Source organism: Anabas testudineus, chromosome 4 (genome assembly GCF_900324465.2).
Source record: "Anabas testudineus chromosome 4, fAnaTes1.2, whole genome shotgun sequence".
NCBI classification, from domain to species: domain Eukaryota; kingdom Metazoa; phylum Chordata; class Actinopteri; order Anabantiformes; family Anabantidae; genus Anabas; species Anabas testudineus.
Genome location: NC_046613.1, coordinates 11,025,664 through 11,306,180, shown reverse-complemented (window position 1 = coordinate 11,306,180; position 280,517 = coordinate 11,025,664). Strand labels below are relative to the sequence as shown.

Here is a 280,517-nt window from a genome sequence, read left to right as displayed (position 1 = left end):
TGTTCCTGCTTAACTTTTATTCATGTGTGCTTTAATATTCATTTTCTTTTCTTTGTAGTCTTATAAGTCTGATATTATAAAATGTTGAATGTATCTTATTTCAAGCACGTGTAATGTAACCTCCCTGTGGTACTGTAACACAGGATCTGATTTTAGTTTGCCCGTCTCCCAGCTTCAGCCAGCAGATGGCAGATCGACATCACCTATTGTACAAAGTCCCCACTTTGTTTTTACTTGTAACTTCTATTTACAGTATGTCATTCATTGATATGTGTTATATACAACATTTGCATGTTTCAATAAACAAAATATTAAACTACAGTAACTTGTAATTTGTAATTCTTTGTTACTAACTTTTGTGTTTAGCCCAAATGATCTGTCCTGTGGAAACAAAGCAGCCTTGATACACATTAGTTTTCAAATGTTATTTATTTCATTTATCTTCAAAAAGCAAGAAAATATAATATTTCTTCCAGAAATAATAAATATACAATATTTCTTTATGAACAAAATGCACAATTTACAAAAGTGGAAACCAAACGCTCCAACTGCTACACAGTTTTGTGTCACTGTATACATTTAACTCATTTATAACAGAGTTATGACCATTATTAGTATGTTCTTTTCTCATAATTATTGTCAGTCTTATTTTTTTATACAATATTACAGCTTTCATTAGGTCGACGACTCTACCACACAAACTCTCAGAAATAAAGGTCTTCTTTGTGCTACGTGTTTGTTATTCTATCGTAATACTTTCATGAGGTTTGAAGACTTGACTGTTTACAGTTCAAGACAATCCAGTCAGTGTTTGTGTCATGGCTGAGAGCTTATTCCACACATTTTCAGACTTGACACCCATTTTGAAGTTTTCCTTGGCTTTCGGCAGGCTAGTGCTGAGCCATCCATGTGGTCAGGGCCGACAGCAGGACTGTCCTGCCTCAGGACGTCATGTCCAGACATAAACATTCCTCCACCTCTTCTCTGCACGGGTTGATGTTCAGTCCTTGCTTATCAGGTACATTCCACTGCTCTGATATGGACGCAGTAGTGTCTGAGTGTTTGTGAGATAACGGTTGTCTTGTGGTCAGCAAGTGAAGAGGATGTGTGATAATAGCCAGGTTAAAAGACAAGACAGTGTGAGAGTGCTGTGGACCAAGGCTGGCTGAGCTGAGCTTGGGTTAGGTAGAGTGGAGGAGGGTGCGCTGGGGTGGTGCTCCGTGGCGTACGTCTCCATCCGTCTGTGCTGCTCTTGATGGGTCAGCGGAGGCTCCACCGTCACATAGCCGTTGATTATCCTTATATTAGGTGGTGGGGTAGTCCTGGAGAAAGTAGGGCATAAGAAATTAGACATTAGCTGATTGGAGATCAGTTCGCTAACTGTGTTAATTAATATACTTTAACTTTCTTAATGTAACAACCACGTAAAAAGGCAAATGATAAGCCTTCTTCAACACAACCCAAAGATTCTCAGTGGGGTTAAGGTCATGTGAAAATGATGTGTCATGCTCCCAGATGCACTCTTTCACAATTTGACCCAGATGAATCCTGGTATTGTCATCATGAAATATGCCAAGAAATCAATTGATGGAATAACCTGGTCATTCAGTATATTCAGGTAGTCAGCTGACCTCATTCTTTGGACACATAACGTTACTGAACCTAGACCTGACAAACTGCAGCAACCCCAGATCATAGCACTGCCCCCACAGGCTTGTACAGTAGGCATTAGCATGATGGGTGCATCACTTCACCTGCCTCTCTTCTTACCCTGATGTGTCCATCACGGGACTCATCAGACCCCATGACCTTCTTCCACTGGACAGTTCTTAACCCAGTTTTAGTAGTTTCATCAATCTCCTTAGATGTTTTCTTTGCTTAATGACAATAATTAGAACCTTTTGAAACAGATTAAAATTTTTTCCACGACTGCAGGATGTGTCTTCCGACGTGACTGTTTAAGAGATGAGAAGCTACTCACTGCATTAGTTACAGTTAAATAACTTGTTCCATGCAGTAATGATCCAATCCAAATCTTACCTATTTGCTTAGTTAAATCAAGGTCATTACTTTTTTCGATAGTAGCGCTTTAAAATATACTTATGACCTTATAACGTGAATGATATATGTCTTTCATTTCTTCTGACATACACAGATTTATATTAAATATTTGTGAAGTAAAGTTTTCTTTATCTAATCTAATTGAAGCATCACTCCAGCTACTGAAAAAAATGTAACAATACTATAAGTTACTTTATGGAGCTGAAAATCCCTACAGTCAAATAGCCATAAAGGATATCTCACCCATCCCCGATGCGAACCCACAGGTCACTGAAGAGGCGCGGTCTCCCTTGGCCGTGGTGAGCTTTGCGAGGCCTTTTGTGTCGTCCAAATTCCTCCAGCTGGCTCAGGCTGTCAGGGAGCAGCATGTGAGGTAGCTCCTCCTCTCCAAGGCCGGGGATGTTCTGTGGGTCCTCCAGCTCCAGCTCCATCTCCATCTCCATCTCCATCTCTGTTGGACTGGTGGGCCAGCTGGTGGGAGAGGCTGTGCTAGAGTCAGGGCTCTCCTCGCTGGATCCCGCTGCAGATTCTTTAGCTGGTTTACTGCTGGAAAAGGAAAAGAAGAATGTAAAAGACATGGAGTCATTTTATACTAATTCATATAAATCTAAGGCAAACTGAAGCCTTCCACCTGAAAAGCATTTTTGTGTATATTAGGGCTGTTTCACTTCTCTAAGATTTCAAACTTGCTGTCGGTAGATTCGGTTTCTGACCACTCTGTTGCTTTCCACTTACTTCACCTTCAATCAAGGACACGAATACCACAAAGGATTTCTTGCACTATAAATGCTGTACTGAGTGGCAGAAATACACAGCAAGCAACATTAGAGGAAGTTGTAACTCTTGAGGCCATACTGTTGCTACAAGCGGACCACCCAGAATCACTCGCCTCTCCTTGAAATCTTTTGCCACACTTCTGTTACTTTCACCCATTACTCATACTTTCTTTTACTGTCAGTGTGGCTCACATATGAGTTTGTGTAGAGCACTTGAAACGAACCTACTGTTCAGTTAAGGAAGTTACACTGAAACAAGCAGCGGAGAGTAAAAATGCCGGATTCGCTATGCTGATGTCAAACTCTCGTATCTTGTTACCCAGCGTGATATGATGGATTATGGAGTGGATCTTAATCGTGATTTCCACTGCTCACGCATAACTCATTCTTCCTCTCTGTTCATCATAAATCTGATGGTCTGCACGTCTGCTTTTACAGGCTTCAAAACTCCCTCGTCCAGGTCTTGATGGCTCGGTCAGAGTGATGATGGTTTCTGGCCTGCCGTCAAGCTACTGTGGAGCCAAACCCAGCTCAAGTCTGCTCCGTCTGTCAGTCATATAATCACTCTTTCAAAACCTTTGCCAGTTACGTCGAAACACTCCAGGTCTTACGCTTGCAGCTTTCCTAAACACCTTTCATACAGCCTTGTGGTGATTTTCCTCACCTGTCATGTCACCTTGTATCAGGGAGCTCAAAGTGTCTGTGCGCACGGTTAAGTGTGTAGTAGTGTGGTTGTATATGAGTGCAGCTACTAGGAGTGTTTTCTGACCACAGTAAGTCAGTCCACTTGTCAGCTTTTAAACCAGAACCACTGGCTGAAGACCACAGCTCTGCAAACATGGTGGAGGGAGATAGGGAAGCTACGTTTACAGCTGCAATGTGCAGTTGGAATTTTCTTAAGGTCTTGGCTGGATGAGCATGTTTTTCACTTTTTTATTAAGAGAGTCCTCTTTTTGTGCCCTGTTTTTCCATTTTCACTCTACTGTTTTATGGGCTTGCGAATCAGCCCCCTAGGTGAGAGAAGAGCTGCTCTGTGCCAATGGATGGGGGGGTTGCACATACACAAACCTTAGTGAAGACGTGTTTCAGGATATAAGCCAAGCCTCTGTGTGAGGTGTGCAAATTCGAGTGTGTGCAACTGTGCTGCCCCTTCTCTTTGGCAGTGTGCATCACTTTGCTTACCATGCATATACATGTGAGCGTGTTTGTGTTGACTGTGGTACCAGTGGCTGGTGAGAACATGCAGAACTACAACTGGCAGATCGCCTTTTGCAGGCGAGGGAGGAGAGGGAGGGAGGAGAGGAGAAAGGTGAGGGAGTTTATGAGGAATCAAAGGATTGCTGCATAGCTGAGCTATATTTGTTACAGAGCACAATTTAATAAATCTAAAGAGGTTAAATGCTTCAACCCTAGAGAGAACAAGATGGATGTGAACAGGTTGTGTAAGGACAATATATTCTCTCTTTCTTTGTCTGATGTATGTCCACATGTATCTGCATGCCTGCCAAAAAAACTGAGTACACAAATATTCTCTTTCAGGCCATATTACCATAACATCATCAGAATGATGTTAGTACATAATCACACTGTTCTTGTATTTTTCCGTTCATTATCTTGTCAGGTTTGCACACTCTCATGGTTCAACCTGTGACTGATTACCTGCTCACAACCTGAATCCTCCAAAACTCATAATTTACACACGCTGGAATTATTTAGGTTCCAACACATTAAAATATGTTTCATCATTAATGGCTCTGGCAGTTTCCATGATGTCAAACAATCACATTTCTGAAGAGTTACCATGCAATCATCTACTTTTGCTGTTTTCCAATAACACATTTTTTGTTTGTCTAGTTGTAACCACAGTACTTGAATCAAATGATATGGTTTCGTCTTCTGTATCTGTACACTCTCGTTCTTACTCACTCTGTGACTGGTTCTTGGTGATCAGAGGGCATGTGGACGATCTCGTAGCCTTCCTGTCTGAGGATGTCCAGCACGCTGTGGTTCCCCAGGAAGTGACCTAACAGAAGCGACAATTTAATAGAAAAAAGAGAGAGTTGAGTCATTGTCCAGCTTATTTTTGGTCGTTCTGTTTAGTTACTATCTGCAATATGTTTCATTAACATAACTGAATTCTAAAGACCAGAGGTTTAGTGGTGGGTTAAACTGAGATACCTCAACAGCATTGGATTAAAAATTTCTCAACAGCTGTTGGACGGATTGCCCTGACATGTGATGTACACAAAGGCACTCTGTCTGACTGTTCAAATCAAAGTTCACTCCTCTTCTCTACTGGACCCACTTGGTGCTCTGTAATGAGCCCGTATTGTCGGCACTCAATCTCCTCCCTCCCCTCTCTCTCTTTCTTTCACCTTGTGTATGATTCCTTTAGTCTGACATCAAACATGCAGGCTCCAGCCCCACGCTGATGAAAGCTTTTTTAAATTTCTCCCATCAGCCGATAATCCCGCGCGTCACTCAACCCAGCAATAAGCTGGTTTGTAGCCTGACATCACCCTTGCTACACACAGACACACACACACACACACACACAGCATAACAAAAGAATTCGCATTTGGCCTCACACACATACACAAACCTGCACATGCAAAAATCCGCACACACATAGGAATTCAAACACTCACACACTTCAGCTCTCTTCTGCGGCTTATTAAGAACACGATGACAATATTCAAGCTTCTTGCTCACTTTTTGTCAGTGCCCTCTGCAACCACTCAGCTCCTCACCCCCTGCCAATTTTATCATTATATGTTCCTGATCATTCCAGAAAGTCAAAGAAAGAGGCACGCGGTGTTACACTTTCTTGGCAGCCGAGTTCAAAGGCAGCGCTGGGAGATGCTGCAGAGTGAGGGGAGGCTTCTAACAACACAATGTCGGCGAGATCAGATGGGATTACACAGTGGGGAGAGTGTGAGTTTTTGTCTGGGCGAAAGAATGTATTTGTGTGTGTGTGTGTTCTTGTTTTGTTATATTTATGCAGACAAAATATCCTAACAAGGACAGAAGTGAGGATGTGCTTCTCATCTTTATTTCTTTTCAGGGTCAGAGAAGTTTCCAAGACATTCATGGTGCCAAGATGATGAACTCTACTGATGGGCATGACCTTTTCTCTAGGATTCCCTAAAGATCGAGAAAATTATAAATGAATAACACGGGGATCAAATTGTTGGTGGACGTTACACCCAGAGGTGGCCAGTCATGTTTTTTTTTGTGCCTGGCATCATCATTTGGATGAATTGGCATGTAAACACACATTCTTGTGAATGGCTTTTATCACTTTTCATTTAGACAATCATCAGTTTAAGTTGGTTTAGTTTATAACCTAATACCTACAAATATAATTATAATACCATTAAACTGAGACTAAGAACACAGTTAAGGGCGCAAATCCACTCTTCAGCTCCTGCAATCCGATGTCAGAATGGTGTGAGGTGAGGGGGTTTCTGATGCTATCCAACTGTTTGACCTGCAGTTTGGAAACACTATAAATCCTGCTTAACTTTACCTGCTTAACATCCGAATGTCAGCACTGTCATTGTGAGCATGTTAGCATCTGACCTCAGCATGTCATTCAAAGCACTGCTGTATGTAAGTAAAACCTTACAGAGCTGCTGGTATGACTGCTATTTATTCCACTTCAGATGCCTCCATATTTGGCAAAAGTAGCCGTTTTGCGATGCCATGCTTGGAGAGAAAAGATAGACTCTACTGTTATGCAGCAAGTAGTAGCCTATAAAAAGGTTAAAGATTGTTATATTTGATTAAATTACTGCCAAACTGTATAATCAAAAAAGAAACTACAAAAATACCTGCAGAATTCTTCCCCTCTCTCTTTCATCCCTTTCCCGTAACACCACACTGGAGTTAAAGTCACCTCATTCAGTGGCTGCATGCTGACAGATTCAACCGCCCTCATGTCTGTGTCAAGCAGCTATTTCATTAATTTCACCAGGCCGGGGGCAGAGAAGAACGCCTCCTGTGTGTTCTGTGGGTGTGAGGTCAAGCTGTCTGTTTGATGAACTGACCGATTCGCTCTGCTCTGCTGTCATGCATTACACACACACACACACACACACACGCACAGAGCCATTCTCGTGTGTGTGTACGTGATTGTTTATTGCAGATGATCGCATGGTTTTCATTTCTGAGACACACCTGCTGTAAATCTGCCATTCGTAAAACATTAAATCTGAGTGTTCCTTTCAGCACAAACTCCATTTGTTGTTTACAGGTCCCTGCACCCACTCCTTAAACAACCTACTGTACACACAAACAGTCCAGCAAGACAAACACTATTGTCTGCAACACAGAGCTAAAGAAAAGACACGAATACGCCTCACATAAACATACACTTGTGCACACGTGTACGCTCACACACATAAACACGCTGTCATCCTCAGCCACCCCTCAAATTATGGTAATTTCCAAGTTTAAACTTGAATTGAGGGACTGCGCAGTTCTCATGAGTTGGCACAATTTGTCAAACAAACAAAAATGTTTCTCAGAGTTCCTTAAAATCTGGTGTTTTGGAAAAAGTTTATCCGCTAGCTTTTCATCTGAAAACATTTGCATGCGTATTGTTTGTTTCTGTGTATTTTTGTGGTTCATCCTTGTGTGTGGGTGAGTGACTTAGCACTGTAGCTTTTTCCATACAGATGGTTGCGTGTGTGTGTGTGTGTGTGTGTGTGTGGGAAGCCGGGTTAGCCTGTTTGTTTGTGGCGTATCCAGACAGTAAACAATGTGGTGCTTCTGAAGCAGAGAGCAGGCCCAACAAACAGCTCCATTAGCAATGAAGTAATGAGAGATCAGCTGACTGCTCATTGCTCCCCTGCTGCTATCTGTAAAATTCATACTTAGTTATTTATAGCAGCAATCTGTGACCTTTCATACAACAATCAATGTCTCTTTAGAGACTGTTGTAAGATATAGCTTTTATAGTTTTTAGGAACCAATTACATTTTTTCTCAAAACATATTTGGGAAAACTAATTTGCAGTATATAAATGTATTTCTTGGAAACAGTGTACTTGATGGGACAATAATGGAACAGTAGTTTAGCGGGACATTCGTCAACAGTGCAGTCAGAGTTCAAGTGCTAAATATAATATGTAGTATGGAATTGCTTCAGTCTTCATCATCATAGTTTTTAATCTGCTAAATGATCGGGGACTCAGACTGAGGCCGTGGCAGAAACAACGTAGCATGTGGTCTTGTGGCTTTAAACTATTCACAACCACTTTTACACATCACCCAACAATCCCCTCTTCGTGCCAGTCTGTTGTCAACACTTTATTGAAGCAGATATGACTTAAATATATAGTTTCCTAAAGAAAAATGTTAACTAGTGTTTCAGTTTTAAGTAGAACCAGCCCTAACTTTTTGCAGTGTGCTACCTTACAGGGTGTTTCCCCTCCTGCGACTCCAGAGAGCAGAGTTAATGACCCGGCTAGTCCTTTGTTTAATAACCTTTCCATCCTGATTTCCACTTCCAGTAGCAACTTAATGTACTCCACTTCTCCCTCTTTCTGTCTGTGTTTACTCCAGCCAGCTCTTGTCTCAGGCCTATCTCTTTATCTGTCTGCTTTTCCAGACTCAATCATGTCTTCATAAAGCATTGCTGGTCGTCTGGGTGTCACTGCGGTTCTGTCTTCCATCCGCTATTTGTTTGCCTTTCTGTCTATTGCAGTAGTGTGTGTTGCAAAAAGAGGTGTTACAGAAAGTCTTTCTGGTTGCCACCCAAGCTCCACTCCCGCCATGTCAGCACCTCTTTTCCCACACCCACCATTGGCCGCACTCCTTGACCTGTCTGCTTCTTCTATTCATCCCGGCCCAATTATTCCCTTTCTACATCCTTCTGAGCAATCATGAAAATGCAAAGGCACGTGGTGGTAATGCTGAAAGGAGAGAAAAATGAGCTGCGAGCAGTTAGGCACAGACGATTGATCCAAGAATGAAAAAATCACACAGGAAGAGAATTATGATATTTTTCAGTTTTTTGTGAAAACAAATGTGTTTGCAATTACACTGTTTAAACAATGCATCAACTGATATGTTGTAGTTGTTAAAAAATCCCACAGGGCTTGCAAGTAGACCACCTCATATGAAAATTGCACAAACAGAGCACAAACAGTAACAAAGGAGGACAGACTGCAAGAGGGTGGACAGAATAAATAGGCAATTTAGCGGTAGATTGAGTGAATAAAAGGAGGGAGAAAGAAAATGGATATGGAGCGTGGACTGAGGACATGACCGGAGGTGGAGGAGAGCGAGGAAAGATGGAGAGCCTGATCAGAAGGCGAGGTTTACATTGACGTACACTCTCCATCCAGCCAGAAAGCATGCTGGGAACTGTTGCTACATGATGGTCCAAACAAACACAAGCTGTTGCCTCCTAGCCATTTGAACAAGAGATGAAAGAGTGATGGGACGATGGGGGAAAACAAGAATGAGGATAGAAACGAAGTAGAGGAAGAATAAAAATCCACCCCGCTACTTTACACCCGACAAGGGCGGGTTCCTCTTTAGATTTGTTTGAAGATGTGTTCCAGTGTTGGTGTGTACGCTGACTTAGACCGTGGGGAAAATTCCTCTCATGTCCATGTTGTTTTTGAATCTACTGTATGTGAAGCGGTAGTAGCGGTGTAGATGTCAAAAGAGTGACAAATTAAAGGAAAAACTAGCACGCAAGGTGTTAAACCGCTATTAGCCATTAGGCTTTGCTGAATTACAATGATGGATGAACACATTTCTTCCAAAAAATTTTCCCTCATATTGTGTTTTGACATATAAGTAAAGCTTCAACCTACGTCATGTTGTTTGCTTTCAACAGCAAACGCTCCCACATATGTATATGCTTGCCTTCCCTCTCTCTAACTCATCCTCCATAGCCCTTCCAGTCTTTCTCCGAAACAACAAATGAGTAATGCAACAAAGATTTTAATAAGCCCAGCATCCCCGCACCTTGCTGTGCATTTCCATTTAGAGTTTTACAGTACTGGGATCCCCCTATAAATCACATAGCAGCCCTTGGATTAACAGAGCGGAGCCAGAGAAACAACTACCCATGGTGCTTCAGAAATAGTTGAACCGCTGCCTTGAAAACAGAGCAGCACTTTCACTTAATGTGTAAATCTAAAATGGCAGCATGGTAAATCGAACCTCTCAGCCTGACTCTTGGTTTATTGAAAGGAAATTATGGCAATGTGGAGTCTCCTCCACTCCTCACCCCTCCCATACCTCTGACTCATTCCTCATCTCCATAATGACTTCACTTCCCATGTATGTGCTGAGACATCCATCCATCTCCCCACACCACACTGACGTGTTATGAGTGACAGCTGTTGACGCTTTATGCACGTCAAAGCTCTGGTTGACGTTCTAGTCAAATACAGACATCACAATTGTTAAGGGTATCTGATCCAAGGCAGACTGCTGCAAGGGCTGGGCCTGACAGAAAGACTGGATGGAGGACTCAGTGGTTCAGTAGCATTAAAGTGATTCCCCACATTTAAATATTTAGGCTGTGTGAGCTCTCCTGTTGGTCAGAAAGAGGTAAAGAAACTAAAGGAAATTGGAAAAAGTAGTGGTGGAGTGAGTGTTACAGAGACATTCTGCCCGCTAGGCATGAGCTCTGAGATGAGTGAAGCCTTTACGTGAGTGTGTCCATATCAGAGCTGGTATTGACTAATGTTTCACAGCAGCTGTTTACCAGGATATAGAAGCCAACTGGTTTTCATTCGTAAAATTGAATCAGGATATGATTTACACCAACCTTGATAATGCGTCTTTGAATCTCTGAACAAGCTAATGAGCAGTTCAGAGATTTAATGAGAGTGATCCGATCCAATCCAACCACTGCCGCGGTGTTAGCAGAGCTGTAACTAAAGCAAACTTACAAAGTTACATTTCTTAACAATCATAAGAAGACATAACCTTACTTGGGTACAGCAATAGAGCTAATTGTGTTGCTACAGTAGTTGAAAGGTGTGTGTGTGTCTCAACTTCAAACTTGAACATATGGGGCTGATTATAATTATTACTATTATTTATATTTCCACAAATAGTGTGAATTAGGGTTGGGTGTTCTTACAGTACCCTGGAGTATTTAAAAATAGGAAGGGTATCCCTTTAATTAGTGTCAGGGAAAAAAATCTGCTGCCCACAAGTGCCAGTATTTTTGCCAAGCTGTAGCCTAAATACGAAGATGATGCAGCATGAGTTGATGTGCAAATGCACTTTTCTCGACCCCTGATACCGAGGAAGATTTGAAAGACATGACGTGTGAGATAAAGACACAGTAAAGAATGATGGCCCTTTTTTCTTCATAGCCTCTATAGTCCATGCTTTCTACACATCTCCATCCAGGATCTGAAAACCCTGAAATCAACATGTTGTTTATTCTTTTTTTCAGTGCAAATTTCACTGTTCATGAAAACTACAAGCGGCCGGTCGCTGTCCATGTTTGTCTGACACAGGAACACCCGAGAAAACATATCCCGTGAGCCATGTGCATGGGCGCTTCTATAGCCTTGACGCCAGCAGGTAGCCAGGCTAAATAAAGGACCTGACCTTTGCCCTTTTCTATAGTCGATATAGTGCATGTAGGTCATTGTTTTGAAATTATTGCTACGTTGTGAACAGTTATGTCATTCATGTTGTTAGATTATGCTTTATTAAGTGTTGTATGTATTTTTTTATGTTTTTTTTTTTTATCTGTCCCATGGGGATCACCACCATGGATAAAGGCCCTCACGTTGATTTGGCACAGATTTCTTATCCTGGACGTCCGTCCGTATACAACTGTTGCAAGAGCTTGGGATCAGCGCTAGCGCGTGCAACCTCAGTTGCTGGAGTCTTTTTTTGGACATCTTGTGGGTTCAGTGTCTTGTACAGGGAAACTTTGACATATGACCAGGAGGAATCAGGTCTCAAACCGCCTACCCCAGAGTCGATTCCCTCCATTCAGGCTATATTCTAACACATTAAAAGACATGTATCTTTTAATATGTTAGCCCTTATTCCATAAAGACCTTTTTACCTTTGAACATCCAGTTGAGTGCCTGAAATTAGATTTTTATGCCACATTATATTTTTTCCTTTATGGTTTGGATTAGGACTATTTGCTGTTTTTACAATGGTTCATTGCAGTAATAATGCAAAGATGCAAACCTAATCACAGTGCAATAACAACATATTGTGTGCCAGTGTGAATAACTGTATCCCTTTCATTTTAAATGTTTGGCCCCAGTAGTATGTTAGGCATTTTTCAAAAATAGTAATGTGGGCCTTGCTCAAACCCCTGTGGAGAATTAGCACCTTGCCTTTGAGTATAACTTCTTCCTGACTAAGTAGTGGGAAGTTGTCTGTCTGAAATGTTTTCCATTTTGTGTCAACTAAGGTCTGGTTTTTCTGTCACTGATGTTTATTACAGATAAGGGGTAAATACAAAGTTAACATTTTATTCTTCATCTAGAGCTGTTAGCATCTTTAGCTGTTGATCAAAAATGACAGATTTAATATGTAGTCTTCCAGACTGCCTGTTTGACTGGTTTTAAGACTTTAACTAAATATTTGAAAAGCATTATTCCAGATCTGTGTTGGATGCAGTAGATTATTTTTATTTTATTTTATTTATTTAGAGCAAATTACTTTTAGCTTTGATACAGTATAATACTTGGAGACAAGAACAACAGATCAGGGTGTAAGTGAAAATCATATTGATGTGAGTTCAGCCCCGCTGTTGAAAGACATTTTAAAACTTTTACTAATTTTTTCTTTATGTCAACCCTCAAGCCAAAGCCTCATCTCCTGTTGTTTTTATAATGTGGCCTAATGAAGGCCTTCTATACTTTATGGCCTTCTTTTGAAATGCAATGTATGTTGAAATAATTAGCAAATATTTTTATCTATCTATATTTTTATTGTTTATATATTTCAGAAATTATTGCTGCTAAAAATAATTTAAAGTAAAGACATTTACCAAAAGTGAGTAATCTTCATACAGATGGCATTGTGAACTTTTATTCTTTATAATAGTAATAAGTACATTTTATTTATATTAAGTGAGTTTTTTCAGTGATGAGGAATAAAGCAGTCCTGCATTGGAACAAAGCACTAGATGCTATCCAGTGACACACACGCTGCACCACCCTGCAGCAAACAGCACTGGGCTTTTCGCCAAACCACACTCCTGTTAAAAATACATTTAAATGTGTACTAAGCCCTAACTGTCAGTAGGAAAGCACTAATATCTCTCTATTTCTGCCTGTCTTCACTGCCAAGCAGAAGATGACAGAGGACAGAGGACTGTCTGAAATACAGTGATATCTCCATCTCTTCATAAAATTAATACATGAAGTAGAAAAGAAAGAGACAGACAGCAGTGAGGGATGTCAGCAGTTTGATAAAGGGTGAGGCAGCAGCATGGTAAAGACAGAGACACAGCAGCTAAAGGCAGACAGACTTGCAAACGATACAGAGAGAAAGGTAGAAAGAAGTGCTAGACTGGAGTGGAGACGAGCGAGAGACAGACAGACAAGGAAAAAGGCTGAGGAAAGCACTAAGAGAGGAAGAGCCACAGAGACACAGTGACATGCACGCCAGGCAGGCTCTCTCCCTCAGTCATCACTTCAACACCACAACACCACAAGCAACTGCAAAACACATGGTCCCGCTCTGGCTGCACAATGAGCTATTATAGGCCTGCGCTGCACAACATACACACAAAAATCCACTTTCAGCACACTGATCCAAAGAGGCTCAAACGTCAAAACAAACAACACTACATGTGTATTTTTTGACAGTAACTACTTCATTTGGTGATAAATATCTCTGCAGATCATATGACTTTGTGTTAGCAAACATCCACAAACACACTCGCAAGCGTGTTCGTGTGTGAAGTGGTGTCTGGGGCCGTGGCAGTGTCAGGAAATTCCATGGGATGTTTTCAATAAGGACGGGCAGTGGCAGCCAGAGAACTGGCAAATGAAAACCTGCTGAAGCACACCACAGAGCTCCAACAACACACTCCCTGCCCTCGCAGCCCTTCTCCACTCCACGGCACAAATGACAAACTGTGCATGAAAAAAAATTTGTTTTTTTGTTTTTGTGGGATTCTAAGAGAGCGTGATGCAGAGAGTATATTTTGCTGTGCGGGTAATGGAAAAAAAAAAAAACCAAAAACATATTAGAGCTTGTATCTGTTTACAATAGCAACAGAACAAGTGTCCAATGTGTGTACAACATGTCTGCCAGCATGCTTTTCCCTTTACTGCTATCATCTGGAGTTGCTGTGTCACTCTGTCCAAGGGGAAACTGTGATGCGTTCACTTGGCCTCAAGAAGAACGCTACGTCATGCCGTAGCGGGTGCCTGTGATTGGTTCCTATTACATAATACTGATAGTAATAGTGAACAGCAGCGACCACAATGATACACAGGAACAGGAGGAGAGACTGCGAGGAGACAGAGGGAAAGTCACACAGCAGCCACAAAAAAGAAAATAGTTGTTTTTCCTCTGTTTCAGATGTTATGCTAAGATAACCTACCAGCAAGTGGGTAAGCCTTTACATTTAGCGGACGGGGTGAGTTTTAAATGAGCGACTACATCCACAACAGTAACACTGTAGACAGTGGTCAGCGTTGAGAAAAATGTAATCCTGGCCATGCTGGACACGAACACTATGAGAACACACAGTGCATCACTGCTTGCTGCATATGATGATGATGATGAATGATTTTTAAAAACAAATTCTTATGAAGTTTCCTCCTTGAATCTGTACATTAACCTTGCTGTAATATAAACTCACTAAAGATACATTTAACTTCTCAAACTATACTAATATCTGATTGAAATAAGTGAGACGGAGACTCACGCTGACTGAGTTGCTGCTGTGGATCCTCTACAGTACATCATAAAACGTTTGCCCAGCAGCAGGCCTCCGGTGAGAGGGTAATTCTGCTCAGTCAGTCTTTTATACTGCATGGTGTAATTCAATTACGTCTGCTGGAGCTCTTTTACCTGCACAATTTGTATTAATAACCTGTTGGTGAAAGTAAAGAAAATAAAAGGTCTGTTTGATAGACGTAGTCTGCAACAACGTGCGTGTGCATGCACATGTGTGCAGCATGCAGAAAAAAAGGGCAGAGAAAAAGAGAACGCATACATTTTGTACATAAAAGCTCTTATGCTGCAGGGGGATGTTGGTGTACAGTGACAGGAAAGGGGGAAGAGGCTGGGATGTAAGGTGCTGAACGGGGCAGAGATGAATTTCCTGCCTGAACCATTTTATACACACGTCGTATAGTTTAATTACCCTGTGAAAAAAACGTATGGATTGGACCACAACATCAGTGGCTCTTAAGTGCTGGCCCAGCTCTATTCCAGCAGTTCTGTTTTCCTTCCGCGCTCTGGACACGGTTCAGGCTGTGGTTCTGTTGTATGGCAGAAATGCAACCTGATAAACACAAAAACAGCTACTTGACCCTCACACGGTGAGATTAAAAAAATGAGAATTATAAAAACAGATGGACCTGTCAGATAAACAGCAGCTGTATCCCGCGTTATAAAGATTTTCAATCCACAAGAGTAAGCAATATACAACAAGGCCTTTTGCCTGCAGTCACACACGTCATGCTAATGTGAGATCTGACTGTAAAGATTGGATTTTGTGTGATCGCATTATTGTACTCCCACATTTGGCCTGAGCATGGCTGTAATATATCTCCCCAGGCTGTATTTATTTTAGAATACTGTATGTCTGGATAATCATAATCCCAACGTTCACACCTCCTGTTGTCTTTATGTCTCTTCATTAATCAAAATACGCTTTGTGGTTAGATTGTAATCTGACTATAAGCAGAGCGTCTGTCTACTTCCAGAGCTACTCCAAAAAAACAAAAAACAAATCATGATTCACAAGACAGTTAGACTCACAGTCAGATTTCAAGGAGACTAGTCTGTCACTTAATATGTCCTGGCATCTTCAGATGATAAAATTTCATAGCTTGTTATGGCCAGTGGGAAACTGGGACCAGGAGGGAAAGTTAGAGGACTATAAAGACACGAGTCAGCATCCTAAAGGCGGAAACAAGAGATGAGGAAGAAGGAGAAGAGAAGGATTTTATTATTATTTATAAGGCCAAAAGTTTTCGAGTCAATCTGCATCAAGACATGTTTGCTGTTTATTAAACAGACACAAAAACCTGCATTTATTTTCACTATGTTTGTGTAATGTCTTCCACTGCAGTAGTTTTATGGTCACTGCATTATTTCTGGAATGCCCTTAAATATGAACAAAATATTATTAATATTAAATCTACCGTATGTTTCTTGTTTAGCACTCGTGTTTTTCATTTCCTTTTTACCTTTGAAGTTCACCTTTCATGAACCTAGCAGACTAGTTGCACAATTAGCTGCAAGTGTCTGTAAATAGCCCACTAATTACACCCAGATTTGTAAGTGCAAAATTGAAAGCGTGCCACAAAATATTTTACCTGCAATTTTAACGTGCATAAGTGTTACTGTCATAGATCGATCTGCTCTGCTTTCCTGATGCTTTTACTGAGACGTCTGTGTTTACTGTGTGAGTGATTTTCTGTCCTGTTTATTCACATCATAAAGCGTGCACACATAGCTGCAAAAATACAGTATATATGTTTCCATATGAGTCCAAGTGAATGCATGTGTGTGAATTTGTGTACCCAGCAGGCTCTAGCTGTACTGGTTCTTATCACTTCACACTAGCTGTCAGTTCACTCGCACACAATGCTGCAGCCTTTACGTGACCCGACACGCAAGGCCAGGTAGGACACACAGGGGAAGCTTACGCAGAGCTGCCCTACTGAAGGGCAAATATTTAACAGGGGCCACCCTGGAAAACTTGAGGCCGCATTAGAGCGTCCGGCATGTGGAGGACAGAATCCCTGTTGAGTTTCCCAAAAGACAAAAAATCACACAATATAATCAGCAGAGAGATTTGAATACTGTTGCATATCATCTTTTCACAATCTCTTCCAATGCTTCAGCGGACTGCAGGTAGTCTTGCTTAATGTAAGCTAACTCAGACACACAGCGACATATTTAGATTTCTTGGCTATATAGTATATATATATATATATATACTGTATATATGCCACCTTATAAAACAAAAAAACATAACACAATATAACAATAATGCAGCCCCAAGCTCTGTCTTAAAAATAACGCTGTGTTTTCAAAAAGCTAAAACATTCTCTCCGAGCTGTCTGTTGTACTATCTCAGAAAATATCAAATCCACCCTTGTGCTTGTATTAAACAAAACAGCATTGCTAAAAACTTGTAATAGGAAACAGAGCTGTTGTTTCACTTTTTCACTAGTCTCCACTCCAACTCCTCAATACTTTTTTTTTTTTTTTTTTTTTTAGCCTAAGGACTTGGACCGGGTCTGCTGGCTTTCTGAGATTCACATGATTTTCATTGTTTCATAAACAGAGTGTGTAACAAGAGAAGGATGTATCATCAGCGCATTACTGCACAAATTTGTTCCTCCATCACATTCAAAAGACGTATGCCAGCTTACAGCGCTCGGTCCGTGCACATAGTTTGACAGTGCAGCGGCGGCCTTGTCTAAACATCACCAAGTGCAGTGGGACTAAAGACGGCTCAGAGGAAGGAACCATGCCGCAGCAATCACACACTATGGCACACTCACTTACACGCGCACTCACATTCGCTCGCCCTAGAGGCGGAACCACCCATTTTCAGATGCACAAACACAGACCCCAGTCGTACATTAAACCGAAGACTCCCACCCACCACCTGTTTTTGTGGGCAAACACAGTAACAAGCATGTGCATGTTGATACACACACACACACACACACACACACACACACACACACACACACGTGCACGCTTCCCTCAGGACACGCTACACCATTCAGGAAACATTAGCAGCATTAGCCAGGAATGCTAATTGAAACAAACAGCTCATGGTTTCTTCATCTGAGGAGGGAGCTGGGTGTAATTGAGACTCCTGTGCATGTGTGTGTCTGCATGTGTGTGTATACACTTGCAATTTTATGCCAGGGATCTGGGAACCATTGTGCACTATTATTGTCCTGCTTTTTCTCCGGTTTTACTTTCAAACACAAAAAAAGAGAGCGACTTGTTCACCATAAACACACATCAGCGCTGACAGAAACACAGTTTCAGGCCAAAGCAAACCTGTTCTCTGTTCCACTTTGGAATTACATGCAAACACACACTCTCAGATTCAATCAGAATGTGTCTGGACAGACTTCATTTAACGCAAAATAGAGGTTCAGGTTAGAGAGTAAACTTAGACGTAGAGTCCTAGAACCACCATCCTGTGGTGATAAAAGGAACCTAAACTACACATTCTATTTGAGACTCCCTTACCTGCACCAAAAGCAAAGAAGTATGTCTGATTGGGATTTCTCTGCAGCAGGGCAGATACACGGCGAGCCATTCGCTCATTGCGTTTATAGATGAGCTCCTGGCGGAAGTAGCTGTCAATCTGTTGGGCCGTCATGCGGTCATGAGCTGGCAGGGAGCTGTTGATGAAGTGAGGAAGCTGAGAGAGGAGAAAAAAGAGACAGAAAATTGGAACTTGAAAACCTTTCATGTAAAAAAACGAATAAAAATCAATGCACAATAATTAGGTTCATGAATCATTCAACGCATCAAACAGAAAAAGAAGGAGGGTGTTAAATAAACCGAGATGGAAGGGAAGAAGAGGACTGAATGGAGGCGCCTGTGACAAACTGCCAAAATGTGCGAGCCTATAAGAGTGTGAGACCTGGCAGCCGCAAGTGTTTGTGATGTGACAGCTTGACAGAAAATGACCGCTGCATGGCTCGGTTCGACAGGTTGGTTTCAAACGAGAAGGCATCAGTGAATAGTGGAGAGTGACGGAAGACAGACAAGTGTCAACCTTGTTGCGTTGCACACAGAGGTACCGAGCTGTTGTATACGTGAAGGAAAAGTGCATCTGTGCATCTGCAGTATATACGGTATAATTGTTGTGTGATTTATTAAGAGCCAGACGGAGCGCAGTGACAGACCATGCTGGCCTAGTTCCACTCTTGGCTGCATCGGCGGATTCAACAGGCCGTTAATCTGCGAAGATGAGCAAAGGTCGCAGTGGCGTAACACGGCTTTGGCATCATAGTCGTAGTATCCAAGTCAGAAACACGCATAAACACACACTTTCCTGTCCTTTTTTTTTTTCTTTGTGTTTTCTTTCACATCCTGTATCATTATACCTGAACTGGAGTTCCTCCTTAAAATATGTGCAATAAAATATGAATTATTGTGAATCCCAATACACCAGAGAACGTCTGTTTGAACTGTTCCCCTTTCTCCTGATGCTTTGCCACGCCGTTTACTGACAGTAATAAAGATGTCTTTTCTTAACTTCTTAACTATTTGTACTATTTGGGGGCTGAAGTTTTTCTTCAAGTGTTGTAAGTGCAGTTTTTGAGTTGATTTTGTTTTTACCCCACTACTGACAGGGTCTGAATATGGACAGTGTCAGTCATCTATAATAGCTCAAGATCCAGAGATTACTATAGAATTTGGATTGAATGTTGATAATGATATTGATGGAAATGTTAGAGAAGCTTTTGTGATTTCATGTTACAAAATGAGTCTGACTTCACCTAAAATATGCAGGAATTGTGTTTAGATATGACAAGAACACACACGTGCAAACATACAGTCTCTTTCTAAAGCTGAGTTACAAGTTGACACAGCAGTAGAACGAATGTAAATGGAGCATAAATCCGTTTGTCAGCGCGTGGTGTCTGAAAACTCAATACTTGGTGGGATTTATTGTACCACATGTGAACAAGGTGCTGCTCAACAGCATCCAACCAAAATCTGTGCATGACACATTTTCTTTCACTACCTCGACTGTTCTTCCTGCAGTCTGCTTCATATAATAGTTGAAAGGTGCTAATTCACATCTACAAGAGGATATTTATTTTCATTTCTCACATGTATTGAAGGGGAACTCCGTCAATTGAACACATCAAGATCTGTTAACAAGCCTTGAAACTTGAAATCTAGGAGTGAACCTGACTAAAATGTTAACTTAACACACCTCTCCTTATTGCTGCTTAAGACTAGCAGTTAGCAGTCTCAAAGCTGTGAGAGCTCAAACTGCATTGTGAATAATGTCGGTACGGTGTTGACACAAAGTGGAAGAATGTATTGATTATAAAAGGTCTCTGGCCCGAATACATTGATTTTCATAGTTTTCTTTAAACCGCCCAGTAAAAAGCTAAATGAGCAGAGACTCTTTTCAGACAAATTCACATTTAAAGATGATTTAGTGTGTAGAAATAGGACATTTGGCAGAGAATAAATACACTGCCATTATAGAATAGATCACTGCTGTCTTGTTGTCTACTTTGTCTGGCTGCCACAAAATCTGCAGCTTTGCTTGTGTGTGGGACATTGTGGACATGAGGATGTGCTTCCTTTCGTTTGCAAAGATAAAACCATGTGCACGCACATTCCTTTTGAATTTCACAATCATTCTAATTTTAACTTCTCTTAATTGCAAACCAAATGTAATAAAACTTAAGTATGTTATTTCAATCACCATAAATCCTGCAATGTTGTAACTACAATTCAAACATAATATGCTTCCAGAGAATCATTATTTTCCTTATAACAGGATGTTACCTGCCACAATTATTATTTACTCATAAGATCTGATCAAATCTAAATCCTGTTAGAGAGCAGGGGGAAAAAAACAAAGCCACAGTCACGCAGCTGCCTGTAGCCTGAAGCATTGCATTGCCTCTTTGCCTTTTTTCAGGGTGAATGACCCCGGTTCATCCAGATTGACAGGAGTTCATACTTTATGAGTAAAATGAAGCAGAGTTGGATGAATATGGGGGGAAAGGTCAAAGAGAGAAAGGTGGAGGAGGAGTGTTTCATCATTTCACTCATGAGTGAGGATAGCGTGAGTGTTTCATGATGGGAGAAAAAAGTGTTCGGTCAGGCAAGGGTCAAGGTGGGAGTGTAGTAGTAAATGCAGATAAGTTATCACGGGAAGGTGCATTAGCTGCTCTCTATCCCAACCTACACAGGAAATGTGGGGTGACAGCGAGATATTTTCTCCCTTCCTCACAACTGGTACGGCTCCGGTATTCTCTTATTCAGTCTGTCCGTCCTGCCAACAATTTACTCCCTTCTATTTTTTCCTTTTCTCTCTAATTTGTCTGTTTGAAGTTCTTGCTTTTCTCTTTTATTTTCCTATATTTTCTGTTCTTTTCCATTTGCTTTTCTTTTCCTCTCCTTCCTTTTGATTTCTTTACCTTTCTCTTAGCATCAAACCATAGAAGCATCAAAGTTTCACCACAAGATGAGTCAATTCGTGGGAAAGCATCGGGATAATACAATGTTTAGGTTTAACTTCACTTAGATTAAATTATGGCTTTCACAACTCAAGTGTGAAGGACATCTCAGGATCTATTACAAAATATGTGCCAAAAAATTTCCTTTGAACATTTTTCCCCTTTTATCCTTATTTGTTTTTGTGATTTCAAATCTGTCTTTACTTTTTTTTTTTCTACTATTTCTACTCTGTCTCTAATGCTGATTTCATGTGATTAATGGATTTGGGACAAGTAGAGTATTGAAAAGCATGAAACTATCCTATGCCGTTCTGCTCTCCTGTGTTCTGGGGCCCATCATTGACCTTTTACTAATGTGATGGATATTGACCTGGGAGAGCTTCAGGGGCGTTGGAGGCCCCTGGTTTTGGTCCCATCTATCAAAAACCACCTGCTCTTTTACTTTTCAGTAGAAGTCCTCTGCCTTTCTCACTCTCTCTCACACACACACAGACAGACCTGGTAGTGTGACTGATTGCTCTAACATGTGTTGGGGAATGTTAATACATGTTATTATGACACGAGGAGCAGAGCAGAAGTGGTATGATTTAAAGCACTCGTGCAGGAGACAACTGTGGACACGAGCACAGGTGAAACTATGGCTAACAAGCTCTTTGAAGCTCCCAAGAGGAAAAGGTATGGAGAAACACAGACAATGAGAAACAAAGAGGGAGAAAAAAAAAAGATGCTTCATGTGTCAACACATTGTCTTAATAGTACATCGTGCATGCTTTCTTTTCATTTGTGAACCTCAAGCATAAATGATGTGGAATCTCTGGAGGGTGGAGGTTACATGGTGAGTTAGATTTAATGGGACTTAATGATCAGCGTGGGAGGTTGACACAGCGTAATTGACTTATGAAGAGGGTTTTCCAGTAAATCGTGAGGCTGGAGATGAAGAGACAATTACTGTATGTGGGATCTGTGCCACATACAGTCTGTACAGTATGTGTGTGCACTATATGTTGAGTGATGTTGTGACAGCTAGCTCTCAGTGTTGGGTGCGAAGGCTGATGAAGAGGCCATCACTGAAGGAGCAGAGGCTATGTTAGGAAGTATGAGGAGGTCAGATGGCGTCATTACTGCTGAGTCTACAGCTATTAAAGGGTCAGACTATCAAGTAACTTGGTGGTGGCAGGGGGGTGGAGTGAGGGTGTATATCACCTATAAACAAAGCATCATTTACCATGATTTGCCATACAAACAGTTGCACAGTGACAGTTCATGTGATTGTCTGTAATTATGACATAAACCTGGCTGGTGTTTTTGGGTCTTATGCCAGCGGGTATCATATAGTGTGATTCTAGCGTAGTAGTATTTCAAAACTAAATCTGAGTACTTCTGCATATGTGAACAAATGTATGAAGCTTTTTGCGGCTTAGTGTGATAAATAGATTAATGTGATGTCACTTCACTTTGCTTTGGTTGGGTCTGACAGACACACATTTGAGAATTTAGAAATTCTGTGGATGTGGCGTTGGAAAGTGAGCCCACGAGAGCTCAGTGGCCTGCTCCTCGAGATGAGGAGTTCATTTAAGGAAAGATTATATCTGCTGACAGTAAACGCTTCTGTGTGGAGTGTGTGTGAATTTGTCAACCAGCTGCTGTGAAGGCCTGTGACATCATCAGCCTCATTGAGTAATCAGCTACACCTGGTATTTATTAGTTTTGGTTTCTTTGTCACCTTTTGTCTCCCCCTGAAGCTGCTTTGGAATTAAAGCCGAAAGCTACAAACTGCCACAAGGCCTGTGTCCTTATTTTTATTTGTTATTATCTGTAATATAAAAAGATTATGTTTGTTTCATTTTAGCATGAATCCTTCAAGGTTCATCTTAGGTCAGGTGATTTAAAATCTCAAGGAGGAGACCAACCTGTGAAGTGTCATGGTTGAAGATGATGGAGCTCAGGTCACCACAGTTGTAGTGTGTAATGAGGTCCTCGGTGGTGTAGGAGCCCTGTAGACTGCCAGCTCGAACACCCTCGTGCTGCAGCAGTGTCTGGTTCAGGGCAAACAGCACCTGCAGGAAGAGTGAGAGACAGAAAGGAGGACAGAAAGCGTGTTGTTAGTTTCTGCATGCACAAACTCTCTACTCTGTGCTTGAGATAAATTTGCCATGAAGGGGGGAAATTGCACAAACAGGTCCAGTGTTCCTTTTTTTAAAACCATGTGACTTTAATGATGCTGTTATGCTGGCTTCCTCTGCGTTCTGCATTGTCTTTTCTTTCAGAATATTTTGATATACTTTACATACAGACTGACTGCAGGTAAAAACAGATGACAAAAGACATGGCAAGCAACGCCGACTTTAGGGGAAGAAGAGAACATGAGAAGAAAGAGTGAGCCAAAGAGTAAGAGAGAAAGAGGCCATTTAAAAATAACCTTTCTTTCTCTTTCACCAGGGCCAGGGTGCCATAAATTTACAGTGCCCATTAAAATCAAAAGTAAACCCTCTTTAGAGAGAATTTATGGCGTGCAGCCCCCAGCCAGTCCAACAGCTCCACAGCTGTCCTAGACACCAGGGATTAACCTCCCTGCTCCCGCCCTCTACAATCTCACGCCACCTCTGACTGGCCTGGCAACCGAGACTGAGCTGTCCATCAGTGGTAAGCTCTCTTACAGAAACCAGAGGTATGTCGGAAGGACAAAATGTTATTTTCGTCTTTCTCTTCGTGGAACAAAAGCAGATTTCACACAGTTCTACTTTGCAATCAGTAAGACAGTTTCAGCTGACTGATTAGAACAATCATATCTTCAAACCACACCAGACTGATCCATGCCTAAGATCCTAATTACCACGAAACCTGACTAGAGCTTTGGAAAATACTACAGGGAGAACGTCAGCATCCAGGCCCAGTTGATTTGTAGAGCAGCTTAAGGCCGATACAGCTGCGCAACTGATTGAGGCCGATGTCAAAAGTCTGGGTCGTAATTCATATAATTAAGTTATGTTTTCACAATCATAAATGCCAATATCGTGCATATTGAATGTTTAACCTCCAGGTAACCTTTATGCTAGGGTAAACGCAACCAAGCTCTAAACTCAACCTTGTGACTCTCTCTCTCCTTCTCTGTGAGGTCATTGTGTTTGCTCACCAGTGTGGTTTTTTTTTTTCATAATGCAAAGAGACAACAGATGAGCTAACTCAGTATATCATTTTTTCATTATCCAATTTTATTTGTAATTTACTTTTCTCTTCCCCGACCCTTTCTCGACTTTCAGTCCAGGGGTCAACATCCTTCTCTCATGTCTCTGCCAACACTGGATCCTTTGCCCTTCCTCCCAGTTTACAACCAAGGACTGAGGCTTACTAAATGTATTCATTTTGACATATTTCATCCAGTATATGTTTTATGCCCACAGGGAATAAATGTTGTTGAAACCTGTGACAGTTACAATAAAAAAAAAATAAAAAAAAGACCTTTATGTTTTTTTCAAATCATCAGTTCCAGACTTCACATACTCAGAGGCCTCCCAACTGGCTTACCAATGACACTGTGCCTCACTTCAATTTTTATTTCCATCTTATGTGAGATTCTATTATATTGCTCTAAACTTCAGGTAATCTTAAGGTGTGATGTGAGCTGGTGTAAGTGTTGTTGATGCCTGAGCTACAATAGCTAAATTAACCTGCAGAGATGCTGATTCTGTGCCAATACGTTGCCACTGCTGCAAATCTCCCATGTCTTAATGTTTTTTCCAAGAGAAACAGCTGATTAGGCTCGACGCAGAGTCAGGGGTCAGAGCTGGCAGGGCAAACACACCTGCCGGGCTTTTTGTAATGCAGCCAACTTTAGTAGTTTCCCTTTACATGGCCAGCTGCACAAGACACAACATGCAGGAGGGTGAGTGTATTACAGGAAGGGTGTGTGTGTGTGTGTGTGTGTGTGGTTGGTTGGGTTGTTAAGGGAGCTGTTATTCAAATATTGTCAATCTCCTGGGAAAGGAACATCTCTGTAGCTGTAACCATGGTGCCTGAGTTTGTGCTGGACTGAATGAGAGAGCACGTCAATCACTGCAGGAGAGGCACAGGCAGAGAAAGTGGGGGGGAGAGGAAAAATGCAAATATTCTGCTGTGTGTGCATGTGCACTTGCGTGCAAAAGTGTGAATATGTGTGTGTGTGTGCGTGCACGTGTTGACTGACAGAGTGGGTGTTCTCATGCTGAAGTGGTCCACTCACCCTGACAGATTGGCTCTTTTACAGCCTTTTGAAAGTAACTAACACCGACTCTGATCACCACATAGTTTACTACTGCAGGTCTCTCTTTTCTCCCTTTTTTCTCCACTTTCATCTAATACGTGCGTGAGAAACTCCCATTGTAATTAAATACAAGCTTTATAGGAACAAAGCTGGAAAGAGCCGAGCGCACGGATGGTCTTGGAACCTGCGATCGGAGTGCAGCACTCCAAAAATTCATTAGTGAGCACTGGAACAAAAACAGAAAGACGGGGTCAGGCAGGAGTAGGAGCAACACAAAAAAACATCTAATAGATCTTTTATGTTTGGGAGTGAAAATGTCATTTATCAACATGCCCGTACATTTGGAGCAATTGACCCTGAAGTGCATTAATTCCTGGCTAGCAACAGTCTTAGCTTGTTTGAAGGTTTTACGGGTCTGAATCATGTAATGAATAGGTGTCGATGACAAGGTGCTGGAACTGAGAGAGCTCACACTTATGGACTACATCACTGCCCTATTATACCTTCTTAAATCAGAATCCGAGAACGTGAGTGATGGATAGAGCTAAAGGTCTGAGGGCTGCGATACAACAGAAGGAAGTGTCAAACTGTGGAGGCCAAACACCAAACTCTGGCACAGGAGAGAAAATATAATACCCATAATTACTGTTTACTTGGCAGTTAGGAGTCAGTAAAATAAATCAAATAGCGCACATCGTCAACAACAGCAGTTAATGCACAGATCAAGAAAAACAAAACACTGTCACATGTCCATTTTTTCTGCTCCAGTCTTTCCTTTCTCTCTCCAAGCCATCCGTTTAATTTCTTCACCCCAGTATTCACTTCTTGTCTTTCAGCTGTGGTGAAATAATGAGACACATTCCGCTTTTTCCTGCGAAACGAACAGAGAAAAGGCGAAAGAACAAAGGAAAGGAGCAGTAATGGCATGTGGAAGACAGAAAACAGAACAAAAGCCAGGGCGAGTTGAAAGTGTGAAAGAATGGTATAAGACAAATAAAGCCTTGTTCTCTGAGAGAGGAGCATGTGTTGTACAGATGGAGGGGGATTCTTCTCCATTTGCGTGGTGGAGAGTTTGGGTGAGGTGGTGTATACAGTGCATGGGTAAGGCCTGGCACAGGAAATGACTGGGTATAACCAGCAGGTGAATGAGACGCTGGTAGTGCCTGCCAACACCCGGCAGGAGAACTGAAAAGTTTTGTTCTTTCACACATTTTTCTCTTTTTCCTGCTCCACTGTATTTCCCTCACTTTGTCTATCCATGGATTTTCCTATATTTCGCCTATGCCCATTTTGTCCCTGTCAAACAGTTCTTCTTTATTTTAATTTCTTTAATTCATTAATTACATTTCGTAGCACCTCTAAATACAGTCAATCCGTTTAGCATTACAATTCAGCTCTTTCTCCCTGCCCTTATCTCTGGTTATTTAATCATGCCCTGATAACGAAAACAGTCCAAACTGTTTCAGGGCGGTGTTCCCCTCGGCCGCTCTCGTCTCACTAAGAGCTGCTTGTGTTTCATCACCTTAAAAAGAGAGGAGCTAGACCCCTGACCCAGGACATGCACTGCTGGGTTCCTCTGGGCCGAGCCCTCCATCCCCTGTGTGCTCCAGCAACAGACAGCAAGAGGGGATTGGGTTCACAGCACCCTGGGGTGACTGAAGGGAAGGATGTAGGGTAGTTGAAATAACATCCACAGTAGCCCGAAGAATAGGAGAAGCGAGCGATACCCCAACAGAGCAACCCCAAAAAAGGTGGATACCTTTTGGAGTGTACTTTCTCCTTCACGGCCACAGCAGAGAGCCATAAAAGAATTCATTAAGACACACTTACATCTATTCTCTTTTAACCTGTACTACCTCACTATGACTTCATGCTTCAACGTCCATATAGCAGTAGTGAGGGTGCTTTAAAAGGCTGCTATTGTCTGGGCTTTTCAGTCCACGCTATCCCTACAAAGGACATTGAATACATGAGGGTGGAAGGACGGTGTCACATAAGACCACATCAAAGTTGTCTGGACAGTCTCACATGATATCTTCACTGCTGCCTCACACAGTTTTATCAACAAAGTCGGGGCCAGGGGAATCCTGTACCCTGCTTTAAAGACGGTACTCAAGTATAAAAATGCATCAGATTTGAACTCCAATGCCATAATACTTTTACAGCCCTTTCGTTCTATTGGCTTATTTGATTGCATGAGCTACAACCAGAGCTATAGTTTCTCCCAAACCTTTATCCCTGTTTATACCCATGATACCCAAACACTTGCATGAACACTCCAAAACACCCATAAGCACACACACAGTAATAATTATACACATCACATTCCTCTTTGAGCAATACGTTGTACAAGCCACATATTACTAGAAAATGAAAGAGAAGACATTGCTGATCTTTTCCACTTCAGACAGTGCCAGCGTTTCTCCTTTGTTTCTGCTTTTCTTTCTCTTCCTACCTCCTCTCTTTCTTCTCTCGCAATGCCTGGTCTACCTTCTGTCTCAGTTTAGGAAATCCAGGGATTACCAGAGGGACAATCCCAGTGGCAGAGGCCTGCTGCTCTCAGCTTCCACAGAAAGCCTCCTACTCTTCCCTCCCCCCTTCCTTCCGCCCCATCTTATTTCCTCTGTGAGTCAGGGGGTGAAGGTCTTATGATGGGCGATATCCCTCTCCCTGTCTTATCTTTTTCTTATCTTTCCTTCCTCTGACTTCATTCTTTTCTCAATTCTCTCCACTTTCACTAAACGTCCTCCTTTCTTTCTTTCTATACCTTCAATAAAACCAGATCTATGAGACACACACACACACACTATATACACTCCATCCACCCCCGGAGCCTCCTGTCTGTCCGCTTAATAAGCGTCTCCAGCGAATCGGGGGGTGATGGCCCAGCCTTCCCTACACTTGTCCACAAATAAACCCCACTGTTTGACTTGGCAGTGGTGTCGCTGCACCAGTCATCCCAGCTTTCCTGCCTCCTCAGAAAACAGGGCAAATAATAAAGTATCACTTGATCTGGAGTGAAAAGGCACACAGCTGGTCCCTCGCCGTGAATGCCCACAAGCAGAGGGTGTGGAGTGTGAAAGAGTGGTGGAAAATTATAGAGGGAAATTGTGCTAATTTCTGTTTTCTTTCAACATCAAACGCCCAAAGCTGTTTAACAGGAATACCACAGCTGAACATTACAGCACTAACGTAGGAACATGGCTGCACTGATGTGCATTTAAGTAACCTGGTTTAAAAAGATATATGCAGTGTTAAGCAATTTATTTTGACTTATATGAATCACTTTTCTCTCTGGTGATTAGTACAATGATTACTGAAGTGCATGTACTGTGACAGGAGACAGCGAAATGCTTAATTGGAAATGGTAAATGAAATTAAAGCTACACTCTTCAATATTTCTGAACATATATATTTTTAAGTGACACGTTTCTTTATTAACAACAGGTGACATAATTATGCATAATGCAAAATGTGTTGCTTGTTGTGACGAACCCACAGATGATTATTCACCTCACATCTTCAGAGCATATGGTATCTTGTAGCTCAGCATTTTAGTTTTTTGTTTAGTCCCACAACTTCCATGTTTTGGTTCACTCTTGTCTTGCCACTCTATCTACTGCAGTACTCTACCTGCTCAGCACCACACAACTGACCCTTAGCAACTACCTTATAATGATTTTAGAAGGTGATAATATGTAAATGCTTAGCGACAGCCTCATTTACTGCATCAAAGTGGCCAAAAAAACAATTAAAGCAACTCTGATGTGAATCAGAGTGTGATACTCTCGTAGTGCATAGATAGTTGGTCTTAAAAAGAAAGTCAACATGACTGCAGATTTTATAATGTGTTAAAAATACAATGTTTACTTCAGCTGTTAAAGTCTATAAAATGATCTCTGAAGAAAAACATGATGTGTGTGTTTATGAGGTGCTGGAGGAATATGTGTTGACAGCAGCGCTTAAAATCTATCGAAGCAACCATGGGAATGAAAATCGCTCGAAGTAAATGAATTGGTCACACATCCAGAGTTCAAATAAGATAATACCTTACTAATATCTCCCATAGATCAGATCACACTAACTTTATCTCTAAAAAAACACATAGTCCACCACCAACATCATGATCTCTACTAATCCTAACACATTTCACAGGCTGTATTTTTTCCAAAGGAAAAACTCCCATTGAATTCCACTGGATTTATCCAACTCCCATTATGATGTGTGATGCTATCTAAACCAGATGAGCTGGGTCTTCTTCGCAGCAAAGCATGAGCATGAGCATGAGAAGGGAGCAGTCAGAAACAGCCATGTATGCTTAAAACATGCCTCCCGAGCCCCAAACCGACCACTCTGTTATCTCCCTCACTCTGCTTAGGTTGGACCAGCATCTTTAGTCATATTAATTCCCAAAGAACGATTTGTCCTTTGCAAAGTCTACATCTGAGGTCCAACTGAAACATGAGAGCAGCACATAGTCTCCTTCAAGAACATCAATTGTGTAATGGAGGAAAACTCGATGTAGAATGAGAAACAGTAAGTGTCTAAACAGTTAGTAAGGGCTGATCCAGTTGACTGAACTCATTCCTTTGAAAGAGAGGAATCCTTACAGAGGTTTCTGTGTGTGCGTGCAAGTCAAGCATGCAGGGCCCCCTCAATCATTGCACATCATTCTGATGACATTCAAATGATGTCATGCCAAGTTGGGTCAAACTGATTTTTCCTTAAATAAATCACTATTTCACTTATTCGTGTACCACAGAAGGCATCCAAAACTGAATTGTTCTTGTTGCACTGTTTGACAATCCCTTCTTTGAGTGTAATGCAGCAGACCATAGCTATAAAAAGCATGAAAAAAACATATTTTCATTTCAAAGAGATATGATTGAGAAGGTTGCATGTATAAGTTCAAGTTTGGATACTGTGCAGGTGCATTACAGTGTGCCAGCAGATGAGTAGAGGGTACAAGGAGAACGAGGTGAGATGGTGAGGTGGAAAAGAAAGGACAGATGGAAAGAGAACAGAGCCTGAAAAGAGAAGAAGGCGAGAGAGAGAGAAACAAGTGGAAGAGGCACAACAGGAGGTATCATGTAAAAATACTGCATGGGAGAGTCCAAAAGGCCAGATGTTTACAGTTAACCACATGAGATAGAGAGTAAAGGAGAGGGAGCAGACCTATCACCCCTCACCTCCTCCTCCTCTTTCCCTGGATTACAGGTCTGGGGCCCAGCTGGCCAGCTCTGTACTCCACCTTTTCCCTTCTTCGTTTTCCCAAAGTTTTTGTCCCCATCGCTCCAAAAACAACCCATGCCCCTTCATCTTCCATCACTTCTCAAACCTTCAATCATCAGCCTTCCTCCCTTTCCCCACCCAGGTTATGAGCGCTCAGTGACAAATCTCTAGATTACACAGTTCAGCAACATCCCTTCATCTCTCTCCCACTCGCTCCACGTGTTCTCATTCTCTTTTCTCTCCATCCACCGGTGTCACTGATCTCTGTTTGTTTAGCTTTCATGTCCTTCTTCCTTCCTGTGCTCCACTTAGTACATGCCCGCTCTCTCTGCATGAGCATGCACTGGTAACCTAATGCTTGTGTGCATATGCGCACGCATGTCATTCTGTGTTGTTTGTCTTTCCATATATGTCTGTCTTCACTGCATAGTTTGTTGCACGAGGCTCTGGCTGTGTAATATACTGGAGCAGCAGTAGGACGAGTTAGTGGTCCAAACATCCTCTCATCTCTTCCCATCAGTCACGGCTCTATTAGACCCGATGCTGAAGCTAATGTGCCATAATCCTGCAGAAGCACACTATTTCACGGCGAATCAGCTGGAGAAATGTTCAATTTCATGCGAGCATATTCAGCCTTCAGAAGCACAGACAGCGACAGAGCAAGATTGGAACGTAAACCTTACACAGACAAAAGAGACACAGACTGAATAAGCTGTGTGCGTGTGTGTGTGTGTGTGCATGAGGATTTTTATCACACTCTGATGGTCGAACTGCTCTGTAATTTCAAGACACTCTGTCTGCACATCCATGACAAAGTAAAGAGTCCAAATTAACTCCCCAAAAAGGACAAGCTTAGTTGAAGCAAGGCGCACACAAATGTGCACAATCTTCCTTACCAATCCCAACCAAGGTTTACAAAGACTTAACAGTTGTGGGACCACCAGAGAGAAACTCACAGACAAAAGTAAACAGTGGTGGATATGATCTTTAGCCTCTGACAAGAGGGGGAATGTAATAGCCACTAGCAAAGGTACATTCAATTAACAACAGCTAGGTTTTTCTTCACTAGCCAGGGTTTAAACTTCACATTACAGTAAATGAACACTTCTGATTTCTGAGATGGTCAAACAACAACTCACAAATACATTTATCTGCAGAAACAGTTCAAGCACGTTAAGGTACTGCATTTACAAACATAATACCAGACATGCTGTGTGGCTTTCCTCTGTGAAATTCAGCTTGTGAGTTTAAAACATCAATTGACTTCTGACCTTTTGTGCAGAGGCACATTTTCCTTTCACTGCAAAGGGAATATTAATAAACGGGACTTCCTGTGATGATAAAATGTGTAATAATAAAGACTTCGAGGGGAAAGTTAGATTTATATGGGATGTCAGCCAACAGGCTTCCAGAGTACTACTTTTAATTACTGGGGTTGAGACATTTTGGCATCAGTATATTACAATTGATTAACAAAACCTGTTCATACAGACACTTAAAGCAGACATCAGGCCTGAACTGAAATTGAATTGAGAAGGAATTAATCATGTTTACGAGCGACCCATAAATGAGTCTGGCTGTATCATTAGAGTGACAAATCAATGTCAGAGGAAAGACTTGGACAAACCGTGTATTTGTGTAAGCGCGTAAGTGCGCTTGCTTGTGTTTGTCAGAGAAAATAGAGATGGAGGAAAACAGTATTTATGTGTCTGTGTGTGAGGAACAGGGAGGGCAGAGAAAGAGGCAGCAAAGCCAACGTAGAGACATAACAAAACAGACAAACAAAAAGACAAGGAAACTCACAGACGCACTAAGTGGGAGGTGATGAACTGGAAGGGAGCCCAGTGATAGGATATGGGAAATAACTCCTCCGTGCTGCCGGTGGTTTGGAGGTGGGAGGCAGAGTCTTGACGGCATGTGGTCAGGGGGGGTTACAGTAACGTTGGCCATAGATTAGTAGCTCTTCCTGTAGCTGGCCTTGACTAGAAGCAGTGCTGGCTGTCACATCAGAGACGGGACATTTAACCGCCCTCATAAGAGTCTCATTATTTCATAAATCTGCAGTTTAGGCACCCGGCTCTGTTGATTTGAACCCAGTCCAGGGCTTCGAGAATGTTTTTACAATCCCTTCTTAATTTATTTACAACCTTGATTCCTCTGTATATGCATGTGTGTGTGTGTGTGTGTGTGTTTGTGTGTGTGTGTGTGTGTGTGTGTGTGTGTGTGTCTGTGTGCACCATCCAGCAGGAGCCAGCGTGATAATTCTAGCACAGCTCCAAGAGGGAATTAAATTTCACTATGTCTGGTGTGCACATGAATTTATAGCTCCATGAATCTATGACAGATATTTCTACTTCTCTGTCACATTCTTGGTTGTTCTTGATTCTGTGTATTATCATTGTTGTCAAGAGTCTGATACTGTAATTACATGTTTTTGAGACTGGACACCCACAACTGAGCCACAGTTTGCTAAATGGCACAATAAAACGTGCTCAAATGCATGCACATGCTTAAACACAAGTGTGTACATATATTAAACTACCACTAGATATAATAAATGCATGTATATGTGTGTGCATTAATATTTAGCATTAGTTCCAGCAGAAAAAAAGGTAGAAATGCACTTTATAAGTGCAATTCATTCATCATTTACCATCTGCAATAGCTCTTCTGTGAGGAACAACACCTTTTTTCAAGATACAGTCGACTGTTAATACATATATATCTAAAAATAAAAACATACTTTTATCAGTACAAATCAATTTTAGCTTGCTTACTTTCTTTCTTGCAAAGGAACAAATATAAATACTTCCATATTCATCCAGCCTCCAACCACCCAGAGCTCTCCGCCTTGTAGCCTCCCAGGGAAAGTGCTTGGTATGAAGAAATCCAATATGATTAAGACTATGATTGCTGCCTCTAATAGTTTTAGCACCCATACCCACTATTAAGAAAAACACTGGGTTTGGACCACAGCTCAGCACAGGCTTCTGACAGAGGGAATTAGCCTGTGGGAAAAACCCATAATTCACAGTTTGAGAGAGAAACAAACTGTGTTAGTACAGAAGGTCGAATTGCATCATACGTACATGTATGTTGGTGCACGCTGTAGATGTTTTTTCTGTGTCTTGCATGAGACTGTGTGTGTGTTTGCACAAGCTCAAGGGCAGACTTGGTCAGCCATGCTGAGGGTTTGTGGTCACCGCGACCGACAGATCACAGGATTGTGGTTTTAAATGGCCCACAAATCATCAAACAGGCCACAGTGATGGAGAGGAATGCTGAAGCAGACAGGAGGAGTACTGGATAAACAAGATTACAGCTGCTGCAGTTTGTCTTCGCAGGAAGGCAAAGAATAAAAACCTTAGAAGGTGTAGCAGAGGTAGCAGTGATTAGTTGTTGTATGTGCAGGAATTTCGGCACAGCTCACCAATTTTGGATCAGCAATAGCCTTTAGTATAACTTCTGTTTTGGATTACCTTCTCTTCTCTGGAGAACGAGATTGAAATGTGTTGTTACATTACTATATAATAATATGAAAGGTGTATTTGTAAGATGTTTTGTTTGTGGAGCAGTTTATATTCCAATAGAGGACAATAAGAAAAATTCCCAGCAAATGTCACGATAAGCGCCTTGTTATTGGTTAACTGCAGAGGTCTAATAGAGAGGCAAACATTTACTGTTAAACTGCAGCAGTTAGTCTGCATGTGGCCAGGTGAAGTTCCAGCACTCAGCTGGGAAACTGAAGCTGGTCTCATGTTGCAGGAAAACACTGATTGAGAGCTGAAAGTGTAGTGGCAGGAGACCTTTAGTAGGTGCACAGATGCAGAACAGTTGTTTTGATAGACCCGAGTAGATCTACAACGAATTTCATACACACTCCTTTGTGACACTGGCCTGACCCTTGTGTTATCTCTCTCCTGATCGCTGACTGGGAAGGCAGCTCATACAGGTTCCCCTGTATGAAGCCACAGACACCCACACAAACGAATTCTCACAGTTTAACACACACAAATACGCATATTCGCACACGCCCCAGCTTCATGGGCCGAATCTCACGGCAGAGGAAACAGTTCCCATTCAAAGCTGCTGTGAGTTTCCAGGCCAGTTTATTTCTTTTTTATTGTAAGAGATTATATGTGCTCTCTGTTCTGAGTTATAAAAGAGACCAGTGCTTCACTAAAAATATGTTTTTTCTACGCATGTGTGAAAAACAGAACTGCTTCACTATTTATATGTTTATTGCTGGTGCTATTGTCTAAACATACAAGAGGCTTTTTTTCTCCAAAGCAAAATGTCTCAGTTTCCATCTCGCCACACTCCCTGCTGGGCCAAAGCCTATCTTAATTAACACTAGGATTTTACTAGATCACTGTTGGTTTAGTACCAGCTACGCATCAGCTCTGACAGTAATTAAGTGCTGAAGTTAAGGCTGAAACTCCCGTCGTAGCTAAAATGAGAAGGTTATGTGTCATAAACAGAATGTTTTCAACTCTAAGGTCACTGAAAACAATATCTGTCAAAGTTAATTGAGCAGAAAGAGAGCCACATCAAGCCATGCCACAGTCTGTGTGTGTGCGTGTGTGTGTGTGTGTGTGCATGTCTGTGTCTTTGAGTGTTTATGTGTTCTCCTGCATGCATGAGTGTGTGCCAGTGACCCAGTCGTCAAAATGTGGTTATGGGTGAGTAGCTGTGGTTTCAATGGCTCCAAACACCACACTTACATCGAGGGGCTCGCTGACAGATGCCTTACGCAGTTCAGGATTACAGCAGAACAATGCAAAAGGATGACTGTACCCTGCAGCTCCCACAAATAAACACCCTGTCCGACACAAGCATTGTTGTGAAAATACCAAGTAGGAAGTAACACACAATTACACACACAATAGTATAAACATGCATATGCATACAAACATATGACAGACCAAAGAGATTTCTCAAAAATCCACACACACACACACACACACATTGATGTTTGCAGTTACCTTTTGAACAGCAGGAAGCAGCTCAGGAATGTTTACTCCACCACAACAAAGCTTTCTCTCCTTTTTTCCCTCTTCTTCTCTTCAGGTCCACCCCATTTTCTCTCCCTTGCTGACCCTCTGCTCCCTCTGTCCGAGCCCCCACCCCCCACCTGGTTCATTTCAGGCGAGGCCTGCTGTGGACATGGCAACACTCCAAAAACCACAGAGACCCTTCCCTCAACCTCCATCTATGGGGGGGGGGGTTGAGTCCCTGAATGACTAGAGAGGAGAAGATGAGAGAGGGAGGACAGGAGGGGGCAGGTCCTGAGGAAAGACTAAATAATGTAAACGTATGAAAAATAAGTTTAACTTTAAAGTTTCTTGACCTCAGCACCAATCACAGATGTGAGTCACATTAGGCTGGATGCTAAGTTGCCTTCATTGACTATAAAATAAGTCTGGAAATCTAAACTTTTATTATTGTGGTGTTGGCTCGCCTTGTTAAAGCAATAAGAGCCAAATAAAAAAAGCTCCAATGAGGCCAAATCATATACACAGGTGCATTTGGGAAAAGTAAACTAAGGCCTACAAATGCGCTCAATAAATCAAGTGAAGACATGACAAGAAGCAAAGAACGTTATACTGGAAAGCAGGTTCCCATCGCCTGTCTCTCATGCTGTGAGGGTTCGACAACTAATACCCTTGTTTGAGGTTTAAATAAGATCTTTTCTGCTTTTGGTTGAATATTTAAAAGGCAAACGAGTCCCAGCTAATGCTTCATGTCAGTTTTGACTTTTTCAGTGTTTAACCGAGATCATGCTGTTTCCCCGATCAGAACTCATGTCTGGCCTTGGTTTGGAGTCAGTTTTTGATTTTATTATCTTTGACTTGTCCTGGTCTCTGGGGTTTTTTGACTTGGACATGAGTCATCTGAGCCCACTGCCTCGACTTTTACATTTCTGGTATCAACCAATTCCAGCTGCTTTTTCTGTCTCTGTTTCTCGCTCTGCCAATGTACTGAGCTCCAAACTCTCCGTCAGCACAAACACCCCTTCACCCCCACCACCCTGGAATTTTTTGCTGCCCACCAAAAATGTTTATTTATTTATCTATATTTATGTAAGTAGTTAATAGTGTCTATAACCCAGGAAAGACAAAGGTTGAGATGTTGGGTCGGATTAATATAATAAACAACCCATGTGAAATTTGCGTGCAAGTACAGAATGTAGATCTTAGAACATGACCTTCCTGTCATTGTTTGTAGATACAACCATGAATACAAACCCTCAGTGGAAAGATATCAAACTTTCATGGTTAGCTTGTAACATTGTGCAAGAATATTTTATTTCTAATATGATTATATTTTTTGTTCTCAAACTAAATGGGCATGGTTTTTCTTTCCTTCTTATGTTTAGTTAGTTTTAACTCAGAGCTGCTTGGACTTTTGGAAGAAGTCCAAGTTTGAGTCTAAAAATAGTCTAGAAATAGTCATAAACGTAATGAAGAAATTAAATAGACTGACAGTGAGCCCTCTTCATGAATCTATGTTCACTGTATTCTGCAATAATTTGCAGAAATGTCAAGTTAGCAGCAAGTGAGGAAAGGTTGAGAGGAGAAAAGAGAAGTAGAGAGGAGTTGAGATGTAACGCTCTGCTATCTGGCTCTAGTGTTGTGTTGAGGGTGTGATGGCTCATGTCGGTTAACACTCATGCTGTTGCCAAAATGGTGGAATGGGTGTCGGTGTGTGTGTGTGTGTGTGTGTGTGTGTGTGTGTGTGTGACTGTCAGACTGTCTGTAATAATGCAGACAGACACACACACACACGCAGAAATGGAGCAGAGTGCTGGGATGGGTGACAGAGACACATGTTTATCATTGAGGGGATTGGTCGGATTCCTTTCATCTGAAAATGACTGTTCCCTCGCTCCCAGTCTGACCCCTTGGCTGCCTTTATCTCCCTCTCTCTGCACGTTCTCTCTCTCTCTCTCTTTCTCTCTCTCCCTTTCTCTGCCTTTCCCTTTTTCCTTGTCGCTTTCTCTCTCTTCTGTTAAGCGCATTTTTGTCTCTGCTGCTAAATGACCCTGTGACTTTGCATGTATTTTATTCTTCATGTCCTTCTCTCCTTCGTGTCTTTCTCTTACTCCCCATCTGCTTTTCATCTGATCCTAGATAGAAAAGCAATGAACGCTGGTGGTGGTTATGACCATGATGGAATTAGGTGGGGAGACACAGTTTTCCAATTGGATTCCTGTGATATATTATTGCTGACTGACTGATGCATGTGAACAGTGTGTCTTTATGATTGCGTGTGTTTGTGTGCAATTTAACTCTCATTTTTGAGAGTGTTTATGTGGGTGCATTCCTGCATGCGTGTAAAAAAGGCGAGTTATTAAGCTTCACCAGGGATGTTTGCCTTCTCATAATAAATGCACACAGATATTTGGCACGCTCTGACACCAGCCCCCAGCCCAGCAGTTCTCAGTACGATGAGCTGTCAGTCTCTGTTAGGCTTGGCATTCTCGTTAGCACGCGGTTTGGATCCCCTTTCAGAGGCACTGAACTCGGGACCTTTTCCCCTTAGCACTTCCAGAGCGATAGAAGCCAACACAGGGAGGAAAGCAGCACATAAGAAGGAAAGAATACAGACAGGAACTGAGAGCTAGTGGCCTCTCATTATATTAATCACTTATTGAAATATCTTCCGTGTTCCATGAGATTTACAACTCACAGTGCGTTCATAAACATTTTCAAAGCCCACCGTTGTGCCGCCTCGAATAATTGTGTCTTCATCTAAACCACTGCAAGATCACCCGTGGGCATATCAAAGGCCAGCTGTGGGAGAAGGAAATCAAGCTTAGCAAAGCACATTTACCTTATGAATAATGTTACCTTAAGTTTCAATTACATTCCTTCCAAATGAGCCCCTGAAGAACCCATGGCTGATTAAAAGGAATTTATTTGTGTTTCTCTGGGAGAGAACGTGGACTAGAATTGCCTTTTACAAGAGCCAGATCAGCAGGTTCTCCAGGGTGGGCATTGCCGCCACAGAAAAGCTGAACCCAAACCAGACATCCTTCAGAATTATTTCATCCACAATCACTGGTGCACTGACGCCTGCGACCGATCCAAAACAAGCACCCTTTAAGACAGAAAAGCAAGAAAATTGTTTCAGTGGAGGGGAACGTCCTCCATTTCAACAGGCATGCCCGAAGATTTCTCCAAACCTTGGCGCTCTCCCAACCAAATGCTCCAGTCTCCACTGTGTGCGCCATCCCAGGTTAGCCCAAGTGAAGACGGATGGAATTCCTGGAACATCTTGTAGACTTAAACCAGACTTCACATTTCAGGAATCTTTTATTTCTTCACAGAACCTGCTGATGGTTTTGACAAATAATCCATCTGACCCACATTTGGTGCCACAAGCTCAACGCTTCAGGGGCCTTAGGGGTTCAGTGATTCAGGGTTTGATCTCACTCTGTTTCGGCAGTGGACCACTTTAGATTTGAAAGAAAATGAACGAGTATTGAAACTCATACTCTACACTTAATATAAATTTAATTAAGGCTACAGATCTATGCAAAACTCCTCAAGTGAAAGAAGAAGGGTAAACTGGGCTTCTTGATGTATCTGAAGTCAGTAGGTGGTTGAGAGAAGCTACAAGAGTCTTTTCCCAAACAAGGCAACTTCACTTGAGATTCTGTAAGATGTTTTTTCTCTCCTTCCAAAGACTTCCTCAGTTCACAGGAGATATGAAACATCTCAAGCCCAGTTGCCACCAAATGACCCTTTTAAGAGGAGCCTGACCTGGATGACTGAGAATCTCCACAGATACAGGAGCCTTTGTTTTGCTCTCTCTCTCACAAAATGTGAAATCAAATTGAAGGCGCTTTTTAATTTCTCCCCTTTGTTTTCTTTCTCCTCTTTCACCACCTCCTGTTATATTTTTTTCTGTCTCTTTCCTCTCCTCATCATTCTCATCTTCTCTTCCTGTGGCTTCCAGGGATTCTTTCAGCTTTTGTTTGAGTCAGGGGCGGTTTTGTGTAAACAACAGCCGGGTTGAGGTAAGATACTGAAGTCTGTGTGGTTTATATGACTTGACCAGTTTCTTACATCAGCATTCCTCCTCTGATAAACATAATAAACATGGATTCTGGCTCAGTGTGTTTTGTTTTATACATGTTGACCAATGTAGTTTATAGTTCTTCATAACAAAAGCTGATTTTATGACACAAAGGCCAATGAAATGATTTACAAAACCCTTTGATGTTCAGTCAAGGAATAAGTACTAATTTACTGAAACTGTTTGGTCTCACAAGCCTGCTTTCTTCAACAGCTTCATTATACCCACTACTTTAGCTTTAACTTGCTATTACTGTACACCAGTCAGTGTGTCAAGATACAAATGATGTACTAATGCACACATGTTGGGCCTTGGTCCTCAGCTGTTCCAATTACTTTTGTTTCCAATATATAGACAAATTCTCAAGAAAAGGATCAAAAAGTAAAACTATACACCTTGTTAGGCTTCAAAAAGAGTTATAGTGCAGGACAGCATTACTTTGTGAAGCCACTGTAATAAAAAGTGCTGGATTCATCAACAAAGACAAGTCAAAGTTAAGACAGCCGGAGTCTTTGGTGCTACAATAGGATACAAATGTGTCAGGATTGTTATTGATAGTTTGATTTTGCACTCTACTTGGATTGGACAGCATTTTTCAACAGCATATAAATCTGATTTTGCGGGGTGTTTAATCAGCAGCCAGCTGGACATTCATTCATAGATAGTAATGTTATAACTGCAATTACCCCTGTGATTTCCACATAATTGAGACGTCATCTGTGTCAGTCTCAGGCAAAATAACAAAAGCTCAAGAAAAATACTGAGATGCGACCAAGATAAATGAATTTGGAGTCAGAGTAAAGACCGCAACTTTAGCGAATGTGATCGCTAACCCAGGCTGCATTTGAGCCTGTCGTGATGGCAACAGTGTTGCGGCAGTGGTCACCTGGGACCTCGTGTCCAAACTCGTTGTCACTCTCATCCTTTCTCCATCCCTCCCATCATTCAGCATATCCCTTCATCCATCACCCCATCCCATTAAATAACCCAGCTGTTAGCAGGCATTAAAAAGCCATTCACACTGCTCTCAAGTGCTTGGGTTGGCCGTCACCAGAGCTGACTGCAGAGGCTTTGAGGGGTCTGGCCTCTCTCTCTTTTCATCTCTCTCTGTCTCTCCTCGGTGTCTCTCATGCACTCCCCCATTCGGCATTTTGGCAAGCTGATAAAGTAGACTCGTGTTTCCATTTCAGTCCTTGCTAGCTTGCTGTGAGCTTTTCACAAAGATCTAGCTTTTAACTGTCAACAATGGCACGCACGCCTGCACCGGCCGTCTGTCAGGCTTCTGTCGACTGCCTGAAGTGTTGACACTATTACCTGAGAGAATCAACAGCAGAGAAATCTATCAAAAACATGGGATTTGTTCATGCCGATCTAGGATGTGGCTTGGCTCACACTGCTCCTGGTCCATATTTTTCATATTAACAGAATCTGTAAAGTTACAGCGTGACGTAAGATGCTTAAGGCCACATCCGTTAGACACTAGTGTCAAAGAAACAACTATGTGGACCGACAGCACACAGGTAAAACGTAAGAATACAAAACCAGTGGAGAAGTGCCCTGTTAAAAAAGTATTTGCAAAGCATTCTTAATTTGGTACCACATGTAAGAATAAGAAATAAAAACCTTTTTAAATGTAACGTCTTTCTATCAGAGATACTGTGAACCCAGGCTTTTAAAGCCATTTCTAATAACTCATATGACAACAACATGGCAAATGTTCACGAGTCTACCAAAGCTTTCAGTAGAGGGCCTTTCTAAATATTTTACACAACCTAAAAACTCCAAAACTATTCATATTACTGTAATTAGGTTTATTACTGAACTCTAATATTTCAGTAAACAACAAAACATAAAAAACAACATAAAAAACAACAAAAACACATTTGAAAAAGATCATTTTTAACAGGAAAAGACTTGGAAATATAGAGCATAGAGTATTTCAGGGAAAAATATGGTTATCTTCCACATTGGGTGGCATACAGTATTATGGGATGCTATTCCTCCCCGAAGGCAGGTGGTCTGGCACTGAGCTGACAAAACATCAGAAACCAATAACTGTGTCTACTTACACACTGGCTTTTTTCAAGCCAAGTTAAACTGACATGTCTGAATGGGATCCTACAGTAGGTTCAGAGATTTCTCTCTTCCACTTATTCTTCCTGACACTCTCTGATTGTCTGTCTCCTCAGCTCAGCTCCAGGAATGTTCACTTGTGCAGAACATGTCAACATTAGCTGTGAAATGTGCTCTACCGTGGGACAGTTTCTTTACTGTATTTAACAGCTGACAGGACCATTAACATCTTGAGAAATAGACACATTCACTTGCTTGAAAGGTTTTATGTCACTCTCATATCTCTCATACAGTACCACTCTCGTATCTGTGTATGAAGCCACCATGAACAGTGCCTGTCTACCAGCTACCTCTTACACTCTAAACCAATATGTGGTGTTTTACGTTACATATTGTCAGCAAAAATTATGTTTTAACCCATTTTGCACTGTGGGTGATAGATATAAAGTAGATATTTAGTTCTGTTTAACGTACTTGTGTTTCAATTATCTAATGCAATTAGTTGCTGGCTGTACAGTAGCTTCAAGAGCGGTATTGGTCTTCTCATCTGTGGACTTCCGACTTCATCCGAATGTTCACAAAAACCGACAGAAAGAAACACAACTGAGTGTAAATGTAAACTCTGATGTTTCAAAATGAACACCCACATCGAGAGAGGATGACATCACGGACACAAAGGTGAACTGGTTTGTGGTGCGTGTCTGCTAAAACTTCACTGAGAGGTTTAATAAATACCAGGCTGATCGCACAATGAACTGCAGTGTGTAGTGGGTGCCGTGGTGCAGTAGCTATAGCCAGACTTCATGGGAGAAATGAAAGATTTGTTTCCTGTGTCACAAGCCACACTGAACCTCCAGAATATATGAACAGGGTAGAAACATAATTGAATTGAGTGAATGCAAATGAAGCATCGAAAATCTGCGTTTGGATGAATGTGTAAATATTCAAACTGCACGTGTCACCGCGTGTAAAGACATAGGCAGACATTCACATGCCCACACAGCAACAAATTTGTCTGCGACAAAGTCAACTGCCCCACCTGTTCACCATTAATATAGGTTTTACTCCATCAAACCATTTCCCACACAATCCCACATCTGTGATCCGCACAACACACACATTCACCTCTGCAGGCCCTCAGGCTGACATGTTTCCCTGCTAATCTGTTTGTACAACTCTGGTGTGACCACAGGCCAATTACATATCGTCACATGATGTACACCCGCAAGAGAGAGAACCAAGAAGAAAAACGAGACAAGAGCCACCCACTAAGAGCCCTTCTTTCTCAACCTCTCTCCCTCTCACCCCCTTTTTCTTTTTCTCCCCCATCCTCGCTTTCCCCTCGACTCTCTCTTATTATACCGTCTCCAGTTCTCCCACTCAGTTTGTGGCTGTAATTAAAGCTGCCATTCATTTAAGCTCTCCCTAAACAACAGCACCCCTCGGAGACCACGGTCCCTCCACGGCTTTTTAAGTAAATTTGATTCCTCATTTCATTTACGTTCCATAAACTCTGCCATATGTTTGATATTATATTTAAACTGTTTCAGTAGATGCCAAGAGAGTGTATGCTTTGGTAAGGTAGAAGGACTCTGTTGGAGAAAACGGCACCGATGAATGACAGGTGAAATTGACCATGATGTGAGTGAACAGGGGAGCAAAAAACCCCTAACCCTAACCCACAGAAGAGAAACTTCACGGCAGCATCCTTTTTTTTGTTGTCTTTTTTATTTTGGCACAGACAAAACTGTCGAGTGGAGAAAGTGAAAGGTTTCCTGTGTTATTGTTCCTTTTGCTCTCTCCAGTACCAAATTGAACACTTTTATTTTCCTCTCCTCTGTTTCCTCGTTCTCCTGAGTGGCATACGGGCTCGTCTGCTCGTTCTCCCCACTCCCTGCTTGTCCCTCTTCCTTCCACAGCTCTTAAGTTATAATCCTGCCTTTTTTCTTTTGTTTTTCATTTTGGTCCCTTCTCTCGTGGTAAGGATTGACCAGGTCATAGATCAGCAGCAAGGCAGCCAATTGTATCTGGCATTGTATTTATCCCTTTTGCATGCCAGCAGGAAAGGAATGTTCATATAGGACGATTAAAAGAGTACCAAAGTTTAGTAAAATATATGGAAATTACACTTTATTACTGCTCTGACTGAGGGAACGTATCAAATAGTGCATAAAACACAGAATCTCCATTTATCCATGGATAATAAATGAAGCATAAACTGCTCTTCTTTTTAAAACCATATTTGCAAAGATTAATTGACTCGTAACTGAAAAATTCATCTTCGCCACCATTACCGGGGATGCTGGGGACAGGGGTCGTTCAAAGGGCAAGGATGAGGCCTCAGAAAAAGTTCTGGGAACTATTTGAACAGAGAAACACACGCCTGACTGCACAAATGCCTGAAATCCCCTGAGCTGCTGAAGGCACATCAGAGTAAAGGAAATTTATTGACCAGGGGCTGTAGGATTTTGAATGAAGGCTCCAGTAGCATGAGGCCTGTTTCCAGTCCAGGTGGTCAGCTGCTGGTTTGCGATCAGTTTTTTAAATGCAGGCCCAACTTTTTTCAGTTTTAATCTTAGCGAACCTGCAATGGCGTTTGAAAAGCAGCCAAATGCATGTGAATGCATCACCATACTGTGTGTCCAAGAAATATATCCCTCTGTTATGCGTCACAGGGAGGAACTGGGCTGGAGTACAGAGGAGAGTGACTGTGAATAGGTCTGTAATGGGAAGATGAAAGTTTGTACAGATGGTAACACTTCAGCTCAGTTTGACCCGTGAGATTCTTTATTTGTACTTTTGCTTATCTCTGGAGTAATCGATCCCTGTAAATCTGTTTACACTAGTACCAGGAAAACTGTCTTGTTAATAGCACTGGAGTCGGTCTCTTGCCTCCCTGTCTATCTTGTCTGTCTGAGCGTCTGCATGCAATGCCTCCCATTTGCCTCTTTAAGCTGTACTTTTAGATGGGGAGCTGTGTAAAGGCTATTGTCTTGAATGCATGCAGGGAGATAGGACATATGATAGGATCTGCGTTCTCCATAATAAAGTTTAAGAGTGGAGCCTTGCTTCAAGAACTACAACTGACAGATTTTACATTAGTCACAGTGCAGGTAGCCCAGTCTTGCACACATTCATCATTTCACAAGCAGAGGCAGAAATAGAGACTAAAACGCAGGGAGGATATGTGACCATGGCTTGCTTTACACCTTGGCCTCAGTTTGACCAGTGGGGTTACTCAAACATCATAAGGCATACAGTGATTTTGAGCTTGTTTAATTTGGTCAGATTAGGCCAATGATTGAAGGATTTATATTGCTGGTATACTGTTCATGAAAGTACAGAGTTGCAGACAATGGCAAATTCTGTCAATACTCCCCTTGTCAGCTCTTTCATTTGATGAGTGTCCAACTAAATTGAACCTATCTTGACTTTCTCAAGTAGTGCCACTCAGTGTGATTGTGAAAAACCTTCCACCACTCTCATATCAAAGTGTTATTATGGAGAACAGATTCAACTATGAATATACACAGATATGTGAATGTGCCACATGCTGCATTGGCCTGAACATGACCGACATGATCCTAACAAGTCTGACCAGATAAATAAACATAAAAACTAGGACTAAAACTTTAATATTCAAGATGTTTGGCTGTGAGTGATTTACTTGAAGGGTGATGTAGTTAGAAGAGAAAAGTAAGAGGTGCAGGGGTAGGTTGTAAACACGGCAGAGAAAATGTACGGGCCACATTAAAAGCAGGTCTAATAAGTGGGCTCTGATAATGCTAACTAATCCGTTACAAGCTCGGCTTACACAACACACATGTGCTGTGCATGCAGTTGTTCTCTCCTGGCACCTATTTGCGACTGTTGGCCAGCGATGTGCGAGAGGTGTGATAGTATGTGTGGCTGATGTCACAGGCAGGCCTGGCCGCTGAGTTCATCTCGGACCACCGAGTATCCATTGTGGAAAATTGCATGTCATGGTCTACTGGCAACCTTTTTTTTTCCCTGTTCACCCACACTGATATGCAATATTTTCTGCTCACTTGACTGCTTCTGCACTCTCACTGTCTGTGTGTGTGTGTGTGTTTGTGTGTGTGTTTTACAGTATGTCTGGCTGCTGTGCATCTACATTAAGTTCCTTAGTGATTTTAAAAACAATTGGTGTGACTAGACATCTGTGCTTATTGCATTATTCTATTTTGTCCCATTTAAATCTAATTGTCTGTATCTGTTTATGGACAAAGCCTCCTGCTACTGCTCTCCTGGGGTTGAGCAGCTCAGGATCACACACTCATAAAGCACCAAAGCAGAACATGTTTGGAAGCAGACTAAAGCTGCCAATGCTTGTCAGACTCCCACATCTCTCTGAAACCAGCAATTCAACATTCACACTCAATTCACACTGTGGTTACAGAGTAGTGCAGAGTTGAGAACGGAACAGGGGTCTCAACTTTTGTTGCTTTTGTGTGAGCAACCAATTGTCTTCGAGGGGAGTTCGTGTTGCCGTTATTCACATATTTAAACAATATCACCCCCCCCACCCCCTGTCTCAAGGAAAGCAGCTTTTCACTGTACTGAATGTGCCCATTCAGAACAATTACGTACTTCCAATGAAGCTGAAGAACACATTGGATGTACTGCTTCTTTTTGAACATAAGCAGACCTTAAGAATTATTCATAGTACTCCTAATAGTATTGCCTCAAAGGAGCAAATGTTTAAATTCAAGTAACTGACTTGGGGAGTTGGATTGCTTAACAAAATACTGGACTTCGACACAGGAGTCTCTCATCCAATTCCAATTACCCAGTCAAAACCGATTTCTTTTCATTGTCTAAACTTAAGCGTGTTGATTTTGTTTCTAGACCTAACCAAACTTTGACTCTAGCGACACATCAGAAAAGTCTACACTTCTGCGTTGGTGATTTATGATATTGATTTTGAAAGACACTGACAAAGGAGGTTTCTCTGCCAATATGGCAATTAGACCAAAAAAACCTGTATATGTATCTTTCTGGAGGGCAGTTAAGTATGACAGATTTGGTCATTTAAATCCCATCTCAAAGTCTTTTGGGAAGAATGTAATTATAAATGATGGCATCTACTGTAGAGAGAATCACAAGCTTCAGTGGAACACGCATCACATCACAGATACACACAGTACAATGACACGTGGAGACATAGGTTAAAAAACAACAACGTCCCAATAGACAACAACATTCCTGAGAGGCCAAGTGGGTCTCTGAGGAAATCAGTCTGTCACATTCCTGTCTGTGATCAATCAGCCTCTGGCCCAGACAACCTGAGCTTAACCTCAGCTTTCCTGGAAACTACCTAACCATCCAATAGAAAACTATCTCCAGCGCCATACAATTTACTGTGGTGTCTCTTGTTGTGATGAGCAAATATATAATATACTGTAGATATATAATATGTGTGTGTGTGTGTGTGTGTGTGTGTGTCTTTGAGACCCCCTGCCTGCAGAAAAACACACTCAACCACCATTCAATTTACTGCAATTTCCACTGTTAGGATGACAGAATAATTATACAGAAACAGAGGATAGTATGTGTGTGTGTGTGTGTGTGTGTGTGTGTGTGTGTGTGTGTGTGTGTGTGTGTGTGCCTACCACCTCTGGTCCTCCTCATTTGAAAAAGAGTGCAGAGTGAAGATGGATCCACAGTGAGACATGTGTGACATTTAAGCCGTAAAGGAACGCTTCTTTTCTCCACCAAAGGGAGAACGTGGGCGAGGGGAAGGATTTGGCACATTGAGCGCTAAAGTATGGAGGAGCACTTTGACCTGCAGCACTTTACTCACTACCTCAGCGGCGCTCAGCTCAGCGACAATGTGGTGGAGTCATTACCTCAGGTCTCTCAGGTACTTCAAGAGAGAGGGATATGACCTCTGTCTTTGTGAAGACAATGCTGTGAGTTTATAGAGGAGCACTGTGGGGAGCCAGTTAAAAATTAAATGTCATACTGTTTTTATTAAGTTTACAGAAGTTCTGCTGTACACAGAAAAAAAATAACCCTCATAGGATGAATTATGACTCTGTGAACTTTTTCCTTTTACCTTCATTTTTTTCTTGTAAAATGTGAATATAGCAGCAGCATATAATTTATTTTTTCAGTTGCCAGTTGTACATTGCCCCTGTTTTCTCAGCGTCCATATCCAGCCTCTCTGCCTCCCTCCAGCTCACCGTCAGCCTGCAGTGTTCTGGCCAGCACATAATTGTCTAAGTGCTTCTGGATGGCAGTGGGCTATTTGGTCATTAAGAGGCTTATTAAGTCATTAGTGCAACAGTGGGACTGCCGTCTGCCTGCCGACAGGGCCAGATGATCGGCTCGATACATGTTGCCTCACAGTTTTCCACATATTTGCGCAGATAATTATAGCTTAGATGTGAAACAACCTCAGATGTCAGACGCTTAAACGGGGGGATATGCGTCGTCAGCACACTCTGAAGGTAATCTCCCCCTCCCCGTCGCCCCCTCGTCCACCTCTTTTTCCACTAGGTGTATGTGCACTTTTACGTGTAAGTGTGCAGATGAGCAGTAGGTTCGCGAGGAGACAATCAGAGAGAGAGAGAGACAGACAGTGAGAAGAAGTGAGCAGAGACCCAAGAGGTCAGAGAAAAGAGGAGCGTATACTCCAGACACAGAATCGTATTTTCCATCAGTCAGCTTGTGTCCAACACATCCCTTCATATTCAAACTCACACACCCATCACGGAATGTAAATATTTGGATATGGGTAAGGTTGGATGTTATTTAATTCCTCCCTTTAAAGATGTCCTGTTTAGGTGAACATGGTCCAACAAACACAAGGCAAAGTATTTTGCATGATTTGATATGATGTATGAGAATCTTATTTTCATTTCATTTCACTTAGAAACTCTTGCCCAGCCTTTGGAGACATTCACTACTTTGGACCCTCACCATTAAATTCACCGCTTGCCTAAATGCTCATCAAATAACTGCCGTGCACAGCCAGGAACCTCTGGAGCTCTACAGAGAAAGCAATTCCTCCTATATGTGCTGCATTTTACTTTTACTCTTCTTAAATCATTTTCATGTCCCTGATTTGTATCCTGGGGCCATAAACTTTATGATGTCCAATCTGAATTGGAAAAGCAAACACAAATATAAATCAAATTGAATATCATATAAAGTAATACCAACTTATGGGAAATACAGACTGTGTGGGTCGAAACGCAGTTAAAGGGAAAGTCTCTGGCCCAGACAGACAAAATGTTCTTTTTATTACCGCTGTGGGTTAAAACCTGTGTTGTTACCTTACACCCCAACTTTTTATCATATATTCTCTGTATTATCTGTTCTCAGACAAAATATAATGTCAGCACATTGCAGAAATACTTTTACTTCAGGCATGAGCTGACCACACTGTCACCACAGCATGTGAGGACGCCTCAACCTGACATCTTCTGGAGCTGGAGGACAGCGTGAGATCTGCCCTGATTGCAATAGACAGGTCAGGCTGTCGACGAAGCTGTAAACAGAACTCTTTCTTACTGAGGGCAGAGAACCCTCCTGCTGAGAGGAAACTGGATTGTGTCACCCGCCACGCTGCTATCCTTTAAAAACCTTTACCCGGGCCCACAAGCAGCCGTCTCTCTCTCACACAAGTGGAAAGCACAAAACAGCCCAAGCTGATGGAAAATCAGCCTGGTCCTCTATCTGATTGGGGGCAGCCTCCCCGTTCAGGGGTGCCCAGACTGACCCCAGCAGACTGCCAGTCTCCTCACCAGTCTGCTGCTCCGTGACTCCACCACCACCTCGCAACATGAACCTTGACCCCTTCACAGGAGACAGGCGCCACTAACATGATGTAATATCTCTCCAACACGGGCTTCAGTGCGACCCAGTGAAAATAAATATGGATGTTTATTTGGTGAGTGTGAGAGAAGCCAACAATCTAAAGCTGCTCTCCAGTTTCCCAAAAGTAGCTTTGCACAAAAGCCGTTCTCAGTCCACATCTTAACTCCAATAATATACACTACGATGGAAATAAGCGTTTACAGTTCGGTGCTGTGCACCACTAGATTGCTGCTTTTCCTACATCTTATATATCTTGGTATGTCATGAGGAGAATGTATTGATCTGCCCTTGAGGGAAAAGGAAGCATGTGATACTGACTCCTTGAGCTGTAGTTGTGCAGCTTGCACTCTCGGATTTCGTTAGCAGTCCCAACTTAGTGCTCAAAGCATTCAGAAAGACAGGCTGTTAACCTATACTGAACCGTGCACCATGACCCACCTTTGTTTCCACATTCTCAAAACTCCCTCTCACAGAGACGTGCACACCTCTCTGTGTGATCTAAAGACGCTACAGAGAGGTCTGAAGAAAACAGATCACATATCACAACGGTCCAAAGAAGATTCTGGCACACCCAACTGTCCCTTCTTGGTGATCACTACAATAATAAGTAAAACACCTCCACCTCCTCCCGTCCAAGTGGTAATGATTTATCTGCTTCACCTCTTTTAAAAAGAGCATTACAGGCCCTGTAGCAACGCCTAACGTGAAGCTGGACAACCTCTGCTCTTAAAGGCTGCACGTTTTTTGGACCGGATGCCAAAGACACATCCACAGCTGATGTATCACCAACATTTCGGTTGCTAAGAACAAAGGTACAGGACACCGTAAGCAGATACTTTTATTGGAAACAAATAATAAGGGAGCCGGCAGAGTTTGGAACGTTTCCCAACTCAGATCTCCCATAAAGAATTAGTCATGTTTCAGATTAGTGTTAGCAGAAGGACTATGCACATCACTCTCCCTGTGTTTTCAGTCCCACAGCTGCCTTTGCACTTTTTTTAATTCCCTGGTTAGTTTCTATCTCTGGCTTTCTCTCTCCAGTGTCTCACTTCTGTTTCTTCTGCTTCCCACCCACGTATTTTCACTTTGACTCTATCCATTCTTCTCTGACCTCATCACTGTTACAGTCAAGCATAGACAGATCCAATCAACCGTGCTCCTCAGCTTAAATCACAAATTATTATAATTGAGAATAATGGTTTCCATGTCAGCTTCAGTTCAGCTCGGAAACGTTCTCATACATATTTGGAAATGAGGGGGTTGGAAGCTCAGAAGCCCAATGGCAGAAGAACCCTTATCTGAATTTGTGAACGCCATGACAACCTTTGCGTTTCATTGAAGAATGAAAAGAAACATAAACACTGATTTACAAAGTTGGACACTTACTGTTATTATACTCAGACAAGCATTTGGTCAGTTTGAAGTACCGAGGCTACTTCAAATCTTGAAAAGAGACGAGAATACCTGAGAATAGTAAGAAAAGGGCACGTCCGCAGAATTTTACAGACTTCCAAAACGTCATTAGCACATCCTCTTTATTACTGAGAGGCAAAGTGTGCCTGCCAAGCTTATTTCTAGGACCAGTAAAGCTCTCAGGCATGTGCAGGGCATGCAATGTGACTTTGACAGCGTAGTTAGGAGGTGCTGTTGAAAGAAGAGAGGCTGGGAGCCCACTACCTCTCAAATTAGACCCACAGCCCTCCGACCTGACCTGTCACTTTGAGACTTAGGTCTTCACAGATTTTGCTGCACTGTACTGCCAATATGAATACACACACACATACACACACACACACACACACACACACACACAAACACTGAGATGTTTTTTCCTCCTTAATTTTGATCTAAGGTTGTACTAGAATAGAGCATCCTCCACTTGCTGTTGTAATTCTCATTTTTTCTGGGACCTCCCACAGTTTGATTAATTGTCTTCAGCTTCCAAATTAGGTGGCCCCCAAATGGCTAATTCTTTAAGTAGACACATATTCCTACTATTTCTTTGCCATCACATACAGTAAGAAATTAAAGCTGGATATACCCCCATGTTTTGCTTACCAAGCAATTAGGTTATTTCATTCATGTGTCCGTCTCAGATTACAGTGCAAGCCCAGCGACACCACGTAGAGCGAGACAGACAGTCTGCATTAATGAAAGAGAGAGCTCTTCTCACCTTCGCTAATCTGTTCAACATGTACTGTACATTTCTCAACCTGGCGTCCTCTCTGCGGATTCAGCTGTTGCTGTGGAAGGGGCGTCTGCTGAGTGAAGTGGTGGGACATCCATAACCATAAATCTGTCTCCAGCGGTTTTAATCACTTTTTCCTCCTTATATTGTCTTCTCACGAATCTCTCTCTCTCTTTCAGTGAAGGTGCAATGCCTAAAAGCTGTGCATGTAAACCTGAGGCTTACCAATAATTATAAAGGGCAATTTATTTGTCTTTAGAGATAAAGTACTTTACTAGAAGGATACAGGATACACAGTCTGACTCATGCCCCCTTTAGCACCTCATTTGTCCAAGAAGGGTCCTAGAAGGGGCTTTCTCCAGATCCAGTTATTCCAGCTGTGTATACACAGGGAATCAAAACCAAAAGGAAAAAATCAACAAGTGTTTATTCCTTCTCTTACCTGTGAAAAGTTGAGGCCATTCAGGGGGTGACATTGCTCTTCCACCCGCTCCACTGCCCCTGTTGTCTTTCCCATCCTTTCAGCCTCTTGAGCTAAGAACAGATCCAGTACTGGGGTCCCTCTGGACCGGACATCCCACTCCGTCAGCGAGTTGACCATCAGCATCACCCACACAGGCCTCTTCCGCTCCCAGTTCCCCGCAATGGCGTTGAACATGTAGTCTGCATACAGGCCACGCCCACGCTGATCAGCAGTCATCCAGTAAGGCATCATGTGTTTGACATAGTCTAGGTGGCGTTTGAGGCGCCGGTACAAGTCTCGAGGTAGCAGCGTCTGCAGGTTCTCTCCATGGGGCAGCAGCTGGCAGCTGGTCAGTTTGGAGATGGTCAGAGGGTCGGTCAAGTCCAGCTCAAAGAAAACATTGTGGCTGTTGTGAAATGCCTGCTTGGAGCTGTTGGGGATGAAGTCCCAGACTCGTGTGTAGGGTACGTGGATGGTACCAAATAAGTAAGAAGGAGGATGAGGAGGTGCTCGCTTTATTCTCCAGAGAAAGGAGTTCATGTCACTTTGCTGTGGAAGAAGAACAGGAAAGAAAATAAAGATTTTGAGAACAAAAAGAAACAAAAAAGACCAGAACAATCAGCCTGGAAAGTCAAGCTGAGGTCAACAAGTTAAAGATTGAAATACCACGTTGAGATGACGACAGGAGAAGTATCTGATGTGAGGGCTTGCTGCTGTGGTGCAAGCAGGGAGTTTATAGAGGGGCCTTCTAGGCTGTAAACAGACCCCCGTGTATTGTTGAGGTGCATGCCTCTGTTGCCAAAGCATCTTTCGGCCTGGGAAACATTTTGAAGGCTGCAGCGCAAATATACTGCACTGGAGCTCATAAAAGCAAAAGCTGAAAGAAACCTGCTCTCTGTTCTGACCCCGCTGTGATACTTTTGTTTGTGAAATTTTTTACACCAGGCAGAGGCATGTGGTGCTGACAGCCTTAAATACAGCACTGTGTTATCCCCTCTGCTTTCTAATGCAGGGAGTGTTTGTCTGTTGGGCTTATCTTAATGCAAAGCAATGTCACAATGGAAATAATAAAATCCCAGCAATCCTAAATGAACATAACATTGTATTGCATTTAAAGTATGTTTCTTGTTAAGTGCTTTGCAAATGTGCTGTGCATGTGCAAGGACTTTGATGCTGGCATTATTCAAATATGAAAAACGAATTAGTTTTTATAAACAATATCAAACTTTGGCTCTGGAGGCACAGAGCAATCAGACATTTGAGGGATGAAACCCATTACTGTAAAATAAAGTTATTCTTAGAAAATGTTTACTTCTAAAGTTTAATCAAGATTTCCTTCAGCTGTGTTCCAGTTGCATGCTGCCAGTGCTGCTTTTGTCGTATAAAACTTTTCAGATATCTGCCAAAGTGAGTGAAGTCGTCTTGTGGGATGGTATGTTATGATCATAATTAACTGCAGTGAACATACTGTAATTTTTGGCACCATCCACCTGCAGGCAAAAAATGATAAGTGCTATGTTAAAGTTTGGAGCAGCGTTTTAAACACAGTTTCTAATTCCATTTTCACATTGGCCAAATCCAGCCGCCACTCCAGACTAACAGGAAAAGCATTAGTGTATTAATTGTGCATCATATTTTTTGGAGACGCGGAAACTTAAAAAAGAGCGTAATTGCGTCGTTAGGGCGCTTTATGAAGACCTAGACACTTTTCTGAGACATGGAAAGTGTGTTTGTCTCGGTCCTGAGGAGAGAAAGAGAGAGTCGAGATCCCCTCTGCTGAAGCTGCGCGGACCTTCCTGGAGAGTGGGGAGCCTTGACGCACGGGCCTCCCGTTTTTTTTTTTTTTTTATTGGGGCAATTACTCTTAACAGAAAACAGAGACCAGTGCACGCACTACAAATCACATGAAGCGAAGGAGCACGAAGCTTTTAGTGATCTATGACAACAGAGATAGTATCCTTATATAGGACGTGATGCACCAAACCCACTTTTTCATGACTTCAAAAACTTCTTTTGAGAAGACTCATAGCCTGCACAGTCCTGGACAAAATGGCCAAGTGTCACATTTCAGACTTTCCTGTTGTTGAGGTTATATTTTGAAGGGAAGCGTGTTGTCGTGATTTTAATCAGGCCTTATGTTTATTTCTTCATGTGCATCCACAGTGGGAGGCAGCCGCGCAGACAGACACGTTATCATGGAGCTGGAGTATGAGTGGCTGCTCTGCACTTCCCCATGAGTTCAAGCCACATCCATAATTTTACCAACATGCTCGATAAGTGTTTTTAATAGAGCGAGTGTTGCGCTGAGACCCGATCACTCCTGAAAGGTCAGTGAAACTTTTCCGAATGAAGTCAAGTCACCCAGTGGGTGTTCCCCACTTGAGTTTGTCACATAAACAGTCATAATGTTGGCGAGCGGTAACAATTGTTGGCAGAATCTTACACTTTCACGTCTTTTCATGGAAGCTATAGCTGCAGATTTACAGAGGCAGTTTGGAAATATACCTGAACTCCACATGCGTAAAAGTATTAAATATACATCAATGACCCTGTACGAGACTGAAATGAATAGAGAAAACATATTATTATTATTATTATTATTATTATTATTATTATTATTATTGTTGTTGTTGTTGTTATTATCACAGTTATTTATATACTGTTTATTTTTATTTATTTATTTATCCATTTATTTATCTTATTGCACAAAAGTGCACGTTCTTCTCCTAGATGATCAGGTTTAGATGCATTGCATAGTTTAGCTGTTAAGTCTCCAACTTTTCAAAGTACGGATGATGTTGACAAGTGCTGACTGTGTCTTGTTCGGAATATCCTGTCAACTAAAGTGTTGTCTTGTGTGGAAAAAATGGGATGCCCTTAATAAAAGTGTCCGTAAACCACTCACCGACTTTGGTGCGTCGCACTGCCTCGGTCTGTCCAGTCGCTCTGCGCCCCAGGGTGCCACAGTATGCAGAAGAGCGCTCAGGAAGACCCAGCTGAGTCTCGGCAGACAGACCATCGTGTCGAGGTGACAAGACACTTGTGACAGTCCGCTCCCAGAGCACTCTTTAACACTCCCCCCCCCCCACCCCCCCCTGTCCTTTTCTCGTTTTCTTTGAAACAGATGACAACGTTACCGGCTGCGTCTGGGCAAATCACATGTGCCGCACGACCGGAGGACCATTCCGTCTCTTCGCCATTCCCGACGCTCTTCACCTACGAGTTTGCCGGTTCCAGAAACTTTTTCCTGTCCCCTCTCGCCCGCAGTCTTGAAGTAAGAGCTGAAAACTCTTTGGATGGTTTTCCGCGGTGCGCTCTGAAACTTTGGAGCGTCTTGACTGGGAGAGAGGGAGGTGGGACGAGTCGAGTGCCCCTCTATCCCAGCCCAAAACATATAAGATGCACACTCCACGCATACACCTCCTCGCCTGTTTTAAGAGGAGGGAGCGCAGGTTCAGAGAGGGACGACAGGTTTGCGGGAGTCAAGCTGAGTGCCGAGTGGTGAACGGATGCTGAAGTCTTATACTCTCCTGTGGTGGGTTTGTCCTGTTCAACATGGTTTCCACGAGGCCTGTGGTGGATTATTCTCACATGCACATTAGTACATTTATGATGCTTTCTACTTTTGATCTCTCCTGATATTTTATTTCTATTAGACTAGTTTTATTTACCCTCTTTATTCATGTAAACTCTATGTATCACGTTCGTTTCCCTTATCTTCTTCTACCCTGGGGCTTTTCGTGGTGATATATTATTTCTTACTCTTCTTGCTTGATGTGGAAAGTCTAAACAATCTTTCCTCAGAGGTCCACTTCTCTGCTTTTCTTGGGCTTCTTGTATGAAACCCACCTCTGTGATTTAGAAAGTCCAGTATGAATGGATCTGATTATTTTAAGGTAGTAATGCAGAGTGAGGAGGGCAGGTGGAACAGCAGTGCTGTCAGCTCGGCGTTTTGTTTAGTTTGCTTTTCAACATAGTCATTCCAAGGATTTAAATGAACAATATTTCAAATGCCATGTGCTTCCTCTTCGGTGGGATTACATTTGTCCCTGTACGTCTCTGTTTGACAACCCTGCAGCAGTACTTTTGTACGAGGGTTCTGTCAAAGACCTTATATGCATGATTAATGGTCACAAATAAACTGGTGCAAGTAAAGACAACTGTGAGAAGTGTTTTATTTATTTTCAGTCCACTGCTCTTCTTAGGACGTGTTAGTCACGATGTGGAGCAGACGGATCTGAAATAATTGCTCATCATGAGAGAAAGAAAGTGGCGCCTCTCTGCGCGGGCCATAATGTCAACGCTCGACTACTCTGCTGTGACCTCCGTTATTGTCCAAGTGGCAGACAGTGTGACAGAGTCAAGTAGTGGGAAATTTATCATGGAGACCCCTCAAACAAGTGGCACTGCAGCCCCCCCCACCACCCCCACCCCTCCCCTTGAAGGCCAATGGCAGACAGACCTTGGACAAGCAACCCTTTGTCCTCGGCCATGTTCTCCCCTCCTCTCCATTCCTCTTCTCACCACTCCCTGCTCACTTCTGTTACTGGGCAGCTCTGTTAGCGGCAGACTGTCCCAGTACACTCATTGTATTTTCCATTTAGATGTGGTAGATTGGGGCGCTGAGCGTCTTTGATCAGCTTTTCTTTTAACACAGTTCCACATTTTGTAAAACTGACACTTCTGCTCTTTGACCTTTGACTCTGACTGTTTTTACTGGGCGCCCTGCATCAAAATTTGAGAGTCTGAAAAACTGTAAAGTTCCTCTGTTTGGTTCACAATGGCCTATTTAAACGCAGCCTCAGCTTTTTAGTTTCATGAAGCTGGCACAAAAATAAATAACACAGTGAACCGTGTTGCTTTAATCTAATCTCTTTAACCTGCTCTTCTGTTTCTCCCCTTTGTGGCTCTCGCTCAGACACAGGTGAGGGATTTTACTCAGAAGTTTCATCTGCTCTAATACGGCCACCTGTTGACTCAGGTACCTGCTTTAACCACACCTTTCAGAGGGTTTGTCTTTGAAGGAGGTTTTCACATTCTTGGCCGGTTAGGAGAGGGCTTACGAGCGGCTGGCTGCAGGAGATTCCTGGATGGGGGCCAGCGCTTACAGCATCGCGCACATATAGCTGAGGACCAAAGAAGTTAATGTTCTGTTAGCAGACGGCAGAAACGCTCACTTACTGACTGCACATCTGGGAAGGCGTTAGAGAGTTAGAGGGATACGGGAGAAAGGGAGGGGCTGGGGGGGTGAGAGAAAGAGGTATTTTTAAAATGTGAAAGTATATCTGCATCTGCATCCTGTCAATATTGATGGTTTTTGTTTTCTTGAACGTGTTTATAGCACACAGCATGTGCCCTGGATGGCAACATAGACACTAAGAGCACAGGGAGGGAGAGAGTGGGAAAAGAGAGACTGAAGAGATCTTGTTAATGTCTGTGGCACTGCGGCGCTAAGGATCCTGTGTCTGCTTGTCCTTGTGGCTCCTTGCCTGCTTGTCTGTCTGATGTTGTGCAGAAGGCCTGCCACAAAACCCCAACATTAACTCACAGGCAGAGGCCTCCGCATGATTATTGTCTATTGGTATGTAATGATATAGGTACTGCTTCTATTACAACTACTGCCACTGCTACTGCACCACATGAAAAGGAATCATTTCTATACCTCCACTGACTCCCCTGACTCTACAGGGAAGCTGTGGCTGGGTACAAGGAATATGTGCATTTGTTTATCATGTACACAGGGCCCCCTACTGGTGTGATGGAGAACTGAGATCGCAACCACGGTGGACAAAGGTATAAGGACGAAGAGGGAGCTGGTTGACTCAGGGGGCAGAAATGTTGCTTCAAAGAAAATGTGAGTAAGATGGATAAGAAGGAGTGGTTCATACCTTCAGGCGGCCATACTTCAGAGACTGACTGCAAAGACCCCGCTGAACGCTCTCTCTCTTTCTCTGTCTGTCGTCTACGCTATCAACTGGACTACACACACACACACACACATACATACACTCTCTCTCTCACTATCTCCAACCATCTCTAGCACAGGCCCCAATATCCTCTGCCTCGCTTTGAAGATGTTCAGGAATAATATTGACTGAGTCTCTGCTGAAATGTTATTGAGGTTTTCCTTTCCGGACATCCTGGGAAAAAAAAAGAGGGGGTAACGGGAAAGGATAGGAAGTGGTGGAAAGAGAAGGAGAATCATGTCAGGGGTTGGAAAATGTCAGACTAAGAATGTCAGAAGGGGGTCTAAAACCTAGTGGCATATGGCAGGTTCAGATAAGCAGATATGAGTTAAATTGAGCAAACATGTTTGGTTTGTGTCTGTTAAGTTGTTTTTTCTCCACAGTCTCTGCAGCGATGTCCCCTGTGGCGTGTCTGCATCCACTGCATGTGTCAACACATGCAGTGGATGCAGATGAGGATCTGTCTATCTTCATCATCCAGAATGAGCGAAAGCAGGAGGGGGAAAGATGAGAACGAGAGATAAAGAAACAGGGGTCGCAGTCAGGGTTGGTTTTTCTGGAAGCAGCTTTTGCATTGAGTTTTTCTTCTGGCATTGTTTTGCGGTGAAGTAAGGAAAGAGGAACTTGAATCTGAGGGATTACTATTTACAGTAAGTGATGAAAGTATTTCAATTTGGTCAGATCAGAGGTACTTCATCATATTAGAATGGAAAATTTTAGCCATATATTTGAACCACATCCATAGCAGCAGCTGCAAGACTTTATTTACAACAAATCAAGCCGCAGAGAGTCTTGTTGTTGAGGCTTTGTCATTTGAATTCAATGAGAATTCAAGATGTCATCATTAGGTTCTTGCTGTGACATAGCTTTTTCGCCTTGTGGAGGCCTTTTTAACATACATAATGTTGACATTCTCCTTTAATAACCTGTGGATCACTTCTCTTTTAGGTAAGAAAGAAATCTCACAAACAATTTCAAAATGACTCCTGTCCTCGGACGTCAGTCAAGCAACAAATTTGATAGTAGATGTTTATTTTTGTACAATTTGCACTAACACACACCTACTTACTGACTGTGTTCACGGGCAGCTACATCTCAGGAGCCCATAATGTTTTTACATCAAAGGCTTGGCTGGTCACCCCATGATGCATTGTGCTTTCTCCCACTAATTATTGGTATTGTGCGTTATTGTATTATCCATGTGGCGAACCCCCCCCCCTGCAATCTTCTCTCCCATTCTACCCTATTTACCACTGAAGTGAAGGAGTGAAAAGGCTCCTCCTGCTGTTAAGCAGATCTAGCTCTGGGTATTTGAATGGTAAAAGAATAAGATAAGGAGGAATAATGCTTTTTCCCCTTTTGTCATTTCAACAACCATTGTGGCTCTGCTGCAAATCTCTGTGCTGCACAATAGATGTAATTATATCATAATATTATTGAAATACAAGATGTATATAGCTAATGTAGAATACTGCTGGAGTTCATTGTCAGTGTCTTGTTTGTGGTTTGTCTAAGCAGGGGTTCAACGAGTCGGCCGATGCCAAATAAGGCCTTTTGCATTGACTGGGGAACACAGTATAAACAGCTTGTGTTACAATACAGTTAAATCAAAGCTACTGGTCTGCACTGGTGTGCATGAACCACACATGAATCCCAAACCCAAGAATCAGATGAGCTCTTCTATATGTCGACAAAAATCACTACTTGGACTTGACCCTCTTTTGAAGACGGTCATGTGCTCTAATGAGGTTCTTTGAAGATTATCGTATTGTCCAAGGGGATTTTATGCCACATGTTTAGTAAATGTGTGGCATGAAAGCGTGCCTCTGTAAAAAGATATGCTTAAAGATCAACAGAGATGGAGGGGCAGCACTTTAACCACTGTCTGGTCTCACTGTTTTCCAGCACGGTGCTTCTCCTCGCTTCTGTAATTCGAGTTTGCCGGAGCAAAGCCTGATCTTGTGTCTGAGTCGGTGCAGCCTCTGTTGGCTTGGATGTAGAGAGTTCAGTTTGATGGCAGTGAAACTCTAACTACGTCCATCCTGCATTTATCTGAGGTTTACTTGGTGTATGTCTAGTACATGTGTCTGAGGTCATATTGTATCCCAGCTGCAGTTGTTTTTGAGGGATGTAGGTTAAGTCTAAGACAGTGAAGTCAGGTGTCCAACATACTGCACATTAAAAACTTCTATTTAAAATGATTCACTACACAAGATGTGTACTGTGCCTGGATTTAAATCAGTAGCTATTTGCAGACAGAACACTTCAAATGCATGACCCTAATATTGGTTTACTTTGGGTGGATTCCAGTGAAGGCCTGTGGTTAAAACCTACAGAAATAGGCACAGGAGGGCAAACATCTTGACTCATATGCCCCGTCCAAGAGAACCATACGATGCCTTCATAGATAAAAGCACTATGATGTCTGTGATTAATAAAACTGGACTTCACCAGTGAGGTCAGAAACGGTGTAAGGTCGTGGGAGAGAGGAGCTGAATTATGTGAAAACTCCCTTTTTTTTCCAGTATGCACGTTATGTTATTTTGGTAACACAATATGATATTTCTTGCTTCCTCTCCATCAACTCCTCTTTTCTGAGTCTGTGTCTTTTTTTTTTTTTCGCCACATCTCTGTTGGGTCTCGGCTCTGTTTATTTTCAAGATCAATGCGCGGCTCCGTAACACTTGGCCGGTCTGCTCCAGCAAACCCAAAGACTTGAGTTCATGTGTCAGCCTGGATCTACATTCATCTAAATATGTGAACTGAAAGGAGGAGGGAGAGATGCAGAGCAGGGAGAATAGGAAAAATTAAAAAAAGAAGCACACATGGAAAAAGTGGTGATAGAAAGCAATTGACATGAAGAGTCGCAGGCGTGTCAGAGAGGGAGATGATTAGGTCTGATTGATGACTCTAAATTGATGCAACACAGACATAATTTATTGCTTTAAAGATTTTTCAAGTGTCTAAAATAAATGGTTTTTAAACAGAGGGCAGAGGATGAGACGGCAGGAGCTTTCAAGATCTACCTCCATAATAATAACTTTGCTGTGGAGTCCGATAAACACAGAGTCACAGACATTTGTACATGCACATATACAGTGATCCTAGTACACACACACGTACGCACACGTACACACACACCAGACGTCTTTCTGCTCTCCGGTCATCATTCCTGCAGCTACTCTTCACTCACACATTGAGCTGTTCTCATGCTTGACAGGGAGCAGAGGAGCTGTCAACAGGCCCAGAGCCTGTCAAGAAGCAGGCTGTGCTACCTTGCTGCACACACACACACACACACACACACATATATATATATATATATACTGATATAAACACAGATCCATACATGCACCCACAGTTCAAACACGTCAAACTGTGTGGCTACTATGACAAAATGCACACAAACACACACGCCTTGCAGGTCAAGGTACACGCATTAAACAGTGCAGGTTGTATGATTGAAGAGTAATACACACATACACAAAGAGCAGAATCAGCATGACCCTGATGACTGAATACACAAACATACACAGACATATACACAGAATCAAACACACAAACTCTCCACTGAGGGGAGGTCTAAAGAGGTTACTTTCTGCTTCTTCAGCTCAACACAAGTCAAGGTTTTAAACTGTAATCTACTGTAAGAGAAAAGAAAATACACCAACCTCGTCTATCCTTTCATTTCTACATTTATTTATAGTTTTGTCTGGAGCTCTGTTTGAGCTGACAAGGGACATCTGTGTCTTTGGCGACTGTGTGTATTGACACCACTTACTAGTGAAGTTAATCAAGCAGATTATAGTTAAACATGGTCTTTAACTGTTTTCTGCACTATCATTCATTTATCATTTATGCATCAAATACCTTTTAGCACACAATGCTTTTTGTAGCGAGCTAATTACAGACTATAGCTCAGTTCCTTTTGGCTTTAATGCAACTCCAGTCTCCACCTGGCTTCACAGGAGATGAATTGCAGCCTGAATCTGACGCTGATGCTCATGTCCAGGTTAGGTCATCTCACACCCTAAACCTAATGCTTCCCAATGGAAACCAATAACACCAAACATATTAAAGTTAAAGTGGGAGTTATAAAAACTGTATAAGCATATACATATACATTTGTCTGCAATTTAATCATATCTGACATGCATATGGAACTGCTGTGTCTCGAGAGTTTTGAAGAAAATCTTCAGGTTGGCACAAAACAGTGCTCATCAACTGTGGCACCTCTGACTTATCTGAAAATGTGTAGTAGCACAATCTCTTTAAAAGACAAAAATATGTAAAAATGTATTATGCTGACATAATTGAAACAGTCCTTGAGTACTCTTGTGCTTTGTATATCAGTTATATTTATATAATTTAAAGTGGTACTTCTAATTGTAGCTAGGTAACTAGACAAATTTCCTGCACAGTGTTACTTTTTGCAGAATACAAAAAAAGGCATATATTAAGTGTTATAGTTACATTGATTGATAGACAATACTGTGCAATTGTGAGGTAATTGTAATTGTAATGTACTTAAAGCCATATTAGAATTTGTGTACTGCACGTGTTTGGTGTAAACTTCTGTATAATTGTGAGGTAACTGTCTTGATTAGTGTGTAATTAGTGCAGTGTTAGAATATTAGTAGTTTGTGAGAAGTTGTGATTGATATTGTGATGTATGTATATGCTAATAAAATGTTGTGCATCTTGTCATGGGCCTTCAGTTTTTTGGTTTCACAGCATTACATACTTTTGTAATCATTGGGTGACTTCTGCAGGACTCAGTTTGAAATATAAATATTTAGCTACCATATACTTTGAATAAAATTTATTATCATACGCCAACATAGGTTACTAATTATTACAGTTAAATTTTTAACTCTTATTTGGTTGCTAATTATTGGGTAAATACTAGTAAAAGTGATTGTTTAAATAAATTAGTTAAAATACTAATAATGCTACACACATTCCTAGGTAATTACATTAAAATGTAAACATTTTTTCATACTAAACATTTGTAATTTAACTTCAATTTTGGACAAATTACCTGATAATTATATTAAAATTTCAAGCTAGTTTTACACTAAATGCAGTTAATTATTTAGTAATTAGAGTGGCATTAAAGGAAAAGAAAAAAGTCATTAGGGTTTAACTTCTGGGAACCCTGAATGTCTGCACAGTTGTTTGTGCGAACCTGTCCAGCAGATAGTAAGACTGTGAGCTGGTGGTGGCAGCAGTGGATAAAACCGCACCATGAATGTTTGCCATCTTGACAGAAATAAATTTTAAAAACTCCCACAATTCTAAAGGCATTTTTGGACAAATTCCAACCATTGGAAAAATCCTCGACTTTTCTTTAGTTAAAAATGCAGTATATGAACTGGGAAAGCCTCCACTTAGATCTCCCTCCTGTGAACTGAAGGACCAGTTATGTGTCCTGTGAATACTGTGACCTTCTAAGAATCGAGTTTCCATTTTTATTGAATAGACTAACAAACATAATTCAGTGGGAGCAATAAAAACAACAACATACTGCAATAATTAAAACACTGCAGCATCATCGTACGGTCTATGAAAATACAAGAGAACAAGCTGTTTTCACTCAGCTGTTTTCCATCCTTCACCTGCTGACAGTCATGTACTCCACAAACATGAGTTCAGCAGTGACCCCGCTGACCACTTTGGCTACACAGGGTCTGATGAGAGCAGCCATGGTCTTACAGCCGAGGGTTAAAACACGAGTTACACTCCGGGGAGTTGAGACCTCTGCAGCCGACTCAGCGAGACAGTCGGTTGATTTATGAGCCGGAGCTGAGCCCTGCGCAGTCTACTGGGTCGAGGCACTTCACCGTGATTGAAAGCCACATCCGAGCCAATGTACCGGCCACTCACTCACCACACTGCACATGCCCAGAGATGACTGTGTTGTGTTTTGATATCGGAGGGTCTCAAATGAAGTTGACAGAGTAGCATTTACAAAGTAATTTGAGCACACAGGATACAGAGTCTACTGTTCTTGTGAAGTTCCTCGTACTTCTCTTTTTGCCTCCACTCCCTTTATTTGCTACCATTTTATCTTTTCCTCCATTTGTCCATACACTATTCACATGCAACTCGATATAGTGAGTTCTTTTCTTTTTACAGATGAGGAAGGACCAGGAAAGACATCTTACACATACCTTTCTTATACAGTTTTTGAAACAAGTGTGAGCTCTTGAAAAGCAAGAAGAATGATGTTTTCTGAAATCGTGTTTGCACCTTTTTTGACATCTAATTTGATTTCATGGCAAACTATCACATGTACTGCTGTTTAGCTGCCAATCTTGGATAGATACACAGCTCATGATCATACAGTATGTGACTGTGGTGAAGGGCAGATCATAACTGGAGTCAGTCAGGAAGCATCTTGTCTTGCCACATGCAGTGATAACATCTCAGAAAAGGGTAAATGGGCCATGGCATGTTGCGGTTTTGCAGACAGAAGGGAGATATAACAATAGTTTGGTGATGCAGGCTTCAGAAAACCACTTCTACTGCAAACAGACCAAACCAAAACAAAATATTTTGCAACACCAGTGACCAAAATGAGCCTCCTGTTGTTTAGTCAGTGGTTAGATCATGACTGCGCCGAACAGATATTGCAACTACAGTAAAATTACATATACCATTTTGTGGCAATATGTTTGAGTCAGTTTCAAAGCTCTGTATGGTATTTCCCATTAGAGCAATAATTACTCACAGTTTCCTGAATAATACCTGATCAGATGAGAGTGTTTGCAGTGTGGGAGTAAATAATGCTTAAAGTTAAAAGCTGTTTACACAGCGTTGATTAATTTGGATTAACAGCCATAAGAAAGCCATTCATGGAGGAAAAATATACTCATTATCATTAATCACTCTGCAGTCTGAAATTATATTATTTTTCCTTTTTGTTTTGTTTTTGTGTCAGCCCTGTAAAGAAACTAATAACATAATGAAGGTAATTAAACATAAATTAGAGGACCAGTTGGCCCATTACTGCATTTTCTGCATACTTACATTTTTTTCAGGATCATTACATTCATCCTGCTGTATCTTAACTTCTACAAGCGCTTCTCTTTCTCTCACCGATTGTTCGGTTGAATAAATTATAATGATGTGCACACTCCATGTGTTGTAGCAAATGTTAAACATAAAAGCCCATCCTGGGGCTGGAAAGAGTTTCTCTTCTGAAATGTGCTTCTCATTTCGTGCTATTATCATTTCACTGGTCATGTCCACATGCAACTTTTGTTTTGAAGACCGTGGATTCGGAGAGTAAATGAGCCACAGAGTCAGTAATTTGAGCCCTAATCCCGCCATAAGCCCTGACGGAGACTCAACTCTTTAATGGAAACATTTCCGAAGCCAGACATCACTCAGGGAAAGAAAGTGAAGAAGATGTTGATAAAAATGACTGAATAATCCTAGAGTTCCTGTTTGTCTTGGCTTTGGTGGTTGCTATGTAACCATGGTGTGTGTGAGAGAGAAAGAGACATGAAGAAATAGATGGTGAGAGTTTCTGGTGTCAGGTACTATGCTCCAAAATTTGATATTAACAATTACAGGGTGCCTTTCTTTGAATACTTAGCTCTTTCAGAGTTATAGTGTCTTCTTATGTACTGTGGTGTCGTAGACTGCGTTTTTATTTTTTAGTTATAGTTATAAGATTACTCAAAACAACTGAACAAATGAACTGTATAACATTTAGAAATATATCTTTATAATAGAAGAATGTATTTATTCTAAAAGAAAATCTTAAAAACATTACTCTTATAATACTCTTAATTTGTAAAACAATTATTAAATTGCAACATCATGTTAAAATAATTACAATGTAAAAATAAAATATATAATTAAGCATATTTATTTGGTTTTAAATAATACATCCTTGTTTTTACCAATGCCTTACAACTAAAGGAATTACTCAAAATTATTTTATCTGATTTTCAGATTAAATGCAACCAAGTTTGTCTATTGAAAGTTAACCTATTTTCTAAGGGCTTAGATTTTAAAATAAAATTTTACGTTTGAAGAATTTGATGTCTTTTACATTGCAGTGTATCTTTATATAAAATGTGCCGCTGCTTTAGATGAATGGAACAGGAGTGGCTGTAGTTGCAGGATAATAAAAATGAAGAAGTAATCTTTGTGATGCAAGCAACTTGGAGGTTTTGAATTACTGCACACTAAATCATTTTCATGCAAAGAAGTAACTCCAGCTCCATCATCACATAGCTGTAGATCAGCCCTGGGCTCAGACAAAGGCTTATGATTGCATCTTAATGGGTTTAGTGGGAACAGGGTGTCATAGAAAGTACTAGGGAATTAGTGATTAGAAAAATGTCTCCTCCGATCCAAAGGTTTGAGGCGAGCCACTAATGCATCCTTCAGCAGGGTAAACCTGACTCCTCTCAGTCCATTTTAAATGGATGTTCTGTCAAATACAGGTGCTGGAAAATGGATAACCGCTAATGAAATTACCGTAAAACCAAATTAGAGTTGCCAGGGTAAATTTGTATTTGTTGTGTGTGTGTGTGTTTCTCCATTAAGTCCATTTAGATGCAATGTATTGGAATGCAATGTGTGTGTGTGTGTGTGTGTGTGTGTGTGTGTGTGTGTGTGTGTGTGTGTGTGTGTGTGTGTGTGTGTGTGTGTGTGTGTGTGTGTGTGTGTGTCTGCTGTGTGTGTGTGTGTTTAGTACTGTATTTCCTCACAAAAAGTTTCCCAGTGATTCCAGCAGGCCTGTTTGGAGGTTTAATTCCAGGCCAGCCTTGTGGGCTCTCCCTGCAGTGGCTGTGATTTATCAACCAGCCAACCCCGGTCTGCTACTTGCGGGGCTCCTCAGCCCTCAGCAAACCTCCACAAGTTTGTCTAAACCCAGGAGACCATTCAGCGCTTAGGAAACAGGGCTGTATTGTGGTTAACCATCACTCTTTAAAATAAATCTTATAATGATCCGCACTGCGGCTGCACCAGAGGCAGTGGATTCGGATTGGAGCCATATCCCCACTGTCTGACCTTTGGTCTAAGCTTCAGACTCATAACCTAGCCTAGGTCAAGTGCTGCTGCCCCAGCTGTCAACCATCTACTGTACAAAGACTGGTGGAAAACAACAGTGATGCAAATTTGAACAACCTCAACACCCACTGCAGTGTCATATTCCCATCCATAGCCCAATGGGAACCATTTTGAAAACCTGAATTAAACCTCAGATTTATAAAACTAACGATTACAAAAACGGTTAATTTTCTCATAGAGTGCTATTAAGCTCAAGAAAAGTTTTGTAAAAGTTATCACAGACTTTACCGCTCCGGCATACTACTGTACACACACGGACACCCTGAAGAGACATAATGAAACCATCTGTCTTCTTGACACTAAAGGCTAGCATACGGAAGGAGCTCTCTGTCTTATAAGTCTTCCTCATAAGCCCAGCCAGTTTGGTCTGTGCTGTTATTAGGATCCAGACAAACTGCACCATGCTCGCTTTCTCCATGTTTTTCAGTATTGAGCATGGAGGTCCAATAAAGACTTGGCAGGGCATGTAAGGGAGATGAGACAAAGTCACGCAGCAGAGGAACAGGAGATGAAGGGTTTTGAAGTTGTCTTGAGAACCTCCCGTAGCATCCCCCTTGGGACGTGACTCCATTTAACCCATAAAACTGGAGACCTCCAGTTGACTTGGTGAAGGATCAGTGAGCACACAAAGAAAGCAGTGATGCTCGCACAGATATGCTTTGTGTCAACCAGACACAAGAAGAGCATAGTAGTTTTGGCACGACATTTATATGTGTGTGTGTGCGTATGAGAGAGAGAGAGAGACATGGAAAGAGAGAGACCAAACTCATAAATAGCATTTTTAGGCTTATGTGTGTGCATGTGTTTTCCATCTGTGTGTGTGTGTGTGTCTGTGTGTGTGATCATGTTGACCAAACCATCAGATAGTGTTTGAATTCATTGGTGTGCATGTGTATGTATTTGTACATGTGCAGGAAAGTAGATGCTACTTGTATGCATGTGTTTTTGCCTTTGTGTGTGTGTGTGTCCATGTGTAGACCTAACCCAAGATAGCATGAATAAAAAAGTCCACAAATAGAATTTACAAGTTTGCTGGGTTTGTGCGTGCATGTGCGCGTGCACGTTCACACGGCCGCCAATGTGCAAGTGAGTGTTAGATAGCACGGAGCACTCAGTGTTCAGCCAAGCACAACAAGAAGTTCCTTTTAGACAGAAGAGTCAGTCATGAATCAGGTGTGATACCTGCACCCCGCATCAGCAGCGCGCCAAAACAAACACACCCGAAGTGGAGCAGCGTTCCAGCTCAACTTCTCTCTGCGTGGAAGTAATTACTGAGGTGTTGAGGTTGTCACTTTTTCTTTGCTGGTAAAAACACATTCATTTGAACTCCCATATAGAAACATTTTTATTGCATACAGCCTCTGCAGGCTTAACCAGCCCATCTTTGTCAAGCTCTTGAAATTTGCATGAGCTTGTTTGGGCATTAACGATGGACACGCCGAGTCGTCCCAGCTCAGATGACCTTCTTAACATAATGTTTTGATTTTCTGCTTCGTGTTGCAGCACACTTTGGCGCAGCCTAGGGGGCGTGACACTTTTCTAAAAGTAATAACTAACTAAAACATTCAGCAAACACGTTTGAATTAAAATTTTCCACATATTTTCCAGTGTACACTGGGACTCTAACAGCTGTTAAAGTGAGCCATGATAACAAACCTACCGTGGAACTAAAGACATGTAATCACAACACAAACAAAGATGGTTACTGGAAATAATTAGCTCTCATTCCAGGTTCACATCATTAGGCTGTAATCATGAACAACTGAGCTGGGAAAAATATTCACATCAGATTTGTTGTAATTTTGTTGGGGATATTGGGAATTACTGACAGCAACAATATTTCTAACTTGGTGAAAAGAAGTGTCAGAGGATTAATGGGAAAATGGTAGCAAAGCCAACAGCGCTTTTGGCTACTATGGCGATTACATCTTAATAAAATCAAATATTATCACTAATATAGTCATGTAGAAAAAAGCAGACAAAAAAATCTGCTTTGCTGTAAAAGATTTTCAGAGACTTTGTCTAGACCTTCCCAAAAACACACAGTACACAGTCATGTTTTTCCACAACTCTGCCCAGGACTAGCTATATTTGTGTGTCAGTATGTTGTATTTCTTCAGTTGGGATTGATAATTTATAGAAAATAGAAGACAACGGTGTTTATAGTTTGTTTGTTTTTTTCACAACATAAACAGACTTGTTTTCATCTGTACACAGCTTTTCACTTCTTTCACAACCTACCCTAGTAGGTAGGGGTTCCCCGTGAAAATGAGTCCAAGTCTACTGCACTTCAGTAGCATTGTAGCTGTAATGGCCGTGCTATATTGTGATGCGAGAGGAGAGAGTCGGTTACACCTGTCAGCAGTAAAATAACATAACTTACTGTTTCAGACACTGGTGTAGAGGAGGTACTGCATTAGGGTTGATTTGAATTGCAAATTGTGCAAAACTATTTCAGTAGAGTCCCCATATTAAATATAAACCCCAAATTATCCATTATGTGACTTCTAATTGAGGCTATTTAAATTGTTACTATAAGGTGAGCAGTGTATGAACATATTCAAATCAAAGAAGCTCCTGTGTAGATACAGTATTACCCATTCTGTTGACATGTTGGTTTGTCTGAGGGAATATTTGTGTAATAACAGCCTAAAGAGTATTTTAAGATGACAGTGTCTGCAGAAACACTGCAGTGTTAAATTACCTGACAGGAATTTCCAAGCTTTACACTGATTCATATACACCAAGACTGCATCTACATTAGGCCGGCTACATTGGTAAACACATATTTTTCTCTCCATTTTGTCTCTCTCCGTCCAGATTGAAGTGGCGTTTTTCTTCCATTAGAACAGAGCTTTTCCAAAACAGCCTCCAGACTGTGTAAAATCTGAGAACACCAGCTTGGCGTTGAAATGTGTAAGGTGAAAATGCGACTGCTGAAGAAATGTTGTTATATAGTTGGCCAAGCAGAGCCAGTAGTGCAGTGTTTCACTCCAAAAAGGTGTCTGTCTGCTGTTTGTCTGCACAGACTAAAGTCCAATTTGCTTTATCTCAACAATAATCTCAGCTTGTTCCATAATTCAAAAGTTAGGTAACTGCAAGCTGAAATGCATAGTGTCGCACGTCAGAACGTAGCCTCACTTAACCCACTAGGCAAACTAAATATTGTTCATATTTAGATATGAATGTTTGATGAACGTAGTATTATTTTCATAGTAATATAAGGGCATTCATCTACATCCGTAGTAGATGCAGTGACCTGTTCACTTCATCGGCCTGTACATTGACATGCCTGATGATGTTACAGTAATCTGATCCATGCATGTTTTATTGTACCTACTGGAGCTGTGATTTCACAGCTCCAGTAGGTCAGGCCTGATTTGCAACTGGAGTTGCCTCCAGCTGGTGTTTCCATGGGCGTGTGTCTGTGTGTTCCCAAGCAAACGTACTGATTAATGAGCCGATCTGGACACGGGACCTATCTGCCAGTTATGGGTTGAACACTGATGTGAAGTGCTGCATTTACAAATTAGAGCAGGGCCAGCCTGGTGTGACCCACGCCGGGGCTGAAGGGTTCTGAACAGGCCGACCCACCGTCTCCATCAGGGGTGGCCTAGCAGACACAGCCATTTTACAGGAGAGAGGGTAAGTGTTGGGTTTCAGTGTCATGCAGCGGTAACTCTTGCAACTACTCTCCTCAACCCATGCCCTCCTCACCTTGCCTCCCACAGCACCAGTATCCAATATGTCCCGATATACTCCCCACTACCTATCCCTCCCCCGTAGAGCTCTAGCTGCCATCTCATGCCCCAGTGCGCGCCCAGTCCATTCGTACTCTGTTTCACTGCAGTAAATGTCACCAGAGTTACACTGTCTCTACTTTCCACAAACAGCTCTTTATTCGCCAGCCTTTTAAAAAGACCTCTGCTCACATTTCATGTTTTCTCATTTTTACTATGTGTCAGAGAACCCCTTTCCTCCTTATTCACTTAGTCATACGATAACACCCATATTTTTTTCTATAAATACCAGAACGCCTGTCCCTGCATCGCAGCTCTGGTGTTGTCTGTATTTCAGTAAAACTACTCAGCGGCCCAGTGTTCACATGTGCGCCTGAGGTTTTTCACAAATCTAAATTTACGCTAACCCCTAGTTTACATCTCTTTGAAGCCATTTGTCGGAAAGAGCATTAAACAACTGTTTCCACTTGTAAGACTATTTTGGCAACTAGGTCCATTCATAATAGTATGCAGTTGTGACAGAAAGAGAAAATGTTAATGCCAGATTGAATCTATCGCCCCCGTTGGTATGTGACACATCAGACGTAAAATGATGTTGTACAATGGTTCCAGCTAGAAAGTTAACTACTGATGTATCTTATAAAACAAAATGCAAATATATCATGTGTGTTAAAACTTATCTAACATTTAAAATTGCAGTATGTGACTCCGGTAGAAATCTGGGCGCAAGGCCCTGAGATCGTTAAACACTTACGAGTTTGGATGTTGACTGAACATAATACATTCACACTTCTTCCGTGATGCAAGGTCCATATTCTGCAGAGGCCATGAGAGGCCTGGTCCGACTGGCTGTGATGACAGCATGATTAATGCCTACCTCCGTTCCCACTCACAGGCTAACTTTACACAGCAGGTTTAAGTAGCTTGCGGAAAAGCTGAAGAAAGCTGCTTGAATGTCCAACAGAAAGAAGCCCGTATTCATCTGAAGATATAGGTAGATAGATCTATGATACTGTTATCTGATACAGGTTATCTATGGCATTCAGTGCCTTACAAAAGTTACCTTGCATTAAACAATGACATTTATTTTTATGATGTACTCTCTATCCCTCAGTTCTGTCTCATTTTCTTTTTACTTCAGTTCAACATGTCCTCTACTTCTGAGTTTCTGTCATGTAGTTGTTCTTATTTTTAAATATTATAAAATAATTTGCAGAGATTTGAAACTGTTGCAATTGCATTTTGTACTAATAAAAATGAAAACATCTTCTTTTAGTAAATGTAGTATAGTTTTATTGTTCAAAACTGGCAAAAACGGAAAGATGTCAGATTTGCATTTCTGTCCTGACTCAGTTACAGTATCTCAGCTTAACATATCGTCCACACTTTTATCACTGGAAGTGAACAAATGCTTGTAAGAAAACCACAAAACAGTTTCAAACATGCACATTACATCTCTAAAAATAAATGTATCCTAAAGCATCTTGTGGTTGATTCATCCCTCAACAGTCAACGTTTGTTCTGAAACCACCTCTGTTCATCTCGCTACCTTCATTAATCTTCAATTGGGAGAAATAAAGGAGCCTGCATTGGAGAATGAAGCAGTTGTCTGAATCAAGTGCACAGCAGAGGCCAAATGGTCAGTCGGAGTAAGAGGAAACTCTGGTTGGCACAATAATTCCATGCCAGTCACTGCCAATACAAGCTATCAGGCCGCATAGACAAGCCCCTTGACAAACTGCTCTATTCTGCCAGAGAGTGTCTCTGCACTGCCAAGACTTATGGCAAACTGAGGTTAGCTTAATGGAAACCACAGATTAAAACTGCACCTCTGTGTTTTTCTTTCTCCATTTTTAAACTTTATGTGATCATGATGTATCTAAAATTTAGACCAAGTGTCAGCAACACATCCAAAATTCACATTTACAAAAAAAAGTTTCTTCTGTGCTTTTGTATCATGGGGAAAGTATTTTCCTTGTGTTTTACAACCACTGCATAAATTATCTTACAGTATTATCTATTACTAATTTCTGTCACACTTCTACATACTTGTAGTCATATTTATAATTTATCACATTAGTTTCCAGAATCACTTAAAATTTCAGGTACTTCAGTCACCATGAAGTACTGAAAACGTTTATGCTCATCCACCAAAGCAAAAACAGTCCCATAATGTAAGAATGATCTACTGCCAGATTTAAATGAGTTATTTATTCTATGAGGAAATTATACCTCAGCCTTCACAACGACGGAGCCTGTGATTTGTTTCTGCTACCGTGTGCTGCGTGTTTCACACAAAGATTTTATTAAAGCAAGTCGAGCAGTAGGGCTTCCCTTTCTGCTCCTTGAAGATGCCCTGGCTGAGCTGCCGCAGACAAAAGGCGCACACAAAGTGCTCGGGGTGAAACTTGCGATCGAGAGCAGAGATGCAGCGGCCTGTGATGGGCTTGCCACAGCCTCCACAAAGGGTGCCCTGGCGGGAGTGGAAGTCCAGCGAGCAGAGGGGTCGACCGTCCAGCTCCATGAAACAGCCGTCAGTGAAGGGCTTCAGACAATCCTAGAAAAAATAAGTGATGTGAAAAAAAAGTCACAGAGTAAGAGTAGAGATACCATAAAGTATATCATAGTGACAGCTCTGTGAAGTCACTGACACGAACCTTCAATATGTTATGAATGGAAACCAAGTAAAGCCTCACAGCCGTGTTTCTTCACAATCTAATAATAACTGCTAGAAGGTAAACTAAACGGCTCCATGCTGCGTATGGTACTGAAGATGATTACATGCATTTTTCTTGGCAGACATTTTGACTTGTCATAACAGTAAAAGCACAGGTGCAACATTTAACATTAATAACGGATCTGCTCCATTTGTGCGCTGCAGTAAACCATGATAGTGAGCCAACGTGCACAGCGTCACAGCCTGAATGGAATAATCCACTCATTACATTATAACACCTGGATCTAACAAGTCAAAATGTCAACTGTGAGAAATTCCTTTTTTGTTTGGTGTTTGTGATTCAACAATTTCTATTCTGAGTGAAAACGTTCCCTCATAATAATAGTAAAGAGGTGATTTTTGATGAGAACACTACTGCCCTCTAGAAAAATCTCAGCAACACCTCAACTTGTTTTGGGTTTGTAGGAAGCTGACCACTGTCTTATCAACCAGCGTGGTTACGTTAGTCATCACATTTTATCAGTTTAGGTGTGAAAATGTTTCTTCTGGCTGAAGCACAGCTCAGTAGAGTTAGCCAAAAAGATCAAAGGTTTTAAATAATATAACTGCCTCATTTATTTTTTAACAGAAAGCTGATTAAAATGTCCACTTCATCCTCTTTATGAAGGGTTTCTGAAGTTGGACCTTGTTGTAGTTAGGTTTAGTAATAACTGTTTTAGGTCGATGTATGATACCAATGCTGCTAATAGTGTTTTTGAGTGGTAGGTATTTCATGTTCATGTTTATGACACTGTACTGCCGTTAAGTACAAGAATAAACTTTTTAGGGACCATAAAATATCAAGGTTGAAGGTGCCAACATATGTCAAAATATCTCTACTGAAAGCATTTTATGTTTAACGATTACTCAGGGCTGAGTAAAGCAGATGTAGAGCTGCACGCTGAACCAGTTTTGAACAGATGCTGCATACAGAAGTAGGTCTGAAGAGAATGGGAAAGATATCCACACTGAGGAATATGGTTTCCTTGATTTATTTGCATCATTTCAACCACATCGCATTCGTCAGGCATACGGTTTTCATCAGCCTTGTGGTCAGAATGTTGCAAATAAAGCAAATGTGTGGGTATCTTTCTCATTTATTCCTGGGTTTGCATGTGAGCCAGAGCCGTGTGTGTGGTCTGAGGTAAGAGGCTCACTGCACAGACGAAGCACTCTGGATGCCAGGTGCCATTGGCTGCAGTCAGGTAGTTCTCCCTCACTGACTCCCCACAGCCTGAGCACTTGGGAGCAAAGAGGTGGTAGAAGTCCTTGCAACAATATGGCTTCCCATCCTTCTCTAGAAAACCTGCGCAGGCATAAGATACAATGATAATGCATTACGTTAGAAACTGTTTTCTAAAGTTCTGTTTTCTAGTAAACATAAATGAACTCACAAACTAACCTTCAGGTCCAAACAGACCTCCACAGTGTGTACAGAAGAAGTGCTCAGGGTGCCAGGTCTGGTCTAGGGCTGTCACGATGTTCTGAAAACCAGCCAGATACAGCAGAGACAGAATACGTAAGATTTGTTCATTTTTACATGTTCAGACGTCAGGACAGACAAAAATGAGTATTATCGACCACATGGAATGAATCATGGGAAAAGCTGCATTAGTTTTTTGATGAATGACACTGATCTGCAGCATACTGTAAGCTAAGTCAGCAGAACCCCAATATTTGTGTTTTATTTTTTTGAGCTGACATTGGGAATATATCTGGAGAAAATAGCTGCATAGTACAGTACGCCATCATCCATCTTTGACCGATTACAGTGTTAACAAACTGATGTAAAATATGACAGAACAAATTAGAGAATGAGTCAGAATATAAAAGTTTGGCTGAATTTAAATAAATGTGGCATTTAGGTATTTAGCATCGCTATATATTGGCTTTGCTTGTCACCAACAAAACAAGGAACCTTTTACTTAGGATACAAAATTTCCACCTCATTCATTTCTGCCTTTTGCATGTTTTTGTAATCTGTAATCAGTCTGTCCATGTACACCTATTAATTAACTACCATACTTCTACCATAATGAACTGGTCCCTTCTCACCTGATTAATGGGGCCCTTGCAATAGGCACAGCGTGGGGAGAAGAGCTGATGGTAGTCTTTGTCACAGTACGGTCGTCCATCTCTCTCAAAGAAGCCTCTGGTGCCCAGCTCTATCTTACACACTGCACACACAAAGTGTTCAGGGTGCCACACTTCACCCAGCGCTGTGATCATCTTGAGAAAAAAAGAATACCTTTCTGTTTCATCCCATTGAAACTGCCACAATATGACACCAGGAGGTCAAGTTCTCTTAAAAATACCTGCATTTCTAGAATACATCAATTGTAGTATGTATATGATTTACTGTACCTTTCCCACAATGCATTTGTTGCAGGAAGCACAGTGGCCCTTGGCTATTGTGCGTACACCGATTTTCTCCAAGTCAGAGCTCAGCCCTTTGAGCAGGTTATTTATGTTATCCGTGTCATTGTCTGTGGCCGATGCCGTTGCACCTGAACCTGCAGTGCTGCTCCCCTTGTCCTGCTGTTGTTCACTGCCTGTTTTCTTTTTCACCGACTGTTTTTGTGTAAGTGGTGGTGGGTCTGTTGAAGAAGCTAAATCCTAAGTGAAGTAAGAACAAATAAGCACAAATGTTTATTTGTTTATAGCATTCCTATACTGAAACTCTTTAACTTGATGCTGGGCTGTGGTGATATTAGTATAGTGCTGCCCTCTGTTGTTCAATCTGATTAACTTCACTTATGTTTGGGAGGTTTCTTTGCAGAACGTTCACTGTTCACTCCACCCAGTGAATTTCCCATCAGTATATCCTGGTAATTGTTAAACACAGAAATCACACTTGACTGAGAGTTTCAGTTATTTTCGCACATAGACCTGCAGACACTGTATTAACCTCTTGTCCCAGACCCAGCAGATCCTCCAAGATGGATTCCAGCTCCTTAGTTGGTGAGTCAGGTTCCAGAGAAGCTGCCACAGGAGCAGGCAGATCGCTAAAACCCAGAAAGAGGAACTATAAATTAGAGCATAATATTTCAATTTCTAAACTCAATCTCCAATAATATTAACTATGATGACTGAATTTATAAACATTTATGGTAAATCTAGAACATTGTACTGTAAGATTTTACTCAAAAGGCTGCCTTAAAAGTTTATGTCATTAGTTCATTAAACAAGTTAGGTAGCTGTTCAGACCTAAAAATCCAGTTTTATATGAACAATTTGTTTTACAAACATCGGCCTTGTTTTGTTAAAGTTTTGTTAAATTGCACAACTTACTATGAAAATAGTAGTAGTTTCAAATTGACTAAAACAACCAGAATACTCTAGTTAACCTGACACACTGGCTTCTGCTTGAGTCAAAATGTAATAAAATTAGTACATATCAATAATGTTAAGCTGCACCAAGGGAGTTTAGCAATTTACTGGGGTAGGGACTGAATTAAATATCAACCTCTATCATTGTTCACATACTTTATATTGGTGTGAAAATAAACAACTGCGATTTAATGTGTGTATTAAAGACACATAGCAAGTTTCCACAATGCCTATTTTCTTTAGAACTATATTTAAGGAGCATTAACTTGACAAATGCATGCTGGGAAGTCTATTAATATGCTAATTTGTTTTGTATTTTATCAACTTAATTTAACAAGTTGAGTGAATTAAAAGAAATTAATTAATTTCTAATTTGAAAATATAAAACTTAGTTATTTAGGTCCAAACAGGTCCTTAATTATGTTTAATCATAATGCAATCTGGATTAAATTCATTATTATACTCAAAATTCTACAAACAATACCCCATAACGACAACGTGAAAGATTTTTGTATTCACAGTCTTTGCCATGACTCTCAAAATTGAGCTCTGCTGCATTTGTTTCCACTGATCATCCAAGTGTTTCTACAACTTGTTTGAAATCCACCTGTGGGAAATTCAGTTGCATGGGCATAATTTGGAAAGACATACACCTGAATGATTAAGGTCCAAAAAATATCTGCAGCAAAACTCTTCCTAGAATGGGCCGCCCAGCCAAACTGAGCAATAGAGAGAGAAGGACCTTGACCAAGAACCCAATGGTCACTCTGGAAGAGCTCCAGCATTTTTGAACTCCCATGGAGAGATGAGAACCTTCCAGAAGAACAACCATATCTTCAGCACAGACAGAAACTAAGACAGCACAAAACAGCCCACGTGGAGTTTGCCAAAATGCACTTGAAAGACCATTAAAAACCCAAAGTCTTGGCCTGAATGCTAAGCCTCATGTCTAGATTAAACCAGGCGCTGCTCAGCAAAAAGACTCAAGGCTGTAAATGGTACTATAAGTGATTTTACAAGGTATTTAGCAAAGGCTGTGAATACTTGTACGTGTTTTGTTTTTTTATTGTAATAAATTTGCAAAGATTTCATTTTGGAAAGAGGCTGTAACAAAAAATTTTGAAAAGTTAAGCACTATAAATTCTTTCTGGATGCACTGCAAATGTAAAAGAGACCGTTACAGTCATTAAGATCTTAGTTAGCATTTAGATAGTTTAAATGTCAGATAACATAGATTTTCAAATACTATTTTTTAATCTCATGCAATTTCGTAGTTCCTCTGCACATTTCACACAACGATAACGTGAATCAGGGGTCAAAAAGTGGTATAAGCATGCGCTTCACCTGTAGATATTTGAGCTGCCTGTTCCATTTCTTTTCTTGGCAAGTCCAGCACAAGCTGTACCTGGTACCTGCTGACACACAACCAAAATGTATTGGAGTCCTGATCCAAGAACTAGAACTATAAGTTAGAGTGATCACCCAAATTTTTAAAAGAAAACTCTGCTATGAACTATGAAAACTATACAAATTCTAACTTATCAGCTGGTTGGTTAAGAAGTGAAATATCAAGTTGGCTACAAAAAACATAATGTAAATGTTTCAGTTTTTCTTCACCTCTCCATCAACTGTATCACTGCTCACGCTGGTCGTCTTTGAACTCGCTGAACTCACAGCCAGCTCCTCTAACAGCAAATCTGTGGCAGGGTAAAGGCCATAAATCTTAAAACCGCACATAATATAAACACAAATATACAAACATATAATAAAGTATTCATAAAACCACTAAAACTCATTGATCGTCCTTGCTTGGCGTTTGCTGTTAAACCAGAGGATATGTGTTTTTGTGCATAGCGATATGTTTCCTGTGTACTAAAATACACAACACCTTGGTGATCAAGGTTTGGGGTTGCTTAATGCAACTCAGCTTCCTCAGGAAGTGATGGTTTAACGCATTGCAGAAGTGAAACTTCTAGCATTGTTGCAAGATCTTTTTAACAAAAAATACACAAGTTTATGTCCTTTGTAAAATATAAAACACACACTTAGCAGAACAGTAACATATTTGTAAGAGTTAAATACATCATGACGATATTCATGGCAGTTAAGAAGAGAAGGAACAATTCTGCTTTCAGCGCCATTGACTGACTGACTGATTACTGTATTTCCAAGTCACTTCACTGTAAAATAACATTAAAACAAATTGTGCTACGTTTTCAATGACTTAAATCAACCTGCATCCAGTAAATACTGTACTTAAACTGTTTAATATGAAAGCATCAAAGAACACATAAAGTTATAACCAAGAACCAAACAATAACCCAAAATCTGTTTTTTATTTCACTTCTATTTCTTAAGTCAGTTTTAAATGTTAACACGCTTCTCTAAGGACAGTGTATGAATAACACTGTCTGTCTAATGGATTTATGTAAAATCTGACAGAAAGTTGTCTTACCGAGCTCATCCATTTTGGTTCCTGCTCTCAGTACAAAGCCTACTTGAGGGTGTGTTTTTGCTGCTGGTTAGTTGCTAAGGTAACCAGCCTAATTTCTCATCTGATCAAAACCGTCACTTCCTCTGACAAAGGTCTTGTAGAGTTTGTTACAGAAGAAAATGACTGCTAAAACATATTTTAAATGAGATGGTGCTGTTACGTGCAATAGAGGAAAGCATTACTGAGATACAGAGATAACATCTTAACTGCAGCTGTGTTCAGTTGTTACTATATATTCATATGAACATAGTTATGATAATGCACTTACTGTAAAATTGACCTCTTGAGATGGTATGCACTGTAATACAAGATATCTGCATATAAAAAAGAGATGTGGTCTACAATATAGTCTGGTATACTACACAAAAGGGGCGGTTCTAGACCCTTTTTCTATTTTTTCTCTCATTTCAGACAATTAAAAAAAAAGATCAGTTTTTTTTTTCTGCTATTCTGCGTATACTGCCTATCATGAATGTGGGTGTTCAGTTTGACAGATAGGTAAACAGCAGGCTGTTTGTTTGTATCCCAAATGAAAAAAAAATGAAAACACTCAGTTACATAGTTACTCAACAAACTAAAACATACTGAAGAAAAGATATATAGATTAATCATATCAGAATTGACAGCACATTTAAATATCTACAATACTATGACACATTTCCCATCCTATTCAAATGAGAATGAAATACTAGAAAAACTAGCCTATTAGCTTGATGCTAATACATAATGGAATTCCCCATTAACACATTAACGGAGATTCAAGATTCAAGATTCAAGATTCTAAAAACTTTATTAATCCCAGAGGGAAATTGTTTTGCCTCATCACAACCAGGAGAGATCCACACCAACATAAATACACATAACCAATAACATCAACACAGAAAAACTCAATATATGTACAGAATATGAACAATATACTATAATAGATGAATAGAAATGGGTCAAAATGTATTTCCGTGGGGAAATGACAGCAATTATAAGACACAACTATCACTTCCCCCACCCCTCTGTAAGGGGTGGGGGAAGTGATAACGTGCCTAAAATAATAACACAAAAGAAATTCAGATCTTTCATGTCTTTATTGAGAACAACCATAAAAACTTCACAGTGCGAGTAGAAGAGTGTGTGAATGTCTGGAATAATTGTCAAGAAGTGGGCGACCAGTCAAAATGACCCCAAGAGCACAACAAACACTTATTAGTGAGGTAAAGAAACAGCCCTGAGTGACAGCCAGAGGTTTGAAAGGAATCATTGGAACTGGCTAACTTCTGTGTTTTTGACTCTACAGTAGGTACAACACTGAACAAGCAGGGTGTCTATGACAGGACACCACACCAAGATACATTGCTGCACGCCTGATGTTTGCCAAAAAGCATATTGATATTCCACAGCAGTATTGGCAAAATGTTTTGTGGACTGATGAAACTATATTGAACTACTTGGAAAGAATCACTACAGTTGGCATAAAAAGGGCACAGCATGTGATCATAAAAACATCCCAATCATCAAGTATGGTGGAAGAACATCATGATATGGGCCTGTTTTGCTGCAGGAAGATGTGAGAATGTCTGTATGTCAGCTGAAACTAGAAGTTGGGTGCAGGTCTGATCCACAGCTAATCATTGTTGTATAGGGGCTAATAAATTTACATCTTGTGGTCAATTTGTGTCTTGTGACTGCTTTTTGTAGCACTATAGTCTTTGTTGTGGTTTCGTGTCTCTGTGAGATTGTTCTGCGTCTCTAAACATCTACATTAGGTAGGTAGTAAGCTAACAGGTATTATGAAGCAGATGCTACAATGCTTCTTAGTTTTGTCACATTGCTCATCGCTCTGATTTCTATTTCTAACATTAGCACACGACTTTCGACGCTTTACATAAGACCTACTCTGTCAGTGTCTATTTTCGCTCCAGCCACCACATGGCAGTCACCTCCGCGTACATACCTGCGTTATCTCGCACCACTTTCGCTGCAACCATTAGGTCTCACGACAGGGGTCCGCATGGTTCTGAATGGCTTTATGATGTGAAATTTAGCCTTTCAATGTAAAACCTTCCGATTAGGTGACTAATTAAAACTACAGCAATTTTCCTTAAACCTTTATTAGATGATTCTCAGTGGCTAACATCTATTTCATAAAGTACTCTGCCCCTTGCTTCTTGGTTTCGTCTTTAACCGGAACTGCCTGTGTTTACAGCGTCGCTTTCGTTCCACGTTAGCATCGTTTATTTGACAAGCGGCGAAAAGGAACGATCGCATGTTTATTTATTAACAGTTAAATTATTTTGTAATAAAAGGTTGTAGATTAGAACCAGCTGCGATAAAAAATGGCTGTTTGGAGTCGGAAGGGGCAACCGAGAACCGTAGCAATGATAAAGTGGCTAACGTAGCGCCGTAGTTAGCCAGTTAGGCAACACTAGCTAACTTCTCACCCAGCTGCGGTACAAGTCCAGTCAAACAGGTACAAGATGTCTACTTCACCCTCAAACGAACTCTGGTGTCTGCATAATTCACGACCGACAACCGCACATCACGTTTTGGCTTGCGTGTTTCAAATGTCCCTCACATTACCCTCCAGGTCTAGGAGCAAGCGCGGCCATGGGTGCGGAGAGCAGCGCGGTGCGGGGCTGCATCTTGGAGGAGCCGCTCCTCACCCTACCCTCCGGACTCACCATGTACTCGGCTGTGCTCCAGGATGCAAAGCCGGCTTCTGTGTTTGTCCACAAGCGGGGCAACGAAGACAAAGTCAACAAAGCTGCAAAGGTAGTTAAACTGAAGCCTCGTCCAAATGGCATGTGCTGCCTTACAGAGGCGATAATAAAGATGTAGTAGTAGTTGCTGTTTGGTCCACAGTTTAGATAGTTTATATATGAAATATATATACATGATTCAGTTGTTAGTTAGATGCTTGATAATTGGATTGCAGCATAGCCTGTGTTCTCTGCTCTTTTACCAGTTTGCACTACTAAAGAAAAAGTTTTCCCCTGATCTTAGTGTTGCTTATTAGTGGTTTAATACTTTACATTTAGCCATTTGGAAGACGCTTTTATCCAAAACAACTTACAAATGGGGTACAAGGTACAAAGGCAGGCAGACAACCCCTACTTTGAACCCCAGTCTCCCACATGGAGGGCTGCAATCTTATCTCTACCCTATCCAGCTCTCGGATTGCCTCATCTAACGCTGCTCACGAATCCTCCATCATCTGCATGGCATTCACTGTTTACAGTAAATAAATGCATTCATTTCCTGCAGCATCTGAAGACCTTGAGGCACCCATGTCTGCTGCGCTTCCTGTCCTGCTCGGTGCAGGACGGCGGCATCCACCTGGTGACAGAGCGCGTGCAGCCTCTGGAGCTACTGCTGGACAGTCTCTCTCCAGAGGAAATATGTGCAGGCATCTATGATCTCCTTCAGGCACTTGTCTTTCTGCACGAGAGGGTGAGGAAAAACCAAAAAAAGAAGAGTGCTAGATTTCCCTAATGTGATAAAAAGAAATTGGCCTGAATACGTCACTGTGAAAAAGTAACTACTGAGATGCTGTTTCATGTTGTTTTGGTGTCGGTGAAACAGGCGTGTATAAATTCGTACTTTTCTCTTCAACCAGGGCAAATCAAGCCACAACAACGTCTGTATTTCATCTGTATTTGTCAGTGAAGATGGTCATTGGAAACTGGGAGGGATGGAGACTGTGTGCAAGTTCTCTGAAGCAACCCCCGAGGTAAGAGGAGGAATAAAAGAAACACATTCCCAAGAAGCTCTGTGCGTAATTTTCTACTTTCCAAAAAGCATCAGGCATCTACAGCACTCCAGACATTTAAAGACCCACTTAGCGAGATATCAGTTTTGTATTTTGATTAGTTTTTTGTTGTTGTTGTTGTCTTCAACTCCTCAGTTTTTAACAAGCATTAAGAACGTGAGAGAGGCCAGCTGTGTTCCTCCAGAAGAGCAGGTAACGAGATCAAAGAATATGAATGAAAAATGCATGAAGTTCTTGTTGTTGTTGTTGTTGTTGTTGTTGTTGTTGTTGTTTTCCTTTCACACATTCTTCTTAATCATGGTGTTTACAGGTTGATGGTTTTAAAATGCTTCCAGATAAACACGCTCACTCTCGTGACTGCTACTCGTTTGGGATGATGGTGGAGACACTTATCCCTCTGCTGAATGGCTATGGTGAGTAGAAGTGACTTTCTGACCTCAACCGTCATCGTGCATCTTCTCACTTGCACGTATCTTGAAGTTGGCAACTGGACTTCCTTCTTGTTAGGTCGAAATGTTTCACAACTCATTCAAGTAGCTTCTTCAGTCTTTGCATGCACGCGTTAACCCATCTCTTTGCTCTGTTGTTTCCAGTGTCACAGAAGTTGTCTGACAGTCTGAAAAAGACCCTGCAGGCAAGTCTGCTGAACTCTGACCCTTTGTGTCGACCTCCGCTCAGTACTTTGCTGACTCATGAATTTTTCAGGTTTGTGTGGTCATGTTTGTTTTTATCATAGTTACTGAAAATGATTAGTTTTAAAACACATCATGTTTTTCTGTGACTAGGAATGACTTCCTGGAAGTGATGAACTTTTTGAAGAGTCTGACCCTGAAGACAGAAGAAGAGAAGAATGAATTCTTTAAGTACGATATATAAAAATAGATCTTTTTGTTTTATAATTGCTCACATAGAAGAGATTTTGATATTGTTTTTGTGCAGTGGTTATATTGTTGGTAGATAATAACCACAATTGGAAAGTGGAAGCTTCCAGTGCAAGGATTTCTTTTAATACTATTTGTCTGTAGGTTTCTTCTAGACAGAGTGCAGAGTCTCCCTGAAGAGCTGATAGCTGCGCGTCTGGTCTCCAAACTTCTCAACTCACTAGTTTTTGCCGAACCCATGGCTGTCAAGAGCTTTCTGCCTCATCTTCTAAGACCAAAGAAGGGTAAGATAGCATTTGCTATTTACGTAGCTGTTCAATGTAAACGTTGTTGGTCACGCTGATCTTCTTTATTTTATCTGTCAGCAGATACCAGTGGTGGTAGTAGCAGCGAGGAATGCCTTCTTCCTGTGTCCCTTTACCGTAAACATGTCATTCCTCAGCTTCTCAAACTCTTCAAGGTCAATGAGGAACATGTTCGGATCGTGCTCCTGGCTCACATTCACATCTATGCTGAGTTCTTCTCCCATGACGAACTCAAAAACCAGATCCTACCTCAGGTGAAGTATCAACATTGTAGTTTTTAATGTTGTTATCGCTGGTAAACAGTGGTCTAAGTTTATCTCTCTGACATGAATGAAGGAGCTAGAACCAGGAGGAGATTAGCTTAATGTAGTATAAAGACTGGAAGCAGGGTTGAACTGCAAGCAAAGCTTAATACAGGTTCAAACTGTTTCAGTATCTAAACCAAGAGCATGTGTTATGTATCAATCTCTCAAGTATGTATAGGTCTCTCTTAGTAATGCAGAATATGTGCTTTTTTTCTTTGCTGCAGATTTTGTTAGGGATGAGAGACACCAATGATTCTCTGGTTGCCATGACCCTGCAGAGTCTGGCAGTCTTGGTGCCCTTGCTTGGGGCTCAAGTCGTGGTTGGAGGAGAAAGAACCAAGGTGTTTAAACGCACTACACCCAACTTCACCAAGTCTACAGAGGTCACCCCTGAAAGTAAGCAATTTAAAGGACAAGGCCTGTCATTTCTATACTTCAACAATTCCCATACAGAGACTAAAAAACAACTATGAATTGTTTTTACTCAGTCTCCAACTTGGTTACTATTAAAAAACAATTACAGACATTCATTGGGTGATATGTTTTTTCACTATGACAAATTTGACCAAGTAATAAAATATAGGTTTCTGTACGGACAGAAAAAATGTTTCTGAACAGCACCTTTTACAGCCTTTGAAGTGAGCAAAGCAGTCATCTGTGTCTATGAATGTCTTCACTTTATTTAAGTTTAGGTGTTTAGATCAGTAAAGTTTAAAAATAACTGTACATAAAGACAAAAACTGTTAAATAGTGAAATTATCCAGTAGCCACTAATGGGATGATCAGACTAAGCTGAAGGGACGAGGAAGTGCAGGTCAGGAGGATCATAATACTGTCAGAATATGTTTCTAATAATAGACATGTTTACATGTGTGCCATCCAAGTAATGACCTTAAAAAAGCGGGTTCCCAGGAAAATGAGGCAACTAGAAAATCTAGGTTTCAGAAAATTAAATCTTTTGACTATATGGTAATGTTGCTGGTGAGTTTTTAAATAAATGAAAAACTGGATCAAACAGAGAGGATGTTCATTGACATGATCTGCATGCTTTGAAAAGCTATTTATGGATAAGTGACGAGTGGAGGATTAAAAAAAAAAAAAGCTGTCAAAGTCAACTCTAAACTTATTTGTCACCTATGTGTTTTTCAGGTTCACCTGTACATATAGTTGGAGGATCCCATCCTCAGTTGGCCCAGCCATGCAAAGTCTTTAATTTATTGCCCAGACAAGTGGGGACTAAATCCCTGGTCCTGAGTAATATGGATAATTTAGCAGGTACTAGAGAGACTCCAAGAAGTTACCCACTGGCAACCAAATCAGGTCTGACACTCCCTTCGTACTGTAAACATTAATTCAGAGTTTGATGTTATTGTGTCTGAATCTAAGTTTGTCTTTTTTATTGTGTGTTTCAGATGTCAGTAGACAGATGTCTCTACCTTTGAATGGCCTTCCTGAGGACAGTGAGATGCAGCCCTTGTCTTACAGCCCGGATCAGCCAGACAGACTAGAAGGCCCAGTGGATGACTGGCCTGACTGGAGTGACACTGAAGAAAGGGAGATCAGAGATGGACAGTCAGTCCAGATCCACATTCAGGCCTCAGAGAGAGCAGATTCGGTCAGCACGAGCCTGCCACTTTCACATGGGAACATGGAAGAGGAGCCATGGGATGACTTTGAGGACACTGAACCTACCTCAGATCTCTCCCCTACAGCACCTTTATCAGACCATGTAATACTCACACCACCCAGAGGGGGAGCTTCTACTGCACCTGTAAAACATAGTCCTGAAGTGCTGAGACTGGGAGCTTCCAAGCCCCTCAAGTTGACCTCCACAATGCGACAATCCACACAGAGCAAGACTACTTCATCATGGGACAGTGCCTGGGCTCAGGTGGAAGAGGACTCTGAGAAACTACATAATCCATTAAAGCCCAAACCTACAGTGCCACAAAAGAATGGCGGGATAGGAGGCCTGGGGGAGGAGTTCACCATTAAGGTGAAGAAAAAAGTAGAGCAAGACCCAGAGCTGGATTTATTTGCTGACATGGTGCCGGACATCAAGCTGTCCTCCCCAGCTCTGCTGCCACTGGAAGAGAACGGTGCAGATGCAACCAAACTGTCCACAGGGTCATTAGAAAACACTACATCTCTGCAGGCTGACTCGTCCATCGATACCTTCACACTTACTGCCAAGTTTGCAGCTGCCAGCCCGACGGAGGTGAGTGTGTTTTGGCTGTTGTGAAGTCGATATTTTAAAAATGATGTCTAAGTGGAAAGAGGTCAAATGAAATAAAGTGAATACTTTCTTCAGCAATGTTTACATAAAAATAAGGAATACTAGAGTCAGCACATCAAAATAGAAAATCAATGGTTCCCAAATTTCTTCATTCTTCAAGTTTTGAGGAGCTTGATAAAAGTGCAGTTTTTAGAGGTTAAATGTTGTCTATAGTTTTTTACAAGTGTAAATATAAGGTCAGATAAATAATACAGTGTTTGTTTAGCAGGGTTTAAGTTTTTTCCCAATTATTAACCTTAGAACGTCTCCAGGGGAAGCCCTGGGTTACATTTCCATTGCTTTAACAAAAAGTGGCTGAAGACAGTTTTAGTAGACTGGTTGACCGAGCTTTCTTTCCTGTTAATAACTGCACAGTCATCCAGAAAAAAGTTTTTAAGAAGAAATTAATTAAATTTTTCTTTATCTCTCAAAGATGGAAACAGACGGCTGGGGAGATGGAGATGACCTGAACTGGGAGGATGAGAATAACTGGTGATGGTGAATCATCTTTTTCCCCTGGAGCAAAACATTTGACCACTGAAAAACTGAAAACCTTAACGTGCTCCACGTTAAGTGGAATTTCCCTTTTCCTATTTAACAATAAGATGCAGTTAGAATAATAAGAAATGGGCTGAGACCTTTTATAGTCTTCGTTTCCAGAGATTTATTGTCAGTATGTTTAAGGTTCCTCTTGAACTGGAAGGGTTGGATGCTCTTCAAGTTTCATGTTGCTGGACTTTGGCGTAAACGGAGCCATTCTTATTTGTTTGCCAACAGACACTAGTCACCTTTAGACAAATGATGATCTTAATCAGAGGTGACCGTCATGCTTTCATCTGCTTAACTATTTTTTATTTTTTAAATTGTGCCAACTTCACTACTGGGATGAAGATCAAGATCCAGTTTTTGGTGAGGCATCTTGTCCAAAATGCATCAGGTTTGATTTACAGCAGGCTTGCACTTTGAATGAATGTGAAATAGAAATTACATAATTTATTAGTAGCTTTTTGGTTGCTGGTGAAATAAAGATTTTACTGTATTAAATATCGTTACATATTGACTGTATGTTCTTGGACTTGGCCTCTGAGTCAATGCAGGTGTCTAATATGGGAACTTCTAACCCAATTTGTTGCTAAAATAAATCAACATTGTATGAAAACAAGTTTAATAAACAGTTACACAAATTATGACACTTTTTAAAAAAAAAACTATTTTTTTGTAGCAGCAAAGGGCATAGAGACATCCACAGACTCAGACTTATTAAACAGTTTCTTCTTCTTCTTCTGTACAGAAGATAGATAATCTGCAGCTGGAAAAGGAATTGAGAGCTGCTAGGTCATGTGACTGGCTGTACTGATGCGGGTTATGAGGGTCTGTAGCTTCTGTAGTCTGGATTCTAACCACTGTGGAGGTGGTGCAGTAGTGTTGGCTTCACCCTCAGTCAGAGCCTGAAGGGCTTTTAAAGCACACTCAGCCGTCTGGATGTAGCGGCTGTACTCCTCCTCTGTACTGGCCTCCTGCCGAGCTCTCTTTGGGCATGGCTGAGAGGGAGGAATAATTACAGAGGGAAAAACATCATGTTATAAATTAACAGACAAGGCGAATGTCTTGCTTGTCCAAATTAAAGTGGACTTGCTAGATGTAGGACATTTTACATTCAACTAATAACCCGATGAAGAACTGATACTTATTTTAAAATGTGTTCACTACCTTCTAGTTCTCAAATGGTCAAACCTACTCATACTGACCAGCTGCAACTCAGGGTGACGTGGACAGTTTACATATGAAGCAAACGTGTGTGACTATGCAGCCTGCAAATAAAGTTGATTTAAAATAAAGTTACTAACCTCTGTGTCAGAAACAGCTTCAGCAGCTGGTTTGTTATTAACATTCTCTTTGTTTTCCAACTTCTCGTTGTGCTGCTCAATCACTGAAGTCTCCATCTTGAGCGTCTGTAGTCGCGACTGCACATCTTCCTGTGCTTTCACAGTCTACAACAAAACACAATCCCGTCCTACATCTATTTTATTTTACATAAATCACGACACTATGGTTTCATCCCTTACCTTACTAAGATAATTCACCACTTTGGTCTTGGTTTCTTCTACACACAAACTCTGGGAAATGACTTCCTCGTGGTTTGTAATCTTAAATACCAAGAGGACAAATAAATGCTGTGGCACAAACAGTACACAGTATTACATATGAAAACCTATTAGGGGCTTCAGTGGAGTTCTTGCGATACCTCTGCAAAAAGAGAAAAGGCCTCCAGTGCGTGCTGATGTAGAAGCCAAGATCTGTCCGCCAATAGGACTCCAAACAGGCTACTCAACCTCGGCAGAATTTGACTCTGAAGGAACAAAAAGGAAATCATTGATTATATATCACAATATATTGACATATTGTCCAAATAGAGCAAATTCATAATTAACATCTCTTATCCACAGCTTCACTTGATGATTAATACATTTTTCACATCAGTTATTGCTTTAGTCTACCTCAAAAACAACGAAAAAACACACATTTCAAGGTGGAAGAACCCAAAGTGGCTTTTTTATTTGCTTAACAGCTTATTATCTTTCAAAAATCAGCTTCTTGAGCCATGATTTGTTTTTACCAATAGAACTGCAGTAATTTTAATAGTAACAGCCACATACAAGTTTTCTTTCAGCAACAATTAGTACAAAGCACAGAGAGCTAAAAGGTAAGATACTTGTTTCCTGTAATCTTATTTCATTACCTGGCTGTCAGGAGGGAAAAAAATCTTCCCCAGGGAGGAGAGGAACTCCAGAGCAGCTAGAAGCAGCTGATCTGGACACTTCTGAGACACCAAGGCATCCACACACTCCAGAGCCTGAAACATGCACGCACACACACACAGAGTAGTCAACAGGCCTATTGTCCATGTGTTTCATGTGAACTGCGACAGCACAACTGCCTACCTGAGAAATGACTTGGGGTTCGAAGTTTTTCACTAATATGGCTGACATAGACAGCAGTAGCTGCAGAGTACACTGTAGCACGGGCTGCGTCTGCACCTGGAGGGACAGGCTAATGTAATAACAGTCATGCATTTGCATTACACCTTTATGTAAATATATGTATTTATATCTCACTTGGTCCGGACTCATTCGTAACCAGAGCTGTGTGACTATCCTCGTTGCCGACAACACACACTGTTCTTCAGGAGAGGACTGACCTCGGACCACCACTAGGAGGGACAGCAGCACCACATTCTGAAAACAAGAGGGACTTTTAGAATGTGTTAAAATTTTCCACATTGCTTCCTTTCATTGTTTTCCCTGTCAGTTTGATTTGATTATTCTGCCAACAGGTTTTTCCAGCTATTTGTAAGCATTAGGTGAAAGGACAGTTCCTTTATGTGTCTTGTATAAATAAAAATCAGGTTGAGCTAGTTTAAAAACAGCAAAACTAACACAGTATGGAATAAAGTTCATCCTGCACAATAACCTTTGTGGTCTTAATCATCACTACATCATCATCATCATCATCATCATCCACTAAACACTGTGTTATGCTGACAAATCACAAAAGTTAAGCAAAAGTGCATAGTGGATAAAAACAGGAGGATTCTGTATAATAGGTTCATGGATATCCTGCTAAGAAATAACAGTATAACAGCAAAATGTAATTGTTTTAAAATAGCTGCTGATATATTATCATATCATCTCAAATGCGGAAATTCTATCTTTCACCAAGCTGTCACAGACTAACAAAGAAGGGAGGTCAATAATAGCAACCGTATCTGTGCTTCTTTTGTGAATCATCGGAACAAGGTTTTCCAACTCTTGACACCACTTGCTGTGGTCATTTGTTATCTAGCCACTTTAGTGTACAAGGACATGAACTGCACCACAACGTTGCCCTTGATGTTTGTACTGAATCTTTCTGTTCACATCTTCCATGTTGTAGTAACTACAGTTCCCTAGTTTCTTTCAGGAGTAATGTGGAGGATGGACACACACTAAGGCCATTTACCAATGCCTCCACATATGCATTTAAAGATTTTGGAATTGCGTCATCATGGCACATAAAGAAATCTAATTCTTCCTCACCACTTTGTTCACTTGCCCAAGTTTCCAGCCGCCTTTCTGCCACTCGGTCAAAGCTTCCTGAGTAAGACTAATGATGTCAGCCTCAACACGGCGACGGGCGTCGTGTGAAAGAGCTCTGAGAAGAACATGACGCCACACTGAAAGGTTTTCCACATCAGATGGTGGATAATGCGTCACCAGCTCCATCTGGAAGAATTAAACCAAACACAAATAGTAAAGCTGAGTAAATGTCAGAGGAAAAAGTCACAAATCTACTGTATAAAAGAGATTGAATAAAATAAAATAAGAAAAAAAAAAATCACACATTAAGGAGGATCATGGACCACTGTGTTAGACAGCTTTTAACTGCCATCATTAAAACATCAAATAAGGAAAGATATGGTATGGTTCATCACACCAGTAACAGTTCCTGAGACGTACACCAAGGAGCTTTTCTGGTGGCCCAGAAGCGTCTACACTACTATACAAATGTGAGGTCTGAGGCCAGAACAGGAGAATTTGAACCTAATTCATTTTGGAACTGAATAACTGAAGAAAACATCACAATCTTCTTAGATTTTGCAACCAACCTTTTTGACAACAGACAGGACACTGAATATTTTTTTTAAATATACTAACTTTTGTTTCAGTACTATAACTACTATAACTAACAGAATAAATGCAATATATATTATACAAGTCCAGAAAACTTTCATTACGTTACCCTGTTGTGTCCATGTTTTACTTTATTCAGGCTTTTATGTTTACATATATTTACTAACCTGTCAAGGGTGATAGTAACTGTTTTATACTTAAATACTGTTCTTGATGGACTTCAAATAAAAAAAGCTAAACAATTTAATGTGTATTAATGCTCAAGTACAATAACTTAAGTGCCCGTATGATAATTCTTATAGCTCCTATTTTCATTCAGAAATTTCTAGCAAAGTTACAAACCTGGTGATTGGGTGTCATAAGGAAAACCATGCGTTTGAGCAGCAGGCCAAGGTGGAATGACTGGTAACACTCAGTAGGGCAGGTTTTCACCTAAAGGAGAATACAGATACACACAAACAGGAAGGTGAGGGACAGCGTGCATGTCAGCAGGAAGTCTCAGGAGAGAAATATGAGCTACAGGTCGGACCCAGCTCAATATGAGGACATTATATGACATAACAGGTTATGAAAACATGTCTCAATCCCCAAGAAATGAATGGGGTTTTAGAGTTATTTGAGAAAGTGCTCAGGACGATGTCATGGGCATGCTACCACAGTGACTGGATGTTTAATGCCAATGAATGAATAAAATGTAGCTTGTTTTGACCTTTCAAATTACAATAAAGCATGACCACATAAAATATTCCTGCAAATGTATATTTTCTTGGTTTCTACCTACCAGCCGAGCAATGAGGAGGACATGATGTAGACAAAGTTCTGCAGTCCCATACCTGAACACAGAGCAGGCAAAACCAGTAACAGATTTATTATAGTTCAGAAGGATCATGTTTAGAACTAGACTTTGGTAAAACAATAGTTGTGATAAGGTGCATGGAATTTAGAGTTTGTGATGTGTTACAGCATGCCCCAGAGAGTGTACAAAATGTAAGCCCTTATTGTAATGAATATTCTATATGTGATCTATACATCAATTGGCAAAAAATGCTAATAAAAGAAATTGTTAGACGTGATGAATAGTAAGAACATTACTCTCACCGTGCTGTGAAGCACCACACATCCGCTGCCAGTAAAGCTGTCTGCGTATCAGCCTGCAGCACAGCCTCAAGCAAAGAATGCTCCTAAAAAATAGCGTTAAGTCAGAGACAATAGGGATCCAACAGAGGAAAATGTGGTAGCCAGAAAAAACAAAGTTTTAATAGATACAAAAAATGAAAGTGAAAGAACTGACTTTTTTGAATGAGGGGAAGTCCTGCATCAAAACCAAGTCAGTTTAATTATTTTTCTAAACATTCTACAAATTACTTGAAACTACATCTAATACTGGACTTGATGCATGTGTTTATATCAGTGTTGGGAGCGTGATAAAATTAAAATTCTGACCACATAGTGGCCAATATCTATTAACTGTCTATAACAGTCATGATAATTCTTTCCAGAGGTTGAAATGTAAAGCACAAAGACAAACATGAGATGCCATAAGTTCAACATCTGGCACAAAAGACTTAAAAAACTGTTTAAGTGTTTATGTTTTTGACGACCTCACCAGCACAGAAAAGTACACCGGAGGAAGTGCAGCCACGCTAGCACAGAGGTGCACACAGATGTGGTGATGCAGAGAGACCTGGGTCTGGGCTTGACCCTTCATCATCACTCCTGACATGAGCACAGGTACCTTACGCTCAGTATAGCAATGGCGGAAACTTCTGAATAACCCCTGGTACAGAGGAAGCCTAGAGACAGAGGGGAAAGTAAAGAAAACACTTTAAAGTTTCAAAGCTAAATATATGTGTGTTTATACATGTTCAGGATTGCTCAATGCACACTTGTTTACACACTCTATACTAGTGTGATGTGTGATGGAATTATTATATCACCAGCACTTAATGATTAAATAATTAAAGAATCGAAACTTACTTGGAATACGTTATGTTGGAGATGAAAATTACTAGAAGACTAGTGTGTACATAAATTATATATTTTGCACCTTCGTCTTAAGAAATATGCTAAGTGGGGAATTTTTCTAGTACGCATAATACAGGGAGGAGAAAATGCAAGTACATAAACTGATCATTGGCCATTTGATTTTTCAAGCATGAATTGTGATTGTTGTGTCTGTGATTGCATTTGTATTCAATGTGTTGGCATGTACATTATGCCTGCACACAGATGGCTCCTGTTATTCGGGCACACTTAAGATATGGCGAGTATGGAGATGGCATAAAATTTTGTACTTAGTATTTGGAGTATATCAGGTGCCAAATTTTTCAAAACACTGCAGCTAATGGAGCAATCCCCTTTTTGTTACCTGGGCGTCTCTTCTGAGAACTGACTGCCGGTGTACCAAAGCTGCAGGATCTCATCTGGTTGGGAGGCCAGTTGATTCAGGATGCTCACAAGTAAAAGACACTGAGGCAGCCTATACTCAGCATTTAACCCTGTAGAAAAGCAAACAATGGCTTTCCTATTACTGTTCGCTGATTATTTTGTTGCAGAATATGTCAACAGCTAAAACACATGATGTAAACATTCTGTTGAGTAAGAACATACAACAAAAGACTCCAGAAAAAGCCCCATATTTCCACAAATATCCCACAAATTGTCAGAGTAGGTATATCCCAACTACATAACAAATGTGGTGAATAGTTAAAAATGTTACCAAAGACGATACAGATGCCACCGTCTCATATAACAGACGCGCTACACAGTTTGATTTACATTCACCACAAGACTTCTATTATTTTGTGTTATGATTGTCTGGAGGAAGGACAAGCTTTACTTACGCAGGTTCTCCTGAAGAACAACTTCAGCAAAGGGCCTTAATGGCAACAGCTGGAGAAGGAGGGCATTCATGGGAACCAGAGCTGCAGCATTCAGTTCCTCAGACAGAGCCGCAGGCAAAGCTGGCGCATATAAACTGGGTGCAAACTTACTGAAAGACAACATGCACATCAGAAAGTATATTTCTGCTTATGAATTTGCTTCTTAAAACCACAGACAAAATGCACATACCTGATGATATGGAGGTAGATCTGATGTAAGCAGCTGCAATATTTTGTCAGAAAAAATTTGAATTCCTGTTAAAAGAAGCATTGTTGCTTGTAAGTGATGTTTCCGTTTTAAGAAGTACAGATTTAAAAATTTAAAAGTTGTAGAATTGATCCATAATTGTTGCAGACAAGACGATTGCGAGAAGGAATTTTGAATACCTTTATGTAATGAACCAATGTGTTGGCAAAAAATCTGCACATCTTTGCAGTTTTCTGGAACAGTTTGTATTCTGAACTTTGTGTCGCCTGCTTTAAAAAGGACAAAAGACTGTTAACACAAAAGGTCAAGCAACTTCAGCTCGACCTTTGTCAACATGGGAAATATATATCATTCAGTAAATGCTAACTGGCACAGAAATATCCACCAGGTCAGTCAAAACTGTTGTTTGTTTTAAATTTATTTTACTGAGTGAACAAGTTAGACTCCTCAGTTATCTATACTTTTACTGCAGCAGTCAGAGCTTTCCTACCTGCAGACCAGCATGTTTTATCTGTTCACACAGCTCCACACTGTTGTGGAAGGAGGCCATCAGATTATCACACAGGTTGGTGACGATGTCACCATGATGAAGATGTTCCTCCACCAATGACTGATATTTCAGACTCTGTCTGAATATAGAAAACAGGAGTTAAAGTCATTAATTAAATGTATTTTAAATTTTTAAATAAAATAAAATGATTCGCCTCCTATGAGAGTAACACAAAAAGAGGACATAAAATATCTATGTCATTAACTTTTTTCAAATTTTCTATATAATTCTGTATACAGTTATATTTTGTAAGGTCTTAAACTTTACACTGTACATGCCTTGAGATGACTTCTGTTGTGATTTAGCATTATACAAATAAAATTGAAAAGAAAAACTGTTGACTGTACTGACTTGACAAGAAATTTCCATGTGTTTGCATGCAGTGCCATGTCCAGGTTGGAGATAATTGAGCAAATATCCAGCAGGCTGTGAATCACTGAGGAAGATGAAAATATGTTTAATGAAAGTTTCACAATTACACAGTTTAATTAAATACTAAAGAACACACACCAGTAACAATGTCAGACACTTCTTCTTCTGAGGCACTACTGTCGAGGGAAATCCTGTCTAGAAGTTCCAGTAGACCTCTCTGAAGGGAATAGGCCTCTTTGAAAAGTCCCTGCAGCAGGTCTGCCACTAGAGACAGACGGCCACAGTAAACCACCTCACTCTCCTGTGGACCACATGCAGAACATGGAAACTCATTTTCCTTTTTGTTAAATGCATTTTACTAAACTTTTACTAGCAGATGAGTTTAAACAGCACTGCTTATGGAAACTGACTGCATGATTAAAGAAAGATAAAATCATGACCTACAGACTGGAAGGTCAAATGTTCCTGCAACTATAAGTGAACTGAACAGACTGACCTTGCAGTGATGAAAAGTTTCTCTCAGGACTTTCAAGATACAAGTTGGTAATGAGCGGATAGTATCCAGGACTGGGACTTCCTCAAATGAGCCAACATGACGCACACAAGTGGACAGAGCATCAATTATCTGCATCATCGCCTGAAAAGCAGACAGCAGGATGTTAAAGTGTTGGTTAGGAGCGAAGTGAGAGTATGTTTTTTTTTTAGCCAGTAGTCATACATTGCACATTATACATAGCATGAACTCACAACATGCTAATGGACCCACTTTGAAATACACAGCCTTGCAAAGGAGCAGCCAAATAAGCAATAATAATAGTACCTGCAGAATGTTCCTTAATAACGTACACAGTTCAGTGTTTTGACTCGACAGCCCTCCGACTTGGACCAAAATTTCTTTCATCATGCTCTCAAACATCGCCTCTACCTGCACACATGTAGATGTAGTCAAATTACATTTTTAATCAAGGCAATATAAACAAAGCAGTAATTCACAAAAAAAACATGAACAATCTAGCAGTTTTAGGAAATAAATAGCCTTTAAAAGCAAAGATTTAATTTTACAGAAAACCTAACATGAATTGGTCCACAGAATTTAAAGAGATTTAAGGTGGCCAAGCATTAACAGTGTCTGTGGTTTCACAAATATCTGTGATTGTATCCATATAATGAGGCCTAAAGAGTCATCATATTATTTACCTTTGGCAAGATCTTGGAGAAGCACTCATCTTCCAGCTCTGACAGAGCAATATGAGGGAGGAACATGTCTGTGATTATCTTTAGTATACCTGTGGTAATAATACATTTAGAGACTGTTCACGCTTAATCATTAAAAATATTGAAGTTACAAAAAAAAGGGTTTGGAAATACAAATATTTCAACAAGACTTACGTGTATGATCATCCCAGCTCTCAGACTTAAGATGCAGAGAGTGAAAGCAGTCAAGGAAAGCATTAGATTTACATGCACACTACCATAGTGGAGTCCATTCTCACATCATTTATCACCAGAAAACACAGAGCGGACACAGAAAATCCCTTCTTTCTAAAAGATACTACTTTACACACCACATCCCACCTCAGCTGCTTTTTCACTTACATACTTGTTTGTTATATATCTCTCATTTAATCCCTGCAGTGGGCCACTGTGTTGCGTTTGAGAACCTAACATCAAGATTCATTGTCTGTATGCGTCTTGTCCAAAAAAAAAAAAAGACACAGACTCTGACTAATTCAAGCTAATAATGAAACTAAAATGACGACATGAGTGATGTCTGAGGGGATATGGTGAGTTTTGGCAGGACAGACTTGAGCTCCTGGCGGCAGGTTTCCTGACTCCACTGCACCACCTCGTCCAGGAGAGACGTGTTGCTCTGGGACATGATGACAGCAGCCGCCGGGGGGGGTTAGGACTGCTGTCCAAACAAAACAAAGGTTAGTCATTCAAAGAGCTTCATCTGTGGGATTTAATGAGGAGCTGATGTTATCAGTGATTCTCTTTCTGTTCAGGCTCCACTTCACTGAGACTAACGTTAGTTTAGCTGTTTGCTAAATGTGCTCCGCTAATGAAACCACACGTCTGTAGCTTCTTACCACAAAGCGCTGTCTTCTGTTCAAGCGTATGCAATCGTACAAACAGCCCTACAAGTTAGTTGCTCTTTAAGTCATCTTTAGTGTCATTTTAACGAGTGCGACGCAGAAAATAGAGCAAACTGTTCTCCCAAAGCAGGTCAGAAACCGCGCGCTGTTGTTTGAGTCGGATGTGACGTTGTGACAACCCCCGCTCATCTGCCTTAACTCCGATTGGTCAAAAAGATTGAGCTTCCGTGTTTTCAACCAATAAGAGAGCGGGGGCAGTATAAAGCGCTGAAAATAACAACTGTCACCATGACGTATCCAGTATACGTAATACTGGTAATACACATCTAATATTAGTATTAGGTTATACACCAAAGAAATTTAATTCATATAATGTGAAGCTTCTGTTTCATTAATGAATGCTATACATAAAAATAATAAGATGTAATCTACATATTAAACTCACATTGTTCTTCTACTTAAGTCTACTTAAGGTAAGATAAGATAAGATAAGATAAGATAAGATAAGATAAGATAAGATAAGATAAGATAAGATAAGACTGTATTTATCCCAAGATGGGGAAATTCTTTACTTACTTAATTACTTGTCCAAAGATGACAAGTAGATGATTCTAGGAACTCCCCCGATGAGAAGGCGGCATAAATACAGTGTCTTATAAAGGGTTCCTAATCGCTCATTTCACTGGATAACAACATAATATAATTAATATGTGTCTATATAATATGTGATATTTTCATAAATGACAATAATACATTTAATACATTTCTAACTATGCCTTGAGAGTTACCACAAAATATTCCCTATTCTGTCAATTTGCTTCATGCTTCCCTCCTCTACCCCATCACCGTTTTATCCTGAAGGGCACTCTAGGCACCCAGTAGTTCCATCTTCCTCTGTTGACTGCCTCTGCCACCACGACCAGCGTTTAGACCACGGGGTTTCTTCCTATTTCCTATCATATCCTATTTCCGCTGACCCAAAGTTGCAAAGCTGCTCTTCTAACTGGGATCTTTCCGCAACCATCTCCTTGAGGTTATGCAATACATTTTTATATACACTCAGGACTGATCTCTCCTTATTGAACTGTTATTACTAGAGTCGTCAGTGTGTTCAGCTACTCTCTCTGATGCACACATTAAACCTGATCAGACGTCCACTTCAACTATTTAACTAGTAAAACACCAGAAAATATTATTATATAAATATTATTATAATGTTGAACCACAAAGGCATCACTGAGTTTATGAAGGTAGTGGGATTATTCAAACAACTATTTGAACCTTATAAGTTACATGAACTACCAGCATCAAATAAAAATGTAACTGTGAGCTGCCTTTTCATTATTGACCACTTTGTCACGTGGTTCTTGCTCTCTGTCTCTTTCTGCTGATGCCATCCTGCTCGCTTCTCTTTCCGCTGTGTCTCCAACAGAAACATAAGCAAAATCTAACAATAATCAATACTAGTAAACTATAATATTCAAAGTTGTTCAAATGGAGCTGAGATTAATTTTAGAGGTGCTGGAGCACCAGTTAAGAAATGCTTAAAATCATCACTGATTATATTCCATGGCGGATTTACAGTATAAAACTTTGTTATTGAGACTATTTCTCAAACTATATCATGAAATCCTTGCATATAGAGTGACAAGCCATCACACTTCTGAGCTCATACAGTTATTTCAACCGAAAGTATAGGCTATATCATACTTTAGATTAGACTAATATCATAAGATCTGTTATTCCATGGACCACTGTTATGCACAGCTGTATTTGAAATAGATCTTATGCTGGACTGTTCCAGAATTGGATTGGATTTTGTTATTTAGGGTGTATTTTGATTTTGGTTCTCTTCCTTTTAGAAGCAGTTTCCACCCTCTACAAGTCAGAAAAAACTGTTTCTATTGTGAGGTGTTGACACAAGCTTTGTCACAGTGGACAAATATTTTATATTACAATTCCCTGCTTACATGGTTTGTGTTGAAGTTATTGTCAATACAAACATAATATTTAATATACTTCTAATTATCAGAAAACACCTTCCAGAAAATGATTGAGGACTTATGGGAAGAGGGAAATCTGGCAGAGTTATTTTGGACTAGATTGACTCCACAAAATAATTGTCTGATGAGCCATTGTTTTGCTGATAAGGTCTTTGGCATTGGATTAAGCGTGATGCTTTTGATGAGCCCTTGTTTCCCGACAGCATGAGGTGTTAACTGCTGCTGCTGCAGGAAGGGACCAACTTCTTGTTTTACAAAAGGGACCCTACACTGATGCTTATCTTTCCTCAAATACACAGCAGTACACGTGAATGGAAATATCATATAAAAAAAAAATGCATATGGGAATTTTATCATGGAAGTCGCATATATACCCAGACTTATGCTATTACATTAGTCTTCAAATAACAACATGCTTTTTTTTAAAAGAAATTCATAAAGTAGTCCAGCTATGGCATGAGTTTGTATTAACACACTGGCCAAGTGCCCAAATAAATCCACTTGTCATATTGTCATGATGGACTGTCTGTCTTCTGCTAATCTATAATGAATCCTATTTCCAACAAGTTACAAATGTGTGATTCTAAGTATGTGTGTGTAGTTAAAGACATTAGTTTACATTTTTCAAGTAAATATTAAGTACCTAAAAAGCATGGGAGTATTTCGGTAGCTGAATAGTTACAGCGTAGCCATGTAAGCTTGTATCCCTGGTTCAAGGTTTGCTGGGAGCCTTTGTTGCATGTCAAAACCTCTCTTTGCTGCCAAGTTCTATATGTCTTTCTAACACTATCAACTAAAGTCAAAAATAGGAAAAAATAACTGCATTCAGTGGAATTTTGCATGAAGCCCCCTAGTATGACATCTGCATTTTACAAGATGAGGGCTAAGTGAAATACTTCTCTGTCCAGCGATGACCTTCCCTTTTGTGTTGTATGGAAAGGTTATCAGTTTACAGGAACAGACTCCGGATTTGGGATGGAAACTGGAAGGAAGATGCCATTTATTTTTTCTTTTCTTGAGGCCGCAGGGTGCCTGGCAAAATGCAGGTTGCATCAGTGTTGCCTTAGGTTCATGGTAAGAAAAAAAAAAAAAAAGACTCTTCAGTGTGTTGACAGCTAAATTGGTTCATAGAATTACACGTCACCCGTCCTAGAAATAATTTTCACTAGGTCTATGGTGAGTCAGACATGAAAAAGTGCAAGAATGTACTGCACTGCTGGGATATAACAGCATCATGTGGGAAAACCCTGCAGGAAAAGGATGTACTTATAATATGGATACAGGAGGAGGGACGGAAGTACATTGTACTTATAATATCTATAACGTACATTAGTTCATAAGGAGAATAAATATAAAGTGAGGACACTAAAAATAATGCCACAAATAGTTTACAACACTTTTCAATTATCTTCACACAAAATACAAGAAACAGAAAACAAATCTCTTGTCACAAAACAGTTTTAGCTCTGCTTTACTTGTGCACTTGTTTCCTCTTTTAAATAATCTGAACAGCCTCTATCACTACTTGGTATGTTGGCAGAATTTGCATGCTACAAACATAATAAAGCCTGAAGAATCCTTTCGTGTGTGAAAAATTACAGTGCTCCCTGCTCTGAGGATGAATCCTAACGTTTTGGTTATCTGCCCTTTTCTTTGCCACACTGCAGTGAACATCACATTTGAGATTGTGACTGAAAATGTTTTTTTAATATTTTGGACTAGTGTTACAACACTAGTTTTGAACCCATAAGCTTTACTTTGTGTTTCTTTGTTGCATGCACTAAAATAAGCGTTTGAACACAATCTCATACTTATTCAATGATGTGGACTGGGACTCCTGGCCAAATGAAACGTTGTGAGCCCAGTTTACTGACTAGCATTTATCTCAAACGACTACTGTGTGCGAGTGACGTATAGCCCTTAATGTGTTTTTTCCTTCCAGGATCCAGGAGAGAAAACACTGCTCAACCCTTTTCCCTGACACTTTATTTTTTTCCTTTTTTGGATAATGTCAATATTAAAAAGAGGAACTGTGACTCAGTTCGGGCCATTTTATCTAAGGGTGACCATTTCTTTTCTTTTTGTTATCCTTCTGTACAGTGCACAGTTTATCATCATTAAACATCATATACAAATGAAAGCATAGATCCACGGCATCAAGTGAAAGCTGCTCTTTTCAGTTTCACTTTTATTAATCGAGAAACTTTCCCTCAGGCTAACAGGATATGTATGTCATTAAGGCAGACTCAGGCAAGATTTCCTGTATAGACTTTACATTTGGCACATGGCCTCCAATTCAGCTTGGAAAAAACCTAATAGAACACCAAATCAAAGTGAAAATAACTTACTCTGTTTAAAAGGGAATTGCGTTCCTGCAGCTCAAAACACATCCTTTACATGTTTCTTATCTGAGAGTTATGTTTAAACACTCACAGAATCTAAATTAAACTACTAGAGCACTTAAATTCGACCGGTGGTCTACAGAAAGGTTAAGAAATTGTTTTCATAACTAATTTGACAAATACAGGCAGGCATTTGAAATGAGATGCAGGTTTACAATCTATTTTTTGTCGTCAGACCAGGTGATCTCGTAGCCACTGAAGACGCTCTTCAACTTCTCTACAGACACAGAATGGTCTGCTTTGCCATAGGCCTGGAAATTAAATCAGAAGGCATTTATATGACCACATTAAATATTAACTGGGTAGTTTGTTTGTTTACACTCAAAATGAACTTACAGTTGATTCTCCAAACACCCTTATCTTTTTCTCGTGGCTGTTGTGCTCTATCTTCCCTCCTCCAAGACATTTGCACTCCATTCCCAAGGCCTCCATAGCTGGATTGACTTTGTCAAATATATGATCTGGAAATGGTTAAAATAATAATAATAATAATAATAAATATACAACCTGGTTTAGTTTAACCTTAGTAAAAAACAAAAGTTAGCAGTTTACTATGGATTCTTAGCCTGATTTAGGGTGCAAAGCCTGGCATCTGCCTGGTCGTTGAAGTTGCGCACAGTGCACCGTGCATGTTTGCAGGGTGCACGGCTGTAATGCGACAAACCAGGTCAAGCTGCTCCAACATTACAGTGCATCGGTGACTTAGTTGGTACGTTATCTGAAACTGACACACACGACGCAACGAACTTACTGTGATACTCTGCACTTTTTGTGCCTCGGACTATGTCTTTTTGCACATCGCCATCTTTCACTTTCACTCTGACCAGTATGTACTTAAAGGTTCCCTCTGGATCAATCTCCACATCGGGGATTTTAGCCAGAGCGTCTGCCATTGTCGCTGCAGCTTTACTCAACGCACCGGAGACTGTCAAACTGCTCAGAGGTCTGCAGACCACGGACAACAGGCAGTGTGTCCTCACAAATGACTGTATACGGAGCCACACGTCTATTTCCTGTCTTAAAGAGACAGGCCGTTTGCAGCCAGGACGGTGGAAATCAATAAAGTTGCGCTGGGCAAAATACGCACGCTGGCGACTCCACTGCATCTTAATTTGACAAAACCACAGAATCCAGAAATCACATGTTTAGCTCACTGTAGAGTAACGTCCTCCCCTTTTCATTTGATGTGTGTAGTCATTAAAAATAGCTCTTTTTTAAAGTGGTGTTAAGCAACAGTGATTATGACTGTCGGCAAGGAAGGATGTGAAGTGTGCCTTCAAGAAAGACAGGCATGCAGCAGGCACATCCTGCCCAGCACAGCAAGTTTCCTGTTCCCTTGACGCTCATTAACAGGCCCATTAATGTGGGCCTCAGCTCCCATTGCTTTGTTTATGACCTCGCTCTCTTCTTTTGATAAACAGGGTGTTAAACCGTGACAAGCATTTAGGAGTCTATTTGACTTGTGTCAGTGTACAGTACTATTTCTAACAAGCACCACTTTGAAAGAATCATCGTGAATTATCATTTTGCACACAACATATAACAAGAGCCTGTTCTAAATATGGAGACTGTTAATATCTTTGGCACGGTCACTCATTTTCTGCATCTATTTTCTGCTCACAGGATTTCACAGTTTGCAAAACTCCATGGTGCGAAATTCCTCCTTGATACTGTGCTGATCCAATCCACATTAGGTTCAATTAAAGTAAATAGGTGTGTTTCATAAGGACATGAAAGTTCACGACCGCTTGTTTTATCGGCTCTGTAAGGTGTGTATGTGTAAAACGGAACCCACATGAGAAATAACAAGATTTCTGTAAACTGTGAAATCCTGTGTGCAGAGGTATCAGTGAACATCTTTGGCACTGATCCTCTGTATTATCTGCTTACACGATTTCACACTTTACAAAACCGCTTTTATCTTCTCAGTTACCTTTCATTTCACGCCTTTATCTTCACAGTGTGCTCTGCGATGCTGTGCTTTCTCAGGAAACCTGCCAGCTTCTCATTTATTTTATCTTTGCTAACTTTTTTCAACAGACACAACATCTCAAAGCCGATGAAACAAACATTTCGGATCTTTCATGTCTTTATTGAACACACCCAACAATCTTAAGGTAACTGTGGATCAAACCTAAACAACATCCAGCAGAAAGAGTTTTAGTTTTTCAGTGAAATCCTATGAGAACATAATATGACAAGATATTCACAGTGTCTCCTTGGTTAGGACACATCCTCTTCTATTGTGAACGTAAAGCAATTTGACAAAGGATCTGCTTATGAAAAGAAGAAGAGACGATAAACAATGCGTTGGGCGCCGACACACTCTTTAATGAGTGTGCAGGGAGTTAAAAATGTGCTGTGCTGGAGGCGCCTGCTGGCTGCCTGTCTTTCAAGAAGTGATACTTCACATCCTGCCTTTCTGACTGAAGGCGTCCGACAGTCATTGTTGCTTCACACCAGTTAACCTCTGCACTTTTACTTAAAAAAACTTTATAATGAAAAATATTACTATATTATCTATAATCCTATATTAAAATACATAATATGAAATATCATAAATATACAAATATTGCATTTGTTGATATTTGTGACTTTGGTAAAGTTCAGATCACATTTCATACCCAGTTTATGCAGAAACTGTTTGCTCAAACAGGGCTGTTAGTTTTTCTTTTTATTTAATTCATTCTGTTGTCATTCATTGAACATACTATTTAAGTTATATTTTTAAGTACTTTATTCTACAATATACATGTACTGCCCTTTTTTATGAGGTGGAACTAAGTGTTCTTTATTTTTTACTCTATACTTTCATTAAAGTCACATTTAAGGTAGAGTTGTCATCCAAAATATGTTATGAATTACAGAACAGTTTAGATTAAACTTCTCAGCGTTATATTATGTAGAAATTACTCTAGCTTAATCAGCCCTAAACACATCTTACATAGTAAAGAAGATTGAAATGATAATTACACATTGAAAGGCAACATTTTACCCAATAAGTACTTTTACTGTTGATATTGCATAATAATTTGTTGCTAATACTTTCACTACTTTCACATGCACAAATACCAGTGAACTAAATCAGTGCAGAACTGCTTTTTTAGTGTTTTAACATGTGTTATTTAATTCCATATTATAGATAAAACTATTCATTATACTAGGCAATTCAAATCTTTTGCTTCTTGACTAGACTGTTAATATGGAAAGGGAAAGTTTCCAAACTCCTGGCAGGATGGAGAAGTAGTGAAAACGGGGGGTGGGAATTTCCACAGAAAATCCCACTTGTGAAAACTGGACTTCCAGGAAAAGTGGGCATGGCTGAAGATGCAGAAGCATAAAAGCAGACTCCTCAGCTAATCATACTCAGAATCTTCTCTTCCTCAGTTGCGTGAAGACTAAAGAAATACCAAGAGTCTTGTGCAGCACATCACTTACAACACTCAAAATGGTGAGTAACCAGAGGCACAAATTCAAATGCAGTTCTTTTTAGTACAAATTAGAACTTTAACAGTGTTTGCTTCTGGTCAATGATGCATGTATGATTTTTTCTTCTTTTTACAGGTGTTCTGCTTTGAATTACTTTGGAGAGCTAAGGTCTCATCTTCATGGATCAGTGTCACTCTTCTTATTTCAAGTATGTGCATTGCACCTTCTAATCCGAGCCCTTAATTTTGTCCCATTTGCAGCTTTTTTTAGATATCACTTTTTTTAAAAATCATCCTAATACTCTGTCCTCTTTCCACAGTGCTGTCCATGTGGACTAGCGTAGAGTGCTGGTCTTACTACTACTCAAACAACACCATGACCTGGGAACAAGCTAGAGCCTGGTGCAAGACGAACTACACAGACATGGTGGCTATCCAGAACCAGGAGGAGATCAATCATCTCAACAGCTGGCTGCCCAGGAAACAAGGCTACTATTGGATTGGGATTCGCAAGATCAACAATGTCTGGACCTGGGTAGGCACTAACAAGCCTCTGACAGTAGAAGCAACCAACTGGGCAGTTGGCGAACCAAACAATGGCAAGAATGTGGGCGACCAGGAGGACTGTGTGGAGATGTACGTTAAACGGGATAAGGAGCCCGGCAAGTGGAATGACGAGAGGTGCACGAAGAAGAAGACTGCTCTGTGTTACACAGGTAAGCAAAGGCTGGAGATTAGGATGCAAGAGTTCATTTTATTGTAGCATGCTTTGGTTGTAGTGGTAGGATTAAAATGTGTAACAGTTTATTGATTGAGTTTTTGAAGATAAAAGCTTAGAGGAATAATCATTTTATGCAAAATGTGTGAAAATATGTTTTTTTCCCCAAGCTGCCTGCAAGAAAGACTCGTGCCTCCATGGAGACTGTGTAGAAACCATCAACAGCCACAAGTGCGATTGCTTCGAAGGCTTTTACGGAGAGAGGTGTGAACAAGGTAAGAAACCACAATGAAGTTTACATAACTCGAAGTCACTTCAAGCCACAAGGAGACGGAATATAATGCTGATTTGTTTTTTGTTTTTTGTTTGGTAGTTGTTGAGTGTAACAAAGACGAGGTGACTGTCCCACACCACGGCAATGTGAGTTGCACTCATAAATATGGAGACTTCTCCTACAACTCTACATGCGAGTATTCCTGTGAGGAAGGTTACAAGTTGAGTATGTCAATGCCCCTGAGATGCACTGCGTCAACAGAGTGGTCAGAACAGCCTCCTTCATGTGAATGTAAGTTGGAGTATTTTGCAAAGTTATATTTTTGTGATTTCAAGTAATCATTATAAAAAATAGATTTTTGTTATGATGATTCTTGAACTTGACGTTATCTGCTTTGCTGTTCCTGTTATCAACAGTGGTTCAGTGTCCTACGCTGCAGCAGCCAGCAGATGGAGCCGTGAAGTGCTCTGATCCTCTGGGACCCTCCAGCTATCAGTCCACCTGTGTGTTTACCTGTGATGAAGGCTATGTACTCGCTGGGTTCCTGTCCAACACTCTGCAATGTGAAGCATCAGGAAGTTGGAATGCCTCGGAGCCATTTTGTGTTGGTACGTCCACAGACAATATTTTCTATTTTTAAATTGTACCATTATTTTAATCACGTAATGAAAGGCATGACTTAATAAAAGGTTGTTGACCTCTTTTGTTGCCTTTTTATTTCGCAGCTGTCCAGTGCCCCGCTCTGCAGGAGCTAGAGAATGGCTTTGTCAGCTGTGGAGATGACGCAGATTTCAGGTTCAGCTACAGAAACAGCTGCAACTTCAGCTGTGCCCCCAGCTACAACCTGGTGGGACCGAGTGAGGTGACATGCACGTCAGCAGCCGAATGGAGTGAGAGGATGCCTCGCTGTGAAGGTGAGGGCCAACACTTAGTGGAATCTAATGATTAAGAAGAGCTTGTTTTGATTTATGGGTTTGTGACAAACACACTGAATATCATTTTTAAACCTTATTTTCCTGTGTTAGCCATCACTTGCCAGAAGCCAGAGGAAAATGCTCACCTGATTGTCCAGTGCAGCAAGTCTTCGACTGAACTGCGGCCAGACGACACCTGCAGCTTTAGCTGTGAAGCTGGCTTTGAACTGCAGGGAGCTCAGAGCACTCAGTGTACTGAGGACGGACAGTGGAGTGAAGCCACACCTACCTGCAAAGGTATGGAAGCATATTTTCTTTCACTTTAGTGCTTACAACACTGCTTGCTTGCTACGTAACATTTCCCAGTGTGTTTTATGTCAACCTGCACAGCTTTGTACATTGTAATATCTTCTTTATTTGTTTTAAGTTTTGCTAAAAAGATGTGATATCAACCAATATCATTATGAATTCTAGCAATCATAATAAAAAATAGATTTTTGTTATGATGATGTGTGAACTTGACGTTATCTGCTTTGCTGTTCCTGTTATCAACAGTGGTTCAGTGTCCTACGCTGCAGCAGCCAGCAGATGGAGCCGTGAAGTGCTCTGATCCTCTGGGACCCTCCAGCTATCAGTCCACCTGTGTGTTTACCTGTGATGAAGGCTATGAACTCGCTGGGTTCCTGTCCAACACTCTGCAATGTGAAGCATCAGGAAGTTGGAATGCCTCCGAGCCATTTTGTGTTGGTACGTCCACAGACAATATTTTCTATTTTTAAATTGTACAATTATTTTAATCACGTAATGAAAGGCATGACTTAATAAAAGGTTAATGACCTCTTTTGTTGCCTCTTTATTTCGCAGCTGTCCAGTGCCCCGCTCTGCAGGAGCTAGAGAATGGCTTTGTCAGCTGTGGAGATGACGCAGATTTCAGGTTCAGCTACAGAAACAGCTGCAACTTCAGCTGTGCCCCCAGCTACAACCTGGTGGGACCGAGTGAGGTGACATGCACGTCAGCAGCCGAATGGAGTGAGAGGATGCCTCGCTGTGAAGGTGAGGGCCAACACTGAGTGTAATCCACCACCACTTTACTTGTTTGTAAAAGTTTGTGCCATTGTTGCATCACTAAAACATCTCCTTATCAGTAAAGGTTAACGTTAAAATTCTTGCTCTCTCTTCATATAGTTGTACAATGCCCACAACTAAAAGATCCTGAAAACGGTCGCATCAACTGCTCACACCATGAGCCAGTGTACAGCTCTCAGTGTTCCTTCACATGCAATGACGATTACACATTAGACGGACAGAAGCTGCTGACCTGTGACGGCCATGGCAATTGGACAGAAGAGAGCCCCATCTGTCGAGGTAAAACAAAGAAAGACAACAACTGAAGATAAATGTAAATCCAATACGACATTAAAACATATATTTGAGATTAAAAGGTCAAATAATTTTTTTCCACAGCTTCTCCATCTCAGATTACTACCATTGTCTCTGGTGTGGCAGCAGGGGGCACGCTCTTATCTGGTTTATCTGTTGCTATGTGGATCCTGAAACGACTGAAGCAGAAAGCAACCAAATTTGAGCTGAGCAGGTTAGATCAACATTCCTTCTTAATTTATTTTTTTTGTCATTGAAAAATAATTTGTTCAAATAATCTCATCTCATCTCATCTTCTTCTTTTGTCTTTTTGTGCAGTAACTCCGACATAGAGGTCCCAACCGAGGTGTACAAAAGCAGCATTGACAGCCTCATATAGGACACAGAGACGTGGGGATAGTTGTATAAATCATACATACTGTACATAAATGGAAGTGAGTTACAAGGGCAGAGCAGTGTGAACCTGAATGAATGGGGTGTCATGGTTTAGTTTGCATTGGATGGTCACGCAGTGCTATGTTGAATTTTAATGAGCTTTGTTATGTTGTCCAGACATGTATTTCCTCCCAAAGGGATTTTTATATAGAACAAATTGTTCTACAGCCTTATGAACCTGCTGGAAAGGTAACTCTGCTCATGTTACTGTAAATGTCACGTAACATTGTGGGCAGAGTGCCGTGATTGCAAAACTGTGAATACTTTTGCAGTATTTATGTGCTATTTATTGAAATGTGAATTTATATATTTTTTTTTTCATGTTTAAAGCAGTGCTGACCTTTATTCATAATAAAACTTAAAACCTAAAATTGTATTTTTTGTCAATTTTATGCATCTTCCAGTGCAATGGACTATTGTATGTCTAAGAGGCCAGTTAAAAAGAATCTATACAGTCACTAAACCTGTGCACCAAAACATAATAAATATTGAATGTCAACAGCTCTCTGTCTTCTGTCTTCCTCTCTCATCCACCATTACAAGGGTCAGGACAGAGAACAATAGTTAACAGTGATATATGAAAAGGAAGAAATCATACTTTATTAATCTGTTTTACAGATCATCACAATTGTTTCAACAAGTTCAGTCTTCAGCATTTTGATGCAATCAGACACAAAGCTGATTGTTCACATCCGGCTGGAGGTGAAAGCACTGAGACATTTCTGTTACTATGTTACTGTTAAAAGCTGTTATTTGTGACTTGTCAGTTTGCAGTTCAGGGGTTAAAATAAGATACTAAAAGACATTTTATTTGTTTTTATTTGACCAAATCGAGCAAAACACTTTATTACATTATTCTACAGGGCTGTGAGGAATATTTAAATCACTACTGTTTTCTTCTCTTTTTACTAATATAACATAGTAGATAATAAAACAGAGGCCACCCGAGCAAACACTAAATCAGTAGTAGTGTTTTTTAACTAGAAAGGCAATCTAATACCACAACCAAAACTAATTTTATTCTTTCTCAGAGTATAACCTTTTTTGTGTTGTGGGACAAATTTGGCCAAATAGTTGTACAACCAATGTTTCAAAGACAAAGATTATTTTAAAATGTTCACAATTGTTAAATCAGCAGGCAAATCAACCGAGAACATGTCATTCTTAAGCAAATATTCTGTGGAGACTATTTCTTTGTGTCAGTGCCTAGAATTAAATTTTATTTAAATTTAAATCCTTTTTATGTTGTTTCTCATCCATATTTTATTAGACTTTAATTTTATTGTTTTTCGTGTGACTGACCCTGATTCCACCTTTACCAGGAACAGGTCGCATTTCCCAAAGGTCTTTTCAATAAGTCATGACGTCTGACATTCATCCAATCATTCATCACATACATGCACTCTGTACTGTAAACATCCAGGTATTCTATGATAGTGTTGGACTGAATAGCCTGAGAGAGATATAAAACTCTGACACCAACCTTTGGTTGCAGCGAACTAACATAAACCTGCTGCACCGCTGTGGTTCAATGTTGAACTTTGATATCAAGACAAAAACATGATTTAACTTTTCTAACAACCATTTATTTAAAATTTTGTTAATAAATTACAACACAAAGTCTTTTTTCATTTTTTTCAGGTGGTGATTTTAGTTCAATCACTGAAAATGACACAGACACTACTCCTCATCCTTGGTGAGTATTAGTTTTTATACTATAACAAAATGTATAGTTGTTGAGTGAATTTATTTAAAACATAAAACACTGTTTTAGACTTTTTTATAACTCATATTAAATGGTCATCCTGTGAGTGGGATTTCTTTCTTTTAATACATATGTTAGGTAGCTCCCTGGCTGTGTCTACTTTGGGCTGGACTTATCATTACTCATCTGAAACCATGAACTGGACGCAGGCTCGACAGTATTGCCTGACTCATTACACAGACCTGGTGGTGATCCAAAACCAGAAGGAGAATGATTATCTGGTCTCCATGTTGCCAAACAGAACTGGAAGTCCATATTATTGGATCGGAATCACCAAAACCCACATGAACGAAACTTGGACCTGGGTTGGGAACAACAGCACATGGATTGGTGAGCAGTCGTGGGCAGAGAACGAGCCCAACAACAACCACAGCACAGAGTTCTGTGTGGAGATCTACGTCAACACAGGGAGAAACAGAGGGAAGTGGAACGATGAGAAATGCAACAAGAGAAAATTTGCTGCTTGTTATAAAGGTACGCAAAACTGAACGTTTCTGAGCGGCGTTTGAGTTTGAAAAGTGGTACAGGTTTAAATATTGAACCTTTTCTTTACAGCCCAATGTAACGCAACATCATGCAGCAGAGGACGATGCCAGGAGACCATAGACAACATCACCTGCCTCTGTGAACCTGGCTTTAAGGGAGACAGGTGCCAAACAGGTGAGGACAGAGCTCCTTCAGTAGTAGAAGTCAGCGGTTAATACTTTAGAAAATGCTTCTTTGAAGAATAGTGGTTTTCTGTATTTTAGTCATCTGTCAACAAATTCCATGAAGGGATTAAAGCCAACTATTTATTACGTCTACAAACTGTAACGTCTGTGAATCCACAACCTGTTCAAGCGCCTGCACCGCTGAGCTCCACTTTCCTTTGAAACAAATCGGTTTCAGAAGTGGTATAGGTTTCCGTATTTTCAGTGCTCTGTCTCGACAGCTTACTGTAATGCGACGTCATGTGACAGAGGAAAATGCCAGGAGACCAGTGACAACATAACCTGTCTCTGTGAACCCGGCTTTAAGGGACACAGGTGCCAAACAGGTGAGGAGAGAGCTCTTTGTTTATTAAAGGGAAAGGTTCACATTTTTTCAACTCTATTTTAAAACAATATGCACCTCCACAGATGTATAATGAACCAGTTTTAGGTGGCTGTAATTGTCCTTTTGTTCCATATTGACTGTGAAGAAAACCTTCCTAAAGGATTCCCAGTGTAAGAAATCGAGGACTAAAACACCAGCTCTCTTCTACTATGAATATTAACCTTGGTTAATATTGTGGTGAAAATAGTTTTAAGGTTGGCTTTAAAATTCCATTGCTGGGCAGTTTTAATATGATCATCGTAAGGCAGACATCTGTTTCCTCTGTTTCCTGAGGCCAGACTGTGGACACTTTATCAAAATACACGCATCAGCATGTAATTGCTAAAAATACATAGATTTTTACAATAGAACGATGTTTTAATGTGTGATATAACAATATCCGAGTTGAACTCTGACGTTTGTGTGGGCCCCCAGCCATAGACTGCCCCTCTCTGTCTCACCCCGATAACGGACACATTAGCTGCTCTGGAGGAAACCAGACATTCAATTCGACCTGTCGCTTTAAGTGTCACCTGGGCTTCCTGCTGATAGGCTCTTCGACTGTCAACTGCGAGGTCACTGGGAACTGGAGTGGTCCAAGACCTACTTGTGCAAGTAATTATTTGATGATGCACACTATATTTGTTGCTTCTGATTCATTTTTATTAAGTGGGACTAGAAAAGAGTGTGTGTTTTTTATTTTCTCAGGCTATAAACACGCTTTGATGGCTGTAGCTGGGTGTGGAGCTTTCTCTGCCTTCTGCTGCATCTGTTTCTGTTGGATGAAACACAGAAAAAGTCAGTAACTCTCTCTTACACAGCTCCAATTCAATTATGTTACGAAACACTCAACTTGTTTCTCGCTCAATTTCCCACAGGAAAGAAACTTACCCAAGTAAAGTGAGTGTCGCAACTGGGCGTTTGTCGGCTTCACCCAGTTTTGCACCACAGTTTATTATTAAAAATGTCGATTTACAAACACGTTGAGAAGAAGGGTCTCTTTAATATGAATCTGTTTGTCCTTCATAGGGAGCCTGAAGAAGTGCATCCAAGTCCCTCCAGTGAAGTGCATGACTGAAGGAGAACTGCGAAGCTCATTTATATTTTCTTCATATTAATAATAGCATGTTGTTTATAAACTGCACAAACTATACTCTAATATGTATCAGTTAGTACTTTACTGAATTAACTGTGTGTTATTTAAAGTGCATGAATAGTGTTTGCATTATTATCAGGTAGTGTATACTGAATATGGACTCGTGGCTTTCAGCTGAATTTCTGTTGTATTTTTTTTATTATTAAAGATAAACATAATTAAATAAAAAAACATTTTTGGGGAGGGTTCACATGTGTGTCTGTGTGAATATGTTATGGGTGGTTGAGTGGCACCCTTCCTGATGAGGAAGTCATGGTGAAAGTGATATTACAAAATTAGACACTGACTCACTCGCTGAAGTTCAGTTACTGTCATTTTGCCACTGGTCATCAGCAAGTGTGTGTAGATGCAGGAGCAAGGATGAGACTGAGGACAAATCAAATGGTAAGACCTGAGGATTATTAGTGTGTATGTGTTCCTCCGTGCATGCATGAATACATACTGTTTATTCACATTCATGTACAATTGTGACAAAAAATGTCTTGAAGGTCTTTTTTTTTCTCTTTAATTTCAGATGTTTCAAGAAGGAGTTAATATTGGACGAAGTCTGTATCACAAGGTGCTTATAGCTGCACTGGTTGTATTTGTCCAAGGTAGGTAGGTCTGCACAATCCATAAACACACCAAACGCTTTGCTCCACCACTTCACCTTCACCTGATCATCTGTATACCTAATCTCAGACCTCAGCGTCAGGAGAGGAGCACAGGCATGGACCTACACCCACAACGTTAGTCCCAACCGCAAATGGCACGAGGCCCGTCAGTGGTGCCAGGACAACTTCGGAGACATGGCGATTGCCCAGAACCAGGAGGAAATTGACTTTCTCAACAATTTTCTACCATTTAATCAAAGATATTACTGGATAGGCGTTCACAAAGTGGCTGGAGTGTGGACCTGGCCAGGACGCAACGAAAGTGTGCCCGAAGAGGACCAGAACTGGGCACCAGAGGAGCCGGACAGCATAGTGGGTCAGGACTGTGTGGAGATTTACATTAAGAGAGACAAAGACACAGGCAAGTGGAACAATGAGAAGTGCCTCAAGAGGAAGGGAACTGTCTGCTACACAGGTAAACCACTCCTAATGTTTTTTGATGAACATATTTACTTGCTCCAGTAGACATAATATAGCATGTAACATCTTTTTCTGTGTGTATGCAGCCTCTTGTACAAAGGGGATCACCTGCAGTAGTCATTCAGACTGTGTGGAGACAATAGGGAACTATACCTGCCGGTGCCATCCTGGTTTCACTGGGCCACGCTGTGAAGAGGGTGGGCAAATATTGTTGTAATTTTGTCACTGACCATGACCTCTCTCTGTGAGTGAGTTAAATTATATGTTTTTATTGTTTTCGTTTCAGCAATCGCATGCCAGCCATTGTCGGCTCCAAAACAGGGTTCTTACAACTGCTTCGATCCCTATGGATCCAATCGTTTCAACTCTTCCTGCCAGTTTCTCTGTGAACTTGGCTTTCAGTTGGAAGGCGTATCTGAATTGCTGTGCCAAGCTAGTGGACGTTGGAACCAGCCCGTTCCTCTGTGTCAAGGTATGGCCTCTTAAAATCAAGAATGTAAAATAATTGTTATTTCAGATGTGGAAGTAACAATGAAAAGTTTTTCTTCTGTGTTGCAGTTCAACAGTGTCCACTTCTGAACTACACTAGTCTCAGAGGACGTAGGGTGAACTGCAGCCACCCTATTGCACCTCACAGCTACAACTCCACGTGTGAGATCAGGTGTGATGAAGGCTATGAGCTCAGTGGACCAGATCAGATACTTTGTGACCACACTGGCCAGTGGACTGCCAGCATCCCAGCATGTAAAAGTACATTGACCTTTAAATAATAAAACTGCACCTAATTACGTTTTTTTTTACATTATGTCGCTGTATTGTTTGATTAAATTGTTTAAAAGTTTAATAATCTAATTTTGATAATGTCTCCTCTGTGTGAATTTCATCTGTGAAATATTCTGTTGCTCACTACGTGACTTCCTTTATTGCAATACTTGAGCCCTGTTAATGGATTGACTGCCGAGGTTTACTAATACTTAACTGTCCTCGGTGTGTAGTCACACCCGGTCCAGACTGTGCAGCAGATCAGATGCAGGTCACGCCTGTTATCACTTTCCTTCACACCCATTTATGTCCGCACTGGGCAAACACTGTGATTTAATGTTACTTTTCCCTTTTTTATAAATTCTATCAACATGACTATTCAAACCTGCACCTCCTCCTCAAAAGCAGCAAAAGTCACAACACAGAGTTGTTCAACATGGCATATCTCATGAGGATGTTGACTTACATTGAGTTGACTATGAGTGATTGACGTCTGTGTTCCACCACAGTTAAAAAGTGCTCCCCCATTTTATTTCCTGCTGTGGGCAACGCGACATGTGTGGACACTCTGGAGCCTTTCTCCTTCGGCTCTCAATGTGACTTCACCTGTCCAGAAGGCTACTACCTAAGGGGAGACAGCACACTCACTTGTCTGGCTTCAGGAGTGTGGAGCAAACCTACGCCCACATGCACAGGTGGGTCATAGTGCGTACAGAGCTTTTACGGCTCCATCAAAAAAGAAGAGACGTGTAGACGTGCATGGTGCTCTGATGAATTAAAGTGTGTCTTCACTCCCCAGTTGTACAGTGCAACAGTCTCGAGGCTCCACCTGCAGCCTCTTTGCAATGTGAACAACCTCTGGGACTGTACAGCTATGACTCAGTGTGCGTCGTGCAATGTGAAGAAGGATTTGATCTAATCGGCACAAACGTGACAAAATGTTCCTCTCAGGGCAACTGGAGTCATACACTTCCTGTCTGCCAGGGTGCGGCCACAGAAGTATTGTCTTTGTACATATTACTGACCTTTCCTTGTCTGTTTTCCAGTACAATCCTGCAAAACATACAGTAAATGCCATGATTCAGTGATTTAGATCAGATTCTGGCATCAACACATAAGACTAAATATCTTGTTGGTCATTTATTCTTTCCTTTTTCCTTCAGCCAAAAAATGTCCCGCTCTAAACTCTTCCACCCATGGCTCCTTATCTTGCTCTAAACCTCACGGAGAGTTCCGTTTTGGTTCTCGGTGCACATCAGTCTGTGAGGACGGCTTTCTTCCTAACGGGACGGTGAACACAGAGTGCACCTCTCTGGGCACGTGGACTGCAGACGTCCCTCGTTGCTTGGGTAAATAAATAAAAATAAAAAGCATACTCTGTTGAAGTAAGAGCTTTTAACATCGTGCTTTGAACCAGATGTCTGTACATCTTTACTTGTCTACATATGAACACCTTTCCACCTCTGTTTCCCTTCAGCTAAGAGATGTCCTTCCCTCATCTCTCCCCCTCACGGATCCTTAGCCTGCTCTGATCCCTATGAAGAGTTCAGCTTTCGTTCGCAGTGCACATCAAGCTGTGATGAGGGTTTTGTCCTGAATGGGACAGCTGATAACGAATGCACGTCACAGGGCATGTGGAGTGGAGAAACACCCCAGTGTCTGGGTAATTTATCATAACAGGAGAGGGCTGCATTTGGCAGATATTCTCTTCTGCTGGGAGCATGTTGTTGTGCACAGCTGTATTTTGGAATATGGGGAAATACCTATTTTTACTCTGTGATTCAGACAATGAGGTTTGTTTGGTCTGTTTTAACATCATCTACAGCACGCCTGTGCCCCCTACTGGTCGACCCTCCACAACACGGTAGGATGAACTGTGGCCATCCATACTCCCCTTTCAGTTATGGCTCCCAGTGTGACTTTACATGTGAGGACGGTTTCTCACTGAGAGGACCACCAGCTGTGACATGCAACAACTCAGGACACTGGAGTCGGGATCTACCCACCTGCCAGCGTAAGTGCCCCACATTAGTTTACTAAATTTGTCTCAATCCCCTGTTCTCATGACATTTTTTTGTCTTTCTCCAGCGGTACAGTGTGAGCCCATACAGGCCTTGTCTTTACTCCTGTCCATGAACTGCTCCCACCCTCTGAGGAATTTCAGCTTTGGCTCCCAGTGTCTTTTCACCTGTGAAGATGGATTCTCCCTGAATGGCACAGAGCTACTGCTTTGCTCCTCCACTGGGTTTTGGAGTGACAGCCTGCCTACCTGCACAGGTAAAACAACTTCTGTGACACAACAAATCTTTTGTTAACTTGTGAGTCGATCTTATTGAGCTATCCATATAAAGGGGTCAAACATAAAAGAATAGCATCTACCAATCAAGAACAAAACAAAAAAAAAAAAGTAACGACATGTATTTATTGTTCTGTGTATCTGTGGCAGACTGGCCAGTGGGAAATACTATGATGCTACATACTGGTGTTGGGGCAGCCTCTGTTGTTATCCCAATTGTCCTGATAGGACTGGCTTTGTTGATTTTGATGCAATATAAAAAAAGAGGTGAGACCTACTGTATATGTGTTATATACTGTTTCACACATATAACGTGTTGTGGCAGTCGGTGTATTGCTAATCGCATCCTCTGTTCATTTCAGGAAATAGGCTCATGTCTGAGGTACCAGCATGGGAAGACAGAGAAAATCCAGCATTTGAGTCTTGAATTTTTTTTTTTTTTTACACCTATTTTTTCAAACACTGCAGTTTAATGCTTGCTTTTGTTTTAATTGTTATTTCAGCACACATTTTTCATGATAAATCTAGAAATGTTGCATTATCCACATGCGGTAAAGTTTAAATACATCATTTGCATAATGCACTACTTGTATATTGCTTAAATTGCCAATAAACTTAATTTAAATGAAATTTCTTTTATTATTTGTTTTATTTTATTTTAATTTTAGATGGCTACTACTGCTCATTAAGCTTTCGATCAGTAATGTCTAGTTAGATGTGATACAGCGGAGCGTGACCCTGTCTTGCTGGCACTTTCCCTAACAGCTCAGTTTCTTCAGATTTTACCTCCTCCATAATATTAAATATACTGTGCAGTCAGTCATGGACATGACAAACAACCCTCTAAGACTGCCAAACTGCCAAAAAGTGTCAATTTAGCACATTTAGTGATGCGATAGGTCCTGTCAGCAAGTGGTGAGTATGTGATCTATTATCAGACCTCGTTCATCGTGTCACACTGGGCACTGATCCAACACTAAGGGATAATTTACTACAACCACACTAACTACAGTATATTTAACTGAATGGCCTGAACTGAAACTCACATGATATTATACATTATATATTATATACATTTTGTACGACAAGAATGTAAATTAATTTCATAATCTAATTAGGAAATATTAATATTAGTTCTATGTACTGTATAGAATCTCCTCTGTGTCTGCACCAATACTGCACCGATATAACATCACACTTAAAAATGTGCTGCAAATGGACAACGGTGTCTCTTCAGCAAAGCATGTGCATCTGTCTTGGCGTTACAACAGCATGAAGCCAATTATAGCGGTTGCAAGACAGAGGGTTTGTGGCCTATGGCTGGCATGAAGGGTGCAATAAATTACCGAACTGTTGACAGGAAACTGTTTGGCTACCATCAGAATAATAATGAGGCTATTGCTACCCGCTGTGACCGTATGATCACAGTTTGATTATTTTTCTCATCCCACCCACCGCTGCTGGCAGCCGTATATGTGTGCCAACTGTGCACGGGCTCACACGCAAGAAGGGAAAAGGCCCTGCAGGTGACCACCTTGGCTTCTTTCCCTGATATTTAAGTCTGGCTTTTTTCCCATTCATCTACTGTACTGTACCTCTGAAGATACAAGGAAATGCATTATGGTTCTTCAGTCACTAGAACAAAGAGTGTTGTTCCTCTCAACACGAGTATGCACACATCTACTTGCCAGCAGACACTTAGCAGACATAGCCACAGATACAAAGGCAGACTCAAAGACACGCACACACACACACACACACACACACACACACACACACACACACACATACATACTCTGCAGCACACTTCTTTAGCTCTGGTTGGCAGTAGCATACCACGGTGACAGACAGTTAGATTGTTCCTGACCATTGACTTGCACTCTTTGCTCTGCAAGGTCTGATTTCATAGTGGGAAATATGAGATGGGTCCAGGAGAGAGTTCACGGCTGGGGCAAGGAGATACTCCATACAGTGGGGCTTCATATCTCCATGTCACCCTGAGCATTCTCCCCTGACACAGCTTTCAGCCCCTCTGTTGTCTAGAGCCCCCTCCTTGGGTTGTCTCAACCTCCCTTCCTGGGTCTAGCGCATTCCAGCTGGGCACAGTGCCTGGGTGGTCTCCCCTTCCCGTCCTTTTTGACTGGAGGAAGGAAAATGCAGAAAAATGCAGGCGAGGGCCTTTTGACCGTGAGGAGCACAATGTGAGCGTTGATGATGGCGGCGAGGATGTGATGCTTACCTGCCGCTGACCCATGCGGCTGTCATAGCCCAGCATTTTCCAATCTGATGATCCTCCCTCAAGCTAAAGCAAGATGCCGCATGACCTGTCACCTGTCACTGACGATGGACTGACCTGGTTTTAACCCCCATCTCCGCACAGGTCACTCTTTATGCTGAGTATCATAATCATTATTTATTGATGATCGTTGATTCTAGACGAACAGCATACATTTTGAGAATAAATACAAATACACATCCGAACAGCTATTTACATTACATTAGTAGATGCAGTTAAATTCTCCTGATCAAACATTCAAACATAGCAAGAGAGGTCCGACAGTATCATGCATGCACAGGAAACTTTGAAGAGTCTATGCTGTACAGTGGGTTTGTAAAGCATAGGAGGCAGTAGTTTAATCACGTTTATGTGGAGGTGCACACGGTATATTGCATCGCATCACAGTGTACCCATGTCCCTCTGCAATATTTTTATACCCATTTCTTTGTGTAGTGTTCATACATGAGCCCAGAGAGAGGTGCAGAGAAAGAGACATGCACCTCTTCTCAAAGCCATTTCACCGCCACCCTCAGGAGGTGAAGTAGGAGTCCTGCATGGAGTAGAGACGGTCAATAGGTGTGAGTAGAGAGGAGTCACCCAGGGAGAGGCCGTCACTGTCAGTCACATCGCACAGTGGATCTCTGTCCATGTCACCATACAGGCTCTTAAAACCTAAAGAAGCACACGTCATCATTGGTCAATGGATATCTGGTGTTTAATCTGATCATTAGTTTGACTCAGTGGGTATACTACGTATTCATATACGTATAAGTTCAGTGGTTCATCACTCTCAGCCAATGGGGTTGTACAGAACATTTACAGAACTATTGCACAGTTCAAAATAACATCTCAGTTTAGTTTTATCTCTAAATTAAAGTTCGGCTTTGTACTACCCTCAAGTAATGTAGTTTGTGTCGGGGGCAATACTGCTAACAAGTAACTCTTCAGCACAGTTGGACAGCAGCACTGGAGTCTTTACCATAGGGGTGCATGTGATCCCCTGGCATCTGAGGTGGGGTCAGGCCTTGTCTGAATGGGTCCATGTCATAGTCCTGCTGCTCCAGTGTGGTGAGTCCTACTTGCTGCTGCTGAATGTGGGAATATGAGGACTCCAGACGCGCCATCTCAGAAGTCAAACCACCACATGAGGGCGCTGTGGGGAGCAGAAGACACATTTGAGATTTTGAGCACTGTTGTTGTTGACTTGTGCTGAACTTCTGTGATATGACCTTCACGTTGCTGTAATTATTTCTAATTACTTTATTAACCTGTTATTATAGGACGTTTGTTTATTTCAATACTTTCCAACAGTGTAATACCTGTGTGATGTGATGGGTGCTCCCGCTGTTCCTGAGTTTGCTGCTGCTGCTCTTGTTGTTGCTGCTGTCTTCTGGCCAGTTTCTTCATCTGTAACATGTACCACCAGATTTTAAAGCTAATGTACATACAAGCCTGTTGTAAAATACCCTCTCACTCCACAGTCCTTGCTGCTACCCAGGCATATGACTGTGCAAAGTATTAACAATGAGGTAGAGAAGGACATCTTTCAGTGGATGAGGGAAAACACACATGAGCCCACTTTGTGAGGAAATAAGGAGTTTAATCTACACGGATCTCACTGTGAGATGTCATCAGTTTCCTGTATGAAGAGATAACTAGCCTGATTTCCACTCTGGCATACAAATACAGTGCAGAAAGAGTTCTTTTATTAGTAGTGCATCTGACTGTGTGTGTGTGTGTGTCTGTGTGTGTGCGCGCGTGTGTGTGTGTGCTTCGTATTACTTTGGCTCTTTGGTTCTGGAACCAGACCTGCACAACTCGGACGCTCAGACCAGTTTCTGCTGCCAAGGTCTCCCTTACCTTGGATTAGGATTCAGAGGGGAATGAAAAAGGAAGAAAGGGAGGGTAAAATAAGAAAATAGAAAAGGAGAGGAGGTCAGTTGAAGGTTAAAAAAAATCAGTAACACTTTAGCAGTCGTTCCAAGGAGGGAAGGATTAAACATTTAGTTCTTTTGATAAAAAAAAAACCTACTTTGCAAATACCAGTCAAGTCTGCTTTGTGAAGAAACCACCTATATGTAGTCATGGCTTTAGTTCTATATATCTACTAAAATTGTACCACACTTCAATTTTTACTCTAGTTTTTGAAGGCTGAAACATCTTAGACTAAAAAGATAAAACTACTATTGTTCTCATAGTAGCTTATACCTCACTTAGAAAGATGACACAAACTACTACATCTATACAAAACTGAACAGCCTAAACCAAAGGGAGTAGGACAAATCATGCTAGAACTCCGACTTCGTATCTTCCAGACATGGAACCAGACTGCGTGGACTCTAAATAAGCAGTCTACCTTTCGGCAAGGTTTGGATGAGACCTCAAAGGAGGCTTTAAAGGTCCGTCTCTGTTGAGTGGTCAAAATAGTGCGAGGTCTTTTAGGACGTTTGCTCTCCGGGTCTTCTGATCTGATTTGTCTGCCTGTAACTCTCTCGGATTCTCCCTCCTCATCCTCTTCTTCCTCGTCACTTTTACCTAGTGGAAAGGCATGATTGAAAAGATATTAATTGGTTGAGATGGAAAATGCATGCTGGGTGAGTGTAGAACTCTTTACTACGATCAGTTCAGCCACTTTCACTCACATGTGGTTTCCTACATTTCCTGCAATGCCAGATTTCCTAGTTATGTGCAAATGTTTACAGTGTTCACATATGAAGGCCAAAACCTAAAAAAACTACCAAAGCTTTGAGAAAAGATGGCTTTTTGTTGTAATTAATAATGAATTATTCAAGTTGAAATAAAATACTAGTAGGTTCAGTATTGTCACAGTTGTCAATGTCAGGGAATGAAAACAACAGGATCAATTTAACTTATATAGTGTTTTTTTATGGGTCAACTTTGACCCTGTGACGTGCACAAACACACACAGGGTAGAAATTTAAACCTGCGTACCTGTGTCTGAAGAGGTGGGACTCGCCAGACAGCGGTGATAGTCCTCTCTGGCACACAGTAGCTGTCCCTCCCTGAGTACGCAGTGGTCTCCAGTCTGCAGGCGGCAGGAACAAACACTACAGGTGAAGCAGCGCAGGTGGAACACAGCGTTCCCTGCATGCATCACCAGCTCGGCGGGAGAGATGGTTTTTGCACAGCCCCCACAACGTACTGCAAACAGACTAGTGAGAGGGAGAAGAGGGTGGGGGTGTGAAGGTAAGAAAGAGAGAGAAACCGTAAGAGCTCAGTAAATAAGAGCAGGTAACGCTTTTGTTTGTCTGACTACAGTTTGACTTTAACCCCTTCCACCTCAGTAAGACGGGATTCCACCAAAAAAAAAATTTGCTTGGTTGACTTGGGGAATGTTGCTGAGTCGAGCTGTCACTCAATACAACTGCCAGCCTGACTTCTCCCCTCTCTCCTCCTCCTGTCCCGACCACTGAGTCACATACCCTTAGCATGGCGGGTGTGCATCTTAGCGCCTGGCAACCGGGACCGGTGGGCTTAGACTCAGAGACTGTTGCCGTGGCTCCGGCAGCCGTGTCCGAGGCTGTGCTCCTGGGGAGGCAGGAGAAAAGCTCTCTGCAGGCCATGGCTCCAGGCAGAGGGGGGGAATCAGATATCCCGGTGGGAGAGGCTGAGCAGCCGTTCCCAGGAATTATCCGTGGAATTATCCCTAAGTCTGCTTAACCAGAGGAGGACAAAGACAGAGCCAGGCCCCAAGCAGCAGGACCTTTGTCCGCTGGCCGGCACCACGGCATTTTGGGTCTGTCACGCAGGATGATGTGTCATCATTCTGGAGCTGGCATTTGTCTCTAGACCTGACTTGGTCACCAGACCAGTCAGCACAGAGGCATGAGAAAGTGACACTTTTTGTTCTAAGATAAAAATAGTGCATAGAGCCCATAACAGAACCTACTGTATCACACAGTCACTTTTTTTAATGCTAAGATGGACTGGAAATAAAAACCTAGTCTATTCAACTATTGCTGAACAAAGTAAACAACGCAGAACTAAACATGATAACAACTGCTGACATCACAACAACAACAATCTGAAGCTACAACACATATTTAATTGTAATAAATTATCAAATTGTTTATTTCTTTATTTTGTGTCCCTGTCCTCAGTGTCTTTAACATAATTTTAATGAAAAGATGCTATGATGTCAAAGTTTTATGGAGTTCAATAAAATAACAATTTCGGACTGAAAAAAAAAACAGGACATTAATAAACGTTCTACAAAAAAATAAGGTAAACACATTAAACTCTTTGTCTTTTGAATATATGAATATATGAAATTGATTGCAATATTTACAAGAAAACAACAGCTCGGACTAAACACAATGCAAACACCCAGGTTGAGACATCCTTGTCGAAAGGTCTCGAGCTGCAACATCTTAAGGCCAAACATTGCTGGGACCTCTTGCTGTTGTTGCGGAGTTGCTAGGGCAAAGCCCATTCCCAGAAGCTCAACAGGGTCAGTCGGGCTGTTTGACCTATCTGAGCTGTCTGTCCCACAGCCTGACTGGTATGTGCTTTAATATGGACAACATGCCGGCTGTGGTATGTGCATTTCTGTGGCAACACTGGATGCAACGAAATGCTTTTTTTAAAGGAAGTGTGGCAGAAGGAAATATCTGGAGTGTTTCTGGGTTTCTATGACACAGCAGAGTAACGTCTCAATATGAGGCTAATGCTTGATGTCAGGGAAGGAGAAATTATGGACATTAATATTGTGAGATCATTCAAGTTTCGAGAATCCCTTTTCCATTATATGCCCTGTACAGTTCTCCTTATAATATCCAGTACTCTTAAGCGTTGTTAATGCAAACACAAGAGTACCTCCAATACTTATAGAGCAGCCCGAGGTGTTTAATATTTCAGAGTTTCCGTTGACATGATTGGGCCAGAGGCCCTGCCAGGAGAGCGGGAACACTCAGTCACGCTGGATTTAGACATGGCAATTAGTGACAAGATCATTACAGAGAAAAAAGTCAGCACAATCCTGCACTCTTCCTCACTGACACGGCCTCAGTAAGGCACTCTCAAGGCGGACGCACTGCATCATAAGATGAGGGTTTAGCAGTGAATGTACACACACTTTTACTCAAACCTCCGCTCTCATTGTTCCTGCTTTGACTTCAGTGCTGACCTTTGGCAGTCGGGCAAACAGACTGCTGGTCTGCTGGACAAGCGGAGAGACGGGATCCTGTTTCTGGATCAGATTAACCTGCATCCCTTGGTGGACGCACACACACCAACAGAGTGCGTGTAGCAGATACAGATCTGCGAGTCAAGTGCGCTGCCAGTCACACCGCTGATCTGACGACCCAGCTGCTGTACAGTCCACCTGACCACTGAACCGTTCTGCCGATCTAAATCTACCGACAACCTAACCAGGCTAAACACCACATTGTCAGACGGGAATTTGCATACTGCTTCATTAAATTACAGTGCAGTGTGTTGTATGCATTGTTTTGTAGGTTCCTATAGGTCAGACAAACAAATGTCACATTAAGGAATGACTGTCATGATTTGGGCAGGCTTCACACCAGTCCTGGGTCCTAACAATGGAGGGTAGATGAATGCAGATTATATAGTGAGAAAAGAAAAACACAGTTAACAAAAGTCTGAAATGCTGAGATCTCAGATGTGGAGTTTTGGCACCAGGCCTCCTGCTAATTGGTCAGGTCAGATATCTCACGGTCGGCTGGGCGTTGTCCCATTGCTCGACACAAGGGCTGCTGTGAGCAGAGCTTTCCAGATGCCATGGCACACAACGCCAGGTCTCGTGGAGCAGACTGTCCCCCAAAATAAGTTCACACCATCTTCGCCATCTCTCTTGAAGGGATGCACCAGACCTTCTGACATATGGCTCTACTCTCCTAATTGCCCCAGTTATGTGCTTTTCTCTGTTCTTTGGCCAAGTTCTAGTATCTCCACTGAGCACGTTAAGCACTTTTAATTATGTGAATTTACTAGAATCTGGTCATATTTCCATTTATCTCGTGGAAATGCCTCTTACAATGTGTATGTCCTATATGAACAAGACTGTTGGGAGTGTGCTATGACTTTTCTTGTTTCCCTGCCTGTTTGGCAAAACAACCACCACTAAATTGTTCAGAAATAATGTGAGCTGCCGCCTTCCATGCTATGCCGGTTTTGTCTTGGCTCTTGTTTAGGAGAGAGCATGTTTTTTTGGAGGAAGAATGAAGGGATGAGGTGTTGAGCAGGTAGACCATGGGTGATGGTGGGAGATTTTGGGGGAGGGGGGAGGTGGGACTTCCTTGTCAACTTGACCATATGCTGTCCCCAGCTTGCAGTTGCCACACCAATGAGCTTCATAATTTTAACACATTTCGACAATGTGTCAGTTGAGCACTACCCCTGGTTGAGTGCTGCATGTGTGTGTGAAGGTGTGACTGTGTTGTTTTGGTTGTGTGTGTGTGTGTGTGTGTGTGTGTGTGTGTGTGTGTGTGTGTGTGTGTGTGTGTGTGTGTGTGTGTGTGTGTGTGTGTGTGCAGGTACACTATGCAATAGTGTTCTCACATTCCAGGTCCCTCGCCACCCCCTCCTCCTACAGTCACCTTGTTCTCTTAGTGCACTGTGCCAAGCTCCCTGGAAGTCAACGTAGACGTATACTGTATATACATATGTACGCAAACAAATATATAGAGCACACTGTCTTCACTAGAGAAATAAGTTGTTATTATTTATTAAATATAAAGGCACTCACATTTACAGTATACAAGTCTGTGCTAAATAGTTTAGGTCCCTATAGGTCACATGTTTCTCTGCTCTCTGTCTCTCTCTCTCTTTCACACACACATTCTTAGACAAGGTCAGATCTGGACAAGGGTTCTGTTGTGAAAATCGGCTTAATATCGCAGACAAAATTTTGGACCTGAGGCCAAAAGACAGAAGATATCTAATGTAAAACTACTCTGTAAAACATGCCGGAATTTATGGTAATCAACTCAGCTTTTCTTATTTCTGATTTCTTATTACTTTTCAGACCACTTTAGAACTTATACGCAGAGGTGAATAAATAAAGTGACGAGAGTCGATTCAACTCATTGAATTAAGTTATTAAAGAAATAAAATCTGCAGAATTTCCAGAATTAATCTGTAATTTTTAGCTTGAACAATTGATGACGGACAATTTTTTGCGTGTTTAATAAATATTCAATCAAACCATTGCTGTTTTTTTTATACTAATAAAATTATGCAGTCAACACTAGAAACCTAGAATTTTTTAACAAATGTTTTTAACAAAATCACTACAAGCAGTCTTGCAGGGTTGTCTTTGTATTATTTATGGCACAAAACTATTTTAATTACTGCAAGTGGGTCTTCATGTCATGATGAAGACCTAGTTTGTTTTTTTTTAAAAGCCTACATACAGCCAGATATGAGTAAAGTGTTAAAGTGTGTTTTTCCTTCAGTTTGAACTCTTGTTCAACAGAATATTTATAACATACATGCATGTCCCAAAGCAAAACCTAAAGAAACCTTCTGAATTTAATAAAGACAGGTCTGCAGCAAAATGTGATCATTTTATATATTGCACATATTTTTTGCAAAACTTTCCATCACAAACTGTCAAACTAAATTAAACATATATTAATATTTACCATCTAAACTCACTGTATTAAAACACATGTTCATGCGACTCCGTCAATTTGACGTAGACTCATGACTTTATGCCATAAAAACATTTCTGTGTCATTTATTTATTAAATTATATTTACTTATTTAAAACCTCTGAAAGTTAAGATCAAATACGCCAAAACTCAAATGTCTTATATTCTTTGAATATGGCAGAGGTCGGGAGTAAAACTGTGTGACTTGAGTTCTGACAGGGATGAGAAACAAAACTAAAAAAACAAAACAAAAACAAACAAAGATGAAGATCTGGAGATGAGCACTCACTCAGCATAGTCCCGCTTGCAGTAAAGTTTGCGGTCCCGCAGAAAGCAGGAGCCCCTGAGCGCGTCCCCGCACGCCGCGCACCGCACACACTCCTCATGCCAGAGTCCGTCAGTGACTCTGAGCAGGAACCTGTCTCTGATCAGCCGGTGGCATCCGGCACACACTGCCCTCTGATCCATATCTACAATGATGGGAAATCCTTTAATTAGAACACTTTTCCAATCAGCAGGACGCAGCTGAACAAAGTTGGATGGAGAGTCATCGAAATGCAGCCTTAGCTCCTTGTTGTCACCAAAAAGGGTATAATTACACTTTTAAATGAATGACCCTGTGCGTGAAATAGTGCTAAACTGCAAACACCATGCATTATTAGTAAAAACAATCTTTTTCACTCCACATCTTTAGGTGATGAATAAGTGTGGTCAGATTTTACGCACCCACAGAAGACGCCGGTGTGTCCACTCTTAGGAAATTGATTATGAAGTAATTAAAGGAAAAATAACATTTTAAAACACACATATATATATATAAAGATATTTAAACCATACCTGTAAAACGCGAGTTTTCTGACAGTATTAAAGTGTTTCAGCTCCCAGTGACTCTCCTGCGTCTCCGTCAGTGCAACTCCTGCTGAAACGTGCTGCTCCGGAACTCAAGGAGCAGCGCATCAAAGTTTCTCCTCAGAGCTTCCGACGACCTCGCTGAGTTCAGAGTTATTGACTATTTAGGCAATCTATCAATTATCCTATTAGGAGTGAACGGGAAGAACAGAGAGAGAGGAGAGAGAGAGGAGAGAGAGAGAGAGAGGGAGAGAGAGAGAGAGAGGGAGACTTCCTCCATGTGCAGGTGCAGCTTACCTCTCTCTCTCTCTCTCCCCTCCCTCTGAGGCTTTCTCCCTCTCTCTTCCCTCACGCTGAATGCCACAGAGTTTCCACAGACACATGTAGAAGGGTTTTGCTTTGCCTCCATTACAATCTAATAGTGTCCAGCAGGTGAAGGTTGCATTTTGATACACACACAAGCAGACAGACCCACATATGAAGGTTTTTTAAAAGAACTCCTTTGAACCAACATTTTTTGGAAACACTGTTACTTTATATAATTAATAATTAAATCAATCCTGCACTGTATTTAGATGTTTTACCTCTGTGGTAAGAAGATATCACTTGTCATATCCCAGCCCTGTATAGCTCCACTAACTTATATGTTTTATTCTTGTTTTCTTTCCATGTCATTAAGTCACTACAGGCCTTTAGCAGTCTCCCAGATGAAGATGATCTCTGATGAGTCCCTGTAACACTAACAACGGACTGAACCCATGAGGAGGATGCTGGAATCTGCACAGGCACAAGTTATTTTGTGTGTGCGTACACTTGTATTATTCATGTTTTGGGGACATAAATCTGTTTGCAAACTCACGCTGTGGGAACAAAAAAGCTTTTGTAGCCAAAAAACAAGTCTTCAGAATATAAATCATTACATTTTAGAAGTGACAAGGTTTTAAGATTTGGGCTAGACAAGTAGTGATTATGGTTACAATTAGGGTAAGTTTCCCAGAAATGAATGTAAATCAATGTAATGTGCTGTGAAATTACAGAAACACAACTCAGTGTGTGTGTGTGTGTGTGTGTGTGTGTTTGTGCACATTATCGTTTGTGAGTGCCATCTAGTGGATGAAGCACAGAAGAGCAGACAACCATCTCACTGTGTACTCACCCCCTCTTTTCTGATGTCTTTATGGTTAAAAATAAAATGTGATTTTCTGGATCAAATCAGCTTAATGCACATTTGTGCAAAGCATTCAGGTTGTAATAAAGTGACCTGTCGGGATTCAATTGACTTGAATTTACAGTAACGATCAACTGTTACTGCTCCTATTACTACTACTCAAATATCCAAATCTAACTCTTGTGCAGTAAAAGCAATACAACAATACCAATGACACATTTCTGATTTTTAAATAAATTTATTCTGTAAGAATTCTGTGTTTTAAGAAATGCAGCGGTGGTTTCTGTTTTTATACAATTCCTCTTTGAATAAAATATTATTACTTTTCAAATTGCATTGGGTTGCTTTCAAAATGAACACATCTGTGCTGAAATTATCTATTTACAAAAGAAATCTGTTAACAACTCTATTAGAATTTATTTCGATAGTACACTCAATCCTCCCTCTCGCCCTCCCCACAACCTCAATATACTTTTTTAAAATTTTTAATTACAACGTCGGCTCAGTACAAAATATGTTGTTTTACAATTTGAATCAAGTCTCTTTAATCCATCATCATATTGCTGACAATATGGGAGTATGTACAGGGGGAAGGGTGGGACTGGTGTCATGTGATCTGATGCGGCGCCTCCAGCATCTCCATCAGGAAGGTGTCGATAGGCGTGTCCCCGATCAGCTTGAAGAAGAACAGATGCTCCAGGCACTTGAGGCCAATGGAGCGCAGGGCAGGAAGACGAAGAAGAAGTTTGGCAAACCTGCCGACAGCAAAGATAAATGTGGTGATTAATCACAACGTGGTGAAGACTCGAACTTACTGGAACATCATATATTTAGATTGTCTTGAAAATCATGTTACCATGGTTGTTGACATTTAACTGACTAAACTGATCATGAATGAGGTAAAGAACAAAAGCATACATCCTACGCTTACTAAAAATGTATTTCAAATAATCATTTTACATTAACTCTACATTTGTATTTTTGTTTATGACCTGCTGACTACAACAACAAACTCTTTCTCTTGGCTACATTTGTAAGTCTGTCTGACAGCAGGTCCAGGAATGGACCCAGATGAAGGTGTGTACTGGTGGTGAGAAACATGTTTTAATTTGTTCCACATTGTTTTACAGTTTTGCAAAACATGAACATTTATCTGACGGCATCTGTCTTGTCTTATTTCCTTTCGCAGTCAGCTGTGCAAAGCAGTGACCACAGAAACAGCACCGGTATCTCGCTGCACCACCACAGATGCATTTTTTTGTCAGTACGGTCCTGTTGCCTTTCTATCTCTGTCTCCGTCTTTTATGTAACTGAAATGATTCCACATTTCTTTGGAAATCTTTGTTAATGCCTCAGTGAATGTTATTTTGTGGAAGTCCTCATTTTAAAGTGTGTAAAAGTGTAAAGTAAGCAGCTAGAATCACACTAAGCACATTTACAGGAAAAAAGCACGTTTGCACTTTCACCTCATGAAACTGAAACAGCTTCACCTAGAGCTAGACGTCGTTTTAGATAAAAGAGCCTGCTGAATGACTAAAGGTAAATGTAAAATACACTGCTAATGCTTTCCTATTTCATTCAAGTGAACATTTAAATCAAATATAACTACTTTTGTTTACATGTTAAAAATGTACTTTCCACAGAAATTGTTCAACCATTCCCTAAAAGCAATATTTATATATACTCAGATAAACTGAATGTAACCACACAAGCTTTTGCTATTTCATAGATGCACTGTAATGTACCCATGTTGATATTGATTTCTCAGTAATGTACTGCATTTCCTACCTGCCCGGCTGATCTGGGTATTTCTGTTTTGTATACGTCTCCAATGAGGCGTAGACTTTTTCCCTTAGCCCTTCGACCTCTGATGGGTTTGAAAGACCTTTTGCATCTGAAACAAATACAAACTGACAGTCAAGGCACAACCTGACAACGCAGTAACGTCCTCTAATCTTCCATCCACTTCTTAAGTCTAAACTATAAGACGGCAAATGAGAGAATATATAAATCATGATGTCAGTGTGTCTTTCCTGGATAATTAAGTAAAAAACAAATCTTCATCTGTTGATTTGTTGCACTGCTCATATAAAAATAAGCAATGGAAAATTACATCTATGAATTCTCTATTCTAAATTTAACATTCAGAGACACAAACACATCCGTTTTAAAGCTGACAGGAAGCCAGACGAACCTGGGTTAAAGAGGACAATAGCTCGTAGGCAACCAAGCTCTGTCTTATCCATCTGCATGTCCTTCATCTTAGACACCAACTCAGTCAGAACTCTGCAGGAGATAAAGGGAATAATATAAGAGAGTTCGAGAGTTAGGAGAAGGTTAGAACTGATGGTTTAAACTGGGTTTAAATAAATGTCAATATGTAAAGACAACAAATTGAGTCTTGTCGTTTCTTTTCATGCTACCAACCTATCAAAGATGGAGCCTACTCCAGCACTGTGGGCGCTGCTTCTGTGGACGTGGAGGCCTGTCGCCAACAGGATGCCATCTTTTACCGTGACTGAGCGATGTGAGAATGAGGCGATGAGCAGCTCGTTCCAGCCTGGATGCAAAAGAAAAACTGAAAAACCTCTCCATTGTTTGATCCTTTACCATCTCAAGTTCGTGTAAAAGATAAATTAAGTGATTTCTGTTTAAGTCACAAAGACCCTTCTTAGTTTACTGCTGTGTAAACTTTCCTTTCTTTATCAGGTTTTTGTGTGAAGTCTCTCGCCAGCAGAGGGCAGTGCTGGTGCAGCTGTCAAGCAATTTGATGGGGTTTGGGAAGTAGTTCAGTTATATTTGGTTTCACTGCTCTATTGAACTACATGACAAACGTCTTAAACAGACCTCCTGTCAGGGCATGAATAACTATAAATAATAAAAACATTGTCTTTGCATGCACTGTTACATTATAGACACATGCTTTGAGGGTTTGTGTGTGTCTACCTGCTCGTAGTAGAATGACCTGGTCATCAAGGGGAAGTTCGGAGAAGTGCGGGATTCTTTTGGCCCACTCCACCAGCGTGAAGAGCTGCTTGTCTGCTGCTTGGCAGATATTGGTGACAGGGTCATTGGTCTGGAGAGAAACAAAAAGCAAGAACGCCAAAACAATACAGTCACTAACAGAGCCGGTGAGGTCCTTCAGTGGCGTCTAAACTTGTCTAAAAGCAGTTAGTGAGCAGGTGCAGCTGTGGCTATTATTAGGTGCTCTGAAGTTCACATACATAGGACAGAAAGTCTTTTTAGGACCATCATCATAAACCAGCATATTTTTAGGAGCACTTTTATGGTGTGGATGCGACGGTTTCATCCATCTGCTTCCCTGATTAATATTTATTGGGTCTGCAGTTTTCTTACTGAATTTCCGGGGCTGCCGTCACTGTAGGTTTCTGTTTTCGGCTCCACAGCCAGCTCAGCATCCAGGATCTTGTCCACAGGCATGTCCTCATTGTAACTACTGGTAGACTCCACCTCATTCTCCCCGCGCTCTTTCCCACGCTGCCTCTCTTCTTGCACCGCTGCACACACACACACCCCACCCATGTTTAATCTTCTGCACTCGATAGTTTTAATGCCGTAATATCATACGTCAATGACACAGTCGATTTTCAGCCCGTGCAAAAATTAACTCTGTACAAGTGTACAAACAAGTGTAAGCAAACAACACATCAAAATATACAATATATACTAAGTAGAAGATGATGGCCACAATGTTTTCTTTATGTCTACTGTATCTGCCCTCTACACACCTTCTCTCTTCATGCCCATGGCCAGGCACTTCTGGTAGCGACAGTATTGGCAGCGGTTTCGCTGGCGCTTGTCAATCAGGCACTCTTTGCTGTCTCGACATGTGTAGGTGAGATCTTTACGGACGGTCCTCTTGAAGAAGCCTTTGCATCCCTCACAGCTATACACACCGTAGTGCTTTCCTGAAGAAATAAGATTCAAGACTCAAAGAAAGTATCGATCCTAACAGTAAATTATTTCAAAGCGTGAGAAATGCTTTGGACAGTAAACATCCTTTTAACCACATTTTATAACCAGAATTATTAACATGATGTCATCTTCACGATACAGTGAAAAAAAATACTTGCAAATACATTGACAATAATATAATTAAGGTCTTAGCAGCGGGAAAAAAATATTCTACCTATGCTGAGTAACTTTGAAATCAATCTGTCTTATCTTTCTGTCTATCAACACATGTTTGTGGTGAGTGGGAGTGTAGATTTGTTTGCCCATCCGTCTCCCTCGTCATCCACCCTCTAATGTTACCTGAGGAGCGGTCCCCGCAAATGGCACAGATGTGCTTTGACATTCCCCCGGGGCTCGTACACTGGTAGTTGATGTTTCCCAGGTTTTGTAGGCCCGGTGGAGGCTTGATGTCCTCTGAGCTGCTAACACTGTTCATAGAGCTCATCTGAGGACAACAGAAAGACAGAAGAGAGAACAGAGACAAAAAGTTGAAGCTGAGGCGCTCAGAACTAAAGAGAAAAAAGCAGAGGAGGAAGCTCAGGGGAAGTAAAAGTGAAAAGTGTTAGGCAGTCTCATGACACTCTCTCCCTTCCTCTATTGTTACATTTTGTCTTCCGCTTATTTTTTTTTTTCTCACCACCCACACACTTTATTGTGAAAGCCTCTCAGGATGCGATCACATGCTTGGGTGGTGGGTGGAGCTCAGGCTTCTGTCTGAGGCTTGTCATACAGGTTTTTAACCTTTGCTGACAGGGAGAGGTGTACAAGACGAGTCACGCGCGTGCAAGTGCATGGCAAACAGCAGAGGGTGCTCATGTGTAAGGTCAAAATCTGAGACACAAGGAAAGTTCAAGATTAATACTGTTATGATTGTACTTATAATGGGAACAGAATTTGCTTTAGCACACAGAATTTCAGAGAACTACTTTTTACATAATGGTGTCCCACAAAGGTTTCACCAAAAAAAGCCCACAGCCCACAGACAATCGACTGGGATTAAAATGACTCCTTTCGTTACTCTTCTTTCTTTTCTTGTTTGGTTGAAACGTTTCGCTACTAGTCCATGCATCTTCTTCAGCCTGAGGGGAGCTGGTAGGAGACCACTAATTTAGCCTCCAGGATAGTTTCACTTCACACGCTCTCTGAATAGGCTCATTAGGTTGGAAATGGAAGGGGAGGGTGCGAGTAGATGTAATGGGGACTGATGGCAGCCCAGAAATAGAAATTTACAGGGTGCCCACACACAGACCAGTACTCATCACCCACTACACTACAAACTAGAAGTCGTCAGGACTCTGAACTATAGAAACTATATGGCAGAAACTATGGCCACCATTACAGAAGCCAAGAAGAAGGAAGACAGGCATCTGAAGACAGCTCTCAAGGCCTGCGGATCACCTTCTAACACCGTCTTCTCCTGTCTTGAACATGCAGTGTAAACTGGGATACAATCTGTCTCCAATTTGTCACTGTGCTCTGTCGTGTATCCCCAGATATACTCTGGTATATATTTGATGAAACACAACATGATGTAGACATCCTTCCCACAGACACCTTAGGTTCTTCTTATGACTTATTCACGATGTGCACTCTCTCTTCTGCATATCCTCTAATGGCAGGCTGAACTTAGTCTACGGCAGTGACCTTTCAGCAGAGAAGGACATATAGTAAATATATATATATATATAGAGAGAGAGAGACAGAGGTTTGTTCTCTGCCTTTCAGCTTTCCCTGAGCACACTAGCCCTTTCCACCACAACCACCCTCTTAGTGTGTAGACGTTTTAAAGTCACACTTAAATGAGCACTCAGCACCCTGCAGACTTGCTCAGCGATGAGTCGACGGTGAGCCACTATCTCTTCAGAGCGCTTTTCAACACAGTTTTCACAAATAATTGATTGTATATGCGATTTAAAAAATAAGGTCTCGCGGTGCATTAAAACAGTTGTTCACACACACACGCCAACATACTGCTGTAGAAGATGACTATGAGCACTATATATGGATTATTGATGAATCATACATACTTTATTAAACACATGGTATGAAGGACTTATTTACTTGGTTCAGACGTGTCTCCACTTCTCAGTGAAAATCTAGCAGCCGTGCAAACGTGAGCTTCACAAGACAATTAGAGGAACACTCAGTGTCACCTTACACATAGTTAAAGAAAATGTTTTAATAATCAAATAATTGTTGTGATCAGTTATTAGTGGATCAATGGAGAATTAATCTGCAACTCTACTATAATTTATTAAGCTTTAATATTTGAATATTGATATTTTAGAAGCAAGTTATTAATCAAATAATCAATTCAATAATTCAGATAACATTACAATATAAAAAAGGTGAATATTTGTATTATATTATAAGTATTGACTGTTTCATTGCTTTAGTTTAATTGCATATGTAAATATGGTCAGAAAATACTAAACTTTAAAACAGTTGATATGAATAAGATTAGAAACAAGTCACATATAAAACTGACTTTGCTTGTGCTCATTGCTGTCAGCCCTGCTCATGAACTTCAGTTCACCCATGAAAATAGCATAAAATGTTACATCACACAATGATCGATGGCCGCTTGTTATTACAAGCTCATACAATTGCATTAACCCTGAGTAACCCTGAAGGCACAGATACATATTGTGATTGAAGCAGCATGTGTTTTTTTTTTTTTTTTCTGCTGTGCCCTGCAGCACTGGCCTCCAAACACTATGTGTGTACATGTGTGCCTCTATATCAAAGTTAATCATCAAAGCACTGAGCCTTATGGGGTTTGAAGTTCAGTCAATGAAACATTTAAAGAAAGTGACTTCATTAGATATCTCTGTCTCGTAGTTCTTACTGCTAGACAGTAAACGGGGCAGTCCTGTAAGTGTTGCAGTTTATAGAATAAAGATGCAGCCTCATAAACAAATGATCTGTGTCTGGGTCATGAATGATTCTAGTATAATAATCAATTGAACTATAAAAGGGCACGAAGGCAAAGAACTAACAAAATGAAAGTCTATTAAAGGTCTAAGAGACAGAGTGTATCCTAGGTCCCATTACAAGCCAGCAGCAACAGAGAACTTCTCCTGCTAAAGGACAGGGACGACCTTTAGCAGGAGAAGTGTAAAGGTCAGTAGAAGGGTGTAAGAGAGAGGGAGGAAAGCCGACGCACGCTAACCAAACACACTGGATATATCTAACATTAAACCTCCTGTCTGCTGCTGGAGGTTTCAAGAACAAAAAGCACACAGTCAACCCAAGAAGAGATGGACCTTGACAAAAGTAGTAAATTGAAACAATGTGAACTTCACTTGATGAGAGCTTATGAGAACGGAGGGATGAATAGAAGGCCTTGTCTGCTTTTAGTAAAGTGAAGTGTGTGAAACAAGAGGATGCATTACAATATTAGCAAATAAAAAAAATGTCAATTTTGTCCCATTAAGACACCCACATATTTTCTCACCTGGGGACTGCTGAGTGGTCCAAAGTTCATGTTGGGTGTGGACGGCAGTGAAATAGAGGGCGAGCCCAGAGATGATGTAATGACGGGGAAAGGGGAAGCCAGGCCGTTCATCGGTGAGCCCAAGGTGGACATGGGGGACGGTAGGGGCCTGGAGGTGCTGATGACTGATGGGTGGCCTATCATGCCACCCATGGGAGGCGGGTGGGAATGGGTAGTGCTCATAGGGCCTGTAGAGTCTGGAGAAGAAGAAACAGTATGTTAGAGAACAAAGCTAAAATGATTTGTAGGAATTTGTTAAGTTTACCAGTATAATCAAAGCAATCCAATACAACAAATCTAAATAAAGTGTTTATCGTAAAAGAGCCTTTAAGAAATCTAGTAATATAATATAAATAGACATTATATGATATAATAATCACATTCTTTACCTATCCAACACAGAGAGCAACATTAGCATTCATGCAGACGCACATTACAGGCCACATGCTGTATGTAAATCTTCTGTTATCTCTGGTTTGTCTCCTCCAACTCTTAAAGGAAATACTTGGCTGCTAAAGGTTCAATCTCCACCAACCAGACACCAACTCTGTCTGCTGTGGCTAGAACAACACTGGCGAGAGTGGACCATAGCATTAAAATGTGCTGTAAAACCAAAACAATGAGTTAAGAAACGCAGAAAACTCCCTGTAGAGGTAAGGGAAACTGCAACTGGGTGATAATTGTATTATGACACCATTTATATCATTGCTCTAATCCACTGTCAATATAAAGTATTGATTACAGCTGTTATAAAATGTCAGAGGGAAAAAATATACTACATAATCCCACTGAAAACTGAGTGTGGCAGCAGCTGACAAGGTGATGTAAGAGATACAGTATATGAGAAGATAACCCATGAAAGGTTGAGAATACACTATATTGTTGCCGTGTGTCTTTATGCATTGAAGGTTGTGGAAATATGTCCGGACAGAATGAAGCCTGCCTGATTTTGGTCACAGGGTGCTGACTTTGCTTTGCATCCATTGATGTGAACTGACAGGCTGGCATTTACATAGATGACCTACTTAGAAAAGCTGTCAGTCAAATCACTAACAGGGCGTGGTGTGTAATTTAATGCATGTGCCGTAGCTGTGCAGACATGTATTCATCATCAGCACAAATTACAAGCAACACGGGCATACAGTACATGAAAGGATGAACATATACTGTGAACATAAACTGTACAAATGGAGAGATGCAATGAGCAGCAGCTTTCGGAGCCAACAGTGAGGACGCAAAGACATTTTAAGGCAGAACGTTACTGATGAAGAGCGACATGCCACCACACGCATGTAAACATTTAGATTGGTTTGAACAGTGACTAAATGCTGAAGCTTCTGCTTGTGTGTACGTGCAACACCACCCTCCCCCCCACCCCCCCACCTTTACACACACATACTGTATATAGACACACACATGTGCAAGGTGTGAATCTGTTTTTACTTGTTATAAAGTAAAACTGCCAAAAACAAATCTTTAAAAATATCTATACATTTCAATTGCTACAAGTGTTCAATGGACAAATGCACGCAAAGAATAAGTGATATTGCAGCAGCAACCCAATTGGGTTGTGGATAGGTCATTTGTAATACACAATACAAAACACAAAACACTGACTTTTTAAATTCAATGCCAGCAAATGAATTAAATGCTGACACTGTGAGAACATTTTAATTAAAAGGTCCAAATGTTCTGCTTTCCCACAGACAGTAGCTGCCAGCTCCTGTATACACAAATGTTTCTTTGTTTCCTGATTCTATTTGGAAAAATGCTCATATTCGCAAACAGTGTTTAGACTGTTTATGCTTGTCACGTTTGCTGAAGTAACTTCAGCTTTCGGGCTAAACTTGCTAAATACTTTGCAATAATTTAGAAACACAGCGCTGATACTTGACCTCTGGCAGCGATTAAGCCCACATTAATTTCTACTCCACTGCTTAGAAGAACTCTTTTCAAAGAAAATGGAAATTGAGTACTGTGATACAGATTCTTTCAGATTTCAAGGAATTGGACAACAGGGAGGAATGTGACATTGTCTGCCTGAATGTACCATGCTTTGCATGAAGATGCACTCTAAAACACACAGCTGGCTATTTACTCCCCCTCTTTATGCCAAGAAACAGATGTTGTGCAACTTCCTGTTTAGCAGTGAGACTATAGCCTCCACCCCCGTCCTAACTCGCCCTCTTTCTCCAGCCCTCCATGAGTGATCCCTGCCAGGCAAATATGTATTGGGGCCTCCCTCTCTCTTACAGAGCTGTACAGAGCTTACATGCTGTATAATGCATTGAAAAGCAAGCAGATCAACAACAAATCAGACTGTAACTCAATACGGTGTACCACAAAGATGAAATTCTGCACTGGTGAGTTTGTATTCCCAACTTTTTTTAGTGTTCTTTTTATTTTTTATTTTTTTTTCATTTAATCAACAAGCTTACGTAACAGATGAGCACTGTACAGCATGTGCTGTGTCTGATTTTGTGCACCGACCCCTCTCTTTATGTGCATGACAAATTCTCTTCCTGGCTCATAAAGATCTCTTCTATTCTGGACACGCTGAGAAAGAGATACAGTAATGGGGAGAACATCCCCAGAGCCAACAATTTGCCAACATGCTCTCATAAACATCAAGATCCAAAAGTATCTTTATTGCCCAGACCAGATATAAAATATGACAAGATAAAAGTTGGTCTATGGATCCATTAAGGACAAAAGCAACTCCATAATTAAACAAACAATATGTAACACTGAGAGTTAGCATTTAAAACATGTACTGCAGTTACAGTACTGAGTTGTGCCCCCCCCACCCCTTCTTCACAGACTTGACAAGCAAAACACTAAACTTTAACAATGACAAGTCCTAAACTGTATGTTGAGCTGCTGCATTTGCAGTGTTTTTATTCTTTGCAAATTAGAAACCAACTCATGTGGATGTTACGTTATTCTATCAGCTCTAGTTTAATGCATGGCTCGTTATACAGTGAGTACTGCAGCCAAAGCTAAGGCTGTTATCCTGAAAGCAAACACTTAATTCTGTGAAAATACACAGTCTGGTGGAGTGGAGATACTTCTTTCCAAACACCAGATAACATATTGCTCAATTTAACAGATAGCCTAATGTATAAATCATATCACACACAAAAGCCTGGTGGAACAACAACTCACGGGGGACTATCAAGTGTTTAAAACTCTAAAGCAAGACAGTCACAACTGATGAAGCCTTCTGGATAGAAGGTGAAAGGTCTTCAAGAACTTACAACAAGTCCAACTGGCACTGGAAATCAGCGTTGGGGTAACTATGATCAAGATGACTGATGATCTTCAGACACATTCACTGGCTGCGTGTCACTGTGTGTCTCAAATACTCTGGCTGCACACGGACCACACAGTATGAATGTCAATTTAATTACTTAAAATAACCATCCCTGCTAGTAACCTTAATAAATAAAAGTTAGCTCACCTTAGCTGAAGATCAGTGCTTGGCTGCTCAGAAGAAATTCAGCAAACTCACCATTTATCTTAAAACCAGTTTGAGGTATAAGTGGTTTCATGTCTGGCAGCCAAAGTTGCCCAAATGCTACCAGGCAAACAAACCTTTAAGGGTGATATAAAGCCTTCTATACAGAAATGCATCCACACTTTCTTATAAGCTCGAAGTCAAGACAAATAAGCGAGACAGTAGCCCCAACCAAAACAAAAAATATTATTTTATAATATGCACATACATCAAAAATGTCCAGGTGCTGGATTTAAAGATGACAGAGGGACAGATGATTCATTTATTGAGTGAGTTTAACTGTAAATTAAATATCTTGTGGTCATGGCAAGTACTTTTTATATTAAACTTAAAATAATTAAAAGCTCTCAAATATGTACTTCAGTGCTTGAGAAAAATTACTTTGTTACCTGCCACCACTGATTACAACTGTCTAACTGTCTGTGAATGTTTGAGACAACACAAACGATCACTGCAGTTTCTCCGGAGTTGAGGGTCTTTGTGGCGGCAGTACACAGAGGAACACAAAAGCACATGGACAGTCAGCTGGTAGGAAGCCTACAAAAGAATAGCTGGCGAGGTGAGCATGCTTTGTGAAGAGAGTATAAATGTGTGTTTATGTGTGTGTATGTGTGGAAGCAGGCCAACATGCTCAGCGAAGGAAGTATAAATCGTCCCAGAGCAGCTCAAAGGGCCTATCCTTGAATGACCCATCTCGACGGGTTGCTCCATCTATGTAAATCGCCTCAATACAAAAAAAGCCTCTGCAATGTACAGACCTACAGTATCAACGAAAAAGGTAAGCAAACACTGGACAGCCTGAAAAACCCATCATGACGACTTCTCTTTTTTTAAACCTGTACCGTGCTACAGCAATGCAAGCATCTGTCCGACAGCAAACAAACAGACAGAGCAGTGAAGGGCACCTTTGACCACTGGCGTCGCAAATCAAAGGTCGCCTGTTGCCAAACTCCTGAACCAAGTTCAAAAGAGTTCCTATCTGCAGCAGCACACAGTTACACTGATTATTCCTAGAAATGACTGAGCTGCGGGGACGTAAAACCCACAAAGTGACCCACCAGTGACTAACATAATGACATTATAACAGCAGACCATCAGGGTTTGAACTCTGTGATCTACAACGTGTGTCAAGATAAACTGGCCCCGAGCAACTAAGATCACCACAAAAATTGTAGAGTACATTTGCTTGTTACCAGTATTGTGAAGAAGAACATCTCTTCTATGCGTGCCCGTCTGACACAGCAACTGGTGCCACGCGCACCCATGCAGCCAAGACGGTAGCAGAGAGCAATGCTGTCAAACGCGGCTCTCCATCCCCCAGAAAAGACATTAAAATCAGCAGATTAACCTTCATTTCACTGTAACTGATAAGAATAATGTAATGTTTTCTGTGTACACTCCACATGATTATTTATTTTTATATCACAATGTAAACAAGTCGTCGGAAACACAGCTTCAGTTTCATTTATTTTCAAATTTCCTGTGTGCCAAGTGCACACCATCACCATCAACAAGCTGCTGTATGCTTTAGTTGATCATTTATGTAGGCCAACTGCCTTTTATTCAGACATCACTGGCAGATGTGGGCAGAATATCCAAAGCCACAGATATACAGACGGAAATTCATCCCACTGATCTGACGATCAATAGTTTCAAAGAAACATCGCAAACCCTCTAAATCTCTTGCTGTTAATTACTGGCTAGTGGCTGGATGGAGCACTCCACTGTGTGGTAATTCAATAAGCACATGGCCCACTAACTAATAATATCTCTTGTCTGGAGAGCAGACCAACACTGGGAGTGTGTAGTGAGGGGTGGGGGACAGTGACGGATAAGTGACGGGGTGGGAGGAGCAGATCAACTCCTGAACAACAACATAAGCCTCAATATCTCTCAGATAAGCCGCTCCAAAGAAAGATCCTCGGCGTGTGTATATTGATCGGTTGCATACCAGTTATGTATTCGTCCGCATGTGTATTGTGCATAGTGTGACTGCATGCACAGCTCTCATGCTCATATTTGTGGCTGAGAGCGCTGTGACCAAATGACAGAGGGCAGAGCCCATCCCAGAGCAATCAGAGGGACAGCCTGCAGAGCTCATTAGATACAGCGGACATGTAATTAAGGAATCTCTTCACTGCCAATCCAGCTTGCTAGTGCTGGCCACGGACCCTCGTCGCACACATAGTCCCCTGACTGACACGCTCCGTCACATCAAAACACATACACACATGCACGACTCTTCCTCGCACACTGGCACCCAATCACCACCCATTACACATTTTTTTCTTTGCCAAATGAGGTTGATGTCTGATCAATTGTGTCAGCAAATCCTCTTATCCGTGGGTAAGTATCTGCAGCTCAGCAGGCCAGCTGTCAAGAAGGTGGGAGGCCAAAGAAGAGGGAAGAGAGAGATGGATAGAGCCAGACAGAAAAGCAGGGAGTAACGGATGGACGGATGGACGCGAGGATGGATGGGGGAGGACGCTGTCTCGCTCCGAAACGGCTTCCCTCCCCGGCGCTCACATGATCCCACCACCACAGACGTCTAATCTCTCTGCCTGGCTGAGAACATTAGATCATCAATTGGGAAAAGCCTTGTTTTTTTTTTGTTTTTTTTTACTGCACAGCTGTGATTTAAGAGATAAAAACCGTGATTGGTGGGAGGACATAAGAATATTCTCTACTGTTACATAAACGGAAAAACCGTCCAAAGCTGCTGTCAATAATGAGAGTTGAAACAATACTGCAGCGGCAGGGCTATCGTCGCCTCCCTCGTTGAAATATGAAAGAACCAGAAAGATGTTTCTCATGAAGCCATACGGCTGTTACAACACAAGCACTCAACCTTGTGAACTTCTCTGACCTTAAATTCTGCCCTGCAGTGAACTCACACACTTTCCCTGAGAAGAAGAATTGCCCCTACTTCCTTTATTTCTATTACCCTTCCTTCTGTTTGTTTGTTTAAACAAACCAAAGGAACTGTCGGTCAATCTAAAGGACATACATAACTTACTTTGTTTCACACGTGTAGTCTATCACTGCTTCCACAAGCCTGCCAGTGGGCTGCTTTTCACACACACACACACACATACACACACACACACACACACACAGGTAGAGCGGATCGATGAGGAGGCCAGGGCTGAGACAGGGATGAGATAAAGATTGTTTTGCAAGTGATAGAGAGGTTTGGAAGTTAAACAACAAAAGCTAACATAAATCTGAACAGGCTGACCAAGCAGCGCTGAAAAACAAACAAACAGGTGGACTGAACGGCCCAATGCAAACCGAGCCTTCCGCCCCTCGTGGCTTCGCCTGATGAGGTAACTCAAATTAGTTCACAGAAGTAGCCTCTGACTGTTACAAAGCACCATAGAGAGACGAGTATTTACTATCAACACACACACAAAATACACACTTATTCAGTGATTTCATGCGGCGACCCAGTTAGTGTGAGCAGGACAACCTGACCCTTCAACATGTGGCCCGATGATGGGAAGACAGCGAGCTGACAAAGACGTTTAAGAAAGATCAAATTCGGGATGAGGACTTGACAACGACACACAAACACAAAACGATCTGATAGCTCTTAAATGTGATCGTGATCACCACATTACAGTTATTGATCCTAACATTTGCTAATTAGCACTAATTATAACAACATACAGTTGAGGCTAATGGGATATTTGAACTTTACAAAATTACTGGACACATCCAGCAATGGGAACAGTCAGCTGTTCACAAAACTTTAATATTTAACCTGTATCTTTACATACTGTATCAATACACCTCTAGATTGGATAAAAAGCCCTTAACATGTGGTGATTTTGTATGCTTCACCGCATGTTTGTATGTTTAGATACTGAATATCATGCTACTGCTTATTGCCATCTGTCCCAGCATAATATAGTTTTTGACAGATTTGTTTTTTTTACTTTCCAGACAATAATGTAAAAATAATCCTGAAATAATTTGCATTATCTTTTTTATGTTCCTCTTCCAGGTTTTATTTCTGACAACAGCTTTAAATACAATGTTTTGGCAGCAGTTTCTGCCCAATTGTCATACTGTACTATTGTAGAAACTAATGGCAGTTCAAATTAAAAGGAGAGCTTCTCCCAGAGAGTGACTGATCCATCTGCATGGTTTTAGTAAGGACGACCTACCATTGTAAACATAAGTATCACAGGCTTCTCTCAGTAACACTAGAGAAAAGAATCAGTGACCTGCTCTCTACACATACACACCAGGTAATACGCCATCTAGATCGTGTGTGTAAGGGAGCTCACATCAACACATCTCTAACTTCTTCCTAACAGAGGAAGAAGGAAAAGAAAAAAAACCCATCAGAGCAAGCGTTGATGGAAGGATGCAGGGTGACAGACAACAGACACAAACTGAGAGAGAAAGCAGAATGGAGACAGCTAATAGAAAGGGACAAGTGCTGACAGATAAACAGATAGCAAAGGACGAGGCCATGAGGGCTGGGAGCATCTTTTTAAGTTGAGTGGCATCCTTTGCGGACCACATCTGAGACCTTCACTCACAAGTCACATTATCCCAATTTTAGCAAAGCCTTGTACATACCACAAATTGTTAAAGCAATCCAAATTACAAAATACAAATTAAAAAGATGCAACTAAGCTAGTGAAGCCAGTAAAATCATAAAATTTAGACTTAGATACAGAATTCCAGGCTAAATGAACCCCTCCAACACACAAGTGACTCACAGTGAACCATGTATAGTATGATCCATATGAGAAACTGCAAATTCCATTGATTAATTGACCCTTCTAGCTGCAGATTTCTCCTGCTGGGAAAAGAAATTTAAAATAACTTGTTCAAAGAGTGCACAGAGATTAGAGGCATTACCATAATACATCTGAGCAGCACAATCTTTCAGCACTCAAGCTTCACTTCTGTGGAAAATCGCAGAGCAACACTGGTGCAGATGGCAGCTTCTTCCACCAAAAACAATCCCAGGACAGATTCTCTGTACAGAATCTGTATTTTCAAAAAGCACACACACACACACACACACACACACACACATACACAGGCAAAACAAAACCCAGATACTCACAGGGGCCGTAACCCATCTCCCTCACTGGGTTTCCTCCTGTCGCCGGCGAAACCACCGGGTGCCACATGGCTCTGGGTACAGCTGTAGCACTGGCAAGATGCCAGTCACTCAGGACCAGGAGTCAGACTGAAGCGCTGGCTCTGTGACAAACTAAAAAATGATGTGGATACTCTAAACATCAACCACTTTTTAGCACAGAACAGGAAGGGAAGGGTTGACATGAAGAAGGAGGGGGTGGAGGGGAGCGTCAGTGAAGAGCACAAGAGGCGGAGTCCACTGTTGCCTGTTATAGGATTACCCAGATTACCCTTCCCCAGAGATCAATCCAACAGGAACTGTTTGCTGCCCGACTACTGCACTAATCAGCTCTTCCACCACCCACTCATCTCATGCCCTTCTCTCTCAGTGTTGGTAAAACTATGTGTACAGAGACACCTGTTGCAGTGGCAGAGCAGTGCCTGGCATGGAAGAAGGCGTGGTGGACATGGCGGAGGGGGTCACTCTTAAAGAGTACAGTGTAACCCAAAGTTTCCTATTACTACCTCCTAAAAGGGATCAAGACTGTAGAGCATGGGAAGACAGTACCAGAGAATAAAGCAACAGTGTGAGGTTTCTATGTGTCAATGACATTTCTTCATTTTGTTCTCTTTTTTTTTTTTCAGAATATTAGTCACAGGCTCTGTGTCGTATGTGTAGGTGGTATAAGTGGGATATGTGTGTTAAGTGACAAAAAGTGACCAAAGGCTAAAGAATTATTTTTATCTATGACGCTCAAACCATCTGTAATTCCCCTTCATGCCAAGAAATACCATTAACTGTGCCAGCGTGCACACTTAATGCTACTGTTCTGGCACATCAACTCTCCTGCGTGCCCATTGTTAGCATGTTTATGTGTTTAACAAGTGTTAGAGCATTCCAGGAAGCCAGGAATTGTCTTTTTGTCTATGATGGTCAAGCAAAAACACAGCAAAGCAAAACCCCAGATGCAAGCACAAGCCAAAATTATACCTTAAAGGCGTTGAAGAACAATACATGACAAATCCTCAGGGTACCTAAATAAAACCCATGCAGAGATTGTTTTAATTTTTAGTCTGACCCTTGTTGCAACAAGGCTGTTATCGGAATAAGCTTTCAAAAACAGGAATAAAATGATTAGTCAAACAAAAGCACTAAAATCAGTGAGCCTGAAAAAAAGCAAGAGTTGGGTTTACTCAAGAATAACTACGGAAGCATGCATTCTTGACCGCCAGATCCAGAAGCGTTCTTATCACTAGATACTAGCCCAAGCTAATGTGAAATATCTGTAGCACTTAATTAACTGTGCAGCTGCTCTCTTTATCTCAACCCTGCCGCCCAGGCTTAAGTTCTTGTTTCAAAGATCTGTATTGAAATATAGCACTGAGTACTTGAGAAGTCTTTTGCACCGCGTGTGTCTAAATTACTTACATGACTTAACAAAGTTTTCTTGTGCAGCGCACCTGCATGTTGCCGGATCAAATGACTATACAGTGCTCGAAGGAGAGCCACCAGTAACTAGAGCCCCTCAGTGACAGTAACCTGGCAAGAGACTCGGCAGCCAGACACACGATGAGGGAAAGACAGAGAGGGAGCAGAGATGTCTGCCTTTCTTTCAGACTTCACAAATCCCACAGGAAGAAGCTAAAATAATACAGTTCTTAAATGCAAGTGTTATAATAGAGCAACATGGCCCACATAAAAACTGCCAAATTAACCCCTGAGAGCCATAATTAGCATTCACAGATGTATCATAGGGGGTGAAGACACGTGAGGAGGATACAAGTTGAATAATTTTATGGTCATATTGTCATCAGGACCTTGAAAACATTTTTCTTAAATTGTCAAAATGACGTAAAATATTACTTGGGTGGAAAAATAAAGGAAAAAGTGAAGTTGAAAGCGAAAATACAAAAATATATAAATAAATAAACAGCTGTGTGTAGACGTATAAATGGGAACACTAAACGCTTCCACCGTGGGTGGACTAGCAAACTGAAATGACACTCAGAGCACTCAAATAGCTTAGTGTGGTTTTAGCACGTTCGACATGTATCTCAAAGGAGAGGTTTAATGAAACCTAATGCACTGAGCTGTTACCTGTTGATGCTGTTTGTGCTCCTGTGGGGACACAGAAGCACAGAGTCGATCTAACTTTTACTGAGCCGTAAATCTCCCCTCATCAATGCTGTTTATGTTGTTTAAGTGTTAAACTTTTTAATCACAAATTTGCTTTTGGACTGATTTAGTGTAAAAGGCAGCATGTAATTATTATTTTGCCTTTTGATGTTGATTGATGGCATCCTGTTAGTGGGGTTGGGTCATTTATTCAACATCTGATGTAAAATGTAAGATCTCTGTAGTCGTTAAGCTTTATTGGTTTTGCATCAATTAAAAGCACTGAAATAAACAGGTGATTAAGAACAGGGGGATGTGTAACACATAAGAACGTGTTCAGTGGATGGAAAAGGGGAGCTGGTGTGCATTCATGTGTGACATGTACGTTGTTATTTCATCATTAACGGAGAAAGAGCTTAATACATCTCTAAACCAAACACAGCCTGCTGCAGCCTGTGGGCTTTTCAAGGTTCTCTGCTTGATTAAAGCTGGAATTAAATCAAGGCTTTGACCTTCTTCACTAATGACTAATTACTGGCAATTAGCCCAGAGAATGGCCTCCTTGCACCCCTTATTTTCCCTCTTCCCGTTCTCACAATTAGCACCCACTCGCGCAATCAAGACAAGCACGCTCTTTTACACTGGCACACATAAATACACGCACGGACAACACCTATTGTAAGAACTGTGTGCTAATGCATGTGACGGCATTGAAGCATTACAGGTCTGAAGCTATAGAATACCTGAGCAAATACCTGCAGAGAGCCACACCTTCTCTACCTGTGTGGCTTATTTAAGTCTGTAGGAGGGGGCGGGGAATGTGCAGTTCAGGGATCTCTGGTTAGGATAGCAGGTTTTAATACTGCCCGGAGTTCACAGTCAAATAGTACCACCCACATTCTTTAAGTCACGTGATATCACTTTTTGCTGTACAATAATCGTGCATAGGAAGTCTGCATATTTGCAGCTGTGGAAATTTAGACACGAGCATGTGTTTCACTACCTCTGCGTGTGTACATACAGCGGGGTGAATCATTGACCCCTGGCAAATGATGAGAGTTCACATCAGCCAGGGTCACCTGTGTCTCCACCCCCTACCCCCCACCCCCCACCCCACTACCCTTCACTTCTCCTTTACTTCACCCCCTTCACTGTCATCCCGTTCTTCTATCTAGCCGTGACGTTCCTGATCTGTGAGCTAAATGCACTCTCACTGTCAAAAGCAGCAAGTGGGAGCTCGTCAGTGTGTCTAGAATCACTTCCGCTGACGGAAATAAAAAATGCTGAAGTGTTGAGAGGGAAAAATGCTGATCGTGCTCAACGCCTGGGGCAAGCCTGCATCAAACCTGCTGAAACGTAACATGACCGAGAAAAGCTGAGTGGATCATGAAACAAGCAACACAAAATCACCAGGCTGTTTTTTTTTTTTTTTAATTCACACTGGTGTGCCTTGACCCCACTCTAGTGACTGCCTCCATAGTGTAATGATGTCCTATTAACGAAATGAGTGCTGTTTATGACCCCATTTCATGTCGGTTTTGGGCTGAGGGCTATTTTCATTTCAGAAAAATGGAAAATATTCAGTCTTAATCCTAGATTAAGTCTGTGAGGAAATAAGAAATGCCTCAGTCACAACCAACTTTAAATGTGTAGTTTAGCAAAACTACAGAGAGAAAGTTTTGATGTAGCTGTAGATGGATAAAACCCCTGTAACTATTAGCAGGTGAAGACATGACTGACCAATGCCTGATGCTTTATAAAAGATCAATAACCAAAGAACATATCTGCACAAATACATCCAGTTTAGTTATCATAATATGTGTAAATCTTGGGATGACACTATTGTCTGAGTAAAGAAATTCTTTAAAGATAGACAAGGAAAACTGTGTCGCCCAGGGGGCCTGCTCTGTTACTTCTGTACACTGTTCCCTCTACTTGCTCTCCCATCCAGATGTCTCTTTCATTCCCCCTGGGAGCCACATTCATTATGGAAACAATTTTCAGCCTCTCCAAATGGTGCAAAGATATGTCTGATAACATAAAGTGGCTGCACAGTTTTGTCTTTGAATGCTGGTTTTTATTTGTTTCCTCGTATCACCACACTATTATCTCTCATTTCCCCCCACAAAGGACAGCGGTTAAGAAGCACAAGCTATGTTTCTGCTCTGGTGGTTTGACAATGAGCGCATCTTTCAGTGAAAAAAAAAAAAAAACAACATCACATGATAAATGTGCATGTGTGTGACTCAGAGGAGCTAAAAATGAATACTATTATACCACACTGAGTGTGATAATAATAATAAAAAAAGATTTAGTTGATAAAAACACACTCATAGGACATGTAGACTTTATACAAGCCATTCAAATCCCGTTTTTAAGTAGTCACATACAAAATGTGGATGATAGAAAAAGCCCATCAGCTGGTTCAAGGGTAAAGTCACTGAGTCAGGCCAGAGTTCAGCGTGAAGAGCAACATCACATCACGCTGTCACTGCTGCTGAATATAGCCCCAGCGCTGACCACGGTACTCCTGTTGGACACAAAGTAGAAGTTTGCTTATGTAATGAAATCGTCCACTCCTCAGTGGGCTGTTGCACAGGCCTGCGTTTCTCTCTAGATCCGACGGCTGATCCAGACCAATAAATTGTTTTTCTGTCTCAAACAGTTTAGCAATAGACGCGCGACGAGCGCCATAAATTACGTAAGCGCAATTAAAGTGCCAACCTCTGACCTTGCCCGTCCGGCACTACCGCGATCAGCCGACTTTCGCATTTGCCACAGCTTTTCGTTTCAATTGGCACCGCTGCAAAGACGCGATCAGTGACACACAGCACAGCACAACGGCCGGGATCGCTTCAACTCCGCGGACGCTTTGGCGCACAGCTCGCCGAGTGTGGAGCGAAGGCGCCATGAAGCAAACGCGTTCTCCTCCAAGTCAAACCCAAAAAAACAAAACAAAAAAAACAAAAAACAACCCAGCAGCTCCGGGAACACAGCGCTCACACTGGACTCTAAATACAGCATGGAGTCGTACTCACTGAGGTGTAAATACGGGTCATTGCTGTCCATACTGTGCGAGTTGCTGCGTCGATTTCCTCCAGTCGCTGCTGCTCCGCATCCCAGCGCATTCCTCTCCCAGCCCGACTGAACTCCGCAAGGCGGCTCGACACGGGGGCCCAGCCAGGGGGAGGAGGAGGAGGAGGAGGTGGAGGAGGAGGAGGAGGAGGAGGAGGGTGGGGGGGCAAAACACGGCTTCTCCCAATGACAACAGTGGTCGATATCAAGCTCCAACACGATCATGACGAAACATCTCTCTCTCTCTCCCGGAGCTGGGGTGTTGCAATATTTTCACAGTAAAATGTTACTTTCAGAGAGACAGAAAGGAAAATCAGTGTTCTGAACAAGGCTGCAGCCAGACTGCCTGTAGATGAGTCTGCTGAAGAAGTGGGAACCAGGTGGATATGACTACTCGTTTAGACCAGCTTGCATTTTCTATTGTTTTATTATTTTGTCCATAGCCGCAGTTTATTGAGTTGAACATAGTGGGATAGTGACAAACCACTAGTCATCCAAAACATTTATATTCACTGTAAAATGTTTTTTTTATTTTTATTATTATTTTACTTTATTCAATGTATAACTCTAATTATTAGAAACATACAAAAGTGTGTAAAACCCTTTTTGTGTCTCTCTCTCTTCAGTGTTTACCTATTGCTGGAGTGAGCTCTGGTCTGGACCCCCCCTCCCCCCCCCCCCCCCGGAGTCCCCCCACCCACATACACACACACACACACACACACACACACACACACACACACACACAGCCCTGCTCTGAGTGCGGGGTCATGTAGGGGTGAAGCTCCCGGTACCTCAGGAGGTTATTCAGGAGTCAACCCGCACTGAGGCATTCACAGTCCTCCACTGCAGACGCTCCGTCAACGCCGGGGCCCGCTTGACCACTCAGCGCGGGTCTCTGGGCGGCCCCGCTAATGGGACAAGCACCCCCGGCTCCACCGTCCTTGTAACAGCGACCCATAAAAGAGCACAGGAGGATGCTAACCAAGATGAATGGCGTTTCCCCCCCCCCGCCCCCCACAGCTCATTCTACACTAATCAGAGCTTTTCATTTGCTGTGGCCTTGCGCCAGCTCCTCCACGGAGCGGCCTCCATTAGTGCCAGATAACGTATAAATTCATTAAAGTCAAAGAGGGACATTAAAACGGTCATTTGTCAGATCTCTCTTTGTGACTCCCTAATGGTGGCACATGGTTCAAGGCATTGAGATGATTTTGGTGGGGCTTTTTTTCTTTTTTTCTTCTTCTTCTTCTTTCCATTGCATTAAACCAGGAACGTGGGAAAACGTGTGCGTACCAATGTGTTGGTGAATGTTTTATTTCTTTCTGCAAAAATGTTCTCTTGTCCCTATTTAAATTCATCATAGTGTTTATTCATTTTTTTGCAATAGTTTATTTCTTTTGCTTAATTGCAGCAAATGCTTTATTTTGGTGGATATCCAATCCATCAACTTCAGATTCCTACCCTCCCACCACCGCCGCCACCACCCTTTTCCAACGCACACACAAACTCACAGTCAATGAAGCAACCCTTTGCACTAATCCCTTTGTATTCACAGCACCATTCCCACCTAACAATGTCCTAAAGCCTAATCCTAAACCAAGCTCTGCAAACCTGGGCCACCTGCTAGCAAGTCCGCTCAAAGGCCAAAGCAAACCGCAGTGACAGAGCAGCTAATTGAAGTCACCTTAAAATCACACTCCTACAAAAAGCCCAAACTCAGAAACACACGTGCATCCGGACGCACCGAGTCTTCATCTCTTTTCACTCCTTCTCTCTCTCTTCTGGCCCTCGTCCTCCGTTTCCCCCCTGTTTTCTTTGTGCATCCGTCCCTCTCTGGCTTCAGGATGCAGGTTCTGGCTGTGTCGTCATGGGAGATGGCTCTCTCCATCTGCCTCTGCTGTCATTAGCCCATCTCCATCACGCTTTATCGGAGCACCCTCCACCACCCCCAACCCCCCAGCCTCCTGGACCCTCTTCAGAATTCTGACAACCCCTGCCCCCTGCTCTATACATGCGCCTGAGATGATAAGTGTTCTCTGTCTTTGTGTCGGTCAGGATAAGACAATGCCACACAGCACTACAGAACATCATCCATCTCATAGGTCATCAATCTGGGACACAAAAGATGAAATGTAGCTCGAACTCCCTCTCGCAGAGGGTTTTTCTCTTTGCTTAGAAGAAACTTGTTCTCCTTCTCTCACTCCTTTTAACTGCTCCGTTAGTGGCTCTCGATAAAGTTGTCTTTCTTGCATGGCCACATGAGAGGAAAGTATCTGATGCGTGTCAGATATTTTTAGTATTTCTTAACACACCAGGGCATAATTGTAATGACAGAAAATAAAACAAGTGCCCAGACAGTATTTCAACATCGGCAACAACTCATGACATGAACTCTGTGTCTCTGCAGAAGAAGTACTTAAACGAGGCTTTGAATCAACTAAACAGAAACACTAACAGGACTCTGTCAAACGTACGCAAATTAGTTTGGTGGTAAAATACAAATTAACAGCCACATGTCACATAAATAACACCATCTACCTTCTTTTTCTCCTCTACTTTCTGCCTAATTGGGTTTACATTGTCTGATTGCCAGCATGCAGCTTTTTGTCTTTGCTCATTGCCTGTGACAGCTGGGTCTTGGTTTGGGGTCTTCGTTTTATTTATGTAATGTCTTTTAACAATCCATTGACAAAACTTATTGCAATTGCTACTCTGCGTCCCACAAACCAGCTCTTTCTAATTAAAGGGAAGTGAAGACAAAATTCTAGTGATTGTTGTTTTTTTTTATCTCTACTCCCCTCTCTTGACTCTCTAATGTGCAGGTAAGGTTTTATCATGTTTAGCCATCATGTCTACAGATAACAAGAGGCACAGAGCATAGTTCCCACAGGCTGAGTAATGCATTCAATTTTAGTGAGAGAGCACAGTTTCACAACCATCATGGCACTGACACGGAAAGTTTATTTTGGCATAAAAATACACTCACAACATAGATTTGATCTACAGAGGATACAATTTATTTGTGTTACAGTTTAAAAATCTATTGTTGACCTGGCAGTAAGAGAGAAAGCTCAAAATGTTGTGTTACAGTATAATAATTAATCACCTTTTAAATCAGTTGATGTCTTCTTAATGCAAAGCTATAGAGAAGCACATTCTGAACAACATGTGTAATTAGATGACACATGTTGATGATATTTGCAAAAAGAAAAAATGTAACTGCTGGTGACAGATTAGTATTTCGTATCCTGTTACTATGCCATACTACGCAGTATTGTCATAATAGTGACAGACCTGCCTCTACTGCTGTCTCTGCTCTACTCCCTGCACGTGTCCATTAAAATCAAACAGTACAGTCTGACATAAAACTCGTCACATACCTTTATCTCTTGCCATCCATCTGTTTGGTTTCACTAAACCTAGAATGAGCTTTTTGGCTGCTGTGTTAGTCATTTTTTTAGTCATCTGCCTTTTTTTAAATTATAGAAAATACAAAACGTTTGTGAGAGAATTGTCAATAATTTAAAAAATGAACATTTCTCAGTGCATGATTATAAGTAATTTACAGTATCTATAATATTGTAAAAAGGTTCAAGGGGTCCAGGAAAATCTCAGCACGTTAGGCCAAGGGTGGAAACCACTTTTGAATGTGTGTGATGTCTGAGCCCTCAATATACTCATATGGGCTCAGCAGTATTTTAGACTCTGTTGTCTCTTAGTACAGTTCATGACTGCATCCAGAAATGCAACCTGAAACTGTATTATGTGAGGAGGAAGCCATACATCAACTCTGCAGAAATGCGCCAGAGTTCTCCGGGCCTGAGCTCATGTCAGATGGATCAAAACGCAGTGGAAACACATTTTAGCTTGTTCTTAGCAAAAACAGATGCCGGGTGCTCCTTGCCAAAGATGTAAAAGACCATCCAAGCTGTTATTAATGAAAGGTGCAAAAGTCAGCATCTGTGATGGTATGGAGGTGCATCAGTTGTACAGCATGGGTATCCTGTATATCATCGACAGGGTGTATGTTGCAGGGTTACAGAGACATGAGCTGCCATTAAGACAACTTTTTAACCTTCGTCTTTTGTGTGGCATTGTAGACACAGACTGTGCTTGACTGGTCTGCCTGTAGTCTGGATCTGTCTCTTATTGAAAATATAGGACACATCATGAAGGGGAGAATCAGCACAAGTGTTGTATGCAGAAACTAATTGGCAAATATTCCACTTTCAAAAGTGAAACAACTACATGGAAATGTGATATAACACAGTGGTAAGGACGCTGTACAATTAAATCATACTTTCATAATTTATCCATCCGTTTTCTTCACCATAGGTCCACTTAAAGGTCACAGACGTTCATATTTAACAATTTCATTATTTATCTATTGAAATCATCTGAAATGCTCCTCATACAAATGAGAATCTGGGATTATGGTGTAAATGTTCTGATATTTTGAAAACTATTAACAAACCATCAATAACCGCCATTGTGCTGCAGACAAAAGACGAGACATGTTGCAGCAGCTTCTCCAGAAAAAGCAATGTGAACAAAGCCCCTAATCCATTTTACACACATGTTCTGTTAAACCGTTCGGCCAACATAACAGGTTAACCTGTTAATCTGCTGCCCGCGTCTGAGTCTGAGGGGCTTTACACACAATCAATATGATGAGCCCTGAAATGTCCACAGACTAAAGACACCATCCATGCCATTACCACCCCACTCCAATCAGACATCCCTGCATTATCATTACGCCGAGCACACGTGATGTAGGGCAGACACATTATATTTATAAGTTCTGTCATGGCTGTTCCACAGGCTGAGTTTAACCTTGAACTCCATCAAGGAGATTTGTAAAATAACATCGCTTGCATTATTTGATTAGGATTTATGTTATAGGGACTGATGGCAGATGGTTGACCTCTATGTTAGTATTTGCCTCTGAGTAATAAGTTAAGACAGACTGGGGACTTGTTCTTTCAGAATGCAGCTGAACCAATCCAGTAGGCAATCAACCAGACCACCTCAGGTTAATCTCACTACAACCTGAAATGTCTGTGAAGGATTAGGACCAGCGCACACCTGCTACTGACTTTTAGCACACAATGTCACTTAATACTGTGACCATGCCATTTAAAACCACAAACAAAACTGCTGGTTCATTCTGTATCAAAGTCATACACACAAACATACTCTGCCCAACGCTTTAATATGTCATAGCTTGTACAGTATGCAGGTACTTAATGTGCAGGAGGAACACTGTATGTGTAACCGTTAAAAAGGTTGGTTCAAAACCATTTTGTCCTATGAGCACAGGCGCTCATAAAACTAGATCACATAGATTCACTGACATTTGAATGATTAAAATGATTTAAGCGCTAATCAAGCCAACTAGGACAGGGCAACATGACGCTGTTCTGGTAGCTGTTACATGCACTTGCCTGAAATTAAAGGATCACTGCACACATTCAGTATTGCCTTTCCATAAAACTGGAAGAGTTGAGGGACACTTTAAAAAAAGAACGATCAAAATAGATGTTGTAGAGCCCCAGATAGATTTTAACCTTCATGAGACTCATGACAGAGCAAACCCACATACAACATGAGCATTATGCTTTATTAATCTCTTTTTATATGCTTTTACACCCTTCACATAAGCCAGCAAACATTTTGCACCCTTAGTAAAGCTGAGCTGATTAAACTACACTACTGTTGCAGCTAGAGTCAATTTAGGTGCCTTCTTCACAGGTAGAGTAAATCATGAGGTTATTAGACGCTTACACTCACCCATTTCCTGATGGTTTAACATCGATACACACCTTTATTTATATGACTCAGACAACTCTCTCATGACTGTAAAGTAGTCTTTTATGTAACATGTGACATGTGAGTGTGAATGACACATGCACATACAAAAAAGATGGTCACCGCAGCAGATCATGGCCGGCACATTTGCTAGGCACAGGTTTTACAGTAGGGGGTCACTGTTAATATTCACTGTTGGGCCGTATTTGTCTTACTGACAACTTCTAGTATAGGCGATAGTTGGAATTTGAGTCGTGGCAACTGGATTTCCTTCTTGACTTCTTAACTTTCGACAGCTTCCTGTGATCTGAATTTAAGTTAACCCAACTCAAGCTCCACTTACTAGTTTGACTTTGCTTGAATATGAGGGCATGATGTAATTTAACTCTCTAACCATTACTTTAGACTTGAAGCCACTTATACAGATACTACTAAAACTGGAATAATATGTGTACCACTAGATTAGAATTTGATCTTTAGGCCTACATCATTACGGTGTAGCTGAGTCTCTGCTCTACTTCTCTGTGCCATCCTTCTGAACAGGTCAGCTTTACACAGCACACAAACTACAGCATCTCTCTTGTCTTGTGCAGAGGCTGTGGTACCATCCCGCCGCCGTGTGGCCGAGCTGAGCAGCACCAGATCTCCAAGTCCCCTATTCTCGCAGCTTCACACATTGGTCCCTCGGCGGCTCCCGTAGACTGACGGTAAAGTCAGACGTGTATTTCTGCGTCAAACAGGAAGTTTCTTACCAAACAGCTGCTTGATGAACAGTCTTCGGTTAACTCCAGCTTGTTAAAGTGGGATCATTTACTAATGAATTCAAAAGAGGATGTCCGCCGATTTAATGCTAGACTTGGAAAATCAACCATATCCAGTGATGGATAATGAGACAGACATTATCTCCATCGACCAGGGAGGAGAGTGGGGTAAGCGTCGGCTCGCTTCACTTTCTAGAAAGACCCACACAGTAAAGGAGGCGCAGCTAGTTGAATTAACACTTAAAACATATAACACAAGCTTTCAAATATGAATTTAATCAAAGTTAGATTTTAAAAACATTCGTATATACGCCTGGGGTGTTTGTTTACGTACACGTCAAGTGTTAGCAGCCAGTTAGCATGAGCTCACTGTAGCTGCTGTGATGATGTAACCTACATGTAATGTCTAAGAATTAATAAATACAAGTTGAATGACTAAATTACTACAGTACTGTTTTAAAATGTATTTTAGTGTACTGAAAATGTTGGGTGCATTGTGGAAAACAACCGACCAACGTCAATAATAGCATAATGATAACATAATAATAGTAACAACAACAACAATAACAGTAATAATAATAATAATATCCTCTGGAAATAGCCATGCTTCATTTTATTTCACTTTTAGTCAACACTTCATGTTTTTACTTTTATCTTGCTTTGTTTTGTCCATTTGGTCACTTATGTAGTTTTCAATCAGATGTGAGGAATTAATCAAAAATCACCCATGATTGTATTATGACAGATGCCAGGTTAATATAAAAGGTAAAAGTGCACGTTACAGTGATACTATATAACCTGTCTACAGTTTGCCTACAACTAGTCAGGTGAATTACATGTGTTTGCAGCAACTTTTCTAATCTGCCATTTCAGATGAAACATGCAGACATAATAAAAGCCTTACATGACAGTTTACATTTGCTGCTGCCAGATGTACTGCACAACAGATTTTAGAGGTTCATGTTATGACTACTCTGAAAGCAGTTTGACTCATGTTGTGTGCTGTGTCCCTGTCGTTACAGACATAAGCCTCTTTGATGAGCTGGACAACCTGGGAGATGCAGATGAGCTGCTCGAGGCCCTGGAGAATGCAGGCTATGTGAGTAACTCATCCATTTAATATGCAAATTGTCAACTGAGCATGACCAACAGGAAATCTGATGAGCAAGGTGTTTCCTTCCAGTGGTGCAGATGTAAAATGGTGTAACAATAACAAGAACCTTTACGGTTTTATTGACTACTTCTTGAACTCTTTGAGTTTACTGCTTGCTATATATGGCACCATACACCTTTATTTCTTTGTTAGACTTCAAAGATATATATGCGTTGTAAACATGTACATTAACACAGTAGATATGCCTATTGCTTATACACAGACATCGACTTTCGTTCTCTACATATTCAACTGAGATTTATTGTTTTAAAAATGTGTGTTTGGTTTCTCAGGTCAGTGATTGTCCAGATCTGGGATTTGATATAGACATACCTCTGTGGAATGAAGTGGACAGAAGTAGCACCTGCACAGGTACAGCAACACATGCTGAATCTGTGTTATATATTTCATGTCAGCATGATATGAGTGGACAGGACTGATGTTCATCTGTTTAATATTTAAATGCTGTATTCACTTTTGAACGTATGGGTGGGTATTCACTGTAGAGGAAGTGAATGTAACTTGTAATGGAAGATAATTTTTCGCTATCACCTACCCAATGTTTACTAGTAGTATTATGTTACTTGAATATGGGAAATGATGATGGGATTTGACTCGACTGACTTGCCTTTGCATTGTTAGTGTCTACTTAATGATTAAAATGCAAAGGCAGCTGGTGTAGCTGCAGTAAGAAATTAGGAGTGTATTTATGGCTAAATGAATATTTAAAGATGTAAAGGGTATTTAAAGTGTGTCGGTGTTAACTTCATGAGTAGGAATTCACTGGGACAGTAAATCACATCTGCCTATGCTGAAAAGCCTAAATATATAACACATTTGACTGTGTCCTTGTGCATCCAGATGGTGAGGTGAGTGTGGACTCTCTTTCACCTGCCCACACTCTGAGCTCTGTCCCTTCTCCTGCCTCTGTGGAAGCCCTGTCCCCTTACTCTTTACAAGTAAGTCGCTGCCATCAACCCCTTGTCCTTGTCCATTTTTGACATATTAATGGTATTTCCATTGCAAATATTTGCTATTAGTTATGAGTATTTACATTGAAATAAACCTTCATCCAGATGGTGTCCAGACATTGACAGCTGCTCGTTTCCTTTGCATGGAGATGCACGCATCAACACCTGAGCCCCTTATTAACAAAAGCCTTAAGCACCTTGTCAGATTGATCATTTGCTGTCTTTCTGAACTGTGCCCTGCCCCCTCATTAAATAAAAGGTGCTGACAACTTCAGCCACATTACCATAATTTAGCAGACAGATGTTTTCACAGTGTGTCAAAACAAGGACAGCGGTTACATTTTTGTGTAGCTCCCACACAGTCTGCACATGATAACTGTTTATAACTGAATTACTAAGGACACATTTGTCTTCTAGAGCGATATTTTATTTAATACATTTCAAGTACATGTATGAAAGGTATTAAGCCAAAAAAAAGGAATTTTTCAGAATTCACTTTATTTTCGGAGCATTTACAGGTGCACTGCACCATTACTATCACTTTCTCAAATTTATTTTACACTTTAAAAAAGATGCATGCACTAGATACAGGACCTAAGTCTTCTTTGTCTCTCTATCCAGGATGAGGCTCTGTCTCCACAGTCGCAGCCCTCTCCCATTTCTGTCTGCTCAGATTCCAGTGGCTTTTCTGAAATCTCTCTCCCACCTAAGAAAGCTCCAAAGAGGACCAGCCAGGCCGTACGAGGTGAGGCAGACTACACCACCGCACATCTGCTTTTTCAGCTGTCTGTATTTGTAGTTTTCATCTCAAAAACCACGGGAAATTCTGCACCACAGTCTGGGTTTCCAGAAATCTGGGATGTGATCAAGAAAACAAAGAGAGATAAAAGTAGTTTGTCCTCAGAAAACAGCGGGAGTTTGTCAAAAGAAAAAGAAAACATGGCTCCTTAAACATACACTGCAGGCGTTAATGCAATTTTTTCCACCTGATCTCAGCCTTTCATTGTGTTCTGTCCAGTTTTCTAATCTCACTGTTTCCACTCCCACCCCCTGACATACACCCCAGCCAAACCAACTCAGCTAATCAAGAGGCCAATTCAGATCGGCCCAAAGGTTTCCATCCAGCCAAAACCACTGATTACAGCTGTGCCGCTGGCTCCTGCAGCTGCTTCCCTGCAGGCCAAGACGATCATCATCCAGCCCCTGCAGACCACTGTGCTGCCTGTGGTCAAACCAGCTCCTGTTAACATTCAACCAGCACCACCTCCAGGTCAGAGCTCACAGTGCAACACACTGAGACACACTGAGACATATTCTCTTGTGTGCCATTGTATGAGAACAGTGCATTGTGCTGTTCCTTATTTTGAGTGTTTTGCAGTTAATTTAGTTAGATTAAAGGTTATTATAAGTTAGATTTTGCATGATGTCAGTAATGTTTGCCATTATTAATTAATTAATTTAGTTGACTTTCTTGCACATTAATATATTTATTTTGTCTTGACCAGCAGAGGGTGCTTTAACCGTGACTTTCTTGCACATTAATATATTTATTTTGTCTTGACCAGCAGAGGGTGCTTTAACCTTAATCTTTGCACCTCAGTCATCTGCAGCCTTCAGTCTATGTCTAATAGTCAAATACAAAGTGAAACAGACATTATTTGATGTTCAGTGTTTATTTTTGTAACTAAAATATGTTCCGGCTACTTTTTAGAATTATTAAACGTTGCGTATCGGCCATTGTAAATATACAAGAAAGTTTATTTTAGCACCCACATGCAAACCAAAGGCTGTTTATGGACTGCTGTTCATGTCGTGCATTAAAGTCATTATTTCTGTTGTTTTGTGCTTTAGCCTGCCTGATTTACCAATCTGGTCCTCACTGTGTGTTACATCTGCAGCACCTAGGCCAATGTAAATACTTATGTCATCGCCCGGGTGGGTGGAGTATCTGACCTCTCTCAACTTGAATTAGAACTTGGCCCTTCTGTCTCTCCTGGCCAAGATGGCAGATGGCCAGAGTCCATGACTCTTAGGACAGACAAAAGTCAAGTCAAGCCTGCTCACTGTTATGAGTCTCATTGCTTTAAGGTGTTCTCTTTGTCATTTACAGCTAAGGAGGAAGAACAAAGCATTAGAGAGATCAAAGACATTAAGCATCTGTACTGATCAGTTGACATTTTATAGGGTTTGACCTGGGCAGTCATGTATTTCCAAAGAACAAAACCGGCTGACAGGTGTTACCATGGCTTTTAATTTCTTTTGACTTTCATCCTCATGAATTCTTCTTACAGATGGCGAGCATAGGCACAAGACAGAGCGTTGGCACCACACACATTCATTAGCAGGACTGGCTAACACTTCTACAGAATTAGCACTGACAGGTGGTTTAGCGTTAGAGGTGAAGGTTGCTGGGTCAGTTTGAAGAATTGTTCCTGGCACAGTCTTACGCGAAGGGCTGGGCATAAATATGGGAGGCACCCCACATCAACAAGACGTTTAGAAACAAGGACAATATTGGGTTTTGTTGAGGTTTTTCTTGCACATTTTATTCCTCTTAGGCCATGATCCACTTTAAACGCAGACATGTGCACGTTTATGTGGGTTCATGCACATGAAACTCACGTCTCAGTCAGGAATGTGAAAGTTCAAGGTGGTCAAGATCTTCTCCACCTGCATTAGAGCCCTGTAAAAAAACAAGTGGTCATTAAAGGTCATCAGAGGTCAGCAGCAGTGCTTGAAAAAGCTGGACTGTCCCGTTTGAGTTAGACTGATAAGGCACCCAACCTGTACAACTTTATATTAGAATAATTGTTGTAAATGAATAGACAGATGTGGAGTAAACACATGCTCACAAACATAAGAATAAACTGACTGACACATATAATTACATGCTGTGTTAATTAGTGTCAATCATACATTTAATACATGATTGTAGGATATCAATCACTGTATATAAGACCTGTAATTTTAAAGTGTCTATGTGTTGTGTCCTTTTCACAGGTTGTCCGATAGTGTTCTCTCAGGCAAGCCAGTTGCTGCAGGTGCAGACACCACAGGCCATTACCGGCAATGTGGTCACCATGTCAACACTCAGCCAGGACAGGCCTGTCCCTGTCTCTGTCCCTGCTCCTCCAGTGGTCTCTGTCACACTTCAGACCCCTTCCTCAGATGATGATGTGAGTCCTGAACACACTCCTATCTCTTACGTCTTCTGCTTGAAGTTTGACTGATGCACTTTAATTGTAGTACCCCCCTTTTAATGACACCTCACTGAACAATTACCACCAATTATCTTGATGCATTCCTAATCTTTATATAATGGTACTAGAAGGAAATGCACATTAATTTACACATTCTGAGAGATCTGGTTAATTTGCACTAATGACCTGATCTGAACCTGAGTAATTGATGTGCAGTGGAAAAAGAGCAAAGAGCAACATTGTTACCCTCATTTGTCATTTTTAATATTTCTATAGTGTGACTTGTCTTTAATGGTTTATGTTAAAACACGCAAGACTTATTAATGTTATGCTTAAATTGATTTGTGTGTTGATATCTTGTTGAATGTAAAATTGTGATCTAATCGGTTAGAGACAAATTATTCCCTAAGGAGCCCAGAGATATATCATGGGAAATCAAGACGGTGAGATTATATACAGGTACATATGCGAAATAAAGTGGCACCACATTCCCAAGCCGTGTTGCACTGAATGGACATCTGATTGCAAAAACAAAATGTCAACCACAATGTTTCGGATGTCAAACTTTGTTTCTCTGTGTTAAAGAACCACACAAGACATACCACAGTGATTAGTCTGCTCTCAGTGGAGGAGTATCTTTTCTCGATTGTAATCTCTTGGATTTTTAGCTCACGAGCTCCTCTGAACGTCACACTCTTTAATTTGCTATCTAAGAATGTGACCAACCGTTTTATTAGACAAAGTGTCTTTATAAGCTTAAGTCGTGCATAGTAGGGAATTATGTCTGTATGGACAAGTGAGCACTTGCCTGTGTGCACTTGCAAGCACCTGCATGCTTATGACTAGTCAGATGTTAAGTTGTGACTGCACCCTGTCCAACATAAACTCTCTCATCTTACCCTATTTTTAAGATTTATTTTAATATGACATGCTTTTAAATTTAGTTTTTAGTAATTGAAAACCTTATAACAATAAGAGTAACAGCAACATGTTCAGATTATGTGATTGCAAGCGATTGTGCAAACTCTTTTCTTAGAGGAGAGGTGTCCAATCGCCAGTTGAAAATTGAAATTATGTTGCAGAATGCACAGAATACACTGAGAAAACTCAGATATGTATTTATTTTATGTGGTTTCTCAACAAAAGCTCTGTGTCTTCTGTGCACTGGTCTTATTTTAGGAGAGAGTTTTTCTGGCCTCTGTTTCTGATTCAGTTTTTTTAGTTTGTTTAAACAAACTGCAAAAAGACTCTTCTTTGTCTGTATTGTCAACCTCTATTACTCAGACCGAGAGATGCTGTGACTTTCAGCAACATAGTCGGTCTCCAACGCAACGGTTCCTGATGGTTTGATTTGTGGGACCTTGAGTTGAGAGACATGTTCTCACTCTGGCTTCTTGGCTGTCTACCTCACACTAGTGTTGCAGTGAAGCTGCAAAAACGCACCACTGGACATGTTGATGAGTAACTTTCTTAATGATGAGGAACCATATGTGTCACCTTGGTGGAATGTCGTCTAAAACATCTTCACTGATGACACTCAGACCACAGAAAATGAATCCAATTTCCAGCTTTTATGTTCTTGTAAGAGTAATCATTATGTGGCCCTGATGCGTAAAACATTAGTCATAAAACCAACATAGCTTTGTTTACCAGTCTCAATTCATCTCAACATTAATAGCATTTTCCATCTGGCGTCTTTAATGATTAACCTCAACTGAAAACTCACAACTGTCTGTTGTTGTTTTCAGCGGTAATGGTTGACTTCTGGCTTTAAAAATAAATAAAGATGCAAGAAGAACTTGTCTAATTGTCGTGGGAATAATCAAGTATGGAGAAGCACTTTAAGTGCCAGAACAGAAAACATAGTAATGTCAAGGAATTTCAAAGCACAGGCGCCAAAATAAATAAAATAAAATACGCCTCACAGACATTTGTAAAGCTAACAAAGTCAATAAAGTTTACAATATGTGATTAAAGGGGAGGGACTGTACACATTATTGTGAGGAGGAAAATAAAACAGTGTTTTTTTTGGAGTGATCACAATTTATTTCTCCAGAAAGAGAAGTAGATGTATGAAATGGACTAAAAATGGAGAATGAAATGAACAAAGACACGACAAGCTTCTGGTCATACGAGACCATGAGAACCAGTAGCAGCAGTGTGTTAAAGTGAATGCAGGAGTGTTTCAATGCTTACAGGTCCAGCAACCTTCGAATATAGTTTTACTTTAAATGGACTTTCTTTGCCTTGACAAGTTCTTGACCCTTGTCATTCTGGGTACATTTTTAGGTTAGTTCTCGGACCCGCTGCAGCTGTCTTCACTTTATACTGTCACTGTGGTTTGGCTCCAGAACAGTAGTGGACTTGGTGAGCTGGAGGAAGTGTAAAATGCCTGTTAAAGATGGCGTGTTTGTGCCAGGTGTTGTTATGCAGTATGTATCTGACTGTACATCACTGTTCATGTTGTTTACAGTACTGCATTTTGGCCTATAGTTAGCCCACATAAGCCCTGGTGTTAAACGGCTGCTAACGATTACATGCTTCAGGCAGGTGCTGTGCCGGACTAAGTATTTTGCGACAGCTGTAAACAGCCATCATGGACCAGTTCACTGTGATGTAATGGGCTCCTCCACAGCTGGGGATTTAGCTGCATGTGTGTTCTAGGCTGAAAAACAGTCAAGCCTGGAATTGTTGGCTTCACCGAATCCTCCCATTAGTAAGACGGAGGGATTTGCTGGAAGGGGACCCCAGCAGAGCCTGCTGTGAGCCCTACCTTCAACCCTGAAGATGCTGTGTTCATGGTTTTAGTTTTCATTTGCATCAGTGTTTCCATATCAGAGTGTTAAGTTGAGTCAAAGGAAATAAAAATCACTTGATGTATTTCTTGGACAGCTACAAGAGAGTTTGATTAAAAACATTACAGCTGTCTTAAAGCTGACATCAGATTGCTCAGGACTCCCTCACACAGGGAAACATCTACTGTACAATATGTGTTAGTATGTAAGAGTTGACAGCCCTGTGGTTTTGAAACTCATGTTCTTCACATTACATCTATTTGTTTTAGTTTTAATGCTTTTGTGTAATGTTGAGACAAATCTTATTGTGCTGTAAGGATTTTATATGTATTGTATATGTTATTGTAAATTTAAGGTAGAGAGTCAGTTTTATTTACTGTATTTAGTGAATGGGTGAACTTTCCAAATCGTTTCTGCGTTACAAAATACCTGTTCTTCTACTAACAGTCACTTACAGTAAATGCAACAATGCATAACAGCCACAAGACGTCAGTCAACTCGAGAGGCTCGCTCTCTTGCTTTTCCTCCGCACCTACATTCATACCTGCAGTAATTTCAGTTAAGACCTCAATGATTCATTTCTGTTTTGAATTTGAATAAATGAGGGAGTTAAAAATGTATTTGCATTATAAGATAACTCTTAAAAAGAGCTAAACTTTACAGACTATTCAACTGTCCAACATATGTCACAGAAATGAAGTGTTTTTTATCTACCATGGAATTAGGGGATGTTTTCACCCCTCACTCGTTAACTTGCCATTTGTCCATGGTAATGGTTGGTCGCACACCTCCTCCCAGAGTAACCCTTTGGATGCTTAATGGAAAGACTAGATAGTAGTGTGATCGTTGAGCATCTGCTGCTATTTAACACCCAGGACTGCTTAGTGCTCAGCTTTCTGCAGCTGGCCACTGCAGAACGAGCTGGGTGTGTACTGTATGTGATGTGATCTACTGATGTACTATATGTTGTGCAGTTTTTTGTTTGTTTTCTTTTCCAAATGAGATTAATGCCACTTTGCCATTTTTTCCCCCCTGACCCACATTCTCCTTCCCAGCCATGTTGTGCCAATGTGAAGTTCCCCCTACTCATCACTCCCTGGTAACTGCTTATTTGCAATGTTCCCAGGCTTGAGCTAGTGGCACGGCTCCCAGATCTGGCCTGGGAGACTCAGGGGTTTCTCAGGAGACACAACACAAATACGGGGATCCAAATAACTAAATCACCACTGGGGCTATTAGGCCCAGGATCTTAGAGTCTTACTCCAGGGAGGATGTTTGTGTTTGAGGAAGGGGTAGCTGGGGAGTGGGTGGACAATTGAGGTGTTTGGATAATTAGAGCTACAGGTTTTGTTAATTTGCAGTAAGTCATGTTAAGATATTGACTGTGGGGGTGGGCATGGAGGATTTCTGTTCTCACTGACATTGCTCATGCTTACTAGAAACTGGAAACTGCTCTTACCATTTTATATTTGTATTTATTTAATTTTTCTTACAACACTTCTCACTTGTTTCGCTTGTCTCACTTTTCAATCTTTGGAACAACTTTGAGCATCTTGTTTATGCAAAGCCTTGTATGAAACATTCAATCCATATGGTAGCTAAACAGAAAAATGCTGAATATTCTCTATTTATTTTCAGATTAACTTAAGCATATGAGACTCTAATTACATCATTTAAACCAGATGATGGTTAGACTTCATTTTCTTCAACATGTGAAGAGCCCCAGTGTTTGTGTGTCCGATGTGAACCCATTTCTCAAAGAGTGACATGCTCCGTAAACACATCCTTCTTCACATATAGAGCAGAGGCATTGCAAGAGACCTCTTAAACCTGTCAGAGGACTGTGGTGTAAATATTTTTAGCCAGAAGCTTAATCTCATGCATTTAAAAGACCTTTTGGTGTTTGAGCAGCTGAGGTGTTCACTGCGTGAGAATAACAAAGTTGAGGTGTTCTCCTGGTAACCTGGCCCCTCTTTCCTGTTTGGATAGGTGTCGAGCAGGGTAAAGGATGAGATACATGACTTGACATGAGTAATAATCTATGTCTAATGCTGTTGCCGTGCCTTGGTTTCTGTCTGTCTCACTTTCTAACTCTCCAGTCAAAGTTGTCCCAGAGGCAGCAGCGCATGATAAAGAACCGCGAGTCAGCATCCCTGTCTCGGAAAAAGAAGAAAGAGTATCTGCTCTCACTGGAAGCACGCCTGAAAGTGGCATTGTCTGAGAACGAGGCCCTTAAGTGTGAGAATGGCAACCTTAAAAAACAGCTGGAGGGCCTGCTGAGTGAGGTGAGAAGCTGGAAGCAATACATCTGCTAGTCCTTCCACACATTAGCAGAGGTTCTCCTGCACAGATAAAGATGCCCGTGTGCAGTGGAAACACTGCAACATTGAATGGTAACAAATTCTGAAAGTTTCAACTTGGTTCCTTCTGTTTTCCTGCAGAACACGGTACTGAAGACAACATCACCGAAGAGGAGAGCTGTGTGTCTGATGGTGGTCCTGGTGTTTGTCATGCTTAATGTTGGACCAATGAGGTGAGCATGTGACACTGACCATCTGTGCGCCTGCCAGTTTCCTATACAGGTTGAAATTCAGTTAAAGTCAAAGGAACACGCATAGAGATAGATTAAGATCACTGGTAACTGCAACATATTGTGAGTGCACAAGTATTTGATTACTGGAGGAAAACAAATGGGAAGCCCCATGAGTCATTGTGGGAATCACGCTGTCCCTCATGTAAGACATTACACAAAAAAAAGTTTATTGAAAACAGTGTAGAACTCAAGCAATATGTCTTTTTCCTGAAAAAACAACCATATGCTGGTAGGGAAACTGACAGTTAACAGTTAGTCCATGCAATAATGCTCCATTTCTATGATGTTGTTGCCAGAGTTTATAGGACCGTATGACTAATGGATAATTAAGCCTCAAAACCACCTGCTGGGCGATGAAGAAATGCAAACATTTCCCATTTACAGAAGAGACTAATTGTAATTATTTAACATTTGTATGTGGCAGCTTTTCTTACCTCCACTTGTAGTGTTAACTATTGTGACAAATTAACATGAGTTATATAAAACAACACTAGGGAAAAGGAGCCGATTTCCACCCAGTTTGCAGATGGGAGGGTTGTGTAATTCCACAGACTCGAGCTCACAGTCGACTTCCAGCTATAACGACAGACTCTCCGCTCTCATGCTATAAAAATGTAGTTTCCTCGTGGGTATAAGGATGTGAGAATCTAATTGTTAGACTTTTTGGCTTTGAAAATATGTTTGCACTCCCTGTTGTGCTCTTTCAGTTGTTCTCAAGAGCTTAAACATGAAAAAAACAATGTGGGACCCATGAATGAGTTGTGCAGTATTTACAGTAGCTAAATTCTGTGTGTGTCTCTACCTGTGCTTGAATTAGTGTGTTTTGTGCTCAGGCTCTCGTTTGGAATTTGAAATATGTGTGGTTGGAGGTCAGATCCCTTTGAAATGAAAATGCCACCCAGTGTTGTAATACCGTTGAAAGAGATTGTGTGTATTTTTGATTGTGTGTGTGCCCCCGCGTGTTTTGGGTTATACAGTCTAGATCAGAGTTCAGATTCTGCTTGTGGGTAAAAACCAAAAATCCTCCTGTGCACAGGATGTGGGCAACATGGAATTCGGCGGCCATTTCAGTCCAGTACCAGCTTCTTCTTGACACTTTGTTTGTTCCATCTTAGTTATTTGGATTTTATCTCACCTGTCTTCTCTTCCATTAGTCTCTTTCAGGGTGGGCCAGGCTCCAAACTTGAAGTGGGTTCCATGCAACACAACGGCAGACGCCTGTTGGAATTCTCTTCAGAGACAGAAACTAAAGATGCAATGGCCTACGAGTCCCTCGACAGTGGCCCCTCTGAGATGACCGACAGGTAATGAGCCACACAAGGGCTTTCACAAACCTGTATTTAGCCACCATGTCAGCAGACCAGGATGCACCTGTACCTTGAACTGGTCTGGTCTCATGACAGCTCCTTACAGCACGTATAAACGTGCATGCGAGCCAATTACCAGCTCTGTTCAAACGTCTGCTTTTCAGGCCCCTGACTAGTTGGCCAGGTTGTGCATTGAGCAACAGGGTGGGGAATTGGGATCAGGTCCTGTTTGACAAGTTTATTTTTTCTAAAGGGCTATATATTTTTCTTTCTTTTATAAATACATTAGAGGCCCAGCAGTCTCATCTGTAAATTGCATAAAAAACATTCTTGTTTGGTACATTACCTGCACCACCATGTCCTCGAAATGATGTTTTGCAAGGTGGTCAGAGTGTCTGATTTCTGCATGGCATTGCCAGCCTGTGTTATGTCAGATCTCCATGTAGGGTTTGTCGCATGCTAATGTAAACCATTCATCTGTGGTATCAGGTTTCCTGGCAGCGTCAAACCAGACAGGAAGGAACACATTAGCCTTTACAAAAGCGGTGACAACACCAAATGCAGCAGAGAGTAGGTTGATGGGGGAGACGTGCAACCTAATCTTGGGGGTTCCACTGAACCACTGAGTGGGAAGGTTAATGGTGGCCCCTCAGTTACAGTTATGGTCAGGCCTCTGCAGTCTGACGTGTTGTCTCGCGGAGCCATTTCCAGGACATTTAGAGGCAGCAACGCTAGGAGTATGCAACATGTTGGCTCAGATCAGAGAGGCCCAGGGAAGGGATTACGTTGGTGGCAGACGTTTTTCTTAACAAGCCCCCTGCAGGTGGGCACTGACTGTGGACAATCTACATCAGCACCTCCAGTAACATAATCATTCACTCTCAGGGAGGTGTAACAGTTGTAATTAAAGTCAGAGTAACTTCTAGAAGGAAAGTCATGCAGTGTACTGCTAACCCATGATTTATGTAAGCCCACCTTATAGTAACAACCAGTGTTTTTAGGCTGTTGTTTCCATCTGTTATTGTCCGTAATCAGACTGGATGTCACATAGTGGGTGGCAGTGCTAAGGTCTCTGTTTAAGATCATTCTGAGCAGGATTCATAGCAGCATGCCTGTGCACTTGCCTTCTCTGTGTAAATCAGCGTTTTTGTGCATACATTCAGTGGCGGTAGCACTGCCATTTCTGCACGTGGTAAAAAAAATAGTCACTAGTAAACAATGAACATGATGAAATTCAATAACAGAGGTATCATTGCACCCATACTGAATGGCAGTCCTTTGCTTCTTATTACCAAAAGTGTTTCACCTCGGTCGGAGGGCAAGCAGCCATGTTGGCACTCAGTTTACATTCAAAGCATATTCTCAACATGTGGGAAATATTTTTACCAGATTGTTATTTGAAACTCTGACTTCAGAACATCTGAACAGCCTTGTAAATTTATCACTTTTCTCTGCCTTTGACAGCCTCTGTCCCCCTTTTTCTTTTTATGTTTCAGCTCTGAGGATAAAGCCCTGATGGTGGTGAAGGATCCCATCTACCTCAGACCTCCTCCCCCCTGCCAGCCTCCTGTGAACAGGACCAAGTGCATTGAGTAAGTTACAGAAACTCTAATGTACAGTATGTATGTTTTCACCTATTTGCATTAATAACATAATGTCAACCAGGTATAACCTAAGAAAAATACACTGTGTGCACTTCGATTGGCAGGTTGACACATGAGTTAAGGGGTTGGGTCCACCGTCATGAAGTACAGCAGACCAAAGTCAGACGCATGAGTAACAGCAACCACAAACCCACCAGGACCTTTCTGGTAAGTCACAGCAGTTTTGCTAAATTGGAAAATGTAACATAAATGCCCATACAGAAATGTACAAGTGCCAAACTTGAATTTTAGGCCACTAAGTTTAGTGTAATGCAAAAGCTTCTCTTTCACCACGGTTTCACCTCCTCTCACACCTTCCCTTTTTCTGCCTTTCTTTTCTCTTTATTGGGCTGAGTTTAATCCGGCAGCCCTGAGAAAGTAAACACAACACTTCGAGGGGAGCTGTAGGATTAGTGCCCCCTGCTCCTTTTTTCCATCATTTTTTTCAAAACCTGTCACAGCAGGTCCAGTCCACCAAGAAATGTGCAGTTAGTATATATGCATTCTTCATTCTACTATAAATAGATATGGAGATGTTTATTTCTAATCAGTATTGAGTTAATTTAGCACTACAGGCCCTAACACAGTATTTTAACAAATGACATGTGACCAGTTGTATTCATAAGATTATTTCAAATTGTATTCCTGAATTATTCTGCACGACACTTGTTAGCGTACACTGTGAAATGGAGAAGTTTAGTCCTTAAAAATTGTTTACTTGTAATGTATTGGTAGAAACCCTGAAGCTGAATATGAAAATTTACATGGCGTAACTGTTTGTGGATTATCTCTCAGATAGTTACTTGATTGGATTATAAAGAAATGAATTAATTAATTCTCTTTTTTTCTAACAGAAAACAGCTAATAAGGAGGCTGCCCAGATAGTGACTGTCCAGTACACGAAAACTACTGAGGAGAAGTGAGTAAACGCTTGTTACAGTGCAAACATGTCAGATTAACGCACATTATTTGTGTGTGGTTTGCGATTTTTCTTACAAACAATCCCCATCTGGTTTTGAAGCTTCATTAAACATTTTCTAACAGCTAGAGAGCAAAGCATGCTGTAGATATCAAGAGAAAATTTACAGCAACAGCTACTTGTGTGGTAAACCAACAGTCTGTGGGAATTTCAAACAGAGAGCTGAGACCTGTTTGGAGCTAAAGACCTGATTGTTTATTGCCGGTGGGATCGGCGCAATGAGTATTTTTGCAGTTCGATTATGTAAGGTAACTGTAGACAAAACAAACTGGTATGTTTCATTGTTTTAGAGATGTATTTGGTTGAAGTGGGTCTTTCAATGGAAAGTTTCTTCTTCTATTTCCACATTTTTGGAGTTTGTCCCCTGTGTGCTGCTTCAGAGGTTTGGCAGTTTTCTGCTGGACTTCACTGTGTTTTTTATATCAGACAGAGAGAGTCAATACTTTTTTTGGCCACCTACATCTTTTTTTTTTCCTTGATGTTAGTCCGACTATGACTGGTCCAAATCTACAAGACAAAGGAGGAACAATCCTTTTCAACAATTAACCTCTGTAGCTGAAAGCTCTGGACACCAGCTGGACAGAATGCAAATGGAACATACAGAGAAAATGTCTCAAGCAGGACATTACCTTTGTTGGGGTTTTCATGCTGTGACTTTCCTGCTGTATGCGTTATGTTTAGAACCATTCATGCAAACCCCTCCACAGGAGCCCTGGCTCTACTCTGTGTAGAACGTTTTGTCTGTATTGGGGTTAAACAGACAGATAAATGTAATATTTAGTAAAACAATTTTGATACAGAATATGACAGATTTTTGATCTGCTTGAAATTTGCTGACTATAACTCTGGCACCACAGTTGCCAGCACCTAATCAGAGACATATGTCAGTTTTGAAACACGCGTATCAGTTAGACTCCACTTTCTGTCTGTCTTTGTCTATCTCCCTTTTTCTGCACATTGTTTTATATTTTCGTATTTATCTGTTGTTGCCTCTTTCTTAACATCCCAACAGGAACCCTGGCAGCGAGCTGCAGGTATATTATGCACCTTATCACACCTACGGGGACTTCTTTGATGAGCTCAACCGGCGTGGTGACACCTTCTACGTAGTCTCGTTCCGCAGGGTAAGTTTAAACTTGTCTGGTGCATGACACTGATCAGAGAAGCGAGGCAGGCGAAGGTCTCTACACATAATCTCATTTAGTGTTTAATCAGACATAAAGTAACATTAAAGACAATAAAAACTGATTAATTAATCAAGCGAGAGAAACCTGCGAATGATAAATAATATGTAATAGATCTTTAACAGAGCAGCTTGAATTTGGAGGTAAGTGGAGTGTGTGGCAGAGCATGAAATGCACATGTCTAAGGATTAACTACACCCTACCAGTCCAGCTTCCTTGGTCCATTTGCAATCACCAAAACCATGATTTAGATTTTTAAGCAATACCACATGTCAGTGTTAATGTACTTGGTCTTTATTCATCCGTCCTTTCATTTTTCCACATTCAGATTCTGAACCTCTGCTTTTAATTTCCTCTCTTGATATGATTAATTCCTGGACATTATATTCACAGAGTTATTTGATTAGTTTGGGTTTGTTTCCCTGGAGGACTGTTCTTTTTCCACAAAAAGATATGTTTATAGAGCCCTCAAACTTACATCCTCGTGTTCACAAGGAGACAAATGGACAGCAAATAAAACAAACAGACAACAAGTTTGCTAAGTGGAACGTTTTTAAAGTTTTACCAGTGACTGTACTAGAACTTGATCTGTTGTCTCTAAACGGTGTCAAAAATAATTTTACTCCCAGATACGTTAAATTAGTAACATCATGAAATTCAGTTAACAAATAGTCCTGTCAGCCTGAATCATCTAACACTGATAAACCTCAATATGTGTATTTTACTAAAATGCATTCAGTCACTGTTCCAAAGAGCTGGACTCGGGGTTCCTCTACGAGATAGGAGTTTTCAAGCATGTGGTCAGAGATCAAGACCTGTAGTCACCAAGCAAGTGACAAAAGTTTGACTCTGTGTTGGCATGGTGACAGTGAGGACAAAGGGAACAATGGTGCACCCCATTTGAGGGCCTCCACAGGTCAAGTAGGTGTCTTTTGGTTTGAATTGTGGGGGATGTGAGGGTTAATAAAATATAAAAGTAACGCCAAACTGTGTATCTGTAAATTATCACAACAAGGTGGGATTGCTGAAGTTTATTCTTACAGGACCATTTTTATTGCCTGATAAACTAAATCATTTCTCAACAGTTTGACAAAATTTATATAAAATTACACAAAATGTATTATTATATGTTTTAGTTACTGATTTCTTTTCTTCTGGTTGAATCCGTTTTTGCTACATAATTGTTCTTTTTAAATTAAGTGTTAAATGATTTCCTTCCTGGTAGAGTTGACAAAGAGCATCCGACAGTAAGAGACGTGGTCTCTGTAAGGAACGTTTTTTTCATTCATACCGACCTTTATTAGCTTTTGTTAGTCAGTTTATTTGCCTGTATTTTGTTTCCTGGGCTTCAGGGCGTGAGCCTGCAAAAGCGGGTGTGCTTTTGTTTTTTGTTCCAGTCGGTGTGATGTTATTACAAGACTGCCAAAACTTGGATTAAAAATGAAATTTATTTAGATTTCAAAGCCAGTCACTGCCGATTCTGTTGTTGTTTGGAACAACAGTCATCATAATCTGTTGTGGCGCTCGCCAGAAGTTGAGGTCAGTCTCTGCAGTATGTTGTGCAGTCAGATGATCACGTTGAGGTCAAGGTTTCTTTAAACCCTTACTACAAGTGAGGTGAGGTGATGGAAAACATAACTCTCCACATGACCGAAATGTGGAACTGTGCTTACCCTACAGTCATTTTGCCGTCTTGCTTCACTTCTTGTGTTGTTTTAGCACCTGTGGCTTTATGTAAGTGTGGATTGAGGTGGTGGAAACACTGGCTGCTTTCACTGTGACCATGCCACAAAAGATTCGAGCAAAATTAACCTGTTGCAATGACAGCTGCAGCTCTTAGGTCATCTTGACAAGCTCATCAGTCCCTTGATGATGGGCAGTAAAATGCGGTTTGTTTTTTTACTAGCTTCTGCCAACACATTCAAGACACCCTCTAATTCTTTTTAGCATTTAATACTGCCCTTAGGAGCTTACAGCTTATCCCTAGTGCCTAGTAGTGCCATTAACATGTATCACACCAAACCCCTTATTTCGGTGTAACAATTTTCATTTACAGTCTTCAATAGACTGGTAATGCTGGATTTTAATACTACTACATTGCTCCATCCTATCTTCTTGCTGTAATTACTTTCCAAACCTCAACTATACTCCCGCCTGTCATCATCTTAACACTTCTCATTTGTCAATTCAGCCAAATGCTGTTTTACAAGCCACGTGTCATAAAGTAAAACCGTTTCAGTCGGTCTCTTGGCAGATGGAAAACCACAACAAACTCTGTTCTTGCAGGTAATGGAGACTAAAGCATGGGTGATTTCTCATCAAGTTAGTACTACTTGGCCTTAAAAAGTAGTTACTCATAATAGAGACAGGATATCTCCGACTCCAGCTGCTCTTTTTCTTCTGATTTTATAGTCGATATAAAAGTTTCCAAACCATTTATGTTGCAGACAGTTTACTGTTTACTTGACTCTGAATCTGTTGGACCTATAGTTACTGCTATACTGCTGTTACTGTGTTTGTGAGTCACTTGTGTCTGCACATTAGCATTCCTCTCAACCACAGCTGCTTCTGAGAGGATGTGCTCAGATGAAAAACCTTTCCTCCAATTGTTTAATGAGTTAGCTGAGAACAGCTATTTTTAATAATGCCAGTAACTGAGGCGCTGTGCCTGTTTTGATCTCAGATGTCTTGTGATTAAGTAGAAGAAGTGCTTCAGGATTGCCTAAACTGAAGAAGGTATTGAAATTTGGTTCTGTTTGGGTGATGAGCAGAGGCATGATAAAACTCCTTTAACAAGTTTTGTGACATGATATGTCTTTGTCTTCTTTGTTCTCAGGATCATCTTCTACTTCCTGCTACCAACCACAATAAAGGAAGTCGACCCAAGATGTCTGTGGTGTTGCCAGCTATGAACATAAATGGTAAGCAAGCACAGCATTTGGGGAGTTTGGTCACTCAACGCGATGTAACACATGAAAGGCGAGCCGGGACCACATTCAGAAACACGTCTCCCAACAAGAATGCATTACTTGTGGTCAAAGACACTTGTTTTGAAAAACGTCTAGTACCAAAATAGAGCACTTTTGCTTTTTAAACCTCTTAAGGTGATACTGATCCTTCTAACATCAATGCTGATAATTGTTTTCTGACATTATTACCTTCTTGGAACTGCTTAACTTTGCTTAACAAAATTTTCTTTAGAGATTTTCTTTGCCAGAAAAGGTTTCTTGACATCTGGCAGCTTGTTAGTAGACAGCCTTTTTTCTTTCCCTCCCTCCGACGGAGCCCTTTGTGGTTTCTGTTATGTCCTTCAGCCTCCGAATATACGTTTTGCTGCATTTTAGTAATGCAATAAAATGTTTTTACAGCTACTGACTGAACCACACACAAGACACAAACATAAAAAATAGCTTTTTCAATGTGTTCATTTTGTTTTAGCCTGTATTTTTGGACTGAAAATAATATAACTGAACCCTGGACATAGTAGTAATAACTTTGTATTGTTCTAGATGTACTACTATGAAAATGGAAAGTCTACAGTAGATTTTCATTATAATGTAAAAAAAATGTATTATGGAAAAAGAAGATATTATAGAGAAAAACTGCTAGGATAAAATTCAAGTTTGACACACAAAACTACACTTAACTACAAGGTGTATACTTGTATATTGCTGGATTTTTTACTACACATCCATCATCTGAAAAACAAAACAAAACCTTTTTTATTAATATTGGCAATTAGGTGCAGAGCACCCATAAACATTCAAATCAATATGAGAAGAGAGTTTACTGTTAGTAGTGTCATTATTTGACCTGGTCATCCTGCTAAATGTGAGTTTGTGGGAAAGTTACATGGCAGATAGGAAAATCTTAGCTAAAAGCTCATCACTATAGAATAATTATTCTGAGCATATGTGATTTTTGAGTTTAAGAACAGCCAGCAGCGCATTGCTTAGTCTGTTAACTGTCATGGAAATAAAAGCGGTGTGGTTTGGGCATCCTGACAAAGCACTGATGCATATAATGAGAGAATCCTAATAAAGCAAATTAGTTCCTATCAGACAGATCTATTTCTGGCCACATAGCAGGGGCATAGATTCCATTTCCTAAAACTACAATTGTTGTCCATAGCTTGTCAGTGTGGGTGGCAATCAGAGCATAATCGGGGGGTGGTGGGGGGTGGGGGTGGTTTCCACCAGTCCATTTGAGAGGTAATCACCCATTTATTTGACCGCCTGCCCTCAAAAACAAACCCAAACATTTTAGCACTGGAATGCATGAGGTATCTGAGCACTTGATTTGCAAAAATCCTTGGACTACCATTACAACATTAGTTGCCAAAATGTTTTAAATGAATCATTTAAGTATGCACATGTTCTTCATTTCCATGAGCTCATCATAACTTTTCTGCCCTCAGATCTGCTGTATTATTTATGCTGCATTTCAAGTGAAAATAAGTACAACAGAGTTCATTATCAGGTGGCTTCAAGCCTGCCCAAGAGGAACAGCTTATGTAGGGTGTGAGCAATTGGGAACACAGCCTGTTGATGTTGTTGTTGTTGGCTGTTTAAAAGGCCTTTTTATCAGAAATCATTTTGTTCTTGTGATAGCTCCCTATCTGCCCATGGCAAAGCACCAACAGCAGATTCGATTAGTGTTTCAACCAACTCGAGAGTGACTCAGTGGAATATGAGCCTCTTACTCAGATGGAAGACATGGTCATCGGGAAGTAACTTTTTTCTGTGGGGTGTTCAAGAGGAAGATTGATGAAGGTAAACATTGTTCTTGGTTGGTCTTGTCAGGGAGGAATGTTAAGGTCTGTGCCGGTCAGATGGCCCATTGAAATGGCAGTAAATAGTGAAATACAAGACTTTCTTTTCAGCTAATTGCTTAAATGGCCCAAACAAAGCTGGCATTCAGGGAGAGATATCTGGTGTGGAGAGATTCTCAAGAAAGAAATGTTACATTTGCATTATCCGTCATGCATACATGGAGTCGACCACAAATTCAAAACGTCAGGTTGTTCTGTGCTTACACCACGAGGCCAGAAGTGTGTTTGCATCGGGTGTGCACAGATACATGTCCAGTAGCTTCAGTTTGAGCTCCCTTGTGTTTCCTCATTGACCTCATAGTGAGAATGTTGATAAAAATCAACACAACAGAGGCTCCCAGACCAAAAGGATGACTGTGATCCCCAAGTAGCACAGCCCAAGCCCCATGTGCCACGCAGATGACAGCCTTCAACCAGCATTTTGGATTTATGTTATCTTTGTTTCAAACTTAGAAGTGATTAAGTGAAAGTGTACACATTTAGCTGGCTGAGACCCTTGGTAAAGCAGAAACACGGTCCTTTTCCTGGAGCATGATTGCTTTGCGATGGAAGATAATTCTTTCCAGGTCCCCGTTGCTGCTCTCCTTTAGGAATACCTTCCTTCTTCAGTCATTAAATGGTTTTCATCTGGAGGAGATGGATAGACTCTGCTAATCTGTAGTGAGCGATCGCTCTTGTCTTGGTCAATAATGGTACAATCGAAAATAGAGACTTTGATGTAAGCCTTCGTCTGTCTGTGCGTTGCTGCATGTTCATGGTTCAGGGTTTCTGTTAGAGTTAAATGACCCTGACCTCGTTGATTCTATCTGAAAATGTATCTGGCCGAGCAGCGACTCCTTATAAGGTCCGAAGGGTGTGTTTATTTAATGATCCTCTGAGTTTGAAAGTAGCTCAATCAAGTGGAAGCGACATGTTTGGACAGGGGGAATGTTTTGGAGATGACATCATTTACAGGTGGGTCGTCCGTGGGAGACGCACTGCAGTCTATTTTTACTGCTGTGAGATTGTACATGTGCAGTGTAGCTAACAGGCGGCTTTCACTGGGGGTTCAAGGTAGCACTTTATACCCCTGAAGGACTTGAATGTCAGATTTTCCTACTTCTCTAATCTAAACAGAATATCCCACCAGTCGTCTTAAATAGAGTGCACTCTTACCAACCCAAATGTTTAACCCTTGCCGCCCTTGCAAAATAAAATTCCAGCTTGTGCAGGTGATTCTGTGTGACTCAAAGGATGGCAGTGCTGGTTGCTCCACTCTTAAAAACCTATTGGATTGGATTGACTGCAGCAGATTTTGGTACAGACATTTATGGTCTCCCGCATCAATTAATAACAAATTTACATCCTGTTTATTTGCTATTTAAACAAATTATCTGTTGCAATTTTGTGATTATGCTCTGTGATTAATTGTTCCCTTTGAGATATAAAAAAAACAAGCAAACAAAAAAGGTCCCACATGAGGGTCCTCTGAGTTTGTGCCAGTCTGGCAGCTAGCGTGCTCCATCCCGAGATGCATGCTCAGGTTTCCTCAGAAGCGTTGCTGCCAAACATTGGGCCTTTATCAGCACACAGCAGCTCACTGTGTCACTGAAACTTTTTGGAACGTCTCCAGATGGCACCAGTTAAAGCGGGAAGTAGACCACGCGGAGCAGCACGGTAGATTTGGCAGCTTCTTCAAAGAGCTGCCGTTTGAAGTTGGACCTTGAGTCTTGTGTGTTTGTCTGTTTCCTCTTCCACTGTTCAAACCTCTCCAGCAGTTAGCTGCGTAGATTTAAGACGGGTTGGTAATTTGGTGTGCGATGTATGTAAACAGGGCATGATATAAAATGTGAGTCTTCAATTTGGATAATGCTGTAGATTATGGCCCACAAATGTCAGTGTCATTATTTAGTAATTATTGGGCACTTACCGAGTAATTATGGGCTGTACTAATCTCATTAAAGAATAGGGTTTTCTAGCTTGTCAGGTGCCCATATAAATACTGAATGGATTTTTCTTGCTGTAATCATTCCTTCAGTTCATTCTGGCAATTAAAAGATGTCTCCCAAATGCACTGTAATGCATGTTCACAAGAAGCTTCAGCAGCCTGAGTTAGGGAAATTAAGTGGAAATCTTGGAAAGTTACATCATTTTTGGTACAAATTCCCTGTTTTTGTTATTATTCTTCCCCTGAGACTTAGCAGAGAAACTGTGCTGTGGGAAAGATGGAATTACATACTAAAAAGGCTGTGACTTTGAAACAGACATTTGATTTAATTCAGACTGCTGAAGCCTCATGTAAGGATCAGATAAATGCTTGTGTTTCTCACAAAACGGGCACGTAGATTGTACCCCGTCATTTTCAATAAAGGTTGAAACATTTCAAAAGCTAGTATAACTAAAACAGGCAAAGTGTTTTTTATATATAGGTCTTTATATATTCTCATATCTTAGGTACAGATGGCTCATAACTGGGAAATTGTTGCTATTATTTTCCAAGATACGTTGTTTTGTTCCTACATTGGTGCATTCGAATCACCATTAGCAGCCTGTAATATGAAGTGTTATTCGCATCAGTTTCATCCAACTTATCATGTGTTGTGCATTTGGATTTTCCACGGGACTGTTCCCTACTTAATGTTGCAAACCTGTTGGATATATTTATTGTTAGATTGAGCTTCGGTTGTACTAACATAGGAGCAGTGTTTTTTGCACTGAGCCAAATCAGCATTGGCTCGACTGTGTGGTAATGACAGAACCTTGAACTGAGTGGGATTGAAACAGTTGTGATTTCATCAAGCTATATGGAGATACCAAAGAGAATAACTTTTCCAGAAGCCTTATTTAAGATAGACATAGCATGACAAAGAGTCAGTTCCAAATCCAGAGGATGATTTCCAGAGATGTCTGTTGACAGACTGAAGCAATTAGAAGAGTTCCAGATTCACTACAGGTGCGAAATAGAGAGTTCAGCAGTAGATAAAATCATAGTCAGCATTACTCATGCTAACTATCTAATCACATGAACATCCACGGTGTGTTCTGGCTGCAGAAGGAGCTATCATACAGTCTGTTAATCTCTCTTCGCCTCCACAGTATGCACGTATGGAAATCCCACACAGAGTCAGACTGATGTCTTGCACAGGTGTCTGGAATAATACTGAAGTGCTCTCTGGCATTTTAAAGTCGCCTACAGCTTCATTTCTGGGTCTTAGATGTGTGCACTTGAACTGACTTAGGTTTGTTTGTGTGCTCCATTTTGGAAACGTTGTCAACTTCATTCAAAGAAAGTCACAAAGTAACCGGTTAATTTAAATACACAATGCAGCCCTCAACATGTTGTTCATTTCTTTCTCCAGCAAACAACTGAACAGGATGTTCTTACTTCAGAGTTAAAGTTAGATGGAGTTGACAGTGAACTGTATCGCTTACGCAAGTCCTAGCATCTTTTTCCCAAGATAAAACCATTCCGATTGTAAAAGCATTACAGTTGCTTCTTTGTAGGTCAAACCTCAGAATCACTCTTAGAAAATGTATTTTATCTTCCTCCATGAGCTTCGAGTTTGTCATTGAACTGACAAACAATTACCTGACTCATCAACATCGATCACTTTCTGTCTCTTGAGTCTTGACAGTTTCGTCTTTTCTTCTCTGAGCACAAGAAGAAGCCTGAAAAATCCTGACTCATCATTAGCGATTGCTGTCATTCGTACTCTTCCACACCTTTGCCAGACTTTCTGGTGTGTGTGTGTGTGCCCTGCTCCAGTTGAGAGCTGTTTTTATTTATCTACATGTTGGAGAAATCCAGTATGTGACTCACCCATCTGTAACCAAGTCTGCTCCCCAGTTCTCAGCCCCCCAGCTGCCTCAAACAATACTGCTTTATTCTCTCGAAAAGCTCTCTGATCACCTCTTGCTAAAACAAATAGAGTTGTGCTTGACAAGCGCTCTTTGTCTTCTTTTAATTAAATATTTTACCGTGATACAAATCCACTGTTGATTAAACATATATACAAATTAAACTATAGTATTACCTCAGTTGACTGACACATCAGTAAGTAACAAACCTGTTTTCCTTGCTGCCTTTACAGACAGCATCATCCGGGACAAAGAGTTCGAGGTGATGATGCAGATCGACTGTGAAGTAACAGACACCAGGATTCTCCACATCAGGTCTTCCACCATCCCACCGTTGCTCAGAGTCAACAACACAGAAACGTTCTACCAGCCGTCGCCGAGCGACAACCACGCTGTGCCGCCTGTTGGAGTGTTAATGGGGTCTGCTTAAAATCACCACAGGCACCTTCGTTATTATTATCTCCTCAACAAAACACAAGATGAAACCTCACTCACGGTTCACGAAGTATATTTCAAAGCTGATGTGCTGCCACTGTATGTTTGTGAATTAATGTGCTCCGCAGAGATCCATGTTGTCAAGACCTTATCAGTCCTCTATTTGGATCTCATAAGGTATTTTGTAACAGGGTCAGCTGAGACGCTTCTTGTGTGGCATTGCTGACGTCTCCCTGTAACCCCAGACACCCCACATAAGGGTAATTACTTAGCTGCAGGGTGCAGAGCATTCAACCCTGAGTCACCCTGTGATAATATAAATACTTTTACACCATAGCAGGCTGCATCTTTTTGTTTTTTTATTAATGTCAAGACCAAGCTTATAAAATAAATTAATAACACCTAGGATTTGCCAAGTTAAAACCTTTAAGTCACATTAAATGCCTTTTGTGATATAAATGTTTAGAAGCACAGCAAATGTGGCTAGAGAACTGTAGAGTAATAGAGTGCTGTAACAGCCTGTCTTTGACCAAAAAAGGAAATTCTATCAATGAAACAGTAATTTGATGAATTACATGCAGCACCAAGAGGCGTTCCGTAAACTCAGGAAGTCAGGACCTGTGAAAGCTAACAGGGTAACTAAAGCTACGTTGTTGGCTGGTTTCCATCCATTTAAGTTTTTATGTTCCGTAATGAATTTCATTTCATCATTTGTTTTTGGGTCTTTGCACTGTGCTCCACTTATATTAATGAACAGATTCAGATCATAAGTAAATATTTATTCCTTTTATTTCATCTCCTGTGGTGTGATAAAACCCACTCATTTCTGCTGTCAATAATGTGTTGATGATTTTTAAGTGTGCTTTGCGGGAAGCTTGTGTTTTTTTTTTATGATACATATGATTATGAAACTTCAGGGAAAGGAAACATACATTAAATGTTAATGATTGGATATTTTAGTGCTGTTTCACTTGGTGAAAATGCAGAAACTGTGTCCCTGAAAATTGTAATGTCAACAGATTGAAACTTTCTCAACCTGAATCCTCCATCCACCGGCTAAATTGCACTTTTATTTTGTGCACTTAAGCCTATATTGAAATTGCAGCCTAATTGATTTTTTTTAAACCGTGTGGAGTTATGATAGATTTTAGTACCTATAGTAAACTTTTGCACTATAAATGCAGAACCTGCGGAAGTTCAGATGTGGCTTTAAATGCCTTATAATGTGTCTGTAACCTTGTTTTGACTGCTTGTAATTGGGGGATACAAATGTACAACTGATAAATAAGTTAATTAATGGACATCACAATTTGCAACCTTTTATTCCTGGACAGTTTTGTAAACAGAAGGTTATATATTATATATAATGTATGGATCAAACAACATGTTATGCTTCTGTGTCTGAAAGTGCATGTCTTTTTGTTACATGATACATGGCAGATGGTTATGTTTAAGCTCAACAGATGCCCATAAAAACTCATGCGTTGTTATAAACTAGGCCTTCTGTCTGCATTTTTTTTTTCCTTTTTTTTGTTTCAAAAAATATATTTGATTCACTGCATTGTTTTCTCTGCCTCCTAACAGTTGCTTAGAGTACAGTTTTAAAAAAAGAGTTTTTTTGTATTGTATTATTTACAACAAAATAAACACAGGATTTTCTCTATTTGTACGTGTGTGTATCCTTTTTGCTGTTGGGGGAAATTCTATAAATGCATGATTTTGTTTTATTCAACAAGTACAATAGATCATCTCTCAGGGTATTTCCTTGTGTTGTAACTCAATTTACAGTTGGTGACAGTAAATTACAGCCTTGAACACTCATTCTCTGTATTTGTGTTTTTATCTTTCTAGTTTCCTGCCTGACTGTCTTCGATCCTCACAGTCTTCCAGTTGGACTAACACAAACAAGCTATAATTAAAGTCACTTTAACGTCACTTGTGGTTTAGCCAAACAAAGACGACATTTTCTTAGTATTTCCAAGCTTTATTGCAGTCTCCTTACAACAGTCTGATACAGAGGGAGTAAGTGCCTTCTGAGGACCTGTAGCATATGATGTAAAGAAAGTGTACTATAAAAAAATGATGGGTATAAAATGAAAGTTATCCACAAATGTTGGGGATTCATTCAAAGAGTAAGCTTTAGATTTCTTTTATGTTAATTCCTTTAACCCAAGCAACTTCAACTGTTTCATTCTCGGACGTTTCTACATTCATGTATCACCTTTTCATTTATTTCAGGTAAAACTTCTTTATAAGAACAAAACAACCTTATCGCAATAGACTAAATTATATATGTACATTTGGCTCCCATTTGTCGAACATGTGGACTGATCTACAATCCATCCAAACCACAGAATTAACTTTTAACACAACTACTGTCAAGCCCTTACTAAGGGTCTACATATGCAAACTTAATGTTGTATGTGACTTGGTGGCCATTGTCCCACGCATACAGAACACCCTCTTTGGGATTGTAGTCAATCTGTGTGGTGTAGGTGTAGTTGTTGGTGAAGGGCATTCTGGGAATCATCTGAGTGTTTGTGTGTGTGTCGAAGGCGTACTCCAGGTTGGCGTGTTTCAGGTTGTAGCTGTCAACAGCGTACAAGACGCCGCAAACGATGAAGCAGTTCCCATAGCGGTTCCTCCTGAGCCCAGTTCTCCAGGTGGTCTCCCTCTGCATGCTGAGGTCTGAGGGGTTCAGTCGACTCAGAACAATCACCTCCTGTAAGAAGCCCTCGTCATCCAGCGCCGGGTAGATGATCCACAGGCCACTCTCATCCACAGCAAAGTCGATGTCCGAATGGCTGCGCCACTCCCACGGTGATGAGGACTCTTCAGAGAGGGCGTCGTGCAGCATGGTCCAGGCCGCCACGTAGCGCTGATTCAGGTCAAACTTGATGATGTCACGGGAGAAAGCACGGTTGTAGTAAAAGGCCCCGTTATAGACCACGTGGCCTGTGCCGATCCAGTTGTACGGAAGCTTGTAGGAGTTGGTGAAACGGCCTGAAGAGAATAAAAAGGGAACAAGATTTCTTAAAGCTGCACATAACTTAATTAAAGCTCTGACCACAGACTCTTACCTTGTTTGAAAACCTCCAGGTTGCGAAACTCCAGGAGATTGTTTCCATAATAGTAGTTTGTGACATAAATTTTGTCATGATCCGACTTTGGATCCTTCATCCACGCTCCCTCATTCCTGCCATAGGTGTTGTGAGTTACTGGCTCAGAGATTGTTGCCAAAGTGTCCTTACAGTCCTCTGTAAAAGAGAGCCAGAGCGCTACGAGTTAGGATTTAGAAGCAGTTTAATGTCATCCAGACCTACGTCAAACAGTCTGAAATTAATTAGGGGCTTTTATTTTAACCAGCTTGAATCACGAAAAGGGTGAGGATGACAAAGAGGACAGAATCCGTAATTTCAATTTAATATTCTCCTATATGGCACAAAAATTACAGAGAATGTTAAAATAATCCACAGTGTTTGCTACATTTTCTGCAATAAGTTTGGTTGTAATATTGTTACTGTATTTTTTGGCTGTGTAGCATGACTCAGTCTGATGATTGATTGGGTGCTGGCAGGTTCAACTACCCATGCAAATAAAAAAAAACAGTTTGAATTGTAAAACATATGCTATCAACACATAAAAACTCATTTACCGGGTTTTTTTGAAGAAGCTTCCTCCTGCCTTTGCATTGGCTCATCCAATTCCAGGTGTCCGTCCTCCTCATCCTCGTCCCAGCTGATTTTGTATTTCCGTTTGGCTTGAAGAGCCTGCCTGGTAGTGGTGGTGCTGGTGGTGGCAGTGGTGGTGCTGGTGGTGGCAGTGGTGGTGCTGGTGGTGGCAGTGGTGGAAGTGGTGGTAGTGGCAGTGGTGGAAGTGGTGGTGGCAGCCGAAGTAGTCACAGGTGTAGTGATAGTTACGTGTGAAGGCAAAGTGGTCAGTGTCTGTGTGGAAGGAGGCAAAGTGGAGCTCAGAAAGACAGTGGATTGAGTTTCCTCCTCTGGGGTTGTGGTAGCAGCCTGTGTGGAGGTAGCTGCTGCGGTAGCTGCTGTGGAGTGTAGTGGTGCTGAGGTCGGGGCCGCAGACGCGGTGCTAGTTGCAGGGAAACTTGCGTCTGTGGTTGGATTTGGTGCAAATGCATTTGGCTTAGCTGCAGTGCTACCAAGTGTCGTTTGCAACAGGGCTTTCATCTGCAGAGTAGATGTTTCCCTATTTGTGGTAGGTGTATATTTCGTTGGGGATGATGTTGGAGTTTCCTCTGTGGCTGCCTTTACAGAGGGTTGGGATGTGTTCAGTTGGGTTGTTTCCTCGGCAGTGACGACTGTAGAGGTGCCAGATGGTTGATCCATCATGTGGAGTGGCCTCTTTTTGATTCCAGCAGTGATTCTTTGAATAATGTGCAGCCCCGTGTCTGTGATTGTGTTTTTTTGTGCGGTAATGGTCGGTCCAGCTGTGACTCTCTCTCTTCTCGTCGTGGAGGTGCCACTGCGTACATCTGTTGACATATCCACTGATTGAATAGCTTCATTGTTGCTGACAAACTCATTATGACGTTCTGAGATGTGCTCAGTTTCTTTCAGTTTCGCCGATTGGCTGCTCTTCTTGGACCACTGCAAAGGAGTCGCGGTTTTTGGTCGAAATGATCTTGGCCCATATCTTGACCTGGGGCGAGGGACTCTGTGTTGAAGAAGATTCTCCTCGATGAAGAGGTTGATTGGGCCATCGCCACTGAATCCATGATACTCAAAAACTAAAGAGGGAAAAGAACATATTTAAAAGACATTTGTAATGTAAGTCACCTCCTCTGGTCAAATCACAGGGCAAAAAGTAGTAAATGGATTTGTAATTTTATTATTACACTTGCCACAGACATCCCGACAGGCAGATTAACATTTTGCTTTTGTCAGGTCAACTTTCAATGATCTGACATCCAATATTATCACAAGTAATCTAATGAATGTAACCACACATTAAAACAGTCATGCTGTTTTGTAGTTAACAGTGTGAACAAGTCTAAAAAGTAGAAGGGATGCTTTACACATAGCTCTGAATTACTGAAAGTAATGTGCTCATGTCTCAGAAGCTAAAGAAACTTAAGTCATCAGTGGATTCGTTATGATTACTACCATTACTTACAGTTCTCACCAGGCTCCCCGTCATCTGCTACCATCGGATCTGGTTCCGATTTATAAAAAGTAATCCCTCTGATGATCATGCCAGTTTTTGACGTCTGTGCAGCCTCCTTGTTGGCCACGTCTTTGAGAGGCACCTGGGGTTTGACTTCAACGATCTGAGCGGAACCATTTGTCTCTAGGAAAGGTGGATGTTCCCCAGTGAACTTCTGTTAGCAGACAGACAGACACACAAAGTCTGCATGAGGCAAAAACATCAACCGTGCAAGAGGATGAGAGAAATACATCTGTTAAATTACATACTAGGCCTAGCATTTGTAAAAATCAGACACTAACCAACCTATTTGAAATTAAATCCACAACATAGTACATTACAGCAGGAAGTCAAGTGTCAAGTGTGACCATTTATCAGAAATAATGATCAAAGCTACAGCATGACCCAGGTTACAATAAGCCTGAAGGATCTTTTTTAAACATTATAATGTTTCATGAAGGATTCAGTTCTTACTTATGACCTTATTCATGCTCTTTAGTTCTTGTGAAGCGTGCTAATCTATGATTCACTTGCATGTGAATCCCAGGTCCACCCAGCACTGCTGGACAGGCTCAGACCCAGTGGTACAGTCACTGGTGTGAGGCCTGATATTGTCCACTGGGACCGCCAAACCCAAACCTTCCAATTACCACAATACCTCTTTCACATATTTCTGATTCTTAATCATGGAGACAATTCGTTTGTGGAAAGAACACATTACACAACTCGTTGCTGTTCTAAAGGGACACAAGTGTCAACTTTATACTGATCAATACAAGAATTAATACTTGTCTGTGCATCTGGGTTTGAATGCATGCACTTTTATACTGGTCCTTTCCTAAATTATTCAAGTACAGCCCTGCGTTTTGACAGCTGCGTTTAATACTAAGGATTTCAGGACTTCCTGGAGAACATCAAAAGCTGTAGCACAGAATAAAATAAGTAATTTCCTGCCATGAATAGGTTTATCAGCATTTTAGTGCTTTATATTTATTCAAGAATTACATTACAATAAGTTAAAACACAATTTAATGCCAATGTAATTTAATGTGTGACACATGTGATAGTAATTACATTTTTCTTTTACATTTTTACAGCTTTATTTTTATTTATTTGTTATCACTATGTTATCCTACTGTAAATCAAAGAACTACCACTTTCACAGACTGGTGTTCATAGCCTAGTCCCTGCCTGACGCCATCTGTTAACTCTGTGATGTCAGTGTTAAGCTTCCACACGTACCTCTGGCTGTTCATGTGATGCTGCCTCACTTGCCTCACTGTGTCCCCTCGTGTCCTGACGCTGGCGGGGAGACGGGCTGGTTGGACTTTCGGTCACATGTGGCTGGCTGGGAGGGCTCTCCTGGGGCTTCACCTCGTTTGTGGTGTTACTCAGAGCCACCACCTTTGTGCAGTCACGGACAAATCAGACCATTAACAGAAATACTGTGCACATGTTGATGGAAAACGGGCTGCAATCATCATAATCACTAACAGAAGCTTAGAAAATCAAGTGCAGCCCTAACAGCAGACATTTTGACTTATGAAAATAGGAAAAACACAAAGTTACTGATAACATAACGTCTCCCAGTGAGTCGGTCACCCAATATAAACAATACGAGGACACCGAAGCCGAAACTACTAGATGGAATGGAAGCTATCAGCCATATTTAATTAGCAGTTATATTCCTATCGTGTCAAAATGTTTTCTGTGAAAAACGATTAAAACAATATGTCGAGCTCATCATCAACGTTTACTTTCCAGTGTGCAATTTAAAATGCAGAAGTCTCTGTCCCTGTACTTCTCCGCAGCTGACCTTTTCAAGTGTCATACCAAGACAGTTACAGCTGAAACTAATAAATGAATCCTGGATATGCTGGATTTACATATTAATTTTATTAACCGCAGCTGTGTTTCCGCTGCCAAAACAAGCCGTAGAAAAGGGGTCATTTCAGAAGCGGCTACATTTTTGACAGTTTGTGCGTGACAGCTGTCATAACATCAGGCGGGTACAGTAGGTTGCATGTGCCAATATCATCATATTTTGAACACGGGTGAATTATGAGTCAGTGTTGCCCATTTGTATCTCTTTGCGGTTGTAGTGAATCCCCTTTTGGTTGTTTTGTGTCTCTCTGTGCTCATTTTTCATGCCTTCGTGGTCGTTTTGCATCATTACGTGTTCATTTTTGATCGACTTTCCAAGACAAATCGATCATAGTCACTTCAAACAGAGACTCCAGCCACATGACGCATTGGCGTCCAGGGCTTGTGTCTGGTCGGCAAATACAGCAATCTATTGTTGGTTTTGATCTGTGCCGTACGTCACTCTGTTATACACACAAAAAGAGTGACATATACAAAGATGTTGGACCACTTATAAACAACACAACAGATTGGGGCAGTCTCAGTAACAAAGAGCTGTTTATCAGCAATGGAGAAAATCCTGTGTGATATTATAAGAACTCTAATCTTTAGTCTTCGAATTCAGACAGTTGTTATTCCAGTCATATATTCATAGTGGGGTCTTCAGCTATTTTGAATAACCAGGCTCCAGGTTTGCTGCACCTGTTTGAGCTGAACAAGTTTAGGATTTAGGAAGTTTGTAAGTTGGTTTCTTTGGTCCAATCTAACAAGTCATTGGCCTTATTTTGTTGTAAGTGCTAACCCAACCCCCATTCAGGCAGATAAAGTCCACCTGTGATGGTGAGCCTGGGCAGCCCCAATCAATCTGAACTCTGTCCGAAAGAGGTTGTTATACCAAATCCAGAAGGCACTAACACAAACACACCTGCTGCCAACAGTTTGTACATGTTGCACTGCTGCTGTACCTTTTCAATGTGCTCCACACGATCCACCAGCTTACTTGTGATGGAGTGCAGCTTCAGTAAATCCATGCCATAGAAGGCGCCCTCCAGCAGCTCCAGGACGGTGGACAGCTAGAAAGATCAAGTGGATTCTGTCAAAGGCGTTGACCAATTCAAGACACATGTATAAAACTGGCATATCCCAGTGTCTGGTTGACAATAAAATGAGGGAGTGTGGAGTGAGTGAATATGATAAAAACGTGGCAACCAGTGATCCAAGCCTCTTTAGAAACAACTCATCTCTAGGTTGGAGGAGAGCCGCCTATTGGCTTTGGAGCATGGTGACTTTTAATGTGAGGACAACTGACAGGAGGACTTCACCTTGACGTTCTCTTTTCCAGCCTCCATGAGTTTCTTCAGCCTGAACTCCCCCTCGCACGGGTTGACGGCTGACGGAGGAGCGACACAGGCGCACTTGCACTCTGGTCCAGACGTGATGGTCTCCACAGTGTAGTAGTCCTGCGCTGTGGCGCTCCCTTCCTCTATCCGCCGGCAGGCGCTCCTGCTCAGGGGTCTGACAACACATTTACACCGACAGTCAGAGCCTTCCGAGAGGGCTTTCACTTTGTCATAATCACCCAGCAGCTACAAAGAGAAGAGGACGCATGTATTTTCCACCACGCTCAATCGTTTACATTTTTACGCACAGAACAATATCCATAAAAAACGATCATGCAAAATGAACAAACACGAGGGGTCGTTTGTTTTCCTCCTACCTTGGAGAGGATGCTCTCTTGACCATCTAACTCTTCCTGAAGTGTGTCATTTCTCAGTTGCGATCTGAGATCCGCAACCAAAGTCTTTGGCGCTGCAGAGCCCCGCGGAAAAAACGCACAGCACATCACGATGACAATGCATGACTTATACATGCTGCGAGGCTCACAGAGCGCCGACTAGAAGTAATGCACAAAGTATGCAAAGCAGGCGCAGCCTGTCACCAATTAATCTAGCTGCCAAGGAAAAAACATAACATACGAGTGGCTCCAGAATCACAGCAGTGTCTCCAAAGTTGCATCCGAGAGTGGGATTAAGCTTTACAGCGTGATGACATCTTTTTCCTAGACTTGATGAGTGTAAATTAATCAGACCAGAGAAACCGTGCACCCTCCACATAGGCAGCCGGCATCTGCTGCTGGAACAACGCTGACAGGAGGCGGACCTGACCAAACTGATGAGGAGGAGTTGAACTGCATCAAAAGAGTCTTTGCAACAACTTCATATGCACCTTGCTATCAGTAGTAATCAGTAAAAGTTGCTCCTAAACTCTTTATTTACAATGTTATTAGCAGATCATTGTCATCTTTCCAAACAGTTTTCGACATCTGATAGTCTGTTAAGGTGCAGCCTGTTGCAGCTGTTCCCCTCTGTGGCCAAACAGCTGGAGCTTTGCTGCCATCTAGCTGCAACAGCGTGAGAGGAAAAGTGAAGCAAGCATTTGAATTTACATTTTTATTTCTCCTTTAAGGCACATTCAGTTGTGTAGGCTTGAAAGAAAAATGTGTAGGCTACTTATTTTCCCAGTCAAATGTGTTACAATGGTACAATGTAAGATGTGTGTGTCTGTGTGTGTGTGTGTGTATATACAGAAAATGGTACATGGGAAGTTTAACTAAGGCACGTGATGCCACGTGAATATGAGGAACACAGAAAGAAAATGTCCAAAAATAATAAACCCAGTGTTGTAATCACAAAATAACAGTTCTGCCATGTAATTCTGATTTTTATACATAGAAGTCCTACATTAACCTTTCTGATTGAAACAGCACCTAATTTACCAAAAAAACATAAATGTACATTTATTGTAAAATCTAAAATCTAAAAGTCCCCAGAAGAATCACTTTTGTTTATATACAATTACATATGATCAGGGGACTCTATAAGAATAAAGTGCCACAGCGTTCTTTCAAATGACTTTTCATGATAAATGTCTACAGAAATGAGTAAAAACATCCTGATCATCTCATAGTCTGATCTTAAATGTCTTATTTCTAGATGATGAGCATGAGTGCAGTATAAAACCTTTGGGTGCTACAAGCCTAAGAATGACGAGTCACCCAAATAGATATCTGACATCTTGGTGGTAGTTTAGTGCTTTGACTGAAAGTTCGAGGAAGTCAGTATTTATGTCCCTTCGCAGCCCTCACGTTCAAACCTCTTCTCCGATGCCACAGGAAGGATGAGGTGAGAAATACGGCTCCACAGTCCACCGTACTTGTCGATGTCCATCCTGTCAAAAGATATAGGGAGGTCATGAGAGAGGAACTTCTCTTTAAGGTAATCATCCACCATCTCCTCCACAGCAGTCAAAGGAGTGTCTGGAGGAATCGTCTCTTTATCCCCCAGAAGTACTGTGAAGAGCAGAAAAGTGTTCTTGAAGGCAGCATTCTCGTGGTCACAGTAGCGATAGAAAATTAGTGTGGAGCCTGGAGGCAGCTCCTCAAAGCGATGGATGAGAGCCACAGGTTTGTCTCCTCCGAACGCTTCCTGCAGCTTCTTGTCGATGTCCAGTTTGACTTGGTCGCTGTCGTGGCTGGCTAATCTGGCTCCATCGATTTGGAGCACAGAGCCATTGAGGGCAGTAGAGAAGGCCGAGGCTAGACCCTGAGCGAGGCAGTGCAGCGTTGTTTCAGCTCCGAGGCCTGCAGTCAGGATTATACTGACTGGCTCTGTGGGCTGAGCTATCTGCAGGTGCTTCTGCAGGTGGATACGGCTCCTCTGCCAGAGCTCAGCGCGCTGGCTTGGGAACCGAGTCTCCACTTTTTCCAGCTGCCTGCGGAAGATGTCTATTTGCCGCTCATCGTCTATCTGAGGTGGAGTTTCGGGTTGGAGGAAATTTTGCACCAGGATGGCAACCACTGCCACCATAGTAATTGCAAACAGGTATGCTTTTCTTCCTATGGAGAGAAAACACACAAAGTTAATATTCCTTCTTTACATGCCAATCACTGACACAATAAGGTTTTGAAAATTACCTGCAAGAATTCCAGTAACCTCTGAAACTGTGTGTTCAGTAGGCCCCTGAGTGGTAGGGCCAATGGTTTCAACATCTTTCATCTGTTTCTCTCTGTCTTCGTCTGTGTTGGAGAAATTGTAGCACAAAGAGAATTTTACACTAAACAAGACACATCCGTATTAACTTTATACACACTTGGAAAACAGAATACACATTGAGGCCAGAAATACACTCACACTCTCTCAACTATACAGTACTGAATATAGCACAGATAGAAACACTGTTAAACAGATGCTAAATACAGCACTGCAGGCCAGTGCTAATATTTGATCATTTAAGATCCATTTGCTTAATGGCAATTAATTGCATAACATGTATGGTAAATATAAGATTAGATACAACGTAGTGTAAAAAAAAAAATTGACACATACACTAACGCTCAAAGGTTTGCAAATTTCCTTGTTTAAAAAACTAAATAAAAACTAATTTCAATGTAAATTTTATACATTTCACAAACAATTAACATTTCTTTAAAATTTCTTATCATGCTGTTAATGACTTCCTTCAGAGAGCAGCACAAACTGGCTCTAACAAGGACAGAACAGGGAGTGGGAGGTTCCGATGCACAACTGTGCGATCAGCGCTTCAAAGCAGGAAGTTAACACAATAAATAAATAAATCAATAAACTGCAGACATTGATTAAAAAAGTTAGACTCACCCCTTCCATCTTCAGTCTTTGTGTGTTCAGGTTCAGGCCCATCAGCTTGGTCATCTTGTGGGGTTGTTTCTGGTACTTTCATGTCGCATGTCTTGTCTAATTCAGAAACAATAAGAATTGTTTAATTTTCACAAGAGCTCAAGCATCAGTCTCACTACATTTATGTTTTCAATGGAATTTAGAAAGATCAGGGGAAATGAGAGGTGCTTTTTCAATCTCACAGTATTGAAGGATACGTTCACTATTTTTTTTAAAATCTATCTAAAAGGCACTCACATCCCATTTAATGGGAAAGATGACTGTGAGATGATGGATATAGAACCCACCTATGATATTCACTTACTTTTATCATCAGCCTTCTCTGTCTTGTTGCTGTTGTTTTTATCCTCACTTTTTGTAGATGCAGTTGATGAAGCTTGTTAAGTGAGACAGACACCACATTTAATTAGTACAGTAAGTGCTGAAACACATTTGCTACAGACACTGAAGGGGTTTGCCGTCACACCAAGGTGGCAACTGTGGCCACTGAAAGATTAAGACAAAAAAAAAAAAGGTTTCCTAAACCGAGATGTATTTTTCATGTTAGTGGCAGGATTGTTTTAATGGGAAATACTGACATGAGATGATGAAAATAAAACACTGATAATATTCACTTACTCTTATCTCCAGCCTGATCCATGTTTTTAGCATCACTACTTGGGGGTGCAGATGATGAAACTGAATTTTGTAATGTGAGAAAGAACCATATTTAATTAGTACAGTAAATGCAAAAACATTATTTAGTAGAGATACTGAAAGGATAACTATTGAGCTTATTTGAATATTTAATGTTCTAGCTGCTGTATTATCAGGCCAATATTACCATGCTTGTCCTCATCACATGTAATAGGTGAGTGTTTTGTGTCTTCCTTAATATCTGTAAAACAAACAAAAATAATTGAGAGACACAAACACATTTACATAAGATGTTACAGGGCACAAAAATCACAGGTTCAGTGGTCTCTTTAGATGCCTTAACAGTGGTTTGCACATCATATCTCTGTTCATCTAACTCTTTCTTCTCCTTCTGCAGGGAGGTTACATTCTTCGGTATATTTATACCTTCAAGAGTCAAACCACACAGGGGAGAATGCCAAAAAGATCAGCGCTTCAAAGCAGGAAGTTAACACAATAAATAAATAAATCAATAAACTGCAGACATTGATTAAAAAAGTCAGACTCACCCCTTCCATCTTGAGTGTTTGCGTGTTCAGGTTCAGGCCCATCAGTTCTGTCATCTTGTGGGGTTGTTTCTGGTGCTTTCATGTCGCCTGTGTTGTCTACTTCAGAAAAAATAAGAATTGTTTAATTTTCACAAGAGCTCAAGCATCAGTCTCACTACATTTATGTTTTCAATGGAATTTAGAAAGATCAGGGGAAATGAGAGGTGCTTTTTCAATCTCACAGTATTGAAGGATACGTTCACTATTTTTTTTTTTAAATCTATCTAAAAGGCACTCACATCCCATTTGATGGAAAAGATGACTGTGAGATGATGGATATAAAACCCACCTATGATATTCACTTACTTTTATCATCAGCCTTCTCTGTCTTGTTGCTGTTGTTTTTATCCTCACTTTTTGTAGATGCAGTTGATGAAGCTTGTTAGGTGAGACAGACACCATATTTAATTAGTACAGTAAGTGCTGAAACACATTTGCTACAGACACTGAAGGGGTTTGCCGTCACACCCAGGTGGCAACTGTGGCCACTGAAAGATTAAGACAAAAAAAAAAAAAGGTTTCCTAAACCGAGATGTATTTTTCATGTTAGTGGCAGGATTGTTTTAATGGGAAATACTGACATGAGATGATGAAAATAAAACACTGATAATATTCACTTACTCTTATCTCCAGCCTGATCCATGTTTTTAGCATCACTACTTGGGGGTGCAGATGATGAAACTGAATTTTGTAATGTGAGAAAGAACCATATTTAATTAGTACAGTAAATGCAAAAACATTATTTAGTAGAGATACTGAAAGGATAACTATTGAGCTTATTTGAATATTTAATGTTCTAGCTGCTGTATTATCAGGCCAATATTACCTTGCTTGTCCTCATCACATGTAATAGGTGAGTGTTTTGTGTCTTCCTTAATATCTGTAAAACAAACAAAAATAATTGAGAGACACAAACACATTTACATTAGATGTTACAGGGCACAAAAATCACGGGTTCAGTGGTCTCTTTAGATGCCTTAACAGTGGTTTGCACATCATATCTCTGTTCATCTAACTCTTTCTTCTCCTTCTGCAGGGAGGTTACATTCTTCGGTATATTTATACCTTCAAGAGTCAAACCACACAGGGGAGAATGCCAAAAAGATCAGCGCTTCAAAGCAGGAAGTTAACACAATAAATAAATAAATCAATAAACTGCAGACATTGATTAAAAAAGTCAGACTCACCCCTTCCATCTTCAGTCTTTGTGTGTTCAGGTTCAGGCCCATCAGCTTGGTCATCTTGTGGGGTTGTTTCTGGTGCTTTCATGTCGCCTGTGTTGTCTACTTCAGAAAAAATAAGAATTGTTTAATTTTCACAAGAGCTCAAGCATCAGTCTCACTACATTTATGTTTTCAATGGAATTTAGAAAGATCAGGGCAAATGAGAGGTGCTTTTTCAATCTCACAGTATTGAAGGATACGGTAACTATATCTAAAAGGGACTCACATCCCATTTGATGGAAAAGACAACTGTGAGATGATGGATATAAAACCCACCTATGATATTCACTTACTTTTATCATCAGCCTTCTCTGCCTCATTGCTGTTGTTTTTATCCTCACTTTTTGGCGATGCAGTTGATGAAGCTTGTTAGGTGAGACAGACACCATATTTAATTAGTACAGTAAGTGCTGAAACAAAATTAGTAGAGACACTGACACACTACTATTGGCCTTGCTTTACCGAATCCCATCCTGTCTGTTCAACATTCAGATCATTTTTAGCATGTCTGCACTCATCAGGTGGTGAAGCACAAGCCAGGTATGTGGACTGTGTAAATTAATAAACTGAAACCACCTGGATGAATGTACACGTAGTCCTATATAAAAGAAAGCTCTTTGTAAATGGTAAAAAGATACCTTCAGTAGGTTTTTGGGTGAGATCTGTGTCCTGGTCTGCCATGTCTTTGGATTGGGAAAGAAAGATGGTTCTGCATGAAACAAGCGGTATACAATAATTTTAAGGTCATTTATCAAGTGTGGACAAATCACCGTCACTTGTTCAGAGTCCGAACTGATGTTGTAAAAACTGCCACCTGTCACCGGGGAGGCTCTTTGACAGACAGCCGCTGAAACGCTCTCCTCAAGTTTTCAATGATCTCAAACATATAGCTAACGTTAAACACATAAGGCCAAAGCTTAATAAGATTATGAGCACATAACAAAACGCATTGCTAATGTTCAAGCTCCAGCTGGGGATCGTTGACCTTTAAGTATATTTAGGACACAGTGTAACATTAGGAGCAGAGAGTAAACATGCAGAAGAGCTAACGTCCACTAGCTAACGTCAACTAACACGAAAACCCAGTGAAGCCTGATATTCGAAGCTAACTTAACAGTTAGCAACACATGCCTTCAACCTTCCCGTAACTGAATTAACTGATGAGAGGTTACCTTCAATTATTTATTCCTCACTCATATCGCAGTGGGATATGAACCATGTAGCTAGCTTAGGTTAGCTAGCTTGACACTGGACAGAACACTGACCCTCGGGCGGAACGTTCAGCCGTGCCCTTGTTTCTATGGAGATGATTTCCGGACGGCGCAGTGTACCGTCACAAAATTTCCCCCTAACAGAAACAGGAAACATCATTTTCTGTTTGTATTTGTGAACACGGCGTTTCGTCGTATTATTCAGTTGATGTTTCAGGTATTGATCGGCCGAGTTGTGATCATACATGGATTCCAAGGTTTCTGAAAATAAGGTCTCTCGTCCATTGAGACGGTCGACAAGACAGTCGTCAGTGAAAGGTGAGCAACTGTTCACGTTAGCTGTAGCTGTAGTTTAGCCCGTAGCGGTAACTAGCTGATGTTAGCTAATTGAAAGTTTAACAACATTAGCATGTAGGTGCCTGCTTTGACAGACGTTAACATGTTCCTATTAGTGTATACTGTCTTTGTTGGTTGGTATAACGGGTTTTAAGTTACGTTACGAGTTCTTTGGCATTTGAGTCTTTCAGTCTCACTTTACATTTATTAAACACAGACACTCGTCTCTTCTGTTTTCTCTTTCTGTTTCTCCTTTAGTAATGAGTTATGAACCGACCCCCAGGGGCCCTTTAAAAAGGACTAAAAAGCACCCAGAAAGCCAAGCTCATGTCAGAGCTGTCAATGGGTCTAGAGAAGTGGAAAATGGCTCAGAAGATGAAGGTAGGGTGTATGTGCCTGTTTTCAACCAAAATAACTAATGGTCTGCTGTATTTGAGGCGGTGTAAACAACTGAAACCATTTTACAGAGTCCCCAAGCAAGAAGAGTCGACTGGAGACGGGGGAAGCAGTGGGCAGCAGTGGTGATGAAAATCAGATGGAAGTCCAGGAAGAGGAAATGGAGTCCAGTCAAGATCAGGAAATTGAAATTGGGCAGGATTCCTCTCATGACATTCATCAACCAAAAATATGCAAAGGTAAGAACTAATAACCAATGTTGATTAAGTTGTGGATTTTTGTGATTGTCTGTTAAGATGTTAAAATTGTTAAAAATGCATTACATCTACAATGAAAATAAAATACCTGCATCAAATTTTCACAGTTGATAAGTTGAAAAAGGTCCAGGATGTGGGGTTTTGCATGATTATGAGAAATATGAATTAAGATTTTCCTCTATGTAAAACAGGCGCCATTGGAGATGTGAATTTATCCCCTCGTGTCCTGCTCGGTGAACGCTGTCAATCCAGTCGTTCTGAAAATGAAGATGCAGACTTGGTGAAGACCAAGATGGGTATAAATATGCTGTAGCCTTACTCTGCATGAGAGTGAATGTTTACCACAATTTTTATGATTGTTCGCATTTATTTTACGTATTTCTTTTTAGTAAAACCATCTACCACGAAACCTCATGTGCAAATCAGATCTGCAGCGAACAAACATGATACACCGATCACAAAGATCACAAGCATAGCCGAGTATCAGAGCAGGATGAAGGCAAAAACAGAGAGTGCAGGTACTGTGGATGTCCCTATTCCTTTTAGTCAGGAAAATTACACTAAACCCTTTTGGCTGATTTTCTCAAATGAATCAGATTTGTACATGAATGAATTTTTTCTCGCTTCTAGGTGTACACACTACCTATAACCACCATATCCCCATTAAGTATCCAGCCTCGGAGAAATCGTGCACAACAAAAATTACAACACAACAATGTGTAAATAACACTGCAAGACTGAAACACACTTTTCAGCACAAAAAACAAGGTATTTGTATCTTTCATTAAACACTTCTTAGCAACATCTATTGTAGCTGTGACATTTTTGAAATTGATTTAATGAGATTTTCTATTTTAGAAGAGTTAAAGAAAACTGCTGCCATCAAGAGAACCTCTAAATCTTCATGTAGAGGTAGGTTTTATCATATATAACTCTCACTTTAAAACAATCAGTTTCTCAGGTTTTGTCATTTATATGTGCATATATTGGTGAAATCAACAGCTTTGTTTTACTTTTTGTCAACTTGTGACAATATTTCTTTCTAAATCCCAAATAAAACTATTTAGAATGTACATTTAAATATAAATAATAGATAATAGAAATAAGTATTTAATTGAGTAACCCCCGTTTTATCTGCTCTTCACCCATTTTTCACTTCGCTGGTGGGTAAGATTATACCACTCCTGCAAAACAAAATGTAACAGAAATCAGGTGGTCACCTAATTAATATCATATGAAGTAGAATTAGATGTGCAGGTGTACGCTTTTAAGAGACACTGGTATGAGATGAATGCCATTCTTATATAGATGCTATTTTACAAATAAATTGCAGTGGCTTATTTCTTCCGTAGATGTATATACATATATTATAACATCTTCGCTCCCCCCAGCCACCCCCACAAAATAGAGTTTTTTTTTTTCTGGTTACATCTGGACTGTATTTGATCATGGTTGTTCTTTTAGGATGCATGTGGTATTTATGGGCTTTGGTTCTGCTGGTGCTGCTCACCTCTGCCGCCTTGCTTGCCTACAAGAAAATCCCTATACTCCAAATGACAGTAGATAAGGAAAGACATTCATTCAGAGATGCAAACTCACAAGTTTTTGCAGAACACTTGCTTCATCTTGAGACTCAGTTCCCTAGTCAGCAGCTTGATTTGTGGAAGAGGAGCAAGATTCACCTGGAGCGGCACCTCAAAACAGCCAACCCCACAGAACCTGTGAGTCTGATCCTCACTGCAGGCCTCAGAGCTGAGAAGACACTGCAGTGTCTGGCTCAGGGTTTGGCCTCCTCCTTCTCATCTTCCCTCAGTGGCTCTGTACTTTATATTAATGGTGCCAGTAAAGCCAGCCTGGACAGTGATGAGGTGAAGCTGGACATTGACAACCAGTTGCAAGCAGCCTTTGAAGGAGGCAAACCTGCGGCAGTCATTCATCGCGTTGAAGAGTTGCCTCCGGGCTCCACTCTTATTTTTTACCGCTACTGTGATCACGAGAATGCTGCCTTCAAGAGGGTGTTTTTGTTGTTTACTGTGCTACTGCCTCAAGATGAGGTCAGCAGTGAGCTGAGTTTAAAGAATGTGGAGGAGATGGTGCAAGACTATGTCCAGGAGAGGCTGGTGGGCTCCACCAAGCAAACAACCTTCAATGAGATGGACACCAATAAGTTTGGTGGATTGTGGAGTCGCATCTCTCATCTAATCTTGCCCGTGGTGTCCGAGAAGGAAATAGAGCAGAAAGGATGCTGATGAACCAAACTTGGATCGCAGAAGGAATGACAATACTACTGTGGACTATTCTCATCCTCATCGGCTCTGTGCAGAAGCTATAAAGTAGAGAAGTAACAAGGATATATCATTTTTTCCTTGACATTGAGCCTATAGACTAAATTTACATTTAAAAAAAAAAGCTGGTATCTTCTTTTTTAGACAGTTGAGCTTGTACTCAAGCTGCTTTTTACCTACATGTACTTGTACAGGCTTAAAAATATAGCAATGGTGTAGCACCACACTGTCAAAGTAGGGTATTACATAGCAGATTGTCATACAGCTTTGCCATACAGCATTTACACAATATAGTTTGATGTGTTTGTTTTGTTTCTGTTCTCAACCATAAATATGTATCAGCGTTTCCAATCTGATGAGACTTCCTGAGGAATGATTAGCATGCATCACAATGGTTCTTATTTTGGAACTAAACTAATGTGTCCACTTCTGTGGACATGTTTGTTTTAGGTGGAAAATTCATGTGTGTTTTTTTTTCAGCAGCAAATCTCATGGACATCTGATGGCTTAATTTCTATTTCCATTTAATGTCACAATGGAGATTTGGGACACTGCTGTTGTTTAGTATACACATTGGATTGGTTTTGCACTGACAATATTTTCAAGATTGTCGTTTTTTAATAATATTAATTGTATTTTCAGTTTTCTGTTGTGTTTTCTGAATGTGTATATTTGTCATACAGTACATTGTGTCTGTCCTAGATTGCAATATATTTTGATAACTGTGTAGATACACAGTACATTGTACATATACACACCTGTTGTCAAGACTGAAACCAGGGAAATGAACTTAGTGTTGTCAATGTAAAAACACAAGTTCTTGTTCTTGTAATTGAAATTTATAAAAATATTTTTGACTGAGTATTATCACAAAATGTGCCTTAAACACACATATGGAGAAGATTAGACTATATTTGAGAAGTACCAAAACATTCATCAGTCATTTGATATATCTTGACAACATCACAACTCGACACATCACGACGACTGTTTCTTGCTCATTTGTTTTTCTAATGGTTTAAATGTTAAATTTATCATATACTGCTCATTTCTTTTATGCTTTAATTTTGACACAAATTTCGTGTGGCCCATATTTACAATAAAGTTTATTTTATTATCTAGAACAATTAATTGTCTAAGCCATGCTGTCCTTGGTGTGTGTTTAGTTTTTGGATTATTTGTAGAGAAAATACTTAAAACAGTTGGAATTGAACAGGACTTCTCACAAGTTGATAAGGAAAGTTCCACTTAAGAAATGTGACTAAAGAGACTTCGATTAAAATAAAGAAGCAGTAAAACGTAAGAGTCTTTTGTGGCTTTTACACTTTCTGTGTGATGTAGATAAACGTATTCAAATGTATTTTCGTATTAAAATTATTTAAAATGTAATGTTACTGCCTTTTATTGACCAGGAGCTTTTAAAGTGAAAATGAATATCAGTGTTGTAAAGAAACAAGGAAGTAAATATTTTTTAATATCTTATCAGAGGTTTAACAACTGGGTGAGCCATTACCCTGAACGGTAATCAAATGTAGACACTTACATGACAGTAAACTAATACATGATAATGTAGCTGTTGCTTACATAGACGTGTAATTTGGACCCATTTTGAAGCACTAACAAGTCGATCGTAATCCTTAACACTGAGTCATATGTACATTTCCACTCATTAACAGAGACAGAAGAAGCAGCAAAAGCACACAGATCGAGGTGAAACTTTAAATATTTTCAAAAGTATCTCCTCCATTTCTTATTGATGGAATAAGAAAAACTGATCATTAACCTACAAGCATTATAACTTTGTACTTTGACCTAAAATAATCATTGAATAGAGAAGAACACATTCATACAGACTTGATCATGTTATGCATTTACAGAATGTATTGTGTTGTAATCTACTCATAAGTGTACCGTACACCAGTTAATTTGTATATATATATATATATATATAATTATAGTTGTAGTAGTAGTAGTTTTTAGATACATTTTAGATATTCACATTATTCATAATAATGTAAATATTTCTACATTTTAACAACCATCAGCCATGATCTATGAATATAAAGTACTAGCAAGCTTAAAAATGTGTGACAAAAATATATCACAAAACGCAGAACGAAATGGTGACGTGTTTGTATGCACCTGGCTGCAAAAGTCAAAAATGTTTTCAGACACCCAAAAACAACCCACAAATAATAGCTACAGTGAAAGCCATGGTTCCAACGACGAAGATCACTGACACAGCCCAGACAATCACTTCAGCTGCACCGAGCTTCTTTTGAAATTCAGAGATGCAGTGATGAAAAAGAAAAAACAGCCTTATTCATGTAATACACAGTTTGTTACGACACTACAACATGTTGTGTTGTCAAGATATGGATACTCTCACCTTTTTTCTTTGTTGCTTCCAACTCTCAGTAGAACTCCCTGTTAGAGAAAATATCGTCCAATCATATTTAGTTACTCGTAAGTATCCAATGCTGTATTTAATGGATCAGTATGTTAAATACGATATAAATGATTCACCTGTCTTGTTTCTCCCCAGTTTAGTTTGAACATTAGTGCTGAGAATGAAAACGCAGATTACAAACAGGGAAATCCATGCTGTGTAGGCAGCCATCACCTTCAGAGGCCAAAAGTTTTTGTCGCTGTTTCTGGACTCTTCAATCTCCAAAACACCAACAAACATAACAGCAACTGTGTGTAAAACAGATTTGGAAATAAACTCAGAGCAGTAAATTCTGACTTTCAGTGGCAGCTATCTGCGGATGTGTTGAAAGTGTGTCTCTGTTATTTTAAAGCTGCTGTTCGACAGTCTTCATCCATTCTCATGCCAGGCAAGATACCTGACTGCACATCACACTGTTACTTTGAAGGCAGCAGGTCGTAGACTAAAGTTTAAAACCAGCTAAATGTCCTTACTTGTAAAGATGACATGGATGACAGAACAAATCTTGACAGCAAGGTTACAGATATCCTTCCTTGAAGAGAATAAAAGAGAAACAAGCACAGTTGTGCACAAAGTGTGTGATGCAAGGGTCGAGTCTAATGTTGAAGCAGAATTGGATAAAGAGAAGTTAAACTTACAGTTCATGACTGGGTCCAATGGGCAGACAGACCATTACCAGCTCTATGAAATTAATCACTATCGTCACAATCACAAGAGCAATGGGTACAACCTGGACATAGACATACAGGAAGAACACGGACGTTATCAAAAACAGCCACATCACAATTCAGAAATGACGAGTTGTATGCTACTGACCACTCACTCACTTTATTTAAATCTCCCACACAAAACAAGACCAAGGTTGATATTTCAACTGCTGCACAAAGCACACTGCATGATATCTTCAACCCCTGCAAAAGAGAAGGAGGGGGGGGGATACAAATGACATACAGCACGCTTACTCTACAGACAGGAGAGTCTGTGACAGGAAAATAAATTGTCTGTTGTTGAAAAAAGAATTCAGAAAGGAGGCAGCTAAGGAAAATGTAAACAATAAGCAGAATCTCTAATTATTACTACTAACACAATACATGTACCTGTAAAACCATTTTTGATACTGTTGAATTACAGCACTTCATGTGTTTAAATGCTGTCATTTCCTTTTGTTTTAATTGTTAGTTGCTGGGGTCACCATTTTGCATGTGATTCAAATTCCCCTACCTACACATGAGAGATTCAGAAGTATGCAGCATGTCGGGATCTAGAAACAGTAACTGTGACAAGAGAAGCCAACAGACAACAGACTTGCCTTTAGACGAGGAGAAAAGGGGCTGATGCTGAAGGTGGTGAACATGATAGACAGTTGCTAGAGGGAGACACAAAGAGAGAGAGTGTTTATTGTTTACCATTTATGACATTGACTCGGTAAATACCGCATGCTACCATACCATGTTCAATACCACAATGAGACTGTCGTAGGACACCACTGCAATACCTGCTGCCTGATAAAACCGAGAGAAATAAAAAGCAGTTGAGTAAATAAAGTTGCCGTTTGTATGATTACTACCCCCACCCCCTTACCTTTAATTTGTTGGCGTGTTCAGGGATGGTTGATGGGAGGCTAGATGTAATATTTGTAATGGGAGATAAACTCGTCATACTTGGCTCTGTGGCACTTGTTGTAAGGCTTAGGTCTGTAGTGCTTAGTTCTGTAGTGCTTGCGTCTGTAGTACTTGCTGTTGTACTAGGTGTTGTAATAGGTTGAGTAACATTCACGTCCACTCGCTCCCAGAATATGGCAAAATCTTCAACAAATGTGGCTCTGAAACATATTAGACAGGAACAAATATTAATGTCAATCGTGTGCTTTTGATTATTAGGTTAAGAAAATCGACAGGAACAAACATGGTTCCTGACTTTGAAATCTGAATTTAAAAGGAACCTGAAAGTGATGTCTAGCTGTTCTCCCTCCGCTGTCCAGTTTACTTTGATGATAGATTTTCGTTGATTGGTTGTTTGCATAACGGCCTGAGGAGAGAGACAAAAAGCTTTGGCTGTTACTTTAAATGTAGAATTGAAATGGACATGGAAGCACATGAATGATTCATGAATCAATACAATATATTTACTACCTCTAATAAGGAAAAACTAATAATCCTTACTGAAAATCCTTCACATGTGAGGAGTTTAGTTTTGTCAGGGTCAAGCAGGATAAATTTTCCAACAGGGGTCCCTTCGTCTACCCTGTCTTGCTCTCGAGCCTCGAGCATAAATCCTTTAAATGTTTTGTCTGTCTTGCTGCTAAGAAAAACTGTAAAGAAGATGGACAGACAGACATGAAGCCAGGAATATGAACAACTTGATATAAGAGAGAAATGACCACTACAACAAAGATTTACAGTGACACACCAGATTCTAACAAAAGAGAACAGTCTCTGTACCTGTAATAGGTTCTCCCTCTTTGCCATGATTGTAATAGATCTCAAACGGTGATTCGGTATTCTGTGGATTATAAATTACCCCCGTACTACTGCTCTCATGGATAGGTAACATTGATCCACACGCCTGTGGGAAGGGTGTACTTGCATACCCGTAGACCTTTGTGACAATGTTAAGGCAAATCAAAATCCACGTCCACATCTGTAAAGCAAAATTCCCAAACCTGCTCAATCAATATGGATGTGGACACTGATATAGTAGAAGTCATTTTAGACCTTAATATATTAATCATGTAAAAGATTGCATTTTAGGACATCATGGGTAAATCATTTAAAAGAATAGTAATGGTAACGCATCTTTTCTCTTACCTTAAATTAAAGGATTTGTGTACACTGCCCAAGAATATGAAAGCATAAGTTTAGATGTAAAATCTTAACCTCAGATTATCGGTGTGAAAACGAAAAAAAAAAAAAAAAAGTAATTCCAATATCTTCAAATACTTTGAAGAAATCTTGTAAATATGTTTGCAGACTGGGTTCCTCCTTCCAGGACAGTTAGTTGTTCAGTGTTTGTCAGAAAGCAGTGCTCAGCAGACTGAAACGAGGAAGTAAGCCAAGTGTACAATCGAACCTGCCCACAATTAAATGTAAAATGATTAACAAACCCCAGTCTTCCTTATGACCAGACCTGACACACTGTGTAACAGATTATTCTCAAAGTTGTTTCCCAGCAGATACTGCACCATGCTTTGTTAAGGTAATCGTCATGATCGTTCTTGCGCAGTGATTGTACATCTGTACATCCATGTGATGAGTCACTTTATAGAAGCAGAATTACTGTTAATATGAAGGACACAGAGTTTTAATACGATAACATAAGTGGTGTGTTCGGTAATGGCTGTCTTAGTTATATGTGAATTTGTATGGTATAGTCAAAACAAGGTTACAATGTGCTGGATTAGGATGAAGAACCCTTTCAGTGGAAGAAAATGTGAAACTGCCCTCAAATGCATCAAAAACTGAAAACTAAGAAACGAACAGTTGTAGTTGTGACGGGATGAGCTGGAGGTTCTGCATGGCTGCCCTTCAAAAAAATGAAAAGGTGCACCTGAGTCTAACATGCTGAAGTGGACCTTAAGGGGGCACTGCACGACCGAAAAAACAAATTCACTGAAAGGTTGGAACGAAGAAACACGACAGGCAAGTGTGTGCATTTGTCATTCATTACAGCAATTAGAGTAATACTAAAATGTTTATAAAATGTATACTCTATACTTGTTGGACAGTACACATCCGAGACCAGAACTGAAAACACTGTTATATGACTTCAACTCCTTCATAATGTAATTGTTTATAGTATGTACATTCATTTTTAAACCCAGGTTTTACACATTGCTCTTGTTGTGATGTTGTGTGAAGATGTGAAAACGTGTCTATTGGATAAACATTTTAGGAAGTTGTAGTAGTTTATTGCATGACGCTGGTTGTTCCTTCGTTCCAACACAATTATTGAGCCTAATGTCACATGAGAGTTGGATAAACCATGCTAACATAGTATACAAGCATGTTTAATAGCATTACAACAAACAGCCCTTATATGCAAAAACAAAGTTTAGCTCACCTACACAGTGACAGACTGAAACTTTACATAAAATGCAGAGACTCAGATATATGTGAAAACCCTCTTAAGAAGTGTTTATTTAAACATCATAATCAATCTTTTGGCATAGATAGAAGATATTTGATGTCCACTGTGGCAAATTTTTAAAAGAAAAGCATGAAATTCTTTGTAACAGTAAGTAAATTAATGTCGCAATTCAAGTTGAATCTTATCCAAAGTACATATTATGCATGAAATGACAGCAACTAGTACACTGATCCTTGCGTGAAGATTTGCATTCTAACCTGCTGCTCCTCCACTGGACTTTGGCGGCTAAATATTCGCAGCAGGAGTGACTTCAAATGACTTCTAAACTTCACACCAAGAAATACATAAAATACGGGGTTGAGGCAGCAGTGGGAAAAAGCAATGAGCCGGCACACATAGAATACATAATCAAGGCGGATGCTTGCCTTACAGGTATGAAATGGTGCAATTAAATTGTCAGCCAAAAGCTTCAGAAAGATGACCACATTGTATGGCACCCAGCCGATGAAGAACACAGCCACAATGCAGAAGACTAACTTAATTGCTCTTTTCTTTGTGTGAGACCTTGTTGTCTTTGTAAGTTTTGCCAGTATTTGAATGTAGCAGAAACCCATCACCACAAAAGCAACCAAGAAGAAAATATTCTGTTGGTAGATTGTAATGTTTTTCCACAGAATACTGTTGTATTCACATCCCAGAGACCGTCTGTCATTGTGGTGAATCTCGTTGAGGGAACTGTAGAGCAGGGACGGTGTGGCTGCTCCAATGCTGATGATCCAGATTATGACAGACAATACCCCCCCAGTGCTGATCCTCCATGTGCTCAGGTCAGAGAGTGGGAAGACCACAGCTACATACCTGTAGATAGTCATAGCGGTCAGGAGGAGGATGCTGCTGTAAAACCCGGTGAAGAAGACAAAAGTCACAAGTTTGCAGACAATTTCTGAAAAAGACCATCCCCAGATGTGGTAATGGGCCCAGAACGGCAGACCGATGGTGAAGATGAGATCAGAGATGGCCAGGTTCAGAATGAAAATGTTGGTGAGAGACTTGAGGTTTTCGTACAAAGCCAGGACTATAAGGACGAGGATGTTTCCTGTGAGGCTCAGTGTGATGACAACAGAGAAGAAAACGGGAATGGCTATGGCTCCGAACCTGACCACGTCACCTTTATCACAGATTTCATCTTCATAGTCATAGTAAGTGTAATTAAAGCTCTCATTGTAAAAGTCTTTCATTGCTCTCAAGCTGGAACCTAGAAAAGAAATACAGGATTACTGTTTGGTTTACTGTAGGTTTTATACATAAAGTGATCCATTTTAGTTGGTAATAAAAAACAACGACAACAACAAAAAAAAAAAGAACCATAATAAAATAATATTATTATATATACTATAATTTAAGGATTTTTGCAATGACTGAGTGAACATACACTTAAAGTGGATGCACCAGGACCTCCTTTTATCTGTGTAAAGCAAGGGTGTCAAACTCAATTGCACAGGGGGCCAAAATCCAAAACACACTTTAGGTCACGTGCCAAACAGGATAGACATTTATTGAACACACTAAAACTTTGAAAACTTAACTTTTTTTTAACATAAACCTTAAATAACTTATAATATTTTGCTCTCTATAAAAGTATAAAGTAAACATTAAAAGAACAAACATTCAAATTTCTTCAATCTTATGTGTTTTTATATAAGAAATAAACTTAAATTTGAAACATCCCAAAAGATTTTGCTCTTCATAAAAATATATCCTGTCAAAATATGAACATGCTGCATAACAAACCCTAGAAATTTGGGAACATTGTTGTAACGATATGGATCAACATTACTTGGCATCGTGAGGATTAACTTAGTTTCGCAATAACTTGCAGCATCATAAACTTGACTTGATTAACGCGGAATGTGTTCGGCAAGGCAGCTGTGGCCTGCGGGTCGTGAGTTTGACACATATGGTATAAAGAAATATTGTAATGCACCAAATATTACCTACCTTCTGCTTGTTAGAACTGATGTTGCATTCATCGCCTCCTGTCTACTCAAAACAGCTCAAAAAAGGACTGCCTTTAATAGTCTCACGAGAGGTCACAATCTCAGTTCCTATTTCGATTTACTGGTAAGCCCAGTTGTCTAGTTTATCAGAGTCATTTATTATACAAATTACAAACATGTTCAGCTTGAATTCTTAAGTTTGGAAAAGGAGTGTAAGAAAAATCTTTTAACTGGTGGCCACCTTGCTAGATTTCTTCCCTTCAGTTAAAAGCTTTCAGAAACATTCTCCCTGTTCAGCTATCACATTGAAAACCTGGAAATGATTATGAAAAGTAAAATGAAGAAGAAATATTTAAGATTCTGTACAAAATGTAAGCAAATTTAACTGATTTGTACAAATGTCTGAACGCCAATCCAACCGAGTGCCATCTGAATACATATGCCAGGTTTAGGTTCAGCAACGTTATGTGTCCAAAGAATGAGGTCAGCTGACTAAATATACTAAATGACCAGGTTATTCCATCAATGGATTTTATCTTCCCTGATGTCAAGGGCACATTACAAGATGACAATGCCAGGATTCATCAGGCTTAAACTGTTAAAGGGAGATTCGTGGTTCACTGATAATCTTTGGCATGTGCTGGAGAAAGTCTGACTCTCCCATCATCAACACAAGATCTTGGTGAAAAATGAATGCATCTCTGGACATTAATAAATATTTTTGATTATTTGCAGAGGCTTATCAAAGTGATGACACAGTGAATGTGTGCTGTAATCAAAGCTAAAGGTGATTCAACAAAATAGAGTGACTTTTCTTAGGCAGTGTACTTTTTTGTGTTATTCCTTCAGTTTAAGCATGCTACTCCAAAACTTACTATAGGGTAGGGGAATAAGAAAATATTGATATACTCGAGTATTGTTTTGTCATTCTGTATCAATTCACAAAATTAATATATCGTTTTAAATTAATGCACATTTTTGCATCTATTTTTGTATGTATTTTCAGTCTTAATGCTAAGTTGGGTGCATTATGTAGGTTAAGTTTTCCTAAAATTAGATTTTGTTTTTTATCACAATATACAGCCTTGTTTACAACATTGCTAAATATGTCAATGTCAAAACGTAATTACTCAATTGTGATACCCATTATATTGCCGGGTTCTTGCCTGTCACAAACCTAAGATCCAACACTATTGCCAGAGACCCCACAACACATGAGGAGTGAGCCAGATGGGAGGTGGTGAGGTGCCGTAGACTGTTGAGTGGTGAACCGGAAGTAGTGGTGGCTGTTGACCGTGTAAGACTGGTTCCAAGATATCAGAGACAGACAGATTTCCAGATATCCAAAAGGCAGAATGAGAGACAAATCCAAGGTTATACACTACAGAGCCGTCCGTAAGCTAGTGAAGGGGTCCAAACAACAATCCAGATCAACACCAGAAGCAGTACCAAAAGCAGAAATAATAATAATAATAATACATTTATTTATAGAGCACTTTTCTAAACATATGTCCAAATCCATTAGGCTGTTAGCAATGTCAAAAGATGGCCCAGGTCATACAGAGATATCCAAACAGAGACAGAACAGGGAAGAAGTCAGAGGGGAGCAGGAACAGGATCCAGCGCGATACTGTGAGGGGAAGGAGGACGAAGGTATGAACAGGTCAGGCAGAAAACACTCACGGTACGGAGGGGCTGAGAAGAGGCAAGTTCAGTTCAGGCAGGTTCAATATCAGGAAGTCATTCCAAAAGAATGCTGGATCGTATGTCTTCTCAGGTTGATGTAAAAACTACACTGGCACCGATGTGGATAATGAGTAATCAGAGTAGTGAGGCAGAGAGAAACCAGAAACAGACAGACAGACGGACGGACAGGAGAAATCTGGGATCGTGACACTTGCCAATACAAAGCTTAAACTGCTCTTTTCTCTACTTGTTCTGTTTGGATTCTCCAAATCCTCAAACGTCCTGATTATGTTCAGGGTTATCTTTACATATTACAGACTTTTATGTGGCCCAATGTATAAAGTGCAGTGTATGATATGTTGTGATTAGCTTACAAATCCACCGAAAATAAAGATCAGATGTTTCATAACCAAATCAAAGTAAAACCAAAACTACATGTCTACCTAAACAGAAACTGAAGATATCAAACTATAGAAAAGAGAAGTGATACTTTTAGTTGTAGTAGTAGTTTTAGGACATTTGAGTTCTCATAAGTAACAAATAAAGTAAAGAAGGTGTCAAATTTGACATGAATGGCAACAAGGCTCTGACTTTTGGACCCTGTGTGGATCAACCCGAAACTGATGCAGTCAACATGTAATAGGGGTTTAAATGTTCGTAGCAAAACGGTCATTCATCCCCGTTCCTTGCAATTAAACCTTAATAATTACGCTGATATCCTGCTGTGAACAAACAAAGCAACACAGATAAGTGGGACACGTATTTAATGCTTGTCATTGATCACATGACATCTCTGTTTACGCTGCTACGACAACCAAACTACGTCCTGCCTACCAGCTTCATAGCTATTGGTCCGTGGGCGGCATGTTGCTTTGCCATTGGATGACCCGCAGTCACTCACGGCAGTTCTAACAAGTTTGTATGCACACTTAAACGAGCTGGATTGTTATGGATTTGAGTCATATCTGTAAAAGTATGTCATAGTTATTATTTTTTCATGTATTTACACTACCAACTACTAGAAACATATGAAGTTATCCAAATTACGGTATCCTGCTAGTGTTACGATTGTTTTCAAAATGTTAAAGGATAATTGTTAGGCTAAATATGGACGTTATTGAGGCTTAATGAGCAGAAAAGCTTGCTTGTAACGTTAGAAGTGTACGAACAGATACTTACTGTGGGAAACTATCAGCTATATTTTAACAGGTTGTAGAGTTTAAACAGTTCAAAGTTCAGTTCACGTAAACTTTTATCTGTTAGCTTAACTCAGTTAACGTCAAACAAACCTAAACAAAGTCTGTGACCTTAGCTAACACAGTGTAAACGCTTGAGTGTAGGGTGTGGTTGGCCTTACATTGCAACAGTATAGAGGTAGTTGTCATATACTTACTGAGTTATTTGATTACTTCTACATAAAATGAGGTTACAGCTAACATTAAAAACTTCTGACAGGTGGGGTTTAGTTCATAACACAGGCTGTTTCTGCCCTTCATGTTTAGTGTATGACCAACATACAGAGGTGCCACGATCAAAATGGACGTTTGACTCTTTTGTTGCTCTTTCAGTGCAAATTGTTATGCTTGTTATCCCGTTTTGGGATCATAGTTCTTCAGTAATTAATAGAGGTATGTAGTTTAAATTGACTCAAATTCCAGAAATAAAATTCTAGCAGTTGCAATATCATAATAATGTCATTGTGTTTTATGAATATGATAATTCACCCAGTACATTGTAACTCTCATTGATGTGTACAGGTAACTGCTTTAATAGCAGTATTATAAGTGTGCCCATGCACACAGGCTTTGTTGGACTATTCATGTCAATCTTTTGTTCCAGACTGATTCTCTGATTCTCTGATTCAGCAGACTGGATGTGACCCTGTGACCCCTGGTTGCCAGGGAGAGCGTGGTGGGACGATGGCTACTGGGGCTACAGTCGGGGAGAGCCAACTACAGAGGATTATCCGAGATCTGAATGGTACGCCAGCTTTATGTGTGGATGCCTGTTCATGTGTATGATTAGACTGGCAGTAGGTGCTTTCTGGCTAACATTGTGTGACTGCAGAGAAGAGAAAGAAGAAAAAGACAGTCAGATAGATTGGCCAGGATGTCATGATCTCAGTCTCAGTGTCAAGTCTAAGTACGACATTGGAGCCTGGACCCTCCCCTGTTTTGGTCATCAAGTAATTTGGGAAAACAAGCAACCAACCTGATGTCTGTGTTGTAAGGGTGTGTTGGAAGCCCCTGTCTGCATGCAGCGAGACAGAGAGTGTGTGCTGAGGGTGCACCCATCAAGGGTGTCCCTCCAGTTTTTACGATGGATACGAGGCAAGTTTTTTATGTACTGGCTGTGTTCAGAGAAACCAATGGAAAAGTTTTGAAGATTTTGGAAACATACATTTTGGGAAGTTTGTATGTTTATCTGGAAATACACCAGAGATATGACTGCTTCTTGTTTTCATGATGACAGAACAATATTATCTGCATGAACCCTGGCTAATGTAGATAATAGTTTTTTATATATAACGTACTGTGAACTTGTATTTATATTCATTTCTGTTACTTTCAGAGGCTGTTGCAGAGCTTGCAAAAGAGTACAGGGAATGCGGGGAGCCAATCACAGATGACAGTACCAACCTGCACAAATTCTCCTACAAGCTGGAGTACTTGTTACAGGTATGAATCCCAGTTATTTACTTCAAATGTAAAACAAAAACTGGATTTCTAATGACAAAAGTACTCACAGATTATAAACAATGCACAGGACGTTGCATGATCAGTAGTTTTATTATTATATCACTTTTATATCACTCTGTTTAGGGAAGAACTCTTTCATCTTTCTAATATATTTTTTGTTGACAAAGTGAATTCTCATCAACATATGTATCTTTCAGTTTGACCAGAAGGAGAAAACCACATTTCTTGGGACAAAGAAGGACTATTGGGATTACTTCAGTGACTGTTTGGCTAAGATCAAAGGAGCCAATGATGGGATCCGCTTTGTTAAATCCATCACAGAGGTAAGGAGATGTGTTTGTATTTACAGTGAAATAATTATTTTACATTGCATTTTTTGGAAATTTGGAATATCCCTGGACAGTAAGAATTAAGTAAATACTGGTTTAAAGTACTGTCTAAAACAATATCTTCTTTTGTTTTGAAAGCTAAAGACGCCTCTAGGGAAAGGACGAGCATTTATTCGCTATTCCCTTGTACACCAGCGACTGGCTGAAACGCTCCAGCAGTGCCTGATGAACCAGAGAGTCACCAGGTAAAAGCCTAACAAAGCCCCTTTCGAAACAGATTCAAACTTAAAATAGCATCTGTTTTTCATTACATAGGTTTGAATGTTTGGTTGAGGTCACAAAACAAACCCAGATCAGAACAGGTGTAATTGCGTGTGGCAGCATTTGTGTTAAACCATTTCCCTATTTGTTCGTTGAAAACGGAATGGTGATTTTCTATTGTGAGGTTTTACTTCATTGTTCCTTTTTGTGGAAATGGCCTGCTGCTTCAGTAGAGAAAAATGTCAATAGTAGCTCACTGTAAAGAGTAGTTACAGTTTTCAATAATTCATAGATTTACCAGACTGTGTGTGCAGTGCTGTAGAAATGCATACAATGGAGAAATACACAACTACAAGGAACTACAAGGTTTTTGAGGATGACAATTTTCAGTTTCCTCCTATTAATATTAGGCATCAAAATATGTAAATGTGCAACAAAAGCTTGTAGTTCACCTACCGTAATTCTTACTACCTCCTCCTGCTTTAAACCCTCTGTCCTCTCTCTTCCTGCAGTGACTGGTACTATGCAAGAAGTCCCTTCCTGAAGCCCCACCTTAGCGTTGACATCATCAATCACCTGTACGAACTCAATGAGGTCCAGTTTGATGTGGCTTCCCGAGGACATGATCTTGACGCCTCCTGGCCTACTTTTGCAAGGTAACAATACTATCTAAAGTAGTAATATCTAAGTAAAGTAGAGCAGACAGAAATATTTTAAAAATATATACATAAGCAGCTCTATAGCTTTGTTTAGTCACAAAGTTTACAGTATCAAATTTCTATACAAAAGGAGGACACTGGGAAGTGCAAACTCACCTGGTCACATGTGGAAGCCACCCAGTCGAAGTTCTAGCATCAACAGTCTAGCTAGCACCTACTCCCAGGTAATTTTTGTGTGTCTCTATTAATGGTGTATGCCATTTTACCATAATTTAAAAATAGGAACAAGATGTTGAGTACTCATTTTTTTCTCTGGTTTCTCTCACAACCACCTAGCAAGCACCTGAATTCCCCTCTAGCCCCGACTATGGTCAAGGTTTGCTGAACGAACTGAATGATTCCCTGCCTGCCTGCACAGAAGACTCCAGCACAGTTGAAGACCTTCGCATGGAGTTGGATCAGTCAGAGCTGAGACAGCGAGAGCTCCTTCATAAGATGCAGCAGCTGGGTGACGAGGCTGCTGAGCTCAGGGGTGTGGTTGTGGAGCTTCAGAGGCAGCTGGATGTGTCGCTTGCTGCCCAAGAGGAGCAACACCGCTTGCAGGGAGAACTTAAGGCTCTGCGAGGAAGAGAAGAAGCCCTGTCTAAAGATGTTGAAACACTCAGGACTGGGGAAAAAGCAAAAGAGGCTGAACAAAGCCTACTCCAGGCAAAGTTGGCAACTGCTGAGAGGAAGAACATAGACCTACTGGCCAAGCTTGATGGAGTTCTGAATGAGAAGGGCCAGCAGGCAGCCAGCTACTTTGATTCAGCACAAAAGATCCACGAGTTGCTGGACAGACTGAAAGAGGCAGAGGAAGGAAAGATGGAAGCAGTTGCAGAGGCAGAGGAGAAGAAAAGGCAGGCCGAAAGGCTTGAGGAAGAACTGAAAGTCAAAGAGGCAGCTGCAAGGGATGGTGAAACAAAACTTGGAACATTAGCTACATCTGCATCTGAGGAGAAGGCCAAGTTGGAGGCTAAAGTGGAGGAAATGAGCAGTGCCCTTGATAAGCTGCAGGGTGACTTGACATTAAGAGAGAAGGAAGCCAGCAACCTACAGAGGCAGTTGCAGGACCTCCAAAGATCTTTAGAGGAGAAGGAGAAAGAAATTGAAGATGTAAAGAGGAAGGCACAAGAACATAAAGATGAAATGCAGGAGAAAATGAGTGTCCTAAAAGACTCTTTAGAAACAGAAGTCACAGCTGTTAAGGAGCAGCTTAAAAAGAAAGAGGCAGAGCTAGCATTGAGCTATGATACACTACAAAAGCTGGAAACCAAGAACCAAAACCTCGCCACAGAGAGGAATAAACTGACCAATGATCTTGCTGAGCTGGAGGGTAATGTCAAAGAACAGGGCTCAAAGATAGAGGACTATAAGATGCAGTGCACCAGTCTAATGGAAATAAATGAGAAACTACTCACCACAATAAAGAAGAATGAGGAGTTGAAGAAAGACATGGTGGACAACAGAGCAGTGCTTGAGGCTGAATTAGCAGCTCTAAGGGCTTCTGAAAAACAGCTTCGAGGGCAGCTGGATGATACCAAAATCACAGTGGATGAAAAAGACAAGAGGTTACGTGAGGAGAACCGCAAACTGGATGAGAGTCTGCAGCGAGCCACCTTGGCTGCAGAGCTCTCAGAGACCACGACAAAGAGACTTGAGAAGGAGAACCAGAGTCTGAGGGAGGAGCAGGACACGGTGAAAGCAGCTCTTAGCCACATGCAATCAGACCTGAAGAGTGTTCATGGGCAGATTGGAGAGTTGGAGAAGAACTTAGGAGCTTCACGCAAGAATGAAGCAAGCCTTCAAGAAAAGCTCCAAGCCAAAGAGGCCCAGCTTGAGGGTAAAGAGAAGAATCTTGTTGAGCTTCAGTCTAAGTTAAAGGCTCTGGAGAAGGAGCTAGAGATTGTTAATGCTGATACAGAAGCAACCTGTGCTAGACAGGCAGAACTGATTCAAAGGTTGACCTCTGAGAAACAGGTGATGGAGAAATCTCAGCTGGAGAAGACTTCTGTCCAAGCAAAGGAGAACCAGGAAGTGACAGGCAAATTGACTGTGGTTCAGGGCCAGTTGGAAATGAGCATGAAGGAAGTGTCCAGGATTCAGGCAGAGATACTGGACATCAGAGTGCAAGCACAGAGGTCTGAGGAGGAAAAGCTAAAATCCCAAGCACAGTTGAAGGTAACAGAAGCCCAAAGAGATGAGCTCAGGACTCTGACTGAGCAGCTTAAAGCTCAGACAGAAACACTTAATAAGACGCACATATCAGAGGTTATGGAGTACAAAAACAAAGAAGAGACACTCATTGAACAGCGTGATAGAGAGGTAGCAGCCCACGCTGAACTGGCTATCTCTGCAGCTGCTATTCGAGAAGAGTTGGCCACCCTCAAGGCAGAGAATGACAGGCTGGTTCTAGAGAACAACGAGATACGTGAGGGTTTGCACAGGGCAAACACGGAGATGGCAGAGCTGGGGATCACCATCTGTAAGCTAAGTTCAGAAAAGGAGGAGGCTAGAGAGCACTGGGCTTGGGATGCTGCCAGGATTGAGGAGATGGAGAAAGAAGTGGAGAAACTAGAACAGTGCATGACAGAACTACGGTCGGAGAACAACAAGCTAAGAGGGGAGCTGACACATAAAGAGACACTTTCAGGGACTGTTACGGAGCTCCAGGAGCAGCTGGAAAAAGCCAAAAACCAAGTGCAGAGCATGAAGGACTCTACTCGAGAGGAGATGGACGCCGTAAAGTTTCAGATGAGCTCAGAGATGATGAATCATCAAATCCAAATGAAAGTGAGTCAGTGAGAACCTGTTAATCGTGCCTTTTATTTCTCTGAAGCAAATCATTTTTTCTTTGCTGACATTTGTGACTAAAATTGTTTACTGTTGTTGTTTACTGTGCATGAACATCCCAGTGAGTCTAAGCAACAATAGCAGAGTGCCTTGGTCCAAATGGAAATTTTATTTATTATTTTAGCCCTGCTTTCTTACTGTATGTTACTTTCTTATTCTAGAGTTCTAATGAACAGCTGGACAAGGTGAAAGCTCAACTTCAGGAGGCGCTGAAGAATGTGTCCAGCTTGCAGGTGAAAGTGTCTGAATTACAGGTGTGTTTCCTTCAAGTATTCAATGATTTATGGTTACATATGAAGTAGATACATGATGATGTGTTGTATAGTCTCCAGAGAGCAGTTGGCTTTAAAGAAAAACACTGGTATATAAAACTATACCACCATCAAAGAAACTGTTTTTTGGTGTATATATATAAAAAAATGCCAGAGCCACCAAAGTCTTAATCACTCAAAATTAGCGTTGTTAATTGGTCCTCATCCAGTAACTGGCTCATTTTCTTCTCTTTGTACTTTGAAATATTTAATAATGACATACTTTGTTGATCTTCTTGGGGAAATATTTAACTGGTTGTATAACATTATTTAATTTTTGGATTTTTTTAAGGTTTATTTTAGAGTTTTGGCAAAGTAATTACAAAATGTTTTATTTAATTTAGTTTTTTTCTTATTATTTAAATTTATATTAGATACATGGAAAAATACATCTAAAATGACACAGAAAAAAAAGCTGCCAATTTTATTTTTCCAGCCGTGTTCAACATATAAATAAACAATCATATTATTTACATCATCAAGTCAAATGTTACATTTTTGTTTGTGTGCGTTCTTATAATCCTTATAAAAGGCTGTGAATGAGCAGTACTTGCAGCTAAGTGGTGAGAAGGATGTTCAAATCACAAAGACGGAAGCAGTGATTCGTGAGAGTGAGAGCGAGATCCAGCAACTAAGAAACACAGCAACCAGGTGCATTCATGACCACTGATAATTGTGAATTTAATTTTATGATAAATAAAAAGAAATACTGATTCATTTTCTCTCTTTCTTCAGTACTGAAGAAGCACATTTAGCTTTGCAAAAGCTCTGCGAAGAATTGAAGCAGAAACTTAACACAGCAGAAACTGATAAAAAAAGCCAGCACCTGACGATGACCGCAGAGATTGATGACCTCAACAGAACCAAGACGATCCTTGAGGAGCGACTCATTGAGCTTATCAGGTCTGACCTGTCTCTGTTACAGCTGTTGGCCACATCAAGGCTGTCAGTGCAACTGGCACCGAGATTTTTAATGAAGAACAGGGTTTTTCCTTTGAATATCTACCACCTTGTTATGTTCGGTTCCTGCCTGCTCTTTGATAGCCTCAGTGGGGAGTGTGTATTTTCAAATTAAATTATTATACTTGACAGTTTTGGGGCAACGTAAGGTCTGAATAGGACGGGAGGGCTTTTATTGAATGCCTGGATATTATACTGAGAACAGGTGTTTTAAGGACTTTGATGGTGATGAGAACAGGAAAAGTAATGCTTGGATGCTAGCACATGGGGACATGTATGGGAGAGAGAACAGAAGGACAGCTTTTTATGCATCATTATTCACTAGATTCGGCAAGCACTGTTTTCTTCCTGGATCACCAAATGCTCATATGTGTTACAGGATGAAACCAATGAATCAGTCATTTCTCCTGTCTTTTGTACTCTTCTATTTTTGCGTGCCTTTGTGGCATCATTTGTGGAAATTAAGCTTCTTTTGATCAACAGATTGTAGAGTATATGTATGCAGCATTAGTGTAAAATCACAATTCAGTACAATGATTTGTTCAGTCTTCAACAATCCTAAAGTGGGAAACCATACAAACCAGAGATAATATCATGGTTCGTGCAGTTTATTTACAGTATAGCCTGTTTCCATCTGTCTCCACAGCATCCGTGAAATTGTGAGCATTTAAAGAATTCTTCCATTCCTGTGTTTTCAAAACTTGAGACAGGTCGGGATTTGTTAGGACACTAATGAATGATACTAAATGTGAATGCTTTTATTTATTTTATTTTTCTGCATTACATCAGGGACAAAGATGAACTGTGGCAGAAGTCAGATGCTCTGGAGTTTGAGCAGAAGCTGCGAGCAGAGGAGCGCTGGTGGTTGGTGGATAAAGAGGCCACACATTGCCTTGGCTGCCAGGGCCAGTTCACCTGGTGGCTGCGCAGACATCACTGCAGGTGATTTACACACACTGTTGTTAATCTCTAGATTCAAGTTTTACTTGTCATCTTTATATATGTATATATATATATATACATACATAAAAAGCTAAGAAACTATAGCTGAAAATATACCCTAAATATTAAAACTATAAAAACAAAAAAGCATTTAGCAGCAAATCCGGTCTGACTTGAAAGGTAAATAAGATGTTTAACTTTAAAATCTGTCAGTTATTCACAGATTCACTCATCTACCAAATTACCAACCAATTCATTTGAATTAAAATATCAAAAAAAGGCTTTATGTATTATGTATGTGACTAATTTATATTAATAAATAATTGTCCCTACTTCTGTCATTGACTTTTCAAGTTAGTTTTAATTTTCAGATTCCACTATCACACCTTCACCTTATTTGTTTCTAGGCTTTGTGGGCGCATCTTCTGCTACTACTGCAGCAACAACTTCGTGATGACCAAGCACAGTGGGAAGAAGGAGCGCTGCTGCAGGGACTGTTACACTCAACACAATGCTGTGGTGGAGAGGTTTACAGAGGCAGAACTCAGTCCTTCAGACACCCAACCCCCCCCTCCACCAGGAGCCGAACCTCAAACACCTCCAGGACCAGCCCCGTACAAACCCACTCCCAGGGTAACAGGTAAGATAACTACATGCTAAACTCAAACATTTATTGCTGTAGGTTATCAGTGTTTGGTCTTTTTTAATGTTAACTGGGAAGTTTTAAGCAGAAGTAAAAATACAATTTTGACAATTTGTTCTGGTTCCTCAATTTCTATTGAAGAACAAGTTTTCCATTAAATCCGTATTCACTTGACAAAAGCAGAAGATAGTGACATTTGCACCTAGAGAAACTTAACCTCATATCACTGGCAGTAAAAAAATGGTGCAAAAAATCTTCACAGTGACTGGAAGGAGGTTAGACAGTACACCAACCATCCTCTACATAACATCCTGATGGACCAGAGAAGTAGTTGCAGTGGACGACTCACCTCACGGCTTATCTTATCTTAGCTTAGCTTAACTTATCTTAGTTTATCTTATCTTATCTTAGTTCATCTTATCTTATCTTAAAAAACTGTGCACACTGAGGATGCACACTACGATCTGCATCTTTTCAATAAGCATAATAATGCACACTGTATATTTAGCATCTTTGCCTTAAGAAATATGCAAATTGGGACAAAAAGTGAGCACAGCAATGCGATTTTTCCATCCTGAAAGATTCCAGGTGGAATCTGTTAGCGAGGGCTAAAGGGGCGGCGTGTCTTTAGGTATGTAATCTCTTGATTAGTTTGATTCCTTCCAGTTTCAGATCCAAGCACCAGATCTGATGATGGAGCTTTTGACATCATCACAGAAGAGGAAGTGAATGGTGTCTACGACAGTGACACCACCTCCCAGACCACAGGAGGCTCACTGGAGGGAGACCAAGACAGACGGCCTCCAGGAGCACAGCATATGTGAGCATAGCGTTTGTCTGACACCAGGTGCAGAGGGATGGTGACGAGACCTGGTTTTACTGCATCACTCTGTGACTCTGTCCTCAACTGGCCAGGCTTGATAAAGCTCAGCCAGAGGTCAAACAGTCTCAAAACAACATATCAGAGTAGCTTAGAAGAGATCTACTGAAATTGCATTGAGACATGCTTTACTTACTTCATGCTACACACACACACTGACTGCATAATGCCTTTGTGAAAGGTCACAGCTACATAATACAGTCAAGAACCATACTGATAAGCGCTGGATGATTACAGTTTTGATTAATAACTTTCCTCTCAGATGCTGCGTTTTTTTTTTGCCTCAAATCATAGAACTCTTAAAGATGAGAAGTGGGAAATTAGAAAGTCCACTGTTTCTTGTAATGATACACCATCAGTTGGTCAGGAGACAACAAAAGGGGTCAGTGTCTGCATCTGCCGGTGTGCTGTTCTGTATAATTCACCAATGTGAATAACAATAACAGATCACTGGAGACACTCATCGAGGCCCATTTTAAAGCAAAACATTGCTGTGAAAGTCCCAAAAAACACTTCAGCCCACTACATTTAGATGGATGCACATGTCTCTGAAGTAGGTGAAACTTTGTTGTTTTCTCTGGTTCCAACTGTGCTATTTTTCAGTCATAGTACATTCAAAAAAAGCACAGTGTTCAAAAATGTAAGCTTTCAGGGTCCTGCACACACCTCTCTGTAGCAAATAGTTATTAGAGATGTACTTTTGTTGTACTTTTGATGTACACTTAAACTTTTGTGGTTTTCACTGAACCAAAAACAGAATTGGAAGAAGTGAGAAGTGCTTTGTGGTGCCACAGTAAATGTGTATTATCGTTATTATGCAAATAAATTGTGAAAGTGAAAAAGCAGGCGTCCTAAATTGTACCTGTTCCTGAAATATATGTGGCAAAGATGCTAAATGCATTTCAGTGATAACAGTGAGGAAGATGAGGTAACATGGAATTAACTTGTACTCAGATCCAACATTATGTAAGCATAATGCATGTGGAATTAGGTAGATGGTCTAAAACACTGATGTGGTCCATTAAAATTCATAGGCAATGATCTCTGGGTAAAAGTCCTAATCCACTTAGTATGCATAGTCATGAGTCTGGAGTGTATCACCTGCACATTTTGAAATATATGCCTATACTCAGGATAACCTGCTTTTGCATGCTGCAGCAATCATTCATAGTGAGGGAAATCATTTTATCCTGTGTCATTATATCTTTATGGCTCCTAAGAGTTTTACATATTAAAAACAAGATATATCTTGTGTTGGTTTCTGTAGAGGCACAGGAGATATGACACCTGATGACCCAGAGGAGCATGTCCCTACTGTTGCGGATTCAGAGATCAACCTCCTCAAATCAGGAGAAGTCACGTCAGTCTCAATTTTTCTCAACCTGGTTGTATTAATGCCATGTTAATGCATCTTAAAAGTAAGTTATTCTTTTCTTTATTCTTATTACAGAGCGACCGTTCCTCTCAGTATTGATGATATCTCTCAGTTTGGTGACGGTTCCCGGGAACTCTTCATCAAGTCCAGCTGCTACAGTTTGATCACTGTTGCTGTGGGCGACTGTGGGCCAACCATTGGCTGGATGTTTTCCTCTGAGCCCAAAAGTATCTCCTTCAGTGTGGTATATCAGGAATCCTCTGACACTGAAGTGGAAAAGTCAAAGGTAAACTTCTACAGTATGTTCATGTAACAAGATCAGTGTGTGGTGAGGTCCAGACAGAGGCTGTGGAGGTAAACAGGTAATGTTTTATTTTCACTGAAGGTTGTTTAATTTTTGCATTGATCCAATTCTAACTTTAGTTAACTTTAGTTATGACGAGAAAAATTACTAAAAAATGACTTAATTAAAAACTAATTAAAACTAATCTAATTTTGCCTTTACAATATACTATATTTATTATGAAAACAATGATACATATTCAGTCATGTAAAGCAATAAAAATGAGATGACTAGCCTATGGCAGACTTGTCACCTATACCAAAGGTTTCACTTCAGATTAGTGTCTCTGTTCTTCTTTCAGGTTCTGATTCCTCTGACTCGCTGCAATTCCCATAAAGAGACGATTCAGGGGCAGCTGAAAGTCCGACACCCCGGCCTATACCAGTTCATCTTTGACAACTCATTCTCACGGTAGGACACACCTGACAGCCAGCACACTAACCCTCAGAGTGGGAGAGGCTTGTGAATGGTGTGAATTCTCATTGCCATAATCTCAGCAGCTTATTAAGCTGAAACTAATTCAATTGGCCATTATTACACCAATTACGCCATAGATCCATAATAAATGAATGAACATATAATGTTCTACAGAGGTGTTTAGAGAATTAGTGTTACTGTTGAACTGTACTACATTATACAGAGTTATTTAGCTGAGCCTCACAGGAAATGGGGTGAACAAAATATTAGAAACACCTATCAACACAGTACAATTCAACACAACCACAAATTAAATTAAAACACTTTAAATCAGTTTCACAAAAACTAAACAATCACCCCAGTGAACGTAGGACTTTTGTTACATTAGACTGTATTAGTTTTAGCTTATAAACAAAGCTAAAATCAGTGTGTGCAAATCAGTTTGTAGTCATTTGATCCGAAACCTCCTTCCAACAGGTTTATCTCCAAGAAAGTCTTCTACCATCTCACTGTGGAAAGGCCCGTCATCTATGATGGAAGTGACTTTCCCTAACCTGAATGACACACGCTCCCATGGAGGCATCAGTAAGATGTCATTGGCAGCCAATTTTACCCAAGTATTTTATGTTTTCAAGTTGTCCTGTATTTAACTCCATTGTTTTAATGTTGTGAGGTTTTAGAAAGAAACGGAATGATTGAATGTTTATGCTCAATTTATTTTATTTTATTTTTTCTATATACCAAGTAATATACATACACTTAGCTCCTCTGCAGGTAGTTTTAAATTAGTCATTTGTTCAGTTAGGGTTAGAAGTTGTGTAACTTTATTTTTTCTCTAATTTTTGGTTTTAGTTTTGGTTTGGCCTCTGTCTGCACAAATACAATATTATGTTAAGTAATGCAGATTAACACTAGAAATGTGAAATATAAAACAACTTATTATCTGCAGATGTTTTCTATGAAGACCCGGGAAAAGTTTAACCTTTTTCAAAATGGTGGCCAGTTAAAATTATTGTATAATCATTTGAATCCTATGGCCAGAAGAAGCAGAAATAGTGCAAAAAGTGGTTTGTGTGGCTTGTTTATTAATAGTCTGAACATATTTGCACTGTGCCAGTGCTGAACGAAAACAAAGCAGTAACTAATAACTTGCCTGGAATAAAAATACATGTTCTGCTTGATAACAAAACATATGCACTTTGTGCAAATCTCAGGAGTGGGATGTAAAACCATCCCTCAAGTGGTAGAATGTCCTAATTATCTAAGAGAGAGAGAGAAGACACACTGCCATCTTACTTTGTGTGTGCAGAGACCTGCACACAGACTTCCTCTGTTCATTATATAGGATTTTACACAGTCTCTGTACTTCCTGTAAACATGCTGACTTTATCTGAAAGTCATTGTAATAACTTTCAGTTGAGTTGAAGTTAATTATTCACTGTCAGCCACTGAGCTATTGTTCTTCCAAAGTGCCTATTAACTCTTTATTGCCAGGTATGGATCTGCTACTGTAGCTGTGCAATTTATGTGATACTAGGTATGAATTGGCACTAAAAGCTTAATTCTAGTGACATTTAAATATCAATATAATAGGGAAAATGTGTTTTGGAGTTATATCAGTTTAAAATTATTTTTCCGTTTTATTTTTTTCTCTGGGATATTTTTGTCAAATGTTTAAGTAACTGGCTTTTCTCATGCTCTATATAGTCACCTGGGCTTGAGTACTGTGGGGTTTTTGTTGTTGTTTTTTTGTTTTTTTGGAAAGCAATACAGAAAAAGTGGTCAACTTTACACTAATACACTACTTCGTGAAACAAAAGCTTATGTCTGTGCTGCTACACTTAGATATGTGTAAATTGGTGCAATTACTATGCAAAGCCTCATAATTTCTCTACAGAGCTGCACTTTGTGATAATTATTTTATAATTGTTATAATAATATGAAATCTGTTTACATTGTATTTTTCAAAGAATTCTCATTGGGGAATGAGTTTTCTACTTTCTCTTTTTGAGGATTTTTTTTGAAGGAGTAAAATGTGCACAAATCATTGTCACAAGCACTCATTGTAATTTGTAATAGACCCACCAAACATCTAGTGAACATGAATAAACAGGGAGAGTGATGATGCCTCCAGCATCCTCTAATGTGTCTGGTTTAGTGTTTCACGCTCAACCGCTCAACAGAAATCACTACACAAGTATATTTTCTAACACAAAATGTTGGCAAATAAATGCTCTTTAATCTCTATTGTGACTTAGTATGACAACATAACAGATGTTACAAAACCAGACTTCTGGACTGTTGATTAGAAAGACAAAGAGCTCATTTCATATTTTTATGTCAACATCAACAATACATTTCTATAGAAAAACTATTACTGACAAAAATGTTCATCAAGCCCCAAATCTATTGGTTTTGTTTATTTGTTTGTTTGTTTGTTTGTTTGGATTGTTATAAGAGAAATAAAACTGCTTTCAAATCCAATACTTCCCACTAAATTCACAGAATGAACTGAACATATAGCTTGTAACATAAGAGCCAATAATGCGTGTGCATTTGGCGACACTGTCCGGCTCAACAAAGCAGAAGGATGAGGTTTAACCTGAAACCCTGGGTGTAGATAAATTCACCTGTTTGGAAAGTGTATCCAAACAAGGAACTGGCCTTTTGCCTTCAAAATAAAAGAATCTTGTTTTGGTTAATCGGTTAATGTGTTTGAATTAATTATAATCCTGTCGTTTTAAAGTCGGATGTTTTGTTTGGCTATGGCCACATGAGAAAAATAAGTTGTGCACAATCACTTCTCACTAGTAGCGTGAGGGTGAGGCTTTTATTGTGAAAGCGCATATCGGAATTGGTGCAGTTGCATTGCTGGGGCGTTGACGGGTGTTTTATTTGCACCGGGAGAGCAGCGCGCAGCATCCCGACCTGCAGCTTCACTGATGAAAGCACCACGCTGGACGGAGCGGACACTGATCATGTTCCGTCTACACATCAGAGGGATTTTTCTCACTCTGTGTTTGGCTCCAGCTGTGAGTAACTTACTTTTACTCAACAATTTTTTTTTAAATCTGTTTTTAAACGAGATAATTGTTAATTGCACATTGAAAACTTGTATTTTACTGTTGCAACAGCTGTTGTGTAACAACAATCCAATGTTGTATCCTGCACATTTGCTTGAGGCATGGACAGATTCATGTTGGCCTCTTTAATGACTTGTGGCATCTTAGGAGCTCAGGTCTGTGAGAAGAGTAAAAACCACTGATCCGAGTGTGCGTTTGTGCATCATATGAGCTCCAGGCTGAGGGTGTGTGTATCTGTGTATACTGTAATTACAGTAGTTTGTGCATGTGTAGTGTGTAGTGTATTTACATTACATGTATATGTAAATATGCAGATATGTGTGGCTAAAAGGTTCCCTAGAAAAATAACAATTTTTATCACCTTAACATCAAAATCTGAGACTTCTGAATCTGTCTGACTGGTCTCTGGTAAACTGTGATGGACACATTAGTTTGTGGTATTTTAATGTGCAACATTGTGGTAGATATTGTTTTTCCACATTCACATTTAGAATGTGTACAATTATGCAAATAGTATGAGAAATACATTCATTTATAATATTGAAAACTGGATTTTTTTTTTTCCATTACTCGACTGACACACACACACAGAAATATATACTTAATCAAAATCAGGAAAGTGGAAAACAATTAAAATGAAATGGAATGACTTGATTTACAGGACCATCATTACTTGTCCAACTTGCTAATTTCCACATGAGAATAGAAACAGGAGAAGCAGTCACACTGGTGGTATGATGACCAGTGACAGAACAAGAATGGGAACAGGGCAGACACTCATCACCATGTTCCACTTCATTCTTTTCTCCTTTTCCCTTGCCGCACTCAGGACTGTGGAGAATAAAAAACGAGCCACACACATCCGTGTATGCACAGTACAATTCAAAAGAAAACACAATAATTAGAAGCAAGACCATGAGAATATGACAGGTCATAGTTCTTTGAGTGTCTGCAGATATGATTGAAATGTTGCACTTCAGCCAGCACCCAGGAGAAAAGAGAAAAACAAAGGATGACAGAGATGAAAATGATCTGGTTATCTTTGTGGCTTGATCATTTACAAACACACTACATAAATACTGATTCCCTCCATAAGTAGAGCTGAATTTAGATTTTTTAAACTGTTTATTATGTGAATTATTAAAATAGTTTGAGAACCACAGGAAATAACGTTTGTATGTAGCATATTTTACTTGGTGAAAAGAGACATTTATCAAAGTGTTGACATTATTGCCAAATACACCATAAAATCCAATAATACCACTAGAACAATAAATTCAGCTGTTTTTATAGGACCTGTAGTTTACACTGTTTCTGTGTGGTTTCACTCCATTGCACCAGGATTAACCATCTTGGAGTCATGCATGAACGTATCTCTATTTTGCCCATTCTGCAGACATGGCATGAATTTACCATTGTGTGACTACTTCACTGTGTGAGAGTGACAGCTACTGTATCATCTTATTGCTTTCGGCTGGAAAGTGAGTAAGCACATTTCCCAAAAGTGTCTGACAATTCCTTCAATATCTGAACTTCAGAGACTGGCTGTGTTTGTGCTCTGCTCCTGATTGACTGAGCATGTTTTATATTTTTATTCTGTGCCGTAGTACCGTGGCTGCGATGTAAAAGTGCACCTCATTTGCTGTTGAAAATAGAAAGGCAGCATCTGCAAAGTGAGCCCAATCCGATGGCCCCTTTTTGGGTAGTTAGTGGATAATGGGCTTCACTTCTGAGAGAACATTTTTACAGCACACTGCACGCTAACCTGGCAATGTGAATGAGGCTTTAGCTTTGCATTTAGTTTCATGGCTCGTATTATCCAGACTTACCTCATGCAGCCTCTCCATCTCTCCATCTCATCTCAGCCTTTCTCTTTTTCTGTCTCTTAAAAGCAGCATATCTCACGTCATCCCTTTGTGCATTTGAAACACACAAGCGCATCGTGCGTCCTCTGTGCTCATAAACCACCCAGTCTTGAGTGTCCCTTTATGCCTCACCCCCTGCCATTCAGCGTGTTGTCTGCCTCCTTGCTTCCATTCTTATGTAGAATAAAATGTCTTCACAGCATCCCCTTAATAAAAACAGACAAATCGTGTGTGGTACTGACGCACAGTGTGTCATTTACAGCTGAGGGCTTCCTCTAGTGCACTTTTTGGTAACATGAGTGCATGCATCGTTCTGTCCCCACTCGAAGTATATTTTACTGCAAACTGTGTCTGAGCACAATTTCTCTGCAGGATGCAAACCTGCCTTTGAACAGGAAACGCAGTAATTGCTGACTAAATTGCACAGCAACATCTCACATTAGATTATTAGCATTGCATTAGGAACAAAGAGGACTGGCAGCAATTTGCTCTGGATGCTCCCAACATGTCTGAATCTCATTGATGGAGGGAGAAAGGTATGCTAAGATTGTACACATTTGTTCCTACCTATTTTTAGAAATCGGGGAAACACATGCTTTGGCTTGTTTTTTTGGCTTTCGTTCCATGAATCCCATTACTATTTGAATGTATGTATGTGATGGTGAACAAATAGACAGTGGGATATCCATACATTAGCTACACTCACCAAGAGGAGTCACAGGAGGGAACAGAGGCTGATCCCAACAAGTGGTGGGGCACACTCTGCATAAACACACATCATCAATGCTCATATTCACACCTACAATTTAGAATTTAGAGTCACCAGTTAACCAAACCTGCATGTTGTTGAACTGTGGAAGAGAAAATGGAGCACCAAAAGAAAACCCATGTACTGTAGGCATAGGAAAACTCAAGGGCCCAGCTCTCAGGTTTAAACTCAGAGGTTTAAATCCTTTCAACAATCCCACTACTCTCTGTACTTTGCTTTTGATGAAAATCTCAAAGGCAGACAGTTTCTTGTAAGGAGTGCTTGTTCAAAGAGCACACATGCAACAGATCGCATATCTTGACTAACACTTTATGAGGTTATATTTCCGAGTGTGTTCCCTCAAAGAAATTATTTTGGTAGAATCTAAATCCCTGTTCTCATGGTAAGGAAGCTCAGGGATTCCTTTATCATTTTCTTTTACTTTTAAGATTTAAGAAGTAGAAGAGGTTTTTTGGTCTGGTGTTTTACCACTCATTTAGCTTTTGTTTCTCATTCCAAAGCTCCCAACCTTGAAGCATTGTTAATTATATTACCATCATATCCTCACTCAGTTCAAATCAATGCACAGTGTTGGGATAATAAAAATCTATATGCAAGGCCAAGCTCTGTCATGCAATTCAATAAAATGGCTCCAGGTGCGTTTGTATGGGTGCAGCTGTTGCTGTTTGTCCCAGCGGGGAAGCTGACAGATCTTTATAATGGAAATGCTTGATACAAACAACCAGTCTGTCCTACTGGGTGTTCGGAAAGCTCGCAAGTGTCGAAAATCAGGGGTCTCCAGAGAGTGTGGGGTCTCAGAGGAATTTAGTTTATGAAGCTTTGTTTCGTTGTGAGTTTGGTTGCATCTTGTTACGCAGAGACTAGTTTCCCCTCAGGTCTTTCCAAATGAGCTTTCAAATTGAACTGGAACAGTGACAAAAGTCTGTGCAGCATGCCTTTCAGTAGCAGAGATTACTTTATTTAGGTTGTGCCTGTTACCTGTAGTGTTGCCCTGCTGTGTATCTAGTTTATGCACATCTTAAAAAAACCAAAGGAGCAACTTATATAGCTACTTCAAAATGGGAATGGGAAAAAAACAAAAAAACACAAAACATTTTTAAAAAGTTTGAGTAATTATGGTTTTGGAGGAGATTAAGTTCATTCAATTTTATTCAAGTTTATTTATATAGCTCCAAATCACAACATAATTATCTCAAGGCCCTTTAAGAAATAAGAAATTAACCATGTAAACTCAGAGAGAGAACCAAACAATACCCCTCGAGCAGGCACTGGGCGTCAGGGGAGACGGAAAATTCTCAAACAGCAGAACCAAGCTCATGGTGGGGTGGGGAGTGGACAGTAGAGAGACGAGAGGATAGTAGACAATTACAAGAGACACAATCAGGGGGAATGCCAGCAGCTTCCTGGTGCATCCAGCCTGTGGGACCTGAAACATTTAACCTCCTCTCATGATGAGGATCCAGAAGAAGGATAGAAGGCATGATTACAAACCTGCCTCTAAGTACTTTCCTTTTATCCTTTATATCCTTTTTATTGTCTTGAAGTTGTCTTCATGTGTTTTTCTCCTTTTTACACACACACGCTGCTGCCAGTCTTTTATTGCCATTGTGTCGTACGCGTCCTGCTCTCACAACCAGACAATGATATCTTCAAGGCCCATGCAGAGAAAGAGCTCATGCTTAGCAGTCAAACACAGCTACAACTCAACTTGCTTTCATCTGTGACCTAATTCTTAAAATGTTCTTCCTTTACTAGTACATTCTGCACCACAATGGCTGTGTGAGTAAAATTATGTTCCTCACTAACTTACTGACACATTTACAGGTCTGACAAGTGTAACAATAAACCAGGGGAACAGTATAACCAACATCTCATAAGGATCAGAAATTTAGGCAGGCCTATTATATGAGATGGTATGTACAGGGTGATATGAGATGTCAAAATCAACAAAGATATTCAGGCAGCAATAAGACATTTAATCAAAAAAACACTGTGGCTGTATGTCATCGAAGTGAACAAAACAAGAACCAGCCTGCTGGTCTGACCTTTAGATTCTTAAGTTCACTGGCAGCATGAAATAAAAAATAAATAAATAAATCAAATGACACTTGAATTTAACCCATGATGGTGATTCTCATCACCAGCTGGTTCTGTACCACTGTAGGTACAGAGGAGACACAACCTGCTTTTACACAGTATTTAAAGATGGGATCTTAAATCTAAATTCAAATGTTTTCTTTTCATACTTTGTAACTTACATATTCCTACACCACAATGTATTATATAAATTCCTCATAACTGACATTTCCACCTGGCATTTGAAAGCTCTCTACAGTATGATTTAGTTTTTCAGTGTGTGTGCTTGGTCACATTATGAAAGGGAGGATTTAGCTAGAAAAATAAAGTATATATATGGACTCATATAGACCAGAGACTCTGCCGGAACCAAAATAACTCAATTTTGGCCTGTCTGGCCATTTTGACCCTTGCTGTTATCAGGAAACATATCACCACCAAATATTACCTAGTCCTCTGAAACAGTATCTCTATGTTAAAACCTTAGTAAGAAGGAACGGCCACTGTCTTCAGGACAGGCTCAGAAAACATTCTCTACAGCTCTCATTGTCAACACCAGCATCTGGCAATTTATTAGCAACAATAGACTGTATGATTAATGCACGCACAGCACAACACAAAAATGTTAAGATCATTTCAAAGAAGCTGGATTACTTGAGCACATGACCTTTTATACAGTACCTTGTAATCTTTTTGGCAAATATTCAGTGATGCAGCTGAGTTTATTAACAGAGAGCGCTGGACTACACGCATACCCACAATTTTGAGGCACAGCCAGAAGCCTAATTACCACAGAATCATGACACTCTTCTCCTATTTTGTTTTCTTGCCATTGCTCTCAAACGTCTCCACTCATATGCTTTATTCTATTATTGTCTTTCTCTTTTTCCTTTCTTTCTACTCAAAAGTAAATGTCAGGCTGAAGACAAATACAAATGTTATTCTGTTTTTGTTGGACATCAGGAAATGAGGGGCAAACAGAAGTAGTAGATGCTCACAAACAAGAATATCTGGCCAGCACTAAAAGGATGGAGTATAAAATAGTTTGAGGTCACAACGATCATTTGTGTCTTTAGATCACATTCATTTAATGCATTTCTTCTGAGCTCTCCCTCTCTGTGCGTAATAGTGAAAGATCATTTTTGCTTGATGTCACCAAATGTGTTTTGCAAAAAGGTTTGTGTTTCTTGCTAAAGGTGAGGCATAAAGGCAAAAATGAATCGATGCCCTTTAGAAATTGACATGCCTTTTATTCATACACATGATATGCTTTTTTCATGTAATTACAGACTCAGTGGTCCCAGAAACCTCAGCCTAAAGGCCCGTATTGATCTAAGAGAGCATCCTTTCATTTGGTTATACCTTCCTTTCTTTCCTCTTTTCTGCCTGTAGGCATTATCAAGACTGCATCCTGAATGTGAGTTCATATTCCAGCTAGAGAAAGAGGAGCGTCTGTGCCTTCAGTACATTGCAGAGCAGGCCAACCAAAGCCACAAAGGTGTGTTTTCATTTTAAAATCCTCCTGCACATTAAGCAATAAGATTTTTGGCGTCCGGTAGAATTAATACTGGGCGATCTGTATTTCAAGCAGTAGTGTATGACACTATGTAGGAACTACCTTGACAGTCACATGATTAACCTTTCAAATCTTTTTTTTTTCCTCCTGCTAAACTTCTTCTGAAAAGGTTGTCAGCCAATCTGGGATGCAGTTGTCTGTTGGCCTCATGCCACTGTTGGGGAAACTGTCCACAAAGCTTGTCCTGCAGTCTTCTCCCTCTTCAAAAACAATACAGGTGACTAAAGGATCACATGGTGGAGGCAGCATGTTCCCCACTTACAGTGCATCCAGTAAGTACATAACCTTTAACACATTTTGTTATGTTACAGCCCTTTTCCAAAATGGATTACTTTTTCCTGACATTTGTTTGAATCACATGTACATAAGTATTCACAGTCTTTGCTTCATACTTTAAAGCACTCAGTCTTTTTGAGTATGATAAACATCCACACAGCATGATGCTTCCACCACCGTGCTTCACTGTGGGGATGGAACTGGCCAGCTGCTGAGCAGGGCCTGGATTCCTCCAGACATGATGTTTGGCTTTCAGGCCAAGGAGTTCAATCTTTGTTTCATCAGACCAGAGAAGGTGATTCTTGTTTCTCATGGTCTTGGACTCCTTCAGGTGCCTTTTGGCTAATGCCCAACCTTGAGGAGTGGTTTCCATCTGGCCACACAATAAAGAATAGTCAGCATAGGCCAATACAGGCGCTTAGCTCTACATTGCTTTTTAATACTTCAAAAGATGTTTGGCACTCTGGGGACTACTGAGTCTTTCGCATGTCTGACCTTTTAGAGGCTGACACACCGATTAGGAGTGCATTTAAAGGTCAAACCAACGCAGCAAATTTCAGGACGAAACAGCGATAATAACCAGTCACAGCTCTCACTTGCCTGACTGTAGTTGGAGGTGGCCATTCTGAAACTGCTGCAACCTAGTCTGGGTCTGTGGGCACTAAGCTGTGCATCTCTACTTTCCAATAGCCACTGGCGAGGTCAGGGGTCGAAAACCACTTTGCCTGGGTTAGATTGGTCACAGTCTCCTTAATCCTAGGGAGAGGGAATGCATCTTTGTGAGTCACAGAGTTCAACTTCTGATAGTCCACACAAAACCTCGAGCTTGAGTCTTTTTTCCTTACCAATACAACGGGCACAGCCCAGGGACTGCACCTTTCTCTAATCACTCCTTTTTCCAACATACCTGAGGGAAGAGTCTTCATCTCTTTATACATTAAAGGTTGGCGATGGTCGATACCGCTCTCCGACTGGTGCCACATCTCCAGTGTAAAATTGGTGTTATACCAAGTCTGTTCTCCCAAAGTCATCATCATCCTTTGCACTGTGACACCTTTCCAAATCATGTCCAATGAACTGAATTTCCCACAGGTAGAAGAATGATAAGTGGAAACAGGATGAAACTGAGCTCAATTTTGAGAGTCATGGCAAAGACTGTGAATACTTATGTAGAAATAAAATCTTCTTTTACTTTGACATTATAGGGTATTTATGCAGAATAATTAATTTAATCTATTTTGTAATGATGTTGTAACATAACAAATAAAATGTGTGAATACTTTCTGGATGCACTGTAAGTGAAGGTGTCCTCTGACAGGACACCAGAACTCTGTAGTAGTGCCATTGTACCGCTGTCCTCCAACAATTTCCTCAAGGGGATCAGTAAAGTGTATCATTATAATTTTTACTTAGCAATAATGGCCCTATGTTGATTCTGGTGTAAACATGAATGTGTAATCCATGATGCTGCTAGAGACATTTGACTCAAAACTTCATATGAACGTTGCAGTGGTGCTAGAAAAAAAGACACAGAATCACCAAAGGGGACTTTAACCTAATTTCATTACTATCCATCCTAATGGTGGTGGAGCTACATAAGTAATAAATAAATAAAACTATCCAGCTGGTGGAGCTACAGGAGCGGTCACTGGACACCACAAATGTCTTTATAAGATCTCATGGCAGTTCATCCTGTAGTTGTTGAGATATTTCTGCCTGAGCCATCCAACCACACTGCTAAAATGGCTAAATGAATTTTAGCCTTTATTTTCCTCTTAATAGTCATCCTCATCTCAAACCGATCTCTTAATGGCAGAGTTGGATTCTTGATCTCCTCACCTTTCACCTCAGGTTCAGTGAGCCGTAACTGCACAAGTGAGGGTTGGTCCAGGCCCTTTCCAGCATACCACTTTGCCTGCAGTGTGGACGATGACATTCCTGAGGTGAGAGCTGCAGATGAGTCAGACAAAGAGGTCGAACTGGGGAATGAGCGACTCTCGAACTTCAGAGGTCACATATACACACATATATATATATATATATATATATGTATATTCTTAACTTGTTCTCAAAAGAATAGAAACTCTATTCAAACCAAAATGTCCTTAATATGACAATATGTTTGCAGGGCAGACAGTTCATTGAATGTCACATCAGGTAATAGCTGAAATTATGTAGTTTCACAAAGAAAAATGGTGCTTAAACCAACCAACAGTGCTTTTGCAGGATAATTATGAGAAAACCATTTTTGCTGCTGTACAGTGCGTATTTTCTTGAGTTTAAAAAGACTTTCAAAGTCTTCCAAAAGAAGTTTTTTTGTGTACTTCTATAAGCTGACTCTGAAGTCTATGCTGCCCAGTTTACTGCCAGTAGATGCAGCCGTAAAATATGGAAGCAGCTTTCTTGCAGTTATGCTGCAGTCACCTCTTCGATGCAGTTGAGTCTCAAGCTTTTCGAAGTATTTGATTTTGTATCTGCTTTCCACTGACACTTTAAATTAATTTTGATATTATTTTGAAAAAAGCTTTTATACTTACACCAAAATCCCCTTTTTCTTGTTTCGCTTTCAGACAGAGCAGTCGTACTTTGCCACTATAAAGCTGATCTACACCATCGGCTACAGCATTTCTCTCGTTGTGCTCGCCTTTGCTGTGCTGATCCTGTTGCTCTTCAGGTAGGTATACACTATAATTAAATAAATTCTGAGTATCCAGACAAAATACGTTCATTCCATTAGACCGTATATACAGTATATGTAGCTTTGCCACATTTAAAATGACTTTATTTATATCCAGAAATAGTTTTAGTTAACACTTTGAACAATGTGCCTGCACTGTCTTGTCTTGTTAGAAGAAGTTTGATATAGACTACTCTTTAACTTAAGTCTGTACAACATCTGACACTCTGTGATCCTTAAATCCGAATAAGCTATATAACTATAATAAAGGCAGATGTCATGTTGTTTACCTTCATTTTCCCACTCACAATCTCTTTGGTGATGCTTCTACCTCTAGGTCACACCTCTCCACTCCAATATGTTCCTTCTTGAATCACAACTCTGTGGCATGTAGCGGACCTGACAAGTACCGAAGTCCACTTAGCACGTGACTGACATGTTGTTCGTGCAGCTCAGAGTTTCACTGGATTAAAGGGAGTCGGAGCATGTAGAAGCACAAAACCTATTCATTAACCTTTTCTCTGTCCAGTTGGTCTTTATTTACTCTGTTTATTGTGACATTAGCTTATCAACCCTTCCACGTCCTTTTTGGCTCTCATACACAGTCTGTTTCTCATGTTTTCTTTTTTTGAGAACCTGTTTGATTTGCTTGCTTTATGTTTTTTTAACAGGAGGCTACGTTGTGCCAGGAACTTTATTCATATCCAGCTCTTCATTACATTTATCCTTAAAGCTATGGCAGTGTTCATAAGGGATGCTACTCTGCTTTCAAGTGAGGACACCAACCACTGCACCCTCTCCACAGTAAGATAATGATACTTAGAATAAGAGGTTCCCGCGTATATTGAGAAATTCCTCTGGGCCTGTTCTTATATTTCTCTTCATTCTCATCACATATTGTTCGGGTGCCTCCTCTCTCCTACTAATCCTTCCTTACATTTCACTGTCTTTCCTGTTTTTGCCCAGTTTACCTGTAAGGCCTCTGTGGTCTTCTGTCACTATTGTGTAATGGCTAACTTTTTCTGGCTCCTGGTGGAGGCGCTCTACCTCAATTCCCTGCTGCTTTCGTCCTTCTATCACAGAAGTAGATGCCTCTGGGGTTTCAGCCTGCTGGGATGGGGTGAGAAACCTTGACATGCAGGACATTTGTCATGCTGAGCTGTAGCATCCCACACTGAAAAGATTGTGTTCTCACAACAAAAAATGAAAAATAAAATATGGTATTTCTTAAACATTAGTATGTAAGATAATATATATTATATTATTTATTTATTTATTTGTTATATTATAATATATTATTATTAATAATTATTATTATTTTGTAACTCCATGAAAAATGAAAATTGCATTGTTTTTTTTATGCCCAGAGAGAAATAAAAACACTCTAGAATGAGGTTCTCATGCTTGAAAGGGTTAAAGTAGGAGAAAAAGAAAAAGAAAAAGTTTTACCTCACCATTAGTGACATGCTAAAATCTTTTCAAAGAAAATCTCCCTGAAAAAATTAGCGATGCACTGAAGTCCTCTTTGGTTTGTAGGCCAAGGACCCTCTGTTTATTCTGTTTATGCAGTCAGTACATTATGTGCAAAATGAGTTTCAGCTTTTTTGATCTTTGAAAATGGATGTTTTTTTTATTTTTCTTCACTAACTCTATAATACAATTCCCTAGACACTGCTATTCTTACTGTGTACTCTACTACCACTGAGCGCACAAATACACACACTGTGTGATTTATAGCCCGCAGTCCATCAAACATTCATGTGGTGTGGCACATCACTCTTTTAATGTGCCGAGGTAAATGAGCTACAAATGAGTGTAGCACGCACAAAATTAAATGAAATTCCTCATCATCACTCTGCATCATAAAAGCCTGGCAGTTTCAAAAATTAAGAATTTGACATATAAACTTTGAAACTGCAAATATTTTATGTCTCCAGTGTCACTCACACTGTCGCGATTTTTAATTGCTTCTAAATCAGGTGTGCTTTTAAAATTCCTGACAAACTGGAAAATCATGCTATGGGAGCTGAGATGTTTGAGGATAAGGTGCATTTCTTCCTCCCCTCATCTTACTCCTGATTAAAATGCATTGAGCTGAGCAGATGAAAAGATGTCCTTCCATTTGAGGCTTATTACAGTTCTGTGTATCAAATGACTTTCATGACAGTCTTTAGGGACAACGAGACTCCGACAGATTGCCATGAGCCAACATCCCCAGCTTATTATTTTAATACAGACAGAAACTCTTCAGGCTCACTGGCATCAACTGTAATTACCAGACAAACTGAATTAAAGTTTACCTCCCTGTAGCGGTCTCCAATTTGATGATGTTTGTAGGTTGAATGTGCTTTTTAAAAATGTTTCTTAAGAAAGGGTTAATACAAAGATGTACTGTGTAGTGTGTACTGTACGGCTTAAATATTTAATTTACTTTAGGTTCTTGCTGCATAGATCAGTGCAGACATTAGAGAAGTTGACCTAGAATTAACAGGTTTACACTGGTCGCTGTCTAATTATCATCAAACCAACCAATGTGTATTGATTGTATCTCACTGACGTTAGTTTTATTTTCTGCTTTTCCTCAGGTGTACCTGTGTTCTTCATCATCCTGTGGATTGCATCCAGGGTGTATTTTGAGGACACAGAGTTTGTATTAATCACCAGCTGTCATCTGTCAAATTATTTCTCATAAACATTTACAGCACAACACAGTGCCGCCGATTTAGCAGTGATCACCACTGTCCTGTGAAGTGTAGGGCTGAAATACACTCCTAGGAGGAAATATCAACCTAACATCTCACTGTGCATCATTCCGCAGACTAATTAAATTTCATATTTCAAAAATGTCTTTCCACGCAGATGTTGGGACATCAACGAGGACTCGCCCTACTGGTGGATCATCAAGGGACCAATTGTTGTGTCTATAGCGGTAAATGTGCCGAAACACCCCATTGTGCTGAAACAAACAAAACGATGGACTGTTAATTATACAGCAGCAGATTACAGATTGTTATGCAGATGATTTGTCTACTTTTTAGAAAAGGATTTTGAGGAAGGATTTGAAAATTTCCCTTTGTACACATTAGAATAGCGAGCCTAAAAAGCAAGCCAAAAGACTGGTGAGCGACGTTTAACCCCAGTCTTGGCCAATTACACGCTTGGATGCCCACATTGTTACCATGACATCCCATAATCGCGTTTGTTGTAAGAAACATTTGGTGCAGTATCTGTAAAGTGTCTTAATTTTTCTCGTTGCTTTTTCCCATCAACAGGTCAATTTTATGCTCTTCATGAACATCATCAGAATCCTAATACAGAAGCTCAATCCTCGGCTCATCCAGTTCAACAACTCCTCTCAGTACAGGTAATGCTTTAGCCGCAGACATAACTCTGCACTGATACAGCGTACAGTTCCTGTTTTAGTCATTACGGTATTTTGAAAAGGGAAGAGATCCAAATAATGAGAGGTACATTTTAACCAATTGTAAGCATTCTTTAGCTTTGAGATTTGCTTTTATCCATATTTGCTTTCATCTTTTCCTCACACAGTCTTGGATTTTCAAAGGTGCATCAGCGTGACTTGTTTATCTTCCACCGTTAAGCCCACGTCTGATGGACACATTTCTCAAATATGTTTTCACTCTCTTTGATACGGTTTCACTCTGATAAGTAGACACTTTGATGTTGGGGAAGATGCAAGTTGTGGGAAATATGGACAGACACCACGGTGGCCAATGTATAATTCATTCAGCCGCCGAGCCACAAGTACTCAGTCTGGCCACGTCTACCTTTTCTCTTCCCAAGCGGCATTTTAGAATTTCTAATTGAAATTGGCTCACTAATTGGCTGTGTTCAGGCATATCATCACCATCATGAGGATCTTATAAAAAGGTCTTATAATAGACATACCTTTGGAATGTTTTTCATGAGACCAGGCATTACTTGATGCTTGATTTAATTGCACCAGCTACAGATAAACAACTTTACCTCTGTGCTCACATTGAGTCACACACCTGCTATTTCCTCTCATAAACAAAAGCTCTCACAAACACACATCCTCTTGATTGGCATCTGATGATTAGCATGTCATCCGAAGCAGCGTTCAGATCAAATATGCAATAAATAGCTCCCTCGGGTACTTTCACCTCCTGCATCTTGTTTCTTTGCTTCTGTGTAACAGACGCCTGACTAAGTCCACGCTCCTCCTCATCCCTTTGTTTGGTACTCACTACATGCTCTTCAATTTTCTGCCCGACTACTTCAGTGTTAACCTGCGTTTCTGCATCGAGCTCTGTATGGGATCCTTCCAGGTAAGCATGTGGACTGTTCAAACCGATTATACTGATAAATATTTGTTGAAGAGTTTCTTGTTATAAATCTTCGCGTGTTGCACTGTTTGTCCTGACTATCAGCTAAATACTCACATAATCATACCAACATGCATCACCATTATCTAAGCTTAGAGTGGCACTGATGACACTTGGTAATTAGCACTAAACACAAAGTTCAGCTGAAACAAGCAGGAGTGTCCTTAAGCTGACACTACAGGAAAAGTCAGGAGATCACCTCAATCTTTAAAGGTATTATAATTTATACTTAGAGGGACATGAAAGGTGGTGAAGCTGCTGATCAAGCAATCACCACTGCTATTCTTAGAGAGAAAGATCCCAATTAGACTTAAACTGGACCATTTTTTTTGAGAATTTGCTTTTACAAATCTATAAATTATCTATTTTTATAACATAGATGATAGTTAGTTGATTCTGCGTTAGATATAATAATCCAAACCATTTATTATTCCACTCTTGTTTTCTGGCTGCGTGAGGGGAACATAATAGATTTTCCTAGTTGTTTTTAATTTTCATTCGTCAACCTATCAGCTCTCATTTGTGTGTGACATTTAAGCTATCTCCACATGCACAACCTTTCAATAATATGGACTTGTCCTAAATGTTAATTATTAAAACAGTCTCTCTTGTAGGGCCTCCTTGTGGCGATTCTGTATTGCTTTCTCAATCAAGAGGTCAGTACAAGTCACGCTCTCAAGAATTTACTGAAACTGCAACATATTCAACAAATCACTCATAATATTTGCACAGCTTCCTATTGCAAAATAAACTTGTGCATCTAGATCATATGCCAGTAAGGGTATACGACCTGTGCAGATCAGAGCTACCAGGTCTTCTCCTATTTGCATAAGCTAAGGTCTCCAAGCATGTAAGTAACTGCTTAGATAATTGTGAGACCAACCTGTGGGAAACACCACTGTCTGTGTTTTATATTCAAAACCTCTGCTCATCTGTTTGGTGCTTTAGGGCCACAGAGGTAATACTTGGAATAACTGAATAATCATAATGAATTAGACCAGTAAAACTAAATCTGTTTTCTCTTGTAGATGAAAAACTGAAAAAAAAAAGCCAAAGCCTAAATCCAAATAGATTCTCTTCGAAGTTTAAAGGCATAGCTCTTTAGAAATATGCTTATTAAAAACTACTTTTTATAATAACATTGTGTTACTATTATTATTCTATACTATATACTATTATTATTGTGTATTTGACAGGTGCAAAAAGAGGTCCACATGCAGTGGCTGCGATGGCAGGAGAGGAGCTATGGAGTGGTGTCGCCTGCTGCAAAGGGCAGCCAGATGGACACGCCTTTCTAGACGTACCTGCACTTTCACAGAGGATTGAAAGTCTGTGCATGTCATCATCTCTAATGGTCTGTATAGTACGCCCAATGCCGGTGGTTTTGCCCACGCACCATTAAAGCCTGAGAGTCTTTAAATATTCGTTCCAAACTCCATGACAGAAATGAACTTTTAAAGGGAGAATTCAACTAAAATCCTGTGACATTTTACAAACATCTCAAGACATCTGTGTCGTTTGCATTTCACAAAGTAGAACTTTGGAAAGATTTCCTCTGTGGCCTCAGATGAAGAAATGATAGTCACTGATGATGAATGAATGATTGAACGAATGAATGTTTGCTGAGCGGGACCTGACAACTAAAGAACCAAGCAAGGAAAAAGCCTCATAGGGTATTCATTTTAACCAACATACACATTAGTTTTTTTCACGTACAAATCAATTGACGCTGTGTAGCCGCTGAAAAAGGAAACAGCAAACAGTTTTTACGCTATTTGAACACCTGACATTCAAGACAGACTTTATTGACAGCATCACACAAATGATTAATCACCAGCTAACTCATTATTGACAATAAGAATACTGAGTATTGGTAAATGGTGTTCAGCTTATTCATTGGTATTACTAAACAGTGCTGTATACTGTACCTTTCATTTAGCACAGGGGTGGAAAACATAAAAACTAAATGAAGAATTTGAAGTGACTTAACATCCATTCTATACTGCAACTATATCCTTTAGCATATTGTACAATGCTTTAAACTGCATGCTGATATAAATAATGGTAAATACTTTAACTTTATAGCCAAATTGTGTGAGATCTGTAAGTTAATAGTGAATTATTGCCCAGTTCTGCACCTTCCACAATCCTCTTGTGCCATTACTTTTCTTTAACATAAATTACACATTTGCCTTAAGCTGAATGTATAAACGAGTTGTCGTCAGACTGTTGTTTTATTGTCAGTTTTCTCTGTTGTTACTGCTTTTCTTGTGCCCCTCTCAGTGAAACTAATATGCCTTGTAAAATAACAGGTTCCTGCGAGTTAGAGCGTAAACATGTTTACTCCGCTTCATTGTGGCTCTCTGCAACCTCCTTCACCGAGGAAGATAACGCGAGCTGGCAGCTACAAAATGTTAAGTCAGTGAGAAAAGCTGAAACGATGAAAGCCACCGAGGCTTCCTGCGATTCAGATACACTCTTGATACAGTATGTGCTCATGCTGGAATTCTGTTTATTCAGAGAATATTTTAAGGTAAATCAAAGAAGCTCTGTATTTCTTAAAAACAGTATGAAGTTTTTTTATTTTACATCTTAATAAATTGGATTCTTTAAAGCACAGTTCTGATCTGTATCTCCTTTTTTAAATAATAAGCCAATATCATTACCATTCATTTCCAGTAATTACACATTTTAGACCCATACTGCTATTTATATATAAAAAGAAAAAACATATATTAACCCAAACATGTCTGAGATAATGATTGCAAGATTAACTGCTCACGTATGTGATAGAGGTTTGCACTGAATGGCTCCCTTGATAAAAGCACAAATTAATGAACACATGGCCAGAAATAACGAGTAAAAAGTACACCAATTAAAGCACTAAGATGTGGGAGCAGTTTGAAAATATTCACTGAGGAACAATTTGGAAAAAGATTGAATGAAATTGAAATGGAAAGGAAAAGCTCTACTGGCAGATGATGAGTTGGTGACTTGGTCTGCCCACTCTGCAATCAGTGCCAGATACTTATTTCTTTATTTTCTTTAGTGTTTATTATTATATTTTACCATTTGGCCGGATGTAATAAGCAGCTTTCTCTCTAATAGAAAGAGAATTGAGCCGGGGTTTTCCATTAGACTCTATCAAAGTGTCTAACACAGCCATCAAGTGAGCACCATGGCTCGTAAAGTGTCTCTTAACTTTGTCTCCAATCACAGAGCAAAGTAGAGCAAATGTCCACTTAATTGGAAACTCAGCAGTGGTCCCAGACATCACTGCTATTTCAAACCTCAAATGTAGTTTGCTTATATTATTGTTCCCATGGTTGTGGCCTCTGAAGGACTAGTCTCTGGTGTTTGGTGCTGTGACCAAATGGACTCCAGCTTTACACTTCTTCTTCTTCTTCTTCCTCTTCTTCTGAACTCTCCTCCTGATCATCACTGTGACCTCCGTGCCCGGGCTCCAGGCTGCTCCAGCAGCCTGCGGGCCTGTCTGATGTGGCTGCTCTTTCGGGATTTGTGGAATGGGAAGTGCAGAGTTCCCGAACAGGATGTGGAGTCACGGCTGCAGCGCACACAGCCCCCCTTTGGCGCTACAGATGCGCGCGGCTGCATGAGTCCGCATCTGGAAAACACTGCAAGCGCGTTGTGTCACATCTGGATATCTGTTCGCCTCTGTCAACCTGCTGGTGGCTCAAAACTGTTCTCAAGTGCGTGTAAATCTAACTCGGGTAAGTCAACTAAAGCCACTCTGTTGCTTCCTTCGCTTGAGGAGCGCATCATCTGACTGTACTGTGCTCCCACCGCAGCCTCTGTTGTTTCTCTTTTGAGTTTCTTGTCGCAAACGTTTTCCATAAAACAGCCCAGCCGAGTTGTAAGTTTTCAAAACACGCAGCGTTTAGAGAAATATAAGAGAAATGTAAAGTTTTGTAGCAGCTCCAGCTGCTCTGAGTTTCTTTGTTCCGTGCAGAAAGCCCAGAGGCTTGAGAAGTTAATCACAGGCTGTTCTCAAGCCTCTGTTGTTTTGCCTGCCTGGACATGCACTGCATTACTGCTGCACACACACACACACACACACACACACACACACACACACACACACACACACAAATACCCTCCTCAACAGTAACATTTGTCCTCTACTTCTACCATTTTATGCAATGCCTCGAATGGGATTTCCTGTGGCTCCATGATGGCTCAGTAAGGTGATGACTCTCCTCCGGAGCTTCCTGTCAGCCCTGATGATAGTTTTGTCAGCAGCCCAACCTCCCAGCAGCCCTGAGGAAAATGAAGTACAGAAATACACAGAGTTCATCAGGAGCCAAGTCAGTGACGAAGCAGACCCTCCGTTTTCTAAATCAGCTCCTCTTTGGTTTCACTGATTTGGATTGAACTTGTTTCTTTTCTGGTGTAGAATGAGAATGAGGTGATTGAGAATACCATTGGAAATCTCAGTGAACCTACACCAAGCCACCTACCTACTACATGTGAGACTTTTGTTAACTTGTTCTGTTATTTCCTTTGACTTGTAATCAGCTTCTCCTAAAATGACCCTTTTCTTCTCCCACATTTGCAGCTCCCTCGACTACCACTCTTTCTCTCGAAACCACTCTTCGTCCTCAGTGTCCAGAAAACCAGGTGATGCTGGAGAGCAGCACAGACTGTGTCTGTCCACCCACCATGGTGAAGGATGGCGACAACTGTACCTGCCCTGTGGGCTTCATTCTGGAGGGAGCTGCAGAGTGTAAAGGTGAGGAGGGTCCGAATCAGCAGCAGAAACCAATGTATTAAAGTTCACATTCATAAAATCATTACAGCATTTAATTGAATGTTTGATTTTCCTGTTACATGTTTTGCACACACTAAATAAGATTGAGAGAAAATGGGCAAAGGAAAAATTGATGTTTATCCTCTGCTGGAAAGTAAAATGTTTACTTTGTGTAATGGTGTTTATGGGAAATGTGGTCTTAATTTGGAGAAGCAGCTGCACAGACCATGAGAAATGTGCAACCAATTCCCGAACTGAAATATACATTCTTTGCAAAAATGATGCATTTAATACTAGACTGTTATATTGAACATCATCCTAAAGTAAACCACATGCTGCAATTTGTTTCCATACAGCGACCTCAGTTAGATACAGCATATTATCCTGTGTGTACTTGACAGATATTGATGAATGTGGGGGAGAGGAGCCAGGACCATGCGGTCTCTATGCCAGCTGCACTAATACCCACGGCTCTTACTTATGTAGCTGTCTCCGTGGTTACCTGATGGGTGCTGGAGGGTGCCAAGGTCCGTCAGCACCTGTATGAGGCAGAAAGGATGCGCAGTGTGCGAGAGCATGTTGCAAGGAGAGACTGAGAAATAATTTTTGGTACCATTCAGTAGGATTCAGTAGTATGTTGTATGGTCGGTTATTGTATGTCTATCATATGGGTTTTACAGATGTAGACGAGTGTGCTCTGGCTGCAGTGACGGGCCTGCAGGCCTGTCAGGGGAAATGTTGAATGCAAAAACACGCCTGGCTCCTTCACCTGCTCGTGCCCTCTGGGATACGTAATGGCACTAAATGGACAAAGCTGCGTAGGTGAGGCTGATGATGTCCGATGTGTATTAATGTGGCGTGTGGATGTATAATGACAGACACAGATATATGTTCAGAAACATGTCATGTAGTTTACACTATATAACAAAATCATATTATGACTAAACAATGATCAAGACACTACAAACTACTGGGAGAAGTCTAACGGGTGATCTTGATGAGTGTATCTCTGTCACCTGTGCTGAAGAATATATATGTAAGATCGTTAAATGATGTATTTCTATTAGCAATCCTTGGCTTCTCTCCTCTTTAGATGTGGATGAGTGCAGCTTTGAGGAGCAGTGTCGCCGCGAACTTGGTAATGTGTGTGTGAACACTCCTGGCAGCTTTGTATGCCAGTGCCAGCAGGGCTTCAGAGCAGAGGCACCGGCCTGTGTTGGTAAGTCTGTCATTAAGCTTTGTCACAGCTGGGTAAGACTCATGTCCAAATTTGATCTGGTGTTCAGAGTTTTCTTATTCATCTCGAGCTGCCTCGCAGTTAATAACTTGTGCTGACAGGAAGGAAGGCTTTGCACTTTAATCTGCTGCTTTGCTTCTGGCCTGCTCTGCTTCGGCTTTGCTTCCTCGCCACTCTTTCACCTCAACTTTAATGACTAATTTCCTCTCTTATGCTCTGAAATCTTCTCACCACTCTATTCACGTGCGTTTTTTTTTTTTTTTACATTTTCTGTTTTGGCTGCAACTCTTCTGCACTTCTGGTCCTCTACAGGTCCTGTATGTCCAGACTACACCGTGTGTCAAGGTATGAAATGCTTCCCATGTTTAACACACACTCACAAGTTCCTAATCTGATATGTTTTGAGCCGTATTTTACAAAGTTTGACACAATTAACATTTTCTTAAAAAATTGCTCAGAAAATAAAGGAACTGTCAAGTGGGACGAACCGTCCACTCATGCAGCACTTTGTGATAGTGTTTTAGGTACAACATTTGAATGACTAATAAAAACCTAATGGGGGTTAGTGAGATGGAAATGATTTGGTCACTCTGTTGCTAGTAATCAAATTAGAGGATGCATTGCACAGACGACAACGGCAATCAAGTGCTTGATTGCTAATTATCACAGAGCGATAGGTCAAAGAATGAGTCATGTATTACACTTACCGCCTTCGCTCTCTGTCCCAGATGTGGATGAATGTTTGGAGAGTCCTGCAGCGTGTGACGGTCAGGGTGTGTGTGAAAACACCCTTGGGAGCTACAAGTGTGTTTGTCGACCAGGTTACCGGGGAAACGGCACACACTGCGAAGGTAAGCAATTAGTGCAGAAGTCCCTGCATGGGAAAACTCTCCCATGTAGACAAGGTCAGCTTCCCTGTGCATGTGTGTTTCGGTGCTTGTTGTTAAGTCTTCCATTCACATTATCCGGAGTGGCAAAATAAAGTTTAATGAGTAGAAATTAACTAGGTTCAGGATCTGTTTTTTTCCAAATCACCCTATGCTCCTTGTTTGCAGATGAGAATGAGTGTGCATCAGGCGGACACAGGTGTGACACCAACGCTCGCTGTGGCAACATCATTGGCTCATATTTCTGCCAGTGCTACCAGGGCTTCAATGGAGATGGACACTCTTGTTTTGGTGGGAAAGCAGGAGTGTGTTTATCTGTGTGTGTGTTTTCTGTATATGTCCTATTCATTAGTGGTGCTCAGTATCACCAAGTGTGTGCCTGTGATACTGTGTCATGCAAATAGCACTGTGCATGTCAAAGCAGCTGACGCCACGCACCCGTCCTTCAGGAATTGTCCTTCTTTGCAGACGTCGATGAGTGTGCTGTGAACAACGGTCACTGTCAACACAACTGCACCAACGAACCGGGAGGGTACAGCTGCCAGTGTGCCTCAGGATACCAGCTGGACCAGGATGGACACAACTGCACAGGTTGGGAGTAGAGTGTCAATGTAGTTTATCCTGGGTCATTATACTAAAAGGGTTTTAAACTACAAAACAGTCACAGAATCCCGTATGTCGTACTATATAGCCCAGACATTGTACCTCATTTAAATTGCTTTTCCAGCCTCTGAAAACATTAGCAGGCTGTGTTGCTACTTACTAAATGAGCCTTATTCCCCAGTTTTCCCAAAAATGGGGAGTTCAAAGTCAAACTGCAACTATTAATCCAGGGCGGCAGATGGATGTCATCTTCCAAAGCTAGTGCTGATATTCGCCTCTTAATCCAAACAAGCTGTCCTCTATGGAAACCCCACTCACCTGCCCCCCCCCCCCCCCCCCCCCCCCCCCCCAAACAGCTGGAACTAAGTGCTAAAATTGAAAACAGTGCTTGACTGAAATCTGAAAGTAGCCATGTTTTTTGTGACATAAAGCGGCAACTATAAATGTCTGTGATCCCTCAGATGTGGATGAGTGCTTGGAACCAAATGGGACCTGTGACCACATTTGCGTCAACACTCTGGGATCTTTCCAGTGCTCGTGCAGGCCAGGCTACCAGCTGCACATTGATGGTCACACCTGCGTGGGTCAGTCACTCATTCTCGCTGCTGTTTAACCACTCATTTTCAGTCATTTATGAGCATCAGCAATTTACCAGCATGGAGAAGAAGCAAATTCTGTCGTGACCGTGTGATATGCACATCACTTCTGCACAGACATACAGTGTAAGAGTGTGTACCGAGGGCATATGTTGGCAGATTGGTGAGAGGACAAAGCCACACTCGGTTAGGAATCCATTTTACAGGAGAGATAACTATGTCCATGAAGATGTTTACCTTGTGTGTGTGTGTGTGTGTGTGTGTGTGTCCTCTTAGACATTGATGAATGTAAACTGCAGAACGGTGGCTGCTCCCACACCTGCACCAACTCTCCAGGAGGACACACTTGCCACTGCCCTCCCCCTCTGCTGTTAAACACAGACAACCTCACCTGTAGCAGTATGTCACTCACTGCATAAATCAATATTACATTATTTCAGTAAAAAAAATATCTATAATCTATATAAATAAATATTCTATTATCTAAATATAAATTCGGATGTTTTTTTTTTCTGTCCTCTTATTGATCATCTCACCGTAGCTTAACTGGCATAATTAATTTGACAAAGATCGGTTGACGCATTTTTTAACATTTACTGTGCTGTATACTGAAATATTATTTCATGAAAATATTTTTATCTAACACTTAGAGCAGTAGTTTTAGCAGTAGTAACAAAGTGTTTCTACTAATCATCACACTATAGTCTATTCTTTCATTTTTAAAGTTTGAAAGCTCTGACAACTACTGCAACTAATTATTAGCATTATTAGAATAATCTGTTAGAATCCAGGTCGCGGTTATTTCCAAAAATAACGTCTTCGAGTTCTTGAAGACGTTTTAGCTTTTATCAAGAAGGCTTCATCAGTCCTGAAGAACAGTACTGGTGGGTTTGATTACGCACTTAAAACCAGTCCAGTTGGATTCTAACAGATTATTCTAATAAATCTTTTCAGGTTTGCATTTGTAGAAATGTCGTGTTGAAATAATTTCCCTCTTATTTCAACAGATGTTTCATCTTGTAAGCTGAGAAATGGTGGCTGTGATCACACGTGCATCATGAGGGCTGAGGGCCACGTCCAGTGTAGCTGCCGAACAGGTTGGAAACTGGGCGAGGACCTGAGGAGATGCGTGGGTGAGTCGACGCTGCCGACACCTTTCTTCATTTGTTCTGGGGACGCTGTGGGCAGAAATGTTGACCTGTCGTTTAAGTTTAAGTTTATTTAGACCTTTCATTTGTGTTTTTCATGTTGTTTAACTTATCTCTCCTTCTTTTTGTCATGAGATGAAAATGAGTGTGGGGACTTCACAAATGGAGGCTGTGAGCAGCTCTGTTTAAACCATCCTGGTGGGTTTAACTGCACCTGCAGGGAGGGGTATCAGGTTCGAACAGATGACCTCACCAAATGCCAGCGTGAGTGAAATAAAATACATTTTACATAGCTCGTAAATCTCAAACCACAGTATTAGACAACAGACCTGCTTCATTGGGTTTTTCTTGAAGGGTTAAAATATAAGAATTTGGTTTATTAACTTTTCTGCCTTTCCAGCTGTTTGCGAGCCCCCGTGTCAGAACTATGGTGTGTGTGTGGCCCCAAACAGCTGTGACTGTCCTCCGGGCTACCCCGGTCTTGGCTGCTCAGGTACAAATGAATGAGCTGTTATTTTCATGGTTATATTTGTCATTAACCAAACAAAGAACTAATTAATACTTCTCTGCAGTGTAACTGCACAGCATTAGAGCCATTGCTGCTTTAAGTATTATCGTATATCAGAAGCATCATCACAGGATGGAGGGATGGAAATATTATCATGGCCCAGAGAAAAATCAAGACAAGGCAAGGCTATTAGTAACAGTTAAGAAACTCTAGCTTATCTGTTATCGGGTGCAGAGAGATTTCAGTTGTACACTCTGGTATGCAATGAGCAAAAAGACGAGATCCTAATCTACTGATTTAGTATTAAACGTGATATTCACATAGTAAATATTGACAGAGTATAAAAATATGCAGACAAAGTATGAGTTGTGAAAGATTTAGGGAAGCCATGTACCAGTGTTTGTTTCATTGCAAAATAAAACCCACAGATTTCATTTGTGTCTGCATGTGTTTCATTTGCGTTGTTGAGTGTCATATTGAAACTGAAAGATGAAGATGGTGATTATAGGACCCTGACTGGGTGTCAGTATATTGGTGTGAATGCATAACAAAACATTCTTCTGAGAAAAGGATGAATGATATTGAATCAAGGACATGTTGGTGTGTGATTTCAGCCTTGTGCTCCCCACCCTGTGCCCATGGAGGGACGTGTATGCGCTGGAACAAGTGTTTATGTCCTCCTGGCTGGACCGGAGCTGGCTGCCACACAGGTAAATCACCTGTCTCATAAAGGTTAATGAAGACTGCCCCAGTGTCTACACAGGGGTGTATTTGTTATATTACGGATACCAAGCAGACTGTGCTAGGGGTCCTATTGTATGTTCACCAACTCATACCTCAGCTGAGGTGCTTTGTGGTTTACATTGTCCTTATGCCATGAATCTATCTAATTTAGTTTACTGTCTTCATAATGAGAATCTGTTTCTGTGATAAACCTTGTCTCACTTTGAATTTTCTTTAACTATTTTCATCTCCATTTAACTTTTACTTTTTTCATCTCTCTTTTCCTTTGTCTCAGCTGTGTGTGAGTTGCCCTGTGCTAACGGTGGTCGCTGTGTGGGGCCTGATACCTGCCAGTGTCCCTCTGATTACGCGGGGTCCCAGTGCCTCTTGCGTGAGTAACAAAGCCACCAACACACCTTGCATCTGTTAAAATGTTCATGCAGCGTGTTCTGGGGGATAGGCACATGGCTGTCGTGTCTACTTCCCTGCCTCTGGGCTTGTTTGCAGCAATGCAAACAGAAAAAGCAACTGGGCAATCTAAAAACCCGGAGACGTACTTCCAAGCGTGATTGTCCTGACTCTGCCTCTGAATGTGTTTTGTAGCTTTGTGCACTCCTGCCTGTCAAAATGGAGGAAGATGCGTGGATGTCAACAAATGTACATGTGTTGGTGGATGGCAAGGAGCACGCTGCCAGATAGGTGAGATTACATCATTTGTCCCTGCTCATTGATACAAAGTTTGACTAAGCATCTTATACATGTTTCACTGTGAAAAGGTGCCGAAATTTGTTCTTGGCTTGCAGATGGAAAACTAAAGAAGTAAAAACAGTCACATGGTTAAAATGTACATGACAATCATCCACTAAGGCAGTGATTCCAATCTGGGCATTGACACCCAGCCAAGAGGATTAGCACAAGATTGACAGGGGATTAGCACTGGATGAGAAAAAATAATTATTTCCACAACTAGATTATTAGATATTCTATTTTTTTTTCTAATTGTTTTTTTTTTTCTTAGAATGCTGTGAAGACATATGTTGGAAATATATTCCCTCGGTTGATGTGCCCACAGCTGTTATTATGAAGAACCACTATTGGAGATAAAACAATAAAGAAGATAATTTACTAATAATTTATGTGGGTTTCAACGTAAATTGCCAGAAAATATCTTGTTCCAGATGTGAAACGTTCCTGTTTTTGTAGGCTTTTATGAAAGTGAACTTTATTTTGAAGTAGTCATCTTTTAGTTGACCTCGTGGTGATGGATGTTTTAAAACTTTTTTTTTTTTTAAACAGCAGTTTTTTTAGTGCTAATTTAGAGTATGCACAGTCCAGAGCTGAGGTTTATGTGTATTGATCTTTTGCTGGATTTAAAAGCTTTATAAGATTATATTCATATAAGAAATGTATTATATGTAATAAATGATGAACACTACTGTTTACAGTGTAGTGAAAATTCAATACCAAATTATTCAGTTAATACACAGTTTTTTTTAAGACTTAAAAAGGGAGAAAGACAAACAACAATTAAACTACGCTATTAAGTTATGCCCAAGTTCATGTTATCTACAAACATGTGCAGGGCGGCATGCTTTATTCTTTTCAGTTAGTCAAATATCTCTTCTGGTCCATGTCTATGCTTTTCATACTAAGTCATACTAAGTCATACTAAAGTGCCAAGCCAAGTAATATCCACCCAGCTTTCCCTCCTGAAATACAGCACAGTAAAAGATGCTTTGCAAATGATGCCAAAATTAGTTGAGGTTACTCTTCTCTGTCTCTCTCAGAGCCTGTTCAGTGTCAGAAACCATGTCTGAACGGTGGAGTGTGTGTGGGTCTCAACAGGTGCCGCTGTGTCAAAGGATTTACTGGAAATCTATGTGAAACAGGTTAGTCTGTGTGTCTGTGTGTGTGAGTGAACATCTCTGTGCGTGCCGTCACTTTGGACTAAGACTCTTGCTGTGTGCTGTGTCTGCAGCGGTGACCACCCCCTGTGTTCCACCCTGCCAACACGGAGCCACCTGCAGTCCTCACAACACCTGTACCTGTCCAGAGGGCACTGCTGGCCTGCGCTGTGAAAAACTGTAAGTTTGTCTGAGTACAGAAGACGAAGGAAAATACTGGCATTGCAAACTTGAATTAAATACAGATTCATAGCTGTTGTGTAATGATGTAAATGTAAAATACTGTGTCTGATTCTTGTGTATGTGTTTGATTGTTTTCTAGGACGTGCCCTGTGGTCACCACGGTGGTCAGTATGGCTCGAGCAGTGAGAAAGGCATTTAGAGAGAGTTATGTCGACCGCTGTGGACCCCTCGGAGTTCAGCTTTGCACTAAATACAGGTTGTCAGTATTCTTACTATGTTCATTAGATCTAAATCCAAACAAGTAAATGCAATATGTGTGTTACAGTAATATTTCTGGATCATAATTCTCACACGTTAAAAAGGTTCAATTAGATCACAGTGTCAGTAGAAACACTTTGACAAGGCTTTTTTCTGCTGGGTGGTTGTGTTTCCAGGATAAACCAGGCACGTGTGTACCTGCAAGCCTACAGAGTGGGCTACAAAATCCAGTGTCCGGAGAGAAGGGCCTGATAAGCAAGACTGTCTGGAACCTCTTTTTCATTAGGAAACATCACAAACAAAAGTAAAATGAGACAATCTGTAAAATGTTAAATTACATAAACTGAATCATTGCTAAGGTGCTTCTTTGAGGACAGTGCCACCCTTATGTCAAACATGAAGATGGAAATAAAAGGGGTGTGATTGCACCATAATGAGTTTTTATTTGGCCTGTGCTGTACTTTGACAATTTATTTCAGTCATAAAATATATAAAATATTGTTTACAGTTCATGAAAATGTCCTTTAGTATATAAGATGTATATGGCAGCTTAAAGTAGTCTTAGTCCTTTTACCAAACAGTGTCAGTATTGAAAATCATTTTTACATTCATCTCTTGTCAATGTCTAATCAAATATCACTGTCAGTGAAACATCATAGTTACTCCAAATAAACATAAAATGCCACACAAGCACTCTTGTTTTTGAGGGTAGACTAGAATTATGTTGCGTGCCACTAAACAGTTCACACGTGGCAGTATTTTGTCTACTTTTATTAATTTGTTTTAGTTTGAACTGACACTGCTGCAGCGTATGATGATCATGTTCCTTTCACTGTACTGGTATCAACTCTCTTTTCCAGCAGACAACTGGCAGGTTCATGTAAAATGTTAATTTGCAATATACTGTACAGGTAAAGAGTCTCCACAAGTCATGTATGAATTCTTTACATTCAGATGTAAACATGACAGATGTACTTCTTCAGGGTTTAATATACAAACATGGTTTTATTCACTAATGAAAACTCTCCCTTTGTCTCCCCTAGATCAGGCATGAAGGTCTGCATTCGATGCTTTGACTCTGACACATTTACCAGTAAACTTCATGCATTTTCAGCAGATGCATGGATAATGGACAGTCGAAGAGTTTAAACAGACTAAACATTTAGACAAACCAAGAGATTTGTTTTATGGACTTTTCATATTATTGTGTATAAAGGACTTCTTTATATTATAACCGACCCCAGAGAATCAGGGTGAAAGGGTTTATAGTCTTGTCTTAAATTTAGAAACTCTCCAGACAGCATTTCATTATACTGTAAATGTTAAATGATGTTAAATTTGAATCAGTGAATGTGCAGTAATAGAAATGTTGAAGTATGCAGACAACATGGCATTAATGGCACCTCTCAGTGATGAACAGTATCTGATTTTTACACCGAACATATGGCAGAACTAACACATTTTCTTGACAGCATCATCATCATCTTTTGCTAGTCTAAAATAAACACGTTCATTGATGTTAATAAGAACATTCTGACAAACATCAAGAAAGTACAAATTGCCCTCCGCAAACAAAAACATTTACATAAAATCATTGATGTTTTTACTATTACTTAAACTGATAGTTAATGGACATGCTGATGTTCAACTTCTATAATTGTTTTAATGGATCACAAACTACTTAATGTCACTTTTTGTATTGTAAGTGGCAATAAAGTTGCTAGTGGCAAAAGCAGGGACCTGTTAAAGTACTTGTACTATGTTTTTTTTCTTTCAGAAGAAACACTGTTCAACTAAGCTGCATCGGATTTGCTTTCGATTCCACCGCCACACTCTCAGGGTTGGGCTTGGACAGAAAAATGTGGCCCAGTTGTTGTGGATGTCTTCTGTCCCCAAGTGGCCGACTTAGTTATTATTGCAGCTTTAAGATATGCAGACTGCAAACAGAACCATGGCACTTCACTTAATTCATCTTTAATTAAGTTAAGATCTTCATGATAATAATTAGTGTAAGAACCTGGAAAGTGTACGTTTGAGGAAGATCGTCACACTTCACACCAGGTGGCACAGATTTCAGTAGTAGGGGTGAGAGCGTAATCCCAAAATGGGGTTTCAGCATGAGCTCCAACTTAAATTTGATGTTAATTTTAAATGAAAATCTGTCTATCTGATATATAACTATCAGCCACATACGACAGAAAAGCAACAAATATTCATATCAAGTATTTGATGGAAAAAGTAATCAACACACTGATTCTCAAGTAGATGCCTATTTACTTTCCTTGTAGTCCACTTTCAAACTCTTTCAAGAAACTCAGAGGGGTCCCATTCTTCTTTGTGCTTATTGATTTCTGTTTTCAAAAACTCTAATGTCTCACCAAAAATCTTTTGAAGAGTGTGGTGTGGCCCCGGTGATTGCCTCATCAGCCTGGGAAATGTGTTGTACAGCTGCCAATACAAATGAAAAGAGAGGGAATATTATTAGCAGAGTGAACGTCAATTCACAAAATCAATACTTACAGTTGTCGACGGATCGATGAATGACTGTGAATCTACTGTATGAATGGCTTGCACTAGAGCACCACAGAGTATGACATTTTCATTAATGGCTTTAAAATACAGTGACTGGGCCCAAATGGAGGCTTCAATTTAGCTCCATTTGAAGAGGGTTTCATCAGCTTCACAAACTTGTCAGCACCGTACTTCAAGTGATGACCAAAAAAAAGGGAGTAGATAATGTTGGAGTCAGCTTGTCGATGATGAGGTGGGGATTAAAAGGTTTGTCAGTCACACAGACAACTGTTTGTGTACACTTGGATACACCTGGGAATCTATCTTCCGCCCAATCACTGCAAGCTGGCCAGGCTCTGATTCAGCAAAACAGGCCCAAATCATGATGTTTCCTCCACCATACTTTACAGTTGGGATGACGTAGTGCCCTTTTTATGCCAGAATCAGTGCTGTGTGTTCTTTCCAAATAGTTTCATCAGGCCACAAAACATTTTGCGGCTGTGGAGTGTCAATGTGCTCTTTGGCAAACTTTAGGTGTGCAGTTATGTTGCGTAGTCAAGTCCTGCTATAGACAAGGTCTACTTAGTATTTCCACTTTATATTATTAGTCTAGCTATTTACAATATAAATAATAATACAATGGCATTCTTGATTGATGTCTTTGGAGAAATTGTTGTTGTAAACCTGCCAGGTATACTTGTTACATTTCGGTGCTACTACGTCATAGTAGTAAATAAATACTACTTAGCCTATACATGGATGCATCTGCAACAATCTAGTAAGATGATATATGATAATATATAAAATAATATTATAAATGATTTCTAATGGTAAATTCCTTATCTAAACCCTACCTTTGTCATATCTTCATCATTTGTCATAGTCGAGAGAGACAGTGTTGCCCACTAGTGAAAAAACACAGGGTCATGGACACAATGTGCTGGGTCAACGGTTCCGTAAATATAAAATTGTCTAAAAACAAGGGGGTGCACACAGTCCAAAAAGGGTGTAGAGGCAGGTTTACAGATATATTGAGTTAGCTGATCTAAAGAACCAGACAGGCAAACAAATCAAGCAAACAGATTCAAGTCCACAGCCAAGCAGGTAACAGGTTAGGCCAATAACTGGGCAAAACAGAGGGGTATTACACAACACCAAGATAAACGATGAAGGGATTTTTCCACTATCCTGGCTGAACTTGACTTGGTTGTATAAAAGCAGATTACATTAAGCCCAGTCAACCATGGAGATTTATTCGGTGTAACAAAACAATGATTTTCCAATCTCACGGCACACATTAAAACAGGTTAGATTAAGCTGAATGAAGTTATTATACTTTGAAGCTAGCCTGGACCAGAGCAGGCTAACAACACCCAGGATAGGATTATTCCTTGTGATTTATCCATTAGTTCAGCTGTCAACCCTGTTATCCATTAATCACTTTTATAGTCAATTCACAGTCTTCAGTAAATATGTTGAATCTCAGTAGTTAATATACTCAGAAATACTGTCATGCATTAAAGCATGCCTACGTTTTTCTTCAAGTGTCACAGTCGTTTTTTATGTCACAGTTATCATTCATGTAGTATGTTGATGAAGACATTATTCATAAATGAAGACTAAAACCATAAGTTTATTAGGTATTCATCATGGGGCTTCCGGGAGTTCGGCCAGAGTAACCTACAGGACAGGTCATCAGATTTCTGAAATAGACATGATGGGATCCTCTAGAGTGAAGCTGTATCACTCCATTAAAAGAGCCACAGCTCCGCTAGCTCTCATTAATAATTCTGTGATCCCATGTCAGAGCTACTATTAGCGTACAGTCATGCAGATTTCATAGGGATGTGGTGCTAGAGTGATGCCAGGACGATAGTCCATGACTGGTTCCACACCAGCAGGCATGGAGAAGGTAAAGGACTGCATGAAGCAGGTGAAGAAGAGGAAAAGCTCCATTCTGGCCAGGTTCTCCCCTAGACACACTCGTTTACCTGACAAGAAAAGATGCTGAGTCAGAATTAATCTTTTTGTGACAGTTAAAAGTCTTAATTAATAACAATGTCTTAGCAATTCTCAGAAGCCCTTCATAAGAAGTAGATACTCTATTAAGAATTAACTGTTCTGTTTAATATAAGAAACAAACCCTATTCTCCTCAATAGTGTATTTATGTAGAGACTCCAGGTTACTGAATAGTTACTACAATAATAAAACTAGTAACTGTTTTGCTCCTCACCTGCAGAGAAAGGGATGAAAGCAGCTTTCTTCACAAATTTTCCCTCTTTGTTTAGAAAGTGTCCTGGGTTGAAAGTGAATGGCGTTTCCCACTCATTCTTATCGAACAGTGCAGAGGCCAAATTGGGAATTATTGTAATACCCTGGAGACAAATGACACAGTAACTATGCAAGTCAATATATTATAGAAAAACAGCATTGTTCTTTTACTGTATTGGCAGTACAGTAAAATGACCTTTGGGATTACGTATCCTCCCAGCCGGAGTTCCTTGCTCGTGATATGAGGCAGACTGAGAGGAACTATGTTGCCCATCCTCTGGATTTCATGGATGACAGCATCAGTGTAGGGCATGTTTGCACGGTCCCCCATTGATGGCTGTCTAGACTGTCCAATCACTCTGTCTATCTCAGCCTGGACCTTTTCTGTGCAAAAGGAGTGAAACACTTAAACCAGTCATAAGGGTACGCGCAGTATTTCAGTATTAAACAGAGTTGATTTATTCATTACAGCATTTGTGAGGACACTGGTGTTGATTTTCTACACCAGCAAAATGACCCCCGACTTCTTTCTGTGCGTTTTATTGAGGATGGACAAAACACCATCACTTTAGTCAGTGCGATTACCTTGGATCTCAGGGTACTTTGCCATGTAGAGGAAGGCCCAGCGCAGGGTGGTGGATGTGGTCTCACTGCCGGCAACAAACAGATCCAAGACACACAAAACCAGGATTTCCTCATGAAAGGTATTGTCAGACTGCCCCTTATTCTTAGAATACATTAAAATACATGTGTTAAAAAAGCAACATATTTCAGATTAATTCAAGATTAATAATTAACTATACAAGAATGTGTTCATATTGACCACTGAGCATTTTTATAAGCAACGTCTGCATCTAGTGTCAGTCACCATCTCTATCTCATTCAGGAAGCAGTCGATGTAGTCTCTTGGGTCCGAGGGATCCCACTTCTGTTTATGCTGTTCAACCTCCTCTGCTATAAATTCCTTTGTGTCATTAAAGATGTCCAGGAATTTGTGATGTGGCCCTGGCAAACGTCTCATTAAGGAAGGAAATGAATTGTAGAACTGCAGAGTGGAGCAGATTGCAACCACATGTAAGATCACATTTAAAAGCATTTCAGAAAAATAATTTCTATTTGTGACATCTCATGGTAAATACAGATAGCCCATTTACAAATCATCTTTTGATGCTGGAGCTGTGTGCAACCCTGTCTACAAAAATGAAAGTGAATCAAAAAACAATCCATCAGTAGCATTAAAATTCGGTACCTGTGCCCAAATGGAGCCTTCGATCTGGAGAGCTTCGTCAAACATCTTCATCAGTTTCACAAACCTCTCATCGCTGTACTCGAAGCGATGACCAAAAACCAGCAAGCAGATGACGTTGGAAACAGCATTGTTGAGGGTGAGGTGGGGATTGAAGGGCTTACCTCCACAATGAAAAGACATTTTCACATAATTTTATTAACTCCATTTACATTTTATTATAAATGTGTCAGTGTGCGTTCTTAACTCTTTACCTTTATAATCGCTGAAGACTTTTGCACAGTGTGTAAATTCATCCCGGATGACAGATTCAAGGGACTTCTTGCCTAATCCAAAATATTTGAGGGTTGAAAGAGCAAAACGCCTCTGCTGCTTCCATATGTTCCCATTATTGAAAATGATATCTGTTGGGCAGTGCACAGTTTGAAATATTCAGTGAAGCTTAAAAGGACATTTAGCGTTTTAGGATTTTGTAACATATAAATAGCTCTTGTACAAAATTGAGATTGAAAGTAACATTTCATTTACTGAATTAACAGACTTGACGACAGTATAGAATACACAAACTTTGTTTGTGCAACAACTATCTCACCCCGTCTTTGAAATAGGTCATCCTGCAGAGGGAGATCTGGCCGGTCTGTCACACTGTCTCCCTGCGTGATCAGAGCTTCTTTCAGAGCCTCAAAACTGTTTAACACCACCATCCACACTTGGCCCATTCGCAGGCTGTACACATCTCCATATCGTGCTCCTAACTGTGATGATGTTCAAATGAGAAAGGAAAGCATGATGCTTGGTGTGACAGACAACAGAAAGATAAATCCCTTTGGTTGATTAATATTTGTGTCACATTTTAAGGGTGTATTTTTGACAGCTGTTGACCTACCTGAATCAGACTCTCATGGACCCTGTTGTGGTTCACAGTGAACATGTTGCCCAAAATAGGAACAGCCCAGGGCCCTGGAGGGAAGCAGACGGGCCGACGGTTCTTAATATAATCTGCACTGAGGATGAAAACTATCATGAACAGCAGCAGACTTTTCACATCCCAGGCAATATAGGATCCTAGAAAAGAAAAGAAAGAGTCCATCCTGCAAACTTTCCTTGTCTTCCAGTCCTCTGAAAAAAACAGGCTGTCGAGTTGCCAGGAGGCAGTGGTGCCACCCTGCTCACTCCTGTGAGGTAAAACGTTGATATTGATCATATTATAGTGCCCTTTGCAACACATGTGATCATGACATTGGACTCTGAACTCTTATTGCAAGGCATATATAACACAACAATTCGGTAGTCAAAATATTTTTCTCTTCAGAGTGTATAAAGGGTACTTCTATCTGATAAGACGAAAGGAGACAGACAAATTAAAATGACCTGATTACAAAAGTGAGTAATAGTCATTATGTTGTTATTTTCCCACATCCCATACAACTAGTTAGTTTGGCAACACCTATTGGCTGGAAATGAGTCCCTTAATGATACTGTGATTTCTGCTCTGTGACAAACTGTACATATATCTTACCACTATTTTCTTAATGTGTTGAAATGCCATTTTAAATCTGATTTACTTACTATTTATCTTTGTGTTATATTGTGAGGCAAAGTCAATTTTCAGCTGCTGCAGAGGTGTTCTCGTTGTATATCAGTTCACACCACAGTACTCGATGGTTGTGACTCAGGACAGGGTTCTTTGCATGCCAGTACACATGAAACTCAAAAAAACATATAATTATGTATCTGCAAATGGACACTGTCATGTTGAAACAGGAAGAGGTTTTCCTTAAAATACAATTAACAAAATGATTGTATGATGTGACAATACGATTTTCTTTAACCTGTAACCAAGATGACAAGTTCAAGTGATGAATCATGATTAAGCATGCATATCAGGAGCAATGCAGGGTGACCCGAGGACAATTTAACATGGTGACAGGAGGTTGTAATAGAAATCTAACATTGTGACTCTTTAATGTTTTATGCTGACTCAGCTGAACCCTAAAAGTTAACATGTGTTTCCCTTATCTATGCAACTGACCATGCAGAAAACTCAGGATGCTCAGTGAATCCAGATAAGTGTTGATAGTTGTCAGCATTACTTAAGGAAAATACCCCATTGTCTGGTTGAGATGATAAATAACTTCTCTTTTGCTGTCATGAGGTCATGTCATGAGAAAGTCTGTTCACGCCTTTAAGCACACATAGAAAAAGAAGCGTGTGGACGTAGTGTTTCAGAGTTGTCATGTACCACATGTTATGTGTACAGCTCTCCCCGGGTGACGAATAAAGAAACGACAAAGACAAACAGACTTTTCTCTCATCATTTCTTTTTTGGATGAGGATCAGCACACATTTCTAAATTTCCTCCACAAGGTGAAGCTGACATTTGAACAATCAGCCTGATTTGTGGAATCATATTAACTTTCTTTAGACTGAGCTGTGGCGTATGAGTAGAGAAATGCTTCCATCTAACAAGAAAGACGTTCAGTTTCCATGACTCTACTGCAACAACTAGATATGAAATGTACATAACAGTAGCCACAGTTCTGTCCATTTCCCATATGTGTGCTACTACTTCTCAACAAACACTATGATGGCAAAATAGAAGAATCACCATTTTGGCTGAGAGGAAGTGGCTTTATTGTGAAGGTCTGATGACCGGAAGCTGGTTTGTTTCCGCTAACTTGTTGTTAGCTCTCTGCCGTGCGCCTGTGACCTGCTGTGTCCTACAACAGTCGCGATTTGACAGCTGCTCATAAAAGGACAAGAGCATCGAAATTATGGTTTTCGAGAAGAAAGTGATAATCAACGGAGAGCCCGAGGATGTGAGTGGCCTTTGCAGATTTTAAACGGCTTTGCCTTGCTAGGAACGTTTTGGTTATTTTAGCTAGTTAGCTAACACATGCTACATAGTCGCCTAGCTTTCGTTAGCATTAGCCAACATCAATACGCCGATCATTGTGTCGCAAGACGATGAAGCTAACTCATTCATTAATTTTTGAATTTTGTAATTCCAAACACAATTGTACCTGGAAATGAATATGAATTACTTTCGTCGTGTATCTCTGTTTCAGGAGGAGGAGGAGGAGGAAGAAGAGCAGGAAATGGTGGTATGTTTATTCTTTTCTTAAATGTCCCTGTGTTGTTGTTATTATTATTATTATTATATTGTTTATTACACGTTTAGGCACAAGCGTGACGATTTTATTTTTAATGAACATACATTTTCCGCTAAGGGTAGTGATGGGAGAGGCGAGACTTGAATGAATGAAGCATTGAATCAGCTGCTTTGGAAGATACTTGATTGTTTTCAAAGGTTTGAATGAGCCCACGCTGGTGACATCTGCTGGACAAATGCATGTAAATATGGGAAGATGACACATCTGATAATCTACATGAAACCTGAATCACTGGTGTGATCATCTGACACTTATTGGAGAATAAATGCAGTGAAGTCATCGTTGTCTCAGGCAGATTTCTTACATTGTCGTGGATTTGCCTTGTTTGGCTTTTGACAGTGAACCCTTGAAACCTTTTATTAAACATTTGACTGTGTGCTCTGTGTGTTTCAGGATCCCCTTGAAGAAGTGCGGCAGAAATGTGAAGAGATCGAGCACTGTGTCCACAATCGGGAGCGTCTGGAGCAGTGTGAGACCAGGGTTGGCTCTAGGTCTTCGACAGAGGAGGATTGCACTGAGGAGCTCTTTGACTTTCTGCATGCTCGGGACCACTGTGTAATTAAGACATTAATTTCTTGCCTAAGTAATAAGAGAATAAAATACACCCCAAAGGGGCACAGGTGCATGATTTAGTTTATTAGATATTTAACAATTTTGCTAGCATTAGGTTTGCCAGTGGCAAGATGCCAAAGCAAATAAAGCATGACTTAGTACCACCCCTCCAGGTTGGTACATCTTGTAATTTTAAGGCTAATCTTCACAGATTTTAGGTTAACTTTTATGCCCTCACTCACAGAAATGATCCTTTGAGCTTTCCCAATGCTCATAAATAGCCTTACATGCTAAAAACAAATTAGCTGCTACACAGATCAACAGTGAGTACAGGTTATATTAAAATACAAGCTATTTAGTTCTTCTTATTTTTAAGTTTAAGAAGTTGTTCTTGTGAACAACCCTGCAGTTCAGTGACTTTCAATTTAGCATTGGAGTACAAGTATAAAATTATGGAATTGCTAATAATTTACATTGTGCATTGGGTCAGATGTTTTTTTTTAGCTGTGAGTTTACCTTACCATAAACGGTCTTCATGAATTAATTTTATATGTCCTCTCTACAGGTGGCACACAAACTGTTCCATTCAGTCAAATAAAATCCTACCTGGTTGACGCACAGCTGGCTGGTGACATTCTTCAAATATATTATCAGAAGAACATGGTTTTAAATACATCCCTATGTGGATTTGCTGTATGTTGTAACTTTAAATATGTATCTGCTCATGTGAAGTACAGTATTTAATAAGGTACTCTGAGTCAACATTTCAATAAAGTGGATGACTTGAAAACCTTACTGCGTGTCACAGTTTTATGTTTGCTGTGTATGTCTGTACAAGTCTGTAGTCGATGCTGATCCTCAGTTAAGTTTAGATTAAAGTGTAACACCGTTTTACTATAATCTAACCAGTTTGTCTGAATATTAAACACTAACTAGCACAACACTACACACATCTAACCAATTCAACTGAGCTCTCTCATTTAATAACGAACTCATTTGAAGTAAAATGTTATGTTTTCAGTCTGTTAGTGCTGCTTGGGCAGTAATGGGCGCATTTGTTGTGGAGCAGCGTTTCAGTGAAATGGGAGGTGGTGGCAGTAGTGAGCGCAACACAACGAGGAGGAGAAGAAGAAACCCAACGACAACACTGCAGAGGTAAAACTAGTGCTTATTCAAACATCGTCACCCACTTTTAGAAGGCGAGGACTAAACGGCTGCTTTCCCAAATGTAAGTCCGGTTTGTCTCCGTTATAGTGAAGCACACAGTCGCGGCTGCGTCTATTGCGCAGGGAGGAGAATAAAAGTGTTAGTGAGCCAAAAACCGCGCCCACCTGTTTACATTAAAGCTCCGACCGGTGCAACAGTTACGCATTTGCGGTTTAACAGCCGCCTGCTTGTGTCACCCGACCTTTATCCTGGTGCTCGCAGCAGAGGAACCTACGAGCGGACCATGGAGGGCTTGAAGCCGTTCCTTCAGGGACTGATGCCGGACAACCGGACTGCAGCGCTGCTGACGGGCGCTGCCTGCGGTGTAGGAGCTGTGGTGGTTGTAGTTCAGAGGATCAGCAGCCACCAAAAAACAATGGACAAAATCCAGAGAGCCAGAAACCGGAGGACAGAGAGTCTGGATCAGGCAGAGCAGGCTGTGCTGCGGTACAAGGCATCGGTGAGTTAGTGACGACGGGATTTTTGCACTTTTTATTAATTGTTCCTTTTTAAAAAAAAAAAACAACTTAAAGTGGTTTGTTTTTTTACATTTACGTCTGCTCATTATTAAGGTCTATAACATGTTCAACAAACAGTGGTTAAACTGAGATTTGAAGTAGATTATCCAGAGTTGCGCTGTTTGCGCGCAGTGCAGTGAAAAGCTTACCAACATTAAAAGTGTTGCAACAGGCGGATGTTTTCTGGACGCAACCTTGTACCTAGATTTTTTTCGTTTCATTATAATGTTTGTACATACGCCGATCTGCTTGCTGTGCACAAAAGCATTTGGGTTTCAAGGCCACTAGTCAATGCCACCAAGAGATTTTCACAGTAAATAAAGTGGCCGTGCGTAAATTGCGCGTAGCTCCTCCGGCAGCTTGGAAATAAATAAGTAAATAAGACGCTATGATTTCCATTTGTGTCGTCAGACACGATCTGTCAGTGATGTGATGCAGTGTGATGTGACATGAGGTATTTTCAGCAGTATCTATCTGAAGTTACAACGTCCCGCCAATAAAGGTTAGTTAGTTAGTAACTGGAGAGTTATGTTGTTGTTCTGTCTCAGTCCACACTGTTAGGTTTTACTAAATTATTGACAAGCATGTTGACTGTTTGTTTGTTTGATTGTTTCTTTGTTTGTGTGTGTTTTACTTGTTTTCTAGCATCCAACAACTGACACTGCTCACATCTTGACACTGTCTCTGTCTGAATTGACAAAGCAACTGCAGAAAGGTGCACTGACCCCTGATGAAGTGCTTTACTCCTACATGGAAAAGGTTCAGTGTCCATAACACAACTTATTCACAACACAGAAAACCAACCATAGAAATAAGTGATACATTTGTATTTCTACCGATTACCATAAAAGTCCTATGTAAACATTGATCTTTTAAAGAGAGCAAATGTACACATGAAACATATTCTGTTTTTTACAACACATTTTTATTATTTGGACATGTTTAATGAATGTGCTTCACAGTCAGTCAGTTTGAAACCAAGTACAACACGGTTATTAATTACATTTTATCTGCTTGCTTGCCTTTTATTCATCTTTAATTTTTACAAGTCAAAATCAGTCTTTTGGAAGAAGAGGACTAATATTCTGGGTTTTCTTCACTCCCAGACTTTGCATGTAAACAAAAAGTTGAACTGCTGCACGGGGATTTTGCTGGAGTGTTTCGACCAGCTAAAAACTTTGCCCTCCAACAAAGAAGGTCTCTTATATGGAGTTCCAGTTAGCATCAAAGAAAACATTGAATACAAGGTATGTAGTGGCTATAAAGGGCTTCCGCTATTACCAGACTGCAAATACAGCACGCTGACAAAGTTTCCAAATATGTATGGAAACTAATATGGCTTTTTTAGTATAGCTCAGGTATGGTGTGGCTGTATGTGACACGTCTTTATCTATAACCCTGTTTTGTTGGTACTTTTTTTTTTGTGCATTTTATAACAGAATTACGACTCGTCTTGTGGTCTAGTCGTTTATCTGGACCAGCCTGCTGAGAAGGACAGCGTGCTCGTTGAAGTTCTCAAGAGACAAGGAGCTATTCCCTTTGTGAAAACCAACATTCCCCAAGGCCTGCTAAGGTAGATCATTTCTCAGTCAAGCTATCACTAAGTCACTCCCACTCATACGTTTGTATATAAAACATAAAAGGTGTGCTGGTGGCTTATCTGTGTGTTTCATTTTTATTGTCTCACCTCCAGTTATGACTGTAGTAATCCCATATATGGGCAAACTCTGAACCCCCACAACTTGCAGAAGACCTCTGGAGGTTCGTCCGGTGGAGAGGGGGCTCTCCTCGGGGGAGGAGGCTCGCTGCTTGGTTTAGGTAGTGACGTAGGGGGCAGTATCCGCATCCCCTCCTCTTTCTGTGGCGTCTGTGGCTTTAAACCAACAACAGGTCGGCTAAGGTGAGTGTGCAGTTACTGGCCCCACTATCCTGCCCAGGGTTTCCTTTGTTGCTTCTTGCTGTTTTTCTTTTCTCTCTCTGCTTTTCACTCAACCCAACTGATCGAGGCAGATGTCCCACCACTCTGAACCTGGTTCTTCCTTTAAAGGGAGTTTTCCTCTCCACTGTCGCCAAGTGCTTGTTCATGGCGAGTTTGTTGTTTTTCTCGATTATTCTGTAAGGTCTTGACCTTACTATTTTAAGTGCCTTGAGATAATTTTTGTTGTGAATTAGTGGTATATAAATAAAATGTGGGTAGTCACTGGACAGTCATGTTTCTCTTTGTCTCTTGATAAGTTCACAGGGTGTAAAGCCTGTCTATCGAGGACAAAAGGCAGGTAGGAATAAATACATTCGTCCAGCTGCCACATACAATAAATTTAAAGCTACATCATCTGAGTCATCTGCTATGTTTGGTTACTGTTTCTTACACATTTAGTGCTTTCATCTCCTGGACCCCTGGCAAAGGACGTGGACAGTCTGGCTCTGTGTATGCAGGCTCTTCTCTGCGATCACTTGTTTTCCCGGGACCCGACCATTCCACCCATACCTTTTAATCTGCAGGTGTGTCCTCTACTGAGGCATTCAAACTCATAAAATCTCATTGACATTGTTCATAAATCCCTCATCTCAAATTTGTGGCAACAGTTTGGGGAAGGCCCTTTCCTGTTTCAACAGCAACGTCCGTGAAGAAGTAAAAAGTTATTTTCACCTTAAAGAAGGGTTACTGATCAACACACAGTCATTTTGGGATGAAGTAGAATGAAAACTATGAACCTGGGACATGTTATGAGATATATACAGTATACTATATACTAGTTGTTGATTTCTTCCCTGAGGTTTGCTACCTGCTCAATAGATGGCGTTGTTTTTCCACTCAAATGTCTCCCTGCTAATCTGACAGAATGTTTCTTGTCCTCAGATCTACCAGAGCTCCAAACCTCTGAGGATCGGTTATGTAGAAAGCGATGGCTACTCGCAGCCGAGTCCAAGCATGGCCCGCGGCATCAGAGAGGTCAAGGCTCTGCTGGAGCAAGCAGGCCACACTGTAAGACTACATCACATACAGATTAATACATGCACTATATAATTAATCTATGTTCACAAGGTATGTTTTAACGAAGTTGCACTTTTTCCCCTATCTCTGTTATTTGTTCTTTAGTTGGTGCCATACAGTCCCCTAAAGGTCAGTTACGTTCTCCATGAACTGATAATAAGGGGCATCTTTGCAGATGGAGAAACCAGTCTGCTCCAAAAAATGTGAGCTGATATTTTCAATATTCTAACTCGTAAAAAAGTCAGTTAGTTGTTTGCTCTTTGACATCTACTATAAAAAGTTTCCCTGATGATGTTTTGAAGTGTAGCTAGTGCTGTAAATGTCAGTACAGTCCCATTTGATCAGATTGTTCCTTTTTTTGCAAATGATCTCTTACTGTGGATGTTTTAGGGAGGGAGGTCCTGTGGACAGCTCTCTCAAAACCCAGGTATTCCCTTACACCTTTCCTACGTGGTTGAAGAAAACGCTTTCGTTACTTCTCAAGCCCCTGGTGAGTCTCTCTTTCCGTGACAGTCGTGCGTAAATACAGACTTAGAGTAAAATATAATACTGCCTCCATGATACTGAGGTCATAACCTTGGCACTGTTTTGCAGTCTCCTCGTGCTTCTGCCGTCTTCAGTTCTCTGTGTGGAGTTGGGTGAGGACATAATCTTCAAGTTAATAGTAAACACACATTTGCATTTGATGACAAACCAGCTAAATGTTTTTTTATTTTTTTCTGCGATTGTTTTCAGATCTGTTCCAGACCTGTGGGCGCAGCATGCTGCTGTTGAGGTACCGTTAGCTGTCAGTTAACGATGCTTGAGGAGATATGGCTACATACAAGGAGGGAAATTAATTATGTTGTGTTTTTTTATCAGGACTACATCCAAGAAACAATAGCATATTGGAAAAGGTGCAACATAGATGTGCTGCTGTGCCCCATGCTCGGACCAGCCTACAACTTCTTGTACTGCGGCAAGGTTACGAGTACGGTATACTGAACACAGTGTTATCTTAAGCGTTTTTGAAAAGTACATATGAGGTTAGAGGGGAACTGTCTTGGCTAAGAGATAGCTGCACACTGTAAAAAGCACATCAACACATTTAATGAGTGGTCATGGACTTATGTAACTGTCTCCTACTCCTGCTTTGAGCAGTGCCATAATACTGTTCTTTCCATTTGGCAGCTGACCCACTGAGCTAATTCACGTGCCAACCTTTTCCTAAGATACTGCCTGAGTCTCCAAATAGAACTGGCACCCTAGCTAACATTCCTTGCAGCATGCCAGGCCACCCAGCCTGGTGCCTGAGGCACCAAATGTACCAACTGGTATTTACTTTATCTTTGGTAATTCATCACACAAACCAGAATAATAAAACCCTGTTCCATATGCTTTGTTGTCATTTCTTTCCAGGTGTTCTCAGTTACACAATCCTTTACAATCTCCTCAATTTTCCTGCTGGCGTAGTTCCTGTTTCCACAGTGACAGTAAAGGATGAGGAGGAACTCAAGCACTACACGGGCTGTTATCAGGACCACTGGGACAAGGTCTTCAAACAGGTAGGTTAATGTTACGACTACTTTTGTTACTGCCTTTGTTTGTTTTTGTTTACAAAGCACAAATTTAACATTTAATATTAGTACAATGCAAGAAACTGTGTTGACAGTGTCATGTTGAGTATAAAGCCATTCTTTGCAATATAAATGGTACATTATCAAGTCGCTTTTTTTAATTAAGTAAAACTAATAAATGAAACAATGGGGCCTGGAGTCACATCCTTCCTGCATAGGAGCCTGTAGATTAGAAGCAAAACAACTCTGTGTGTGTTCATGGTTTTGAATCTTTTAGTAGCTGTTTTTTGAATTTCCTTTTTATAGCTTTTTAAAAATGTATTTGCATGTCTTTATAGTTGCACTCATGTTCTTATAAATGAGCCTAAAGCTTCGTATCAGGCCACCACAGAAAATTGACTCTTCAATTTGTTCTTCCCCAGTTGGTCGCTAGGTGGAGCTAGAAGACTGTAGTGGCTCTGGTGGGTTGTTGAGTGACTGGAATCTGTGTTTGTGTTCAGGCCGTGTCTGGAGGCGAGGGTCTGCCCGTGGCGGTGCAGTGTGTCGCCCTGCCGTGGCAGGATGAACTCTGCTTGCGCTTCATGAAGGAGGTGGAACAACTGGTCAAACACAGCAGAAAGTAAAGCCTGCAGGCTACAGGTGGGGCTGCAAGCTTCAGACGCCTCAGGAGGCCTCAGCAAATAAATGGGAAAACACGCACAGGGAGCCTGCCTCTGAAACTATTTTTGTATGAAGTGAGTGAATAGTGATCTGCTACCTCTAAATAATTATCTGTGGCACAGAAAAATAGATCAATTTTCTGTAGATGCATTTTGCTCTTTAAGGCTATAATGAAGAGAGATCCCATGTTAATTGCTAAACTGAGGAGGACACTAGATTAGAAAGGTTGCGCTCGGTCTTGTGTGTGTGTCTGCTTGAGTTTTACTCACTGATTGACAAGCTTCATGATTTAAACATTTAATTTGCACTTTACCCAACAGATGTACTTAATGTTTGGTCTGTGATTTTTTTTTTTTTTATGATCATATACTGTTTGTAAATCCCATTCTTTACCAGGAAGTGTGAAATATGGGACACATAAATTTAATACTAGAATTTAACAGCGGGGCTGCAGACAAATGCAGAAAATGTTGAACATTCAGGTTCCAATGATTCATGAAAATAGATTTGTTGGCTTGATCATTTGTCTCTTTATAAGAACTTAAGGCTTAATGTGATAAGATTAATTAACAATAAACATAAGTAACTGATTTCTCACAGAGGTTCTGTTATTTGTTATCAGCAAAGTGTTTTTATAGGGGTGCCAGTCCAAAATAATGCACACTATAGATTAGATGTAATGTAATCCCCTGCTCAGCTGTGCCATCAGTCAGAATACATTATTCAAATACAACTTTTTTTTGTTTTTAAAATGTACAGATTTTGAAACTTCAACCATCAACCTACAGTAAGTTGTCATAGTGCGGTGCACTTTCAAGGCGCCCTGCAGCTATGTGTACACAAAACCTTATCCTTTACTTTCCTCTTTACCCTCCACCTCTCATTCTCCATCACTGTTCCACAGATGATTACAGATCATTTTCATTCTTATTGTGAGCGATTGTTTTGTTGGCGCCATAACAGGAAACCGAAAAGAGATAAAGGAGACTAATGACACATGGTGCCTCCATCTACGGGGCCAGCGCACCATGTCGTCATATTGTGATTACCCTGTGCTATTGTAAATATGTGTTTCTGTTAGGTTTACATAAATTTACATATGTTTTAAAACTCCCCTGGGATGGGAAACCATTAGGGACAATGTTAGTGTTTTCCATTACAATCACCCACATATGCACCGCTGTCTCATTGAATGAAAATGGTCGTGTGCATTCGGTAGGGGAAGGAGGGCACATTAGACGAGGAGGAGAGCTGGAATTGAGAGGTTGTTCTTAGCATTATCTGTGGCACATAGAGAGAGAGAGTGTGGCTCTTGCTGTGCCACTCAGTCAGGGAGCATTAAGCTTTAAGAGGCAGTGAAGAGACTCAGGTCTTCAGAGGGAACTTGACATTGTTCATAAATCCCTCAGGATCTGAGACAGAAGCAGTGACACACATACACAAACTCAGCCTGCAAAGTGACCCATTAAATACATTTACCAATTACAGGTAGGCAGTATGTATTATATTAGATGTAATAAAAATCAATTAAATTTTTACTTAAGTGGTGGTGGTGCCTTAAAAATATCACAATTGATCAAAGAGCAAGTGATGTGCACAGGAATATTTAGCAATTCGCCAAAATAGCAGTTTAAATAAAATACCCATTAATTCATCCTAGCATTGTCTAATTTAAATCCACAGCATTAGCATAAAACACGACCATAACAACAACATGTCATAAACATGTAATATGTCTGACTGACAGAATTTTAAATAAAACAAAGCATGGACATTTTAATATATAATTTCTTTAATTTTGTTTTAAATGAGCTTATTTGACACAAACTGACATGAATAAACTGGATAATAAAATGAATAATGGCTGATTTCCATTTCGCTGGTTTATTTTCAGCGTCCTTGTATGGTGTGTGCTGGTTCACTGTCACACTGTGATGATTTACTGGCACATTAAGAAAGTCAGTAATTAATGTTATTGGTAACATCCTTGTTTTTCCGGTTGTGATGAAGGAAAAGACGTTCAAGACAAAGACGTGCTACATGAGTGTGTGAATTGTACATGTTTCCATATAAGCTTGTAACATCAAATTTCTGATCGTGGATCCTGAGGATCTACGTAACTTCTAGACGGCTGAAGAGAGCGTTGGTTATAGCAAAATATTGATGCATAATAAGAGGCTTGAATTGTTTTAAAATGACGTCAGTAAATGGGCATGATGCTATAAATAAAACCACACAAGGTTTTAGTACCAGAACTTGTAAAAACAAGTGAGTGAAGTAGTTGAAATAGTTATAGAAGTTGAGGACATCCAGCCAACGCTCAGCCTGTTGTAATCGCACAGCTGAATGGTTTAACAGCCCTGCTAGGCCGAGGTGCTCTTCTCATGTAACGTCTCATTGATAAGAGCAGCAAACACCTCATTTACAGGAACTATAGGCTATAAGATCAGGCACTTTAAAAGACATCCAAATACATTCAGACCCTGCCTGTGCGCCAGAAAATAAAACACCTTGATATCACCACAACTAAACTAGGATGATTCTGTCTTAATGTCCCATTTCAGGGACCAAGGAGCCCATAGTCTTTATGGCCCAGCAGAATTCCAGGTAGTAATGTTTGACACAGCGGGACTCCTGCCTTTCAGATGATCAAAGTGACAAGTTCATCCTGCAACCAGAGCCACGTACAGGAGACATCAAGAAGCAGCAAGATTGGCAGCTTTTAGATCTTTGGTCCATTTCATCAGCCATTACTACCAGCAGAAGCGACATGCTGTGCAGGACTAGTGGGAGGAGGGAAGGCAGATTAACAGACAGCTGATACAGGTGTATAGGCGGTATCAAACAGCAGCTCTGTCAATACAGCAGGCTCCAAATTTCTTCAGAAGGGGCTGGTATCCCCAAAGTATGCCCACCGATTTCACTATGACAGGATTAGCTGGGAGCTCCGTATGATTTTCTCAGATTCTGTGACTCAACAATTCAGTGATCCACGTTGTATCGGCTTTAAAGGCCCCCATCCCAAGTTTCAAAAGCTTACCCTTCGGACAGGGAACACTCTTTTTCTCCAATACGGTTCCGCTTTCCCTTTTTGCTGCATTCAGTTGTTCATCAACCCCTGCGTCCTCGCCAGCTCTCCCATCCTCCCCTCTCTGCACATCTGCTAGGTTTGAGTTTTCCTTTCTTCCCTCCAGCGCCTTGCTTGGCCCAAGGCCCTTATAGCTAAATTGGTTTACATTGGTGAGATAAATGCTCTGCAAATGCGCTTAAACAAGTACAGTAAAAAATGCAGACAGTGCGTGTCAGGATTATCACCCAAGTCAGGGGGAGAAAGGAGAGCGCCTCTGTAGCACAAAGCTGGGGAGCCAGAGTGAAGCCTGCAGATATAGTCCGTCTCATCCACTTCTCAGGAGAAAGAGAGGAGGATTTAGCATTTGCATGCTAGTCTGTAATTCCTGGCATTATATAACTTGTCGCCAACAATCAAAACTCCTGTGGTATTGTGAAAGTATTGTTTCACATGGGCGAGCAAAGTGTGGAGTTATACTCTTGAGGGAAGGGGTTTCGGTGGTAGTGTGGAGACAGTTCAAGATGCATTACCAGAGACCACCCTATAAAACCAGTCAAAAAAAAAAAATATTCTGCAACTGGAACTCAGAGCCCAGATAGAGAAGGTGCCGTTCAAAATCCTCTCAAAATATCCAGCTCAGGGCATAAATGACTCACCTGAACATGGTGACTGATGTGTAAAAAAAAAAAAAGAAAAATGGCTGATCCAAAGTGCTACAGCTGCAGAAAGAAAAAAAAAATGTGTTAAAGATCTGAAAATGTAAACTGTAATACCTGGAGAATAATCCATAATAATAGAAACCACGTGCCAATTTGTGAATATATGTGTTTAAAATAGTTTTTGAATGAAGTGTTATTTATATTTTAACATTATATTACTAAAGGTTGATCCCATAATTTGAGTTTCTCACTTTTAAATGTCCCATAAAACACTTTTTGGAATGGGCTCCTACATGACCCTGGACCAATACATTTATAGGATATGATGGTTGATATATGTTTTTACTGATATTGTCAATAAGCCTTCACAAGGGAGAAGGAGGTCTCACTTGGTGAAGACAGGCTTATACAGACAAAATGATTCTGGAGACTGTGTTTTCTCTCCCCACCTGCTGCTGCTGTTGTCTCCCTGGAGGACACCAAGCTGCTGTCCCTGTCCACTAGCATGAGTGTAAAACCCCTCCACATGCTCTGCCATGGGGATTTGGATGTAAAACTTCCAAGAAAGCCCACAGTCACGCCCACCAGCCCAAAAAATCCCCCCCTTTTCTCATCCCCACGACCTACCCCTCCCTCCAAATCAACGCCGTCCCCTTCAGACCTCCCAACACAAAGCCCTCAGAGCAAACCCAGCACAGAAATCATAGCACACCATTCAATCATTGTTTTTTCCCCTCTCTCACCCCTTTTATGGTCCCACTAAAGGTTTTAGCCGGGCAGAGAAGGAGGGCTGTCACTGAGGAAACCTTAGCCCATTGATGAAGTGACAGGAGCTGCCAGAATATGATCCTAATCCTGTTTCCAGCATTCTTTTAGCCCGCTGGCATCGCAATTCCTCCACACATTCTCTGAGCTGTCAACTAGGAAAATCCCTCTAATAGTGCATTGCCCAGATACACATCAAAGAGCTCCTGGAAACCTTCAGCAGCTTAGCTGCCATAGACACACTCACACACTCTCTCTCTCTCACACACTCTCACACACACACATGCACAGTATTCCCATTAATTTACACCCATATGATCTTTAGAAACACACAGACACTGACGTTCATGACAAATTGACCACATTTAAAGAAAATTCCTGAAATAACCCAAGGGCATTTGTGAAAAATGACTTTACAGCCCCAAATTTATTCTAAGGCACTGTAACCTGCCCCATCCTAAACCACCCACTGCTCTCAGCAGCCCTACTGCAGTCAGAAAGCGATATTATCTTTATGGTCATGGAGCGAGGACGCGGGAAAGAGCAGGAAAAAACAGGTGTCTGAACTTTGCTGACTCCGGGAACCTTTTCAGTCCTATTTTATCTCATTCTATTCTTACTTAATCCATCGATATCCCGACCAAAGGTAATCTTCTTATGGCAAAGCATTCTGTTTCGGTGCAGCCAAACCTCAGCTGACAGGGTGGGGGAAGAGGGGAGCTGGGAGAGGGAGAAAGTGTGAGGGGTGGATGGGTGGGTGGTGGATTGGGGACTTTTTAGAACCTGACACATGTGCTTCAGTCATTTCATTTAGGATTAGTCGTTCTGTTCCGGGTGAACAAGTGGCAGGTTCCCCCCTATGTGGCGTGTAAACCTCACCGTTGAAGATGGTAGACCTCCTGCGTTTAAATTATTTACGGATCATCAAGGTGTCCTCGGTGGAGCACATTAACCAAACTTAAATGTTTTACTATAAAGGGTTAAACGTAACGTGAGCAGGAATCAGAACTGTCGCTGTTAAAGAGCCACAGACAAGATGGATTCAGCACACCTTAAACTAATCCCCCTCTTGTTGCCAACTTCTTCTCACTTTGAGAAACTTTATAAAAAGGTTTTTAGGTGTTTTTAAAGACATGTGCATGATTATTTCTGGTTCACGGTGTTCTTTTAGCGGGCGAAGGTCTAAAGATTCAGAAAATACTGAACCGTCAATATGATAACTGAAGCTTTCGATGGCATTTATGCAGCATCTCTACTTCCGTAACTCAAGTGGGAATTTTACATTTCTTTCATTTAGAAGAAGAACTCGTAGTTCACTTCTTTAGGTTATACCTGAATGTCAGATTGGAAAATGTGACACTGTGAACGAGCTCCATCCAATAACACTGGAAACAGGAATCATTCTTACATGTGATTTATTCCCTTGCATTAAACAGATAAATTACTCACATTTAAGACAATTAAGAAATACATGTCTTGAATCTACAATGATATAGTACATAGAGGATGGGCCCGTGCATCTTTCTGCAGAAAAGTTCAATCTGGCACCCAATTTAATAAAAATATATGCCAGCTGGGCTCGTACTTCTTTGTCGTGATGCCTCCTTAGATTCTCCCCTTATTTCATTTCTGCTGGTAGATGTGTCTTCATCTGTGTAGGTCCTTTGCTTGAAAGCTAAAAGCTGAGAAATAAATGTTTCCTTTCAAAATCCACCAGACGAAAAAGAGGCGTGGAGTTACTCTTTAACTAGGCTGATGGAGGAGAACACTGAGGGATATTTACAATGCGCAATGGAGTCTTGCAGGCTAATTGAGTGCTGTAACTTTAAACAAAGAGAGTCAGCCACAAAAAAACAAAAACACATTTGGCTCTGGGATTATAGTGACTGATCGGAGCTTTATTTCTGATATCAGATGTGATGTGCCTTCATCTGTGTTGTGCGGCTGAAAGCCATGCTCTGTGTGTGGGAGGGGTGCATGCATGCATAGTTCACATTCAGGTGTTGGATTATAGAATATTTTAACATCTCTCATTTGTCGTATCATCAGACTCAACGCTTAGTAGCACAAGATATTCTGCTCTGTCCTCACAGAGGAGGCTCAAATTATAGTGAGCAGCCGGTAAGAGATTGCTAATGACCGAGACGAGCCAGATACAACAAGATCCAGTCCAGGTGGGATTGTTTTCATTTACTGAGTCCTGTGAGTTCTTCTTATGATCTCGCTTTCGAGTCCATCAGACATGTTCTTCGTGTTCGGGTGTCCTCTCAGCATTCCTATATGATGATGATGATGATGATGAGGTGAAGGAGATTAGGTGTGAGGACAGTCACAGGCCCCAAACTGAGAAAGGGCCTCTAAAGTGCCTGATCTGTGGTTTCCACGTGGGCCTCAAAAATCTGCTTGTACTGTTTGTCATTCTGCTCCGGTTTTGAAAATATGTGTATTTGAAATCTAGAAAATGGCAAATTAAACATTCTTAGAAACAGTTTAGGTTAATTATATCGAACAGCAATACATCGGGTTAGACTCTGAACAGACAGCAGCAAAAAGAACAGTGGGGTCTGAAATATCTTCAAGTAAATTGGTAATATTTCTAATGAGGTTTTGGATTGATAAAGATGTTTGACAAATGTAAAAGGGCAACGAGAGAATGAAGGATGACCCTAAAGTCAGCTTCTTGGAAGGGGCCCATATTTCATAGCTAAGGCCCCGAGCAGTCGCCGAACATCGAGCAGCCTGAGCTTCAGTTGGGGAGCGTGTCCAATCCCAGTGAGGCTGCGTGCTGCTTGGCCCTCAGACGCAGGTTCTCGATGCTGGTGGTCTTGCTGTTGAGGCTTCCGGGGATGCTGCCTGGTGCCGCCTGCAGCAGCGGGCTGTTCCATACCTGCTGGGCCTGCGACAGGGTCTGGTAGTAGGACTGGCAAGGCAGCGAGCCCAGCGGGGACGGCATGTTGACGTTCATGCCCAGGTAGGGCAGAGAGGACGGTGTGCTCATGTCAAAGGACGGGTAGTGCACCAGGTTGTTGGTGGCAGCCATGTGCTGCCGAAACTGCTCCTGCAGCCGGAAGAGGCTGAGAGGGGACGAGGCGTAGGAGTTGCTCTGAGCCAAGCCGCTGGATACGGTGCTGGAGGACGGCAAGGCGGGGGAGCTCAGGGGAGAGTCTGAGGGTGGAGAGAAGGATATTAGTGTTTCAGTATATCACAGTGTCTTATAGAGATATTTGTTATATGTTTATCCTGTTTTTAAATGAAGTGTGTCTGCTCGTCTGTGATTGTGAACTACTTTCACTGAAATATTTTTACCTGCTGTGGGGCTGAGTCGTTTGCAGGATGGGGAGCTGCTCCCTGGCTGCGCTCCGCCATCTCCCTGCGTCTCCTCCCTCATCTTCACCCTCGTCTCCCCTCTCACTTCGTCCTCCTCCCTGTCGGCGTTATCTTCTGCTGCTGACTCGCTGTCCGACGGCTCAGGGGAGGTGACGTTCACTTCCACGCTCATCTCTCCGGGCTGAGGCCGCGTGGCTGCCAGCCTCTCCGTTTCTGAGTGACAGGAGGAAGAGGAAGAGGGAGGAGGAGGAGTGCGGGCCTCTGGAACCAGGGTGGTGGTGGTGGTGGTGGTGCTGAGGTCGGTCTTGGAGTCCTCTGTGGAGCCCTCTGCGACTCCAGATGCCTCTTTTTGTTTCTGGAGCTGCTCCTTCTGCAAGCTGCGCTGCTTCTTACGAAACTTTGCCCGGCGGTTCTTGAACCAGACCTGGTCAGATAAACAACAGCAGATCAGAGCTTGTGACCTTTCAAGATGAGTAAATAAGGATGCAACAGGGAAACATGACACTGAGGGTTTTTACCTGCACACGCGCCTCAGGCAAGTTGGTGCACATGGCAAGACGTTCCCGCATCACCACATCGGGGTAGTGGGTTTTTTGGAACGTTTTCTCCAGGGCCTCCAGCTGCTGAGCGGTGAAGGCTGTCCTGCTGCGTCGCTGCTTTCGGTGCTGGGAGCCATACCGGGCCTCAAGGATAATGTCTTGAAATGTGCAGCCGTTGAGAAACAAGAAACACGACCAGTTTAATTGAGGGACAGATCGAAGGGCAGGTGATCACCCAGAGAACAATGAATAAAAACATGAATCACACTCGAAAGTAGCAGCAGTTGCTTGATGAATGCAGATGTGAAAGCATGAACAGCAAAATGAGAAACTCATTCTTACCAGCCAGTCTCTCTGCCAGAGTGAGGGCATGCACAGAGGGCCTGTAGTCAGGTGCATGCTGGGCCTGTTGCGCCGCCTGCTGGTGGAGGTTGTACATGGCGCTGAGTGAGTTCATGGCGTGGAGAGAGTAGCCGTTCACCCCGTAGTGCTGCATGACGGGCAAGATGTCTGCAGAGCAAGAGACAAACAGAGTGAGTGTCAGGCTGTGAAGAAAACTGCTCCTGAAGGTGCAGCTCGCTGTTGAAATAGGAAAGAGATTAAATTATTCTAATCTTAAAAATTAGAATTGCAACAGGTCCAAGCTTTAACAATACAAAACCCATCCCTTCATTTATTGAAGGAATAACACAACAGATAACTTGGAAAAAAAAATAAAGTGCGATCATCAGTTTAAAAAACTAGAAAATTTGAGTTGTTGCTCATGTTGTCAGCACAGAAACAGTTAGATTAAAATTAATATTAAAAGTGTTTTGTAAATGTTTTAATTATAATTTATTTAAAAATGTATTTAACTGCGAGTTGAATAAACTGCGGCGGCACTTTTAAAACGGATTAAGTTTTACCACAGAAATGCACAGAGAGAAAAAATAGCTTCTTTAAATAATTTGTCAATTAGCGAAAAAACACACACAAATGTAATATTAAGAACTTTATCTACTTATTTTTATTCAAATAAAATGTAGCAACGGGCCTAATTAAAATTATAGTAACACACTGAAATCTTACACTGCCTTTTTATTGATAATTTAACAAACTCATATTAGGAAATATTAAGTCAGTGCTAATTAAAATTTTTGTTCAATTGAGAAATTGTGTAAATAAATTCTTTATTATTATTATTATTATTATTATTATTATTATTATAGATTAGCCTACTAACTGATTACTGGCAGGTTATAAACAGGCAGTGCTGTTTTTCCGTCGATACAAAACAAATCAGACAAATCCAATCAGTTCTATTTTGCTTTTATTTTTTTATTTTTGCTTTTCATCATCATCCATTTAATCACAATTTAAAAAAACTGAAACGTTTCTCTCTGTCTAAGGTTAAACACAGTTAAATGTCTGAAGGTTTAGTTTCGACAGAAGCTGCGAGGAAAAATTTACTTCGCTCCGAGAGAGTTTGACCCGAGTGGAGGGGCCGTTTATTTCAATCTGTGGCGGGTCCCGGGTCGGACTCAGACGCCCGCAGGCTGACGGAGATGTGTGGCAGGTCTGTCAGTGAAATATGCACGGGGTCCCCAGGTGGGCTCCGTCTAATGTGGGTGCAAATGGGCTCCAACTGTACAAGGCTATTAAAAGATCATTAGGCCTGACGCGGTGGAAGGTGGACCCGTGCGCGTTACCGTGCGTGTCTGCGCGCTCTGAACGTGTGACCAACGCAACAACACGGATCTCATCTGGCCGGTTCGTGTGCATTATGTTACCAAATCAACCTCTGGCTGTGGATTCTTGTAATCTGTTATTTTCTGCAGCTTAAAGAAAAACAAATCCAACTGAATTCTCCTCTGTCAGGACAATGTCACACGGCCGCGGGCTCTGATTATGTTAATTGCCGTGGATTTATGAGTTCAACAGCGTTTACTAAACACCGCCTCGGGGCCGGAGTTCCGCGAGCATGGAGTCAAATC

General features: G+C 40.7%; 22 protein-coding genes and 1 long non-coding RNA gene across 49 annotated transcripts; 10 read left to right on the top strand and 13 right to left on the bottom strand.

Moving 5' to 3' along the window:
- Nucleotides 1–519: 519 nt before the first annotated feature.
- trabd2b (TraB domain containing 2B) lies at nucleotides 520–55,443 on the bottom strand. Of its 2 annotated transcripts, none has more exons than XM_026344784.1 (7): nucleotides 55,259–55,443; nucleotides 52,333–52,902; nucleotides 23,139–23,285; nucleotides 18,260–18,434; nucleotides 4,764–4,860; nucleotides 2,305–2,607; nucleotides 520–1,322 (listed from the first exon to the last, which is right to left on the bottom strand). In XM_026344784.1, exons 1-7 carry the CDS (start codon nucleotides 55,370–55,372, stop codon nucleotides 1,088–1,090), a joined length of 1,641 nt encoding a protein of 546 aa, XP_026200569.1. In that variant the 5' UTR covers nucleotides 55,373–55,443; the 3' UTR covers nucleotides 520–1,087. The 2 variants fall into 2 exon arrangements, with proteins under 2 accessions (XP_026200569.1, XP_026200570.1); XM_026344785.1 differs by having other exon boundaries at nucleotides 2,305–2,604.
- Nucleotides 55,444–72,419: 16,976 nt separating this feature from the next.
- Nucleotides 72,420–79,725, bottom strand: lpxn (leupaxin). Of its 4 annotated transcripts, none has more exons than XM_026346084.1 (9): nucleotides 79,654–79,725; nucleotides 78,816–78,895; nucleotides 78,543–78,610; nucleotides 76,758–76,873; nucleotides 76,233–76,484; nucleotides 75,924–76,097; nucleotides 75,271–75,352; nucleotides 75,026–75,174; nucleotides 72,420–73,709 (listed from the first exon to the last, which is right to left on the bottom strand). In XM_026346084.1, the coding sequence occupies exons 2-9, from the start codon at nucleotides 78,821–78,823 to the stop codon at nucleotides 73,443–73,445; spliced, it is 1,116 nt and encodes a 371-aa protein (XP_026201869.1). In that variant the 5' UTR covers nucleotides 78,824–78,895; nucleotides 79,654–79,725; the 3' UTR covers nucleotides 72,420–73,442. The 4 variants fall into 4 exon arrangements, with proteins under 4 accessions (XP_026201869.1, XP_026201867.1, XP_026201868.1 ...); XM_026346082.1 differs by having other exon boundaries at nucleotides 76,777–76,873; nucleotides 79,654–79,724; XM_026346083.1 differs by having other exon boundaries at nucleotides 78,543–78,613; nucleotides 79,654–79,721.
- Nucleotides 79,726–81,853: 2,128 nt separating this feature from the next.
- Nucleotides 81,854–88,229, top strand: scyl3 (SCY1-like, kinase-like 3). Of its 2 annotated transcripts, none has more exons than XM_026345514.1 (14): nucleotides 81,854–82,153; nucleotides 82,271–82,455; nucleotides 82,948–83,133; nucleotides 83,300–83,413; nucleotides 83,588–83,644; nucleotides 83,763–83,865; nucleotides 84,046–84,157; nucleotides 84,238–84,315; nucleotides 84,478–84,617; nucleotides 84,699–84,892; nucleotides 85,168–85,339; nucleotides 86,093–86,263; nucleotides 86,356–87,161; nucleotides 87,652–88,229. In XM_026345514.1, exons 2-14 carry the CDS (start codon nucleotides 82,291–82,293, stop codon nucleotides 87,712–87,714), a joined length of 2,361 nt encoding a protein of 786 aa, XP_026201299.1. In that variant the 5' UTR covers nucleotides 81,854–82,153; nucleotides 82,271–82,290; the 3' UTR covers nucleotides 87,715–88,229. The 2 variants fall into 2 exon arrangements, with proteins under 2 accessions (XP_026201299.1, XP_026201300.1); XM_026345515.1 differs by having other exon boundaries at nucleotides 84,702–84,892; nucleotides 87,652–88,224.
- On the bottom strand, nucleotides 88,080–99,526 carry c4h1orf112 (chromosome 4 C1orf112 homolog). Of its 4 annotated transcripts, none has more exons than XM_026345512.1 (25): nucleotides 98,573–99,526; nucleotides 97,684–97,812; nucleotides 97,290–97,329; nucleotides 97,098–97,186; nucleotides 96,721–96,825; nucleotides 96,397–96,537; nucleotides 96,039–96,201; nucleotides 95,880–95,964; nucleotides 95,469–95,607; nucleotides 95,158–95,247; nucleotides 94,961–95,025; nucleotides 94,732–94,880; nucleotides 94,257–94,386; nucleotides 93,495–93,681; nucleotides 92,987–93,069; nucleotides 92,670–92,721; nucleotides 92,231–92,320; nucleotides 91,295–91,480; nucleotides 90,335–90,454; nucleotides 90,161–90,256; nucleotides 89,959–90,072; nucleotides 89,464–89,568; nucleotides 89,285–89,365; nucleotides 89,066–89,209; nucleotides 88,080–88,759 (listed from the first exon to the last, which is right to left on the bottom strand). In XM_026345512.1, exons 2-25 carry the CDS (start codon nucleotides 97,777–97,779, stop codon nucleotides 88,550–88,552), a joined length of 2,760 nt encoding a protein of 919 aa, XP_026201297.1. In that variant the 5' UTR covers nucleotides 97,780–97,812; nucleotides 98,573–99,526; the 3' UTR covers nucleotides 88,080–88,549. The 4 variants fall into 4 exon arrangements, with proteins under 4 accessions (XP_026201297.1, XP_026201295.1, XP_026201298.1 ...); XM_026345510.1 differs by lacking the exon at nucleotides 98,573–99,526 and adding an exon at nucleotides 97,991–98,315; XM_026345513.1 differs by lacking the exon at nucleotides 98,573–99,526 and adding an exon at nucleotides 97,991–98,315 and having other exon boundaries at nucleotides 95,158–95,244.
- A 2,629-nt stretch (nucleotides 99,527–102,155) lies between these two features.
- On the bottom strand, nucleotides 102,156–103,422 carry si:dkey-51e6.1 (Ocnus domain-containing protein). Its single transcript, XM_026345516.1, has 3 exons — nucleotides 103,153–103,422; nucleotides 102,738–102,862; nucleotides 102,156–102,652 (listed from the first exon to the last, which is right to left on the bottom strand). The coding sequence occupies exons 1-3, from the start codon at nucleotides 103,292–103,294 to the stop codon at nucleotides 102,560–102,562; spliced, it is 360 nt and encodes a 119-aa protein (XP_026201301.1). The 5' UTR covers nucleotides 103,295–103,422; the 3' UTR covers nucleotides 102,156–102,559.
- Nucleotides 103,423–105,731: 2,309 nt separating this feature from the next.
- Nucleotides 105,732–118,306, top strand: LOC113152456. Its single transcript, XM_026345717.2, has 31 exons — nucleotides 105,732–105,852; nucleotides 105,966–106,038; nucleotides 106,150–106,545; nucleotides 106,718–106,822; nucleotides 106,921–107,112; nucleotides 107,238–107,429; nucleotides 107,547–107,735; nucleotides 107,847–108,032; nucleotides 108,291–108,482; nucleotides 108,600–108,788; nucleotides 108,921–109,100; nucleotides 109,200–109,329; nucleotides 109,434–109,483; nucleotides 111,394–111,789; nucleotides 111,871–111,975; nucleotides 112,825–113,004; nucleotides 113,268–113,284; nucleotides 113,825–113,929; nucleotides 114,060–114,138; nucleotides 114,227–114,613; nucleotides 114,705–114,815; nucleotides 114,905–115,090; nucleotides 115,177–115,368; nucleotides 115,890–116,075; nucleotides 116,180–116,365; nucleotides 116,544–116,729; nucleotides 116,858–117,043; nucleotides 117,206–117,394; nucleotides 117,469–117,657; nucleotides 117,827–117,943; nucleotides 118,039–118,306. The coding sequence occupies exons 1-31, from the start codon at nucleotides 105,850–105,852 to the stop codon at nucleotides 118,101–118,103; spliced, it is 5,139 nt and encodes a 1,712-aa protein (XP_026201502.1). The 5' UTR covers nucleotides 105,732–105,849; the 3' UTR covers nucleotides 118,104–118,306.
- LOC113152376 (L-selectin-like) lies at nucleotides 111,056–113,735 on the top strand. Of its 3 annotated transcripts, none has more exons than XM_026345597.1 (8): nucleotides 111,056–111,246; nucleotides 111,557–111,789; nucleotides 111,871–111,975; nucleotides 112,247–112,351; nucleotides 112,825–113,004; nucleotides 113,098–113,187; nucleotides 113,268–113,289; nucleotides 113,419–113,735. In XM_026345597.1, exons 2-8 carry the CDS (start codon nucleotides 111,600–111,602, stop codon nucleotides 113,465–113,467), a joined length of 741 nt encoding a protein of 246 aa, XP_026201382.1. In that variant the 5' UTR covers nucleotides 111,056–111,246; nucleotides 111,557–111,599; the 3' UTR covers nucleotides 113,468–113,735. The 3 variants fall into 3 exon arrangements, with proteins under 3 accessions (XP_026201382.1, XP_026201380.1, XP_026201381.1); XM_026345595.1 differs by having other exon boundaries at nucleotides 111,394–111,789; XM_026345596.1 differs by lacking the exon at nucleotides 112,247–112,351 and having other exon boundaries at nucleotides 111,394–111,789.
- A 2,177-nt stretch (nucleotides 118,307–120,483) lies between the features above and the next one.
- Nucleotides 120,484–128,059, bottom strand: lmx1a (LIM homeobox transcription factor 1, alpha). Its single transcript, XM_026346141.1, has 7 exons — nucleotides 127,881–128,059; nucleotides 122,907–123,127; nucleotides 122,311–122,489; nucleotides 121,737–121,814; nucleotides 121,274–121,361; nucleotides 120,934–121,107; nucleotides 120,484–120,626 (listed from the first exon to the last, which is right to left on the bottom strand). The coding sequence occupies exons 1-7, from the start codon at nucleotides 128,057–128,059 to the stop codon at nucleotides 120,484–120,486; spliced, it is 1,062 nt and encodes a 353-aa protein (XP_026201926.1).
- A 1,771-nt stretch (nucleotides 128,060–129,830) lies between these two features.
- On the bottom strand, nucleotides 129,831–151,007 carry rxrgb (retinoid X receptor, gamma b). 2 transcript variants are annotated; one of them, XM_026345555.1, is made up of 11 exons: nucleotides 150,854–151,007; nucleotides 145,683–145,832; nucleotides 137,041–137,276; nucleotides 133,884–134,028; nucleotides 133,358–133,537; nucleotides 132,966–133,126; nucleotides 132,555–132,684; nucleotides 132,036–132,168; nucleotides 131,803–131,894; nucleotides 131,397–131,502; nucleotides 129,831–130,363 (listed from the first exon to the last, which is right to left on the bottom strand). In XM_026345555.1, exons 2-11 carry the CDS (start codon nucleotides 145,747–145,749, stop codon nucleotides 130,216–130,218), a joined length of 1,398 nt encoding a protein of 465 aa, XP_026201340.1. In that variant the 5' UTR covers nucleotides 145,750–145,832; nucleotides 150,854–151,007; the 3' UTR covers nucleotides 129,831–130,215. The 2 variants fall into 2 exon arrangements, with proteins under 2 accessions (XP_026201340.1, XP_026201341.1); XM_026345556.1 differs by lacking the exon at nucleotides 145,683–145,832.
- A 6,526-nt stretch (nucleotides 151,008–157,533) lies between these two features.
- atf6 (activating transcription factor 6) lies at nucleotides 157,534–183,160 on the top strand. Its single transcript, XM_026346331.1, has 16 exons — nucleotides 157,534–157,630; nucleotides 158,485–158,561; nucleotides 158,909–158,987; nucleotides 159,477–159,574; nucleotides 160,208–160,331; nucleotides 160,653–160,856; nucleotides 162,587–162,762; nucleotides 167,681–167,866; nucleotides 168,023–168,114; nucleotides 169,329–169,478; nucleotides 170,978–171,073; nucleotides 171,190–171,292; nucleotides 171,979–172,043; nucleotides 173,116–173,227; nucleotides 176,124–176,208; nucleotides 182,189–183,160. Exons 1-16 carry the CDS (start codon nucleotides 157,534–157,536, stop codon nucleotides 182,383–182,385), a joined length of 1,941 nt encoding a protein of 646 aa, XP_026202116.1. The 3' UTR covers nucleotides 182,386–183,160.
- A 1,198-nt stretch (nucleotides 183,161–184,358) lies between these two features.
- Nucleotides 184,359–191,594, bottom strand: olfml2ba (olfactomedin-like 2Ba). 2 transcript variants are annotated; one of them, XM_026346329.1, is made up of 8 exons: nucleotides 191,137–191,594; nucleotides 190,742–191,005; nucleotides 190,385–190,492; nucleotides 188,799–188,960; nucleotides 187,527–187,731; nucleotides 186,046–187,140; nucleotides 185,471–185,647; nucleotides 184,359–185,393 (listed from the first exon to the last, which is right to left on the bottom strand). In XM_026346329.1, exons 1-8 carry the CDS (start codon nucleotides 191,287–191,289, stop codon nucleotides 184,780–184,782), a joined length of 2,778 nt encoding a protein of 925 aa, XP_026202114.1. In that variant the 5' UTR covers nucleotides 191,290–191,594; the 3' UTR covers nucleotides 184,359–184,779. The 2 variants fall into 2 exon arrangements, with proteins under 2 accessions (XP_026202114.1, XP_026202115.1); XM_026346330.1 differs by having other exon boundaries at nucleotides 190,742–190,934; nucleotides 191,137–191,279.
- Nucleotides 191,595–191,854: 260 nt separating this feature from the next.
- LOC113152860 (torsin-1A-interacting protein 2-like) lies at nucleotides 191,855–197,879 on the bottom strand. Of its 7 annotated transcripts, none has more exons than XM_026346332.1 (14): nucleotides 197,750–197,879; nucleotides 197,216–197,286; nucleotides 196,871–196,942; nucleotides 196,542–196,640; nucleotides 196,181–196,234; nucleotides 195,976–196,035; nucleotides 195,661–195,732; nucleotides 195,316–195,414; nucleotides 194,955–195,008; nucleotides 194,750–194,809; nucleotides 194,436–194,507; nucleotides 194,093–194,188; nucleotides 193,393–193,494; nucleotides 191,855–193,314 (listed from the first exon to the last, which is right to left on the bottom strand). In XM_026346332.1, exons 2-14 carry the CDS (start codon nucleotides 197,256–197,258, stop codon nucleotides 192,542–192,544), a joined length of 1,656 nt encoding a protein of 551 aa, XP_026202117.1. In that variant the 5' UTR covers nucleotides 197,259–197,286; nucleotides 197,750–197,879; the 3' UTR covers nucleotides 191,855–192,541. The 7 variants fall into 7 exon arrangements, with proteins under 7 accessions (XP_026202117.1, XP_026202121.1, XP_026202120.1 ...); XM_026346336.1 differs by having other exon boundaries at nucleotides 195,316–195,411; XM_026346335.1 differs by having other exon boundaries at nucleotides 196,542–196,637.
- A 38-nt stretch (nucleotides 197,880–197,917) lies between these two features.
- LOC113152891 (torsin-1A-interacting protein 2-like) lies at nucleotides 197,918–202,189 on the top strand. The gene is made up of 8 exons (XM_026346405.1): nucleotides 197,918–198,106; nucleotides 198,383–198,505; nucleotides 198,592–198,759; nucleotides 198,969–199,073; nucleotides 199,167–199,295; nucleotides 199,408–199,545; nucleotides 199,636–199,689; nucleotides 200,242–202,189. The coding sequence occupies exons 1-8, from the start codon at nucleotides 198,034–198,036 to the stop codon at nucleotides 201,024–201,026; spliced, it is 1,575 nt and encodes a 524-aa protein (XP_026202190.1). The 5' UTR covers nucleotides 197,918–198,033; the 3' UTR covers nucleotides 201,027–202,189.
- A 342-nt stretch (nucleotides 202,190–202,531) lies between these two features.
- LOC113151954 lies at nucleotides 202,532–206,526 on the bottom strand. Of its 3 annotated transcripts, none has more exons than XM_026344830.1 (13): nucleotides 206,319–206,526; nucleotides 205,953–206,151; nucleotides 205,674–205,822; nucleotides 205,454–205,539; nucleotides 205,093–205,333; nucleotides 204,960–205,013; nucleotides 204,821–204,877; nucleotides 204,339–204,422; nucleotides 204,150–204,241; nucleotides 203,985–204,043; nucleotides 203,589–203,759; nucleotides 203,452–203,489; nucleotides 202,532–203,337 (listed from the first exon to the last, which is right to left on the bottom strand). In XM_026344830.1, the coding sequence occupies exons 2-13, from the start codon at nucleotides 206,149–206,151 to the stop codon at nucleotides 203,230–203,232; spliced, it is 1,338 nt and encodes a 445-aa protein (XP_026200615.1). In that variant the 5' UTR covers nucleotides 206,319–206,526; the 3' UTR covers nucleotides 202,532–203,229. The 3 variants fall into 3 exon arrangements, with proteins under 3 accessions (XP_026200615.1, XP_026200616.1, XP_026200617.1); XM_026344831.1 differs by having other exon boundaries at nucleotides 202,532–203,334; XM_026344832.1 differs by having other exon boundaries at nucleotides 204,972–205,013.
- Nucleotides 206,527–207,390: 864 nt separating this feature from the next.
- Nucleotides 207,391–210,803, bottom strand: LOC113151433 (chemokine XC receptor 1-like). Its single transcript, XM_026344378.1, has 2 exons — nucleotides 209,596–210,803; nucleotides 207,391–208,852 (listed from the first exon to the last, which is right to left on the bottom strand). The coding sequence occupies exon 2, from the start codon at nucleotides 208,833–208,835 to the stop codon at nucleotides 207,816–207,818; it is 1,020 nt and encodes a 339-aa protein (XP_026200163.1). The 5' UTR covers nucleotides 208,836–208,852; nucleotides 209,596–210,803; the 3' UTR covers nucleotides 207,391–207,815.
- Nucleotides 210,804–212,029: 1,226 nt separating this feature from the next.
- On the top strand, nucleotides 212,030–226,130 carry fyco1a (FYVE and coiled-coil domain autophagy adaptor 1a). 4 transcript variants are annotated; one of them, XM_026344375.1, is made up of 18 exons: nucleotides 212,030–212,253; nucleotides 213,149–213,260; nucleotides 213,852–213,958; nucleotides 214,177–214,302; nucleotides 214,447–214,553; nucleotides 215,082–215,225; nucleotides 215,359–215,452; nucleotides 215,565–218,060; nucleotides 218,282–218,374; nucleotides 218,964–219,082; nucleotides 219,167–219,334; nucleotides 220,181–220,333; nucleotides 220,741–220,973; nucleotides 221,643–221,796; nucleotides 223,124–223,216; nucleotides 223,307–223,517; nucleotides 223,876–223,985; nucleotides 224,469–226,130. In XM_026344375.1, exons 2-18 carry the CDS (start codon nucleotides 213,200–213,202, stop codon nucleotides 224,542–224,544), a joined length of 4,545 nt encoding a protein of 1,514 aa, XP_026200160.1. In that variant the 5' UTR covers nucleotides 212,030–212,253; nucleotides 213,149–213,199; the 3' UTR covers nucleotides 224,545–226,130. The 4 variants fall into 4 exon arrangements, with proteins under 4 accessions (XP_026200160.1, XP_026200156.1, XP_026200162.1 ...); XM_026344371.1 differs by having other exon boundaries at nucleotides 213,146–213,260; XM_026344377.1 differs by lacking the exon at nucleotides 212,030–212,253 and adding an exon at nucleotides 212,321–212,908.
- A 143-nt stretch (nucleotides 226,131–226,273) lies between these two features.
- ghrhrl (growth hormone releasing hormone receptor, like) lies at nucleotides 226,274–243,289 on the top strand. The gene is made up of 13 exons (XM_026344379.1): nucleotides 226,274–227,023; nucleotides 233,177–233,282; nucleotides 233,470–233,577; nucleotides 235,488–235,579; nucleotides 236,207–236,310; nucleotides 236,985–237,117; nucleotides 237,280–237,433; nucleotides 238,899–238,959; nucleotides 239,173–239,242; nucleotides 239,586–239,677; nucleotides 240,494–240,623; nucleotides 241,295–241,336; nucleotides 241,877–243,289. Exons 1-13 carry the CDS (start codon nucleotides 226,934–226,936, stop codon nucleotides 241,976–241,978), a joined length of 1,284 nt encoding a protein of 427 aa, XP_026200164.1. The 5' UTR covers nucleotides 226,274–226,933; the 3' UTR covers nucleotides 241,979–243,289.
- LOC113151465 lies at nucleotides 234,851–236,961 on the bottom strand. The gene is made up of 3 exons (XR_003297724.1): nucleotides 236,604–236,961; nucleotides 236,174–236,321; nucleotides 234,851–235,586 (listed from the first exon to the last, which is right to left on the bottom strand). It is a non-coding gene; the product is annotated as an uncharacterized LOC113151465 (long non-coding RNA).
- An 827-nt stretch (nucleotides 243,290–244,116) lies between the features above and the next one.
- On the top strand, nucleotides 244,117–256,364 carry si:ch211-221n20.8 (multiple epidermal growth factor-like domains protein 6). Of its 2 annotated transcripts, XM_026343091.2 has the most exons (23): nucleotides 244,117–244,411; nucleotides 244,882–245,005; nucleotides 245,095–245,167; nucleotides 245,257–245,430; nucleotides 245,850–245,975; nucleotides 246,129–246,270; nucleotides 246,542–246,667; nucleotides 246,998–247,030; nucleotides 247,414–247,536; nucleotides 247,741–247,863; nucleotides 248,041–248,163; nucleotides 248,637–248,759; nucleotides 249,048–249,170; nucleotides 249,779–249,904; nucleotides 250,055–250,183; nucleotides 250,320–250,412; nucleotides 251,042–251,137; nucleotides 251,446–251,541; nucleotides 251,754–251,849; nucleotides 252,938–253,039; nucleotides 253,129–253,234; nucleotides 253,377–253,493; nucleotides 253,672–256,364. In XM_026343091.2, exons 6-23 carry the CDS (start codon nucleotides 246,243–246,245, stop codon nucleotides 253,745–253,747), a joined length of 1,839 nt encoding a protein of 612 aa, XP_026198876.1. In that variant the 5' UTR covers nucleotides 244,117–244,411; nucleotides 244,882–245,005; nucleotides 245,095–245,167; nucleotides 245,257–245,430; nucleotides 245,850–245,975; nucleotides 246,129–246,242; the 3' UTR covers nucleotides 253,748–256,364. The 2 variants fall into 2 exon arrangements, with proteins under 2 accessions (XP_026198876.1, XP_026198885.1); XM_026343100.2 differs by lacking the exon at nucleotides 246,998–247,030.
- An 874-nt stretch (nucleotides 256,365–257,238) lies between these two features.
- LOC113152753 (cytochrome P450 2J2-like) lies at nucleotides 257,239–260,700 on the bottom strand. The gene is made up of 9 exons (XM_026346182.1): nucleotides 260,411–260,700; nucleotides 260,117–260,279; nucleotides 259,779–259,928; nucleotides 259,528–259,688; nucleotides 259,147–259,323; nucleotides 258,864–259,005; nucleotides 258,475–258,662; nucleotides 258,241–258,382; nucleotides 257,239–257,997 (listed from the first exon to the last, which is right to left on the bottom strand). Exons 1-9 carry the CDS (start codon nucleotides 260,612–260,614, stop codon nucleotides 257,822–257,824), a joined length of 1,503 nt encoding a protein of 500 aa, XP_026201967.1. The 5' UTR covers nucleotides 260,615–260,700; the 3' UTR covers nucleotides 257,239–257,821.
- A 1,480-nt stretch (nucleotides 260,701–262,180) lies between these two features.
- On the top strand, nucleotides 262,181–264,044 carry LOC113152412 (cytochrome b-c1 complex subunit 6, mitochondrial). 2 transcript variants are annotated; one of them, XM_026345651.1, is made up of 4 exons: nucleotides 262,181–262,343; nucleotides 262,593–262,628; nucleotides 263,091–263,252; nucleotides 263,815–264,044. In XM_026345651.1, exons 1-4 carry the CDS (start codon nucleotides 262,299–262,301, stop codon nucleotides 263,845–263,847), a joined length of 276 nt encoding a protein of 91 aa, XP_026201436.1. In that variant the 5' UTR covers nucleotides 262,181–262,298; the 3' UTR covers nucleotides 263,848–264,044. The 2 variants fall into 2 exon arrangements, with proteins under 2 accessions (XP_026201436.1, XP_026201437.1); XM_026345652.1 differs by having other exon boundaries at nucleotides 262,183–262,343; nucleotides 262,596–262,628.
- A 334-nt stretch (nucleotides 264,045–264,378) lies between these two features.
- LOC113152411 (vitamin D3 hydroxylase-associated protein) lies at nucleotides 264,379–270,783 on the top strand. 2 transcript variants are annotated; one of them, XM_026345650.1, is made up of 15 exons: nucleotides 264,379–264,915; nucleotides 265,619–265,732; nucleotides 266,080–266,220; nucleotides 266,413–266,546; nucleotides 266,667–266,873; nucleotides 267,209–267,249; nucleotides 267,351–267,475; nucleotides 267,834–267,959; nucleotides 268,074–268,171; nucleotides 268,359–268,458; nucleotides 268,563–268,606; nucleotides 268,704–268,743; nucleotides 268,830–268,938; nucleotides 269,367–269,512; nucleotides 270,025–270,783. In XM_026345650.1, the coding sequence occupies exons 1-15, from the start codon at nucleotides 264,700–264,702 to the stop codon at nucleotides 270,145–270,147; spliced, it is 1,764 nt and encodes a 587-aa protein (XP_026201435.1). In that variant the 5' UTR covers nucleotides 264,379–264,699; the 3' UTR covers nucleotides 270,148–270,783. The 2 variants fall into 2 exon arrangements, 1 of the variants encoding a protein (XP_026201435.1); XR_003297903.1 differs by lacking the exon at nucleotides 270,025–270,783 and having other exon boundaries at nucleotides 268,830–269,281; nucleotides 269,367–269,455.
- Nucleotides 270,784–277,424: 6,641 nt separating this feature from the next.
- On the bottom strand, nucleotides 277,425–279,040 carry LOC113152722 (diencephalon/mesencephalon homeobox protein 1-A-like). Its single transcript, XM_026346133.1, has 4 exons — nucleotides 278,887–279,040; nucleotides 278,524–278,702; nucleotides 277,985–278,429; nucleotides 277,425–277,843 (listed from the first exon to the last, which is right to left on the bottom strand). Exons 1-4 carry the CDS (start codon nucleotides 279,038–279,040, stop codon nucleotides 277,425–277,427), a joined length of 1,197 nt encoding a protein of 398 aa, XP_026201918.1.
- Between the last annotated feature and the right edge of the window lie 1,477 nt (nucleotides 279,041–280,517).

Bases quoted from the DNA above. Each gene is read 5' to 3' on its own strand.
- atf6 (XM_026346331.1), top strand. From the start codon at position 157,534: ATGTCCGCCGATTTAATGCTAGACTTGGAAAATCAACCATATCCAGTG. The intron at 160,857-162,586 runs GTCAGAGCTCAC...TCCTTTTCACAG, and splicing joins TCAACCAGCACCACCTCCAG to GTTGTCCGATAGTGTTCTCT. The intron at 167,867-168,022 runs GTGAGAAGCTGG...GTTTTCCTGCAG, and splicing joins TGGAGGGCCTGCTGAGTGAG to AACACGGTACTGAAGACAAC.
- olfml2ba (XM_026346329.1), bottom strand. From the start codon at position 191,289: ATGTATAAGTCATGCATTGTCATCGTGATGTGCTGTGCGTTTTTTCCG. The intron at 190,493-190,741 runs GTGAAGTCCTCC...TGATCTTTCTAG, and splicing joins CTGGAAAAGAGAACGTCAAG to CTGTCCACCGTCCTGGAGCT. The intron at 187,141-187,526 runs GTAAGTAATGGT...TTCCCTCTTTAG, and splicing joins CGGGGAGCCTGGTGAGAACT to TTTTTGAGTATCATGGATTC.
- LOC113151433 (XM_026344378.1), bottom strand. From the start codon at position 208,835: ATGAAAGACTTTTACAATGAGAGCTTTAATTACACTTACTATGACTAT.
- LOC113152753 (XM_026346182.1), bottom strand. From the start codon at position 260,614: ATGGACTCTTTCTTTTCTTTTCTAGGATCCTATATTGCCTGGGATGTG. The intron at 259,006-259,146 runs GTGACTGACACT...ATGTATTCTAAG, and splicing joins TCCTGAATGAGATAGAGATG to AATAAGGGGCAGTCTGACAA. The intron at 258,383-258,474 runs GTCATTTTACTG...ATTTGTCTCCAG, and splicing joins GAGGATACGTAATCCCAAAG to GGTATTACAATAATTCCCAA.
- LOC113151954 (XM_026344830.1), bottom strand. From the start codon at position 206,151: ATGTGGACGTGGATTTTGATTTGCCTTAACATTGTCACAAAGGTCTAC. The intron at 205,334-205,453 runs GTTCCTTTTAAA...AATATGTTTCAG, and splicing joins CAGCTAGACATCACTTTCAG to AGCCACATTTGTTGAAGATT. The intron at 203,490-203,588 runs GTGAATCATTTA...TTTCTCTAACAG, and splicing joins ACTGGGGAGAAACAAGACAG to GGAGTTCTACTGAGAGTTGG.
- LOC113152412 (XM_026345651.1), top strand. From the start codon at position 262,299: ATGGTTTTCGAGAAGAAAGTGATAATCAACGGAGAGCCCGAGGAT. The intron at 262,629-263,090 runs GTATGTTTATTC...TGTGTGTTTCAG, and splicing joins AAGAAGAGCAGGAAATGGTG to GATCCCCTTGAAGAAGTGCG. The intron at 263,253-263,814 runs GTAATTAAGACA...TCCTCTCTACAG, and splicing joins TGCATGCTCGGGACCACTGT to GTGGCACACAAACTGTTCCA.
- si:dkey-51e6.1 (XM_026345516.1), bottom strand. From the start codon at position 103,294: ATGGCAGACGCTCTGGCTAAAATCCCCGATGTGGAGATTGATCCAGAG. The intron at 102,863-103,152 runs GTAAGTTCGTTG...AACCATTTCCAG, and splicing joins AAAAAGTGCAGAGTATCACA to ATCATATATTTGACAAAGTC. The intron at 102,653-102,737 runs GTAAGTTCATTT...TTTAATTTCCAG, and splicing joins GGGTGTTTGGAGAATCAACT to GCCTATGGCAAAGCAGACCA.
- si:ch211-221n20.8 (XM_026343091.2), top strand. From the start codon at position 246,243: ATGGCACTAAATGGACAAAGCTGCGTAG. The intron at 249,171-249,778 runs GTATGTCACTCA...TTATTTCAACAG, and splicing joins AGACAACCTCACCTGTAGCA to ATGTTTCATCTTGTAAGCTG. The intron at 251,138-251,445 runs GTAAATCACCTG...CCTTTGTCTCAG, and splicing joins CGGAGCTGGCTGCCACACAG to CTGTGTGTGAGTTGCCCTGT.
- LOC113152376 (XM_026345595.1), top strand. From the start codon at position 111,219: ATGACACAGACACTACTCCTCATCCTTG. The intron at 111,790-111,870 runs GTACGCAAAACT...TTTTCTTTACAG, and splicing joins ATTTGCTGCTTGTTATAAAG to CCCAATGTAACGCAACATCA. The intron at 111,976-112,246 runs GTGAGGACAGAG...CTGTCTCGACAG, and splicing joins GGGAGACAGGTGCCAAACAG to CTTACTGTAATGCGACGTCA.
- LOC113152722 (XM_026346133.1), bottom strand. From the start codon at position 279,040: ATGCAGCACTACGGGGTGAACGGCTACTCTCTCCACGCCATGAACTCA. The intron at 278,430-278,523 runs GTAAAAACCCTC...TTATCTGACCAG, and splicing joins TGCCTGAGGCGCGTGTGCAG to GTCTGGTTCAAGAACCGCCG. The intron at 277,844-277,984 runs GTAAAAATATTT...CTCCACCCTCAG, and splicing joins ACGACTCAGCCCCACAGCAG to ACTCTCCCCTGAGCTCCCCC.
- ghrhrl (XM_026344379.1), top strand. From the start codon at position 226,934: ATGAAAGCACCACGCTGGACGGAGCGGACACTGATCATGTTCCGTCTA. The intron at 235,580-236,206 runs GTGAGAGCTGCA...TTTCGCTTTCAG, and splicing joins TGGACGATGACATTCCTGAG to ACAGAGCAGTCGTACTTTGC. The intron at 238,960-239,172 runs GTTTGTATTAAT...CTTTCCACGCAG, and splicing joins GTGTATTTTGAGGACACAGA to ATGTTGGGACATCAACGAGG.
- LOC113152891 (XM_026346405.1), top strand. From the start codon at position 198,034: ATGGATTCCAAGGTTTCTGAAAATAAGGTCTCTCGTCCATTGAGACGG. The intron at 199,074-199,166 runs GTATAAATATGC...ATTTCTTTTTAG, and splicing joins CTTGGTGAAGACCAAGATGG to TAAAACCATCTACCACGAAA. The intron at 199,546-199,635 runs GTATTTGTATCT...TTTCTATTTTAG, and splicing joins TTTTCAGCACAAAAAACAAG to AAGAGTTAAAGAAAACTGCT.
- LOC113152456 (XM_026345717.2), top strand. The intron at 114,816-114,904 runs GTGGGCAAATAT...TTTTCGTTTCAG, and splicing joins TGGGCCACGCTGTGAAGAGG to CAATCGCATGCCAGCCATTG. The intron at 116,366-116,543 runs GTGCGGCCACAG...TTTTTCCTTCAG, and splicing joins TACACTTCCTGTCTGCCAGG to CCAAAAAATGTCCCGCTCTA.
- scyl3 (XM_026345514.1), top strand. From the start codon at position 82,291: ATGGGTGCGGAGAGCAGCGCGGTGCGGGGCTGCATCTTGGAGGAGCCG. The intron at 84,618-84,698 runs GTAAGATAGCAT...TTTATCTGTCAG, and splicing joins TCTTCTAAGACCAAAGAAGG to CAGATACCAGTGGTGGTAGT. The intron at 84,893-85,167 runs GTGAAGTATCAA...TCTTTGCTGCAG, and splicing joins AAAACCAGATCCTACCTCAG to ATTTTGTTAGGGATGAGAGA.
- c4h1orf112 (XM_026345512.1), bottom strand. From the start codon at position 97,779: ATGTCCCAGAGCAACACGTCTCTCCTGGACGAGGTGGTGCAGTGGAGT. The intron at 95,965-96,038 runs GTGTGTGTTCTT...CATCTTCCTCAG, and splicing joins AGTGTCTGACATTGTTACTG to TGATTCACAGCCTGCTGGAT. The intron at 93,070-93,494 runs GTGAGGTCGTCA...GCTATTTTTTAG, and splicing joins CGGTGTACTTTTCTGTGCTG to GAGCATTCTTTGCTTGAGGC.
- LOC113152860 (XM_026346332.1), bottom strand. From the start codon at position 197,258: ATGGCAGACCAGGACACAGATCTCACCCAAAAACCTACTGAAG. The intron at 196,235-196,541 runs GTGAGTCTGACT...TTTGTTTTACAG, and splicing joins AAAGACTGAAGATGGAAGGG to ATATTAAGGAAGACACAAAA. The intron at 195,415-195,660 runs GTAAGTGAATAT...TTTTTTCTGAAG, and splicing joins AGAGAAGGCTGATGATAAAA to TAGACAACACAGGCGACATG.
- rxrgb (XM_026345555.1), bottom strand. From the start codon at position 145,749: ATGTGGCACCCGGTGGTTTCGCCGGCGACAGGAGGAAACCCAGTGAGG. The intron at 134,029-137,040 runs GTGAGAAAATAT...TGTTGTCCTCAG, and splicing joins GACCACTCAGCAGTCCCCAG to ATGAGCTCTATGAACAGTGT. The intron at 132,169-132,554 runs GTAGACACACAC...TTTTGCATCCAG, and splicing joins GGTCATTCTACTACGAGCAG to GCTGGAACGAGCTGCTCATC.
- lpxn (XM_026346081.1), bottom strand. The intron at 76,874-78,542 runs GTGAAGCGCATG...TCTGGGTTTTAG, and splicing joins GGCAGCTCAAATATCTACAG to CGATCTGCCTGCTCCTGTGG. The intron at 76,098-76,232 runs GTACAGTAAATC...TTTTTTCTCAAG, and splicing joins ACAAATGCATTGTGGGAAAG to ATGATCACAGCGCTGGGTGA.
- LOC113152411 (XM_026345650.1), top strand. From the start codon at position 264,700: ATGGAGGGCTTGAAGCCGTTCCTTCAGGGACTGATGCCGGACAACCGG. The intron at 264,916-265,618 runs GTGAGTTAGTGA...CTTGTTTTCTAG, and splicing joins TGCTGCGGTACAAGGCATCG to CATCCAACAACTGACACTGC. The intron at 266,221-266,412 runs GTATGTAGTGGC...ATTTTATAACAG, and splicing joins AAGAAAACATTGAATACAAG to AATTACGACTCGTCTTGTGG.
- fyco1a (XM_026344375.1), top strand. From the start codon at position 213,200: ATGGCTACTGGGGCTACAGTCGGGGAGAGCCAACTACAGAGGATTATC. The intron at 214,554-215,081 runs GTAAAAGCCTAA...CTCTTCCTGCAG, and splicing joins ATGAACCAGAGAGTCACCAG to TGACTGGTACTATGCAAGAA. The intron at 220,974-221,642 runs GTAAGATAACTA...GATTCCTTCCAG, and splicing joins ACCCACTCCCAGGGTAACAG to TTTCAGATCCAAGCACCAGA.
- trabd2b (XM_026344784.1), bottom strand. From the start codon at position 55,372: ATGGTCTGTCTGCCGAGACTCAGCTGGGTCTTCCTGAGCGCTCTTCTG. The intron at 52,903-55,258 runs GTGAGTGGTTTA...CTTCTTCCACAG, and splicing joins AGTGCGACGCACCAAAGTCG to CAAAGTGACATGAACTCCTT. The intron at 4,861-18,259 runs GTAAGGGAGTCT...CGCTTCTGTTAG, and splicing joins CTTCTTTGCTTTTGGTGCAG to GTCACTTCCTGGGGAACCAC.
- lmx1a (XM_026346141.1), bottom strand. From the start codon at position 128,059: ATGGATCAGAGGGCAGTGTGTGCCGGATGCCACCGGCTGATCAGAGAC. The intron at 121,362-121,736 runs GTAATACGAAGC...TACATGTTACAG, and splicing joins TCCAGAACCAAAGAGCCAAA to ATGAAGAAACTGGCCAGAAG. The intron at 120,627-120,933 runs GTAAAGACTCCA...GTGCTTCTTTAG, and splicing joins GGATCACATGCACCCCTATG to GTTTTAAGAGCCTGTATGGT.